Source organism: Myxocyprinus asiaticus, chromosome 48 (genome assembly GCF_019703515.2).
Source record: "Myxocyprinus asiaticus isolate MX2 ecotype Aquarium Trade chromosome 48, UBuf_Myxa_2, whole genome shotgun sequence".
NCBI classification, from domain to species: Eukaryota; Metazoa; Chordata; class Actinopteri; order Cypriniformes; family Catostomidae; genus Myxocyprinus; species Myxocyprinus asiaticus.
In genome coordinates this window covers 16299108-16587465 of record NC_059391.1, presented here as the reverse complement: position 1 = coordinate 16587465, position 288358 = coordinate 16299108, and the positions used below count along the sequence as shown (strand labels likewise).

General features: G+C 37.9%; 18 protein-coding genes across 35 annotated transcripts in view; 10 read left to right on the top strand and 8 right to left on the bottom strand.

Annotated features, from left to right (window-relative positions):
- The window catches only part of met (MET proto-oncogene, receptor tyrosine kinase), a 90936-nt gene extending 38761 nt beyond the window's left edge, over positions 1 to 52175 (top strand). Inside the window, exons 6-21 of one of the 2 annotated variants that reach the window (XM_051692491.1) lie at positions 2000 to 2160; positions 2997 to 3099; positions 3725 to 3861; positions 4022 to 4186; positions 5409 to 5508; positions 18837 to 19055; positions 27660 to 27809; positions 31710 to 31866; positions 32389 to 32529; positions 33357 to 33593; positions 36346 to 36426; positions 40410 to 40591; positions 42248 to 42357; positions 42489 to 42654; positions 46559 to 46695; positions 49886 to 52175. In XM_051692491.1, the coding sequence (XP_051548451.1) occupies positions 2000 to 2160; positions 2997 to 3099; positions 3725 to 3861; positions 4022 to 4186; positions 5409 to 5508; positions 18837 to 19055; positions 27660 to 27809; positions 31710 to 31866; positions 32389 to 32529; positions 33357 to 33593; positions 36346 to 36426; positions 40410 to 40591; positions 42248 to 42357; positions 42489 to 42654; positions 46559 to 46695; positions 49886 to 50096 (2457 nt within the window). In that variant the 3' untranslated portion in view covers positions 50097 to 52175. The remainder of the gene's footprint in view (positions 1 to 1999; positions 2161 to 2996; positions 3100 to 3724; positions 3862 to 4021; positions 4187 to 5408; positions 5509 to 18836; positions 19056 to 27659; positions 27810 to 31709; positions 31867 to 32388; positions 32530 to 33356; positions 33594 to 36345; positions 36427 to 40409; positions 40592 to 42247; positions 42358 to 42488; positions 42655 to 46558; positions 46696 to 49885) is intronic. The other variant, XM_051692492.1, reaches the window with a different exon arrangement.
- Positions 52176 to 55220: 3045 nt separating this feature from the next.
- Positions 55221 to 58958, top strand: fam185a (family with sequence similarity 185 member A). Its single transcript, XM_051692544.1, has 8 exons — positions 55221 to 55754; positions 55916 to 56025; positions 56408 to 56500; positions 56591 to 56729; positions 56877 to 56918; positions 57797 to 57892; positions 58013 to 58147; positions 58356 to 58958. Exons 1-8 carry the CDS (start codon positions 55337 to 55339, stop codon positions 58472 to 58474), a joined length of 1152 nt encoding a protein of 383 aa, XP_051548504.1. The 5' UTR covers positions 55221 to 55336; the 3' UTR covers positions 58475 to 58958.
- Positions 58959 to 59095: 137 nt separating this feature from the next.
- fbxl13 (F-box and leucine-rich repeat protein 13) lies at positions 59096 to 72365 on the bottom strand. Its single transcript, XM_051692543.1, is given in 21 exon segments — positions 59096 to 59290; positions 59486 to 59649; positions 60879 to 61013; positions 61122 to 61205; positions 61299 to 61425; positions 61857 to 61976; positions 62254 to 62416; positions 62501 to 62621; positions 62748 to 62846; positions 63022 to 63151; positions 63266 to 63366; positions 63439 to 63500; positions 66267 to 66474; positions 66568 to 66663; positions 66828 to 66926; positions 67056 to 67165; positions 67796 to 67950; positions 68079 to 68146; positions 68224 to 68311; positions 71937 to 72040; positions 72291 to 72365. Coding segments are annotated over 21 exon segments (2376 nt in total). The 3' UTR covers positions 59096 to 59223.
- A 383-nt stretch (positions 72366 to 72748) lies between these two features.
- On the top strand, positions 72749 to 80398 carry armc10 (armadillo repeat containing 10). Its single transcript, XM_051692546.1, has 6 exons — positions 72749 to 73121; positions 73434 to 73579; positions 73699 to 73833; positions 73965 to 74141; positions 76442 to 76513; positions 76940 to 80398. The coding sequence occupies exons 1-6, from the start codon at positions 72881 to 72883 to the stop codon at positions 77189 to 77191; spliced, it is 1023 nt and encodes a 340-aa protein (XP_051548506.1). The 5' UTR covers positions 72749 to 72880; the 3' UTR covers positions 77192 to 80398.
- Positions 80399 to 81116: 718 nt separating this feature from the next.
- On the top strand, positions 81117 to 90396 carry cax2 (cation/H+ exchanger protein 2). Its single transcript, XM_051692177.1, is given in 11 exon segments — positions 81117 to 81177; positions 85448 to 85679; positions 87585 to 87667; positions 88243 to 88372; positions 88460 to 88643; positions 88731 to 88852; positions 89270 to 89370; positions 89373 to 89406; positions 89625 to 89703; positions 89943 to 90051; positions 90316 to 90396. Coding segments are annotated over 11 exon segments (1209 nt in total). The 3' UTR covers positions 90390 to 90396.
- A 1110-nt stretch (positions 90397 to 91506) lies between these two features.
- On the bottom strand, positions 91507 to 97815 carry parietopsin. The gene is made up of 5 exons (XM_051692542.1): positions 97496 to 97815; positions 96791 to 97119; positions 95881 to 96126; positions 95589 to 95711; positions 91507 to 92982 (listed from the first exon to the last, which is right to left on the bottom strand). Exons 1-4 carry the CDS (start codon positions 97812 to 97814, stop codon positions 95595 to 95597), a joined length of 1011 nt encoding a protein of 336 aa, XP_051548502.1. The 5' UTR covers position 97815; the 3' UTR covers positions 91507 to 92982; positions 95589 to 95594.
- LOC127437548 (uncharacterized) lies at positions 92991 to 95581 on the bottom strand. The gene has a single exon (XM_051692541.1). It carries the CDS (start codon positions 94672 to 94674, stop codon positions 93058 to 93060), a length of 1617 nt encoding a protein of 538 aa, XP_051548501.1. The 5' UTR covers positions 94675 to 95581; the 3' UTR covers positions 92991 to 93057.
- A 2571-nt stretch (positions 97816 to 100386) lies between the features above and the next one.
- nt5dc3 (5'-nucleotidase domain containing 3) lies at positions 100387 to 114366 on the bottom strand. 2 transcript variants are annotated; one of them, XM_051692539.1, is made up of 14 exons: positions 113986 to 114366; positions 109300 to 109484; positions 108801 to 108875; positions 108648 to 108703; positions 106557 to 106647; positions 105250 to 105387; positions 104059 to 104119; positions 103788 to 103890; positions 103493 to 103594; positions 102169 to 102250; positions 101990 to 102076; positions 101514 to 101654; positions 101100 to 101164; positions 100387 to 100654 (listed from the first exon to the last, which is right to left on the bottom strand). In XM_051692539.1, the coding sequence occupies exons 1-14, from the start codon at positions 114266 to 114268 to the stop codon at positions 100387 to 100389; spliced, it is 1737 nt and encodes a 578-aa protein (XP_051548499.1). In that variant the 5' UTR covers positions 114269 to 114366. The 2 variants fall into 2 exon arrangements, with proteins under 2 accessions (XP_051548499.1, XP_051548500.1); XM_051692540.1 differs by lacking the exon at positions 101990 to 102076.
- Positions 114367 to 114992: 626 nt separating this feature from the next.
- On the bottom strand, positions 114993 to 116292 carry LOC127437523 (protein brawnin). Of its 3 annotated transcripts, XM_051692508.1 has the most exons (4): positions 115974 to 116289; positions 115703 to 115735; positions 115463 to 115624; positions 114995 to 115301 (listed from the first exon to the last, which is right to left on the bottom strand). In XM_051692508.1, the coding sequence occupies exons 3-4, from the start codon at positions 115568 to 115570 to the stop codon at positions 115212 to 115214; spliced, it is 198 nt and encodes a 65-aa protein (XP_051548468.1). In that variant the 5' UTR covers positions 115571 to 115624; positions 115703 to 115735; positions 115974 to 116289; the 3' UTR covers positions 114995 to 115211. The 3 variants fall into 3 exon arrangements, with proteins under 3 accessions (XP_051548470.1, XP_051548468.1, XP_051548469.1); XM_051692510.1 differs by lacking the exon at positions 115703 to 115735 and having other exon boundaries at positions 114993 to 115301; positions 115974 to 116292; XM_051692509.1 differs by having other exon boundaries at positions 114996 to 115301; positions 115463 to 115735; positions 115974 to 116288.
- Positions 116293 to 116584: 292 nt separating this feature from the next.
- LOC127437706 (G/T mismatch-specific thymine DNA glycosylase-like) lies at positions 116585 to 125717 on the top strand. 5 transcript variants are annotated; one of them, XM_051692796.1, is made up of 11 exons: positions 116585 to 116715; positions 117047 to 117119; positions 117443 to 117639; positions 117728 to 117921; positions 118017 to 118086; positions 118185 to 118320; positions 118488 to 118570; positions 120495 to 120589; positions 120682 to 120853; positions 124137 to 124294; positions 124680 to 125717. In XM_051692796.1, the coding sequence occupies exons 2-10, from the start codon at positions 117064 to 117066 to the stop codon at positions 124283 to 124285; spliced, it is 1152 nt and encodes a 383-aa protein (XP_051548756.1). In that variant the 5' UTR covers positions 116585 to 116715; positions 117047 to 117063; the 3' UTR covers positions 124286 to 124294; positions 124680 to 125717. The 5 variants fall into 5 exon arrangements, with proteins under 5 accessions (XP_051548756.1, XP_051548755.1, XP_051548753.1 ...); XM_051692795.1 differs by having other exon boundaries at positions 124675 to 125716; XM_051692793.1 differs by having other exon boundaries at positions 124137 to 124259; positions 124680 to 125713.
- Positions 125718 to 126150: 433 nt separating this feature from the next.
- tdg.1 (thymine DNA glycosylase, tandem duplicate 1) lies at positions 126151 to 136683 on the top strand. 3 transcript variants are annotated; one of them, XM_051692790.1, is made up of 11 exons: positions 126151 to 126276; positions 126902 to 126960; positions 127739 to 127908; positions 127998 to 128242; positions 128361 to 128430; positions 132748 to 132883; positions 132970 to 133052; positions 133423 to 133517; positions 133623 to 133794; positions 133935 to 134075; positions 135449 to 136683. In XM_051692790.1, exons 2-11 carry the CDS (start codon positions 126902 to 126904, stop codon positions 135583 to 135585), a joined length of 1308 nt encoding a protein of 435 aa, XP_051548750.1. In that variant the 5' UTR covers positions 126151 to 126276; the 3' UTR covers positions 135586 to 136683. The 3 variants fall into 3 exon arrangements, with proteins under 3 accessions (XP_051548750.1, XP_051548752.1, XP_051548751.1); XM_051692791.1 differs by having other exon boundaries at positions 126213 to 126276; positions 126902 to 126964; XM_051692792.1 differs by lacking the exon at positions 126902 to 126960.
- A 5053-nt stretch (positions 136684 to 141736) lies between these two features.
- On the bottom strand, positions 141737 to 157722 carry efcab6 (EF-hand calcium binding domain 6). Of its 7 annotated transcripts, none has more exons than XM_051692772.1 (30): positions 156803 to 157716; positions 156380 to 156554; positions 156072 to 156292; positions 155868 to 155947; positions 155680 to 155749; positions 155440 to 155576; positions 155092 to 155210; positions 154224 to 154345; positions 153977 to 154125; positions 153640 to 153723; positions 152739 to 152859; positions 152475 to 152648; positions 151824 to 151984; positions 151624 to 151746; positions 151319 to 151493; positions 151111 to 151225; positions 150072 to 150196; positions 149667 to 149896; positions 149482 to 149557; positions 149277 to 149395; positions 148669 to 148833; positions 148372 to 148527; positions 148060 to 148267; positions 146613 to 146810; positions 146235 to 146462; positions 145918 to 146118; positions 145635 to 145821; positions 145299 to 145483; positions 142038 to 142187; positions 141737 to 141953 (listed from the first exon to the last, which is right to left on the bottom strand). In XM_051692772.1, the coding sequence occupies exons 2-30, from the start codon at positions 156525 to 156527 to the stop codon at positions 141831 to 141833; spliced, it is 4350 nt and encodes a 1449-aa protein (XP_051548732.1). In that variant the 5' UTR covers positions 156528 to 156554; positions 156803 to 157716; the 3' UTR covers positions 141737 to 141830. The 7 variants fall into 7 exon arrangements, 6 of the variants coding, with proteins under 6 accessions (XP_051548732.1, XP_051548731.1, XP_051548735.1 ...); XM_051692771.1 differs by having other exon boundaries at positions 156380 to 156542; XM_051692775.1 differs by lacking the exon at positions 146613 to 146810 and having other exon boundaries at positions 156380 to 156542; positions 156803 to 157717.
- A 151-nt stretch (positions 157723 to 157873) lies between these two features.
- On the top strand, positions 157874 to 166860 carry samm50 (SAMM50 sorting and assembly machinery component). Its single transcript, XM_051692618.1, has 15 exons — positions 157874 to 158030; positions 158967 to 159077; positions 159176 to 159277; positions 159732 to 159819; positions 159914 to 160020; positions 160126 to 160256; positions 160515 to 160602; positions 160744 to 160872; positions 162826 to 162897; positions 162987 to 163073; positions 163261 to 163331; positions 163723 to 163790; positions 165922 to 166068; positions 166233 to 166374; positions 166492 to 166860. The coding sequence occupies exons 1-15, from the start codon at positions 158010 to 158012 to the stop codon at positions 166535 to 166537; spliced, it is 1410 nt and encodes a 469-aa protein (XP_051548578.1). The 5' UTR covers positions 157874 to 158009; the 3' UTR covers positions 166538 to 166860.
- A 2420-nt stretch (positions 166861 to 169280) lies between these two features.
- Positions 169281 to 218204, bottom strand: LOC127437594 (voltage-dependent calcium channel subunit alpha-2/delta-4-like). Of its 2 annotated transcripts, XM_051692616.1 has the most exons (37): positions 217539 to 218204; positions 214877 to 214958; positions 213508 to 213624; positions 213280 to 213339; positions 212753 to 212915; positions 212494 to 212625; positions 212312 to 212372; positions 208219 to 208369; positions 208026 to 208100; positions 205279 to 205368; positions 205049 to 205162; positions 198013 to 198091; positions 197716 to 197849; positions 197316 to 197333; positions 196709 to 196867; positions 195902 to 195976; positions 195673 to 195759; positions 195447 to 195518; positions 194342 to 194403; positions 194091 to 194158; positions 193841 to 193886; positions 193588 to 193685; positions 193396 to 193489; positions 193136 to 193228; positions 189575 to 189705; positions 189290 to 189358; positions 181500 to 181561; positions 180535 to 180549; positions 180290 to 180334; positions 179446 to 179508; positions 172518 to 172588; positions 171506 to 171581; positions 171327 to 171379; positions 171185 to 171240; positions 170962 to 170982; positions 169510 to 169627; positions 169281 to 169417 (listed from the first exon to the last, which is right to left on the bottom strand). In XM_051692616.1, the coding sequence occupies exons 1-37, from the start codon at positions 217667 to 217669 to the stop codon at positions 169288 to 169290; spliced, it is 3171 nt and encodes a 1056-aa protein (XP_051548576.1). In that variant the 5' UTR covers positions 217670 to 218204; the 3' UTR covers positions 169281 to 169287. The 2 variants fall into 2 exon arrangements, with proteins under 2 accessions (XP_051548576.1, XP_051548577.1); XM_051692617.1 differs by lacking the exons at positions 170962 to 170982; positions 197316 to 197333.
- Positions 218205 to 220556: 2352 nt separating this feature from the next.
- Positions 220557 to 229957, top strand: isg20 (interferon stimulated exonuclease gene). The gene is made up of 4 exons (XM_051692826.1): positions 220557 to 221087; positions 221590 to 222252; positions 222464 to 222664; positions 229149 to 229957. Exons 2-4 carry the CDS (start codon positions 221608 to 221610, stop codon positions 229344 to 229346), a joined length of 1044 nt encoding a protein of 347 aa, XP_051548786.1. The 5' UTR covers positions 220557 to 221087; positions 221590 to 221607; the 3' UTR covers positions 229347 to 229957.
- A 4774-nt stretch (positions 229958 to 234731) lies between these two features.
- On the top strand, positions 234732 to 240543 carry LOC127437811 (retinaldehyde-binding protein 1-like). The gene is made up of 8 exons (XM_051693000.1): positions 234732 to 234818; positions 235788 to 235824; positions 236310 to 236438; positions 237482 to 237686; positions 237926 to 238104; positions 238311 to 238469; positions 238613 to 238723; positions 239585 to 240543. Exons 2-8 carry the CDS (start codon positions 235813 to 235815, stop codon positions 239711 to 239713), a joined length of 924 nt encoding a protein of 307 aa, XP_051548960.1. The 5' UTR covers positions 234732 to 234818; positions 235788 to 235812; the 3' UTR covers positions 239714 to 240543.
- Positions 240544 to 240743: 200 nt separating this feature from the next.
- Positions 240744 to 249059, bottom strand: abhd2b (abhydrolase domain containing 2, acylglycerol lipase b). The gene is made up of 11 exons (XM_051692998.1): positions 248949 to 249059; positions 248471 to 248541; positions 247646 to 247871; positions 246977 to 247152; positions 245793 to 245960; positions 244862 to 245045; positions 244665 to 244757; positions 244024 to 244125; positions 243776 to 243845; positions 243591 to 243675; positions 240744 to 241412 (listed from the first exon to the last, which is right to left on the bottom strand). Exons 3-11 carry the CDS (start codon positions 247855 to 247857, stop codon positions 241237 to 241239), a joined length of 1266 nt encoding a protein of 421 aa, XP_051548958.1. The 5' UTR covers positions 247858 to 247871; positions 248471 to 248541; positions 248949 to 249059; the 3' UTR covers positions 240744 to 241236.
- A 3060-nt stretch (positions 249060 to 252119) lies between these two features.
- On the top strand, positions 252120 to 287569 carry mfge8b (milk fat globule EGF and factor V/VIII domain containing b). The gene is made up of 10 exons (XM_051692233.1): positions 252120 to 252307; positions 267875 to 268000; positions 268132 to 268263; positions 276556 to 276669; positions 277099 to 277280; positions 277914 to 278069; positions 278212 to 278356; positions 280044 to 280228; positions 281062 to 281217; positions 285797 to 287569. The coding sequence occupies exons 1-10, from the start codon at positions 252226 to 252228 to the stop codon at positions 285938 to 285940; spliced, it is 1422 nt and encodes a 473-aa protein (XP_051548193.1). The 5' UTR covers positions 252120 to 252225; the 3' UTR covers positions 285941 to 287569.
- Positions 287570 to 288358: the final 789 nt, after the last annotated feature.

Here is a 288358-nt window from a genome sequence, read left to right as displayed (position 1 = left end):
CGATTGACTATTGTCAATGCTTGATTATTCGCACACTATAAATCTAACACACCCATTATCAATTTTATTAGTTGTAGCTGTGTTGCTAACATCATACCAGTGTCTGCCTGGCATGTTTTTACCCTTCTACGGTTTTTAATTGTAACAGTAGCAAACCCACAAGAGTGGTCAGGTGTTAATTTGCACTTTAATATTCAAAGTCTTACAGTACTAAGTGGCATACTTAATGTGGTGTACTGAAAAGTAGCAAAATAAACCAGCAGACAATGCATTTACTGTAAACAAGTTAACCACTTTAATTGCTTTTGGTTAAAAAAAATTAGCAATGTGCTCCTAGGGAAGTTTCATAAGAGTACATAGTTGATGGAACAGAAAGATTTTTTAACAGCATAAATTATTATACACAGCAGCAAGCCATCTGTACACCTAAAACAACAACTCTTAATCTATAACTAGCTAATTGAGGCATAATGATATTGGAATATAATAGCAAAGACCCCAAAATGGTAGGCTAATTTAAATAATGTAAAGCTGTTATCATTACCAAGTTTATGGAACAGAAGCTTATTTTTATTACAAAAATATATACACAGGAACAAGTTATTTTTACACAGAAGACAAAAACTTTAATCTAAAACTAGCTAAGTAATATGTTGTATTATAATATATTAAGATGTCAAGGCTGCTTACGGATGTTTAATCAAATGTGAACTTTCCTAAAACAAAAAGATATGCCACCTAGGCTATATTAACTAACTAGCTAGCTAATGTTAGCTTGCAACATAGCCTAGCTACTTAATATACCTTTATGTTGCTGTTTTTTCTCTTCCTTGGTTTTCTTCTTTTTCCTTTTCTCTGCACCAGAGGGATATGTCCTTTATTGTGACTGCCGTTTTGCTGCAATGCTGCTGCCTCTTCAGTCAACTAACTGTCCGACTGTGCTTGCATCCTGCAGCCCGTTAACATAATATTGCGTTTAATATTGCGTTTTTGTATAATTACCATTGTCCATTCACATAATATATCACAAAAAATAAAATAAAATAGTTTGCTTTTGCCTTGGGCCGGCTCTGAACACATGCATTACTGCAGAGTGGCCTGAACTATAATGGGATTTGTTTAAGAGCTCTTTACTTTTTGTAAGTGCTGCTCTAAGAACTTAATACTTAACTCTGAGTCAATGTGTACAAAACGACACCATCTGCTTATCAGCAGAGAACTGAGATCTCAGATCCCATATAGAAAACATAAAAAATTCAAAACCTAACTGATGCAGCATAATGAATGCTTGAAACTTAAAATTAAATGATTATTAACCAAAAATTGGCAGCTCGTTCTCTGAGTGAAGCGGTTATGGTTTAGCCCACAGGAGACAGTGAAAGGAGAGGAACTTACAAAAAGTGATGATTCTCCCAAAGAAGATCATGAAATCTTGTGTAGCTTATCAGATCCTTTTTGTTTGACACAACTGTTGAACTTGCTGCCTAGTCAGTCAGTGACTAAACAGGCAGTGTTTTGGAATTATATTACCTTTTGAGGAAACAGGCTTCAAAGGCACCATAACATCATGCCTAATGATCTAGAGCCAAATTAAAGTGAGCTTTAGGCTAAATCAAGCAAGTATTTAATGAATACAGTGGAATCGTAAGTTTAAAAATGAAAGGATGGACTTGAATTGATTGGTTGTATCTATGTGCCTTCCTAATAAGTTAAGGTTCTCAACCTCAGCTGGTGGCCTAATTTAAAGGGCACTTTTAACCCAAGAGACTAAAACACAGAGGGGGACAGGAAAGTTGTTTTGTTCTTGTTTTTGTCTCCATTACTTTTTACTGGAAGACCCCCTACCTTCAGAGTGTCCATACAACCAAAACAAATTATTGTCAATGGTAACCAACCTCATGAATGGAGAGAAATGCTTGGCATACTGAAACACAGTAGGAGGTAAACTTTGAAAGAAAAATACTGTCACAATTTGACCTCACAACATTTTTCCCCCTAGATTTCTCCTTCCTTTGCTCCGCTTGGTGGCCACACCAATATGACAATCTGTGGCAAAAACTTTGGTTTTAATAAGAAAGACCGCTTTGATACCAAGCTGATCGAGGTGACAGTTGCTGGAATAAAGTGTAAATTGGAAAGGAAAGACAGTAGCAATAATCGGTAAGTTTATAATTAATTTAGTTCTGAGGATTATTTCAGATTCTCTTGGTATTAATGATGTGCATTTTCTTTCATATTGTAAGTTAGTTGTAAATTGATATTTGTCATTTAATTCACTAAACAATTTTAATTCTGTCATCATTTACTCACCTTCATTTCTTTCCAAGCCCGTATGACTTGTATTTCCCCCTTTTCACCCAATTTGGAATGCCCAATTCCCAATGCGCTTTTAATTCCTCGTGGTCGCGTAGTGATTCTCCTCAATCCGGGTGGCGGAGGACGAATCCGCGTCTGAGACTGCCAACCCGTGTATCTTATTACATGGCTTGTTGAGCGCGTTGCCACGGAGACATAAGGCTTCACGCCATCCACCGCGGCATCCATGCTCAACTCACTACACGTTCATTATCTTGCATTCTCATGTGGTTTAATAAGTGAATATAAGAAAATCCTCTTGCATACTCTGTGAATACAACTTCAGAGAGATGCTAGATCACATTTTCAAAATAGCGCTAATGTTGCAACTCTGCAGAACATTAAATTGGTCTGCAAAAGTGCTCTATTGTGCATCTTGGTCTTCCATGTCAAACTGTCAATGGTGAACACTCAAAACTCATGAGCATTTGTGCCCCGGACATACCAGTCTACAGCCCTCCTATTGTGAGAGGAGAGGAGAAATTCCCTTAGAGAATAGTTCCTGTGTAGTTTCTGCCGGGTAGTACGGTTATCATTAAATTTGCATGGACTAATAGCTTGCTTACTCCACTAGTTTACAACCACATCTTGTTTGCTGTTTTTGTGGCGGGAGATGTTTATGTCTTTGTGTTGTATGTCAGGTTGGTCTGCGGACTCGATCAGGTGAACGCATCCAACGTTGACTCTGCGGTCAGGGTGCGCAGTGGCAAGGAACAAGCCAAGAAAGATGGTTTCTCATTTGTGGTAAGAGATAAATCACAGTATTTCAACACACATTTGAGTAATTTATGTTTTACACTGTTCCAGTACTGCGGTTTTCAAAATGCACAAGGACACTGAAAAAACAATTGATGTAATTATGTTCTTTTTTTCACACTTATTTGGAGTTGGGTTAGGGTGACACCTTGTCCTAACCAGTTTCCAGCATCAAGTAAATATTCTATCCTTACTGAAAGCAAACACAACAGGAGCCAGTGGGCCTTACTCATGCAAAGAATTCAATGGGACAGTTAACATAAGAATGATTTTTACTAACAATTTTCACACTGATTTGTTCTGGTCGTGTTTTATGAATAAGGCACAATAAGAGTATATTTGATGTTTAATATACAGCTATATGATGCATGACTTTGGACCAATGAGATTTCACTGTGGGTGGGGCTACCCAGTGGCATGCGTTGAAAATAGAAACAAAGTGAACGACAAAATTTATTGTCACGGTCAGAACAGGTGAGGACAAAACTCGTCCCACCTGGTCTGGATATGATGTAAATAATATGGATGTGAAGACACCCAATGTGTGGTCCAGTTTTACTTTCCTGACACAGTGACTTGTTAAATGGAACCTTCCTTTGTTTTATCTGTCTAGAACCCAATTATCACAGAGATCTTCCCGGAGTTTGGACCCAAGTCTGGAGGAACGATGCTTACTATAAGGGGTTCATACTTGGACAGTGGAAATTTGCAACTGGTTACCATGGGAAATGCTACCTGTGTGCTACAGAGGTGGGTGTAGACATCTCTTAACTTCTCTGTGTATTAAAGGAATATTCCGGGTTCAATACAAGTTAAGCTCAATCGACAGCATTTGTGGCATTGAACCCAGAATACTCCTTTAAGCAAAATAAGTCTTCTTCTTCCAATCTTCTTGCTGTGTGTTTCGCAGTGTATCAGCCACAATGTTGACATGTCGGACTCCACCTCAGCCACCACTGTCTAAACACAAGGTACTGCTGCACATCGATGGAGTGATTCGTGAAGCTCCCATCAGCTACACCTATAATGAGAACCCACACATCTCCAGTGTCCAGCCTAAACACTCCTTTATTAGGTAAGCACTGCAGCCACACACCCCTACACTCAGAAAACTCTAAAAGAGACACCACTGACAGGAGACTGAACAGAGGACACTCTGGGGTGAATTTACTAAACAGTTGCACCACTTTTGCATGCTGTATTTCAGTCTTAATCACTAATTAATGACAGTTCAATTTAACCATGTCCTAATGTAAACAATCGCTGTAATAGAGCTGGGCTGTAAATATTTTAAAGAAAGAGTTTACCCAAAAATTAAAAACCTTAAAAAAGCACCCAAAAGGATCATATTAGTCCATGCAACTTGTGCATCATATTCCAAGCTCACAAGCTTCTCTCATAACACTTACAGACACACAATGAGTCACATGGACTACTTTTATGATACTTTTGGGTCCTTTTTTAAGCTTTAAAATAAGTCACCAGGGGTTTGGAACAACATGAGAGTGAATAATCATTTTAAATTTTTGGTGAACTATTCCTTGGAATATCTTTTTTTTTTCAACGCTAAAACACTCTGTATGTACAGTAAATAAGGTTCATATAATAATAAATAAATACTTGAAAAAAAAGTTACTTTTTTTTTTGTTGATCATGGCATTCATCAAATGATGTAGAAGAACGTTATATCCAGGCATCCAGTATACTGTATTCAGACTAGTGGAGCCCTCTTTTGGAATTTTAAAGAGCCGATTTAGGTGTCTAGATTTCAGTGGTGGAGCGATGCTGTACTTAGCACTCAGAACTCTGACCGCACAGTGGAAATTGCGTTCACCTCTAATATCGTGGGTGCAATTGCGCCATTACCTTTGCATAATTCTTTTAGTGAATTAGACAGTTAAACACAAACAGCGTGAGTAAATAATGATATCGGTAGGGCGCATTTTATTCTTAGTGATTTCCCTCCTAAGAGTTCACAAGCAAAAAAAGGACTTAATTTAGGGTGAAAAATGCAGACAAGGTAAAGAGAATGAGGTTTGACTTTACAGAGAATTAACAGAAGGAAAGACGTAGGTAGATTCATGGTATAAAAGTGTGATTTGTGATTTGTTTGATATGGCTAAGAAATCTTAGGATAGATTGAGGAACAATCTATGCTAACAAGAAGGGATTGATTTAGCCATTGGGATGCATTAGGCATCTGGTGGAGGTGGAGTTAAACTGGAAGGTAACATGACAGAAAAGTAAGAATTTGCATTTAACAGCAAGTTTATCTTATTTTGCACACATGGCTCCAGTGGAGGAAGCACAGTGACAGTGAATGGTATGTACCTCCAATCAGCCCTTCAACCTCAGATGGTTCTCACCGCCGCCACAGAGGGCAAAGTCTTCCAAGTGGTGAGTCCGCACAGCCCACACAGTATGCCGACACATCAAATTCCTCCCCTACCATGTCACAGGCATGTTATTATCATTAACATAGTTGAACAGAAAAGCAGGCCTAAGACATAAAGGAAACAAAGTTTCAGAAATGCACTTGTGAAGATGAAATAGAAAATACACATTTGACTGTCAATTCTAGCTTCCAAAGCAACCGCTAAAATGTTTATAATAAAGCAGATAGTTCCGACTGTAAATTCTGATTGGATGAGCCACGTTCAAAGCCATTGTGAAGTGACAACAAATGCACACCTCTGACCGTGCATTAGGTAAACTCTACGTATATTAATGTGGCAAGTTGCCATGTTGCTTGGAAACTGTAAACAGACTACATTTAGGCTAACTATATTACTTGGCTTATTACTTAGAAAAATAGCTTATTCTAATTTCTATTTATAAGAAATGTAACTGTTTATTGAACATTGGTGTTTTATATCACATTGTTTTTTTTTTTGCTGTTTCACACTGTGCCTAAGAAAATCTTTTAACCATGGTGAAACTGCTTTGTCGCATGGCTCCTCTCAGCGTATTGCTTTAATAACTGTTGTTTCAATAGGTCTCAATGCTTCACCAAAGAACTCAATTACCAACTTCTCCCTTAACTTGGTTGATGCCATTTTTAACAATTGGTTGATTTGAAAAATAGTCTTGTATTTTTATTTAATGTATTTCATTTTTCTTCATCCATTTGAAAATGCTTCCACATCTCATCTCTTGAGGGCTGTGGTTGACCTAAACTGCTCCCCTCTCAATGGGCCCAGACAAATACTCATTTACACACATTTTCCACTTATCTGATATCTGTGGAGGCGGAGTGGGGTTTTGCAGTGCTACATGCAAACAAAGCTATCTAATCTTAAGCATACAAATCCTGTCATAACCCAGGACAAGGACTTGTACTCAACACACATCTTCATTGTGAATGTCTCTTTATTTCCATTCATTCTGCCCTTTTCAAAATTGTAACAAGACACTTAATTATCTCATTTGTCTCAAATCTGTGTTTTAAATCAAAGATACTGAAAAAGCAGAGCAGCGATGCTTACAGAAACTAATGCTGCTAAAAAGATCAGCTTAGATATCCATACTGGTTCAGGCTGGTTTAGTGCTGTTTTGGTGCTGGTCTAGCTGGTAGCTACTTAAAAGAGGACTTCCAGCGAGTGCCAATTTGCAAGTGCATTTGCTCTTAATAAGGCATCAAGCACACAAAATGAGCAGAGATTGCATGAAAAACAGGCTTAAAAATGATTAAGGATGCTCTGCAGCTGTTGGACTGTAAATTCTTCTCAATAAACAGTGGGGGTTGGGACCATATTACTGTCCTGAATTGTAAAGCACAAGAGGTGCATTGTTTTTTCCCCCTCAGATTTATTGGGGAGCAGTGTGGTTGAAAACTTCCTGTGTTCTGTCAGCCTTTTTCTCAATCATACCGACTACGGCTGTGTAACCTGAGTTGAGCTGTCATCTATTGCACTGAGCTTCGATCAACGATGGGGGAAACAGAAATGCGGTCAGTAGCTCGGGTTTCTTGTGGGCTGCAGTCACCGTCTAGCTGCTGACAGGCCTGAAACGAAAGAAAAGCAGACACTGATTGCTTTTATATTCCTCGAGAAGAAAGATGCAGTGAATCCTCATTAACCATTGTATGCTTTTTGTTATCATTCATGGAAAAGCTCTTCAGCCATAATGAAGGAGTGTTAAGAATCAAGGCAGATTTTGGGGCTGAGAAAAATGGAAGAAATCTCAAGAGCTTTCTTGAATATCTACTTCTGAGATCTCTGCTAAATCCAGGGATCAGCCAATCTCGCCTTTCCCACCAGCATGAAAAGCATTTTTCACAGGCTGCAGCTTGCCACTGAACATTGGCACTGTCCACAATCAGAAGAGAACCTAAGAACCTAAGTTTTTTTGTTTGATTATTTAGGGACATGGCATCTTCCTGTCCAAGATTTCTGGAAGGTGCTATGTTCCAAACCCAGGGTCATGTTCAAGTTTTGCTTGGTCTTGTACTTGCCTGTTTGAGGTGAGTGGTGATAACAACACTCGTAACATGCTCCAGACACCACAGTGGGGTTTCTAGCAAGAAGAACACCTGTTTTGGGAATTCAAAGGGGGTCATTTCCATGTCAGATCCCTCTTTATCATACAAACCAAACCTGGCTTTCTCATCTCCCTACTTTAAAACGTCATGGTTACTTGTGTAACCTCCATTCCCTGATGGAGGGAACGAGACGTTGTGTCGATGTAGTGACACTAGGGGTCACTCTTGGGAGCCCGAGACACCTCTGGTCTTTGATAAAAGGCCAATGAAAATTGGCAAGTGGTTTTTGCATGCCACTCCCCCGGACATACGGGTATAAAAGGAGCTGGTATGCAACCACTCATTCAGGTTTTATGCTGAGGAGCCGATATAAGGTCCGGCCATTTCAGCGGGTAGTTCAGCATTGTGGCAGGAGGGACACGACTTCTCATTCCCTCCATCAGGGAACGGAGGTTACACAAGTAACCATGATGTTCCCTATCTGTCACTCACTCGATGTTGTGTCGATGTAGTGACATTAGGGGTCCCTATACGAAATGCCACAACTGGCTGAACTGTGTTATGTGAACTGGCGGTGTGTGGTGGGCAGACTACTGTGTGTCTCATAGCCAGCACACCAGGTCAACACGTAACCTCCCCCAACATGGTTATGAGTGTCGAACGGCCCTTTGGGGACAAGTCGACTACCTAAAAGATAATGACAGGCTAACCCAGTCATGGCCTCTTTTCCCCTTTATTTTTTCCACTCCCTAAAAAAGAAGAAGGATTATCCGACTGGGCCGCCAGGTCTAGTCGGGGGTGTCCCTCCCAAGGGGAAGACACCGCGGAGACCACACCTTGCCCAAAGAGAGGGGGGGATATTTAAGTGGAAAAATACGTCACATGGTCTTTCCAACCATGTGGAGAGTCTTCAAGGTAGATCCTACCCAAGGGGGGGAGGAGTTACTACAAACATGGAGACTGGGGCAGAGGGGCTCTGCCCAAGGAAGATGAAGTTTGCCAACAGGGAAACGAATTAGCGGAAGATATATATCGCATGGGGTTAGCCTTACAGGGAACCGCCACATGCGGAGCACCTACCCCAGAACAGGACTCTAAGTTAGCACGTGTACTGGGCTGGCAGCGAGTCTCTCTGAAAACTCGACTGCCACAGGGCTCGGAGGAGGTCAACCAGGGAACAAAGTTTGTGAACACTACTGGGAATTAATGGTGAACGTCTTCAGCTCAAAAGGAAGTGGAAGGCGCTATGTGCAAGCGATACACTCGGCTGGCTATCCCGGGCTTATCCGCTTGTATTGCGTGCCACTACCTGGGACAAAACCGGTTCCACCCGGAGGTTGTAGAACCTTGCATAGGTGTAGGGTGTTGCCCAGCCTGCTGCTCTGCAAATGTCTGTTAGAGAGGCACCCCTGGCCAGGGCCCAGGAGGCCGCTACACCCCTGGTAGAATGGGCTTGTAGCCCTACAAGGGGCAGCATGTCCTGGACATGATATGCCATAGTTATGGCGTCAATGAGCCAGTGGGCGATCCTCTGCTTGGAGACAGCGCTTCCTTTCTGCTCTGCACCAAAGCAGACAAAGAGCTGCTCAGAGATCCTAAAGCTCTGCGCGCGATCCAAATAGATGCATAAAGTGCGCACCGGACACAGCAACGACAGGGCTGGGTCTGCCTCCTCCTGGGGCAGCGCTTGCAGGTTCACCACCTGGTCCCTAAAAGGGGTCGTGGGAACCTTGGGCACATAGCCCGGTCGGGGTCTCAGGATCACATGAGAGTAGCCCGGACTGAACTCCAGGCACGTTTCGCTGACAGAACGCTTGCAGGTCTCCTACCTTCTTGATGGAAGTGAGCACAGTCAGGAGGGCAGTCTTCAAGGAGAGTGCCTTAAGCTCGGCTGACTGCAAAGGCTCAAAGGGGGCTCTCTGTAGACCCTGAAGAACTACAGAGAGGTCCGATGAGGGAACGAGGCGCGGTCTGGGGGATTCAGCCTCCTGGTGCCTCTTAGGAACCTGATGATCAGGTCGTGCTTCCCTAAGGACTTACTGTCGACTGCGTCGTGGTGTGCTGCTATGGCGGCAACGTACACCTTCAAGGTGGAAGGGGACAGCCTCCCTTCCAACCTCTCCTGCAGGAAGGAAAGCACTGATCCGACTGCGCATCTCTGGGGTCTTCCCGTCGGGAAGAACGCCACTTAGTGAACAGACGCCACTTAAAGGCATACAGGCGCCTCGTAGAGGGGGCCCTAGCCTGAGTGATCATGTCTACCACCTGCTCCTCATCCTCCCTGACCTTGCACAAGGGCTGTGCAAGTAGGCTCACTGGGGGAAACGCATATTTGCACATGCCAGGGGGCCAGCTGTGTGTCAGCGCGGGGGCCACGGTCAGGGCGTACCAGAGCGGGCAGTGGGGAGGATTCTTGGGAGGCGAACAGGTGCACCTGTGCCTGTCCGAATCAACTCCAAATCAGCTGGACCACCTGAGGATGGAGTCTCCACTCTCCCCTGAGGGTAACCTGTCATGACAGCACGTCCACTGTAGTGTTGAGGTTGCCCGGAATGTGAGTGGCTTGCAGCGACTTGAAGTGCTGCTGACTCCAGAGGAGGAGATGGCGGGCGAGTTGTGACATACAACGAGAGTGCAGACCGCTTTGGCGGTTGATATATGCTACCGTTGCCGTGTTGTCTGTCTGAACTAACACGTGCTTGCCCTGGATCAACGGCAGAAACCTCTGCAGGGCGAGCAGAATTGCCAACAACTCGAGGCAGTTGATATGCCAATGCAGTCGCGGGCCCGTCCAAAAGCTGGCAGCTGCGTGCCCGTTGCAAACAGCGCCCCTGCCCGTTTTGGAGGCGTCTGTCATGACCACGACGCACCTGGAGACCAGTTCTAGGGGAACACCTGCCCGTAGAAACAAGAGGTCGGTCCAAGGGCTGAAAAGACGGTAACAGACCGGCGTGATGACCACGTGATGTGTGCCGCAGTGCCATGCCCATCTCGGGACTCGAGTCTGAAGCCAGTGCTGAAGTGGTCTCATATGCATCAACCCGAGCGAGGTGGCCACAGCTGAGGATGCCATATGCCCCAGGAGCCTCTGAAAAAGTTTCAGTGGAACCACTGTTTTCTGTTTGAACGCCTTCAAACAGGCCAACACCAACTGGGCGTGCTCGTTCGTGAGGCGCGCTGTCAAAGAGGCTGAGTCCAACTCCAAACCGAGAAAAGAGATGCTCTGAACCGGGAGGAGCTTGCTCTTTTCCCAGTTGACCCGAAGCCCTAGTCGGCTGAGGTGTGAGAGCACCAAGTCCCTGTGTGCACACAACATGTCCCGAGAGTGAGCTAAGATTAGCCAGTCATAGAGATAGTTGAGAATGCGAATGCCCACCTCCCTTAGCGGGGCAAGGGCTGCCTCTGCGACCTTTGTGAAGATGCGAGGAGACAGGGACAGGCTGAAAGGGAGGACCTTGTACTGATATGCCTGACCCTCGAATGCAAACCGTAGGAAGGGTCTGTGTCAAGGAAGGATCGAGACGTGGAAGTACGTGTCCTTCAGGTCTACCGCCGTGAACCAATCATGATGCCGGACGCTAGCCATAATGCGTTTTTGCGTCCGCATCTTTAACAGGAGTCTGTGTAAAGCCCGGTTCAGTACTCGCAGGTCCAAGATTGGCCGCAACCCACCGCCTTTTTTTGGTACGATGAAGTAGGGGCTGTAAAACCCCTTCTTCATCTCGGCCGGAGGGACAGGTTCTATCGCACCCTTCCGTAGGAGGGTAGCCATCTCCGCGCGCAAGGTAGCAGCATTTTCGTCCTTCACCAAGGTGAAGTGGACACCGCTGAACCTGGGCGGACGACTGGCGAACTGAATCGCGTAGCCGAGTCAGACGGTCCGGACCAGCCATCACGACGGATTGGAAAGCGCAAGCCACGCGTCCAAGTTCCGCGCAAGGGGGACCAAAGGGACAACGTCGTCGGATGTACCGGCAGGTGGGGCCTCGCGGTGGGGCGGAGCTCGAGGTGCCACACCATGTGGTGACCGTGCTGAGTCTAGGGACATCCAAGCACTTACCTGGCTCCTTGTGACCACCCCCGGAACAGCCTGGGACGGGGGAGGAAGAGGCCTGTCCTCATGACCAGTGGAGACTGTCACATCAGGGTGGATTTGTGCCACAGCTGGGCGCTCAGGGGCGGGAAACCGCCGCTGGAACGCCAAACCTGCCAAATAGAGTGGTAGACGGTGGTCATGATGACGGCCATGCACACCAGATACGTGACCCAGGGAACAAGGAAACTGCTCTTGCTGAACTCTTGAGTACTGCAGTCACTTGGGCATGCAGCGCAATTAAATACAAAGGTAACAAAAAGATGGAGAGGTCTGCTTACCAGCTTCAGAGCAGTGGGTTTCGTCGTCCCTGGGTCGCCCGTCTCAAGGGCGCTTTGAAGCCTTTCACGGGTTCTGGGCGGCCGCGAGGCGGAGCCGGTGCAGTCACCGCAGGGGGACGACCTTGGCGACGAGCAGACGGGGTGCGGGATCTTGAGCCGAGCCGGGACAGGATATGCCGGATAGCCTCCGTCTACTGCTCCACCGTCGAGAACTGCTGGGCAAAGTCCTTGACAGTGTCGCCGAATAGGCCAGCCTGGGAGATGGGGCAGCAAGGGACCATGTCCTATTGGCCTCACCCATCTCGACCAGGTTGAGCCAAAGGTGGTGCTCCTGGACCACTAATGTGGACATCGTCTGCCCGAGAGCCCGGGCCGTGACCTCCGTCGCTCAGAGAGTGAGGTTGGTTGCCGAGCACAGTTCCTGCATCTATCCTGGGGCAGAACTACCCTCGTCCAGGTGGCGGCGCTCTGCGGGCATAGGTGCACCGCGAGCGCCTTTATCCACCGGAGGATTGCCGAATATCCCTTGGCCGCCCCACCATTGAGGGTAGTGAGGGTGGGGAAGCTGAAAAGATCAGGACCGGGCAGTAAAAAAGTCCCTCCCACGACCTTGTCAGCTCTTCATGCACTTCCGGGAAGAAAGGAACGGGGGCAGGGCGTGGCTTTGAGCAGCGCCGCGAGCCCAGGAACCAATCATCGAGCCGCGAGCGTGTGAGACGAGCCGGCGGACTCATCCGGAAGCCCGATTGGGGCAGACGAGCATGCTGGGGAATGGGAGGTCTGCAGGGGCATACCCGGCGGAGGCGATCCCAATGGGGTCCCCAAATCGCCCCCAGTGCTAGCCGCGCTGGCCTCATACCCGTGGGTAAAAGGACTGAGTCGGGGAGCCTCTGGGGTGGCTTGCTTTCTTACAAAGGCGAGCCGCGACTGCATCGTTGCCATGGACATGTCCTCGCAATGAGTACATGACCATCCACGAATGCTGTCTCCGCGTGAGTAGTGCCCAGACATGAAAGACAGTGATCGTGACCGTCAGAAGACGAGAGATAACGAGCACAACCAGGAATAACACACAATCGGAAAGGCATCTTTAAAAAGACGTGTGTGCCGCTCTTTTAGAGAAATATACTCTTTTAGAGACATATACTCTTATTTCTGCCGACGCGCCCAGGGGCATTCTCTGCAGTGCACCAGTGCAGAGGAGGGAGAAGCTGCTGAAATGCGCCATCAGATCCAGCAGAGGTGAATGAACAGTCGTGGGAATTCAGCTCAGTGAGCATGACCGTTCAGCTCCGAAGAGAAAATCTGAATGAGTGGTTGCATACCAGCTCCTTTTATACCCATATGTCCAGGGGAGTGGCATGCAAATACCACTCGCCAATTTTCATTGGCCTTTTATAAAAGACCAGAGGTGTCTCGGGCTCCCAAGAGTGACCCCTAGTGTCACTACATCGACACAACGTCGAGTGAGTGACAGATAGGGAACAGTATGTTTTTGCACAAGGTTCTTCCAAACAACACCAGCCACTGGTTGAGATACCCTGATGAAGATCTTCAAACCTTAAAGAGATAGTTCACCCAAAATTAAAATTCTGTCATCATTTATTCACCCTCATGTTGTTTCAAACCCATATGATTTTCTTTCTTCCGTGGAACACAAAAGGAGATGTTAGGCAGAATGTTATACTCAGTCACCATTCACTTCTATTGAATCTTTTTCCATGAAATTGAATGGTGGCTGAGGCTGTTAGTCTCTAACATTCTGCTTAGCATCTTCTTTTTGTGTTCCACAGAATAGAAAGTTATACAGGTTTTGAAAGACATGAGGGTGAATAAATTACAGAATTTCATTTTTGGGTAAACGAACACCTTTAAGCTATAGATACTGTATGTTTACTATTCTTGCTCTGGACAAATAGTGTGAAGACCAATTTAACTCCGGCATGAACATCCATTTAGCACTATAGAACACCTTCAAGAAAATTTCCCATCAGAATTCTGTAATAAAATTCCCTCTGAGAGTATCCATTCCCCAAGCACCAATTTGAAATGTTTTTAGTGTCTCCCCTCATCTTGCTTTCTTTAGCAGCTGTTATCCATCCCCCCAAGCCCTTTGAGATACTTGATCCATTGTAAACAATTAAACGTTGTGTTTTTCAAGCAGCACACCAAGCCAAACTGCTTTACAAGTATTTGACTAGCCTCAGCTCTCTAAATATGCAAAAGAGTTAGTTCTTCGCTATTCAAATACACAAGATCTGCGTTAATTTGCATGGACTTTCTATAGTTCAATCCCATAAATTGTAAAGGTTAGGACAGGAGGCTGTGTATTTCCATGTGATTGAAAGTGTGGAGCAGTGTATTTGCTTTTCATTTAGGATATTGCTCAACAGAGAGCATGGACAAAGGCCGTTCGTCACTTGCTGCAAAAGTATCCTTGCTCATATACTCTAAAAATGTGCTGTAGTCGGAGAGCACACACATCAAGATCAAGTAAAACCAAATGTGCCATTCTCAAAACTATTTGAAACACCATAACCTTGTGCAACCCCTTGTCCTTCTGCGTGGACATTGTGTTTTGTCTTCGCTATATGCTATGCATAATCTAATTTAAACCGACTGATCTAAGTCCAGGACACTATGGACTGTCAGTAAAGGGTTAAACTTTTGAGTCATGTGACAAAACACCATGGCGCCGATCACAGCGGATTTTGTCTTTGGGAGAAATGGCAACAAAACTACATTTGGTAAGAAACCTGTTTGAGTCAAAAGATTAGACTTTCTAGTTTCATCCGATATGCCATTTTAATAATTTGAGCGATTTATCATTCACTATCAGTCATTATCAGTTATTCACTAAATAGGGAGCAAGTGAGCATCCTATAGCATTCCTATGTAGCAAAGTGCATTGACTCCTGACATCTGACTAAAAGTTCAGATTCAGGCTGCATATGATGTTTGGACCACTCAACATGTTTGGTGGACATGAGACAATGGTAATCAGTACATAGATTCAGAATTTATAATGCTAAATTTTATTTTAACATGTTTGGCTGAGATTGGACAGTGCTGGCCATTACTTTGAATCAGAATTAGGTATGCTAATTTCAGATTGGTAAAGTGCTGGTTATCACTTGTTTGTTTGATTGTGCATAGAGAGAACATTGAGATTTTGTTGCCGAAATAGAAAAAAAAAACATTGTTACATAAAAGTAAAATCAATTCACATTTTTTATTTGTGCTTTTCCCAGTACACATTGTTCCAAAGCAGCTTTACAGAAAATCAGCTGTAATGACTGTAACGTCTCAAAAACATGAATAACCAACAATCCTGGAAACATAATAAACAATTTGATTAAAAAACTGACTTTCTATAACTTGGTATTATTTAAAATTTCACAGCTTTGTCCTGCTGTCCCCATATGAGGACATCAGTTTTTAGGAAAACTTTTTGCTCTTCATGTTTATTAGGTGCTACTAATTAAAAATCAAAAAGGCAAATGGAAATTTCACACAGCAGTCACGCTTGGGTCTCAGGAGAATAAACTAATTAATGTAGGCCTTGACTACACTTGTTCGGCTGTATTTTTGTGCAGAATCTATCCCAGATCAAGCTATAATAATGCACATAAATTACTCTAAAATAATTAAGACTTATTCTAGGGTCACTTAGTTAATCAAATTCTACACACACACACACACACACACACACGTCACATACATATATATTTTAACACATTCCACGTTTGTAGGGCCCAAAGAGTCTGTGTATGTGTGTTCATCCTAAATTAAGAATAAAGTGGAATACATGAGTTTGTTGATCAATCATTATTTCTGTGTGAAAACTTTCACATATACTGTACAATAGGTTTTTATGTATAAATTCATGCAAATGCACGTTAGTGAATGAGTCCCATTGCCACTATTTTCAAAATATTATAGATTAGTGAATAGTGAGTATTAGACATTGAGGCCAGTGTTATTTATTTTTCATCATCCATTCTTCCTAAACTTTCTCTTAGAGTCTGGTCTTTATGTGAGCTCCAAGCTAAAGAACATGATTGTATTTCTTATGAGATTCAACCTTAATTGTGACCTAAAAAGTAGTGGCATTTCTCTCTGGTACTACATTTATGTGAAGTCTAAATTATTTGCAAATGTTGATTCAGGCACTCACAGCATTGTTAACTTGCCAAGTGTGCAGAGGGAGACCCAGGTTTACTGGCTTGAAAATTCTGGAGCACAGAGGACTGACATGCCTTATGTTCACAAATAATGGGGTCAAACACTTTGGATGTGCCCTGCAGTTATGTCTTAAAGGGATAGTTTACCAAAATTTTTTAATTGTCAACATTTACTCACCCGCATTACTTTTCCATGGAGATGTTAAACAGAATGTTAACGTGGATGGTGACTGAGGCAGATATTCTGCCAAACAAATCCTTTGTTTCACAGAAGAAAGTCAAATGGGTTTGGAACAACATGAAAGTGAATAAATGATTTTCATTTGAGTGAACTATTTCTTGAAACACACTTAGCAAGTGTAACCTTCACCTGAGCATATTAAATAGAAGTGACAAGCAAATAAAAGGCATGCAGCTAAAACAGCCATTTATGATCCCTTGGTGTTATGTTAAATGAAAATAGTGTGTGGATAGATCTGAGAGGGCTGCCAAAAGATGGAGTCACAGTTGGCATGTGAACCCTTTGAGTTATAACTCATGCATAATCACATTGAGTCACATCTTCACTCTCACAAAGACTCCTTGTCCATTGCTTTTAAAGATTGCGACAGAGTTCAAATAAATACTTGAAAGTATTCAAATGCACTCTTTTTTTTAATTTTGTTTTTATAAAGCTATTATGAAAATATATTGAAATGTCAGAATTATTTGAAACACAATTTTGTACTCTGGTATGGATCCATTCACTGTGAGTTTTAATTAAAGCACAGAATCTTCAACATGTCCTTTAGAAAAATAAGTAAATACACTTTTAACTTTATTAGTTGCACTTGCTAAGGCAAGCATCACTATTACTTTTTTCATGTAGTACATGTTGAACTTTAATGCATAACTCGTCCCACACCATTTGTGCTACGGACATGAATGATACTGTCCCTCAAATTGTGTGGCTTTTTGAAGAGAAATTTGCCATTGAGTTATTGGACTTACTGGCAGACAATAAATTGGGCAAAAAGTTCCTTTAGACTTACTTTAGAATAGGGACCCAAGCTATATCTAGGGACCCGTGTATCATATGGGGCTTTTCCACTGCACGGTACAGCTCAACTCGACTCGACTCGACTCTGCTCGCTTTTGGGGGGTTTTCCACAGTGGATAGTACCTGGTACCTGATACTTTTTTTAGTACTACCTCAGTCAAGGTTCCAAGTGAGCCGAGCAGATACTAAATGTGACATCAAAACCCTGCAGATCACTGATTGGTCAGAGAGAATCGTCAGTACCAGCGTCACTGGATTTGGAACACAGTACATCAGCCCGATAGATTTAAAGTTAGCAACAGCGATAGCATTATCATTTGTTCATGCGACTTTCGAATTGTAAAAAGAAATGGCTGTGCGCAAAACCACGCCGTGGTCAATAAACGAGGTGCAGACATTCCTCTCGTTAGCAACGAACGAAACGACGCGAAATGAAATAGTCTTTCAGGAACTGTCTCATCTGTTGGCCGCACACGGCTACCACCGGACCTATCAACCATGTAGGGAAAAGTTAAAAAAAAATTAAAAGTGACTACAGAACCATCAAGGACCACAACAGCCGGAGTGGTTCAAACAGAAGAAAGTGGAAGAGGTTCGACCAAATGGACGCTATCTATGGCAATAGACCGGCGAGCAATGGGAGGGAGGGTGCCCTGGACTTGCCGTTGTTGGAGTCCACGATGGAGGATGGTACGTTTTGTTACATTAACTCTATATTCTGCTTGAAAGCTTCACTTTATTTAGTTGACCAGCTACTGGAAAGCTTGCTGTAAAACAACCAGGCTAATTTAACTGTTACACTTGTGTAAAATCACCATGCAACAACTGCTTTATGCAGCACAATGAGCTAGTAGCTAACAGTTAGCGGTCGTGTTATTTTTTATGGTCAGTAATGTTTGTGTCGTGTTTAAGATGATGTCATGGCAGTAGAGGCAGCGCAACTATGACAGTCAGCCTATAATCCCACCCACGTTGAGGCAGCACTAAACTGCAGTGGAAAAGCAAGCTCAGAAAAGTAAAGCGAGCAGAGTCGAGTCGAACCGTAACGTGCAGTGGAAAAGTGCCAATCATAGAGACTTTGGGGTGGCCCCTTTTGACTTGGGCCAGTAAGCAACCACCCTTCAATGACTCAGAACACCCAAGTAATCACCTAGCAATGCACTAAATGCCACTCAGAACATCTTAGCAACTGCATAGCAATGCCCTGGCATACATTTCAATTAAGACAAGCAACCATACTGGACTGATATTTCATTGCTTCTGCAAAAAAAGGTGTTTAATGCTTGCTGTCTGGAAATGTTTTCTAAAGTCTCTGAAATCTGAATTTCTGAAATCATCTTGTTAATTAAATTAGATCTGGTGAATATCAGTCCAATATTCATCACTGACCTTTTGTCCTATTAAGAAAATAGAACAAAACTTGAACTGAATCAATGAACTTGAATGACTGAATTGATTAAAAGGATTAAAATACTAGAGCCTTCTGGAAGTCATAGATATGAAGTTGCCGTGCTCCTAAACAAAAAAGATTAATTAAATTGGCCACTCAGAAGAAGTACTGCAATGTAACATGCCTCAGCAATGACTTGGCACAGAGCTTAAATGGAAGAGATGGCTAATGCTTGTGTTTGTAATTTTCTGTGCCTAGACCTGCAGTCATGATGAGGACAAGCAAAATATCCTGTGTATCACTCCTTCCCTGAAGGGCCTCAATGTTCAGCCTCCTGTTGCCACAAAAATGACCTTTGTGTTAGATGGTTTCTCCACCGATCAATATGAACTACTGTATGTAGAAGACCCCAAGTTTGAGGAGTTTCAGAAGCCCACCGTTACACCAAGAGGCAACAAGAGCATTCTGGAGATTAAGGTAAGTGGGGCCGGTGGTGGTCTGCAGGAAGACCTACGGTACGTGTCCACTTGCACAAAAGAAATTTGCTCAATACTGCTCAAAACGCCCAGAGCTCTGCTGCTTTAGTGGTCTTCAGTATGGTCTATGATTGCTTTCACTACACAGTAACGATTACGGTTGTAGAAAAATCCAAACTTTATTTCTGAATGCCCAACTTATATATATGGTCTCAATTTAAGACACTTTTAAACTTTTTAAAGCCAGTTACAGCCTACAGCTACACTTAAAGTGTTCACCCAGTAATGAAAATCCTGTCATAATTTACTCAACCTCATGCTGTTCCAAAGCCTTATGACTTATATGGAACAAAAAAGGAGATTGGTATATTCAGTAGATTGTCTTTTTAAATCAACTGCAGCTGATAGCGACTCACTTTCAAGCTTGAAAGAGAACCCAAAAGTATCATAAAAGTAGTCTGTGATTCACACATCATATTTCAAGCCTTCTGAAGGCATACAATAGGTTTTTATGAGAAACAACCTGAAATTTAAGTCATTTTTAAGTGAAAAGCTTGACGTCTGTAGCGTGTTCATGAGCGCCATAAGACAAGCTTGCAACCAAACAACTTTGCGTTGTATAATAGGTTTGGAACAACATGCGGGTGAGTAAATTATGACAGAATTGTCATTTATGGGGGAACTATCCCTTCAAGATTTTTAAACGTTTATTAAAGACGTCATAAAGATTTCTTAGCTTTTTGATGCACGAGCCTGCCGTTCAGCTCCCATAATGAATTGAAAATGCCTACTCAACTCAACGCCAATGGACACATACTGTTAAACTTGATCTCAGACTAAAAACACACAGTGATTCACACTGCTCATTGAGTTTTGAAGGAAACATTACTGAAACAAAACAGGAAGTTAAGTGTGTTTCCCACTACGCACCTCCTGGCCCTTCCCCTCCTCTGTCCCTCCATCTTCCACATTGTTCTCAGCCCCTGAAGATTATAGCCTCTGACACATTGATGGTAAGATCCTTTACATTGGCTAGGGTTGGCTGGTGAAAACCCCGGCATTTTTAACAATGAAATATAATAGTAGAGTTATTCTTTCTTGGTTTTTCTTTTTTCTAAACTGCCACTCAATAGTCAAGCGCAGCTGTTGTGAAGAGGGGGGGCAACAGGGTCGCGTGAGATTCTACTTTTTCTTCCCATGCGAGACCTCGGTTTCAAATCCTTCCATGCCCCCTTGGGACCCTGTATGCACAGATACACACACTAGGCATTCTGTACTTATCAGGCCCATTTAAAGGCACTATATATTCAATAATGGGTACAACTGTAGGCTCTGTTTAGCTTAATTGTCATTAAACTGCCTTATCGCTCCGATCATGCACTCTCATTCCCATGCAGTTTGTTTGTTTAGATTTTGCAGCTTGATTCTTAAGGCCTTCTTTAGGGAAATAAAATTTCACTTGGCAGCACTGCTAACGCTCAAGGGGTTTATCAAAATGTCAGAGATTGTGAGTGTTACAAGTGCCCTTCAAAATAGGGGTTTTTGGAGAGTTTGGCTCAGTTGCACTGAAGTTTGCTTATTTGCGTGTGTAACAGGTAAAGGATGGGCAAAGAGGAGGCGGGAACCGGCTGAACAGTCAACATAAAGTTTAATGAGAAACTCAGCATAAATAAAACAAACATAAATAAAACAAATAAACACACGCACATGTAGCGCGGCCACATGCGTCTCTCTCTCTCGAACTGGCGTCTCCCCCACCCCTTATCTCGCTCTCCCGCTAATCATCTGATTCAGCGCCGGCCACCCTCATAGCCCGGCCATGCCCTCCTCCTCGTCACAGCGTGATTCCTGTTTGACATTAAAAGCCATTGCACACACTATTTCTGCATCTTTCCTGTAGATTATTATCATTTTGCAAAGATCCGTGCCTTAATGTTTCGCTCCCACTTTTTAAATTACAATCTAATGCTTAAATATACCTCCAGTTATTCATTTTATAAAACTATTTTTAGGGATAGTTAACCTACATTTCACCTGTCATCGTTTACTCACTCACATGTTGTTCCAAACCAGTATGTTTATTTTCGTCTATGTAACACAAAAGGAGATGTCTGGCAGAATGACAACCTCAGTCACCATTCACTTTAATTGCATCTTGTTTCCATACAATGAAATTGAATGGTGAGTGAGGGTGTCATTCTTTTCAACATCTTTTCTCATTTTCTGAAGTAAGAAAGTCACATGTTTGGGACAACATAAGGGTGAGTAAATAATGCCAGAATTGTCATTTTTAGATTAACTATCCCTTTAAGTGATGCTATGATCATTTGCGTTTTGTGAATGGCTGTAAACTCCTCCAAAAAATTGTGTGTGTGTGTGTATTTGTGCGTCTGTTCACAATGGATCTCAGGCTGGCCTGTACTGTATGGTAACAGGTGCAAGAGTGGAGTGTGTCCAATATGCAAAGCCCAGGCTGTCATGTGAGGAATGTGATCGCTCTCTTTATTGCCTTCTGCTCTGCTCCGTACACCAGAACTGACTTGATTTTAAAGTGCACAGAGGGATAGATGCTGCGCAGTCTAAACGCCCCATATACACCTCTCAGTCATGGGGCAATTTAGAGAAAGGCGCAGACTGAAAGGCATCTTATGGAGGCTTTTCTATTCTGAAAAGGTGTTAATGAGTGTAAATGTTTATATCTCGTGTTGAGTGTGTATGTTTCCATTGCTCTGTTCCAAAATCTAATGAGCTGCCTGTGTAGGGCATGCTCCTGACACAAAGTCTGTTCCAAAAGGAAGGCAATTTAAATATGCTCCCTCCTAAGATACTCCAGTTTGGCCAAATTCTAACACAGCATGTATCCTTAGTGGAAAGACAACACTGTAAAAAAAATTCCTGTAGAAATTAGTAATTTACTGGCAGCAGTTCGCCAGTAATTTACCGTAATTGGATTACAGTAATTTTACTGTAAATACATTTACAGTACCATCCATCTTACCGTAAATTAAGTTACAGCAATATACTGTTACAGAGTAAAATTTACAGTATTTAACTGTTTTCTTGCACCAGTATTGTACTGTAATACAATGAATAGATACTGTTACACTGTAAAATTTACAGTAATTGGTTGATCACTTTCTCCAGTTTATTTACTGGAATACAATATATACACATTATAGAACTGCAGTACTTTAACAATGCCAGTGAACAAATAAAAATGACAACAAATTGTGACTTCAATAACTTTTATTGTGCAATGGATCTTCAAAATGAAGTAAAATCATTTATTTCATTGTATCATAATTAACTACATTCCCACTCCTTTCAGTTTCAAGTAGAGCTTTAATTTACTGTAACACTTCTGCATGTTTATACTAATAATGAACCTCATTCACAGGTATGCAAGCATTTTCATTCTTGCAATAACATTTCAACTTTGTGCAAAATTGTTTCATTTTTAACACACCTGAATAAATGCAGTCATTCACTTAAAATACTTTCTTACATAAACTCTCCTGAGCACAACATACTTTCTTGTGGTAGATTAATCATTTTGCAAACTCAAATTAGCAAACTCCCTGATGGTTGGAGGAAGCAACACGAGAATTCAGGCTAGAGTTTCTTTGTTTGCAACGTCTTGCCACTTCTGGAGCACCTGGAGTCGGAATTGATCCTCACAATGAACCTTAGAAATAAATTATAAATAAATATTCTGTGATACATGACCATTTGTTTTTCAACATTTCTCCTTAATGTCACTTCAAACTAATAAACTAATATACATTTATATTATTTTACTCTGTTAATCACACAAAGTGAACATATCACTTCAGACCTGGAATATGACGCTCAAGCTGCATGAAGGCACTGTTCACTGCCATTGTATTGATAAGACGGCTATAGATATTTATTAAGATATCTCCTTTTGTCTTCAGCATAAGAAATTCATATGGGGTTTGAACGACGTAAGGACGAGTAAATTATGACAGCGTTTGTATATCACCTCTACCAATATAAAAAGCTTTCTAACAGAATCAGATATTATGACATATCACAAGATGTGCTCACCTTTGACTTTGCTTTCAATAGACAGCATTCATTTATTTACTGGGCAGAATTGAATCCCCTGAAAAATAAAAAATATATAGTTTTAATCTTGCTAAAGCATTCAAAAGTGTTGTCCTTTGTTACAGTGGTGCTTGAAAGTTTGTGAACCCTTTAGAATGTTCTATATTTCTGTATAAATATGACCTAAAACATCATCAGATTTTCACACAAGTCCTAAAAGTAGATAAAGAGAACCCAATTAAACAAATGAGACAAAAATATTATACTTGGTCATTTATATATTGAGGAAAATGATCCAATATTACATACAGTATCTGTGAGTGGCAAGCATATGTGAACCTTTGGTTTCAGTATCTGGTGTGACCCCCTTGTGCAGCAATAACTGCAACTAAATGATTCCGGTAACTGTTGATCAGTCCTGGACATCGGCTTGGAGGAATTTTAGCCCATTCCTCCATACAGAACAGCTTCAACTCTGGTATGTTGGTGGGTTTCCTCACATGAACTATTCACTTCAGATCCTTCCACAACATTTCTATTGGATTAAGGACAGGACTTTGACTTGGCCATTCCAAAACATTAACTTTATTCTTCTTTAACCATTCTTTGGTAGAACGATTTGTAGGTTTAGGGTCGTTGTCTTGCTGCATGACCCACTTTCTCTTGAGATTCAGTTCACAGACAGATGTCCTGACATTTTCCTTTATAAATTGCTGGAATAATTCAGAATTCATTGTTCCATCAATGATGGCAAGCCTTCCTGGCCCAGATGCAGCAAAACAGGCCCAAACTATGATACTACCACCACCAGATGGGATGGGATATGGTTCTTATGCTGGAATGCAGTGTTTTCCTTTCTCCAAACATAACACTTCTCATTTAAACCAAAAAGTTCTATTTTGGTCTCATCTGTCCACAAAACATTTTTCCAATAGCCTTCTGGCTTGTCCACATGATCTTTAGCAAACTGCAGACAGGTAGCAATGTTCTTTTTGGAGAGCATTGGCTTTCTCCTTGCAACCTTGCAACCTTGCCATGCAAACCATTGTTGTTCAGTGTTGTCCTGATGGTGGACTCATGAACATTAACATTAGCCAATATGAGAGAGGCCTTTAGTTGCTAAGAAGTTACCCTGGGTTCCTTTGTGACTTCACAGACTATTACACGCCTTGCTCTTGGAGTGATCTTTGTTGGTCGACCACTCCTGGGGAGGGTAACAATGGTCTTGAATTTCCTCCATTTGTACACAATCTGTCTGACTGTGGATTGTTGCATGGAGTCCAAACTCTTTAGAAATGGTTTTGTAAACTTTTCCAGCCTGATGTGCATCAACAACTCTTTTTCTGAGGCCCTCAGAAATCTCCTTTGTTCGTGCCATGATACATTTCCACAAACATGTGTTATAAAGATCAGACTTTGATAGATCCTTCTTCTTTAAATTAAAAAGGGTGCCCACTCACACATGATTGTCATCCCATTGTTTGAAAACACCTGACTCTAATTTCACATTCAAATTAACTGCTAATCCTAGAGGTTCACATACTTTTGCCACTCACAGATATGTAATATTGGATCATTTTCCATAATAAATAAATGACCAAGTATAATATTTTTGTCTCATTTGTTTAACTGGGTTCTCTTTATCTACTTAGGATTTGTGTGAATATCTGATGATGTTTTAGGTCATATTTATGCAGAAATATAGAAAATTCTAAAGGGTTCACAAACTTTCAAGCACCAGTGTATGTGTAAATGTAGGAGATTTTCTCATAATGGTTAGTTCACCCAAAAATAAAAATTCTGCCATCATTTACTCAACTAACATTAATCCATCACCATTGCCAACCCCTTTCTCTCTTTTCCATACAGTGCACGCACAGTGAGCAGGATCAGTGAAGTTCAGGAAAGGACTGTTAAATTAGTCTAAATGAATTAAACACTATAGATTACAAGTGTTCTGAATCCATATGATCAATATGATGTTATTTTTAGTGAAAAAATTCAGATAGTGCACCAAGGAAGTACAGATCACGTTAGTCGTTAGTACCACTAATTAATGTTTTAAAGGATCTTATCTAGTGTTATCAGCTTTGAAGTACTTGGGAGTGCAAATCTCTGCATCTGCTGTGTTGATGTGACCTAAAACACACACACACACACACATATGTTGGTGCAGCTATCATTATGAGGACTCTCCATATACATAATGATTTTTATACTGTACAAACTATGGATTCTATTCCCTAACCCTACCCCTAAACCTATCCCTCACAAAAAACTTTGAAAGCGATTTGAATTATGGGGACACTAGAAATGTCTTCATAAACCACTTTTATAGCATAATATCCTTGTAATTACCAGTTTGTAACCTAAAAAAAAGTCCTGGTAAACCATTTAAACCTGCCCACACACACACACACACACACACAGTTAGTTAGTTTGTAGTAGCCAGATTTTCTAACTGTTATATCAACTGTAAGTTATATCATGGATTATGTCACTTTTTTAAATGAAAAGTACTTGCATCTGCGAAAAGGAACAGTGAATCACCCTTTTCTTTAAAGCAAGTCATCAAATGGTATCTGGAAAAACAGTGAAAAGCTCAGGCCTCTGCACAGATAGATTTCTAGGAGAACATTTATGATTTCTTCTGTGATGAGAGGGATGACCTCAATTAAAAATGTTCAAAAGTTCATATTCATGTTCTTCAGACACCATTTGCAAACAGTGTTTCTCTCTCTCTCTCTGGAGAGCATATATGATTTTAATAGGATGCAAACTTCAGGTTTTTGTGTACTGTCTGAATGCTGGTGCATATTCAGATATTAATTATGTCACATATGTACCAAAACACAGAAAGACCATAAAATTATACCACGTCCACAATAATACATTTGCAATTTGAAAACGATTTCCATTACCACATACTTTGGAAAAACGATAATGGCTGCATTCTAAATTTTGGGCAGCTGACTCCCTGCCTAATCAGTTAATGGCTTAAGCTACAGCATGTTTTAAATAAAGGGGACTCTCAAGGAAAATGGTCTCAGAACAGTTTGAAAAGTACCTTATTTTCATCCTACCTTCACATACAACATCAGAAGACAGCATTTTGAGAAATTTTTGATGCAGCCGTTGTGAACGTACAGGGACATAATAAATGAAAACCTTAAGTTTGCCAAGTTGTGTCCCTTTGCAAACCTATTAAAAGCATATATGGTCTCCAGAAAGAGACAACATTGCTCGCAGATGTGCATTTTGAATAATTTTGTTAGCGTTAAGCCCAGCAAACACATAGTACACGCAGGCTATCAAATATTAAGATTACGTGGTGATTCAAAATCAAATCTCCACTAGCTAACAATCTAGTAACTAATCTTACAGCGAAGTTTACATGTGGGGAAAAACACGTAAAACTACAGACCCATTAAAAAAAAAAAAAATAGGCCTCAACTACACTCAACTTTTCGAGCCATTCAAAAAGTGGTTCACAACTTCACATGAACCAGCATGGAGTCCTTGCAGTTAATTTCACACAAATACTGGTTGACAAAAATGTTCAATTTCCGAATGTTGAAGTTTAGAGAGATGAAGTTTACGTCGAAAAATCTATATGCTCTCTGGTGGCCACACAGTGAAGTCTGATGCAAATGGGAAGCCTAATGCATTGTGAGAATTCCTTAAACATTAAATAATCAATTACTTAAAGATTTTTTAAAGAATTGGTAAAAATTTAAAGGTGAGGGGAAAATATTATAAAAGAGAATTAAATATCATAAATATATCAGCAAACTCCCATAATGTTTCTTTTTTCTCTCTCTTTCTCTCTGCCTTTTCAGCACAAAAAATAGTCACCTATCATTGGTCAGTTTTCTTTCGAGCTCAATTTTACTGTATTTGGATTTACAGTAAATTAAAAATGCTGTATTTTAATACCACTCAGAGTATATTTACCCATAATGCAACTGTGAAATCCAGTAGCATACTGTGTAATCACTCCACAGTAATAAACTGTTCATAATACAGTAAAATACTGCCTGATTTACAGAAATTGCTAACAGTGAATCTCATATTACATTGACAAGCTCAGAAAATCATAAATCCTAGATGGTGGACAAGGCCAGAGAAGTATCAATTTTAAAGTTTCTATGAAAATAGTATAGCATAATTAAAAATGGATTATTCTACCCAACATTTGCATTTGCCATGTATTTTTATGCTTATTAGAAGCTATTCAGACCAAACGCGTTCTTGCGTTAAAAAAACGTGCATCTTAAAAATGTGCCACTCGTGCACAAGATAACAGCAACAGCAAGGTGCAACACAATGGTCAAAAATGTGTCTAGTGCATGTTTACATAGAAAAGCTATTTTAAAATAGAGCAGACGGATACCAAAGCACAGTCCCTTAAGAGTACCACGTCGTTCAAAAATTGTGAATCAATTGCAAGTTGAGTCTCCAATGCTAAGCACTATTTGTGTACCACAACAGAGCTCAAGTCTCATCTTTCTGTTTCTTTCTCTTATTTCCACCACAGGTCCCTCCTGTGAATCAAGAGGCAGTGAAAAACGGAGAGGTGCTGAGAGTTTCGAACCGGACCTGTGAGAGCGTTACTCTGGTGGGCAACACACTTGAATGCACTGTGCCCATGGAGCTCCAGACAGCCACTAAAGAGCTGGAGGTGGAGGTACACAACTTCATCTCTCTCCCTTTCTCTCTCCTTATCTCTTCCACTTCAGACCACTCCAATCCAGACTGCTCCCATAAGAGCCACTTGTGAGCCAACTCTGCCCATTACGCTCTTGTTCCAGCAGCCTTTCACTGCCTTGGTCTCTCTGTCTCTCAAAGTACCTAGCATAAATAGTTCTGATCTTCCCCGAGAAAGGCATCTGATAGTCTCTCCCATAGCCAGACTTTGGAAAGTCTGGTCCACATTACAGCTTTTTCTGCTTATTTTTGCCCACCTAGACAGGAAGAGAAAACTTTGGCAAACCCAGTGTTTAGTTTTTCCTCAAAAGCAATAATTTTCTTTTTTGATTTTTCACCCAATTTGGAATGCCCAATTCCCAGTGCGCTTTTTAAGTCCTTGTGGTCGCGTAGTGATTCACCTCAATCCGGGTGGCGGAGGATGAATCCCAGTTGCCTCCGTGTCTGAGACCATCAACCCGCACATCTTATCACTTGGCTTGTTGAGCACGTTCCCACGGAGACATAGCCCGTGTGGAGGCTTCACGCCATCCACCGCTCAACTCACCACGCGCCCCACCGAGAACGAACCACATTATAGCGACCACGAGGAGGTTACTACATGTGACTCTACCCTCCCTAGCATCCGGGCCAATTTGGTTGCTTAGGAGACCTGGCTGGAGTCACTCAGCACGCCCTGGGATTCGAACTAGCGAACTCCAGGGGTGGTAGCCAGCGTCTTTTACCAGTGAGCTACTCAGGCCCCCAAAAGCATTCATTGCTACAACCGAAAAAGTTGGGACAGTATGAAAAATGCTAATAAAAACAAAAAGGAGTAATTTGTAAATTATATTCACTCTTTGCTATATTAAAAGCACTACAACTAAACATTATATGATGTTTCACCTTGTGAATTTCATTTTTTGTAAAATAAAAATTATGTTCAATAATTTAAAATCAGATGATTGCAACATTTTTAAAAAATTTGAGACAGGGTCAATTTAAGACTAATAACAATTTGACGAGTTAAAATAACAAGGCAATGTGAAACAGGAGATGTTAAACAGGTGAGGCAATCGTGTCATAGTATATAAGGAGCCTCCAAAAACAGCCTAGTCCTTCAAGAGCAAGGATCGTTCGAAACTTGTCAATTTGCCAACAGATGCTTCAGCAAATAATCCAGCACTTTGAGAACAATGTTTCACAAAGACAAATTGGAAGGATTTTGGCCATTTACATCCTCTTTTGTCTTAAAAAGCGTCATTCATCTGTAATAGATATCATGAACATGGGCTTGGGATTACTTTAGTAACCTTTGTTAGTCAACACCATTCGCCGCTGCATCCACAGATGCAAGTTAAGACTTTACTATGCAAAGCAAAAGCCATACATCAACACCGTCCAGAAGTGCTGCCGACTTCTCTGGGCTCTGTCTCATCTTAGATAGAAAGTAAAACAGTGGAACCGTGTTTTTTGGTCCAATGAGTCAACATTTCAAATAGTTTTTGAAAAACACAGTCGTCGTGCTCTCCGGGCCAAAGAGGAAAAGGACCATCCAATCTGTTATCAGCGTCAGGCCCAAAAACCAGTGTCTGTATGAGCCAGGGGTGTGTCAGTGCCCACGGCATGGGTAACTCGCACATCTGTGAGAACACCATTAATGCAGACAGATATGTACAAATTTTGGACAGTATAGCACTGTCTTTTCCAAGGATATCTCGGAATTTTCAGCAGGACAACTTAAAACCACATACTGGCCAAATAAGCAGAGAGTGTAGGTGCTAGATTGGCCTGCCTGCAGTCCTGACAATCTCCAATTGAGAATGTGTAGTGCAGTATGAAGAGCACAATACGGCAACGAAGACCCCGTACAATTGTGCAGCTGAAGACCTGCATAATGGATGAATGGGGGAAAATTCCACTTTTTAAACTTAACAAACTTGTGTCTTCAGTGCCTAAATGCTTAATACTGTAAGTTTTATTAGAAGAAATGGTGATGTTTCACAGTGGTAAACACTCGACTGTCCCAACTTTTTGGGAGTGTGCTGCAATAATCTGATATGAAAAAACAATGAAATTCACAAGGTAAAACATCATATAATGTTTAGTTGTAGTGCTTTCAATATAGCAAAGGGTGAATATAATTTACAAATCACTCCTTGTTTTTATTAGCATTTTTTATTTCACTTGGGGTTGTAGGTGGACTGCTTAAAAAAACCTGTTTGCTCTTACCCCCAAAGGTTGCGTAAAGCTAATTAATCAGATTGGAACCGCCAATTTCTGCCTGTTCCTTCCATTTTTGTGTGCAATATGCATCAGTCAGTTGGTGAACTGTCTGTGGGACTGACATGTACACAGGCCTTTGTTCACAGAGTTTTGGGTTGCCAGATCCCAATGGTTGCCAAATTGTTTCCATAACACATATTTTCTCAACATATTCCCTCCTAATAGACCCTGGATACAAGCAACAGTTTCAGTAATTAATTTCCTCAAAGGTGTTCATATTGTCATTTTTATATACCAACCCCCACCTGATAAGATTTTCCTTTCTTACATTTCCTTTCTGATCACCATTAGCTCAACAAGAACATAAAAAAAAAAAAGTTTTAGGCCCTGACGCCAGCCCCAGACAGACAGTCTGATATGAACGGTACAAAGATCAAGGAAATGTTGGTCTCAGCGTAAAGTGCTTATCTGTCAGAGGGAGACGGACAGTGTGCGTGTGACACGATGCTCTAATCTGACCCCATCACAATACCACGCAGTGAATCTAATCTCGGCCCAAACTCAATAACACTCAGCCACATAAGAGAAGCTCAATCTCTGATCCAATTTCCCCTCCTGCCTGCAGTGGATGTGTGCATTTAATTTAGCCATGCTGCTTCATGACCAATGAAGCAGTGGTGTAGTCCTGCCAAAAAAAGTGGTTTACTATTGCCCAGTCCCTGTTCGTTTGACCGGTTGGGGGGAGATGTGGGTTTGGGCTGTTGTCTGTTACTATAGACTGTACTTTACTGTTACTGTAGACTGCGTAATCTGCATATAGATAGCTGCGGAACTGCAACTCTGTACATGTTGTAAATGGGTCATTCCTATAATTTGGTAACATTCCGGAAAATAAAACACACTTTTAAGAGTTTCTTCATATTTCATCATTACAGGGACATATTAAAGATTGTATTAGTCATACTGATCAAACTAAATTACTAAAAAATACAGTATGTCCATCCAGTTAAATGGGCAGCATCAGTGTGGACATTCAGTGGATAAATGAGCCACTACATGGCCTGTGATTGATATTTAGGAAACATATTTGTAAACTAATATTTATGATTTTCTTTCTGTTAACATAAATACTGTATATTGACATTTTTTAATTATATTAATTTCCCATATATCTTCCCATAATAGGGTGGATATGTAATGCTTGACCACATATGACTAACACCACAAAATAAAGGAAGTCAGTGAGTTGGCATTATGTGACTACCTAGCATGTTGGAATTCTCGGAGTTGATATCATTGAACAATTTTATAAAAAAAAAAAAAAAAAAAAACAGTATTATAAAACGAATACTACAACATAAAACATATATATGTATGTATACTGTATGTATATCTATATCTATATCTATATCTATCTATACATACATACATATATATATATATATAATTATATATAATTTTATATTTTATAATTTTTTTGTTTGTTTGTTTTTTTACTGTGATATCTTCTTCCAATACTGGGTTGATACTAATAATTAATGTTGGTATGTTGGTAAAATGTTACTAAAATTTGCCAACATTGTAATGGTAACTGACATATTCCTTAGAAAGCATCCCTAGAAAATGTACATTACCATAGTGCAAAAGTCTAATGTAAAATATGTGTGCATTGCAGTGGAAGCAGGCCACATCCTCTGTAATCCTGGGTCATGTAGTGTTGGCTCAAGACCAGGACTATAGGATACTGATCACAGGTGGCATCTGTGTGTTCATCTTACTGCTGCTCCTGATCGGAATCTTTGTTTGGATCAAAAGGAAGAAGCATATTGATGGTATGCGGCTGTGCGTTTTTGTATTGGTGTGCAAGTGTGTGTGTTTGATAAGGTATACAGTATAAGGTTTTTGATGCCTCCTGTTGAAATGTTCCATATAATTTGTATAGTTATAGATCAATTATATCTATTAGAAATAATGTAAATATTACAGCCTGGAACACTTTACCATTTAAAACAGATATTCTGTTGAACATAAGCCTGTGAGCTATTACATGCATTTTGAAGCAAAGCTTGCCTTACATAATTACTTAAGCTTAACTGCAACCTCTGATTCCAGCTGCTTCATAGCCAGAGGAGTTGCACTTCCTTGCTGAGTCTATTTTTTATTTTAAATTAACTTAATGAGAATAGAATGAAAGCATAAGATAAAGAGAGATATAGGAGTTTCTGTGGGGGTTGACGCTGCTGAAATCCATGGTGGAGCGATCTGTCCCTTTTTTTCTCACCTCTCGGTATTCTCTCCCTCGGTCTCTCTCTCTCTCTCTCTCTCTCTCTCTCACCCTCTATCTCTGGTTGTAGATTTAGCTAAGGCTATGGTTTGGTATGACGGCCGGGCTCACATTCCGCACTTGGACATGTTGGCAAACGCGAGGAGTGTCAGTCCAACTAATGAAATGGTCTCTCACGAGTCGGTGGACTATAGAACCACTTTGCTTGAGGGTATGTTCTCACGCTTCGCTGCCTCTCGCTCAAAACACACTGCTGGTGGAGGGTTGCCATCTCTGCTGATCTCAGACCTGCCAAAGTCCCTTTAAAACAACTCAGGTCACTCGGGAGCCAAATTTGTAATGCCTCTGGGTAGCTATTTTCCAGTCATGCAATATAACTAATATCTACATGAATGGGAAAGACAAAATATCCAAAACGACTGGTCAAGATTTCATTCAAATTACATATTTCAAATCAGCAATAAAATCTGACAACAATGGTATCATAAATATGCAAATTCAAATCACTATTTTTCAGGCTGGTCCAGCTAATGTGCATTCTTGAGTAAACAGATAGGTAATTTCTCTATCAAAACAAATTATTGGCTCTTTGAACTGTAAGGTGGGTCCTCTATTCCTACAGATGCCATATTTCGCGTTACGATTTTTCCCATTCATATGTATAAAAATGACCCTTCTCATCCTCATAATGGACCAGATTTGTTGTTACAGGTTAGGATCTGGATAGGGACGGCTGGTCTTAGATCACCACTGAAAGGCAACTTTTATCCAGTTCTCCAAACACATAAACTTTCTGAACTTACTCCCCACTGTCTTTGAAGAGACTGCATGCTCCCTTGCTTTGCCTCTTTTCTTCTCTAAAAAGACAAGAAAAAATCTCTGCCTTTCACCCTCTCATCTGTAAAGGCGGGTGTAGAATTTCCTCCTCTCTTTGTAGTTCATGTAATGACCGTGCCTCCCAGACTTTCTCCGCTTTGTTCAAGTGACCCCAGGCCTCTGCGAGCAAGTCATTGACCTTTTGACCCCCTTGCTTTGCAGACCAAAACTTGCCTCTGTCGCAGACAGAGTCTTGCCGGCCTCATCTCTACACCCATGCCCATGTGGATCTGTCCCCCATGCTCGGGGCAATGGAAGGGGACATGGCATCTCCATTGTTGCCTTCTAACGCACCCATAGATTTGGGCAGCCTCCACCCTGAGTTGCTGAAAGAGGTGCAGTATGTGGTTATTGCCCGGGAAGATCTGCTTTTACACGTGAATGAGATCATCGGGCGAGGTGAGGGAACAAACATATATACAGCGTCTATTTAACAGTGTTAAAATGATTATCTTGATTGCTTGATGACATACGCTATACACATTGTAGCTGCAAGGCAATTGCTCCCATGCATTTAGTAATGTGCCGAATTTCACTCACAAACCTTTAATGTTACTTAGGGCTGTCACAATTATGATTATTGGCTGAAGATTAATTGTCATACTGCTTGTGATGAATGTGTATTAAGCTTAGACTGAAAGTGAAATTAACAAAACAAACAATATAATAATTTAAAAATAATTCAAATTTAAATGTAAATGTTTTCTTCGGTTTTCTTGTCGCTTAGAATAAGCTTAACACACACACATACCTTAAGAAGTCATATATTTATATTTAACTTGGAATCATATAATAATATAGGGAGATGTGATTTCTTTTAAATCCTAGACAATTTAGAAAATATTGCACAGGTTTAGAATGACATGAAAAATAATATTTTAAATATTATTTTTATTATATTTTATATTTTAATTATGTATAATTTTGGACAACTTAAATCTAACATTCACACTGTTGTTTTTGGAACTCAGAACTGTAATATAATATAGCATTACATTATATTATATTACATTACATTATATTATATTATATTATATTATATTATATTATTCACTTTCACATGTTATTAAACCATGAGTCTTGATTTCAGATAAAGGCTGCTTTGAGTTTAGTGCGGGTCTGTGAGACAGTCTGAGTTCATTTGGAGTGCTCACATTATATGCATATGTTCTACTATTTGCACTAGATAGCCAGAAAATGACATATAAAAATGCAGCATTCATGGTATTTCAATATTCGCCTAAAATTCCCTTATTTGGATTGTAAAATGTGATTGGATTTTAAAGTACACAATAATCACAGTTATCTCAAATAAAATCAATAATATCGATCAGGCGATTATTTAATCATCGCGACAGGCCTGCTGTTACTGTTATAGTATTTGTTATTTGTCTTAGTGTTAGGCAAGCATCACTATTACTACAACTACACTTTAGCAACTGTATTGCAACTCTCTAGCAACCACGCACATCACCAACATAGAGTTGAAAAATCTGGTTTCCTTTTATTGTTACTGTAAATGCAACCTGCAAACACATCTGGTGGTGTAGGCAAGTTGAAAAATGGTGTGCTACATGAAATCCAATAGCTCAAATTAGTGATTTAGAAAGAGGAATCCATTTCAGACGTGGTTAAACTCAGAAAAGTTAAAAGGTTGAAAAGTGGCAATAAGCCCGGCAGGTGACATTTGAACGTTAAATTGCCCATATTCTCATTGTACTACAGAAGTGGGGGTGTGAACATATATCAGATTTACGTTGGGGCTCAGGTGAAAACCACTCTCTAGTCCTCCCCTACACCCCTACACAATAAGCCTTATAAACCCACCAACCCTGTGGGAAAAACAATCCCAACGTGTGTTTGTGTATGTGACACAAAGCGATTTATAGAGCGGGAGGAAGAGGTGCGAGTATGTTGGGGTGCTCCGGGTGGCACTGGCATTTGTGGTGATTTGTTCTTGTGTTAAATTCCAGGCTCATTATTGGGCCATCTCAGGGCTCTGTGCCAGTAATCTGACTCGGCTGCCATCTGGTAAGATGTGATAGCAGCAGCGGAGAGAGATTACAGCACTCCACGCTCCATTATTTCAGCACAACACCCCAACTCTCTCTCACCCTCTATTCAGACAGGGATCTCTGTGCCCTCATTAGAGAAAACACCCAGCTGAAACACTCGTAATTGGTTAATCTATCAGTGAAACACCACACTGTACTCCAGACTTTCTATAAGATTTAGCTGCACATTTCACTGTATTTTTCAATTACTTTCTATGATAGTCCTTTCCAGCATATTACTTTCCTTTACTTTGATGTTGTTTCAAACTAGTATGACTTTTTCTCTTCTGTATAACTCAAAAAGAGATTTAAGACAGAATGAAAGTGAATGGTGACTGAGGCTGTCATTCTGTCTAACATCTTTTGTGTTCCACAGAAGAAAGTCATACAGGTTTGGAACGACATGAGGGTACTTGGGTGTTCTAAGTGGTTGCTACCTGTAGGTGAACACTCACTGGTCCAAGTCAAAACAGCCCATCCCGAGTCTCGATGATATTCTGGTTCCTTGAAATGGCATGGGTCCCCTCGTTCAATGTAAAACTATACGTTTTTTCCTCATTTTATGTCCCCCAGATGCATAAATCAAAATAGATCACCCCTACTCAACAAACCACAGGATTTGTGGTATCATTCATGTCCATAGCATAAATGGTACAGGACAAGTTTTTCATTTTTTATACTTAAAATTAATACTTCGGGAAGTTTGTTTAAATCCCAAAAGTAATGCTCAGAACTAAACTGTATTGAATCCAACTAAAATGAACTGCATTTATAGGTTGCATTCATGTTAGGAGATGACATATATGGTGCCTTTACTGCTGATATCATTTCCTAAGAGAGTACAGATATCCATATTGGTGCCTGTGTATATGCAACATACTGTAGTTGTTTAACACTCCATCATCATAATGCTTGAGACAGAGCAAGTGCACTACTAACACAGTATATTCACACTGATGCATTTGTTGCAGCTTTCATTGTTCTTGGCCATACATGATACACACCTGCTATGCCAACACTGTTCAGACAGAAAAACCTCTGATAGATTGATGTACTAATCATCGCTCTGCATCTTTTCCTGTCTTTGTGCGCACCAGGGCACTTTGGCTGTGTGTTCCACGGGACCCTGCTAGAACCAGATGGCCAGAAGCAGCACTGTGCAATCAAGTCCTTAAACCGTGAGTTTGACAACACAAGTGTGATTTAAAGTGGTAAAGTGAATTGTTGTATTTTAGTTTTGGAAGTTTTTAACACATTCAAATCACTCTTATAAAATGGATACAGTCCCAGCTCTAAAAACTTATTGGATGAGCCACATTCAAAGCAATTGTAAAATAGAAAGTGGCAATCCGATAAAGCTGATGTGTGCCATTTTTTGGGATGTTAAAATACTTTCTCCTATCCCAGCTTTATAAGAAGTGACAACTACAAGTACAACCATGTGGAGGCTGACGATCCCGAAAAGTGTATCTCTATGGTGCTATCAAAACATTGCTCTGTTTGTTTGAGCATACCGACACAGAACCATAGACTTAACCAATGCCATGAGTTTGGGGCGGGATTATCTGTTTGGTGACCAATGGAGAAGGGACAATGTTCGAGAAACCTGTTTGAAAGCAATCAAAATTTTTGCAGTTCCGTTTGGTGAAACTAGTGGCGCAGAAATTACAGAATTTAAAGGAATAGTTCACCCAAAATTAAAATTCTCTCATCATTTACTCACCCTCATGCCCTCCCAGATGTATATGACTTTCTTCAGCAGAACACAAATGAAGATTTTTAGAAGAATATTTCAGCTCTGTAGGTCCTCACAATGCAAGTGAATGGTGATCAGACCATTGCAGTACAGAGCTGAGATATTCTTCTAAAAATCTTTGTTTGTGTTCTGCTGAAGAAAGAAAGTCATACACATCTGGGATGGCATGAGGGTGAGTAAATGATGAGAGAATTTCCATTTTTAGGTGAACTATCCCTTTAAGGTGTTTTAGGTACTACGCTTTGCATTTACTATTGTAAAATCACTGTAACACATGGCCTTGTGTGGTTTATTGTTTTAATGAACTCTTAAAAACAACCCAAAAATCCTTTAAATTATTAAATAAAAAAAAACATTCCCCAAATGTGATGCATAAAATATCCTACAGAAAAAAATATATATATGTACAGTATATATTACAAAACTGTTGAGTAGTTATGCTGCCTATTCATTTTATGTAGGCTGTATTTCTGGTTTTCACTTTACTGAAATGAAACATGAGGCTGTTTTTGTTTTTTCCTTTTTTTTTTTTCAATTTGGAATGCCCAATTCCCACTACTTAGTAGGTCCTCGTGGTGGCGTGGTTACTCACCTCAATCCGGGTGGCGGAGGACAAGTCTCAGTTGCCTCCGCTTCTGAGACAGTCAATCCACGCATCTTATCACGTGGCTCGCTGTGCGTGACACCACGGAGACTCTGCATGTGGAGGCTCATGCTACTCTCCGCAATCCACGCACAATTTACCACACACAATGAGAGTGAGAACCCCTAATCGTGACCACGAGGAGGTTACCCCATGTGACTCTACCCTCCCTAGCAACCGGGCCAATTTGGTTGCTTAGGAGACCTGGCTGGAGTCACTCAGCACGCCCTGGATTCGAACTCGTGACTCCAAGGGTGGTAGTCAGCATCAATACTCGCTGAGCTACCCATGCCCCAACATGAGGCTGTTTTAATATGACTGTGTGATGAAGATGATGATGATAAATGCACAGCAGAGCCGCCATATAACATTAGAGATGCCTCTAATCACGTAATATGTCAAGGAGAGCTCTTAGATTTATGACCTGAGCTTTGTTATCTTTCTCTGTTTGCTTGCAGAATTAAGGCTTGTTTCAAAACTGTTGCCCAACTATAAATGTAGTCCTTTTTTGACTTTTTAACATTGAACAACATTTTGACAAGCTTTTTTTTTTTTTTTTTGCTTTTAAGACAAGGAGTCAGAAAATACACATTGAATAAATAATGAAAGGAATTGATCAAATAAATGCTTTGGAGCCGTTCCCAGATCAGTTTTAATTTTTTGAGGATACCAGCAGTGATCAGCTGTTTACTGTTAATGAATTACTGTTAGTAATAACTTGTAAACCAGATATAGAACTCGTTTACATATTTGAGTTCATTAAAGCTTCACATTATGGATCATGGGATATTTTAGATCTTTGGGTATATTTTTTTATTTGAAATTACAATACATGCTGCGTAAACACAGTAGCCTACATAACATACTGTGTGTGATGATGAGATGTCAGCTGAATCTGCTTTCCTGGCAATCACTGACGTAACTGTTTGTTAAGATGAAACAAGGAGACCAGCAGCTAAACTGTGCTTGTTTTCATGTGTACTTTAACACATTATCACAGTGTATACAGAAAAAAAATTATGTTAATTTATAGAGAAACGCTCCACTGCTAATTACATTGAGCCCGCTTCATTTTCATTTAAGCCGCTCTTTTTCTTTGACGCAGAAAAGATATGACATGCAGCGCGCAAGCGCTCTCTAGCGGCGGGTGACTATATAGACAGCCTTATCAAAGTCTGCTGGCATGGTTACTGAACGCATTTGTCCTGAAATTAATTAATCGTTGATCTATACATTTTATCGATCACATTATTAATGACGATTAATCGATTATCGATTAATCATTAACATCCCTACTAAACAAGACTTATATCTCTGCTCTGCAGAACAAAAATGGGCTTTTCCCAATCAGTGGGCATTTTCAAACCATTGAGATTCCCTACTTTCATTGGTTAGTTCAGAAATGCCCATCCCGGTTTGAAAATGCCCACAGATTTGAAAACACCCATTGCTGTTCTGCAGAGACCTATACTTCTACTAAAAACATATACACAGGCCTTTTCTATTGCTGTGTTATTTTACGATAAGCTTTCTCCATCTTAGTGAAAGGGTAAACATCTGTTTAATCTTCACAAACTGTGAAAGCGCCTCCAACAAGATTAAAGAAAGGCATAAAGCTAAAATGGCAGGACCAGTGGAGACTGAGAGCTCAACTAGTAATGGCACAGTCATGTCACAGTGGAAAAGGTCGCTGCTCTGAAACTGAGCAGTCCTCCCGGATGAAATATCAGGCTTTGTGTGATAAAACACTTGATAGAGTTGGGGATAATTTATATGTCATGGTGAATGGTTCACTGAAAATTCGGCAGGTTTATTGCTAACTTAGAAAACGTATAGCTAGATTTGAAATGTTCAAGAGTCTTTTGGGACGGCCGTGTAAATCCAGGTTGGGGTAACATAACGGATAAAGATTTGGGCTGATATCAATGCAAGTTTGAGCCATTCGGGCGACCTATGAACTGCTTTGCCGTATCAGTATTGTGCCTTTAAAATGAAAATTCTGTCATCATTTACTCTCCCTCATGTTGTTCCAAACTCACATGGTGTTCTTTCTTCTGTGGAACACTAAAGGAAAAGTGTAGCAGAATATATTGCTATATTCCATACACTGAAAGCATACAGTGACCACAGGCTGTCAATATCCTAAAACAAATCTATTGCGTGGCTTCAGAAAACTTGGAATATCGCATGTGAGTCTTATGGAAATGTTAGGGGCCGCTCAGATCAAACGTGTTCTTCTGCTATTAGTTGAGCTAGAAGCAGTGAAACAAATGGAACAGAATGCAGGCTAGGGAGGGTAGAGTCACATGGGGTAACCTCCTCATGGTCGCTATAATGTGTTCGCTCTCAGTAGGGCGCATTGTGAGTTGTGCGTGGATGCCGCAGTGGATGGTGTGAAGCCTCCACACGCGCTGTGTCTCCGCGGTAACGTGCTCAACAAGCCACATGATAAGATGCGTGGGTTGACAGTCTCAGACGCGGAGGCAACTGAGATTCGTCCTCCGCCACCCAGATTGAGGCGAGTCACTACGCCACCACGAGGACTTAGAGTGCATTGGGAACTGAGCATTCCAAATTGGGGAGTAAAATGGGAGAAAATCAAAATCAAAAATAAAAACATTATATGGAAAAGAGCAATGTGAACATTCTCATTTCGTGTTCCAAGGAAGAAAGAAGTCATACAGGTTTTTAACAACATGATAGTGAGTAAATAAATACTCAAACCTGTGAAACTCAACTTGTGAAATTTATGTTGCTTGCAGGAATCACTGATATTGAGGAAGTATCTCAATTCCTGAAGGAGGGCATCATCATGAAAGATTTCAGCCATCCCAATGTGCTCTCTCTGCTGGGTATCTGCCTGCCCAGCGAGGGCTCACCTCTTGTCGTGTTGCCGTACATGAAACACGGTGATCTGCGCAACTTTATCAGAGATGAGACTCACGTATGTGGTGCTAACCTCGCAAACATTTATCAAAAACTGTCTTTCAGCGCAACTTCTGGGTCAGACTGTTGTTGTAGATGTATAAAATACACTACAGTGGACAGTTCTTACCATTCATGATGAACTTGAAAACGATGGGAATGTGCCTTGTTATTAGGGGTTCAAGCCCGAAGGGCTAGAAACCCTATTGTTTTTGTCAGGATTTGTATCATTATTATTCTGCCCTAAAACTGATCGTGCAGACCGTAAGGCCTAGAGACTTGAAATTTTCAGGGATCGTAGTACTCCGGCTGGCTAGCCATACGCCTGGAATCGGACCGATCAGCCCATAGGTGGTGCTATAGTGAAAAAAAAATTAAAAACACATTTTGGGTCATAACTCTTGAACCCTAAGGGCTAGAAACAAAATTATTTTTCCAGTGATGCCTTGCGTAATGGCGAATATTTTAAGCTCCAGCCAATTCAAAACGAACTTGTCCTAGGCCGTTCACCTGATCGGAAACCAAACCAATGTAGAAAGATTCAGCAGAGTCCCAACATGAAAAGTTATCAAAGGAATTTTGAACTTTTGATTTAGCGTCAAACAGTACCCCAAAACGTACATAGTGGCCGTGGCCACTTTTACTAAAATGGTTATAACTTTTGAACGGATTGAGATATTATCACCAAATTTGGTACATTTATGTATGAGGTCATTCTGAGGACACACAAAATTGCATGCCTCTGCCTCTTGGTGGTGCTATAATAATTAAAAAACTAAAATTGGCTCTAACTATGAAACCGTTGGTTTGATCGACTTGAAATTTTGCATGCCCTGTCTTTGTCCAAGGTGCCATCAAGGTCTATGAGGACAGTCACATATCTTGAAAACCATGGCCGCCATTGATCAATCTGCTTTTAGCAGCTATTTGACATGCCCTTATCAAAATGAAACGTCGTAGGCCTATTTGTGTCTTGTCCCGAGAGGTCTGTGCAAAATCGGAAAAAAATTGGCTACCAGGAGGCACTATCATGTTTAAATGTGTGTAAATCGATGTATATACAGCTGTCTTTCACAAAGAAACACGTTATTCATTTCATATGATAGACCTCCTCTTTCTAACAACTTTGCCTCAAGAAACATTGGTGTGAATCAAATTGTTCGTTATATAAATGAGATTATTTAACAAAACTATTTTTTCAAACTAGTCCTAGGCCGTTCGCCCATTCAGAACCAAACCAGTGCAGAAAGATTGGAGTCCCATTATTAATAATTATCAAAAAAAGTTTGAACTTTCGATTCATCATCGCAAAGGTATGCCAAAACGTACGAAGGGGGCGTGGCCACTTTTACTAAAACGGTTATAACTCTGGAAATGAATTAGATTTTATCACCAAATTTGGTACACATATGTATGGGCTCAATCTCTTGGTGGTGCTATAACAGTCAGAAATGTAAAAAAAATACTATATCTCTGTGCTACCTAACCTCATGTTTCTGAAATTAAGGCACTTTATCATTGTTTTAGTTGCAAACAGGTTTAATTAATACTTAATATCTGTTACATTTGTACTGAAACGATCTTAAGCCTTGAACCCCATTAATAGCTGCTTGCAGCTATATTCATATGATGTGTGTTTTGTTTTATAAAAATTTATATTTTTGTTCCCACACAGAACCCCACTGTGAAGGATCTGATGGGTTTCGGGCTGCAGGTGGCTAAAGGAATGGAATATCTCGCTAGCAAGAAGTTTGTACACAGAGACCTTGCGGCCAGAAACTGCATGTGAGTTTTCCAGTGTATCTCTCTGTTCCAAGCTACGTAACAGTGTTTCTGAAGCCCCAGATGTGCCTGCTATATGTATAGTGAGTGTTGTTTTTTTGTCTCACATAACATGTTTGTTACATCTTTCTCAGGCTGGATGAGAGCTACACAGTAAAGGTGGCTGATTTTGGTCTGGCCAGAGATGTGTATGATAAAGAGTACTACAGTGTGCACAACAAACACGGGGTGAAGCTGCCCGTCAAATGGATGGCATTAGAAAGTCTGCAAACCCACAAGTTCACCCCCAAATCAGATGTAGTGAGTATCTTTCTCACATTAAACAAAAAAAATATTTTAATAGTATTAAATAATAATATATATATAATAATTATATAATATATGGTAATTATTATTATATATACTGTATATATGTTATATATATATATACACTACCGGTCAAAAGTTTTGAAACACTTACTCATTCTTTATTATAATTTTTTTTTTTTTTTCACATTTTAAAATAATAGTAAAGTCATCAAAACTACGGAATAACATAAATGGAACTATGGGAATTATGTTGTGACTAAACAAAATCCAAAATAAATCAAAACTGTGTTATATTTTAGCATCTTCAAAGCATTCACCCTTTACCTAGAATTTTCAGACATGTACTCTTGACATTTTCTCAACCAACTTCTTGAGGTATCACCCTGGGATGCTTTTTAAACAGTATTGAAGGATTCAATATTGACTGAAATGTTTCTCATGATCTTAAAAATCTTTTGATCTGAAAGCGTATGCTTAAATGTTTGAAATTAGTTTTGTAGACAAAAATATAATTGTGCCACCATATTAATTTTATTTCATTATAAAACTAAAATTTAATAAAAAAAAAAAAAAAAAAAAAAACAAGTTTTTGAAATTGATGACTTGGACCAAATAATAAAGAAAAGCAGCCAATAAGTGCCCAACATAGATGGGATCTACTTCAATACTGTTTAAAAAGCATCCCAGGGTGATACCTCAAGAAGTTGGTTGAGAAATTGAGTCACAACATAATTCCCATAGTTCCATTTATGTTATTCCATAGTTTTGATGACTTTACTATTATTCTAAATGTGAAAAAAAAAAAAATTATAATAAAGAATATGTGTTTCAAAACTTTTGACCGGTAGTGTAAAGTATTCAGATTTTGTTATGTTGCAGCCATATGCTAAAATGCTTTAAATAATTTTTACACTCCATACCCCATAATAACAAAGCAAAAAAAAAAAAAGAGAAAAAAAGATTTTTGAGAACTTTGCAAATTTATTACAAAGAAAAAACTGAAATATCACATTGACATAAGTATTTAGACCCTTTGCTATGAACTTGAGATTTAGCTCAGGTGCATCCCATTTCTCTGGGTCATCTTTGAGATGTTTCTACACTTTTGATTGGAGTCCACCTGTGGCAAATTCAATTGATTGGACATGATTTGGAAAGGCTGAAAATGCATATCAGAGCAAAAACCAAGCCATGAGGTCAAAGGAACTGCTTGCAGAGCTCAGAGACAGGATTGTATCGAGGCACAGATCTGGGGAAGGCTACAAAACAATTTCGGCTGCATTGAAGGTTCCCAAGAGCACATTGGCCTCCATAATTCTTAAATGGAAGAAGTTTGGAACAACCAGGACTCTTTTTAGAGCTGGCCGCCTGGCCAAACTGAGCAAACAGGGGAGAAGGGCCTTGGTAAGAGAGGTGACCAAGAACCTAACGGTCACTCTGGTTGAGCTCCAGAGATCATGTGTGAGATGGGAGAAACTTGCAGAAGGACAAACATCACTGCCATACTCCACCGATCTGGGCATTATTGCAGACTGGCTAGATGGAAGCTCTCCTCAATGCAAGATACAAAAAAGCACCTAAAGGACTCTCAGACTGTGAAAAACAAGATTCTCTGGTCTGATGAAACAAAGATTGAACTGTTTGCACTTAATTCCAAGCGTCATGTCTGGAGGAAATCAGGCACCACTCATCACCTGCGCAATACCATCCCAACGGTGAAGCATGGTGGTGGTAGCAACATGCTGTAGGGGTGTTTTTCAGTAGCAGGGACTGGGGGACTGGTCAGGGAGGTTTAAAGAAAGCTGAACACAGCAAAATACAGAGATATCCTTAATGAAAACCTGGTCCAGAGTGCTATGGACCTCAGACTGGGCCGAAGGTTCACCTTCCAACAGGACAATGACCCTAAACACACAGCCAAGGCAACGCAAGAGTGGCTTAGGAACAACTCTATGAATGTCCTTGAGTGGCCCAGCCAGAGCCCAGACTTGAACCCAATTGAACATCTCTGGAGAGACCTGAAAATGGCTGTCCACCAACGGTCCCCATCCAACCTGACAGAGCTTGAGAGGATCTGCAGAGAAGAATGGCAGAAAATCCCCAAATCCAGGTGTGCAAAGCTTGTTGCATCATACCCAAAAAGACTTGAGGTTGTAATCGCTGCCAAAGGTGCTTCAACTAAGTACTGAGTTAAGGCTCTGAATACTTATGAAAAATGTGATATTTCAGTTTTTTCTTTTTAATAAATTTGCAAAGTTATCAAAAATCTGGTTTTTGCTTTGTAATTATGGGGTATGGTGTGTAGATTGATGTGGGATATTTTTTTTTTTTAAAGCATTTTAGCAAAAGGCTGCCACATAACAAAATTTGCAAAAAAAAACTTGAAGTGGTTTGAATAATTTCTGAATGCACTGTATATTTTATATATATATATATATATATATATATATATATATATCAATTAAAATAAATAGTTGTTTTATTTATGATGTTTCTGAGCAAAACTGGATCTGTTCTTCATCAAGTCAAGTCATTTTTATTTGTATAGCACTTTTCACAACACACAATTTCAAAGCAGTTTTACAGAAAATCATGTATATTTTTTTTTCCCCATTTCTCCCCAATTTGGAATGGCCAATTCCCAATGCGCTCCAAGTCCTCGTGGTGGCGTAGTGACTCGCCTCAATCCGGGTGGCGGAGGATGAATCTCAGTTGCCTCTGCATCTGAGACCGTCAATCCACGCATCTTATCACGTGGCTTGTTGAGCGCATTACCACGGAGATGTAGCGTGCGTGGAGGCTTCACGCTATTCTTCGCAGCATCCACGCACAACAATCCATGTATCTAATTTATAGATACTGTAATATCTATACATTTTTTTTCATCTGTTCAAATGTCAAGCATTTCTTCTTGGTATACTCTATTGGTAATGCAGTGCTTTTGACCTAAGATCCATTCTCAAGGCCTTAAAATTTCTGGAAAAGAATCTTGCCCATCATATGTTTTCACAGGTTGTTTCAAAAGTGAGCTATCTACCTAGACTGCATTTTCTAAGCATCATAGGTACATTCAAACATTAGAATGAAGCATTTCTGGGCAACAAAGATATGTTTAAATTGAGCATTTTTATAGGCATCAAATCAAATGTTTGGAGTGTGCCTATGGTGCCCAAAAATGATGTCTAGATAGGCACCTCACTTGGATTTGAAACACAGCTATACTGTCTAATTTTCAGATTTTAGTCAGTTCTAATTGTATTTTGACCTTATTCCATTGACAGATTTTAACTTTCAGATTTTAAGATTTCCCACCTTTTCACTTGATAAAAAGTGACAAAAAATCTGCTAATGGAACAAAATGCAATATATAATGCAATTTTGCTTTTTTTAGTAAATTTGGCATGTTTTAAGGATATTTACATATTTTGTACATACAAGGACAGGATTAGTCTTTTGCAGCAAATTATCCTGGCCTAAGAACCACTGTTTGTCTCAGGGTCATTTTGTCTGAATTAGTAAGTTTCAGTTCATTAGGTAGCAGTATCTTTCTCATCACACTGACTTATGCATGTCCACACATGTCAGGTTCAAGGTGTGTCTTGAGTCATGTCCTGTTTTCTAACCTGCCTACGTTTAAAAAAAAAAAAATAGATGACTACTCTCTGCCATTTGTGGGTAAATTAATTTCCCAACATTTCTGTAAATACGGACTTGACTCTTACCTTAAATGGATTTATGTGTACAGCATTCCCTCTCTTTGGCACACTGTACACCTTTTTGTTGGCCTCCAACAATTGATGGCATGCAGGAGTCACCCAAAGTTCACGCAGATGACAGCTGTTTGGATAGGCTGCTTTCCTCATAACTCATTGTTTTTTATTTGATCTTCACACAGTGGTCGTTTGGCGTGTTGCTATGGGAACTCATGACCCGGGGTGCCCCACCTTACTCTGATGTGAACTCCTTCGACATCACAGTCTTCCTCCTACAAGGCCGAAGACTGCTACAGCCAGAGTTCTGCCCGGATCCACTGTAAGCACACACAAGACACTTAGCCTAACAACTACATAGGGAGCTACCTTCTAAGGTAGCATCTTAACTATCATGGAACCTTAAAAAAATAATAGATTTGGAACGCTCTACAAAGGCAGCAGCACTTAGTGCTCTGCATGAAAGACTCAACATGACAATTGATTTCAATATAGTGTGACGTTAGCATGTTGCTAAGCTAAAGACACAACACTTTAATAGGCATAAAGATACACAGCACACACAAATATTGAGTAAAATATATTTTTTTTAAATTTCACTGCAATTATAAAGCTATTTTTTATCAATGCCTTTTATATGATGCCTTAAAATGCTGCCTCCGTAGACAGCTCAGCTTTAATGTATCAGGTTTTGGAACACTGGATCACTTTCCGTCAAAATACACCTACCAACATGACACACTTCATTGTGTCCTTCTTTATGACCAACGTACGGCACCCCAAAGGGGGAGTACAGCCATGGTGTAACAACATAAGAGTGTAAAACAGAACTATTGTTAACCAACCGCAGATTCAGTCAAGCAGTTGTAGTTCATCAGAACTATTGGCCAGCTCAGCTCTGCATGACTACCTGAGCTAGGCATACATTGACTCCCAGTCCTGCTTCTATGATATGAGTCAACTGCCAAACATTCTTCACACACTGCTGTCTAATAACCAGCTGTGGCACTCTGAATAGAGATATGTGGGTCATTACTCCCTGCCCTCATGGGCTGCACAATGAGCTGTCAGGCATTCATTCCTCCCAGGTCTTCATGGCTCTGTTCTGCTCAGCAGACTATTGCAGGAAAAACAATGGAAAGTCGGGCTGAAATGTGATGAAGGTTTTCACCAGAGGTGATACATTTCAAGGCACCGGTGTCTCACACTGCCAAAGCAAACAGCTGAGGAGAATGGAAAAATGATCTAACTTAAACTCCACATGATTCTTTGCTCAAAGTGAACACAAATTAGTTTCCAACAACAACATCAAAGTGTTTGAGTTTTGAATATTGAAGTCTGTGCCACAAACAGTTGACAAACATTGGTCCTGCAAAACATGAGCCCTGTCTGTAATAGAAGGTTCTCTGAAATAGGATTATGCACCATCAGCCTGTCAGATTCAAATAGGTACATTAATATATTAAACTGTATGTCCCATAGTATAGTAGTTATTAGAAGGCACCATTCATATTTAGTAATTTGCCACTTGAAAGGCAACAGCATAACCCTCTGTAATTGGGGTATACTGTACAAGACATTTCTGAGTGAAAATATGCTGGAAATATTGTATAGTGGGACTTGATTTAATGTATAAATTGATTGGATCATGCATTGGATCATTCCATTTTAATGAAAGATTATGAAGACAAATTGTTTTATTTTATTTGGAATAACATGCAGAGATGAAGCATTCAGCTTTATTATTATTCTTTCCTGCATGCATAGTCTTGAGTTTTAGAGGCAGAAAAAGCTTTCACATTCACATTTTGATGAAAAATGAAATATTATGAAATGTTTTATCTATTAGGAATAATATGTCCCCAGACCGTAATAAAAAATTTTCCTACCATCTGAGCAATTGCAGCTTGAAGTACCACCTGTTTTCAGCAGGGAGCAGTAAGCGAAACTCCTGCTGTATACACAACACACAGCTGTACACAGAACAAACCACACTCAGGCTTGCCTGACACTAGTGACAGTATTAACACGTTCTAGCGTTCAAACACAGCTGGACGGAGCTCAAGTCAGAATGCAGGGATCTCCAGATGTGTTTTTCTAAGTTTCAAACTATGTTTAACTTGACACAGTGACTTGCCTTTCCAAATCAGTGTGTGCCTTTCCAAATCAAATCCAAACGCTGTTTATGACACGACTCAAACAAAGTGAAATGCTCCAAAAGCATCGGTCTGACATGTGTACATTGATGCGACCTTAGACAAGCCCTTATAATAAATCTATATTGGGCAGATTGATGACTTCTATTGCAAAATTGAATGCCGAGGACTGTAGGCTAATGATAGGCTTGTTTTAAATAATATGGAAATAATATATTGCCTTCTAAAGCCATTTTTGTCTGTATTGCCTTATCAATGCTTAACTCATCTGACACAATAATGTAATGCATTTTAATTATCTGAAATATTATATTTATAATATACAGTATATTATAGTTATAATTATTTAAATATAACCTTATTATTATTTAATCATATAAAACATTTTTTTATGAGGGCCTTTCACAGAAAATATTCATATATGCATTTAATTGTGATTAATTCAATTAATTAATTGGCATATCATGTAAATATTTCAATAAAAATTTTAAACAATTCTTCTTCTTTCGGCTGCTCCCATTAGGGGTTGCCACAGCGGACCATCCATGATCCGCTTATTTGACTTGGCACAGGTTTTACGTCAGATGGCCTTCCTGACGCAACCCCCAGTGGCTGAGGGACTCTCACTCACAACTATGGGGCAATTTAGAGTCTCCAATTCACTTGTATGTTTTGGGACTTGTGGGCGAAAACAGTGCACCTGGAGGAAACCCACGCAAACATGAAAACTCCACACAGAAAGGCCCAGTTGAGCCAGGACTCGAACCCGGGACCTTCTTGCTGTGTGGCGACAGTGCTAACCACTGAATTTTATATTGATTTTTATTCCAAAAATTGAAAAATTAAAAAAGTGATACTGCTTTGCAGGAGCACTGTTGAAAGAATAGCTCTCCCAAAAATGAAAAATTCTGTCATCATTACATTGCGCTGTATTTCAAGTCTTAAGCCATACAGAACAGACTGAAATTTAAGTCTTAATTCACTGAAAATCTTCCCCTTCACCTATTCAAATCTGGCACGCACACAAGAACATCTTTGTTTACATAAGTGCAGCGCAGTGAGCGCACCTGACACCCTACTGTATATAAAGAGAAGGCGGTGGAGAAGAAACAGTGCTTCAGTTGTTCTTGTGTTTTTGTCACAGCAGCAATTTTTAATAAAAAAAAAAAAGTGAATGATATTTGAGAAGTAGAGCAGTCTTCCTAGTCCACACTTTGAGAACCACCGCACTAGTGAATTGTGCACAATAACTCCAGGGAAATAAAAATAATAATAATAATTATAATTACATGAAGTCAGTTTTTATTTCATGTTGTCTTTAAATCTAATTAATACGTTTTTCTCTTTTCACTGTAGATACAATGTAATGATCGAGTGCTGGCACCCTAAACCAGAGCGCCGCCCCACCTTCTCAGAGCTAGAGTCCCGCATCGCTGCTATCTTTTCCAGCTTCAGTGGCGAGCACTACATCCTCCTCAACACCACATACGTCAACATCGATAAGATGACACCCTACCCCTCTCTCATCTCTTCTCAAAGTAACCTCGACCGTGACTGCTGCACCTGAAAAAAAAAGACCAGACAGAGGGAGGGTCAGAAAGAGGGCGAGGAAAAGAACTTAAGACACTGGACTCACTGCCAGGGATAGTTTTCATTAAACACTCCCTTAATCACTGTAAATAGATTATGATGAGCCGTGACCTGTGGAGTTGAGGATCTCCACTCAAGCACGAGATGGTCGCGCTCCCCTGGGACAGAGGCCGAATTCCACCTGAAGCAAGTTAAGGTGCAAATTGACAGCCTAAAGCAGTTGCTGTACTAAAAACCCTTTTTTCAATGGGGGCGTGTCTATATAAGGGTTTGTTTTTGGAAAGACATTAAAGCTGTCATTCCATTAATGCTTCATCTGTTCATTGTATGGCTGTATTCAGATGCTTCCTGCAGTCTGTGCCCATCTGATTCATTTATACTCCTGACAGACGCTGTACTACCACACGACTACAAGACCATTTTTGATTGGTCAATCAGATGGTTTTAAAAACAGAAACGCTTCAGTGGCATTGCATTCTCTGGGGTAACCGAGTGTATGTTGATCATTTTATTTTCTGTGAAAAATGTAATATAACGTTGTGCATGCATTCGTACTATGAACTGAACGCAGCATAATGAAGTTATCATTGGAACACTGGACAGATTACATGTGAAATTTGCCTACAAATCTGTCAATGTTCTTTTGTGGCTTTGTACTTCAGGAAAAGGACATTTAGTTTCATAATTAGACAAATTCCTTTTACAGTATGAATCATCCGTTGCAGTTTTTTTTTTTCTTTCTTTTTTTTTTTTTTTTTTGTACAACTTGGCCATTTTAATCTTTGCAACAAGACTTCTATACTTCTATAGAATCTGTTTAAACTTAGTGTCAAACTAGCATATTACTAAGACTACATGTAATCAACTCACCTTTTTCACATTTTCTGCACTGACTGGGCGGGAAAGTACGAAATATATTTAAAGTCAACATGAAACAGCATTTGCAACCAATTTATGCGTTATGTGCCATGTTTCAGAGTGAATCTTGATATTCAATTAGAAAAATTGGATATAAAATTGGTTATAAACTTTACCTGTCAAAGGCGGAGCAAGAATTACATTTTGATGAAAGATTGCAGAAGAATATTTTCTTTGGAATTTCTTTAGACCGAATAATTATGCTCAAAAAGACCAGGAACATGTATTAAGATTGATTTCATGTTGACTTTAAATATGATTCAGTGTGTTAAATGGAGCTCGGACTTAGTACTTTTTAGTATAAAATTTTCCAAAATATTAATAAACAATAGCAAGGGCATAGCCAGGAAATTACTTTTGGGTGGGCCTCCATAAAAATTGAGTGGCCAAGTTTTCGCCCAATTATTATTTTATTTTTTTAACCAAATGTTCCTCAACAACAGAGAAGCGGCGCATTCAAACATTCTTTCACAATTTCAGAAATCAGAATTTATGCATTTTTAAAACTGTTTTATAAATATATATTTGAAGTCAAAGAATAATCTTTAATATTCCCATTCTGTGGTCCTAGGTGTAATTTGGCTGGGCCTAGACCCACCCCGGCCCAACCTTGGCTACGCCACTGGGTGTGGCATCTATAGATCTTTGTGAATGACAGCAGCAGATTACATGCAGGCCTGCATATTGCTATGTAGTGAAGATGACAATGTGTGAATGTGAATGTGTGTTGCCATATCAGACTACTGGTTGATGTAAATAATTTGTCTCTCTACCCTTCTTGTCTGACTTGCTGTGTGATACATGTATATATAGCCTATGAACACAGCATACAATTTAGACAGATTGGTACCAATCAAATAAGCCATTAGTTCAATCAACATTTTCATTTTTATCTCTATGCGAGTTAAAATTCTAGTGTACTTTATACAACTGACCAATAAACAGGTTAAATCTTAAATCATGTAGTATAACATTTTATGTTTTGCCATTTACAGTATCTGTCTGTTTTTATTTGAGACTGTAACTGCGACACTGTCTCCTTGTGATGTCTCTACAAGCAGAGAGAAATGACTAAGAGATAGTACATTACAATATTTCTGCTGTTCCAGTTACAATAATAAAGTTTTTCCACAAATAATGTGTACATGTGTTTGTGTGTGCTGCATAAATATAACTATGAATACTTATTTATGCTATCCGTTATGAATTCTTTGAGTCTCACTCCATTTCATCGGCTCTCTGTGTGAACTTTAAACATGACCTTGTGATTGCTCTCAGTGCTCTTGATTCGACCTTCAAGTCACTGTTGTCTAGACAGGCTTTTTAATTTCCTCCTTTATGGCCTGTTCTTGGAAATAAGGGTAATACTACCTGTCTGAAAAGAGAACCCCAGCTAAATGGATGAAATATTATGATTTGCAGGTACCACATGCAATACTCTTAAGATATTTTTTTCAGCTTAACCATGATTTGTAGTCTTTAAAGACCATTGAAGAGTATTGCAGATTGATTTCTCGCTTAATAAAAACTATTTAGGTAATATGTATTCAAAGTATTCAAAGTACAGGTCTGCAAATGCATAATGCGAAGTAATGTCTAACTTGAATAAAGTGAATATCAGTGTGTAAGTTTTATATTGTAGCTTTAACCTGCTTATACATCTCACTGTAGCTGACTGTCCTAACTTAGAGGACAAATCCATCTTCCTTCTCATAACTCAACACTAATTCATAAGCTAACGTGGAGGAGGACACGAGCCACTATTTTCTGTTTTCAAAAGAAAAGAGCCCTTTTGTAAACCTGTGACTTCACTTCATTTGAAATGACTACACTGCCACCCACTGGACGATTTAAACATGTACAACAGTAATAATATTTATGGATTGGTTTTTCTTTCTTTGATCGTTTTCTGATTATTTCTAATGATTTTCACCAGTGTTGCCTTTTTATTTGAGCATCCTAAATTACTTTCAGGACAAATTTCTTCACCTTAGGGCTTCATTGAAAGAATTACGACAAGCTGCACAAGCAGTGAGGTAGTGTCATGAATAACATGGCTCCCAGCTATTTGAAAACCAGACGGAAAATCTGCCCTAAAAATGACGTTCTGTCTGCTCAACTCAAAAACTGACCTTCACTGGGAGTTTACAAATCACCATGATATGACAGTTATGAGCTACTTACAACACAGTAGCGCATTCCTTCTGTAATATTCCATGAATATTATACTGGCTTGGAAAAATTACTACCTTTCCGTACAGGTGTGCCTCAATGATTTATGTGTGGCTGTGAGTGTGACGCATTTGTGTGACACGAGAGGCCGCGTGCATGATTTTACCAAACTGTTTCAGAACAAAAATACGTTAAAGTCTGCATGAAACAAAAGTTGTGACCGACTTCCGTATTGTGACGTATTTCCGAGTGAAACAGCTTATCGAACAAGAAGAAAATGTAGAGTGGGGATTTGAGTTTATCCATTGGTTGTTGGTTGGATTGTGAAAATATGGACATTGCATAGCGGAACGGAGGCAGATCTGAATGCGAGTCTGCAGTGGACACACACACCCCTACCACCATGCTGCTCGATTCAGAGCCGGTTATCAGTAAAATTGAGCAGTGATCTCAACACATCAAACTGACATCATAAACACACAAGCACATCGCCGTCTTTGCTTACGAAGAGCCTGTAGCCATTGAAAAACCATATTTTAACGTTTTGAATCACAATACACTAAATATAAGGGGAAAAAACACGTATTTGTGCTGTGCATCCCAAGATAACAGCATTCAAAAATATAAATTAACTCCAGAGGCATTCGAAGCATTGTATTCATTAGTGATCACCCCAGCAATTCAGGCGTGAAACGTCTCGAACACAACCGCAAATTCGCCGTTATTCCTCCTCATTCGAAATGTAAATTCAAGCCAGCTGACCCGTAACCAAGGAAGTTTGGGTTAAGGAACGAAAGCAGATGAAAATACACCTCGCCATCTTCACCAACATGCGACTGACGCTTCGTTCGACTCTATGCAAGGTTTAGGTTTTTATAAGAAAGGGGCAGGGTTTAAGCGGACTAAAGGATTGGAGAAGTTCTGCATATGTCACCAGAGAGAAGTCTGTCGTTTCACCGGAAGTCCGAATTTTTTATTTTTTATTTTATTTTCCTCCCCTTTTCTCCCCAGTGTTGTAATGCCCAATTCCCACTACTTACTAGGTCCTCGTGGTGGCATGGTTACTCACCTCAATCCGGGTGCATGGCGGAGGACAAGTCTCAGTTGCCTCCGGTTCTGAGACAGTCAATCCGCGCATCTTATCACGTGGCTCGATGTGCATGACACCGCGGAGACTCACAGCATGTGGAGGCTCATGCTACTCTCCGCGATCCACGCACAACTTACCACACGCCCCATTGAGAGCGAGAACCACTAAATCGTGACCACGAGGAGGTTACCCCATGTGATTCTACCCTCCCTAGCAACTGGGCCAATTTGGTTGCTTAGGAGACCTGGCTGGAGTCACTCAGCACATCCTGGATTGGTAGTCAGCATCAATACTCGCTGAGCTACCCAGGCCCCCCCAAAAGTCCAAGTTTTGACATTTTGATTAAATACAACGTGGTCAAAAAAATTTATGCATGGATGAATCGGTCACAATAAGATCAATAACATGCATTTAGAAAATAGATATGGTGAATTTTCATTTCATGCCGACTTTAAATGTTAAGTGCATAACTAAATGTATAATTAATTAAACAGTAAACAGTTCAGCCGCCAAGTAATAGTTTAGTAGGGTACATAGGGGCTAAAGGACCCCGGTGTAAAAGGCTCCTTTGATGAATTTATTATATCATATTTATACTTTTTTTTTTTTTTTTTTTTTTGGAATGTCTCATTATACATTATTATTTTAATGTAAAGCCTAATTTTTTAGTTTTATGCAACTTTCTTTATTTCAGTATAGGCTTTAAGTATTTATATTCGTTCACAAATGCGCACAATTGTTGAATGATTTTGTTGAAAGTTTTGCATAATTTTATTTCACCACACTCTTCTTGGACGAACAGATGTGACGTGCAGCCACTGACAATCTAGTTGACTTCAACTACACTGACAGTCTCTCGATGGACCTCATTTCCCATAATTCCACGATTCGTTTTGCTGTCATTTCTGTGCGCGCCACAGTTGTGACCTCGTGATATAAACATTTGCGCACACAGCACATCGCGGTTGTATTTAGCGTTGTTTACTAATGCGTATTGATTTATTCTAGCCTTTGCGCACAAGGGTTTAGCTTAAGTAATGTTTACTTGTGCATTAACACACCGGTTATGTCACGGTGTTTGGATGGGGTCACTTCAAAGATATTCCAGACACCTCACCAGGGCTTCGATCTGTCAGGCTTTCCGAGCATTTTCAGATGCTCCTCCTGCTACGATGGACTTAAATAAGCCTACAAAGCAATGGGATTTATTAGTTAGTCCTTTCACCAAGGTCAGATGTCATTTAGGCTGTAATATATCTATAGAATCACTGGATCCGCATGCCTTCCCTGAAGCGGATCGGGCATTTATTACTTTACAAACGACAGATACGAATCAAGCTCTTAATCTGGACAGATTTCATGTTCACTATGATGACCAAAGCAATGAACTGAAGATTTTGGCCGATGATATTGATAGCGATGTATCTGTTGAGCTGACAGCACCTATTAAATGTGGTAAGGAAGGATCAAGACTTTCATTCATGCCTGTAAAGTGAACAATTCATGAGAAAAGACTTTACCAGATGAAGGTGCTAGATTTTTTTTGACTGGATTTATTTTTAAATACAGTTATGTGCATAAATGTGCATCCTTTCAGTCCCTGTCCATCCCTCCAGATCTCCACATCAAGACTACAGACAAAGGCAGTGTGAAGATCCAGAACTTGGAGAGTGACCTCTGCCACGTGCACACAGAGAAAGGACACTGTGTTCTGAAGTCTGTGAAGGTACTAATACATGTACACTACCTGATGAGAGAGATAGGCCAAATGCATATTTCTATTATCACCTGTGGTCCATATTTCATATATGCCTAAACATAGCTTTGGGCGTTTACTAAACGGCAGTTTTGAGCCCTTGAAGGGCACTGCGGGAAGGGAAATTCGTTCCAAAAAGAAGTACGGTTTTTTCATGAAGAGCTCTTTTACAAGACTTAGTTAAGGGTACATTCATATGGTAATTTAATGCTCCCTTTAGTGTGCCCACATCAAGAGATCTGTCCTTCAAAGGGAGTAGGCCATAGGAATGCTCACTTTCAATTGGAATTCGCCTTTTATGAGTTTTAAGGATCTGATTGATATCATGTTTATTTCTTGTGATTTTGTATAGTGTCATGAGGTTCAGGTTCATTCCACTGGCGGAAATGTTACAGGACTTCGGACTATACATGGGAATGTAGATATCAGCACATCTGCGGACAGTGTAAAGAGTTTATTATCTATGTAATTTACAAAACATTGTGATATTGTGATGATCGTATGATTTAAAACATTTTTTTCTTTTGTTCTCCAGAATGTCGACATTAAGAAAATTCAGGGAACCACCATGAATCTGTCCACAGAATATGGGCATCTGAAAGTAAAGGCCATTTATGCTGAATCCACCACTGTGTCCACTTCCTCTGGGAACATCCAGATTGGCCATGTACATGGTGAGAGAAAGGGACAATAATGGCTCATCTTAAATATTTTAGAAAGTTACCACATAAAAGTAGTCTGCTGCAAAAGACGTATGTAAAACCAGCTTATGTTGACACTTTACATGCAGTTTCTGTTGTTTTGTCCCTTCTGTTTTACAGGGGAAGCCTTTGTACGGAGTGAAACAGGAAACATTATTATTGGTAAATGACCAGTTGGACTTCAGGGCATACTCACATTAGGCCCGGTTGCCTTGTACCGTGCCCAAGCACAATTGTCCCCACTCCCCCGCTGGCCTGCACTCACATTGCACTTAATGTTCCAGGCCTGAGCACGCTTATGTCATTACGATGCAACTTTTTGTTTTGAAGAAAACAGGAAGAAAAGCGCTCTCACAGAGCACAGTGGAGTCCATCATTCTAACATTACTTACTTTGTGGCTTATTTGGAGTCGTTTGGGGCATGGTGACACACGGCCCTCTCACATGCCTAATTGTCGACAGCATCATACCGCTGAAATTTATCCTTTCTGACAGATGAGCAGCCAGATTTACCTTTAGATACAGAACCCGCAGTTTTTCCAGCTTGTCACGACATTGCTCAATGGTTCTTTGGTATCCACGAGCACGAAGATAGTCGCAAATTTTACCAAATATCTCGGAGTTCTTGTGTGTTGTATCCAGTTTTTCCTGTATACTCTTGTCAGCCCAAATTTCCAGAAAACACTTCACCTCTGCTGTAGACCAAAATGATCCTTTTGCCAGCATGTTTGTTAAATGGAACAGTCGCATCATTGACGTCATGTTTCCAGTTTCGTGCTTGGCCACAGTTAGCGATCACACAAGATGCGTACCGTGCCTGAGCCAACTGAACTGTGCCCGTGCCCACCTCTTCAAGCGGGCCAAGGCACGGTTCAGCGTACTGTGCCCAGGCACGGTACGGTGCGATCACACTAGTCAAACGAACTGGACTTTGGGGGTCAAACGTGCTCGGGCACAGTACAGATCGCCTAGTGTGAGTACACCCAAGTTTTTAAATAAAAGTAGGATTAGGAATTGTGTAAAATACCTCTGTTTCATAGACAGCTCAAGTGGAGCCCTGAAAGTTTTTACTGAAGCTGGAAATATTGATGCCTATGTAGGTCAAGATGGGACAGCAGAACTTCATACTCGACAAGGTTCTGTTTATCATCTATCTACAGTATCTATCACAAAGAACAATTGTGATGCTGCATTTAGAACATTTGGATTACACTAATGTTGAACTCCAAATCTCTTCATTTGTGGTCATTGTGTAGGAACTGTAAATGTGCGTGTGCCTTCCACTATGAAAACGGCGGTGCAGTTGTGTGGATCCTCTGTGAACATTAGCTCAGAGATTGCATGTCAAGAGAAAGAACGTACTTCATCTGACGGGAAGACAACAGTCACTGGTGAGTAAAACGCATTTAACTGGTTACTGTCTGCACTTGACTACTTGCCCAATGAAGGAATTTGGTCAAATTAAGGGTCTAGTTTTTACCCTGGAACATGAAATTTGAAGATGAAAATTGTATCTATGACTGTTCTTTAAACCACATTAAGATACTAATCTGACACGCACTATTTTAAGTGTATTGATTGATTGTTTTGAACATGCAGCTCATTTGAATGGTTGCACATATGAAGAACGGTGGATCAAAGCCACTGCTGAAAATGGTACGGTCAGTCTGAGAGCCCAGAGCTGGTTTGAGACCCTAAGACTTGGAGCAGAGAGCTAATTCCAGCTAGAGAACTGATAGCTCCTCACTGCCAACTATTGCCCTCTAGTGGAGATTCACTATCATACTGGAGAAGGATATAACTGAAGGTCGAGCTCCAAAAAAAGGGCTGGAGCTCCAAACTGCCAACAAAGATATACAGAGCCCAACCTAACCCTAACCATGTGTGGAAGTGTCACCCCCTTCTGGAGTTACCCTGCCCTCTTTTGGAGATTCTGCCCCTATTTGGAGATCTCCGGCCTACTTGGGAGAATTACATGACACTTCACACTTTACAAAATTAAAGTTGGTGAATGCATCTTGTATAAAATCAGTTGGTTTATCTGTGGTGGAAACAAAGAATAAAACTTGAAAATGACTTGGCAAAACAAGGGAGTTGAATGGTTTAATACACACCAGTTATGTATACCCAAGTAATAACCACATAATAAATACTATTAAAGTTTCAGGCAATGAGGCATAATAAAATGTATTTAAAAAGACATTCTTGTAGTCTGACTGTTAATTTTCAATATTTTGTTACCTAAAGATGTGCGATAATGCAACATGCCTTTGAGAAAAGGTTTCTCATCAAAATTAATAAATTATAATATCTAAAAGATTTTCAGTATCACATTTTAGAGCTTTCGACAGTGCAGTAAGTCTTGATTAATCTTGTTGGTGGCGTCTTCATCCTCTCCGTCGTTCTCCTGTTGGCCCCAAGGAGCTTTAAAATATGGTTGGCCCAGAATCCCGTTGAGTCGTAGTAATTAATCCAGATTGTCGTTACTGTGTCTCCAGTGTTGGACGCGGCACTGCAACTTCAGAGCGGCCTGTCTGATATGAGAAAGAGGAACAAATGATCTTCAATAATAAACCTCTTGATTAACTAGAAGATGCACAGAGAAACTAAGTCCATCTGTGCAGCAATATGCACTATATATATTTTTTTGTTTGTACTACTTTCATGCTAAATCAGGAATTAGCAGTAAGTAGAATGGAAAGGATGGCAGAAACTCCAAGAAGCTTTACTTGGAGATGTTCTTGCAGTAGAGCATGCGGATGGAACGCAGCTGTGGACAGCTGCACAGTAGAAATGAAGGGGTGCAGTCAGTCAAGAGAAAACAGCCACTCACGTCCAGCTCTTTCAGGAAGTGGCCAACCCTTGTTAGATACTTCACCGATGTATCTGTCATCTGGTGTAGCATAGGATAGTGAGTAACGGATGTACAGTTAGACAGTGATTATTTACAAATAAACCTTAAGGGTGATCAGAACCCTGACACAAAGCAGAGAAGTCTTGTATCACCCTGAAAGGTTTATGTTGCTATAATGACTGACTGACTGTCCATTATGATGCTTATTACACAGCTACTTAAAGAAATAAATGGACATAAAATAATTTCAACACAAATTGATACATAAGAAAAAAGTGACTGTATATTTTATTATATGAGAAGGAATTAGACCACAGAGTAATATGAGAGATATGACACTACCACAGCAATGTAGGAAGTTGGTTGCCTGGGACAACAATCAATTATACCGCAGAATTCTGTATTTGACCAATCAGAATCAAGTATACCAGACAGCTGTACAACAGTAAATGATATTTATTATAACATTTGTTTTAGTAGGGCTGTTGATTTGACATGTTAATTTAGAATGATTAATTATATTAAAAATAACGTAAAAAAATGAAAATGATGCAATTAATTATGTCCTTGAACTGTAATATGAAATATTCCTACCATCGGAGCAACTCAAGTTTAAAGTGCAACCTGTTTTCAGAAGGGGGCAGTAAGCGAAACTCCAGCTGTATTCACAACGCGCATGTTTACAGAGTACAGACAACAAACCACACTCAGGCTTGCTTGACACTAGCAACAGCACAGCATGAGGACGCGTTGTTGCGTTCAAACTTAGCTGGACAGAGCGCAGCTCAGAATGCAGAAATCTCGAGACGTGTTTTTTATAAGTTTCAAACTACGTTTAACTTGACACAGCGACCTACAAACAGTGTTTATGATGAGACACTCCAAAAGCATCCACCTGACACGTGTACACTGACGCGTCCTTAGACAAGCCCTTATAATAAATCTACCTCAAACAGATTGATGAATTCATTTGCAATATGCATTGCTGTGGACTGTAGGCCAATGATAGGCTTATGTTAAATAATATGGAAATAAACAATATATTGCCTTTTGAAGCCACTTTTTGTATTTTAATGCATTTTATAATTGCATTTTAAATTTTTTAATTATATTTATAATATTTTTATAATTATTGAAATATAATTATTTAATCATTATTGAACATCAATCATTATCTTTATTGTTTTTGGGGTGGTTCAAAAGAAAAGTCAAAAAACCAAAAAAAAGCACAAGTAAATAAAAATGTCAAAAATGAGTGTTAGACTTGCTTTAGGGCATCCAGCTATTCTGACTGTGGCAATGGTTCTGCAGAAGAAGGAAAGGACTTTGATTGCCCGATCAGACAGACACACACAGTGACACACATCCAAAAGCTCCAAATGATGAGATTGTCTGCAGAACATCTGCACAGAGACCAAAATGTCACACGAACATTTCCAAAACCAAAGATCTCAGACATCATGCCATATACGTTTTTATTGAAATGAGAACGGTGAAAAAGCACATCAAACCTTTATTCCATGATCTGTTATGGAAACACATTCAGATGCAGTCAGTCTTCTAAGATTCTGGTTGGCACCCAGGGCTGCTAGTCCCTGAGAAAGAGACTTTTTTTTTAATGCGATAAAATATCAACTAAAGCTGTTAAAGAAACAGAATTAAATATAGGGCATTAGCGAGGTATGTACCTGGTCCTGGATTTTGCATCCAGTGATGTCCAGAGAGACGAGAGAAGCACAGGTGCCCAGACTCTCAAACCCGTTATCAGAGAGATTCTCACAGAAACACACTCTCAAGTGGGTCAGACTGGTACATCTGGAAATGAATTTAACATTTCAATAAATAATAATAATAATAATAGTCTGAACAACATATAGTCTGAAACCAGTAGTGAAAATACCTCTATCTTGCATTTCTCTAATTTTATTTTAATTACAAATTATGTAATATCAGCATAAAAAATTTGAGTGAAAAGTTACATTAAAAATTCAGATTGATCGATGTAATGAGCTCCCCTGATCTAGATGACCTAGCAGTAGCCCTAGAACATGGGCTAAATGTGGAAAATAAATATCGAGATCGTTTTATCGCCCAGTATTTGGTAAGTCACCTTTTGCTTTAATGAGAGCATGCACTCAAGTTGGCATTGAGTCTACATGTTTGTGCACAACCTGATGATCCATACTACGTCACAACCTTTCTTGGTTTTTCAAAAGTGTAAGTAAAAGGAAATAAAGGATTATTACTTAAGAGCTATTCTCTTGAGGGACAGGTCAGTCACTCTGGGGCAATATGAAAGATCAAGCTCTCGTAGTTCAATGGCACTTGATCCATCTGTAATGTAGCGGATTCCTATATCAGACACCCTAGATCAGGCACAAAAGCACCATACATAAATGCAACGCAAACATTTCAGATAGCTTCAAGTTAAACATCAGGTTTATTTGATATGCATGTTAAGGATGTAACTAAATAGACATCCTTTTATTTTAAACTTTCTTAAAACTCTAAGACATTGATAAACCCCTTGATCAGCCAATAATCCTTATAATCTTATAGTGGTTCTGGCCCTGCGTTCGTACATTTTTCTATAACTTCTCATTGGAATAAAATTCAAAAAGAACTTGCAATGACTTCTCTTACTTTATACAGCCTGATATGTCTAGGTTGCACAGCTTTGACAGACTTCCTAAAGACTTCATGCTGACGTCAGTCATGCAAGAGCAGTCAGACGCGCGAACTTCATTGAGTTTCAGAGAGCTTCGGCACAAGGCCGCCCAGCTGCTGTCTGTCATTCGGTTATTACCTGAAACCATAAAGCACTCACTCAATGCATAACACAATTTTTCATATTTAGGGTAAAGCTTACTGTATGTTACTGAATGCAAACCTTGTACTTGGAACTTGGTGAGGGTGGTCACCTCTGCAATAGCTTTGAAAGCCACATCAGATATATATGGCGAGTCCAATAGGGAAATCACAGTCAGCATATGACATTTAGGTGCTAATGCCTTGCAAAAAAAAAAAAACATTAATCTGTAGTTAACAATGAAAATCAGTTATGTTGACAGTGTGCCAACCAAACTTCTGATAGATGTAATGTTGCAATATTTAGTGCACATACTGTACCATAGTACCTGCACACAGGCATCAGTTAGGGTGGGCAGGTCATCTAACACAATCTGTTGAAGTGAACTGCAAGCCTCAGCAACATATGCAAATCCTTGCACAGATATCTATAGTATAGAAATAGAAAATGATATACTCATATTTAAAACATTTACACTTCGCTTAATCAGTTCTTCGAGATATATTTAATTGAGTTCCATGGTACTACCGTGTTTTTTTGGACATGGTACAATGGAAATACCCTGGTTGTTTGGACCCTGTGCATGCCAGCATTTAACTAACCTGAGAACAGCCCGAGAGGTCTAAATGACAAATTCTGTGGCAGCCCTTTCCTGTGGTCAGATACTGCAGACCTTTATCAGAGAAGTCCATGCAGTATGCAATACTCAGAAACCGCAGTGTCAGGCAGCACCTTCATGTTCAGACAAAATGGGTGTACAGTATGAAGTATATTTTTGTAAGAAACACATAAGAATCAGTGAAAGTTTATTTAAAAATGAAAAGAATACAAATGCTGGCTTTGTACCTTGAAAGGACTCTCATGGTGTCATTGGTAATATGGGTGTAGGCCAAATTAAGATGAATGATAGAGTGGCAGAACTCTAAAATCCCCCTCATAATTTCATCCTGAGTGTTTTCAAACAAAGCATCATTAAAATGATCATTACAGGTAGCAGAACTTATTTGTACTCCACTTACATTCACATTTGGACATTCACTGAGATTGAGTTCTTGTAGATTTTTGCATTGACCTTTGAAAAAACATATGCAAGATGAGTGTCAGTCACGTCCTTCTTACAATCTATCAATCAATCATCAATTAATCAATCAAAATTAAATTGCAAATGTATGCCATTTGAACTCAGATTAACCCTTTCATGCATACCTCGGGTCTTTAATGACCCGAGACCTCATTCCACCCACTGTACCTCATCCATTTTTTTGGAGATATACTAAAGATACACCTCTGTAGTATTCCTCAACCTTTCTCTTCTGAATAGTTTAACAAAAAAAAAAACAAAAAAAAAACGCTAAATATCAAAATTCGTATTTTTTTTTTTTTTTTGTGTGTGTAACTGCTTAATTACCAAAAGTGTATAGGGTCATTAAAGACCTGAGATATGTAATAGTGTCAGTTTATCTTTAAATTCATAAATCATATTTGTATTATTATTTCACATCTATATAATTTTGCTATCACAGTATATACATTTCTTTGTTTATTACAAGAAAAATTTGTACTATATACTGTACATACAAATTACTACTATATCATGATGATTTTCTGTGCAACAATGGTAAATTGTTAGTATCTCATATGCATGTACACATATATGTGCTAACAGGGTTGGGAGGGTTACTTTTGAAATGTGTTCCACTACAGATTACAGAATACATGCTGTAAAATGTAATTTGTAACGTATTCCGTTAGATTACTCAAGGTCAGTAACGTATTCTAAATACTTTGGATTACTTCTTCAGCACTGGTAGATTTTTTCACTTGTTTTGACTATAAAAACTCTGCCAGTACAGTAAGACAAAATACACATGTTAAAAATACATTCTCTGAAAAATATCCTATGCAGTGTTGTTTCTAAAACAAGATCAATCTAATTGATCAGATTTTTACATATTTTTACAGGAAAACAATACAAAAATTATTATCAAGAATATGATTTTTGCCCTAATATCAAAGGTCTTACTAGAAAAATAGAAATTATGATCCAATGTGAATTTTCTTGATAAAAAAATATGATCGTGCCCGGTAACGTGCATGTAAAATGGCTAGAAATAGCATTTTAGCTTAGCGTAAAGCTGACAATTTACACAAGGTTTATTTCTATTTCTTCTGCTCCAAACTTACTTTAAACTTACTTCTCTGTCTACTCGTATGAATGTAACACATCATAAGAAAGTGTTTCACCGCTGTTCAAATGCACTTTGGATCGCATCATTTATATGTATAAATGTTTTCCATTTGAAACGACTAAATATTAAATGAAACAAATGACAATAAAATGCAAAGTAATCTCTTCAGTAATCAAAATAATGTTTGAATGTAACTGTATTCTAAATACCAATGATTTAAACTGTAACTGTAGTGGAATACAGTTACTTGTATTTTAAATACGTAATCCCGTTATATGTATTCCGTTACTCCCCAACCCTGCATGCTAACTGTTACTCAAGGTGGTGCTGTTGTTCTATTTGATGAAGAAGCAACATTAAAGTAAACTATAGCAAGTGTAACACATGAACAGTATGATATGACTACTGTCATCTCTGTGTACTACTGAAATTACTGTATGTAAGTTGTGTATCTATTTAGACTCAAAAAGTGTCTGACAAAATGAATACTGTATATGTAGCTTATGTGTTATGTGTAGCTCATTATGTGTTTGACAGCCAGCTGCGTCCCATGAAATTTCAGTTTGGAAGTAATGAATCCTGTTCTAGATTTGTTGTATCATCTCTTTGATATAGGAAAAATAAAACATCAAAATATATCACAATATATTCGATTCTATTATTTTCTATTTGCCTTGAAAATGTTTTGAAAATTTTACACCATCTGGGCATTTTGTAGATCCATTTGTGATAGATATACTGTATGTGCGAAGTCGCTAAAGACCCGAGGTATTTAATAATGTTTGGCGATACATCTAAGCAACCAAATTGGCCCGGTTGCTAGGCAGGGTAGAGTCACACGGAGTAACCTCCTCGTGATCGCTATAATGTGGTTCACTCTCGGTGGGGCCTGTGGTGAGTTGTGCGTGGATGCCGCGGTGGATGGCGTGAAGCCTCCACACGTGCTATATCTCCGTGGTAACGCGCTCAACAAGCCACGTGATAAGATGTGTTGGGTTGATGGGTTGATGGTCTCAGACGCGGAGGCTGCTGGGATTTGTCCTCCGCCACCCGGATTGAGGCGAGTCACTACGCCACCACGAGGACTTAGAGCACATTGGAAATTGGGCATTCCAAATTGGGAGAAAAAGGGGGGAAAATCCCCCCCCAAAAAATAATAATAATGTTTGGCGAAACACCCATGCATTTAATTGTTAAATGCATCTTTTTTTTGGGGGGGGGGGGGGGGGGTTTCTCCCCTTTTCTCCCCAATTTTGCACGCCCAATTCCCAATGTGCGCTAAGTCCTCGTGGTGGTGTAGTGACTCGCCTCAATCCGGGTGGCGGAGGATGAATCTCAGTTGCCTCCATGTCTGAGACTGTCAATACATGCATCTTATCACGTGGTTTGTTGAGCGTGTTACCACGGAGACCTAGCGCATGTGTAGGCTCTCGCTATTCTCCGCGGCATCAACGCACAACTCACCACGTGCCCCACCGAGAGCGAGAACCACATTATAGCGACCACGAGGAGGTTAACCCAATGTGACTCTACCCACCCTAGCAACCGGGCCAATTGGTTGATTAGGAAGCCTGACTGGAGTCACTCGGCACGCCCTGGATTCAAATTTGCGACTCCAGGTGTGGTAGTCAGTGTCTTTATTTGCTGAGGCCCCCTGTTAAATGCATCTTAAACTTTTTTGATTACATGGTAAATGTATGCAATATGAAGTCTGATCAGAGAAAATTTACTTATGCATCTCAAACTTGACCCTTCCACCATGGTGCAAGTGCACAAGTTAATCGATGTCACAAAGACACGATGTGCCTGTAGTATTCTTCCCACAGTCTTATCTGTGATCCAGCTGCTCTCAGGGGAGAGATTGATCTGTGATAGGAAACACAGCATCTTAAATGTTATACTGGCTTATCAGCAGCATCAAAGCTAAATTCTAAGAGTGTTTAAGAGAGCTGCATTGACCTTTGTCCAGAGTGAGCTGATCTGAGTGATTGCTTTCCACGAACGACACACCTGAGCACATTTCAGGAGGTCACCCACACCTAAACTTTGGAAGATCTGTGCCAAACAACTGTTTATTATAATCACAGCCCTCAGAAATGCTGCTGTTATCAATATTTGCACTATTTGCTTTTTAATTTAAAAGAAAATGACTTAGCAAGCACCACTAATTACATTGTTGACAATGATTGAATGGTAACATCCAAGGAGTTAAGCGATACCTTAAGAGATAGCTTGCTAGGCAGCAGTGATAGTCTGTCCTGTCCATGGCCCTGTGGTATGTCTGAGTTCTGATTTTCTTGCATATGTCTATCTAGCTTCTATATAGGCAAACATACACACAAACATAACCTTAATGCTTAAAAAAAACAAAAAAAACAAAAGCCTTATAAATATCATATATCTGTACTGTGATTGACTGATTTTAACACATTTTATTTGAAAAATACCCTAAAGTACGCCCTTGTTCGTTTAGTGTCCCGCACAATGTGACGCCAAGCTGTGATGGTGTTTCTGCACTGGACAGAATCCTGAACTCTCTGCAGTTTCCTCACAGCATCTGGTCAAAATAGATTATGCTTTAATGTGTTACAAATTTAACAGACAGCAAGTTCAGTAAAGCCTCTAAATATTCCTACTTTGAATTAAATGCAACCCCATATATATGGGGACCTACACAATATTAGGCAGGTGGTTTTAATGTTGTGGCTGATCGGTGTGTATACAAAACAGCGGCAAATATATATATATATATATATACACACACGCCAATCAGCCACAACATTAAAACCACCTGCCTAATATTGTGTAAGTCCCTGATGCCCAGCTGCCCAGATGTGCTAGTTTGAGGATTTCTGTAACTGCTGATATCCTGGAATTTTCACACACAACAGTCTCTGGAATTTACTTTGGTGCCAAAAACATCCAGTGAGCGGCAGTTCTGCAGATGGAAATGCCTTGTTGATGAAAGAGGTCAACAGAGAATGGCCAGACTGGTTCGAACTGACAAAGTCTATGGTAACTCAGATAACCACTCTGTACAACTGTGGTGAGAAGAATAGCATCTCAGAATGCTATTCTGGGATGTGGGTTGGCGCTGTTTTGTCGGCACGAGGGGGACCTACACAATATTAGGCAGGTGGTTTTAATGTTGTGGCTGATCGGTGTATATATATACAGTTTTGAGTACCATTCTGCCCCTGCTTGCGAATCCGAACCCACACAGTCCACTTGATGAAAGCCAATCTCATCCCTCTCTGTGTGTGATACAGCTCAGCCTCTTCCATTCTCTCTAAGAGCCTGGCAGTCCTCGTTTTCTTCTTCAAAATATAACTCTTCCAATCCCTTTAACAGGAGTACAGTCAGACATTAATGTAGCTGACATTCAGGCCCAGAGTTTCAGGATCCAAAGCTACAGACTTAATTTTTGTGACTTTTTTGAAGATATAGCATCCAATTATTTTGACACTCACATGAAATACTTTTTGGTCAGGTTTTTTCGATAACAGGAGTATGCTTTCTCCAACATATGTGAGAGACACTGTGAGAGAGGGAAAACACATAAATGAGAAATTAATGGATTCACTCAGAATAAAGAATATAAACAGAATGGTTTACCAGGCAATCTTCTAGATGTCCAAAAATATCACACACAAGACCTCCTGCCAATGATGAGACTTGTTTGTCTTTGTCAATGAATGTGTGCCTGTAAAAATCAGAATCAATTTACATTTTATAGCAGAGATATTTTGTTTTATGTTATTGTTTAATGTTACTGATCAGGTCAGTATATTATGTATATTGAAACGCATTCTGCAACTGCCACTCCAGAACTGCTAAAATACTTTCATAATGTGCATTATGTGTATTATTTGGATTTTATGCGAATAGTATCCTGTGCATAGTAAGTACAGCTGAAGTCAGAACTTTACATACACCTTAGCCAAATACATTTAAACTCAGTTTTTCACTATTCCTGACATTTAATTGTAGAAAACATTCTCTGTCTTAGGTCAGTTAGGATCACTACTTTATTTTAAGAATGTGAAACGTCAGAATAATAGTAGAGAGATTGATTTATTCCAGCTTTTATATACAGTATTTCATCACATTCCCAGTGGGTCAGAAGTTTACAAATACTTTGTTAGTATTTGGTAGGACTGCCTTCAAATTGTTTAACTTGGGTCAAACCTTTTGGGTAGCCTTCCACAAGCTTCTCACAATAAGTTGCTGGAATTTTGGCCCATTCCTCCAGACAGAACTAGTGTAACTGAGTCAGGTTTGTAGGCCTCCTTGCTTGCACACGCTTTTTCAGTTCTGCCCACAAATTTTCTATTGGACTGAGGTCAGTGCTTTGTGATGGCCACTCCAATACCTTGACTTTGTTATCCTTAAGCCATTTTGCCACAACTTTGGAGGTATGCTTGGGGTCATTGTCCATTTGGAAGACCCATTTGTGACCGAGCTTTAACTTCCTGGCTGATGTCTTGAGATGTTGCTTCAATATATCCACATAATTTTCCTTCCTCATGATGCCATCTATTTTGCAAAGTGCACCAGTCCCTCCTGCAGCAAAGCACCCCCACAACAATGATGCTGCCACTCCCATGCTTGCAAGCCTCCCCTTTTTTGTCTCCAAACATAACAATGGTCATTATGGCAAAACAGTTCAATTTTTGTTTCATCAGACCAGAGGACATTTCTCCAAAATGTCAGATCTTTGTCCCCAAGTGCACTTGCAAACTGTAGTCTGGCTTTCTTATGGCGGTTTTGGAGCAGTGGTTTCTTCCTTTCTGAGCAGCCTTTCAGCTTATGTCAATATAGGACTCATTTTACTGTGGATATAGATATGTGTCTACCTGTTTCCTCCAGCATCTTCACAAGGTCCTTTGCTGTTGTTCTGGGACTGAGTTGCACTTTTCGCACCAAACTACGTTCATCTCTAGAAGACAGAATGTGTCTCCTTCCTGATGGCTGTATGATCCCATGTTGTTTATACTTGCGTACTATTGTTTGTACAGATGAACGTGGTACCTTCAGGCATTTGGAAATTGCTCCCAAGGATGAACCCCACTTGTGGAGGTCCACCATTTTTATTTATTTTTTGTATTTTTTTTCTGAGGTCTTGGCTGATTTCTTTTGATTTTCCCATGATGTCAAGCAAAGAGGCACTGAGTTTGAAGGTAGGCCTTAAAATACATCCACAGGTACACCTCCAATTCAGTACACCTCCTATCAGAAGCTAATTGTCTAATAGTCTCAAGGTGTCATCATTTTCTGCAAATGTCCAAGCTGCTTAAAGGCACAGTTAACTTGGTGTATGTAAACTTCTGACCCACTGGAATTGTGATATAGTCAATTAAAAGTGAAACAATCTGTCTGTAAACAATTGTTGGAAAAATTACTCGTGTCATGCACAAAGTTGATGTTGCCAAAACTATATTTTGCTAATTTGAAATCTGTGGAGTGTTTAAAAAATGAGTTTTAATGGCTTCAACCTAAGTGTATGTAAACTGTATATTGTGTTATGACTGCAATGTTGGTGGACTGGTCAGTTCTTGTCCTTCGATGGATATGTGTAATGTAAGTTTTCAGTTCTAGATTTTTGCCTCACAGTGCAGTATTATAATATTATAATATAAAAACAGTGCTGGGCAGATTACTTGTAAATTGTAATCAGGTACTGATGACAAATTACATGACAAAAAATGCAATCAGTAATGTAATCTCATAGATTATATTTTGGGGTAATCTAATCCAATTACTTTTGGATAACCTTTAACTTAATTCTATTTTATTTTATGTCACATGCATTTGAGTAGGATAATCATTTTAACAGAAAGGCACAAAGAGAAAGAAAACATATTCCATTCATTACTACAAACAAAAAGAGCTCCTTAAGACATTTTTGAAAAGTGCATTAAACATTAAATCTAACAGCAATGACAGTGCATGACCAATTCAAAACAATGAGACATGAAGTTCATTTTAAGTGCATAAAACACTAGGGACATTACAAACAAAATCAACATAAAACAATCATAAAATAAACAAAAAAAGAGAATGATTAGGATGATCACTACATTTTTAACAATTTACTGCCATTGCCTTGGTAATTGCCTTGTAAATATGTAAACATGTAATCTACAAAAAAGTAACTGTAGTCCGATTACAAGTATTTTAAATTTTAATTTAATCCAATTAAAAGTACTTGATTTTTGTAATCTGGTTACATAATCCAGATTACATGTAATCCATTACTACCAAGCATTGTATACAATTATGATATAAGTATTATATTAATATATAAGTATTATATACTTGTAGTATTTTATAGATTCAAGCATTGCAAATGAATTGCAAAATTAGCTGCAAAAATAAAGAGCATCTTGTGGAACACATGCATCTGTTTCACACATGACTATAAAAGACTTTAATCAATTACAATAATGACAACTGTGCATGTACACAATTTTATTTTTCACTCCGTGCTAGTGCATTGTGGGATTTAAATTTATCCAAGTGGCTCAAGTTTTTGGACTATGTTCACCAAAATTCGTTCAGATCCATTTAATGATTTGTTCAGGGACCATTTCTGGTGATGCCAGAAGGTGGTGACAAATGAGTGTCTTGTGTGAAATGAGTTAGTCACTGAATCAACGATCAAAAGAAAATTTTAATCCTTCAGTGCAGCCGATAATTAACTTTCATTTGTGTGTTCCTCATCTCTAGATTATTAATTTAAATCAACATCAGTGCTGATAAAAAAAAAACATGGATGAATGAGCATTGTTGAAAGCAACTTTGTAGAAATGAACGGAGCCGCGTTGATTAGACTCTCTGACTGACAGCATATTACGTAAGGGTTGTTTCAGCTCATGAAACTCACCTGTGATTGGCTGGATGGTTGCTCAGTCAACCCAAAGTAATAAAACACAAAGAATACTATATACAAATCCAGCATTTGGACTCGGTATGGGTTTAGCTTGAAAAAGTGCGGAGGACCGAATCACCTTTTTAAAGAGTACCTTTTAACTACGCCCTTGGAGTATTTTAACATTTAAGGATTGGCCCAATTTTCTTACATTGTAAGTACCTCAATGTTACCCAGATTTTTTTTTCTTTTCTTTTCTTTAAAGAAAAGGAGAGACGAATTGAAATACATTTTTGTGGTAATCAACATTTTAACACAAATGATGTTGATTGATCTTAACTTGTATTGAACCCGGAATATTCCATTAAAATGTCTGTAAAGTCCTATAAAAATGGGTTTACATTAGAGAGAAACCATTTATATATGTTAAAAAATATATATACAAAGACTTAAATACCAGTAAATCTCAAAATCTTGATCCTCCAGAATTGCTCGAATCTTCTCCTCTATAAAGTGCAGAGGATCTTCAGGGCAAGAGATACATAACCCAGCAAGTAAAGCCTGTTTGAAAACCAAATAAATAAATAAGCAGAAAAATATATCTTCGTAGAAATCACCCTAAATTAATCTGATCTTTTTATTATAAGCACCTTTAATTAATTTCTGAAATGTCAGTTTGTTAACATAAACCTGAAAACATCACAGTTTTGTAACGTCATTACCAGATGATAAATAACTCATTTGTGTTCAGTTTCACGGCTGCCCAGTGTTGTCAAAAGACTTGACTAATTGATACTTTATATGCAATCACCTTGTAAATCTGAGGAAGTGAATGTTTAATCATGTAGTCTCTTAAGATTGGATCTGCATCTTGTAAAGAAGTCATCATAGCCGCGATGGGTTAATGATTTAAAGCCCTGCAGTCAGTCAATACAAAATCAATCTCTGACACGCTTGTAGTTTCTGTCAATAGTTACATTCATGTTGCTTGGTAACCTATATGGTTGGTCAGCAGAAATAATCCCAGGGATGCTAGATTGTTTAGTTTCATTTATATTGTAATTCCTTACTTTCAAATTCGAATTACAATTATGTATCCTGTATTCTGTATTAATTAAATTCAAATTAAATTTCTAATTCAAAATTCAGGAACTTTAAAACGCTTTCTAAAACTCAGTTCGCTCAACCCTGTATAACGTATAAGCTCTAGTGATTGGCAACCAGCTTCAACTCCGTGAAAGCTTTCGGTCGGCCACTGATGCAATCGACAGCGTCCGGTGGCATCGTGCTAGTAAAACAGTCAGTGACGAGGATGTTCAGAGTCAGAAAGCGTCGTTATTTATCCTGTTGGAGAAGTACTATGTTTTAACATTCATATATGAAATCTGCGCATATCGCAGAATGGGAGATGACAATGTCATAGCCCGGCTCGGCAGCATGAAGGCTCTGTTGGGGATTGTAGCAGGCGCTGGGGCTTCATATGGCATTTATAAACTAGTGTTTGGTCGTGTTGCAGATGGAGGAAACAGACGAAAGTCTAAAAGTGTGACTGTACAGCCTGGGAGTTTGATGGCCAAAGTGTCTGGATTTAAAGTGGTAGGCAAAACTGATCATCTGGATGCATCTGTGAATACTGAATCGAGTAAGTGACAGCCAAATGGAGAAGAATTTACTTAATGGCTTACCAAAGTAAATAATGGGGAAGTATAGGATGTTTGGAATCTGGACTGCCAACTCTGTACTTATCTTTGTAACATTTGTTATGTCATAATAAACGTAGGTAATATATAGTTAATTTAGCCTATATTTAATAATATATAGTATATATTGCATTGATTAAAAATTTAAGTCACCTTTATTTTGGTGTCCCAGGATTCTTATCAACCCAGAAGATAAATAGAGCTAGATGCCTCCTTTATACAAAACTTACTATGTTGTGTTGTCTTCTCATTAGGTGGCATTCATTCACAATCTGCTGCCAGCTTGGAGCCTCGACATCTCAGTATACTTCTCTCCCTGCTGCAGAGCAGCCCTGACCCTGAGGAGAGGAGGAAAGTTCTTGTAACGTTAGGAAATGCTGCTGCCTTCACAGTAAACCAGGTCATCTAATAATTGTTTGTATCATAAAGACAATCATTTAAATCAGTCATGGTGTTGAAGTGTCAAATGCTGTCAATTCACTATATGAACAATAATGTTACTCCTTTCCTCCTCATTAGGATCTTCTGCGAGAATTTGGAGGTCTTCACATTATAGCCAGCTTCCTTTCAGATCCTTCACCTGAGGTTAGGGTGCAGACTCTAAATGCACTGAACAATTTAAGCATGAACATCTGTAATCAAGAGCAGCTGAAGGTATTGCTTCATTCATGTGACCTTTTTTGCTTGTTCTCCCTTGTGCATGGGCATAGGCACAATATGAAAAGTGGATATGGCCCATTTTTGTTTGGTGCCCTATTGTTACAAGTATCTCTGTTGTTGTTTAGGTATATGTCCCTTCAGTGATGCAGTTGATTGAGATGTCGCCGGTGAACTCTGACCTTCAGCTGGCAGCACTGAGATTGCTTACTAACCTGTCAGTCACTGATAATCATCAGCATCTGATGAAGAGCTCCATCACCCTCCTCCTGTCGCTGCTCGTAGTGAGCAATGAAATCCTACAGGTAATTTTGAAGTCATATTTTGGATTATGTTTGTTAAAGGAATAGTTTGCCAAAAAATGAAAACTCGCATCATTTACTCACACTCATGCTATCCCAAATGTTTTTTCTTCTGCAGAATTCAAATGAAGATTTTTAGAAGAATATCTCCTTTCTGTAAGTCCATAAAGTGCAAGTGAATGGTGACCAGAACTTTGAAGCTCCAAAAAGCACAAAGGCAGAATAAAAGTAATCAATAATAAGCCAGTGGTTAAATACATGTTTTCAGTAGTGATATGATAGGTGTGGGTGAGAAACAGATCAATATTTAAGTACTTTTTTACTATAAATCTTCACTTTCACTTTCAAATTTTTGTTTTGTTTTTGGCAATATGCACAAAAGTAAAGATTTATAGTAAAAAAATAAAATAAAAAAAAAGACTTAAAAGGGATAGTTGACCCAAAAATGAAAATTCTCTCATCATTTACTCACCCTCATGCCATTCCAGATGTGTATGACTTTCTTTCTTCTGCAGAACACAAATTATGATTTTTGGAAGAATATCTCAGCTCTGTAGGTCCATACAATGCAAGTGAATGGTTGCCAAAATATTGATGCTCTGAAAAGCACATAATGGCATCATAAAAGTAATCCATATGACTCCAGTGGTTTGATCCATATCTTCAAAAGTGAAGATAGGTGTGGGTGAGAAACAGATAAATATTTAAGTATTAAATATTGATCTGCTTCTCACACACACACCTATCATATCATTTCTGAAGACATGTATTTAAACACTCATATGACATATGGATTGCTTTAATGCTGACTCGTGTGATTATTGGAGCTTAAAAAAAATTTACTTGCATTGTATGGACCAAAAGAGCTGAGATATTCTTCTAAAAATCTTTGTTTGTGTTCAACAGAAGAAAGAAAGTCATACACATCTGGGATGGCATGAGGGTGAGATACTGATGAGAGAATTTTCATTTTTGGGTGAACTATCCCTTTAAATATTGATCTATTTGTCACCCACACCAATAATATCCCTTCAGAAGACATGGATTGAACCACTGGACTCTTATGGATTATTTTATGCTGCCTTTATGTGCTTTTTGGAGCTTCAAATTTCAGGCCACCATTCACTTGCAGTGTGAGGACCTATAGAGCTGAGGTATTCTTTTAAAAAATCTTCATTTGTGTTCTGCAGAAGAAGGAATGTCCTATACATCTGGGATGGCATGAGAGTGAGTAAATTATGAGAAAAGTTTCATCTTTGGGTGAACTATCCCTTTAAACCGGTCTGTCTGAATCAAGAACCCAGTCATGAAAATGTCCTGTTCTCCAAAATCAAATGAAACAATTAAAAAGTTATCTTTTGCATATAGAAATATAATGCATATAGTTATTTTTTTGTTTTGTTTTTTTTTTTGAGCTTGTGACATTTTCATGACAGTCTTTACCCTCCAGTTCTCATTACAGCAGTGCAAAAAAAAGATGGTCAGTTTGATATTCTCATTACTGCAAAGTTATATATTATTTAAATTGTAAAGTGTTTATACATCATAGCAGTACTCCCTTGGTACTGCCTTTCATTCTTACAGATTTTTGTTTTTGTTTTTTTGGGGGGGGATTTTTCCCCCAATTTGGAATGCCCAATTCCCAGTGCGCTTTTAAGTCCTCGTGGTCGCGTAGTGATTCGCCTCAATCCGGGTGGCGGAGGATGAATCCCAGTTTCCTCCACGTCTGAGACCATCAACCCGCACATCTTATCACGTGGCTTGTTGAGCGCGTTGCCACGGAGACATAGCACGTGTGGAGGCTTCACGCCATCCACCGCGGCATCCGCGCTCAACTCACCACACACCCCACCGAGAACGAACCACATTATAGCGACCACGAGGAGGTTACCCCATGTGACTCTACCCACCCTAGCAACCGGGCCAATTTGGTTGCTCAGGAGACCTAGCTGGAGTCATTCAGCACGCCCTGGGATTCAAACTAGCGAACTCCAGGGGTGATAGCCAGCGTCTTTTACCACTGAGCTACCCAGGCCCCCCATTCTTACAGATTTTTTATAATAAATAAAAATCCTGTAAACAAAACAACTGTGTTACAGTAATAAGAATAATTATTGAAAACTCTGGGAATAGTAAAAATTAAATGTCCAGACATGTGACCGTAATGAAAATTGGGGGTAAAATGTGCTCAAGTGTCCTGAAATGTTAATTTGCATTGATTTGGAGTTAAATATGACCATGACATTTTCATACAAATCGCCCAGATGTTTTAGAATGCTTGCACTGTTCATCTTTTTTTGCAGATCCAGGTCTTAAAGGTACTAGTAAATCTTTCCTCTAATCCAGATTTGATGGATGATATTGTACAAACCCAGGTGAGTAAACTTGTCTCTTTCAGAATTGGTATTTTCTTCTGTTTTTCTTTGATTTGTGTATGTAAGATCCATTGCATCTGGTTTCAGGAACTATTCTCTCTTAGTCATCATATCATTGTAATATGAGTATAAATAGATACAGTTTACTATAAATAATTGCCTTGGTTGCTAGGTGTCCTAGTTTGTGTCATTGCCTGCTGTTGATTCCATACATCTGTTTTTAAGATCACTTTTCATTATGATGACGACAAAGGTTTTACTACTTTTCCTTATAGTTTCAGTCATGTATGTGTAAAAAAACGATGTTTGAAGAGTCTTTAAAAAAATAAACATTCTATTGAAACCGTAATAGCAAGGGCTTGGGATGACATGAGGGTGAGTTTTTTTATTGTTGATTGTACTTTTCCTTTAAATTTGTGTTCACAGGCTCCAGCCTCTTTGATTTTGTTGTTTGATGGCTGCACAAGTACCGCCGTTCTTATACGCCTGTTATATTTTGTGGGCAACCTGCGGGCATGGAGGCCCTCTGCACAGGTAGCGGAAGCTCTGAGGAGGAAACAGGACTCTCTATACTGTGTTCTACTGGACAGCTCCTCTCAGCTTCACCGCAGGCTGCCCCTGTTGCTCTCCCACACAGATGAGGAGGTGAAGACGCAAGTGGCCAGGCTCCTTGCATAACCTCCAGGCTTCCCTTTGCCTTCACCTGCCAGGCACTGGATGTACCTTATAGATTTTTCACCCTCTATACTGGTTCTTCTGTGTATAGAAGGTGACACAAGCTTGTTTTCCTATCAAAATCCTAGCTTAATTTCCTTAGAGGAGGAGGGTGCTGCCTTCAGTTTGCATCTGTTATGGTCACCAGTACCCTCTAAAAATTGTTTTAAAAAAATAGACAGGAAATGTAAGTTGTAGTCTGTATTACAACTTACTCCCTCAGGCATTTTGAGCAATGTTTGTTGACATTTGTGAACCCCATAGATTCTCCCTCTCGGAAACCCTTTAAAACATCTCCACTGCCAAATGTTTACTTGCCAAGTGAATGAATATTACAAGCTTGCAGGTATTTTCTCTTGCCACACTAAGTGCTTTGGATATCCAAACTATTAGTGGAAAGGACTTGCATGTATTCGGAATAGTTTTGAATATGCCTTTTAAAACAAGTATTTCTTCAGTGCTGCACAATATAAGAGAAGTTTACCACTGAATGAGGAAATTCGTTCAGTTGACACTGATATTAAAGGAATAGTTCACCTAAAAATACATTCTCTTATCATTTATCCACCCTTATGCCATCCCAGATGTGTACGACTTTCTTATGCAGAACACAAAGATTTTTAGAAGAATATCGCAGCTCTGTTGGTCCATTTAATGCAAGTGAATGATGGCCAGAACTTTGAAGCTCCAAAAAGCTCATAGATGCAGCATAAAAGTAATCTGTAAGACTCCAGTGGTTTAATCTATGTCTTCTGAAATGATCCAGTCAGTTTTGGATGAGAACAGACAAAAATATATCTCCTTTATCACTATAACTCTTGACATCAGCAGTCTCCTTGGGAATCATGGTTTCAAGCTCGATTACAATTCCTAGCACTAACTAGCGCTCTGCACATGCATCAGATGCTAGAAAGTGTAATCAAGTTTGAAATCATGATCATGCCTAGAGACTGCAATGGCAAAATAATAGTTATAAGTAGTTATATTTTGGTCTGTTCTAATCCAAAATCCATTTGGTCGCTTCTGAAGACATGGATTAAACCACTGGAGTCAAATGGATTACTTTTATGATGCCTTTGTGTTATTCGGAGCTTCCAAGATTTGGTCAACAATTCACTTGCATTGTGTGGACATACAGAGCTGAAATATTCTTTTAAAATCTTCATTTGTGTTCTGCAGAAGAAAAAGTCACACACATCTGGGATGGCATGAGGGTGAGTAAATGATGAGAGAATTTTCATTTTTGGGTGAACTGTTTCTTTAATGGCCCAGGTAGCCTATTTTGATATAATCTATGCATGTTAATGAAATTGGTTCAGTGACTTTGTTTTCTGATTGATGTTGATGATTTGACATGTTTCATTTACATTGATTTTTTTAATACATATTGTTTCACATTGTAAGCAAGTACAAAGACAGTTGTTTCTTCACAGTGGAATCATTGCAGTTATACCATGGAAGTTTACAGCTCAGAACTGGCTGGGTGAAATGAGTGGCTCGATCTTTGAATTTCTAACTTATTTTGAAATGCTTTCTGTCCCCTAATTCAGATTTGTGAAAATTAAAATGTTAAAATAAATATCTAAGTTTTAAAAGTCTTGAGCGTAGACCTTTTTGTAAGTGTACCTCGTTTTCATTCCCGCCAAAAATTAATATGGTGCTACTCTGAATTTTTTTATTTATTTACAAATTAAACAATTTATAATATCAATATAGAAAGTATAAAGAAAAAAACAAAAAGACAATACAAATAGTTAGGGGTTTCAATACAAACAGCACTATGTTTAGGGTGACCATATTCTGGTTTTCCAAAAAGAGGACACCTTTTTTTGGGGTAGGGTGGAATAATAGGGTTCAAAACTTTTACTATAATACAATGAAAAAGACACTCTATTAGCATAACATAAATATATATAAATAAATAAAAATTTCCAACATTCTTTTGAATGTCCATGTACTAAAATAAAATATTTGATGCCATGAGTGTATCCTCATTTAGTATTACTATTCTTTTGAACGTGCCTTAGGCATGCTGCATGGAGGCATGAGGACTGCAGATGTGGCCAGGGCAATAAATTGCAATGTCCGTACGGTGAGATGCCTAAGACAGCGCTACAGCGAGACAGGAAGGACAGCTGATCGTCCACGCAGTGGCAGACCACGTGTAACAACACCTGCACAGGATCGGTACATCTGAATATCACACTTGCGGGACAGGTACAGGATGGCATCAACAACTGCTCGAGTTACACCAGGAACGCACAATCCCTTCATCAGCACTCAGACTGTCTGCAATAGGCTGAGAGAGGCTGGACTGAGGGCTTGTAGGCCTGTTGTAAGGCAGGTCCTTACCAGACATCACCGGCAACAACGTCGCCTATGGGCACAAACCCACCTTCGCTTGACCAGACAGAACTGGCAAAAAGTGCTCTTCACTGACTAGTCGTGGTTTTGTTTCACCAGGGGTGATGGTCGGACTCGCGTTTATTGTCGAAGGAATGAGCGTTACACCGAGGCCTGTACTCTGGAGCGGGATTGATTTGGAGGTGGAGGGTCCGTCATGGTCTGGGGCGGTGTGTCACAGCATCATCGGACTGAGCTTGTTGTCATTGCAGGCAATCTCAATGCTGTGAGTTACAGGGAAGACATCCTCCTCCCTCATGTGGTACCCTTCCTGCAGGCTCATCCTGATATGATCCTCCAGCATGACAATGCCACCAGCCATACTGCTCATTCTGTGCGTGATTTCCTGCCAGACAGGAATGTCAGTGTTCTGCCATGGCCAGCAAAGAGCCCGGATCTCAATCCCATTGAACATGTCTGGGACCTGTTGGATCGGAGGGTGAGGGTTAGGGCCATTCCCCCAGAAATGTCCGGGAACTTGCAAGTGCCTTGGTGGAAGAGTGGGGTAACATCTCACAGCAAGAACTGGAAAATCTGGTGCAGTCCATGAGGAGGAGATGCACTGCAGTACTTAATGCAGCTGGTGGCCACACCAGATACTGACTGTTACTTTTGCTGAGTTTAGTTCTGAAACCTCCTGAGACCTCATCAGTCCACACTTCCCCAATTACTGTTCACTATTTCCTGTCGGTGGTTTCATGTCTTTGGCTATATCTGAATTAATGTGAAAACACCTGTTGATGACACTGAAATTAATGTATAAAAAAATAAAAAATTATTTTATTTTAAATGGCTTAATTACAGCCGAGTGGTATCTCTCTGGCAGAGTTTTTGCAAGAATTTTCCTAATGGGATATCTTTGTTGTCTACATCATGAAATTAGGTGTTGAAAAATGACTATAAAACAGATAGTGCCGAAACTGAATCCTGATTAGCATAGCAGAGTTTGTATTAAAGGTGCACTCAGTAATTTTTTCCTCAATAAAACTTTCTACCCCTAAAGAAATTAATTGCAATTTTGAAGCATATGTATTTAATCATGACTACTCACATGAGATGAAGTCACCAGTCATATTAGTAACCTTATAAAAGTGGGTTAAATCTACATTGAAAGGGTCCCCTCATGGGGGCTACCATGTAAGGATCACATGACCAGCCAAATACTGTACTACTCGCTTAATCTCAGTAACTATCCTGTTACTGAACACTTTCATGGATTAAATTAATCATGACTGTCTGTGAATAGTACATTTCTAAAATGGCATCGGTAACTAAAAACTATTGCATTTGAACGAGGCGGACCGCTTTGCCTTTGAGTATACTCTCCTGACCACGAGTGAATGCAAACGCGTTCGTCACATGCCCAATACTGCTGCTTTGTGATACTCTTTTAGTACAGTCAATGGCCGCCGCATGCACCAACGATGCGCACAGATAAGGACCGCGTCTGCAGGTCGTGAAAATCTAGGCCGCACAGACCGTGCTGATGATGAAATTTGCATCACACTATACTGTGCGCGGAGCGATCAGCAACGCGGACAACCAAGGTATACTCAGGCCTTTAGTCCATCATGACATGAAAAAAACACAAGGACCAGGTAAACTTAGTTTTTGTGCATTCCGGATCGGCTCGTGCCTGGTAGACCGCGCTGCCTTTGCTTCTATAATCTTCTGACCACGGGCGAATACGAACATGTTTGACGCATGCCCACTACAACGTCTTTGTGATACTCTTAGTACAGTCAATTTCAGGCACATGCATAAGCGATGGACAGCCGAGGTCCGCGTGCTCAGGTCAAGAAAATCTAGGTGGCCCATGGTCAAGCCACGCGGCTGTGCTGTTGACGCAATTTGCGTCACATATACTATGCGCGGAGCGATCCGCAACGCAGACACCCGAAGTATACTTTAGCCTTTAATGTGCCTAGCAATCACAAACGGTCTACGGTTAGGAAAATCAAATATATTACTTGACGGACAAATTGTGTATTTTTCTTCTTATTAATAATACATGAACTGCTTATTAAAATTGGTGTCTTTCATCATATAGCTGTTGCCACCATTTTACAAAAGCAATAAGCCACTCGAGTCTGTGCGTTAGGCCCAGGTACTTTGTGCATTCCATTCTGTCTCACGCACAGTTGTGTGCACAGCTTTGAAAGTATACCTCACGCTGATGAGCGCGAATGGACGTGTTCGACACGTGCAGTACAAGACGTCAGAGGGCAGCACCGAGTTGTGTCATTTACAGGACAGCCGCTCTGAAGGATAAATAAGAAGAAAAATTGGGGGCCTGGGTAGCTCAGCGAGTAAAGACGCTGACTACCACCCTTGGAGTTCGTAAGTTCGAATCCCAGGGCGTGCTGAGTGACTCCAGCCAGGTCTCCTAAGCAACCAAACTGGCCCGGTTGTTAGGGAGGGTAGAGTCACATGGGGTAACCTCCTCGTGGTCACTATAATGTGGTTCTCGCTCTCGGTGGCAGTGAGTTGTGCCTGGATGCCATGGAGAATGCCGTGAAGCCTCCACACACGTTATGTCTCCGAGGTAACGCGCTCAACAAGCCACATGATAAAATGCACAGATTGACGGTCTCAGACACATAGGCAGCCAGTCCTCCGCCACCCAGATTGAGGCGAGTCACTACGCCACCACGAGGACTTAGAGTGCATTGGGAACTGGGCATTCCAAACTGGGGAGAAAAAGAAGAAAACCTGAGGATCCGTCATTAGAGGAAGCAAGAACAACAACAAATCGATGAAGAAGGGGGGACTGAACTTTCTTGATTTTATAACACTTTTAAAATAATTTGAATTAGACAGTTTATGTGTAATCCAAATTCAATTTGGAATTTTATCCCTAATTACTACTACTCCAAGTTAGGTGGTCTGCCCTTCTTATTGACCTGTAACTATAATATTGCTAAAATCCCTTACAATTTATCTAAGTTCCATAAACAAATGTTACTTGCATGGTCATTAATTTTCAAACACAACTTCTCCCCTCACTGGTGAGACATTTTATATAAAAACAAGTCTTTATTTTTCAAGAAATGGTTCAAGAATTCTCCCAACTACTTTATTCAGAAGGTCTTATTTTAAACTATACAGAGTTTTTAAATTAGTTTTATTTCCCAGTTACTCCTAAAGAATTCTCCATTGTTATGATTCAATTCCTAAAGGAGCTCTTATGCTTCTACGGGAGACTGTTAAATCGCCAATTTTTTTACCTATCTCTTTAGATCCACTCCAAACCCCAGTTGGGAAACTGTGCTTTTTATCACATCCTTCTTCATGTAACTTTAGAGTTAGGTCTCTTTTCCAAAAGGAGCTTGTAACAATTCCATATGTGGTGTCATACTGGGAAAACTTTGTAAACAATGTTGATTGGAAAAAAGTATGGACATTGCCTCTTAAATATATAACTAACAAAGTAAGGGAAGTATCGTTTAGATTATTACATAGATTTTACCCAGACAAAGTATATTTAAGATATTTAAATTAGACATAGATACAAATTGCCCTTTTTGTGGTGCCCCTAATGAAACTGCTCTACATATCTTTTGGGACTGTCCTTATACTCAGTTATTTTGGATAGATTTTTGTAAGTTTATTAACCAGAACTTACTCTTGGGTTTCTCAATGTTGTTTAAGGATTTGTTGTTTGGTTTCTATAGCATCAACAAAGCAAAAAAGAATGAGTATTATCTTATTCATTTATTATTACTACAAGCCAAATTTCACGTTCATCGTTGTAAATTCAGTCATCAAAAACCCTTATTTTAAAAAAGAAATCGAGCAATACATCCAAACTATTCCACCTTCAAAGAACTCCAAAGCCCTTAAGATAATAAACCTGTGCTACCTCTCTAAATTATTTTGTTAAACTTTGGTATGTAATACATTATATCTGTATATTTGGTGCGTCTTGCTTATATTTGTATGTACTACTTTTATTAAGTTTGTACATCTGTATTTGTTATTTATGTTTTTCCTGGGCAATAAAAAAAAAAAAAAATGATGGAGAAGGATATGTTCTTCGACTACTGCTTGACAGGACAGCCCAACTGTGTGTATTGCCACCTAGTGGACTCTTCAATCTCAACAGTCAACCTTGCGCATGTGCGTTTGTCCGTGCACAGTCCGTGCGAACACTCCTGATGACGAAAATGATGTCACGCTGACCGTCGCGGAACGCGGACAGGCGAAGTATACTGTGGGCTTACCAGTGGGAAGCATGGTGGCTCAGAACGCCCCTTACCCATGATTAAATCACTCTAACGCACAGTATCTCATGGCTTATTTATTTATTTTTTTTTTTAATAAAGAAAAAGTCTATTCAACATGTAATAAGCTGTACGTAAGCATCAATTTAAGATCAAGTTTGCATGAAGATGTCTATAAGCCAGAGATACTTTTATACTGAGATATGTTTAATACTGTAGTTGGATAACTGTTCAAAATCATGTAACCTCCAGTTATTGCAATCCCCTATGGTATGCATTTGTCCAAGTAACATTAGTGTAACATTTTATGCCATATTTTGAAGAATCACAGAGGCGCCATATTCTTGTTTCAGGGAAACTGCTGGCATTTGTCTCTTTGACTTGGCTTTCATTCCTCTGTTTATAACACTTTGTGCTCTGCCACCATGAAAATATGGCAAATACTACTTTCATCACAAGACCGGTGATGGATGCTTTCTGATTTGGCTTTAGAAGTTTAAGAAATATATTGTACAGGGGGCCTGGGTAGTTCAGTGAGTAAAGACGCTGACTACCACACCTGGAGTCGCAAGTTCGAATCCAGGGCATGCTGAGTGACTCCAGACAGGTCTCCTAAGCAACCAAATTTCTTACTGCCCACACATTTGGAGGAGACAATAGAAGAGTCTACAGAAAGTCCACAGTATGACCGCTACTGGGTGAGATGGACAGTACATGGCTCAATGACGTGATGCTAATTTTTTAGTCCGGATCTACTAAGTTATTTAAAAGTACATTCAAAATGCAATTCACACAAGACAATTACTTGAATACATGGCTGCTATGATGAAAAAGTGTAGGGCTTCTACAGTGGTGTAACCCCTTTGGAAAAAAATAAAAGTCTCATTAAAAGTGGAAATTCTTAAAAAAGAAATGGTAGATTCGCATGGGTAGTTTGGAATAAACTTTTATTATTATTCCTTAAATGAAAATAAATCTATTTTAATAAGATTTGAAAAACCTTTGTCCACCAAATTAAAGTCAGGTGGTGTAACCAATATGCAGGTAGGACCCTTTTAGCCTTGTGCGATCCCGTGTCCACATGTGTGGATGTTGTGTTTTAGCTTTGCTAAATGTAATGCAAAATTTAAGGGTTAAACTTCTGGCGCACCGAGTCACATGACACAACAGCATGGCGTTGATTTCCGTGAAGCGCTTCTACGGGCCTCTGGTGAGAAACTTCTTTCCGTTTTTTGATTGAAACCTGTTTGGATGTAAAGAGTAGCATCTGTACTATCGTATGATATGCTGCTTAAAATAATCCAATCATTTTTCTCGCGTCAGCTCGCTGATAAACAAGATGTCCACCTATGTGGAAAACGGGACCTAATTCCCTCAAAAGTTGAAAAAATGTGTTAGTTATTTTAAATAATTTTCAACATTAAAAAATCTGTGGGTCATTTCACTTCATTTTAATATAAACTTTGTTAATTTTTTTTGTTATCACTATACAATACAGGTCTATTCATTAATATTAGTAAATGCATTCCTCTATTTACTGTGCATTGATACTTAATTTGAATATATCCTCTGTGTGGATCTCATTTGATTTCAGTGTTGTGTAAGCACATACAGAATGTTTGGCTGCTGGTGGGTTACCCTCTCCTGGCCCTCATACGCTATCTAGGGTGTCTGCTCTCCTGGCTGCTGGTTTTCACCATCCGCATGGCCAAGATGAGCAGCAAGACCTTACACAGCATCCTGCTCATGTCCTCTGAACACATACAGATCAGCCCAGCCTCAGAGGTGAATCATAAGATATTCATGTCTTACAGTGCATCCGGAAAGTATTCACAGCGCTTCACTTTTTCCACATTTTGTTATGTTACAGCATTATTCCAAAATGGATTAAATTCATTATTTTCCTCAAAATTCTACAAACAATACCCCATAATGACAATGTGAAAGAAGTTTGTTTGAAATCTTTGCAAATGTATTAAAAAGAAAAAAGAAAAGAAAAAAAAATCACATGTACATAGGTATTCACAGCCTTTGCTCAATACTTTGTTGAAGCACTTTTGGCACCAATTACAACCTCAAGTCTTTTTGTGTATGATGCTACAAGCTTGGCACACCTATCTTTGGGCAGTTTCTCCCATTCTTCTTTGCAGGACCTCTCAAGCTCCATCAGGTTGGATGGGGAGCGTCGGTGCACAGCCATTTTCAGATCTCTCCAGAGATGTTCAATCGGGTTCAAGTCTGGGCTCTGGCTGGGCCACTCAAGGACATTCACAGAGTTGTCCCGGAGCCACTCCTTTGTTATCTTGGCTGTGTGCTTAGGGTCGTTGTCCTGTTGGAAGATTAACCCTCGCCCCAGTCTGAGGTCCAGAGCGCTCTGGAGCAGGTTTTCATCAAGGATGTCTCTGTACATTGCTGCATTCATCTTTCCCACGATCTTGACTAGTCTCCCAGTTCCTGCCACTGAAAAACATCCCCACAGCATGATGCTGCCACCACCATGCTTCACTGTAGGGATGGTATTGGCCAGGTGATGAGCGGTGCCTGGTTTCCTCCAGACATGACGGTTGCCATTCAGGCCAAAGAGTTCAATTTTTGTTTCTCATGGTCAGAGAGTCCTTCAGGTGCCTTTTGGCAAACTGTCATGTGCCTTTTACTGAGGAGTGGCTTCCGTCTGGCCACTCTACCATACAGGCCTGATTGGTGGAGTGCTGCAGAGATGGTTGGTCTTCTGGAAGGTTCTCCTCTCTCCACAGAGAAATGCTGGAGCTCTGTCAGAGTGACCATCGGGTTCTTGGTCACCTCCCTGACTAAGACCCTACTCCCCCGATCGCTCAGTTTGGCCATGCGGCCAGCTCTAGGAAGAGTCCTGGTGGTTCCAAACTTCTTCCATTTACGGATGATGGAGGCCACTGTGCTCACTGGGACCTTCAATGCTGCAGAAATTTTTCTGTACCCTTCCCCAGATCTGTTCCTCGATACAGTCCTGTCTCGGAGGTCTACAGACAATTCCTTGGACTTCATGGCTTGGTTTGTGCTCTGACATGCATTGTTAACTGTGGGACCTTATATAGACAGGTGTGTGCCTTTCCAAATCATGTCCAATCAACTGAATTTACCACAGGTTGACTCCAATCAAGTTGTAGAAACATCTCAAGGATGATCAGTGGAAACAGGATGCAGCTGAGCTCAATTTTGAGTGTCATGGCAAAGGCTGTGAATACTTATGTACATGTGATTTTTTTTGTTTTTTATTTTTAATAAATGTGTAAAGATTTCAAACAAACTTCTTTCACGTTGTCATTATGGGGTATTGTTTGTAGAATTTTGAGGAAAATAATGAATTTAATCCATTTTGGAATAAGGCTGTAACATAACAAAATGTGGAAAAAGTGAAGCGCTGTGAATACTTTCCAGATGCACTGTATATTTGCAAATTCAAATCCACTTGAAAGGAATTATAAGAATTTGTTTTTAATTTTTAGGCTCAGGAGCAGGAATGCCAGTGTGACAAGGAAGAGGGTGGGGCCGGGCCGTGAGGACACACAACACCGACCCTGAATCAGACTAATCAGCTGGGAGGATAAAGATGAGCCGGAGGTGCAAGTTCGAGAGAGAGAGAGACACACACGGCCGCGCTGCATGTGTGTCTGTGTCCTTATGTTTTATGTTGTTTTAAGTTAATTTATATCATTAAAGTTTATGTTGACTTGCCCATCCTTGAACGGTTACAGCCAGGTTATTCTTTACTGCTACCATGCAGTAAACCTCTACTACTATAAATACACGGTGGACGGGATCAATGTTTTTGCTGTCAGTATCCTCAACATCAAACCTACAAACACACAGAAGATCATAGCCAGTTTAATGTCTCAATTTAGGCTCATCACATGAACGAAAGATTGTGAATTTTTTTACTTTGTTGTCTTATAGAGTAAAAAAAATGCTCTTTTTTTAGTATACTCCTTTGCATGAAAATATTCATAATGTCTAATGCATGCTATTGTCATTATGATAAAAGGAATAGTTCACCCAAAAATGAACATTTTGTCATCATTTACTCACCCTCATGTTGTTCCAAACACATTCCCAGACTTTCTTTTTTCTGTGGAACACAAAAGGAGATTTTAGGCAGTATGACAGCTTCAGTCACCATTCACTTTCATTGCAGGTGGAAAAAATTGCAATGAAAGTGAATGGTGACTAAAACGAACATTCTGCCTAACATCTCCTTTTGTGTTCCACTTCAGAAAGAAATTCATATGGGTTTAGAACAGCAAAAGGGTGTTTAAATGATGACAGAATTTACCTTTTTTTGTGTGTGTATTATCCCTTTAAAGCTTTGTGAGGCAAGCCATCTTTCATGAATTTCCTTAAATAGAATTCCTGTAGATCTCTTACCATTAGCTGGTGATTGTTATGTGGACAAAACAAACCAGTTTGCCAACTCTGAAGTCAAGTTTGCCACAGCAGTCAGCTCCATCATTCCACTGTCATATTACATTGGCATGGGCATTGCAAGGTGAGTGATCATGCCAGCACTGCACCAAAAGGTTATGGATATCACTGAAATGGACATACTGTAAATGCAGTACTGTACTGTTCTCAGTATTTCCACTCAGAGTAACTTTGCAGTTGGGGCAGTGGTGAACGCAATGTTCGGCTCCATTACGGAGTTGAGCTTTTACATCACAGCCTTGCTCCGAGGTCATCACCAGGGAAATAAGTGTCTGCATGAGATAGTGAATGCGGCTCTTACTGGAACACTGCTGGGCTGCATCATCTTTATACCAGTAGGTGATCTGTTACCCATAAGCCATTTAATAGATGACATTTCATAGTGAACCGTACACAACCATTATATTTTTTCCCTTTCTCAGGGGATCTGTATGATAATTAGAGGGCTCAGGTACAGAGAGCAGAGGTTTAACAGCCACTCAACAGGGGTCAGCTCCTCTTTGCTCTTCATATCAATAGGGGGTAAGATGTTATTAACTGTGAGGTGGCACACCCTGCTTGTTAATTTGCCTCTGTCACTCATCATTGTTTTCTCTCTTATTCTGTATTAAAGAGATAGTTGAGCCAAAAATGAAAATTCTCTCATCATTTACTCACCCTCATGCCATTCCAGATGTGTATGACTTTCTTTCTTCTGCAGAACACAAAGATTTTTAGAAGAATATTTCAGCTCTGTAGGTCCATACAATGCAAGTAAATGGGTGCCAAAAATGTTATGCTCCAAAATCCACATTAAGGCAGCATAAAATAATCCATATAATTCCAGTGGTTAAATCCATGTTTTCAGACACAAAATGATAGGTGTGGGTGAGAAACAGATCAATATTCAAGTCATTTTTTGGTAATAAATTCTCCCTGCCCAGTAGGGGGCGGTATGAACAAAGAATGTGAATCATCTTAGAAGGAATAAAATTTTTTTTATTGTGATCTGTTTTGAACCTTTTTTATGTCAGTATTTCATAGGTGTGACCCTTTTAGCCATGGTCCCAGAAATACCAAAAATTGTCAGTTTGCTCTGCAGAACAAAATCAGTTTGAGGTCAGTTGTTCTTCAAATCCATAATTAACAAATTACAGAATAAAACTTAAGAGTTGGATCTAATTAGTAGTGTTTTTGTTCCTCTTTTAACTTGATGCACTTGGTCCTTGTTCCTCTTTGCTAAGTCTGTGTGTAATGTCTCATTCAAGTCTACACTAAAGCCACTGTGGCTATCTAGCCAGAAACACAGATGCCTACATTTTGACATTTTCTCACAGTTTGGAGGTTGGATGCTGCATTGCCGTGCAGGTGTGCATGATTCAGATCCCCATCCTGATTTTATTCAACGTCTTTTATGTGAGTCATCTTAATTCATCATCTTTTTCTTGCATGCATACTACAAATACTGTCATTAACTATTGGTTCAGAATCATCAACAACTGTATAGTCCTAATTCTGGGTGTTTTGTTTTACACATTTGAAACATCTATATATCTTATTTAGCTTAAACTGAATATATTTCACTTGTGGTATATTGCTGGGTGATGTGTAAATGAGGATCATTATTGTGCTTAATTCTAATCTTTCTGTAACAGGAAGTTAGGTTTGTTCTCATCTTCAGTGACCTGCACCTGTGGGCCAGCATCTTTAGCGTCATCCTCGTTAATTACATTTTAATGGATGGAAAGTAGGATTACTTTCAAGGTAAGAGCTGTATAATAACCCTGTGTGATTTTGTATAAACTTGATTTCTATGTTTATTTTGTCCAGACTCTTACAGAAATAAAACTGTTGTTGGGTTAAAATCAAGATTACAAATGCCCTTTGTTATTGTATACCCATAATTTTGCTTAAACAGTGTTTTTCACTACCACAGTCATTCTCTACTTCCTTTTTTAGAACCTTGTTGTTTCCATTGAAGCTTGCAAAGTGGTAAAATCCCCTTCCCTTGTTTGTACGTATTCATAGGTATTGCTCTGATGGTGGTGTATCTCATTTTACTTGCACTGTATTTTTTCGCCCCATCTCCCGCTGGCTGCTGAGTGGAAAATACACTGCAGCTCACTGCATTCAGTGTATGATTTTACCATATGAAGCATTATAAAACATTTCAGATTATTGTCCGTATGTTTTAGGCTATTCTATTAATATTTTATTCTTTGTATCATCTTTAACTTTCTTTTTCTGTTCTGTTACACAAGGAGTGAACCTGACTGAACACTTTACTGTCTATTTGTAGTTACAAAAGACTGGTTGTGACAATGGACGAAATTATGAATTTATGCTTTTGTTGAAAATGAGGAGCACAAATGAAATTGTATTTTTGACTGTACAGAAATAATAGTTAAAACTGTATTTTATTATGGTTTAAAAAAATAAGAAATATTTAATTGTCCTGTTATGTACTTTGCAAAAGAATGTGCTGAGATACAGTGTTCTCAATTCATACTTGGGAATTAGTATGTTGGTTCAGTCCCTAACTCATGCTACTTGTACTGTATTTTTAATCATTCAAACTGTAGGAAGGTACCATAAAGATGTCATTATCTGAAGGCATTTTCACAGGGAATAATTTGCGATTACAAGTACTTGTATCTGTTACATTGACCTGTTGTACACAACTATTTTAACAAGACATTGTAATTTATGCAAAAAAAAAAAAAAAAGATAAAGTGGGGAACCATTTATTTTGTAATGTTATCGGTATTATAGTTGATGGCAACCATCCAACATCTTTCCTACTGTTATGAAACTGCTCAGAACAATATGACTGTCTTTTGTCTATATCTAACGTTAAGGCAAAACATAAATTAATTCTTGTGTTTAGATTTTTTTTTCTGGGGGGTGGTGGATAGAGTTTAACAATAAAGCCTACTTTCAGTTTTCATATAAGATATAGAAATGTAAAGTAAATTTAGGTTATATGTCCTAAAAGAGACACTTCATCTTCAACCTCTCATTTTCTGTCTCTCTATCTCTTTATCATATGTGAGAGGAAGAGAATAACATGAGGTTAATAGTAAAACCTACAGCAGTGACCCTTCTATCACATCATTACAAATCCTTTGTTTCATATTAGATTTATTAGTTGGAAGATTTTAATCATATATGTTTTGTTGAATAATCTGAAAATGAAAAAAAAAAAAATCCATATGCACAACTTTTACCTTTTATTATTTCTTCCAAAGGTTAAAGCTGATCATTGTTTATAAAATGTTTTACAGGTTAGTTGTAATGTTTATGGTATCATTAGATTTGTCCAACTACCTCTGAAAGGTAGCAAAGTTACCTTTATAACTCACTGTGTAGAATATATCGGATTTCCAGGGTGCCAAAATATGCACTGTCACTATTTCATTCTATAAATAGTGTTATAGAATAGTGCTTTTAAGACAGCATCATCCAATTCAGGCAATAGCATAAGACAACACAAATGAACAATCCGACAACATCGAATACAAATAGTGTTTGGCATAGTGGGACTAAAGCTCTGACAATTCCACAAGTTTATCCTACACTTTCAAAAAAAGAGGTACAGTTTAAGGTACAAAGCCATCACTAGGGTGGTACCATTGTTTTGGGTATATATTTGAATCCTTAAGGGATAGTTCACCCAAAAAAATCATTTACTCACCCTCATGCCATCCCTGATTTGCATCACTTTCTTTCTTCTGCAGAACACAAACAAAGATATTAGAAAAATATCTCAGCTCTGTAGGTCCATACAATGCAAGTGAATGTTGGACAGAACTTTGAAGCTCCAAAAAGCATATAAAGGCAGCATAAAATCAGTTATATAAAGGCAGTCATAATCCATACGACTCCAGTAGTTAAATATACTGTATATCTTCAGAAGCAATATGACAGGTCTGGATAAGAAAGTACTTTTTCTTTTTTTACTATAAATTCTCCACCCTGACCAGTAGGTAGCGATATGCATGAAGAATGCAATTTGCCAAAAACAAAAGAAGAATGTGAAAGTGGAGCTTGATAGTAAAAAAGGACTTAAATATTGATCTGTTTCTCACCCACACCTATAATATTGCTTCTGAAGACATGGATTTAAGGGGCCTTTATATGCTTTTTGGAGCTTCAAAATTCTGCCCACCACTCACTTGCATTTTATGGACCTACAGAGCTGAAATATTCTTCTAAAAATGTTTGTTTGTGTTCTGCAGAAGAAAGAATGTCACACACATCTGGGATGCATGAGAGTGAGTAAATGATGAGAGAATTTTCATTTTTGGGTGAACTTTTTCTTTAAGGAGACAAAAAGGTATGTTTATTTTGTTTTTCCCAGAGGAACTAAACACATAAATGTACCTTGGAAGGTACACAATAGGTCCTTAAGCTACAATTGTGTGCCCAAATCAACAACATTTTAATTACAGGTCCAAAAAAGATCTTCTTGAGTGTACCACCATAGTGACCTTTTTTACTGAAAGCATACAAGAAAATGTCAGAACCACTGTAGCAAGTCTATGAACCTATAAAAAACGCTTTCCATTTAGTCTTCAGATTGTGAAATTCTGTGCGAAACTGAGGGTTGACTGCTGCGTAGATGATCGGGTTAGTGAGAGATGTCATGCAGACCAAAGACACAGTTAACATTTCCACCTCTTGAAAAACCTCCACCTGAAACATTAAAAACATAGGTGCCACGAAATTAGTAGCTATAGGTCTTATACAAGACATAGTATTGTAGTATTGTCAGTGAATAGTGATGTAGCCTAAAGCTGGGCTTGTAACCAAAAAGTTTATTTGTAAAGTAAAAGAAAATGTAAATTTAAAGACATTTTTTTTTTTTTTTTTTTTTGTCAATGATACCCTAAAACTCACTGTTAAAGTGCTGTTGTGGTAAAATAAGTGATTCAAGACCACCGTCAAAATCAGTGGGATCCAAAATACAAGGAAGGTTAAAATGATGTATCCAGAGCGCTTGGCCAGTTTACTCTCCTTCTTTGCATTCCCTCTTTCCCTTTGAGCAAGGGACGGCATTATACAGACGGCACCCACCACTTCCTCCTGTGGAGCTGTAGCGGTCTTAGCTTCTTCATTTGATGCTGGAGACGTTTCTGCAGTATCCTTAGTGGTATTTGACTCTACCACACCACCGTCTCCATTAGTTGATGTAGGAGAAGTTTCAGCAGCACTGTCTTGGTGGCTGTTTGGCTCCGAACCATCTTCTCCATTTGTTGATGTTGGCGAAGTTTCTACAGCACTTTCTTGGTGGTCATTTGGCTTTGAACCACCTTCTCCATTTGTTGAGGATGGGGAAGTTTCTGGAGCAGTACCTTGGAAAGCACTTGCCTCCACTGCACCACCTTCTCCATTGGTTGGTAATAAGGTTTCTGGAGAAGTATCTTGGTGGGTGTTTGGCTCCGCAGCACCTTCTAGATCTATAACTTGAGATGCTTCATTGATAAATTCATTTTTAAAAGTTACTTTAGTTTCTTTGGATATTTCAGACACAATGCCTGGTATATTAACATGTAAGGAATTGGTGTTGGTTTTTCTGACATGCTCATTCATTTCGTTTGGCTTTGAATAGTCATCTGTATCTACTATCTGTGCCTTTTCTGGATCGCTTGACTTTGTTTCCTCTTTGTGCGTACTTGTATCTTCTTTCTTCTTGTCAGGTGGTGGAAAAGACCCCTTGTCAAATATTTTCCTGCTGTGCGCTCTCACTAGAAGGAATATCCGCGCGTAAAATCCAATTATGACCACCAAACACACGCACCAGACGGGAGTCAAAATATAAAATCCAAACGTGTCGTACGAGTCTAAAGTGTCCATGCGTAGACCTCTGCATCTGATGTACACCGGCGAGTCTTTCGCGAAAATCACGCACAGTACGGATATGGAGATCGGAACCACCCAGGTCAAGGGAATCCACATCGTGATCCGTTTTCGTCGCTCGGCTGTTTTAAACGGATGCGCGATGGCTTGGTACCTCTCCGCGCTGATGCACGCCAACGTGAGTAACTGTACGCAACAGATGAGAGAAAAGGACGCAATCTGTGCGCTACAGAACAGAAGCCCGAGGTCTCGTGAGTCTCGTGCGCTCAAAACGATGCTGAGGAGAAACGGGCAATCAATAGCGCATCTCAGGATGTCAATAATAGCCAGATTCACCAGGAGCGCGTTGTTGGATGTCTGGAGCGACTTCTGATGGTGCACAGCCCATGTCACGAACAAATTAGCGAGAATTCCTATGTGCAAAGTTACAAGCAAAACTAGACAATTGGCAGCCAAGAATGCAACTTCTATAGTGTTATGCCATGTGTCGTTGACTTGTCCTCGAACATTGGTGAAATTACTTTTCATCTCCAATCAAGTATGGGTGAAATAGGTTAATTCCATGACTTTTTAAATTCCATTTCGATCTGAAAAATATTTAAAAGTTCCTATTTTCATTTCACACTGTTGCTTGTATCTTGCTTTTTGAGAGTCGATTGTAATAAAGCCTTAATATTAACCCTAACAGAAATCACCATGGCTGTCAGGTTGTTTGCTTTTTTCAATTAACACCATGCAGGGCATTTGGTCACATGGGATTTTTTTGTTTTAACAGGCAATTTGCTGGTTTCTAGATGTTATATCTAGGCAGAGCGATGCCAATTACAGCACAATCCAAGGGGGTGATTGAATTATTTTCCCTTCTAGTATTTCTGCTATTGAGGTTTTAACTTGTATTTATTGTAAAATTGATATGATGTACTGTATTTATACCCATCAGTTTAACTATGGATTAACCCTTCTCTGTTTAGTCTAAGAGGTTCACACATTTGAATGTTTGAGTTTCAAGCAACATTAGGCTATATGCAAAAGTGAGCATTGTTTTGTTTTTTGTTTTTTAATAGAATATACATAATTGGCAAACTTCTTTAATGAAGGCTGTATTTTATGCATAAGACTGTTAATCTTATGTAGAGGAGATTAATTTAGGAAAGGTTTTACTGTCATTATGCAAGACATCTTTTGTAATTCTAAATCTGGGATTAAGATGCTCACTTCTAATCTTGTGACCTTTTTAGTAATTACTTAAAATAAGTCCTATAAATTCCTTATCATGCAGTGTCTTCATTTACATATATATAAAAAAAGTGTAAACATCTACAAAAACATGGAGTTCAGCTTCATTCATAGTTCAGCTTCACAGACGTTAAATCGGAGAACCATAACAGTGCAGTGCAGTGCTGTACATACAATAGTAATAAAATACATGAAAATCCACAGACCTCAGATCAGACTGGAATGACCCTGCTGCTCTTCTGGGATGAGCACATCTTTAGACTGCCTGTGTCATTGTCTCGGGGGATGTATCGACCACAAGACAGGATTTCCAGAGAGGCTTCTCGGAACTGGACAACAATAAACATATTTAAGAGCATAACTGGTAGTAGTAAGTATTTCAATCTTTAGTAGGACTAATGTACTAGTCTATTCTGTAATTTACTGTAACAAACTATAAATACTGTATATTGTGCAACATAGTCTCATGGAGAAACAGGCCAAATAAACAGTACACACCCGTTTGTTAGTCAGGAAGTAGATGATAGGATTGTAGATGGGGCTGGTCTTGGCAAAGTACATAGGCATGGTGGCCACCAGAGGTGGGATGTAAATCTCTGGAGCCACAACTACCACAACTGAGATGGCCGTGTAAGGCAGCCAACAGATAAAGAAGGCTATTATCATGGCCAAGACCATCTGGGCCGCATGATCATTTTCCTCCAGGCTGTTTTTACCTCCCTGAAGCTCAATGCTTTTGTTGATCTGAGAGAGGGAAATGAATGAAAGTTCATGAGTGAAACCTCTTGAATTCACAACATCCCTTTAAATGAATTATGGGGAATCATCTGCATTGAAGTTTAAGAGTTGTCTACAAAGAAGAAAGTAAAGAAGAAAGTAGAGAAGGATGGATGGAAGGAAGGAAGATATCAATAAATCAAGGGAGGGAAGGAAGGAAGATATCAAAGAAGAAAGATAAAAAGGAAGGAAGAAAGGAAGGATGGAAGAAAGGATGGAAGATATCAATAAATCAAAGGAAGGAAGATGTCAAGGAAAAAAGATAAAAAGGAAGGTAGGCATCAAGAAGGGAAGGAAGCAAGGAGAGAAAGGATAAAAGAGAAGGAAGAAAGAAAGATATCAAGAAGGGAAGGAAGGGAAGTAGGAAGGAATGGAACAGACAAAAATAAATTAAGGAAGGAAGGAAATTAAGGGAACAATATAGGATATGAAGAAGGAAAGGAAAGGAAGGAGGATTTCAAGATTCAAGGGAAGGAAGGAGGGAAGGAAGGAATTAGTTATATGAATAGATGCACATATAGTCTTGGTACAGGAGCTAAAACCCCACTAATAAGGTCATTTCTTTATGGCATCAGCATGAACAAATTACTTATGCTGTAATTTGCTCCGCACTAAGAAAAGTGCAGCCTACCTTCTTCATGGAGATAAGGACATTATTGTAACAGAATACAGTGATAGCAGTGGGTAGGATGAAGCAGGAAATGGTGTAGAAGATGAGGTAACTGTAGTTGCTCCAGGACCTCTCCTCCCAGCCTAGAGAGCAGGACGTCTGGACACCCTCTGGCCCATACGAGCTCCAGCCCAGCAGAGGTGGGACGGCCCAGAAGAGGCAATAGAGCCAGACGGATACCAGACCCAAGCAGCTTCTGCGAATGTTCAGCTTGTAGCCTGCCATGGGTTTGCAGACAACATTGTATCGCTCATATGCCAATAGTGTAAGAGTCCACAGAGAAACCAGACCTAGGGAGAAGACATTAATGGTTGTCTAAAAGATGTAAAAAGATGAAGATTTCACATCACCAACATTACAGTAGTTTATAAATAAGTCAATGACTTAATGCACTCTGTTGTCTACAATTTTATTATTTCCATCAATCCATCCATTTTCTAAAGCCAATTATCCTATGTAGGGTCATGGGTAGTGCTGGAGCCTATCAAAGCTGTCCCAGGCCAAAGGTGGGGAAACACCCTGGACAGATAGCCAGTCCATCACAGGGCTATTTTGTTATGTAATTCATGAAACTGTTGATACTAATTAGATAAAAATCCATAGACCCCTGATTAAAAACCCTAACCTTAGAACATAAAACAAATGAAAAGTTAAATAATTACTCACCAAAGTAGTTCACTGCGAAACCCTGAAAAACACAGAATGCATGCCCTAAAAAGAAAGATCCTTCATAATTTGTGATGGTGACAATCGCAGAACCGCATGTGGCAATCATTAGATCTGACACAGCAAGGCTGAGAATGATGATGTTCATTGCATTGAGAAAATGCTTATTTTTAAGCATTACGGCGATCACCAACAAGTTATTAAACACAGAAAGTAATGTGTTTATAAACATGAGGTAAGAAAGTATGCTGTAGCCCACACGTGGAAAAATCGTAGGCTGTATTGTCATGGCCGTATCTGTTGGATTGATGCTCTCCATGGTTGAGTTTGATGTCTGGCAACCCTGAAGTCAGATGGCAGTGTTTTGTTCAGAGTTGGTCAGGCCATCATATTATTTGATTTGAATAATGGGATCAGGAATTGGCTACACCTAATACCTAATATCTTTCTTTATATCAGTAAAACGCTTTGATGTAATTTGAAGCATCTGGTCACCCTTATCCCCTTGATCTCAGTAACAAGCCATTTGTCAAATTACCTTGTGTTGCCTAATGAATCATCTTATTAATAGAATTGAACTCGGAAAAAGGCAATTGGACATACCAGCTAGGATTGGGTGTTATATTTCAGCTCTCACTATCAATAGCACATAACAAACCATTACAAAACAATAACGCAGAGACAAATCATTATTCTGATAGAATTTGAAATAAATTTCACAATTACACTTCAAAAAAGGATTAACACAAAATAAAAATACATGACAAGAATTATTAAAGGCGTATGTATAAAAAAGAAAAAATCCAGCGAAGTCAAATTCGCACATTCTATTCACCATAAGTAGACAGAAATCTATTGTGCGTTCTCAAATTTCATTAAAGCATGATACAGCCAATAATAGTATCTTTACAGCATGATAAAATTGTTCATTTAAATACAGTGTTCACTGTAGTGAAATGAAAATGATAAAAGTCAAAAAATATGTATTATTTACCATGCAGGAAGTAGTGCCTTTAAGGGATGGTTCACCCAAAAAGGAAAACTCTCTCATCATTTACTCACCCTCATGCCATCCCAGAGGTGTATGACTTTTTTTCTTCTGCTGAACACAAATCTTTAGAAGAATATTTCAGCTATGTAGGTCCATACTGCATTGTAGTTAAATCTATGTCTTCAGAAGTGACGCTATGTGGGTGAAAAACAGATTAATATTTAAGTCCTTTTCACTATAAATTCTTCTCCCTGCCCAGTATGTGGTGATATCTGAAGCTTCTGAAGACATGGATTTAACCACTGGAGTTGTATGGATTACTTTCATGCTGCCTTTATGTGCTTTGTGGAGCTGCAAAGGTGTGGTCACCATTCACTTGCATTTTATGAACCAACAGAGCTGAAATATTCTTCTAAATATCTTTGTGTTCAGCAGAAGACAGAAGTCATACACATCTGGGATGCATGAGGGTGAATAAATGATAAGAGAATTTTCAGTTTTGGATGAACTATCCCTTTAAAGGCCATTATGTAAAATAAGAAAGTAGCACAATATGCTCCTTCACTTTAACAGTTACATGACCTGTACATGACTGTACAGCAACTACATTCTGCTATACCACACAATGTCTACCTTTGATAAAAACATACATTATTGTCATATATTGTAAAAAACAGTAAGGCTTTTAAAACATTGAACACTGAAATTGTTGAAATCCTTTCAAGATATATATATTTAGTACCTGCCAGTCTTCCTGAGTTTCCCCTTTGGTTCTAATAGATGTTTCTCTTCAGTATCAAACTAAAATCTGATCCAGTTGTCCCAGAAATCAGAAACCTGTGCTTCTATTTCTGGAAAGGTCAAATGTCAGCTCAAAGGTGACTTCATTTTTTTGCTCTTCAACAGGTAAAGTACTCAAGAAAAGCAGTCTGGCATGTGTGACTTCAAGTGTTCACTCCCTTCTTCTTTCAATAAAGATAATAGAGGTGGATGTATGAAGGCCAATGATGACAATAAAACTACAGTACTTCAACTTAAAAAATAAAGACTATAAATAATCTCACCTAAACTATATGAGGCACATTATCTTAAAACAGCAAAAAAAAATAAAAAAAATAATTAAATACTCTCATGTCCATGTATAGTCAGTTAATCCCCAACTGTTTAACATGGTATCAAGAGAACTTCAAATATAAAAATAAAACATTGACCGTTTAATACCATACCTGTGCATTCCAGCCGAGTTGAATCTAATCCTTCAAATGCAAGTTCACAAAGAAATGGCAATTCTATCATCCTTAACTCACCCTTAAATGTGAAGTGTGTAATTCTTTTCGCCTATCCCATCCCGACCAGCCCAACATAGCAACATTGGCTCAACGAATTCTGGGATTTTCTGTTTTTAGTGACATGAGATGACAGATTGTCCATTTTTGGCTGAACGGTCCTTTTGATTTGACAAATTTGTGCAACCGTTTGAGTAATATACAATATGAAGCAAATCTGGACTTACCCATTTACACATTTTTGAGCAACGTAGTCGCGCCTAACCCAAAATACCACTACCAGATGTAGCATGCGACTCCAGAACATTGATAATATACTTTACGTTTGATGTCTGATGCCTGATCTATTAAAATACATGTAGTAGTTGTTCTGTGGTACAAACAAAATAAAGCATCTGTCAATTAAAGGGATGGTTCAGCAAAAATGAAAAATTCTGTAATCATTTACTCACCCCTAAAATGTTCCAAACTCATTCGATGTTAATCAGATTTTTTTCCATACAATGAAAGGGGACAATGACTGAGACAGAAAGTCATAAGGGTTTGGAATGACAAGAGGTGAATAAATGATGACAGAATTTTTATTTTTGGGTGAACTCTCTCTCTAAGTCTCTCTATTCTGATCCAGTCTTTGTCCTGTGGCTCTGGAAGGGGATGTTCATGGCTCCGGTGCTGGTTTGCTCAGGCCAGATAGGCGACTCGTGTTGCAGGGGGGTGCGTCTGGGGTAGAAGGTGTGCTGGAGGTCATAGTTCAGCAGACAGCTGAGGGAAGCCATGTAGATGTCGGCGAACCGTGAGAGGCGGCGCGAGAAGTAGGTTGGATTGTGGTACGCACGAAAAAGACTCCCGAACTGGGCGTTAAAGATGTCTTTGGTCAGTAACCTGCCAAAACAAGTAGCTTTGAGGGATCCACTAAGGACTATTTATCAAAACTACCTCATAGTTTACATGTGGGCTAAAGCAAGGACATTTAGTGTACAACCATTGAAAGTAGTAAATGCAATTTATAAAACAGTTCAGATAGAAACTTATGTAATCATTTAGCCACCCATTACCCTTTTTTTTTCCATGGACACAAGAGGAGGAAAAGAGCGGCCTGAACATTCTGCTTAACATCTCGTTTTGTGTTCCATGGAAGAAAGTAAGCCAAACAGGTTTGCAACAACATAAAGCAAAGTACATGATGACAGAATTCTAATTTTGGGGTGAACTATCCCTTTAAAATTTAGTATATTTACTGTATGTCATCTATACATTGGAAAGAGGAAGAAAAATTACTGAATGATTTTAAATGTCATGTTCCTCTATAATAAAAAAGATTAGTTACCTCATATCCTCCCTTTCATTGATCCATTGCTGAATCACTGTTTGTGATACAGGATCTCTGTGCACCTGCCAGATAAAGACAGATACACAACCTCTTTAAAACTAGGGCAGATCGGGCAGACACTGTCACACTGATGCTTTAAGTTCCTGCTTTGTATTAAAGCGAGTGGACAAATGCTTTGACCACAAGAAAACTAAAGACAAACACACTCAAATGAAAAATCGTATCAATTTTAAGAGGTTTATCGGGTATTTGCAGAGGATCGAACTGGGAGATATCATTAATGTCAACATGAAATCAAAACTGACGAAATTTACTTTCTTAAACCCATTAGATTATGCTAGTAAATGGATTCTGGATGCGAATGGCATTGCATGTTGCCTTAAATGCCACCCCCCCCCATGGTGGTCTGACCTGCATTTGTTCCAACAGCCCAGTCAGGGCCTGCAGCCAGGTCATAGTGTGGACGTATTCCTCAGTGTTCATGATTTTTATCTCCTTTCGTAGTTCAGGAATGATGGCACCTGTTCTCCAACCATGTTTCAAGGTTAGGTCCTATGTGTAGAGACATCATTTATAACATCATTTTCATAAAATAATTGTTTGTAATAATCATACACCCAAAACAAATCTTTCAAAAGATGTAATGTGTATAGGGCCTGTTGAGACATGTTTGCTTTTGGACTTGTAAATTGCATTTTGTTAATAAGCCAAAACTACCACTCCTTTGCTACACAAACATACACATAAATAGCACATCACTACAGATCAAATCAAACAACAAAGCACCAAGGCACAAAAAGAGCCTCATTTCTCATCACTGATTCAGCTAACAGCCTCGAAAGCAAGAAATAGTTTGTGTTCATACAGAAGACAAAAAATATCCTTACTGCAAGGTCACTATAAATGTGATCTCCAAAGTACAAGACCTTTGAGCCCCTCCAGCCTGTAAGCCGCAAAAACTCATACAGATTTCCCTGATCACAGATTAAGGGAACAGATCACATTCATTGATTTTTAGTATTAAATATAAAAAGCTTGGAGAAAGCACTTTGGCATAAAAGCTTACCTGTTTATAGATATGCTCTTTCTCAAGGTGGTGAATCCTGTCCCATAACAACACACCTCTATCAGTAACCCGTCTGAATGGTCTTTAGAAACCAGAAAAATACACAAAACATCAAAGAAAAGCTGGCATGGTTAAAGTCAAAATGAAACGGCATTTGCAGTGCACTTTTTCTTCTGTAATTTAACACAAAATACTCAACCGGGAAAACAAAACAATAAAGAATAACAAAAAAACAAAAAACAAAAAAAAAAACAGAAAAGAACTAAACAAAACACAAACAAAACTGAAAAGCCCTAAACAAAACAGAAAAGAACCAAGCAAAAAACAAATAAAAGAAAAAAGAAACTAAACAAAACAAAAAACAAAACAGAAAAGAACTAAACAAAAAACAAATAAAAGAAGAACTAAACAAAACAAAAAACAAAACAGAAAAGAACTAAACAAAACAAACAAAACTGAAAAGCCCTAAACAAAACAGAAAAGAACCAAACAAAAAACAAATAAAAGAAAAAAGAAGCTAAACAAAACAAAAAACAAAACAGAAAAGAACTAAACAAAAAACAAAAAAGAAGAACTAAACAAAACAAAAAACAAAACAGAAAAGAACTAAACAAAACAGAAAAAAGAACTAAACAAAACACAAACAAAACAGAAAAGCCCTAAACAAAACAGAAAAGAACCAAACAAAAAAGAAAAGAAAAAAGAAAAGAACTAAACAAAACACAAACAAAACAGAAAAACCCTTAACAAAACAGAAAAGCCCTAAACAAAACAGAAAAGAACTAAACAAAACACAAACAAAACAGAAAAGCCCTAAACAAAACAGAAAAGAACCAAACAAAAAAGAAAAGAAAAAAGAAAAGAACTAAACAAAACACAAACAAAACAGAAAAAGAAAAGAACTAAAAACACAAACAAAACAGAAAAGCCCTTAACAAAACAGAAAAGAACCAAACAAAAACAAACAAAAGAAAAAATATTGGTCTATTGGTTAACATTATTTCCCTGCCTACTCAGCCTAGGTGATTTCATCACAAAAGAAAGATGTTTCAGAAGCGGAGCAAGTCGCATGCACTGATGAATTATGCATTATAAAACCTTGAACATACAATAAGTAAATAAGGTCAATTTTGACTACATGTTGACTTTTAATATCTTCATGAAGGTAATTTGTTATTATTTAAAGAAATCTGCTTGGAAGGCCGTAATTATGTTTTGTAAATGGGCTGTAAACATTTATCGACATTTGTAAGAGCAATTCAAAATCAGTAGCTGGTGAAATGACTTGGACGGGGCATTTCCATGGTTTTTGGGACTTACTTACTTCCTCCTGTCGTTGAAAAAGCCCGGCTTGTCAGCCTGTACTATGACAACATCAAACAGGTCCCGCCAGTCTTTTCCAACTATGTAGTTCATGCCTCGATCTCTACAATACGGAAATCAAAAGACATTCTAAACACAGTAACCGTGTCAAGCATTACACGAAAAGGAGTTAGTCACAATGGCTTTGTTTTAAGTGCATAGTGGGAAGGACTTTCTCAAGTGATTTCAGTCTATAATTGAGAAGTACAAATGTGATTATTTTGGTTTTAAAAATACTAAGTCTCGGCTGCACCCACACAAAATCAAATGGGCTGTTGGTGATCAAAAACATCTTCTTTCCATTCTTAGACAGCTTCTGTAAAACAGCATGTGTCTGTTCAGCGTAACAGACATACTTCTCTGCAGAAAAAAGAAAACAAAGTGTGACAAGAACATCTCCACTGTGTCTTTTTCAGTGATAGTGACAAAATAATTTATTTTTTTTAAATAAAACACATAGTTCTGGTCCTGTATGCTGATTAACACATGCTGGTACAGGTACAAGAACTAGGCAAATTAAAAAATTACCAATTTCAGCCTCTACCGCTCGATACAAGATCCCTTTGACGTGGACGTCTCCTATGGCCTCCTGAGAGCAGATAAACAAACCAGATGCAGAATATCAAAGCACAGACTGCACGTCAATGTTCTGCATTGAAATAACACACAAAGGCCTGACGCACTGCCAGTCACCTCCTGTGAAAGCTCTCATTAATTTAATCTGGGGACAGTGATGTTTCTAGGGAAAGTGCATGGAGTTCTCCTTTGGGACTTGTTATTTCCTAATGAACTATTTCCAAATGGACTGAATGCAAAAGCAAGACAAGTGTGTGTCTCTTTCACAGATACGTAGTACCGGTACAAGATATCACTCCATCTGTAACTGTGCTTCTCTCCAGGCATGTGAGACAGATGGCGCTTCCAAACATTTCCTCTAAAATTAGACTGGCTTTACATGCTCCTTCTGCCAAACTTAAATAGCAACTTCAAGAGCCATATATATCCAAACCTCAGAATATGTGCTCAGGAAGGGGATTTAGTAGGTTCTGACATGAGCGGTACTCTAAAATGACAGCACTTCATCTCCTCGAAAACTGATATTTAGAGGGAAATTTTGATATTTTTGCACCTGTTTTGCATCAATCACTAGCTGAATCATAGAATCATAGCAATAAGGGTCTATATGTCAACACTGGTTAATGCTTCAGGTATTATGAAGTGACAATTAGTAATAATATTTTACATAATTTATTAATCATGGTTGTTAATTTCTAAAAATTTTATTGCTTATTGTTAGTTCATGTTTGCTCATAATACATTTCCTAATGTTAACATAAATGGCTTATGTTAAATATGTATTAATATGTGGAAATTACAATAAACAAGAATAATGTTGTAAAGGTATTGTTCTTTGTTAGTTCATGTTAACTATTGCATTATTGCATTCTTTTATTAAAAATGTATTGTAATATATATATATATTTTTTAACACTTAATACTTACAATATTAATTTTATTTTAGTGCAGTCACTTCCTTTGACTTTCAATTTCTGATTTGTAAAGCACTTTGAGCTACACTTGACGTCTGAAAGGTGCTATACAATTAAAATGCATTATTATTAACTATTGTCAATGTATATAATCTTATTGTAAAAAGGCGATTCCTAGTCTGATGCATGATAAGTTCAGCTGAATTACACCTTTGTCTTAAAACTATACCTTGACGTCTTTATAAAGATGAACAGGTTCGTAGTCGATATTGTGCTTCATGAAGTAGTCATTAACGCAGCAGAGTAGTGTCATTTCAGGCAGGGAGAAGATATCCATGAACTGCTTCATGGTTTGACCGTGAGAACTCTGTATGCAAGAGAGAGGAAAAGACAAACAAACCCATGTCTCCCAAAAAGCTTAACTCTTTCTGAATGAGGTTTCAAAGTCTGAGTCCACATTAAATTCAAATGTTTGGGATTCAAAATCTAATTTAAACCTGGAAATAAACTGAAAGTTTGAGGATTTAAGAAATGTAAAACAAAGTAATGTTATGACATAAAATAAATAAGAAATGTTTAAGATTCTGCACTATTTTTGCGTCAATAAACTGAAATGACCATGTTAGCTTTCTTCGTTTTCCATTTCGTTAAATTTTGTTAAAATTAAGGACAAAAGATGCTCAAATCATGCTGTAAAACATGATCATTAGGTTTTGCAGAAACCTGCACAAACAGCTTGAGTGTGTAGTGTAGTGTAATAGTCATTAAAGCAAAAAATGTCCATACCATTTACAAAGAAATTCTGGAATTCATGTCACATTTCCAATGCAACTTTTCACTCATATTGTTATGCTAATAATAGCCTACAATTTGTAATAAAACAAGTATTCACAAGTGGTCTCAGATTTTGAAATAGAGGTAGACCGATATATTGCTTTTTAAAACTATCGGTTATCGGCAAAAATCTATGCCGATAGTTGCCGATGGTTTATTTTATTTCTTCTTGGCTGATGCTGGAAGATTGTACATTTAGAACAACTCAGTTCTACAGTACAACAGCGGTCTCTAGAGGTGAAATAAAATCATTCACTGACTGTATATTTTTTCCTCACTTCAATGCAAATTTGGTAATTTTGATGAGATAAATCAAGTGTTCTAAATTGAAGCAAGGGCATAAAAAATGAAATGCAACAACATGGAAATGTGTATAAATATAAAATCCTTAAACTGGTGAATTTATAGGCTATAAAAAAGCTTAATTTAGTATATACTTAAATATAGAACTTTGTAACAAAGCCAAGTTTAATGCACAATAAACTGCATCTGGGATTTTTTCATTTTGGACTTCTGTAGCCTCTATGTCTAAGCCTGTCACAGTAAGGAAAGGCTAAGGGAGTGTTTTAACACTCTATAAATTGATTTTAAAAACTATCGGCCGATAAATCCACTATCGATCAACCTCTATTTTGCACTACACTGTAGTTCTCTTTTCAAAGATCTGTTCAAAAAATTTTGATGATACACCAGACTACAGACCTTGCCATAGAAGTCACTCATGATCTCAAGAGGTACATGGGAGCCCTCATACATAGCGATGACTTCCTTATCCGGCACAGGATTAAGACCCCTATGGAAACATTCACTTGACAGTGAGCAATGGAAATCTGACACTATTCCTTAACAAGACTCTTTAGACATAGGTGGAGCATCTGTAAGGCTGGGCAAGGCTTAGCATGATGTTGAGCATGATGTTCGTATTAATGATTATTAGGTATTGATTGGAAATTATTGTTGCCGCTCCTGGATAACACAGCTCGTAGCTGCACCAGTAAACTGTCTATGATCAGTTTCCCCACCTCATATACAAACTTCAATTACCAGTGTAAAGGGAAAGCTGACTCTAGATCAGTGGCCGTGGCCAAATTCATCTTAAAATGTTAATCTCTTGAGTCACTGCGTGCATGGAGAATGTCTTCATTTCTGAAATAATTTTACATTTTAAAACAAATATAAAATAACATTATTTTTTTCTTTGATTTTCTCCCCTTTTCTCCCCAATTTGAAATGCCCAATTCCCAATGCGCTCTAGGTCCTTGTGGTGGCGTAGTGACTTGCCTCAATCCGGGTGGCGGAGGATGAATCTCAGTTGCCTCCGCGTCTGAGATCGTCAATCCGCGCATCTTATCACGTGGCTTGTTGAGCGTTACCGCGGAGACCTAACACGTTTGGAGGCTTCACGCTATTCTCCGCGGCATCCACGCACAACTGACCACGTGCCCCACTGAGAGTGAGAACCACATTATAGCGACCACGAGGAGGTTAACCCAACGTGACTCTACCCACCCTAGCAACCGGGCCAATTGGTTGCTTAGGAAGCCTGACTGGAGTCACTCAGCACGCCCTGGATTCGAACTTGTGACTCCAGGTGTCGTAGTCAACGTCTTTACATGCTGAGCTACCCAGGCCCCCACATAGTGCAATTCTTACATTAATACATATTTATTAGATTATGGTAGCATTGAAACAAGTGTATCCGCATTTGTATCATTCTTTTTTAATTGCATCCATTCACGTTTAAATCAATAAGCATCCGATCGTACTCTAAATGATCCAGCATGGAGATGACTGAAAATAAATTCATCATCATTCCTTGAGCTTGTGAAGACTCTCTCTACTGGATTTTATCTTACCTTCCAAAACCTTAATTCAACTGCATGACACAGGTGCGGGACCACTTTTAACGGCGTATGCAGGTCCAAACAGTTCCGTTTTTTTATTTTCATTTTGCTGCGTTAGCAAAGAGTGCTTCCAACCTATATGTGCTTGCTGTAGCCTTATACTGAGTCGCTAAAATAATTATTAATATGAATAGCCTACTGGCATCTGTGTAAATAACAATAATTAACCATTTATTCATATGGAAGGTTTTGTATGGAGTGTGAACATTAACAGTTGGTAGTAGATAATTGCAATTTAATAAAATATTTGTTTTGAATGCAGGGGTTAAATTGAGATTTCGGAGGTGGAAAACCTTAATCGTGTGATTGCTGTTATAACATACATTCAATTAAAAATATGGGTGTCTAAATATGTATATATTTATAGGCCTGTATGGTATTTCATAGAATTTTTTTTTTTTCTCTCAGATGAATCTCTTTGACTGGGACTCTGTTATATAATTTGTCTATCATTTTTTTAACTTAATTGTGAAAATAGTTATATGATTTAGTACATTAAATGACAAAAATAAATGTTTAATAATGATATCAGATGTATTTTATGCATTTTATAATAATCAGATGACAGCTGGGACAAGTTTATCTTCTTGCCCGAGGTAAGGCATCATTTTGCCATTGAACATGTTAAACCATCCAATTATTTTACTATTTAAAAGTAAATGAACATTCTTAAGGGGTATACAGCTTTGAAATAAACTAAGCAAAATTGCTAATGCATATTGATCTCAGAAGTGGGTGAGCAATTGATTCCATAGTACAGTATTTCGTGATTTCTATGAATTGGAATGGTAGCCTTACCCTGCAGTTCGTTCACCGCCCGCCTATGTCTTTAGAGCAAAATGTGTGACCTAGGGTATATTAAAGACTTTATAGTAAATATGCACACTACCTGTACACTGTACCCAGCTGGATATAATGAAAGGCATCAATCTTCATCAGTAAGGCCTGGTTCCAGAAGAGATTAGCAAAGTTTGTAAAGATTAGTCAAACCTCTGATAAAACTGGCATGACCAATGCATTTGAACCAGAAATGGACAAATACCTTTTGAACGTCATAGTGCAGACCACGAATCACAAAATTAGGGATGTACCCATACTCCCTCAATCCCTCTGGATACTGATATGGGGACAGAAAACAAAGAAGATATTGCTGTGAGTATTAACTCATTGAGGTATATAGACTGTATTTTTCTTGTTTTCAAATTGACAACAGCCTTTGTTGCATATGCGCTTAATATCTGTGTAATGACTATGTTAGTACATTAGTAAACAAATACATGTACACATGCATTAGCAAAGTAATTGAACAAGTTATTTGTGCAAGAGCAATGGAACAATGTGACTATCTCAGATTTGTTCAGTTGCTTTTAATGCGGTTTATACACATGCATTTCTTGCTAAATGTAATGTAATTACACCATCATAGATATTTTCACACAACTGACCTTAATAATATGCACAATATTTATTTACATTTGATAATATTAGCCATAATTTGTATGCAAAGTATGAAACTAACAATAAATCTCCAGTTCTCTTACCCTGTGTTCCTGGATGAGGATGTCCCGGGCGATGCTGAAAATCAGGGTGTGTAGGTGACTGGAGTAAAAAGCCAATGTGTAGTCATAGTCAAAACCATAGATCTCGATGTCCTGCAGACTCATCTCATTATTAGCAAAGATGGTGTCGGGGTTCACAAAATTGTTTGATATGACAGGGATTAAATCTGTGGGAGAACAAACTTGGATGTAAATAAATGATTGACCATTTGCGTCCACATTTTGTTTGCAGAAAATAACTAAAACACTAAAAACGAAACTAAAATGAATATATAAGTATTAACCTTTAATGGCATATTCATTATAAAAATAGCTTATCCGTATGCTTGGATTTCTTTGCAAGTAAATAACTGTATTATAATCATATAACAACATGATATCCAATCATGACCCTTTAAAAAGTATACCTTGGGGGAAAAAAAACTGTTTGGATGGATAATTCACCAAAAAATTAAAATTCTCTCATCATTTACTCACCCTCATGCCATCCCAGATGTGTGACTTTCTTTCTTCTGCTGAACACAAACAAAGATTTTTAGAAGAATATCTCAAAACTTTGAAGCTCCAAAAAGCACATAAATGCTACCTAAAAGTAATCCATAAGACTCTAGTGGTTTAATCCATGTCTACTGAAGCAATATACTAGTTAAATGTGAGAAAGAAAAAAAAAATATTTAAGTCCTTTTTTTACAATCTGTTTCTCACCCACACCTATCATATCACTTCTGAAGACATGAATTTAACCACTGGAGTCTTATGGATTACTTTTATGCTACCTTTAGGTGCTTTATGGAGCTTCAAAGATCTAGCCACCATTCTCTTGCATTGTGAGGACCTACAGAGCTGAAATATTCCTTTAAAATTCTTAATTTGTGTTCAGCAGAAGAAAGAAAGTCATACACATCTGGAATGCAGGGATGTGCATTCAGAATTGAATGAAGAATGCCAATTCAATTCCAATTTGATTCCTGAATTTGGATTGAGTTTTGAATTGAGGTAGAAAAAAGGATGTAGAATTGTAATTTGAATTTAAGGAAGTAGAATTCAAATGGAATTAAATTAAAATAATGTTTTTAAGTTTCTTTCTTAATAATAAATTAGACTTTTCAGTATAACATGAAACATGTTATCATATTGTCATATGCATGACCAATGGGATACTTCTAGAAACATTATACTGTACAATTATTATTAGATCAAGTAAACAATGCTGGAAAACACTGAAAGATTTACTTGATTGTTGTATTTTTTGGGCTTACCAACATTAAGGAACACAATAATGCACCTCAGTGCTGCTTTTCTATTACAACAACTGTTCATGTGATGAGTACAAATGTGATATTATTAGTTTAAGACAGCAATCACCCTGCTATCCATGAAATATATTTATAGACAGTACATGAGATGCTCAGAATATTGAACAGTTTAAAATCATGTAAATTAAAGGAAGCTATTGTCAGGACTAAGTTGACAGAGATTAAGAAATTGAAATAGGCAATTACTAAATGTGTAAAATGAATATGCTAATATGTAAAAGTCATGACAGGTTGACATTTTAGGTTCAGTTAATTTACTTGAAGTGGATTAATTCTGCTTCAAAACAGCAATGCAAACTTAATTTCTTTAACTTTTACAAACACATCACTTTTTACAGTATTGATAATCAATAATAAATTTAATAAAATGTAACAATGTTTAAAGAGCCACCTATAGAAATGTGTTTAATTTATTTGACTATATTTAATACATTTTCATTTTATAGACCATGGTGGAGGAACTCAAAATTTCCAAGTATGCTCTAATTTGCTCAATATATTATACAATCAATAGATTCCAATTTTTAATATAATTGTATTAAGTTATATGAAAACAATGTGGTGGACCATTTCTGGTGCTTTACAGTAAAACTTTTATCTTTTGATGCTTACGTTAATTTTATTTATTTTTCATTTATTTATATTTTTTAGAAAGAGATATTTCTTTGAATTGCAATTCAGTAAATTCAACTTCCTGTGGGGCATGGACAATTCCAACTTATGAACTGAAAGGGAGTTAATTCTGAATTTTGCACAGCCCTGCTGGCAGTCCCGGTTCTACGGGGGTGCTTGAGGGTGCTAAGCACCCTCAAACGAAACTTAGAGCACCCTCAATTGCAGACCAGGGCAAACTACTGCCCGCAGGATGATTTATCATGAACGTTTTTTATCATGAACATTTATCTGGCTTTTGGACCTATTGCGCATAATATGCTCAGGGTTGCCAGATAATATATGCAACACCTCGGTCAGAGATTTACACTTGCACAAATTGGAAATATTTCGCCTTATGTCATACTTAATTTATGCAATCTAGCAACCATACATGCGAGTGCATGTACTTTCTCTCCACAAAAAACAAACAAACAACAATTTAGCGCTCAATAGTGCACGGAGGGGACACGTGAGTAAAACCAAGTGAGAGAGGAATATATTTATTCTTTGTGTTATTTGTAAAATGCTGAAGTCCCCCACACCTGTATGTGTATGTTACTCTGGCAGTAATCATTTATCAGTGTCATGCAGCCTGTTTTATTCAGTGGTGTGCTGAATGGGGTGCCAAACATTGACAAGACCCACATCATGACCCATGAGCATGTAAAAAGGTTGATAATGTTCTGAGAATAAAAGTGAAAGTAAATGGGTCCACTTTGCGGCAAACATTAAAATAAGCTTTTAGAATCTCTTTCCCAAATATTTTATTTTACTTTTAAACCAGACTCCTGATATAGAGTGTTAAATTGAATACTAAATTACCATTGCATTGAAGTTTGGTAAAATAATCAATTAATAATTGTATTCAGCCTTTATTCAGTTTTACTAACACATGATAGAAATGTAGCAGCAAAACTTCATCACAGAATGGTCCCATCAGTCTGTATTCACTTCATAAAATTGTGCATCATTCATTGAGTGCATATCTGGGCTTAAAAGATACAACTATGCAGAATTTTTATCTTCTCTGCTCCATGTTCTACTTAACAGCTGATGTGGCCCCAGTACCAAATTAATTGCACACCCCGGCTCAATTGAATATGTAAGACTAATACTGTAAATTGGCAAGCAGATTTTCTTGAATACCAGCAAACACACAAAAATCCTTGCATTTTGTGAATGCACAAAATGCTGCATCAAAACATATAAACGTGTATGATTTTGCAAATCAGTATGTGCTAATCTGCAGGCGCAGAATTTTGCTGTCATTTTCAGCGACAGATCATGGGGAAAAAAAACCCTGAAGCAATAAATGTTTTGTACATTAAAAAAACAAACTTTTCTTTACGTTAAGTAGCATTTAAACATGATTTAATCTATTAAAAAATGTGTAATTATGATACATCTCCACTTTATACAGAGCACCCCCACTATTTTCAGAAGCACCCTCTGTGATTTTGATCTGGAAATGGGCCTGCCTGCTGGGAAGGCATGAGTAAATAAATAATGAGAGAATATTCATTTTTGGGTGAACTACTTTATTCCTTTAACCCTTGTGCGACATTTGGGACATTTTTGTCTTTTTCATTTTAGTTTTTTCGAACATTTTGTTTATGCCAATGGCATAAATTTTGCCAAAGGTGTGTATTTTTTGGGGTAATTTTGCTATTTTCAACCAAAAATCTAAGTCAGTGAAAGTGGAAAATAATATTAATATATAATATTTTTATGGGAGTTTTTTGAAGAAGGCATTTTTGTCCTCTAAGTTACTGAATGTGGTTTGTATTTTTTTTCATTTTTTGCACAAAAAATAATAATGCATCAAAATCAATGTTGTTGCTAATCATTGACATATCCCAGACTGTGATAATCAAAAACAAAAAAAAAAACAAAAAAAAACAAACAAAAAAAATCCCCTTAGCATTTAGTATATGGAAAATAATTCATTTCTGGTGGTTTTTTTTTGTTTGTTTTTTTTTTTGTTGTTGTTTATATATATATATATATATATATATATATATATATATATATATATATATATATATATAGAAAACAACAGTGGCATTATATAAATAAACTGGCATTTAAAGGGTTAAAATCCTGAAAATAAATGAATATTTTGTAGTTATGATCAGGACTGATGTTGGTTAAAAAAATTAACTCATTGAAAGTGGATAATATTAATTTAATAATGTTTAATATTAATATTAATATATAATATTATTATGCCAGTTTTTTTATGCAGACATTTTTGTCCTCTAAGGCCCTCTGAGGAACTTTTTTAAAATTGACGCACAAGGGTTAAATCAGCTTAATACTGTTTGCTGCTCTTGGCTGGTTTAAACCGATCTATTGGTCTAGGTGGTCTACCAGCCAAACCAGGTGAAAAGCTGCCTAAGACCCCTATAAAACCAGCAAACCATGCCAGACTGGAGCAAACAAGTTTTAAGCTGGTTTAAGCGGGTTTTTTTCTTCTTCTTCTTCTTTTTTTTTTCACGTTTTCAGCAGGGATCTCAGTTCAATGACTAAAACCACTAAAATACTCTATAATACAAGCCAAATCTCCATTGCGTATGTATTGCGTATGCATCTCATCTCTGTATTGCCATTTACAGTATCCAAAAGGTTTCCTCTAGGTCACCTATAATAGATGACCAGGGTTTCAGGAGGAAACAGGAACACAAATAATATAACTAACCTTGTGTTTGCTTTTTGGTTTCATTGTAAACAGACCAGAGCCAGCTGGTCTTATCGTCGTCACTACAGGAGCCGGTGCACATGTTCGCTGCTGTCAGTTGCCCCGCAGGGACCTGCCACCGGGACATGGGACCACATTTCTGTCCCCTGGAGCGAATTGTCCAAGGCGTGCTGCTGTTTACCAACCATGTCCTGCTTCTAGTGTGCAGATACTTAAAGTGTGTGATCAGTCTCCTACAACTCTCCTTATTTCGGACAAGGTTTAAAAGGTGCAAGGACGGCATATTTCTGAACCGTACCAGACCTGCCTTCAGAATGACAGGCAAGTGCGTTTAGAGGTGCATGGTCTACGTTCAAAACAGCGTTCCAAATATGTACATATAGGTTTCCGTTTTCATATTGAATTGGTAATTTTCATAATAAAGGTCCCATCTTAATATATGGGTAATTAAAAATTAAAATCTTCAAATCTAGTTTAAACACATACAGTATATAAGGTTTTTCTTTATGCTCACATCGGCCATATACGTTATTTAAAAATAAACTTTATACAATTTTTAACAAAAAATATTAAATGATTTTAAAATTCCCATGTGCTGTAACCATCACGTACTTTCCTTGCACTATGAATATACGTGAATGAACACAAGTTATTAATGTTTTAATTAATTTCAAAAAAGTTTACAAACATTTTTCAAGGTTATTATTATTTATCATTAACTTGAAGTTTCCTTGGGGTTAACCATTTACTGGAACATAATGTGCCTTTGAATTCAAATGTAAAAATAGCTGATATTTCTCTCTCTCTCTCTCTCTCTCTCTCTCTCTCACACACACACACACACACACGAGGGTCTACTCTGTTTTTCAAAACTGTATATTTAAAAACAAAATTGTTTTAATGCTTATTTTAAGAAATAATAATAAAAGATTATTCCAAACTATTTATGACAATTAAATGTATGACATAATTAGGCTATAATAACATTATAAAACATAACAGTGATTTTCAACAGAAAGATCTGCATTTATTTTTCTATTTCAGATTAACTCAAATTGTCTAATTGTCTAACAGTCTCAAACTATGACGTGTTTTATTTGACAAAGAAGACATAGTACAAGTACAAATAACTTTATTCATAGAATAAAATAAGATTTTTTGTGGTTGGGTGGGGGGGCATCAAACATTATGTGTATTTATACAGTAACCAAAACTGGGCTATTGGGTCATTGTTTCTCTGAGTCTGTCTGTCTTGTTTTCAAACCAAGAAGTTCTGTTTGCAGTTCTCCAGGCTTTGGAGGGACAGCTGGAATTGTCTAAAATGCAAGAGAAATAACAATAATAATAATAATAATAATAATAATAATAATAAAAGACAATGTTTATGGTGTACACATTAATAATTAATGTTGTGGATTTGAAAAATAAACATCTATGGGTGGATTGGAAATGCGCAATACTTGATCTGGACACTTACCAAATCTGGACGATAATACTGATGAACAACCTGTGCTCCAGCAAACATTGACAACACACTAGCAGCAAACATTCTTAAGTATCTTGGCCAAGATACACCTGCTGGCATCTCTGAAACTCGGCTGGCAGACAGATGTTCTGCCACTTACAATATTATATTTATCTATGGAAAGGAAGCACTCATAATTGCCCTGCTAACTATGTTGATACTTTTACATAAACAATTAAAATGTTAACTCACCACTGCTAGTCTGCACGTGGGTAAATACAGTGGCTACATGAAAAAGCAAATAATATACATGAAAGACAACCACTGCTTATAAAGAATTAAATAATGAGCGTTTCATTTTAGTTTCATGCGCCACTGCCAAAGAGACTCATTTGACATGTCAGATGTTTTTGCTAGAATGCCATTTAATCACTACTATATAGCGACAAGTGTTGCATATGTGCTATTTAATATAAATGTTATTACAATTTACGCATTTAATCGAAGGGGAACGCATACTAACCTGTGTGATGTTTAGCCGATATAAGATTATGACATTTACGATTATGTTCCAGCAACAGCAAAGGTTGCACAAGGGCAATTTTCACGACAGCTGTGGTGTCGCGCATGTCCACAGTATTTGGAAAATTGTAAATCGGTAATCACTACAGGGAGGCATGTAATTTATTGTTTACCAAAGTAAAACTAAATAATTGATGAAAGACTGAAATCTTAATTACTACAAATATCTAAAACTGTTTAAATACTTCAGACAATTTCACGCACGGCACAAAAACCGTTTTAGACAGAAAAGATGTAAGAGAAAAAAATGACCTCCCCTCCAAAAAAAGTCGAGGCTGATTGGCCAAAAATGAAGCCAGACATTATAAACGTAATGCCTCATAGTATAAAAGCATGGACTTTATTGGAACAAGAATAGCACTCCGCATTATGTTTTTCTTATATTATGTTATTATAACATAACAGCATACCAGTCGATCTTTGTATACAATAAATACATATATAATGTGAGGCTTTGCATTACAGAAAAACGCGTTAATGTGTAGCTAAACGTTTTGTAAAAAAAAATTAAATAAAACAGATGCGTTAAAATGGGGACTTTTATTTTGAATTTTGCCTTTAGCTTTGTTGACATTTATACGTTCACTGGCTTCATGCATCATATGTAGCATCAATCTAGACCATATATTTCTGCTCTTAATACTGTTATGTACCAGAAAAGGTCTGAAGAATATATGTGGCAGGTAAGAAGTTTAATTGTATTGCACATAAATGTCAATGTAGGTAACGAAGTGAGTGATTTTATGTTTGTATAAGGTCAATGGTTCACATAGCTCTTAGCTTATTGAGTGCAACGACCTACTAATTAGCTGACAATAGTGTTAAATAGGTGCAAGAGATTAAATGGCCGTATGTTTCTAGTTAAAATGCATTGAAAATATAATTTTTTGCCGATTAATTTAAAAAGCTCTGAATGAAAATGAGGCAGATGTACCAGAACCAATTAAACAAAGGGAGGTGTGGTTTACCAGCTGGCATGTGAGTAACATAAACATGAATATTAATCTATTAAAGTAAGACCACCAATTAAGATGGAAGAAAGGCAGTATTCATCTCTGACGGCTCCTATGGATTATCTTCAGTATTGGTGAGTATGCATAGCCCCAAAAGAACCCAATAGAGTTTCAGCTCATTAAGTTTAATAAACTACTTTCTTTTTATTGCTTTCTCTAATACGGTTTTGTATGCTGCCAATTCAAAAAATGTGCTCATCTGGAAACCTTTATGGGTATATGTCTATTAAATTCAGTGAGAGAAAAATGTGTAAAACACTGGTGAGGAAAATACCATTTTTTACTTTTAGTCTCAATCTTCCAAGTTTTTCTTTTCTTCTTTTTTTTTTTTTTTTTTTTGCTCTTAACTTATTCTTATGCCATCAATGTCTTTTTCAATGCAAATTTGTTTTTTCAGGTACCAAACCAATCAGGAGTTTCAGCCACAGCAAGTGCCGCAGTACCACCAGGTGGTTAACAATGCCCAGTACACTGAAAGACCCATGGAGGACAAAGTCATGACTGATTTAGCAGTACATCAAGATCCCTATCCAGATCAAACTCAACAGCCCAATCAACTCTTTGTCCAGCCACCAGATATGGCCTTGCCACCAGGTATGACCCTCCATCCTCCCAGCAAATGTAAATAAAACTGTTATTTCCACAGCCCAGAAATTTGACTCATGAAATATCTATTTTGTAGCACCTCCGACAATACCATCAAAAGGAAAGAAAAGAGGGCGGCCTCCAAAAGGTGAAGGAAAGGAGCAAGCGCAGGCTGAAGACTCTCCAAAGAAAGCGAAGAGAACACTAGATAGATTCAATGGAATGTCTGTAGAAGAAGTCATGGCTAGAAAGCTGCCAGACGTTATCACCCATAATCTTGACATTCTGATTGTGAGTTTCCATTATAACCACAAAATTGACATTGTCGGTGACTTTTACCTATATTTATTCTGCAATATTTGGCACTCCATACCGATTTTTTATAGATTGGAATCAATCCTGGACTGTTGTCAGCCTACAAGGGAAGGCACTACCCAAATCCTGGGAACCATTTTTGTATGTTCAGTTGAGCTGATCTTATTCTTTGTAAAGGATGTTTATGCATTTATGCATGCTTTTCAAATCTACTGAATGTATATTTGATTGTTTCATAGGGAAGTGCTTGTTTCTCTCTGGGTTGACTGACGAACAGCTCAATCACATGCACGATCAGACTTTGCCTGATAGGTACAGCATTGGTTTCACCAATATGGTGGAGCGGACTACACCAGGAAGTAAAGACCTAACAAAGTAAGAATTGAACATCCTCACATTGCTATATGTAAAGAAAATAGCATGTTTGATAATATCATCTTTCCAAAGACATAGTAAAATCAACAGTGGATGAAGAAGGTGGTTTATTTGAATAGATCAGCAAATATTCCAGCAAAATACTCAAAATGGTTATTTCTTTGCAGCAAAGAGATCCGTGAAGGTGGACACCAACTTTTGGAAAAGCTTCAGAAGTACAGACCGTTAATTGCTGCCTTCAATGGCAAAGGTGAGGCTTTGATTACAAAGTTTTAATATTTCAAAGTTTATACCCCTTTTTACAATGGCATTTTAGTGCCACATCAAAATAAAAATCTGCGATTTTGAGATTAAAGTCATAGCATTACAAGAATAAAGTTGAGATGTTTCGAGAATTTATTCTTGTCAAAATTACGAGAATAAATTTGTATCATTATGAGATTGAAGTCATAATATTTTGAGTACAAGTCGTGAGGAAAGTTACATCAAAGTGATGTGGTGGACATTAGCAAAGTGGAGTGTCTGGGTCTTTGAACACCACTAACGGGAGAAAACATTGGCTCTGTAACTTTGTTGTCATATTAGCCGAGCTGAATTATTGGGACGTTTTTGCAAGCTCTCTGTTCATGAATCAGCTGTGTGTTAGTACAGGAGCTTTCAACCTGTGGGCGCCTGTCAAGGGAGGCGTGGTATGCTTACGCAAGTGAAGCGAAAATTAACTGGAACTGCTGTGAATTATAAAGGCCAATTTCAAGACATTATATGTTGTTACGTCCTCTCAGTTATACTATTGTTTTGAGAGCAAACCCCCCCCCCCCCCCCCCAAAAAAAAAAAAGCAGACTACATTACCCACACCGAGCGGGACTGCACAAATATCTGTCTGGTTCTTTCTCCGGAATAAATTTAGTTTCCTACATAACTGCTGCAGTATCCGGACTCCAGATACTAATAAGTCTGTGCTGATGCGCCAAAAGACCGAGGATTTCTTTATTGCTAAATCCTATCCTAAAGTATGATTTAACTAAATCCTCCACATCGATTTCTTGCATTAATGAAGCTGCTGGCTCGGCATCTGTTCTATCAACGTGATAATGACTTGCTGTTTGTTTTGTTTTTTCTCTCAAAATATTTCTACTTTATTCACACAATATACCAATGTATTCTCATAATGCCATTACTTTATTCTCATAATATTCTCAAAATATTACAACTTTAATCTCATAATGCTATGACTTTATTCTTGAATCTTTATGACTTTATTCTTGTAAAAGGCATGTTATGAGATTATTCTCAAAACATTTTGACTTTATTCTCGTAATACTATGCCTTTATTTTCGACATTCTCTTTTTTTAAATTTTTTTTTTTATTAACGCAGCACTAAAATGCCATCATACCTTGTATCCATGAAATAACTTAAAAGGATAGTTCACCCAAAAATGAAAATTCTAATGTCATTCACTCACCCTCATGCAATCTCAGATGTGGATGGCTTTCTTTCTTTCTTCTGCTGAACTCAAACGAAGATTTTTAGAAAAATATTTCAGCTCTGTTGGTGCAAGTGAATGCTGACCAGAACTTTGAAGCTCCAAAAGTAAGACAAAGGCAGCATAAAAGTAATCCATCCGACTCCAGTGATTTAATCCATGTCTTCAGAAGCAATATTATAATTGTGCATGAGAAACAATCCTTTTTATGTCCTTTTTTTACTTGAATTTCTCCTCCCCGCCCAGTAGGATGCGATATGCACGAAAAATGCGAATCGCTAAAAACAAAAGAAGAATGTGAAAGTGAAAGTGGAGATTTATAGTAAAAAAGGACTTAAATATTCATCTGTTTCCACCCACACCTATCATGTCGCTTCTGAAGACATTTAATTAATGGAGTCATATGGATTACTTTTATGCTGACTTTATGTCCTTTGGTCAACATTTTGGTCAACATTCAATTGCATTATATGAACTAACAGAGCTGAAATATTCTTCTAAAAATCTCTGCTTGTGTTCAGCAGAAGAAAGTAAGTCATACACATCTGGGAAGGCATGAGGGTGAGTAAATGAAGAGAGAATTTCCATTTTTGGGTCAACTATTCCTTTAATCTTGTGTTTTTTTTTTTTTTTTTTTTTTTTTTTTTTATCAGTTGCATGAACATAAATAATCTTTTTGATATTTCAGGCATTTATGAAATATTTTGCAAGGAGATTTTTGGAGTGAAGGCCAAGAACTTAGAATTCGGTTTGCAGCCTTACAAAGTGCCAGACACAGAGACGGTACGAGTTTCTTACTTCATGGTACATGGATCAGAGTCCTGCATGAATACCACTTCCTATGAATTTATTTTATATGGCATTCTTTTGTCCAGGTTTGCTACCTGATGCCATCATCAAGCCCACGTTGTGCCCAGTTCCCTCGTGCTCAGGACAAAGTGCACTTCTACATTAAGCTAAAAGAAGTCAGGGATCAGATGAAGGGAATGGTCAAGACTCAGGAAGTCCAAGAGACAAACTACTCTTTTGATCTGGCTCTGGCCAAAGGTAAAGAGATCATAAAGAGTTTTGGATTGCCTTGATGCGTTTAGAATTTCAAATTCCCATTTTTAGATTGATCTAATATCTCTGATTTATATATATATATATATATATATATATATATATATATATATATATATATATGTATCTGGTCCTTCTCGACCTGCTTCGAGTGGGATTCGAACCGGTTTCTCCGGCATGGGAGGCAGGCGCGCTAACGAGGAGTCTAAAGGCTACAGCCTCTAGCATCAGTCGCTAGTGCGCCTCTTTATGCCAGGGGAGTGAGGTTTACACACTGCACAGCTACCTACCAGCTGGCTACCGTACCACTCACCCCCTAAACCTCACTCCCATCTGGGTCACAGCACCACTGTCCTGCTCGACCTGCTCTGAGTGGGATTCGAATCGACGTCTCCGGCATAGGAGGCAGGCATGCTAACGAGGAGGCTAAAGGCTACAGCTTCTAGCATTAGTCGCTAGTGCACCTCTTGATGTCAGGGGAGTGAGATTTACACACTGCACAGCTACCTACCAGCTGGCTACCATTTCATACAGTTGAAGTCATTAAAACTCATTTTTTAATCACTCCACAGATTTAACATTAGCAAACTATAGTTTTGGTAAATCATTTAGGATATCTACTTTGTGCATGACATGAGTAGTTTTACCAACAATTGTTTGCAGACAGATTGTTTCACTTTTAATTGACTATATCACAATTCCAGTGGGTCAGAAGTTTGTATACACTAAGTTAACTGTGCCTTTAAGCAGCTTGGAAAATTCCAGAAAAACTTTGACAAGCCTTTAGGCAATTAGCCAATTAGCTTCTGATTGGCTAATTGGAGTCAATTGGAAGCGTACCTGTGGATGTATTTTAAGGCCTACCTTCAAACTCAGTGCCTCTTTACTTGACATCATGGGAAAATCAAAAGAAATCAGCCAAGACCTCAGGAAAAAAAAAAAAGCTGTGGAGCTTTACAAGTCTGGTTCATCCTTGGGAGCAATTTCCAAATGCCTGAAAAAGAGGAGATCTACACCAGGCGGTGTGTGAGAAAAGCTCGGAGAATCATCAGAGACTCCAGCCACCCGATCCATGGGCTGCTCTCACTGCTAAAATCAGGCAGGCGTTATCGCAGCACCAGCCAACTTTATGACAGCTTCTTCCCCCAAGCAATCAGACTTTTGAACTCCTTTTTTTTTTATTGTATTTTTTTTTATATGGAATGCCCAATTCCCAATGCACTCTAAGTCCTTGTGGTGGCGTAGTGACTCGCCTCAATCCGGGTGGCGGAGGACGAATCTCAGTTGCCTTGCATCTGAGACTGTCAATCCGCACATCTTATCATGTGGCTTGTTGAGCGTGTTACCGCGGAGACATCACGGCATCCACCGTGGCATCCATGCACAACTCACCACACACCCCACCGAGAGCGAACCACATTATAGCGACCACGAGGAGGTTACCCCATGTGACTCTACCCTCCCTAGCAACCGGGCCAATTTGGTTCACTCAGCACGCCCTGGGATTCATACTCGCGAACTCCAGGGGTGGTAGTCAGCGTCTTTACTCACTGAGATACCCAGGCCCCAGACTTTTGAACTCCTTGATCGCTCACGATACATATATCAGCACTGCACTTTATTAGCCTCAGACTGGACTCACATTTGATACTTCTCTTAATAACACACTGGCAACTGACTATCAACCGACAGCTGAAGGTCAGCACAACACTTCATATTTATTTCCACTGATTACGGGGGGGGGTACAGTGTATTTTTATTGTATACAGTCTTATTGTGTGTACTGTATATTGTATATTGTGTTGTGTAACAAGATGTGTAATTTGTGTTATGTGTAAATTAGATGTTTATTGTAATTGTCATACGGCTATGTTGCGTGGAACTGCACCCAAGACTTTCACCCACTGTTGCACTTGTGTATATGGTTGAGTGACAATAAAGGGATTTGATTTGATTTGAAGGTACCATGTTCGTCTGCACAAAAAATATTACGCAAGTATAAACACCATGGGACCATGCAGCCATCATTCCGCTCAGGAAGGAGATGCATTTGGTCTCCTAGAGATGAACGTAGTTTGGTGCGAAAAGTGCAAATCAATCCAAGAACAACAGCCCTTGTGAGGATGCTGGAGGAAACAGGTAGACAAGTATCTATATCCACATTAAAATAAGTCCTATATCGACATAACCTGAAAGACTGCTCAGCAAGGAAGCTGCCACCGCTCCAAAACGTCCATATAAAAGCCAGACTACAGTTTGCAAGTGCACATGGGGACAAAGATCTTACTATTTGGAGAAGTGTCCTCTGGGCTGATGAAACAAAAATTTAGCTGTTTGGCCATAATGACCATCATTATGCTTGGAGGAAAAAGGGTGAGGCTTGCAAGCCGAAGAACACCATCGTAACCGTGAAGCATGGGGGTGGCAGCATCATGTTATGGGGGTGTTTTGCTGCAGGAGGGACTGCTGCACTTCACAAAAGAGATGGCATCATGAGGAAGGAAAATCATGTGGATATATTGAAGCAACATCTCAAGACATCAGCCAGGAAGTTAAAGCTCGGTCAAAGATGGGTCTTCCAAATGGACAACGACCCCAAGCATACCTCCAAAGTTGTGGCAAAATGGCTTAAGGACAACAAAGTCAAGGTATTGGAGTGGCCATCACAAAGCCCTGACCTCAGTCTGGTAGAAAATTTGTGGGCAGAACTGAAAAGGTGTGTGCAAGCAAGAAGGCCTACAAACCTGACTCAGTTACACCAGTTCTGTCTGGAGGAATGGGCCAAAATTCCAGCAATTTATGGTGAGAAGCTTGTGGAAGGCTACCCAAAACTTTGACCCAAGTTAAACAATTTAAAGGCAGTCCTACCAAATACTAACAAAGTGTATGTAAACTTCTGACTCACTGGGGATGTGATGAAATAAATAAAAGCTGAAATAAATCATTCTCTCTACTATTATTCTGACATTTCACATTCTTAAAATAAAGTAGTGATCCTAACTGACCTAAGACAGGGAATGTTTTCTACGATTAAATGTCAGGACTTGTGAAAAACTGAGTTTAAATGTATTTGGCTAAGGTGTATGTAAACTTCTGACTTCAACTGTGTGTGTGTGTGTGTGTATATATATCCTATTATCAGGGATAATTAAATCCTAATCCAGATGCTAGATATGTCTATTCCAAATATTTTGTGCTTATTTTTTCTTTATTTGAGATTGCTTAATCGGATGAAAGCACAAGTCTTTGTTGTCATTGTTTTTTCTAGAGGATGCCAAAAGATTTGCAATCAAAGAGGAACAGCATGACCCTGGGTACGAGGAGACTTGTGGCCATAGATCATGGGGGGAACCACAGCAAGTGTTTGGTGTTCATTCTTCTAACAGGACAGGTACACACTCCCATGTTCATGGTTAACCTGGAAATGTAAGTGAAATTTAAAATGGTGAAATCTGGGTCTGGAAAAGTCATTGAAATAATAGTTAAGAAAAAAAAACAAATGTCATCGAAACTTCTATAGTTATTAAACTTTTTATTTTTTTATTTTTTTTTTATATATGTTATGCTCCCCTCTAGAATATTCTCAAACAACTAGAAAGGTCATAAAGTCATAGAAATTCCCTGGTTAAAAACTGGGAACCCTGTTCTTAGATTCAGAATGAACATAAATTAATAAATTACTAGTTTCATATCACAGTTTTCCTGTGCTGTTTGCGTCATAAATAGTTTTGACTCCTCGTTAGAAAGAATATGAAAATTTGGATTTCAGGTGTCAAGTGCTAGTAATAATGTACAGGTATCTGTAGAGCAGGTAACGGACAACCGATGGACAATGCAGCCATTTGCGGACTAAATTCCAGACATCAGATGTAGCAGCAACAATGGAACAACCTGAGAAAAGAGGTTATTGGAGAAAGACTTATGTTATGTGCTTGTCTACACCGCATGTACAGAGGAGGACCAACAAGAACTTTTTTTTTTTATCATTGATATTTTATGTTTATGTTTGTTTATGTGTGCTTTCAAATTTGTGTTTGGAGGAACAATGCTGGGAACTTGAAAGCTGGACTGAACATGAATTGTCTGATTGAGACATTTGTTCATTTTGTGCCTCTCTATCCTTTTACTTCAAACATTACAAGTTAAATTACCCTGTTTAATTTGACACAGTTTCACATTTACTAAATGTATACATTGTCTATGGTACTGAAATTATTATCTTGGATGGAAAGGATCTCCTAAAATGTGCACAGAGACTGTCAGTGCAACAAATCCCTAATGCAATCCACTGTTGGACTCTTGAAGTAGTAGTCTTCTAGAGGTGCATCACTGTGCATGACCTCCATGCATGGTTTAGATGTAATATTGCAGATGGCATGCTCAGACATTATGGTGCTTATTTAACACTTAATCACTCAATTTACCTCAATTTGAATGGTATTTTAAGGCTTTTTAGAATTGTGTTTTATTGTAATGGACGTAACCAGTGTGCATATCTGTTTGTGTAATAATTGTGTTTTGTACCATTTGTACATGTGTCGTTATCTCATAATAACAATCTGGCATTGTTGCTGTGAGAATGAATTGTGTATCATGTATGTCATTTTGCAAGTTGTGTATATATATATATTTTTTTTTTCTTTTCTTTTTTTTTATACGTTGGTATTAGCCTACTGATGGATTGTTTTGGAAAATAAAAGCAATTGGTAAAAGCAAAAATGATGGAAATTTGCTATTTCTTTTCTCACTGGTATATTTGTACATTGTACATTTATTGTGCAGCAATTAAAAGCAAAACACAAACGTAACGTTCCACCAAAGTAGGCCCCACTTTAGTTATTAGAGTTAGTATTACTATGATAAAGCCATGTTTATTTTTGTATGATAACAATAAATACTATAACGAGTACTCTATGGCATTTTATTTATTTAGAACGGTCATGTCTGTTTCGGATCAATCTAAAATGACGAGATGATTTTAAGCTTTATTTTGACATTTGCTGAACGGGAAACAGGCGTCTCTTATTGATCTAAGCGTAGCCAATGGTAGGCTTGCTTTGCAGCGTTTAAATGTCACAGGAGAGGGCGTTTATACTAAAGCTTTAGGGGGGTTCGATTCTCTACTGTTATAAAGAAATTAGCACAAATGTTAAATGTGATACTCGTTGAATTTTAAATGTAAAAGTATATAAAATAAAAAGAGGTTCTTAATTATCTTGCCTATTTTCTTACATATAACCGAAAAATTAGTGCCCACTGTGCTCAGAACATCCCCTGTATTCATACTTTGGTACGCTCCACTGTCAAATTGATTTCTCGCTCTTGGTCTTTGTTGCTTTCACCGGTTTTGTTCATAAAACGCGAAAATCAACATTTCACTGGATTATCGTTCTAATCAAATCGCAACGGTATGTATTAATTTGACTAAAGATAGCTTTATTTGAATAATAACACTATGGAAAGGAATGTTTATGTCGATAGAAAGCGTTTTGCGCAATTAGCTACCGACCGTCATTCATTGTACTCAGTGAACTGGCACACTAGGACAGTGTTAGCCGAGCATGCTAAGAAGTGTAACATACACTGCTTTTGTTCACGAAAAAAGGATTATTTTGTTGTTTACCTGTAGTCTTAATGCTGGATTGAAGTGTAACTGCTTAATGTAGTTTTATATCGCCATAAATTAGCAGTTGGTGGTAAAATAGCCAAGCAGTGTCAGAGATGTGTGATGTCCAGGATGACTAAGTGGTGCCCAACACAACAAACTTGTGTTTTAGTAACTGGCTTATTGGGCACCTGGGGCTGGGAATTGTATTATTTATTAATTTATTTGAGATTATGAATGCTATATATAGTGATAGAAATACTTAATATATGTAACTGTTTTAACTGCTGAAAGTTAACCTAATATGGGGTCATAAAAGTGCCACTTATATATAAAGGCTGGTTAGAAATGAGAATTCCCCTGTGAGAATACCACTGAAATTGCTCTTGAAATCAACACGAATATTGATTTATTTAAATCCCGTTAAGATGGATGAAAGGCTCTATGGATCTTTGCCCAATGCCCCCTCGGAATACCTCCAACAATGGTGAGTGAGTATCCCCCATTTGTCATCAATTGGCGCCAAGATTAATTACGATCCCTTTAGTTTTATTATGCTATACACTATGTTATAAAAGAGTGATTTTCACGAAACTTGTCAAGGAAGTGTCCTGGTAATAGTTAATCCCAAACAACTGCAAAAAAAAAAAAAAGTAAAATAAATATATAAAATAATACAACTTTAAAGTACTAATAAGAACACCTGCATTGTGACATTATTTTCCTGACACTTAAGCACATTTTTTACCCCAAGTTGTAATTAATTTAATTAGACCAAGCATTGTAGTTTTTTTTTTTACTTTGCAGTTTGGAGTGAAATAGGACCAGGACATTTACTTGTCAATTTTTATGAATCGCCCAATAACATTCAGCATTTCCGTCTGATTTTGAAGGCTACTAACCAGTCTGTGTCGCATTCATGACACTTGCCCTGCTATTACCTGTTCACATAAGGAAACTGACTTTTGTTGCCAGTTGTTTTTGTGTTTTGAAAATGCTGGTTGCACCATTACTGATGTGCTGTGGTCCTGCCTAAACATAAAACGCTTATTAACATGAATTCATTTTGCAGCAAAAATAGCCCAGGTTCCACTTAATGATTTGCATTCCTTAAAGTATCAAGTATCCCCCTGTTTATATCAGTTACATACTGTATATATAGGCAATAATCTATGTCATAAATATGCTTGTAATGTTTTACTGGATGTTTTATGCAACTTTAATTTGGACTGATTACTTTAGGGCCTGTGCTACTTTTGAAATAGGGTTCAGTCAGCTCAGCAGCATCTGCAAGCCCTTCAGGCTCAGTATCCCCACATGGCTAATGGCAATGCTGCCTTTATGATGGAAGGACCCAGAGAAGAGGGGGGCATGCAGCAGATGCCCGTACACCCAGAAGATGCTGTCCAACAGGAGCCTTGTACTCCACAGCAAGGTAGTTTAACCAGTTTTGCATATGTCAATTCAGTACAATTTAGTTACATTTGGCATACCAATATGTGATGGCATGTTGTCCCCCTTCAGCACCTGCTAAAGGTAAGAGAGGAAGGCCAGTGAGCAAAGAACCTAAAGTTAAAGCTAAACCTGGACCCAAACCCAAAAAAGCCAAGGAGGATAAGGAGGCCCCACCTGCTGAGGGACAGGAGAAGATAGATGAGACTTTCAAGAAAGTGAGGAGGAAAGTTGATCGCTTTAAGGGCATGTCAGAAGAGGAAGTCTTGAAGAAGACACTGCCTGACATCCTTACCTACAACCTTGACTATGTAATTGTAAGTTTACGTGTTTCTTTGTGTGGAATAGCTTTTTGAATCACGTCAAATATTTACTAAACTGAAATTGTGCCGAAAGAGACTTTAATGACACACTGCATATTTTTTAATGATACAGATTGGAATTAATCCAGGGTTGATGGCAGCCTACATCGGAAGATGGTTTCCTGGACCAGGAAACCATTTTTGTAAGTTGGCTAGTATTTTACTCCCCGTTGGACTTAAATAATGCTGCAATTAATCTAACTAACAACTAATCATTAAAATCTATAATAACGGATAGTGAAAATAATTGAGAACGAACTTCATTATCGATTAGTGGATATGTCTTCAAGCCTTTTACCTCTCGGAGGTTTCTCCACCGCTGAAAAACCTCGCCAATGTTGATGCAGCTCCTAGCCCTCGGCTTATCATAATCCCTCTTTTTTAGTTTATATTTGTCTGACCTTTTTCTCTTGGTCTGTTTCTCAGCCACTTGTCCTCCTTGGAGTTTAGAAAGTTCGCATCAGCCAGATTTGCCGTCGCTCTTCTAATGAATTTCCCTCTCGCTCTGCCCCCACCCCCCATCCTGTGTAGGCGCAAGAACCACCCCCTGTTGCTGATTGGCTGGAATAGTGTTGTGTGGATCGGTCCGATCCACTTTGTTTTTGTCCCATTTTCAGAGCCAGGGCTGTGCACAAATACTAGATTTTTTTTCAGCCCACCCACTGAACGGACAGCTAGCAGACTGTAGGACATATTTGCAGAATTTGACAAAAACTGTATTGGATTAGAATTTCTGAGTGCACCTTTAAACTCTTTTTATTGTTGTTTAAAAAAAAAAAAAAAAAAAAAAACAGTGACAAAAGCATGTACATGACATTTACATGTATACAATAAATGCAACGAAAATGACAATAATCAAAATAAATAAATAAATACAAATTAATTAAAAAAACACACAGAAACAGTATCTATTCAAAGATACCATCTCAACAGACAATAATAGTGAAAAACAAAACAAAAATGCAGTTTCTCTTGGGCTCACCATTAATCACTAAACCAGGGGTGAGGGAAAGGGGCACCAAGGTTCATGTGATTAAGGAGGGATGGTTAAATAATATGTGGATATTCAATTTAGATTTTCCTTAAAGTATGATAAAAATGGTTGCTAAACGCCAAAAAAAAAAAAAATGTCATTGTTGTCAAGCATAGTGAATCTATTTTTTTCAGTTTGGATGAACTGCATCAAGTCATGCACTCAGTGAGAGTAATGGGGTGGGGAAGGCTTTTTACAGTTCAGCAGGATAAGCATTTTAGCAATTATTAGCAGAGGGCCATAGTGTTTGATTGCAGCAAAGACAAAGGTATATTTTTGGGAGAAAGGACAAATGATGCCAGTAAAGGACAAGGTTCAATAATTAAATTAAATATATCAGAAAAAGACTTGAAAATAGCATCCCAAAAAGAGTTCAGTGCTGTGCAATGCCAAAAACTATGAATTAAAGTGGTTGGAGCTCGATGACATCTGTCACATATAGGATCCAGATCAGGGTTTAATTGATCAGTATTGTCTATTTGACCAATAGATTCAGTGTAATAACTTAAACTGTATTAATGAATGACGGGCACAAATAGGAGGAATGTATAGGACAGAGAGCCTTTGACCATTCCTCATCTGAAAAAATATAATTAAGATCCGTCTCCCAATTCTTCTTTATTTTAGAAAGAGGTGCAGATGCTGACAATGCTATGATTGAAGAAATTATGTTGTAAATATGGGAGATAAACACTTTGATGGACACTTTAAATTCCAATCAATTTCTTGCTTAAGTGGCGCATGAGGGAAATGAGGAAATATAGTTTTTACAAATTCCCGAGCCTGAAGATATCGAAAGAAGTGAGTTTTAGGAAGGTTGTTGTGACACAATGTCAGGGTTTGGATGTGGAAATGAGGAGACTGGGAGCAGTGACATGCTTCAGGTCAGGCTTTTTTTTGTGTACAGCGTAAGTATTTTTTCAATGCTTTCATTCAGTTCAATAATTCACTCTCAAAATAAACAAACTTCTTCACAATACTCAATAGATCAAACACACAATATAAACAAACACCAACGCTGCACACTCGTTCTCTCTCTCTTTTCTCTGGCGTGCTCAGCTGTTTTTAAGAGCTCTCTCCGCTATCACTGTAATGAGAAACAGCTGTTAGAAATCATGTCAACCAGCTAGACGAGCCACACCACTCCTTCTCTCCCACAAATATACACACGAACATGCCCCCATCACCACAGTTGTATTTTTCCGAAAAATATGAAAAATTAGCAAATGTATTGTCATGGTAGAGATCATTAATATTTCTAATGCCATTTCTGAACCACCGGGCAAATGCTCCATCCGTCATAGAGGGTAAAATGGAAGGATTTTTATAAACAGGAGACATGCCTGATGTCGCCTGAAAGCCAAAATGCTTTCTAAATTGTGAACAAATTTTCAAAGAATGTAATACCAAAGGGTTAGAAGAATGGTGAGAAAATTTAAGTGGTAGAGGAGAACATACCAATGTATGCAGGGAGACATACCTACAAGAGTCACATGCCATGTCAACCCATGCAGGAACCCATTGAGTTCATAATGTGACTGGCTCCAATCTAAAATACCATGAATATTGGCCACCCAGTAGTTGACCAAAAAATTTGGAAGTGCAAAACCGCCTAATCTCAGGTTGCTGAAGAATTATTTTCCGAATTCTAACAGGGCCCTTGTTCCAAATGAAATCAGATACCAACTGATCTAAAATCGCAAAGAATGTTTTAGGTATAAATCAAATCAAATCAAATCACATTTATTAATAAAATAAATACTGGAATACTTCAAAATAAAAATAGAAATTTGGGAAGGACATTCATTTTTATGGCATTAATTCTGCCGGGTCCACCTGGTAAGGTCTTGCTTAGTTTTATTTAACAGAGGAATAAAATTATGCTTGAAGAGATCAACATGTCACAATAACTCCAAGATATCAAAACCTGCTTGAGGCTAGTTTACATGGGAAAATTGTTGCCGGAAGAGATCTAGCGGTGGAATTAATTGGAAAAAACTCACTCTTGTGCAAATTTAATTTGTAACCTGAAAAAAATGCTGAATTAGTCTAAAATATTTAAAACCTAGGGAAGACGGGCTACCGGATCCATGTTGAATTACACAATATCATCAGCATTAAGAGATATTTTCTGTTCCCTTCTCTAAAAATACCTATGATCAGTACAAAAATAAATTGCAAGAGGCTCAATGGCTATGGCAATCAAAATGGGGGATAAGGGACATCCCTGCCTGGTGCCACGATAAAGAGGGAAATAACCAGAGCATATGCTGTTTGTTTTAACAGACGCCAAGGGAGAAGAATATACAATTTTGATCCAAGACACACATTTTTCACCGAACCCAATTTTTTTAACATTATAAAATAAATAGATCCACTCAATGCAGTCGAAAGCCTTTTCCGCATCAAGTGAGACCAGGACTTCTAGAGTATTTAAATGAGATGATGTGTAAATGATGTTCATCAGCCTCCTGAGGTTAAAAAAAAACCCATTCTATTTTTTACAAAGCCTGTTTGGTCTGATGAATTATGTCTTGTATAACAGTTTCTAACCTTAAAGAAAGGACTTTAGCCAGAATCTTCACATCTACATTGAGGAGGGAAATTGGACGATAGAACCCACAGTCTGAAGGATCTTTATCACTTTTTAAAAGAAGAGACATCGAGGCCTGACGCAGTGTAGGTGGAAGAGTACCATTATTCAGTGTTTCTTCAAAAAACAAGCAGTGGGGAGACCCAAGAAGAAAACTTATTTAAGAACACTACAGGAAATCCATGGGACCTGGGATTTTCCACTCTGCATCTGGGATATAGCTTGCGTAATTTCTGTTAAACAAAAGGGTTCATCCAGTTTGGCTTTTGATTCGTTATTGATTTGAGGGATGTCTACATTTTAAAAAAAAAACTATTGATAAAATCAGGATCTTTGAGGGAGTCTGACTGATACAAAGAAGAATAAAAAAGTTTAAATTGTTAAATGCCTGAGGGTCTGATGTAATTAATCCTGCTGAGGTTTTGACTTGAGTGATAATAATTTTTGCAGTTCTGAGTTGCAGAGCAAGTGCTTTACCTGGCTTGTCCCCGAACTCATAAAAATGGTGTCTTGATTTAAGCAAGAGCTGCTCTGCATGGTTGGTGGAGAGAAGATTATATTCTGCCTGCAAGAAAACTCTTTCATTGTATAATGATGTATTTGAATAGTTCTGGTCCAGTTTACCAATCTGCTCAGAGAGTTTACAGAGCTTTTCATTACGTAACTTAGTAATATAAGATGAACGAGAATGGCTTCGCCATCAATTCAACCGATTAATCGAAGAAATAATGGAAGATTAATCGATTATCAACATGACCGTTAGTTACAGCCCTAGACTTAAACATCCATTAGGTTATTAACATCATTCAAAGTCTGTAATTTTGTGTCTTTTAGGGAAGTGTCTTTTCCTGTCAGGATTCACAGAGAAGCTGCTAAATCACATGGATGATGAGAGTTTGCCTGAGAAATATGGCATTGGCTTCACAAATATGGTGGCAAGAGCGACGCCAGGAAGCAAAGATCTCTCAAGGTGTGGTACATATTTAGGAAACATGTGCTGCTTTTACTCATGACCTGGTAAAAATGGTGATATTCCTCTAACCTGTTTTTCTGCAGTAAGGAGCTTCGAGAAGGAGGAAAAATCCTAGTGGAAAAAATAAAGAAATTCAAGCCACTCATAGCAGTTTTTAATGGGAAATGTAAGTACATGACCAGAGATAGTGGTCGATATGGCCTTTTAAATGGTCAATGCTGATATAATACATTAATTACAATTTAATGTTAGCAAGTGAGACATACACAAAATGTATGAAATTTAACCATTATAACTCAAAATTCACAAAAACAAATGTTAAAAGCGAAAATGCATGCACTATCCAAAAGGCTGCTGTTAGATTTTGGAACTGACACTACACAAAATGAGCACTTCTGTCAGTCAGCAGATAGTGATAATACTAATATGCCCAAATATTGTCAGATTAATCTGTCTGTCATTAACCACAGATACAGATTGTGTAGTATAAATGTAAAGTGAAAAAAAATATCATTCACTGGTTACTTTTGTTTCAGGTATTTATGAAATGTTCTGCAGAGAGCTGTTTGGGAAAAAGCCCAAAACGCTTGAATTTGGCCTACAGCCTCACAAGATTCCAGATTCTGAGACAGTAAGAAACCATTTTCTTTGGTTCATTACATGAAAAATTTGCAATGGCGCAAAACTCACTTCTGTAAAGGAGGATATCACGGTCCAATCTTCTGCTTTTCTGTAGGCGTTGTACCTGATGCCTTCTTCCAGTGCCCGCTGTGCTCAGTTCCCACGTGCTCAGGACAAAGTGCATTTTTACATCAAGTTGCGAGAGCTCCGGGATCAGCTGAAGGGTGTGATCAGGAGCAAGGAGATTGAGGAAGTGAACTATAGCTTTGATCTCGGCATGGCCAAAGGTATAAGCATCACTCTTTAGTTAGTTTTTTTTTTTTATATATGATTGCCGTAATTTTCTTAATCATAAAGTGAGAATTATGAGTCATATACACACAATTATGGATTGTATTTGACCACTTTGTCTAACTCCCTCTTACAGAGGATGCTAAGAGGATTGCCGTCAAGGAGGAGCAGTATGATCCTGGTTATGAGGCAGCTTTTGGGGGAACTTATGGTGAACCCCCACCTGATATGGGCCAAAGCAATGGATATTGCAACTTCTCTACATCCGAGGAGACAGGTTGGTAGCCTCGTACGATTCATGATTTTATATTTGTGATTTTATATTTGTGAGTACTTCATTAACTTACACCAGTCAAAAGGCTGGACACAGCTACTCATTCTTCGTTATTTCTATTTTCCACATTTCAGAATAATATTAAACTCGCCACACGTTTTTAACGTGTTATTAAAAGTTGAAGTTGTTTTTAAAATGACACTGCATTTATAAAAATGTTGTGCAGCTGTGCAAGATGCTAAAAAAACTGTAAGACGTGGCGTCTAGTGCATGTTTACATAGAAAACAATTGTAAAACATTGCAGATGGAATAAAGTCCCTTTCAGGGCAAGTCAGTACACTTTGCGGCCATCTTTGGAACACTCCCAGGCAGCTATTTTCTGTGGATACAAGCAACATAAAAGTACAGCTCCTATAGACCTTATTCACAGTAGCGCCATCTTTGATTTTTAATGGGAATGACAATAAGGCTGTGAGGGATAGACTTACTGTCTCTTTAATGGCACGAATGGTAAAAAGTTGTATAAAGCTCCTAGGTCCCATCGGAGTTTTTTGTCAACCGAGTGTTCTTGAAAATATTTTTTTTTAATGTTTTGTCCACGGAACGATCCAAAAACACTTTAAACTGCAGTACAGCCCATTGTATGTCTATCCCTCACAGCCTCATTGTCATTTGTCAAAAATCAAAGATGGTGCTGCTGTGAAAAAGGTCTATCTACTTGAATCGGGAAAGACCGAAATCTCCAAAACTATTGATCAAGATTACGATCAAACAATAGAATCATAAATTGTTTCTTTACCTCAGATCACACCAAAAAATCTTTTCCCTGCTGAACTAGCTAATGCGCAGGTGCGTTCTCGAGTTGATTGACAGGTGATGTCTGTATCTAAAAAGTGATTGGCTCTTTTACCTGTAAGGCAGGACTACCATTTCTACATCTGCCATATTGGGTGTTCCAATTTCTCCATTCATTTTAATATAAGTACTCTGTACAATGGCCCCTTATATTTTAGCTTGTTTAAAGTGCCTAGTTTGCACACTGTTACATTCTAACAACCAGTTTTTCCACCTGGGATGCTTTTTAAACAGCATTGAAGGGATTCCCATCTATGCTGTGCACTTCTTGGCTGCTTTTTCTTCACTATCCAGCCCAACTCATCCATTAATAGTTATTAAAATATTAGTTTTGTAAAGAAATTGATACTTGGGCGGAATTTATTTTTGTATACAAAGTTATACAAGTTCAAGAGAAACAAATTCAGTCAACTTTAGACTAATTGTGTATTTTGAGTCTTTATCTGTTCTAAAACATTTATATCTGTAACAGAGCCATTGTGGCAAAGTTTAATGTCTGTTCATGTCTTTTAACCATCAGCACAAGCAGCTGAGAAGCCACCTACTAATCCAAACGCAGTCAGCCAAGTTCAGGATGGTCAGTGGATGATGCAGTCTTTTGCTGATCAGATTCCAGACATCGGCAGCTCCTCTCAAGCCCAAACCTGGGGTGTATGAGGACAGGCCAAGGCGTGGGACGTCATATGAAGCCTGTTTGGGGGAGTTCATGTGCTCTTCTGGGGATCCCATGCCTCTTATCAGCTCTTCTCAGAACTTAATTCAGGACTCTTAAAGCACTGGTTTCTTTCCCATGCTATAATGTGACAGCCTGTTATATTTTATTTACGCAGTCTGTGATCTGTGTGGTATGCCACATTGAATAGATGGATGGGACTTCAGGAATCATTTGAACAATCGCAGTGAATCAACTTGCACAAGGAGAATCCAATGGCTGCTACGCTCAGACTTTACCTCAGAACTTCAATTGGAGGCCCTTAAGATCTTTGATATCTCTTTATCAAAGAAGAGAGTCTTTTAAGAACTGTTTTTGCAATGAATTTCAATTAGAACTTTTAGGTAGTAGCATTTCTATGGAATTGGAATATATACTCATCTTTAACATTAATTGTTTAGAGTAAACTTTTGGTAGTTTAGTGTACAAAGTTCTGAGCACTGGTTTATTACATTACTTGTGAAATCAGGGACTGATGCTTGATTTGTTAATACAGAGAGTATTTCATTTGATATTTTTAAATGGGACGCACCATGCTGTATCCTTGTGTAGTAATATTTCAGATATCTCTACACAATCCTTTTAAGGCCTCGGTTTTAAAGACCGTTTATTTCACAATGTAAAATCCAGCTAATCCAGCTAATCAATGTTTTGTTTCTATTTAAAGTGTCATCATGTGTCAAATGAGGTGTTTTTACATGTTGGAAGATGCCGCCTTGATGGTTTTAGATGGAAACTTTTGAAATGCCTCTGTAAGACACTGAGTTACAGTTAAGTATGATTGTTCATTTGGATGAACTTTGAACCATGTTACATGTAAGGAAGCATGTTATCAAAGTTTATAAACTGTTCACAACCACCTCTCCATCTTCTACAGTACTGTAAATCACAATAGAGTGTGACAGATTATACAAGTGAAGATGGCTGAACTAATTTTGAATATGCCATAAATTGAGTTCTCCAAATGCTTTTACTTGGTGCTCTTTTTTGAAACTCGCTGTAAACATGATCTTTTTTGGTTAATTAAAATACAATTGTCGTTATTTCTGCTTGTGCACATTTATTTCTCTAAGATAATTCAGAATTAGACCCTTTATTTGTGACCAGTGATTTTCTCAGTTCTTACAAATAACTAGCTTTATATTACATATTTGTAGTAAATCATGAATTGCTATTGACAACTCAAGAAGTTCTTTCTGGCATCAATATTTTAAATAATTTTAGATGTAATCTTTGATTTAGAGGTGTCTGAGCCAAATGCATTGATAATTGGTTTGGAAGTGAAACATTGTGGTTGATCATATTAAAGTCAAGATTCGAAGAGAAATAGAATTAGTTTATATAAAAAAAAAATGTTAATGCAGCACATCTGGAGGAGGACTAGTCCAGTGGTGTAGGTTCTGGTCAGTCAGTTGGATAAGAAGATGGAGCATTATGATGAAGAGAAGGAAACTTGTGTGCATGTAAATGATTGAGGGTGGAGAACATATATTTATTACACTGAGAAACATTTGAGACTCCTTTGTATTTGGAAAGATTGAGAGACAGGAAAATATGGTTTGGAACCTTCTTGAGAAAGCTTTTTCCCCACACCCGTCCAATAACTTCACTTGTCATCTGGCAGATTCACCTCAGACCACATCTCTGGAGACCAGTCAGCAAGCCGGAACAGTCAAAAATGTCTGAAAATCAAATGGAATACTTAATTTTTTTTTCATAGTTTTGAATTTTCTATTTGCTTATAAACCGATTTACCTCAGCAGCATAAGGTAAGCCATCTCCACAGGCAGAATGCACCATATTACAAAGGAGACCAGCTTCCCTGAGAGAGCGCATCATATTTCATCATTTTTCCTCATGCTAGTCTTACAAAACACTAGATGTGGTGAAATCACATATTTTTTTTTTCAGTTTTCAGCATAGATGTGGCAATTGTTGGATGTCTTACCTTTTTTAATGGACTCTGGATGTTATTAGAATGTTCAGTCACTTTTGACCAACTAGTGATGTCATGTTCTTCGTCTTTTGTCGGCTTGTTTTCTCTAATATTTCTCCCAGATGATAGAAAATGACCCCATTCATTAGTCAAGGTCAACTCAGATAGCGGTGACTGGACCTCCTAAAGTTCTGGTAAGCAAACGTATATTAGATATTAACAAAGCATCCACAAAATGACCCTCAAAATCATTTCTGCATTAGGAGAAATTTAGGGTTACTCACCATTTTCTTTTCAAAATAGGAAAGCATCCTTATAGCCATTTTGACACATCTCAGCCAAAACCTTACAAAATGGCACAACAAAATTAGATAAGACTAATATGTTTTTTTTTTATTTTATTTTTTTTGGACATTTAAAACTTAAATACTGTATACTGTTTATGAATGTCATTGCATAAAATAAAATATCAAACCAAACCTTTTTTCTCAAAACTATCACTTCAGCAATTGTTTTTAACCAGCTGCTCTAAAGGTCATTTTAGTAGATGTATGACGTCCGTTACCCTCAAGTTTACACAGTCCTAGCAGAGTAACCACATTCAAGGTGCACACAGTAATGTTTTCCTCATTAAAAAAAAGTTTTACTCCTAAAGAAATGAATAATCATTTTGAAAAAATATGTAAAATCATAAGCACTGATATGAAGACTCCAGTCATATCAGTAACCTAATAAAAGCTGTTTTATTCTACATCAAGAGGGTCCCCTCATGGGGGCTGCCATGTTAGAATCACATGACCAGCCAAATATTACTCACTTTATCACTGTAACCACCCTGTTATTTGACACATTCACTCATGCATTAAATTAATCATGGCTGTCTGTGTAGTTAATTTCAACAATGGCATCAGTAATTGATCGGTAAAAAACTATTGAGCTTGAATGATGCTACATTCAGGTGTCAGTGTAAGTCCAAGATGACATCTTCAAAAAACTGCTGAGTGCACCTTTAACTATGGACATGTCAAATAATGTCTGAAAACCAGAAAGTGTTCAAATACCTGGTCTTAATTTTGAACAATATAAACAAGTGTGCTTGTGCTATCTAAAATAAACACCACCAGGTTTATATTTTTCATAGAGTTTTAAGAGTGGCTTAAGTGTCCCTTTTTGGGGTCACTGTACATCCAAAAAACGTACCTCTGGTTCTGGCGGGAAGAATGCAGTGACCACTCTGTGTGCGTTAATGAAGTTGATGTGAATGCTGACGTTATTGTAATGTATTTCATGGAAGTAAAAGGGGTTGCCGTAAGGACAGATGTCACTCTCACTCTCTGGAGACAGTGATGGTGTTCCTCAGACTAGAATAAGGCATGTTATCATTTAATGCTCCATCTGCATACTTCTGAGAGCAGAACATGGAATTTTAATAAAATGAGAAAATTACATTGAAATATTACATTACATTTTTACACAAAAACACACTAAAATGTACCAAGTTACCAGATATAACATTAATCACCCTAATAGTGACTTCACATAAATCACAACTATCAACTAGCGACAACGAAACAACAATAGTCATAAGAATTAAAACTATATTAATTTTTAATAACAAATATTACATTTCTATATAAGTTCCCTTGTCTTGACCAAACATACATAACTAATTCAAGTGCAAGGACTTATGGGTATTCCACACAGTCGCAATTTCAAGTTAGTAGTTTTCAAAGCCAAAGTTTAAAGAATGTACACTGAGTTATGATTTCAAAATGTGACAATTCAAGTACTGTTTAATTAGGGCCACTAAATTGTTTTAATGTCAAGTGTAGACAAGTTTAGTTTAGTGAGTAAGGGTAACATAATTAAAACTAGTAAGAATAGTAAAAAAAAAAAAAAAAAAAGAAATCAAGCAAGTAATCCATAAGACTCCAGTGCTTTAATCCATATTTTCAGAAGTGATATGATAGGTGTGGGTGAGAAACAGATCAATATTTATGTAATTTTTTGTCATAAATTCTCTTCCCTGCCCAGTAGGGGGCGTATGCATGAAGAATTTGATGTCACTGTACTCCCGTGTGATGCCATGCATTTTGGATTCCATCAGATCCAAAAACAAAAAATGACTTTGGGCTCATGAGACAAGCTTATAGATTCTCATAGATCTGCACCTTTATCAATATGGGCCTTGGCAAAACTAAACAAGCTTTTTAAGCTTTGGCTTCAGTAGTGCCTTCCTGCGTGGATGACAACCATGCAGTCCACTTCTTTGCAGAGTGTGTCTTACTGTGTGAGAACACACTGTAAACAGTCACTCCAGTTTGGCTTCCCACAGCTTTTGCCAGCTCTGAGGCACGTGCTTGGCAATTCTTAGCAAACATCGCTCATCATGAGGTGAAGACTTACAGCGACGGTCTGAACATTTCAGCAATCTTGTCACAAGTCCACTCTTTTTGAATTTCCAGTAACAGTGACTTGCTAATACTCTTGTACCATTGTTCCCTTTTGTGCAATTAAATCATTTTCTTTTTTCATTTACTTGACGATTCTCTCCCATGTGGTCCATTTGTTGTCAGCATTGAGTCTGAGAGCGATTCAATGAGATAAGTAAAACTTTTACACTTTAACTAACTATGTCTATTTGAGTCTGATAGTTCAATAGAATAATCTGCTGATCAATGTCCCTCATCTAGCACCAGAAAATATTTTATTATGTTTTATATTATAACTTTCAGGAAGGTGGACTCATTTGGCCTTTTATCATTTTGATAAGAAAGTAATTTTTTCTTGTTTAGTATTGACATGTTTCATTAGTATCTGATAAATCAGAGTTGCTTAAACATTACATTATAAATGAGCACCAGATATGTCTTATCTGTAAAAAGAAAGAGCAGAATTTGTTAGGTTTCAGAGGGGGTGTACTCATTTATGCTGTGTACTGTATATATATATATATATATACACACCGATCAGGCACAACATTAAAACCACCTGCCTAATATTGTGTAGGTCCCCCTCGTGCCGCCAAAACAGCACTAACCCGCATCTCAGTATAGCATTCTGAGATGCTATTCTTCTCACAACAATTGTACAGAGTGGTTATCTGAGTTATCGTAGACTTTGTCAGTTTGAACCAGTCTGGCCATTCTCTGTTGACCTCTCTCATCAACAAGGCATTTCCATCCACAGAACTGATGCTCACTGGATGTTTTTTGTTTTTGACACCATTCGGAGTAAATTCAAGAGACTGTTGTGTGTGAAAATCCCAGGAGATCAGCAGTTACAGAAATACTCAAACCAGCCAGACAGGAAATGCCTTGTTGATGTGGGTTGGAGAAGACTCAGGGGTGCAGGCTTTTGAAACAGAAAAACAAAATGAAAAGGTTAGAGTGGGCAAAGAAACACAGACATTGGACAACAGATAATTGGAAAAGAGTGTTATGGATCTTAACCCCATTGAGCATTTGTGTGATCAGCTGGACTGTAAGGTGTGTGAGAAGTGCCCGTCAAGACAGCCACATCTATGGCAACTGCTACAGGAAGCGTGGGGTGAAATGTCACCTGAGTATCTGGACAAACTGACAGCTAGAATGCCAAGGATCTACAAAACTGTCATTACTGCACTTGGAGGATTTTTTGATGAGAACTCTTTTAGTTTAAGAAGTTCTGAACATTGTTTTCAAATTGTAATAGTAATTTTTAATGTTATTAATGTCCTGACTATACATTGTGATCAGTTGAATGCCACTTTGGTGAATAAAAGTACCAATTTCTTTCCATAAGAGCAAAATCTGTACATTATTCCAAACTTTTGGCCACCAGTGTTAATATATATCACTGTGGGATAAACTTAAGAGTATGATAAAAAACTGCTATTTTTAGTCAAACGTTTTCACGTTTACATTTCTTGAAAAATGGTTGCTATATTCTTCTGTTACTCACTACATACAAATAACAAAAATTTTCTTTTATACTTTCTGCAGAAAGCGGTGCACAAAAAAGTGTTACACAGTAAAGTTTAATACTCTAAAATTGTTTAAAACATTATGAGCACTATTGATAGTGATAAGCACCACCAATTACTTGCTAACACAAATGATTTAAAAACAAACTTTGTTTTTCATTTATGAATAAAAACAAAAGAAGCCAACAATCTAGAATAATCAGAATTTATTTTGATACAAAAATATGTGATCAGTGTATCTCAATCAGAGCAATATCACACCCAAAAGTAAGAAACAAATGAGTTGGCACTCATTTTAGGAACATACGTAGAAAATCATTGTATGAAATCTTTCCTGAGATGTTCTTGTCAAAAAAAGATGTGAAATGAAAGAATTCTTCTTCTGACAGATTCACACTGTATTGCCTCAGAACCTGGCGAACCAACACAGTTGCAAGATCAAAGATAGGACATGAACTGAAAGTGTGATATAAATTAAATAGAATTGTACCATGTACCTTTCTGAAGTCCTGAAGAGAGATCTTTCCAGTGCGCTCTTTGTCAAAGGAGACAAATCTTTGCCTCATTTGTCTCCAGAAGAGCTGGACGGGCCTGGAAATTCTCAGCATGGCTTCAACACACTGGCCACTCAGTGGTCCAGCACTCATCTAAAGGAAAAAGCAGAGAATGAGAAAGATGTACCAGTTGTGTTGAAGAGTGAAAATATGCACAATTAAAAGGAGTGTCCCGGGTTAAAACAAGTTAAGATTTTGTGACATAATGGCCACATACACACTGCAAATAAATTTGGTTGTCAGTTCACCTTTGAGTGCTTAATCCTGTTCTGTACACACATAGTTCAGTAAGATATGTGAGTGAAAACTGCATTCTACAACCAAATAAACTGAAAAATTCAGGTAGTGACAACCGCATTTTAAAAAATTCCACCAAGTGTATACGGAACCAAACTGAACAACTAATTGTTAATGATGTGATTAATGGCATGTGCAAGATGTGTCCGTCTTCTCCTTAGTTCACCTAAAAATGGAAAATGTACTTTTACTCACTCATTTACTCCCCCTTATGTTGTTCAAAACCAATCTGCTGGGTTTTCGAACATAAAAATAGATATTTTAAGCAGCTCTGTTCCATAGAATAACAGTTTATAGTTAGCAGGAGCTGTCAAGCTTCAAAAAGGACAAATAGTATAAAGCACTACTAAAGGTTCAGTATAAAGACATCATAACAGTAGTCCATTTGACAAGTGCACAATATTCCAAGCTTTCTGGGGCCATACAGCAGCTATGTGTTATATGGACTACTTTTATGGTATTTTTATAAATATTATATTTTTCTCTTTGGACCTTGACAGCAGTGGTCAATATGAACTGTTTTTGTATGGAAAAGAGCAGCGTTAGGATTCTTGAAGAAAATATTGTGTTAAGGTTCTACTGAGAGGAAAAAAAAATGAGGGTCAATTTGAGGACAGTAAATAATTTTGTGTATTTTCTGTTTGCTAGCCAGCTGACACAGTCATGTCATTTTACAGATACATCAATGATGAAAAGAAACTCAAATTATATTCATCTTTTCTTTGAGGCAGCAAAAAAAAGAAAGAAAGGATGACTGAAACAGGCAAACTGTTAGCAATGCAGACACAGTTTTTGTCTTGTACTGTGTGAACTTAAAAAATACATGTATCTTTTAAAACAAAACAATTATACAGTTTTGGGCCTTTATCGCATTTCAAGCCTTTATTCAGAAAACTATTGCATTCAGCACCTTAACTATATTTTTTTTTGGGGGGGGGGATTTTTCCCCTTTTTCTCCCAATTTGGAATGCCCAATTCCCAATGCGCTCTAAGTCCTCGTGGTTGCATAGTGATTCGCCTCAGTCCAGGTGGCGGAGGACGAATCCCAGTTGCCTCCGCGTCTGAGACAGTCAACCCGCGCATCTTATCACGTGGCTTGTTGAGCGCGTTGCCACGGAGACATAGCGCGTGTGGAGGCTTCACGCCATCCACCGCGGCATCCGCACTCAAGTCACCACACCGAGAACAAACCACATTATAGCGACCACGAGGAGGTTACCCCATGTGACTCTACCCTCCCTAGCAACCGGGCCAATTTGGTTGCTTAGGAGACCTGGCTGGAGTCACTCAGCACACCCTGGGATTCTAACTAACGAACTAGCGAACTCCAGGGGTGGTAGCCAGCGTATTTTACCACTGAGCTACCCAGGCCCAGCACCTTAACTATATTAAAGGACCAAAGAGGACCATTATATTTGTGACCTCAACACCAGTGACCCCCCACCCCCAAAATGGTTTGGTCCCCTCCAACGTTCAAGACATGGTTACAGGCTTGACCTCTATTGAACCCGGAACATCCTTTAATCTTTATAATGGCCAATCCACCTTTTTCCTATGTCCCGTGATGCTTAGCGAGAAAAATGGGCATTACTTCCATTGTCAAGTAAACACAGCTGCTGTTGTAGCGTACGTCTGTCCATTCATTCTTTTGTTGCGGTGTTGGGATTTTGAGAAGAGCATGTATGATTGCGTATGGACATACAGTACTGTGCAAAAGTTTTAGGCACTTGTGAAAAATGTTGCATAGTGAGGATGTCTTCAAAAATAATAACATAAATTGTTTTCATTTATCACTTAATGTCATACAAAGTCCAGTAAACTTAAAAAATCTAAATCAATATTCGGTGTGACCACCTTTGCCTTTAAAACAGCCCCAATTCTCCTAGGTACACCTGGACACAGTTTTTCTTGGTTGTTGGCAGATAGGATGTTCCAAGCTTCTTGAAGAATTCACCACAGTTCTTCAATCTATTTCGGCTGTCTCAATTGCTTCTGTCTCTTCATGTAATCTCAGACCGACAAGATGTTCAGTGGAGGGGCTTTGTGGGGGCCATGACATATGTTGCAGGGCTCCCTGTTCTTCTATCCTAATCTTTTCTATTTGCAAAAGTAATGTTTGGGAGTCTAACATTTATATTTCCTATTGACACACTAAAGCTGAAGATATAAATAACTATCTTGAGACAAATGCTTTTGTGAAACATCCTATGTGCCTAAGACTTTTGCACAGTACTGTACATCAATCACTATATCAATGTGTTACTGAATGTTAATAAACTGCAAAAAAGTCATAAAGACAAAAAGCGCAAACAAAACGGGTGCGCTGATTCTCCCAGATGCAGTTGAGAAAACGCTACATTTTGAGTAAATTATTGGTTGTTTTAGTTGAGTACCTGTGTTAGTTCAGCTTCAGATGTGTGTGCTTGTCATATTGTCACCCTGCATGTTCAAATCAAACAGACACACTGAGGAAGAGCTGTGAAGTTCTCATACTTGGGTATGTAATCGCTTTTTCAAGTTTTCCAATCGGACGGCTATTTCCTTTTAAATCCGCACGTAAGTTTAAACATTTGTTCGGCAGTTGATTGACTGGTGAGAGGTGGTGCTTTGCTGCTGTCCAGGATGCTGTTTTAAACCTCAAATGTGATGTGGATTTTGACTACCTCTGTATGTGTTTTTTGTGATCCAATCACAAAACATTTTGCACCCCGTTTACAACTATATTTACCTTTTATATTACCAGCTGTAAATAGGGTCTTAAAATGACTGCAGCCAAAGCTAGGGAATGCTGTAGAACAACTTCCAGCAGAAGTCCTACCCACATTAATTTCCCCAGTATGACCCCCAGGAAAAGTTCAAGATTACAGCAGCCTGTAGGAAAAGGAAGAGTAATTCCAGTGAACTCACTGGTGTCCTGGGTGGATGCAGTTTGAGTCTGTAGGTTGAGGTGTTGACCTGAGGACTGAACATCAGCACAAAGTGCCTCAGGAAGTCCAGGTAGGAGAGACGGCCACTGTTTTTGATGTCATATTTAATAGCCAGTTGCTCAAACTCAGATGGACTTAGCTCAATATGGAGATCCTGGAGTATCTCTGAACAATTCAAATTGCAGCAAAAGAAACAATGTAACAATCATGACTAATAAGCTATGAGAAATGTTTTGAAATGTTTTTGCTTGAAAGGTGTTTTTGCTATGTTTCTTTAAGATAAATGTATCTGGCCTATTTGGCCTCAAAAATGTACCTAAAAAGGTATCCACATCAATCTCCCCAGTCCTCTCAATGTCTGCCTCCCTGCACCTCCTATGAATGTGCCTCCAACTGTTCTGGATCTTGTGGCGCACCTTCATCTCCACATCCTCACAGTTCAGCAGTGGTGTTTGCACCCTGCTTGACGTGGAAGGCCTCTTGAGCTTCTCTGAGCCTAATGGCTGGGTAAAGAACATTGGTGTGATACAAATGACATTGCACTAGCTGTGTAAAGGGAGGAAATAACCAATACCAGCCAATTAAGCAATACACTGTACCGAAGAGCGTCCAAATGTGCAGGGTGCTGTTTTGGGCCGTTGGAGGGATGTTGGCCTATATGATGTGGGTCTTGCAGAACCTGGTAAAGATCTACCAACTTTTTCCAAGCTTCTTTGTTCCCCACTGAACTTCTTCAGGAATTCTCGATACTCCAGATTTCCAAAGGTGTTAACTGGTAGCATCTTCCACAGATTCTGAAACTGGAAGAGATTATCATGTTTCAAATGATAAAACATTGAAGGAACTAGTAAGGACATGTAGTTTGAAACTTGCTGGTGATAAATTGAGTTTACAGCATAAGTAGTCTTAGAATTACCTGATTGTACGTAAGTCTCATGAAGTGACGATCACAAATGGACTTAAAGTCCTCCTTGGAGATTGTATTTATGTTGGCATAGTCGAGGTCCACCATCTCCTTTGTGATGGTGTGAAGATGGGCCATCACTACTTCCTGTATCCGCCTCAGGATGTCGTTGATCAATAAGGGGCGAGTCTGATTGGGAAAGCGCATCTTATGGACTTTCTCCAGCCATTCTTCTGCTGTCTGTTAGAGTTATGGAAAATAATCTCAACATACATTTAATGAATACACATAGCACATCAACATACTTTGCATACAGGTAAGATCATGGGGTCTATAATATAACAGAGGTTGAAAATTATTTATAAAACTATAACCAGCAATATTTTTGACCTCCTGTTTGTGAAGGTTGAAGACTTGCAGGAATTCCTTCCAGTCAACCATAATGTCCTCCCCTTCACTCAGACTCAATTTGGACAGCAGCTTCTTGAACTGCACATCTGAGAGACGGACGCAGAAATGGTCCAGCACTTGACGAAACTCTACTTTTTGTATCATACCATCTCCAGTATTATCAAAAGCAGAGAAAGCCTAGAAAAGCAAAAGCTAAAACTATTTTTCTCATTTAAAAAAAGTTACATGTATCTTTCATTCTACAGTATTAATTAATGTTTTTCTCATGCAATGCATCTTTATGAGGAACAGCTTTGATGCTGCTTTGCATAGTGCTAAATGCATTGTCCTAAAGTCAAGTTGAAAGCCTACTGGTGAACAAAGCACTTAATATACATTTACATTTTAGGGTGTTTCTCATTTGACTTCCTAGCTCCCTATAAAGTGAATTAGTGTGTCATGAACACAAATACACGCATTAGCATGGGCCTTGATCCACTAAAGTGTGGAACACGCATGACTCAATTACCTAAATTTTTAAATGGCCAATTTTCTAAAAAAAAAAAAAAAAAGAAAAAAAAGATTTTCAGAAATCTCTGTAACTGCAGCATATTGTACTTAAAACACCAATGTACTAATGCTACTTAATTTTAATAAACGGAGTGACTATTTGCACTAGGTGTAAAAAGCAATTGCCATGCAGCATGGCTGTTTGCACTATAATAGTCTGGTGGAAACAGAAATTGAAGACAAACTGCACCCTTTGTTTCACTGCAGTGGCTTGGGGTGTATCAATTGTGATGATGTGCTCTTTTCGTGCGGATGACCCGGGTTCTAATCCACCTTTTGTCCCACTTTTTCCCCGTACCCTGTTTTCACTCTTAATATTTACTTTAGTACTACTTCATAAAAAAATGTATATAAAGGTTGATTTTCTCACAATGACTTGGTCACAGTGAAGGTCAGTGAGTTGAGAGAAAGGTTTGATCTGGGTAAGATTAACCATCATTTTACTAGATAGTAATATTGTAGTAACCATGTTTTTTGGCCAAAGCCATAGTTTTAATGCAATTAACTACGGTGTTACTACAGTTATATAGTGTTAATGTAGTAGCCATGCTTAATTTTGTGGTTACTATGATTTTACTACAAAATACCATTGTAATACTATGGTTACTGTAGTAAAACCATGGTAAATTTTTGTAAGGGAAGGTTAGGGTTAGGTTTAGTGGTAGGGGTTGGTGTAGGGTGTCTTTGTGACACAATAAACATGCTGCTGTGATGCCTCTATATTATATGTTAGCTTTTTAATTAGCGATGCAAGTAGCATCTAACGCTATTTGCAGAGAAGATTCTTGTTGTTGCTATTTACACTTAGTGTAAATGGCATCTATAGCAATTTGCACTTAGTGCAAAACAGCCTCTGCCTTTTATAAATGGTCTGTACCTTGTAGAGAGTATCTGAGGAAGCAGTCACCAGCTCCCTGATCTTCTGTATGGCTCTTTCTGGACTTAGCTCCTCAACACTCTCCACTAGTTCTGGAGAACCCTCAGATGGGCATTCAACTGCAGAACCACTGGAGACTGGAGGTCCAGCAAGCTGCTTCAGAAAATCAAGATATGGCAGCTTCTTATGACAGGCGTCAATTCCAAGGCTGAAAAAATAAAGAGAAAGGCGCAGAAATATGGTTGCTACAGTATGGTTATTTAATGTTTAAAACATTTGATTTAATGAATGTGTCTCATGATTGAAGGTTACAGGTTGAGTAGACGTGTGAGCTGTGTTTCCGTTAACTGAAAGCCATGTCTGTGCAGAAGAGACTGCAGGTCCATCATGGTCACATGACCATCTCTGTTTGTATCCAGAACCACAAGGCTTCCACTCATTTTCTCAAAATCTCTCCTGATCCACATCCTATAATCAGGCATAATTATATAACATTACGTGTTTGACGATGATGGCCCAATTAATGATCCTTGAATCAATGTGAAGGTATGTGTGACTGGCCTATTCATTCCAATCATCTCTCACAATAAACATCAAGTCAGTTCTCACCTGAGTTTCTGTAGTGTAGCCTGAATGTCAGGTGTTGTTGTGGAAACTGCCTTATCTGTGGACTGTTCTTGTAAAGTGTCTGACTGACTGTCTTCATCTGGTGTGATTTTAAGCTTTCTTAGAAACTCTGTCTGTGTGAGGAAGCCCTTCCCCTCCTCATCATATCTGTATAATAACATTTTGGTTTCTAGTGTTATTCACTACATAGATCAGACATAGGGAATCTTTGAACACTTGCCAGAAATTAATACAGTAGTAGTTAACTAGACTGCAAGTCAAAAGTTTGGAAACATGTGACTGAATGAACATTTCTCATGATCTTAAAACCTTTCGAACTTCAGGCTTATGCTTAAATGCTTGAAATTAGTTTTGTAGACAAACATAAATATTGTATGTAAATTACATTTTTAATCACTTTGTTAAATGGATGAGTTTCAAATATTTGGTCATAATTCCTAATTCCTATACTTCCATTGGATTTGTTTTATCATTTTGATGACTTGCGTAAAATAGTAATAATAATACAGAATATTATAGATGTATATTGGACAAGTAGATGTGTCCAAACTTTTGACAGGTAGTGTGTATAAGAATATTTAGTTCCTTACCTGCCCCAGAGTTTTTCAAACTCATTTGGTGTGATGGGCAAGTAGTATTTAAATAGAAGCTGCCTTAGATCATTCTTAGTCATGATGCTTTTACAATCATCACCCAACTGACAAAAGGCCTGTCAATACAAGTGAAAATATTTTGTAATTTAATTTTGAAAATTAATTTATTTTCTTCCAAAGAGCAAGAATGGATCAAGATTACCTTGTAGAACTCTGAGGATCCTTTGTGTGTGATGGCTGTTAGGTGATCATGAATCTGGAGAAGCCATCCGTCACCTCTGTGCAACAAAAATCCATGCATCATCAAAATGCTGAGCTGAGGTCTTCACACAAAGAGCTAAGATCAGAATGCGAACTAATTCCAAAGACTAAGTAAACAATCCTTACAAGACATTTTCAAATGTATGTGGTCTCGTCTTGCCACTAGATTGGACCTTGTTGTAGAAGTCCACATAGTTAAGTGTGGCGCCAGGTGTCAGGCCCACCAGGTCCAGCAATCTCTGAAACTCTCTCTCTTTGGTCACAAACATCAGGCTGTCAAACAGAGCCCTAAAGTCATTCCGATTCACTATGCCATCTCGGTTCTTGTCCATGAGGCGAAAAGCAGTCAGAACATCCTGCAATCAAGAGGAAATGATACTTCAAAAAGTCGTAAAGTGTTTACTTTGAATTAATAGGTGCAGTTCAGCAATATTTGTGCAACCAGAATTTATCTGCAGGACTAAATATTAGTATGCTGTACAATTACTTAACTTGTAAATGCAAGAAAAAAATTATTAGTTGCATTGATACCCCATGATATTCCTGGATCCTCTTTTTAAGTTGACTCAAGCAGTCCTCTGCAGACAAAAGGGTTTTATCTTGGACATTTCTGGTCCTTCTGTCTGGCTCTTCATTCTTTTCCTTTGCTGTGGCTTCTGTGTTGAAGTGTGCACAAATGAATTTAGGTTTCCTGCTTGTGACAATTGTTTTTTAAAGGGGTTATATCATATACTTTTTTACTATTTATTTTTTTAAATGAAGTCCACTTATGTTAGAAAAAGTTTTTTGTGACAAAACATTAGTAATTTATTTTTTATGACCATTTTGCATGCATACACTGTAAAAAAAAAATTGTGGGGTAACCTAAAAAAATGCATTTCATATGGTAACATCTAAATTAACTGGTTTTATTCAATTCAAACATGTCATTTAATCTGCCTAAATTTACCTGAAAAATTAGGTTACACTAACGAAAGCTATTTTTTCAAGTTAGATCAAGCAGAAGCAGATCCTTGAAGAAACAATTGCTGCTGTGCCTTTAGGAAATGCCCCCTTCACATACTCTTTGAAATGAAAAACAGTTACAAGACACAGGTTGTTGGTTTGTTGTTGGGGCCAGTTTTGTATCTGCCCTATCCTTCAATAACTACCTCTTTGCAAAGCCAGAAAGCTGCAAAAGTTCAGAACGAACGTTTCAATAAATGACGTTCCAAACTTAAGTTCGGGAGGAGCTTGTGCATCTACGTCTGCCAATCATATCCCAAGGATATACAAGCGGCAACTTCCTTTGCACCGGTGACAATACTTCCGGCATCCCTCCACCTCCACCCAGTCTTGTGCTCGAGGCCCTCCATTTTGGATAGCATGCCAGATTTGTTTACCATAATGAACTCCAGGACTATATGAAACATAAAACTCATGAAATGCTCTTTTCAGACTGGGGAGGTAGTTTCGAGTTTTAAAATGTTACATAGTACACTGAAAACTTTTATGTGAAATGATCAAGGACAGTTTGATTCCACAAAATATGACACCTTTATCACAACAGATTGTATGTTCTGTATCTGACCTTCATATTTAGCCACCAAGTCAGTAAGAGGAATCTGTCCACAGCAAAAACCAAGGGACTCGATGAGCATCTGAAACTGGGATCCTTCCAAGAAAATACCACAGTAGTCCAGAACCTAAAAAAGCATGTAAAAAATTACCCCAAAATATTTAAATGCAAAGATATTTTAGACAAATAGAGCTTTTCACAATCCGGTCTCAGGCCCTACCTTACAGAAATCTCTGAGTGTAAGCACTGCTTTTGAAGCTTTCCTGGTGGACATCAGACAGTCGTGAAGGGTCATCCCTCGCCTCTGAAGCCTGTCCCTGAGCTTCCTCAGAACAACGTCTTCTACTGCTTGTGCTTTTATGTTCAACATGCGAGCCTCTTGTGGCTTCTCCTCTCTGTACATAGCATACCAGAATCATTTATCACATAATTCATCAATGGGACATTTATCTTGAAAGCTAAATAAGTGGTCCTTAACTGGTATTGGGTATTGTAAGTTCACGAATATCAACTAACTAAACAGACCTCTCGATGATACAGAGGTCCTTGTTGATGCACTCTGTACCATCAGTCTTTTCTGGGACACCCAAGCTCTTTAAAAGCATCTTGTAATTCACACCTCCTTCCTCCAAAAATGGTTCACAGATCCTTTGAGAGCGAACAGAGAGAAATTAGCCAGTATGAGTATCCTGAGGATGGACTGAAAGCAGAGAAGTGAGACTCACTTGCTGAAGTGGTGTTCAGTCAGTGTTAGTCCATATTGTTGGATCAGTCTCCTCAGGTCTTCTAGAGGGATGGTGTCATGCTGATTTTGGGTTGTGTTGGTGATAGATTCTATCAGCATGTCATAGTTCTCAGTGAGCTTCTCCTTCAGAATCCTTTCCACCTATAGAGAGACAAAATCATGTACGTAATATAGAACTAAGAATGATTAAAGATATATCAAGGGTGAATTAGTAACTTAAGAACTGTAATACATATTTATGGATTAATGTTCATCACATACAGTAAATTATTTTAAAAAAATGGATGCAGAAACAATAAAGTCCTGTATGAGTAACATAAGTACAATTATACTTGAGTTACAACACAAACAAGCAGAGAAAATTGGTGACACCTTATAGTGATTACAATGCAGGACACTGTTGCTGTGGAAGGCAACTTTTCATTAAGCTTTGGTGTCTGTTGGATTTCATGCATAGTCTTCACTCATATTGCAAGTATAAATACTAGTAAATTAATTTCATACAAAACTGTGCACTCCAATAAGGTGGCCCAACCCTGTAGTTATGCACCTGTGTAGGTGATGTTCAAAATCTGTTAATAGTGGTATTACAGTAAAGTACTGTTGCAATGCAATGCTACAAATTTTATACCACGATCGGTCTTTGTTGATGGAGGAGGTCGAGAAACTGTTGGTAACTGATGGCATCCTCATGCTCTGCATCCAGAAGATCAGCAAGAACCCCGAACTGCTCATCTGAGAGACAGAAGCTGACATTTTCCAAAGCCCTACGCAGTTCATCTCTACTGATGAAACCTGTTCTGTTCTGCAGGAATAAAACAAACAAAAGCTGAATAGTTATGATATGAACAGCTGTGATTTAAAGTTTTAATTATTTGTATTCCAAGGTAATTACTTTGTCAAATTCCAGAAAACCTTCCATCAGAAGAGACTGATTATTAAGTACTTGTTGACGCAGTCTTGGTAGAATTGCTTCAATACTGTTCATGTCTGGAGTTGCTGGTGCAGAATCTCTCCTGATTGAGACAGTAAGTCAATTTGTCTCACCATAATCAAAGCAAAAAAATAACAAGTAATTTAACATGACAAAATACAATAGTCCTTGTTTATTGTGTTTATTTAGAGACTCACAGACAACCTACACCAACCACTATACCTAACCCTAACCTTCCCTACAAAAATTAACCATTCCTTTAGCATGAAGGAAAAGGGGTCATGACATGAGAAATAAAATTTTCCTTGATCTTTTGATATATATGAGGTCATTCTTTAAAAACATACAGTAAGTTTCAGAACTCAAAACTTCCTTCTCACTGTGAAGAGAATTTGCTGAATCCAAGCTGCCCAAATGACTCGTTCTCTACTTCCTCCATTGTGATGACACACTGTGGTATATATTTGCATCTGACTGTCTCCTCAACACATCAACACCTACTTTACCTTATCACCTCCGTAGCCCCGCCCAGTAGTGGTGAACAGTGAGATGACAAGGAGAGAGCAGGTTAGTCAAGAGCAGAGAGCCAATCATAACAGTGGGCATTTACTGTCAAGTCTTAAAGGTGAAGCAACACCAGAATTGACCATTTGTGACAGAGGGTCAGAATAAGGGTGAAAAATTATCATGTTTTACAAATATATGACTGTTTTTTGTGCAAAAACATGTTCTAATATTATAAGTGAACCTTAAGGAACATATTGAAATAATAAAAAAGGCATGTTATGACCCCTTTAAAGTATTGTGTTAAAAAGTAATGGTGATTCATTGGACCCAAACAAACAATTTATGGCCGACTTACTGTATTTCTATAGTTTGCTTTTCATCTTTAAACAATCCGAGAAACATTCTCCATTTCACAGGCTCTGTGGTGCTCACTCCAAATCTGAGAAAATGAATTAACACTAGATGAATTTCAAAACTGCATTCATGTACACTGAAAAAAAAAATGCTACCAAAAAAATCTGCTGCATGTGGTAATGTCTAAATTAAGTGGTTTTATCCCTGAATCAGCCTGAATACATTAGGTTACACTAACATAAGTAACTTTATAAGGCTACATCAGGTCGAAACAGTTCCTTTAAGAGTCAACACTTTTTACAGTGTAGGTTCTTAAAAGTATGTTAAGATCGCAGTACCTGTTTAATAAGCCTCTGAACATGCTGTCATCCATGGGGAAGAGGAAATTACTGAGGACAGATCTGAGATCCTCTTCCGTGACATACCCACTCTCTGTGATGTCAAATGCTTGCAGAGCTTTTTCAACAAGGTTATGATTTTTCTTCATCTGAAAATTTGCCAATCAAGCCAGAAAAATTATTTTAAAAACAAACGACCTGACTTTAAAGAGATGCACATACATGAGATTAGAGAAAAGTTACTCACTTTGCTCAAAAATTTCGACTGAACTTCATCCAAGGTGTCCCTGGACTTGCCTGAAAATGCCCTTACACTTGTTTTACTTTTAGGTCTTGTTGTAGCTCGCCTGACAGCATCCCAGTCCAGTGCTGAAAACATGGGGATCAGACATATCAGACAAAATACATACACCATTATGATGGCACAATAAGCCAAAATTAAAGGAATATTCAAGGTTCAAAACAAGCTAAGCTTAATCAACAGCATTTGTGGCGTAATGTTGATTACCACAAAAATGTATTTTGACTCGTCCCTCCTTTTCTAAAAAAAAAAATCAAACATCGAGTTACATCGAGTTACAGTGAGGCACTTATAATGAAAGTGAATGTGGCCAATTTCTGGAGGATTTAAAGGCAGACATGTGAAGCTTATAATTTTATAAAAGCACTTACATTAATTCTTCTGTTAAAACTCATGTATTATTTGAGCTGTAAACTTGTTTAAATTGTCGTTTTTACGGTCATTTTAGGGTTTGTTGACATCGTCATGGCAACAAAGATGTAAAATTGGCTATAACTTTACACAGAAAATGTTAGTGATTTTATCACACTAAAATCATGTTTACATGCATATTGTTTATGTTTTGTGGCTATACTTTTAAAGTATTTTAAAGTTCAAAAATTGGCCCCCATTGACTTCCATTGTAAGTCCCTCGCTGTAATCCAGATTTTTCCTTTTTTTCTTAATTTTTGTGATAGTTAAGATTATGCCACAAATGCTGTCCATTGAGCTTAACTTGTATTGAACCCGGAATATTCCTTTAAAGTGATGCAAATATTAATTATTATCTTATTATAAAGTGTCATGTCACACAATCCATTTAGCATAACCTTACCCAGTTTTACAGAATCTGGTTCAATCTTCCTATAATTTTCACAATCAACGCCAAGTTTCTCAAGAAAATCCTTGTAAGATATTGTGTCAGCATTATTCGGGCTGTAGTGTGACCACAGTCTACAAAATAAAAATGAAAAAACAAAACTCTTTCTATAGGCATAAATACATCTAAAAGCCATAATATGTCAGGAGTGTTCTGATCAAAGGATAAAATAAAGGAATATAGCTTCAATTCAGTTCAATGAAACATTTAAATGATAAAATAGTTTCATAAGCATTGAGAATGAAAGTATTTGATCAGTTAGAATCAGAACACAGCCTTTTTGATAAATGGAAAAACTGGAACCTGTGGAATTCCTGCTGGCTCATGGGAAAGCAGTAGCCCTCTAGCACTTTACGTAGCTCATGTTGCTGTATTTGCCCATCGCTGTTGTAGTCAAAGAGCCGAAAAGCCCTGGTGATGTTTTTCAAATTGCCTCCGATCTGATGAGCACAAGCATTTCAAAGTCACCATATGCATCTGCGAGTAAACTGAACATTAATATTTATAAAATAATTGAACTATTATTCTGAATGTGTCACACACCTTGTCTTTTAGATGACACTGTAGTTCTCCAAGGGACCAGTTTCTGTAATGTGCACTCATGTTTGCATTTCTGTTAAGAGATGTATCACCAAATTTCTTTAAACAGGTCTACCATCTTTATGCCATTTCCATTTCTTAAATATAAAGTACAGAATATTTAAGGAAACATCTACAATAGCATTACATACCTGCAAACAGCAGATGAAACCTTGCAGTATTTTCGGAGAAAATCCATATAGGGAATTGCTCCATTTTCTATTATTTTAACCTAATATAAATATTTTTATTAAGTTGAAATAATTTATAGAACAAGTGAGCATGTAAAACTTCTGCTAGTGCAACATAATACAATGAGTGCACTAGTTGCTGTGTTTGTTGTAGTCATAACACACCTTAGCCAACAGACCCTCAAACTGAGACTCTGTGAGAGGTACAAGAAAGCCCTCAATTACACGTCTGAACTCTCCTTTGGTGACAATCTTGTTGCCTTCCTGGTCAAAAGCTTCAAAAGCAGCCTTCAAGTCATCCTTCTTGTCCTCAATGCTCTCCAAGAGTAGGTTCTCGATCTCCACCAAAGAAAGATTCTCATCTGCCACTGACTGCACAGAGGAGGCTGTAAAACAAAAAGTAAAAAAAGAGTATTTCCTCCTCAACACAACACAATACTATACTATCTACTAATACATAGCATAGTCCATACCAGAGTCAGATTTGAGAGTGTTTCTTCTTGAGAAATCTCCATTGGGTGTCCAAGATGCACTCTTAGGTCTAGGTTTGATGGAAAGCCCTTGTGTTGTAGGCTTCAGATCCAAATGGCCCGAGCTTAGAGACACCTGTGCTGCTGACATCACTGACGATGGCACCTAAAGACCATTCTTTAATATGATTTTGTGTTAAATAGCTTTTTTTATTTATTTATTTATTTATTTTTTTTTTTTTTGTCATTACTTTGTTATATCAGTCTATAATGTACTATCCTTTTGGACCATTCCAAAAATTTAATTGTTAAAATTTGACAAAGGACCAGAAGTTATAAGAGAAACGATTTCTTTCTTTGGCAGTACAATTTAGGCAACTAATTTTCCACTCAAAAATTCTATTGGTAAGACGTCTGCATACTTACCCAACTCTCCACAGCTGACCGTGGACGCATTTGTTTCTTGAATTCCTGTTTCCACTTTGTGTTCTGCTTCTAACTAACTAAAGTAACCAACTAAAGGCGACAAGTTTACCATAACACTGAATACAGCCAAGCATGGACGCTCCGCTGTTTCCATGGAGATGGTCTGGGAATTGTCTGTCAATCAAGAGATGATCCCGCCTGCTGGAATGTTTACGATGCGCGCGGATGTGTAATTTGTTTGCGGTTAGCACAACAAATAAAACTCTAGTCAGGCTCCAATAGGAATTTTAAAACACAGCCTTTTACTCATTATTATTATTATTATTATTATTATTATTATTATTATTAATCGTTTTCAGGTGTCAAAACCTTTGGCCCTTAGTTAAGCCCAAATTCTGAAGCCCTCAATATAAATTACCACTAAATAGAACACATTGATGATGCGATGAGAGGTCTTTTCTTTTCTATATTATATTATATTTGAAATTGCTGGCTCTTTGCTTTATTTATGTCCCTGTACTGTTTTTAAATTCAAAATAAAGTCATAAAAACTACCAGACGTGTTTTATACTCTTTAGCTACCTCCGTGTTTTAACCACAGGAGAGATCGTAACAGTCAACAAGCGTGTTACGACAGTAAGACACAGTTTGCGGATACCATGCAAATGAATAGAGAGAGCCGTAAACTGACAACTACTTGTCGCAAAGTTGTCCGCGTCTTCTCTTACAAAACAGCTATTTTATCGTAGTAAACTCTACACATAGTTCTCTAGAAAATTATTCTAGTGTAAAACACGTTGAGCATTAGCGGACAGGTGATCAATTCATTAAGTGATGAGCTGTTTCCTCACAAAATAAATTTATTCAGCAAACTCAAACATATCCTCCATAGACATCATTTAAAAAAGAACGGCTCTGATCTCCACACCAGTGTACCTCTGCGTTATGCTTTGTTTTGCTAACCTTTTAAGCTACACAGTAGAAAGGCTCTGAAACTACTACCATAAAGGGAACGCGACGTAAAGTTGTTCTTTCGTCCTCAGCCAATCAATATGTGTGTGGGCGTGGCTAGCTAGTGTCATGGCGGCTGCCGGGAGGATGTTGTAGGGGTAGTGTGACAGAGAGAGGCCTTGGAAATTTTCTCTCGTAGATTTATTTGTATTTATTGTCATACTGGGGACATTTGAATGTAAAAAGACTTTTAAACATGGGGACCGTGCATGCTAGGGTAGGTAATTTTTTTCAGAGTTGGCGGAGAAGCCTTGACTATGACCTCTGAACAGCCCTAATAGAGTTTATGAATGACAGGCCGAGATCAAAAGACGTTTAGCTTAACACATGAATCCAGCTGTTAATAGATTTATGATAAATTGGGAAATACATCAAATTTAAATATATACATTACTGTGCAAAAGTTTTAGACACTTGAGAAAAATGTTGCATAGTGAGGATGTCTTCAAAAATAATGCCATAAATAGTTGTCATTTATCACTTGAGGTCATACAAAGTCCAGTAAACATAAAAAAGCTAAATCAATATTCGGTGTGACCACCTTTGCCTTCAAAACAGCACCAATTCTCCTCGGTACACCTGGACACATTTTTTCTTGGTTGTTGGCAGATAGGATGTTCCAAGCTTCTTGGAGAATTCACCACAGTTCTTCTATCTATTTAGATAGATCAATTGCTTCTCTCTTCTTGTAATCTCAGACTGACACAATGTTCAGTGGGGGGGCATTGTGGGGGCCATGACATCTGTTGCAGGGCTCCCTGTTCTTCTGTTCTATTATATTCTATTTGCAAAATAAATGTCTGAGAGTCTAAAATGTATATTTCCTGTTGACACACTAAAGCTGAAAATGTAAATAACCATCTTAAGACAAATGTTTTTGTGAAGCATCTTATGTGCCGAAGACTTTTGCACAGTACTGTATATATCATGTTAAAATGGGCTTGGACAGTCTTCTCTTGTTGCTACAAAATACATAAATCTTCACATTCTTTGTATATGCAGGCTATAATAGTATATCTCACAATGTGGCATTTGTCTGTTTTATCATAACGTATTTTTAGGAGAAATCAGAGTCTCTGAGCATGCTTTGTATAGTAATATAATTGTTCTAATAACACGATAGCTCACTCACTTTTACATATATGTTGACCAGAGTTTGGACCCCCTTTCTATGCAAGGACCTGAACTGGGGGTTCAAGCAGATGACATGGACCTGGGGGAACCAGGGCATGAGGAGAAACAAGAGGTTCTAGAGAATAAAGATGTAAGTTAGTTTTTTATAATTGGTATATTAATGCTTGTACATGCGTAAATGTGTTTGGAGTCGATTTTGAAGGCAGACTTGTGTTTTCAAACGTTTAGGTTGTAGTACAACATGTGCACATTGATGGTCTTGGAAGAACAAAGGAAGACATTTTAACATATGAAATTGCAGATGTTTTCCGAGCCAAAAACTTGATTGATGTGAGTATTCAAAGTTAGCATTTTCTGTGTATGCACTTTGTTATTTATTATAAACATTTAATAGTTTAAAAAGTTTTTTTATAATTTTATTTATTTATCACACATTATACATTTGCACATATACAGTGAAATTCTTTTTTTTTTCCACATATCCCAGCTAAGCTGGGGTCAGAGTGCACTTTGTTGTGCACTTTGATTTTTGAAACTTTGCAGACTTTTTTACTTTCACAAACAGCTATATAACACACTACATGAAAGGTAATATTTGAAAAACCATAATAGGTGCTCTTTAAGATACTTTCTCCTAATTGTAAGGAAGCCATTTGTAGATAGATTTTCCTGAAAAGTGCAAACATTGCTCCTTTAATTTGAGCATACCAATATAACCATTGGTGTGAGTTTAGGGCATGGCTATCTGTTTCCAGCCACGTTTATATTTACAATTATGCTGTAGGTAATGAAGAAATCCCATGAGGCCAGACAGAGACTGCTGCGTATGGGAATATTCAGAAATGTGGAAGTTGTCATTGATACAGCTGAAGGTACAGCTATTTTTAAAGCAGGACAGCTAATCCCTGACTGATAATCACAGTGAAGCATTAAAGTCTGAATTTCTCAAAATGTGCATAACATTAGGTGCTGATGCACTGCCTAATGGGCTAGATGTGACGTTTGAGGTGAAGGAGCTGAGAAGGTTGACAGGAAGTTACAACACCATGGTTGGGAACAACGAGGGAAGCATGGTGAGCTACAGATGTCTACATTGTTTCTCTTATTTTACTGCTTGGTTTTGTTAAAGGGATAGTTCACCCAAGAATGCTGTAGAACTGTATTGATTCTTTTCTCAGGTGCTGGGGCTGAAATTGCCCAATGTTTTTGGTCGTGCGGAGAAGCTGACTTTCCAGTTCTCTTACGGCACTAAGGAAACATCATATGGCCTCTCTTTCTTCAAGCCCCAGCCTGGACATTTTGAGCGGAAGTAGGTTTCTTGGCCTGGAAGCGGAAATTACTAACAATTTATAATCCACTTTCATTTCGTTCCACTTTTCATTTGTTTAAAGAGTATTTGTTAAGTAGTGAAATATTTCAAATTCACCATTAAGTTCACAAAAAATGCCACTGGTAAACATTTACTGTAAAATATATACCTGCAATTCTGGCTGTTTATACATTCCACTATCGGAATACCTACAACACAATCCTATGTTTTCTGTGACACTCACATTACTCTTTTCAGCTTCTCCATTAACTTGTATAAAGTCACGGGGCAGTTCCCATGGAGCTCACTCAGAGAGACCGACAGAGGAGTTTCAACAGAGCTCAGTGTAAGGACTTTCTACGTGATTATTTTTACAATGCTCTTATTTTCTCGACTAAACAAATTATACAATACAAAAGATGCTAAAAACATTATGTAGAGACATCTTACAGTTGTATTTGTCCATTGTTTGATCTGGGACCACTAGTTCCCCATCTGGAGGACAAACCACACTCTGAAGTGGGAGGGTGTGTGGAGAGAGTTGGGTTGTCTGGCCCGTACAGCCTCATTCGCTGTCAGGGAGGAGAGTGGTCACTCACTGAAGTCTTCACTCTCTGTATGTATCTTCATTATATTACTTTTCATCCATCTCTACACAGTTCTTACTGTCATTGAAATCCTGAAAACATCAGGGAATTTTAAAATGGTCATTATTATGCCTAGAAAGTAATGGAAATGTTGTGGAAATGTATTTAGTGAATAATATTTAAAAAAAAAATAATAATTTACTTGATTTGGTACACCTGTACACCTGCTTCTTCATGTGTTTATCTGATCAGCCAATCATGTTGCAGCAGTGTAATGTATAAAATCATGGATATGGATCAGGAGCTACAGTTAATGTTCACATCAACCATCAGAAGGGGGAAAAAATGTGATCTCAGTGATTTCGACCATAGCATGATTGTTGGTGTCAAACGGGCTGGTTTGAGTATTTCTGTAACTGCTGATCTCCTGGGATCTTGACTCGCAACAGTCTCTAGACTGTAAAGAGAATGGTGCGAAAAACAAAAAACATCCAGCAAGCGGCAGTTCTGTGGAAAAAATAACGGCTTGTTAATGACAGAGGTCAGAGAAAAAGAAGAAGAAGAAAAATATTTACTTTTTGCACATATACAGTGAAAATCTTTTTTCGCATATCCCAGCTAAGCTGGGGTCAGAGTGCAGGGTCAGCCATGATATGGCACCCCTGGAGCAGATAGGGTCAAGGGCCTTGCTCAAGGGCCCAGCAGTGGCATCTTGGTGCTGGGGCTTGAACCCCAGACCATCTGGTCAGTAACCCAGAGCCTTAACCACTGAGCCACCTCTGCCCCTTCAGTGGAGAATGGCCAGACTGGTCCAAGCTGACAGGAAGGTGACAATAACCCAAATAACCACACATTACAACAGTTCTATGCAGAAAAGATTTTCTAAATATTCAACATGTCGAATCTTGAGGCGGATGGGCTACAACAGCTGAAGACCACTTTGGGTTCCACTTCTGTCAGCCAAGAACAGAAAACTGAGGCTGCAGTGGGCACAGGCTCAACAAAACTGGACAGTAGACAGTTGGAAAAACATCACCTAGTCTGACAAATCTGGATTTCTGCTGAAGTACACAAATGGTAGGCCCATTGCAGACTCAGTTTTCTGTCCTTGGCTGACAGAAGTGGAACCCAACGTGGTCTTCTGCAGTTGTAGCCCATCCGCCTCAAGGTTCGACATGTTGTACATTCTGAGATGCTATTCTGCTCACTACAATTGTACAGAGGGGTTATCCGAGTTACCATAGCCTTTCTGTCAGCTCGAACCAGTCTGGCCATTCTCCGTTGAACTCTCTCATCAACAAGGTGTTTCCGTCCACAGAACTGCCGGTCACTGGATGTTTTTCGTTTATCGCACCATTCTCTTTACACTTTAGAGATTGTTGCGTGTGTAAATCCCAGGAGATCAGCAGTTACAGAAATACTCAAACCAGCCCGTTTGACACCAACAATCATGCCATGGTTGAAATCACTGAGATCACATTTTTTCCCCATTCTGATGGTTGATGTGAACATTAACTGAAGCTCCTGACCCATATCTGCATGATTGTATATATTACACTGCTGCTACACTATTGGCTGATAAGATAATCGCATGAATAAGAATATGTACAGGTGTACCTAATAAAGTGGCCGGTGAGTGTATGTGTAGAGTAAAACTTGCTCACAATCCTATGTAATAACATTAGTCTGTCTACTGACATGTTCTAGCTATACCAGTGAGATAAGATTCAAGCGAGAGGAAATTAGTCTGTTCACACTGAACATGAAAATGCTGCATGATGTGGCACAATCACAGCTAATCAGAACATATTTGATGTTGAACGTATGAGATCATGGAAATGTATTGGCCAAAAACTCTGGGAACCCTGTCTCAATCATTTTGATTATCTGCATATCTTATTGTTTAGTCTCGCTTTGTAATTATAGTCATTGAGAACAAATGTAGCTCATATGTGACTTTGAATACAATGTTTTTCTGGCAGCATGTAATGGTCATCGACTCACGCAATTCTACCATCCTTCCAAGGAAAGGTGCCTTACTGAAGATCAACCAGGTTTGTTTGGATCAACAAACTCGAGGGATTTTTGATGTTTGAAATCATAGTATTCCTTGTAAAAGAACTGAATTTTTATGGTCTGCCAGGAACTGGCAGGTTACACTGGAGGAGATGTCTGTTTCTTGAAGGAAGACTTTGAAATTCAGCTCAACAAGACTCTCTTCTGGGACTCGGTGAGATGCAAGTTCAGAAGAAACTTTGTAATGTTTGTCTGTTTGCTCAGTAGATTGTGCTATTACTGAAGATACTTACTTGGATATACTTAAAAGTCTTGCAAGTAGAATGAAAAAGCATAAGAATTTTATATATATATATATATTTTCTTTTTTTATTTTATTTTTTTATTTTTTTCTCTTTTAGGTGCTCTCTGCCTCTCTGTGGGGTGGTATGTTGCTGCCCATCGGAGATAAGCCCTCCTGCATTGCTGACAGGTAAGGCCCTGTTTATACCAAGTATGAAGATATGTTTAGGGTGGTCCGATCACAAGTGGACAGGCGGGACACATCGCTTTTTACACATGGTCATAAAATAATGCTGTCCATGATTCCACCACAAATGTAATGTGGTCACATGCATTTTTGACTACGTACTTTATGTGGTCTGATCAGAAATGTTTTGGACTCTGTTTACACCTGTATTTAGCAGTGTCCATTTGCGATTGGATCATCTGAAACGCATCTTAATACCAGGGTAATTTGTTAAAATGACCCACAAACACTTTTCCTCACTTTTTTTTAAAGCAACAAGACAAAGTTTACAAGAATAATTGGTTAAACTTTACCTAAAGTAATGGCGTTTTTTGTTTTTTAAATATCCATGTAGGTTCTATTTGGGTGGCCCAACCAGTGTGAGGGGCTTCAGCATGTACAGCATTGGTCCTCAAAGTGAAGGTACGGTCATTATGACTTGTTCATTAAACGGATTGTTCACCCATAAATGAAAATTCTCTCATCATTTACTCACCCTCATTCCACCCCAGATGTGTGACTTACTTTCTTCTGCAGAACACAAATTAAGATTTTTATTTGAAGATATTTGAAGAATATTTCAGCTCTGTAGGTCCGTACAATGCAAGTGAATGGCGACCAAAACTTTGAAGCTCCAAAAAGCACATAAAGGCAGCATAAAAGTAATCAGTATGACTCCAGTAGTTTAATCCATGTCTTCAAAAGCAATACAGTCGATCATGATTTCAAGATGAATAACACTTCATGGCGCGCTGCGCGGTCATGTCTAGAAGGGATCCCTCCCTTGTCAATCTCACACGAATCTTTACTGCGTAAATTTGAAGTCGCACAGCAGTGAGAAGTGCTCAATTAACATAAAGGATTATTTTAAATTGTCTGTTTTGATGAATAGTCATTCATTTTGTTTTTGATGTCCAATTCCCAATGCGCTCTAAATCCTCGTGGTGGCATAGTGACTCTCCTCAATCCGGGTGGCAGAGGACGAATCTCAGTTGCCTCTGAGACTGTCAATCCACGCATCTTATCACGTGGCTTGTTGAGCGCGTTACCACGGAGACGTAGCGCGTGTGGAGGCCCACACTATTCTCCGCGGCATCCACACACAACTCACCACGCGCCCCACCGAGAGACAGAGAACCAAACATTATAGCAACCACGAGGAGGTTACCCCATGTGACTCTACCCTCCCTAGCAACCGGGCCAATCTGGTTGCTTAGGAGACCTGGCTGGAGTCACTCAGCACGCCCTGGATTCGAACTCGTGACTCTAGGGGTGGTAGTCAGTGTCAATACTCGCTGAGCTACCCAGGGCCCTGATGAATAGTCATTCTTGATGACCAATTCAAGCTCTAAAATAAATATTTAAGAATGTTTATAACATTCAGCTATATATCTGCTACTGTCGGTCATGAGATATTGTTGGTCAGTGGAGAAGTACATCAATCAGTTTTTATGTTAAGTATTTGACTGGGTGGTCTATTGGTAACTAATTCGCCCTTTGTGCTAGAGGCTCCGGGTTCTAATCAACCCATGTGGAACTTTACGTTTTAATAAAACAAAGATTGCATCCGCACCTCTGTGGACGTATATCTTGAGTGGGGACACATTTTTCTTTGCAATTCAACTGGAAAGTTGCGCATGCTGCAGAACTCGCAGCAAAGAGGAGCGCCCATTCTCGTTTCCCCAAGTACGTCACTGCGGCACTTATGTTGCCATCATCTTATTGCTGTATAATGAACGCATATGATATTTTAAAAATTAAAAGCTGACCCTCATCGTGATCTGCGAGGAAATCAACTATAATACTGTATAATAATAAATATTAAGAATTAAGAAAAATATTAAGAGTGGAGACGGGTAACAGGATGGGGAAAACTAGGTCAAAAGGCAGATTTGAACCCAGGTCGTTCGCATGGAAAAAACATCCATACCGTTCTTTCAGACTGAGCCATTGCGGTGACTCATAGAGATGCAGTTTGACAATTTGAGCGCGAGTAGCTGCAATGTGTGGCAGGCATGTACATCTACTGTAAATAGTCACTCAATAATAATAGTAGTAAAGTTATATTATTGAAGAGGTGAGCGGAAAAAGCACCATAGCATCAAAGAATGCGCAATAGAAATCATGATTGTGCCTAGAGACTGCAATGGCTAGATGTATAGTGAAAAAGTTACATTTTGGTCTGTTCTCACCCAAAACCCAATTAGATTGCTTTAGAAGACATGGATTAAACCATTGGAGTCGTATGGATTACTTTTATGCTGCCTTTATTTGCTTCGAAAAAGCTTCAAAGTTCTGGTCACCATTCACTTGCATTGTTTGGACCTACAGAGCTGAGATATTCTTCTAAAAATCTTGAAATTGTGTTCTGCAGAAGAAAGAAAGTCATACACATCTGGGATGGCATGAGGGCGAGTAAATGATGAGAGAATTTTCATTTTTGGTTGAACTATCCCTTTAAGTGCTAGAATGTACATTAATGGAAAATATGAATGTTTAGTTGATGGGGTTAAAATCTCTGTAACTAAGGTTTGTTTTCTCATCTTGGTGACAGGTGATTACCTTGGTGGGGAAGCGTACTGGGCTGGGGGGCTTCATCTGTACACCCCTCTCCCATTCAGGCCAGGCAGAGGCGGCTTTGGAGACCTTTTCCGAACACATTTCTTCCTCAATGCCGGAAACCTGTGCAACCTCAACTATGGTGAGATCCACAGAACTACAGAGGGGATCATTTGTGCCCGTTCTTTTCATATATCAGCTTTATTTCACTTGTTATATCACATGGTTCCCATTCTCTCCTGTTTTGTTTTATGAATCATGATTTTGCTATCAACTTTTGTTGCAATACTATCCATGGTCTACTAGGTGAAGGGCCAAGAGCACACCTGAGCAAGCTGGCCGAGTGTATCCGATGGTCTTATGGAGCGGGCATTGTGTTGCGTCTGGGGAACATCGCTCGACTGGAGCTCAACTATTGCATTCCCATGGGCGTCCAGAGAGGAGACAGGTATACACTTTCTCACACATACACATTGTGACAGCTGAACTTATTTTGTAATGAACTTGCATTTCTATTTTCTTCATTTATAGTTATTGCGATGTAACGATATGTCTTGTATCTCAGGATATGTGATGGAGTGCAGTTTGGGGCTGGTATCCGGTTCCTGTAATATCCCGATTCTTGTCACATGTCGATTTTGGAACAAAGAAGGATTTCGGTCACTTTGTACTTGTAATAAAGGATACATGTAAGATCACACTTAGAGTTGCATTGGACGACACAATGAGCGTTACCTAATTATTTGATGTTAGCAAATACATTGGAGGGGAAACGGTATAAAACCAAAAGCAAAACCATTGTTGGAAAAAAGTTGCCCGTTTTAAAGTTATTGGTACTTCAGTGGGGAATCTATTGGACATCAGTGCTCTTATCACTTGTCATATTTATTTGTCTGAACTGTCAGTGGTCAATAAATAATGTCTCTGCCCTTTACTGTGGTCTTAATGTGTGTTTGTCAGCCACTTTATGTTTGAATTATTTTTATGGAACTTTATTATTTTGAAAATTATATTATACACTCTGTGGCCATTTTAGGGGCAAAACCATAATGACACTTAAAAGTCAGTGAGAGGATCTTATGGACTTTCTGGGCTGAAACCGATTACCAAGAACTGTCAGCTTGTGACCCATACCGATAGTTTTCCTTTTAACCCTTTCAATTGGAGCAGCTAGTTGATTAATAAAAACTACTCACTTGAGACAAAATATATGTTGCTTAATAGCTAAGAATTTGGGCTTAGGATCTTTTAAATGTTGCGATGCAATGTTTTTAATTGTCTTTTTATGTAAACTTGCACTAGGCGGCCATCTTTAACCGTTGAGCTGCGTTTTTTAGATGCTGTGCCAGGTTAAAAATAACATAAGCTTTTAAAAACGTGTCTCAAACCACCTGAATTGTTTGTGCTGTGTCCTCTAAATATATTTGTATACTGAATGGTGATTGGTCTTTTTTGCTTTCGTCTATTTATCCATGTAAATTGAATATTATTATCATCATCTCCTTATATTTTGCCTAAAACAATAAAAAATATATATATTTTTTTTTTTTGCTGCATTGAAAGCACTGGTATTTCCTTTAGAAAATACAAGTCTAGTTGAAACAACTGTAGCTTTCCCTGTTCTTACATTGTGGGATGAGTGATTAAGTGTAAATAAATAAATTGAGAATTGGTTTATACTTGCTCCACTTTTTAATCAAATAAACAAACTAAACCCATCATCATCCACAGTATACTGTAATCACATATATTCTTTGTTCTTTTATTGTCAATCTATGCTTAAAGGCTACAGGTCATATTTTAACATCATTCGTATTAAACTGTGTGTCCATCTTACACAATATATGAAATAAGGGTAACATTTTAAAATAAGATACCATTTGTTAACATTAGTTAACAAACTAACTATGAACAATACTTTTACAGCTTTTATTAATCTTAATGTTAATTTCAGCATGTATTAATACATTTTTTAAATCAAGTTACATTAGTTAATGCACTATGAACTAAAATGAACTAACAATGAACAATTGTATTTTTTAACTAGCATTAACAAAGATTAATAAATGCTGTAAAAAATACATTGTTAACTGTCTCTTCATGGCACCTAATGCATTAACTAACGTTAACGAATGGAATCTTATTGTAAAGTGTAACCAAAATAAGTTTTGAAAAACATTAAGCAGCTGCTCTATATTTGCTGCATCTTGGAGACTTTCATCATAATCTTGAACATACTATAAACAATTAAAAGAATAGCAGATCTGATGTATAACATCAAGTCACAAGAGAAAATCTAAGATTATATTTCTCTCTCAATTGCTCCCATTGAGAACTGACAAATATAATCACTGCAGTGCTGTGTAGTATCACACACACGGAGTCCAGTTGGAGACCGTATGAAGCAAGTTTGGCCTGGCTGTATTTGGCTACAAACACTGTTTAGTAAAAACTGTATCTTGTTTTCTTGTTTGAACTTGTCTCCGGTTTGGTTGTCCTTGGGACTACTGTAGAACAGCGGTCTTGGCAGAAGGAAGAGGTTTTCTTTTTTCTTTTTTATCAGCATAGGGCCAATGAGGTGACCAAACAGATGAAGAACAGTTTAAGAGATATGGCAATTTCACATGCTCCACCACAGTCCTTGGCATTTTCCTGTAAAAAATAAATAGAATATAATGGTTTTACCTCTGATTTGTATTTCTATATCACAAATATACTAGTAAATTTTCTGCTACATTGTACAGAACATTATTTTAAGTCATTGTTTTATCTTAAGTATAAAAAAATATGTATTCTAGGGATTCCACTTCTTTTCTTTCAGACTCGATACCAAGTACAGTGCTATTACCAGTACCTCTATTAAATGGAAAAATTTGATTTCTGAGTTTAAATGGATAATTGTAACCATCTAACAGTTTATTTTAAAGCCATAATTTTAACATTTAACATCGGCCTAAACTGCAAATACAGTATCAGTCATTTGTTTTGTTTTTCATTCTTTAATAATATCATTAATTAAACATTCTGTTTCTGTTCAAAAAAACAAAATAAAAAACAAACTCCCTACAGAGTTCTTGGTACTGTATATATTGTCATGATAAATAAATAATAAAATCCCCAATTTTGACTCATTTATGCATTCTATGGGCATGGGAGGCTCACATGAGGATGATATGCATGACAAGACTCTGGTCGTCTGCGAATCTTCTGAGATTTCATCCGATTGCACTTAACCGTGGCGTTATGTTCACAGGAGTTAAGAAGATGTCCATTCTCAGTTTAAAAGAAAATGACCAAAAGCACATTTTAAAGACAAGCAAGTCATCAGCTTTTTTTATGTATCCGTTGGCTCTTTTTCTGATCATGGAAGGATATATTTGACCTCCTTGGGCATGAGAGTGATGGGGGCGTATTGTCGAGAGCAATCACAGTCAGCCTGGACAACTAGCATGACAAGGTTACTGTTAGGAACCTGCTGTAGGACAAACATCCTGAAACGTGAAAGAGAGAAAGAGAGAGCGAAAGTGAAAAATGGCAACATTATCACCTGCCAACCTGAGGATAATTTGACCGATGGACTTACTTCTGACAACGGCCACATTTAATGATGCTGTTAGTCTCTCTGATAGAGGAGTCATATATGAAGCTGGGATACTCTGTGTTACAAGGCTGCACTAGTTCCAGCTTCTTCTGTTTGTGTGCTGGAGAGGAAAAGATGGAATGTTTCGTTAGATACATCCTTTTATCTCTGATTAATTTGTAACACTTTACAATAAGGTTGAATATGTTAACGTTCATTTATGCAATAGTTCCTTGACTAACAACGAACAGTGCTTTTACAGTATTTATTCATCTTGTTTAATGCTAATTTATACATATACTAGTACATTTTAAACATCAAAAGTTGTATACTGACAAAAGAAACACAAAATTTTTTTTATAATATACAGAAATGTTCACAGAAATTCTAATGGTTTTAATGGTTATTGTTGGAATTATATTGGTTTTAATGGAAACTATAATGGTCCCTGTGGGTCTCTACTGATAATGTGTTGACTTCTACTGATGGCATCTTATGTCTCTAGTGGATATCATTAGGGATCAATACATATCTGTAAAGGAAACCAGTACAATCCATTAAATACTAATGGAATATGGCCCAAAACACTCAAAACTTGTAATGGTATTTGTAGCGGAAACCATTACAATTTCTATTGTTTTCTATTTTGACATAATCATTATGAGCTTATACACACTAACGATGAACAATAGAATATTTTTTAATTCACATTAACCAAATTTAATGCTGTAAAAAATGTCAGTTGAAAGTTCATGATACCTAATGCATTCACTTAATGTACAGAACCTTATTGTAAAGTGTTACATAGTCATTAAATAATATGCACAATTGGTCTGTTCGAAAACCAAGTGAGCTGCCTCACTGTCTACATAGGCAACTGCCTTCTAAAGGCAGTAACCTAACAGAAATGGAACCTCATAAGTAACTGATATGAAATGCTCTAAACACTCCGTAAGAAATAATTGACTGAATTCAATAGTTGATTCCAATAGTTTGTTGTTAGCAAATTGCTAAGCTAATGATCAGTCTGCAGGGCACCTTTCAGGAATCAGCCCGAAAATACATAGCACATGGTATATAAAATATAAAATGGTCCTTATGTTAATAATAAACATTTCTCTTGCTTCGCATTGTCTCGCCTTAGTTCTTAGATTTCTCACTGAGCTTGTGATTAAAATTCTACCTCTGTAGGCAGCGCTCACTAGGTTTTGGAACAGAGCTCCTGTGCTGGATAAAACAATTTAAAGTGTTTACTTCCCCATTCTCACAACAAATCAGGATCTGCTAAACCTCATCTAGACTAAATGCATTAAAAGTTTCATTAGCAACAAATTACAATCTTGGGAATTAAGTTGGCATTCTAACCAAGACTTTTAGCGAGCCAATCCAAGCTTAAGATAGGGTAAACAACAAGGACATGCTCATGTACACACACCAGGGCTTGAGGATACTTACTTGCATGATACACAGCCTTAGCTTAGTGTCAATGAAAGACAATTACAGCACAACGGAAGTGGAGACAATGGAAGAAATGACAATGAATGAGAGAGACAGATACTACAAAGATGACACAAAAACATTATGAAGATTGAAGATGGTTTCACAGAGCGATGATGTTTACATGTTGACAGTGTAGACACAATGTTACTGTTGTATCCTTTATAATTTCTTAACCTACCATCCACTGCATGGTCACTATGCCAAAGTCCACAGATGTTGAACTCCAGTAGAAACCTGAAAATTTAGAAGTGAGAATAGTTTTTTTTTACTGGAAAATCAATTGACATTTAGAATTAAATACAATCTCAAATAACACTTACATCATGAAATTTGAGAAGAACCACTTTAGTAGTGCCACTAAACCATAAAAAGGCTGTGAAGTAAACAGATATAGATTGTCAAATGATCTGTGGTGTCACTACAGCAATGCTAAGACAAAAAAAAACATCATTATTTCTCTTTGTTGCTTCTGAAATAACAGATGTGAAGGTATACATACACTAAGCAGTGGTCGAGCTCCACTGGCGTGATGGTGAACATTTTTACACATGGCCTGGTAGTCATACAATGTCACCCTGTGCAACAAATCGCAATACAGAAGAGCATTTTCTCACTTTTTTAAAGCGTCAAAGTCCCTATAAACTATTACAGGAATATTTCACCCTAAAATGAAAATTCTATCATCAATTAGGCCCAAAACATACTCTACACAAGAATGTGAATGCAGGCGCTTCTAGCTATGGAAGCGTCTTCGTGTGTCGTTGCGTTAAGAAATGTGTCAAACCACATTTCATAACTCAATGCAAGCACACATTGCATTCTCAGCGTTCCCACAAGGGGTGCTATGATGTGAACATTGGTGTAAACTGCTCAATTCTACGGTGAGTTTTCTCTTTCAAATCAACTACTATAATGGCAGCGCAACAGTTGAATATTGAGAGAATATTGCTGAGCAAGCAAGTGAAAGTCAATATATTTATATCAAATCGCCTCCACAGAGGTTTGTTACCACCACAATAATGCAAGAATGCACGTTAGTATGCTAAACCGGGCTGTGCGTTGGCAAAGTGCACATTTCTGCATTCATATACTTGTGTAAAGTACGTTTCTGGCCTGACTCACCTTCATGTCGTTCCAAATCCGTGTGACTTTCTTTCTCATATGGAACACAGATGGTGAGTTTTTAAATAATATCCTGGCCATTGTTTTCCATGTAATGCAAGTGAATGGGGATAGTGCTTCTTTTCATTTTGGAGCTTGAAAGAACCCATCCCTAATTTACTTTCATTATATGGCAAAGAGAAAGATATAAGATCTTATATAATAAGATATTATTACAAATTTTACTTTTGTGTTCAGTGAATAAAAGAAAGTCACACGAGTTTGAAACAACATGAGGATGAGTAAATGTTGACAAAATTTTAATTTTTGGGTTAACTGTTTCTTTAACTGCACTATTGTACACAGCTAAGACACACAAACTTATCCTGTAGCTTGTGAGGTCTAGTTACCTTTTATACAGGCCTGATTTGAGTAACTGAGCCATGACCGACCCATCTACTTCCCCAAAGAATTTACCAACCTGTGTGAAAAGAGATGCAATACATATTAGTATCATACACAAGAGCAAACAGTGTACATGCTATGCTAGCACACCCACGGCTACTGTAAACAGCAATTATGTGGAATTACTCATGTTTAGATATAGTTAAATACCTGTGTCTAGAACAAACAACACAGTATGAAATTGTTTTCCAAAATCCATGACACATAAATACACACACCTACACATTCATAGACAGACTGATGTGCAGTGACCCAGATGTGCTAACAGATGCCTGAAACTCCCCTGCCTGCCCGGTCGGCTAACAGCAATCTGGGATTAGACTCCATAAGCATTAATCTCCTGGCTACTGCTCAAAGTACAGTGCACATGTTTTTATAAACTGCTGGGGTTATGGTATGAAACCAATGTCATCGCATATACACTGATCAGCCACAACACCTGCCTAATATTGTGTAGGTCCCCCTCGTGCTGGCAAAACAGCGCCAACCCGCATTTCAGAATAGCATTCTGAGATACTATTCTTCTCACCACAGTTATACAGAGCGGTTATCTGAGTTACCGGAGACTTTGTCAGTTCGAACCAGTCTGGCCATTCTCTGTTGACCTCTCTCATCAACAAAGAATTTCCGTCCACAGAACTGCCGCTCAATGGTTGTTTTTTGGACGAGTAAATTCTAGAGACTGTTGTGCGTGAAAATCCCAGGAGATCAGCATTTACAGAAATACTCAAACCAGCCAGACAGGAAACACCTTGTTGATGAGAAAGGTCAACAGAGAATAGCCAGACTGGTTCAAACTGACAAAGTCTACGGTAACTCAGATAACCGCTCTGTACAATTGTGGTGAGAAGAATATCATCTCAGAATGCTATTCTGAGATGCGGGTTGGTGCTGTTTTGGCAGCACGAGGGGGACCTACACAATATTAGGCAGGTGGTTCTAATGATGTGGCTGATCGGTGTATATTATTAGGTTGAAGTGCGTTGATGTGGTGAGCTTAGTGTATAAGATCTTTTCTCACTGAAGGTAAGGCATTTATTTGGGCTTTAATGGGGTGGTTTATAAGGGTTCCAATTTTATGTTTTTAAGTGTATTTATAATAAATTTGTAATTGCAGGTGCGGTGTGACCCTGTATGGCGCTAGCTGCTGTTTCTTCATACCTGTTTCTTTACATCTGTTCCCGCTGTTTCATCAGAGTCACTTCATTGTTTGCTTTTGCCAAACTTGTTGCACTACATTTGTCTTCTGCATTGTACAGTGCAAAACATTAAATTAAAGACAGTGGAAAAAAATACCTCATTATAAATAACATAAAAGTGTGTATTGTATATTGTTCCAGAAATGAAAACCCGACAGATACACAACAAAAACATATTACAGTTGTGCTCAAAAGTTTGCATACCCTTGGAGAACTGGTACTATGTACCATTTTTAAAGAAAACATGAGTGAGCAGGCAAAACACATTTATATTATTTCTTATGGGATTCATATTCAACTGTAGGTTATAAAAGAATGGCACAATCATAAAATAAAACATGGCAACAAAGAAAAAAATTAAATGACCCCTGTTCAAAAGTCTGTATACCCTTAGTTCTTAATACTGTGTATTGCCCCCTTTAGCATCAATGACAGCATGCAGTCTTTTGTAACAGTTGTCTATGAGGCCCCGAATTCTTGCAGGTGGTATAGCTGCCCATTCATCTTGGCAAAATGCCTACAGGTCATGCAAAGTCTTTGGTTGTCTTGCATGAACCGCACGTTTGAGATCTCCCCAGAGTGGCTCTATGATATTAAGGTCAGGAGACTGTGATGGCCACTCCAGAACCTTCACCTTTTTCTGATGTAACCACTGGAGGGTGAACTTGGCCTTGTGCTTAGGGTCATTGTCGTGCTGGAAAGTCCAAGAGCGTCCCATGCGCAGCTTTCGTGCAGAAGAATGCAAATTGTCTGCCAGTATTTTCTGATAACATTCTGCATTCATTTTGCCATCAATTTTCACAAGATTTCCCGCGCCTTTAGAGCTCACACACCCCCAAATCATCAGTGAGCCACCAACATGCTTCACAGTAGGGATGGTATTCTTTACACTACAGGCCTTGTTGACCCCTCTCCAAACATAGCGCTTATGGTTGTGACCATAAAGCTCTATTTTGGTATCGCCACTCCAAATTACAGTGTGCCAGAAGCTGTGAGGCATGTCAAGGTGTTGTCGGGCATATGGTGACTGGGCTTTTTTGGGGCATTGGCGCAGTAAAGGCTTCTTTCTGGCAACTCGACCATGCAGCTCATTTTTGTTCAAATATCGTCGTATTGTGCTCCTTGAAACAACCATACCGTCTTTTTCCAGAGCTGCCTGTATTTCTCCTGAGGTTACCTGTGGGTTTTTCTTTGTATCCCAAACAATTATTCTGGCAGTTGTGACTGTAATCTTTCTTGGTCTACCTGACCGTGGCTTGGTATCAAGAGATCCCCAAAAGTTCCACTTCTTAATAAGTGATTGAACAGTACTGACCAGCATTTTCAAGGCTTTGGATATCTTTTTATATCCTTTTCCATCTTTATAAAGTTCCATTACCTTGTTACGCAGGTCTTTAGACAGTTCTTTTCTGCTCCCCATGGCTCAGTATCTAGTCTGCTCAGTGCATCCACGTGAGAGCTAACAAACTCATTGACTATTTATACACAGGTGTGGGAAATTAACCTTTAATTGCCATTTAAACCTATGTGTGTCACCTTGTGTGTCTGTAACAAGGCCAAACATTCAAGGGTGTGTAAACTTTTGATCAGGGCCATTTGGGTGATTTCTGTTATCATTATGATTTAAAAAGAATCCAAACATCTATGTGATAATAAATGGCTTCATATGATCACTACCCTTAAATAAAAGACAGTTGTTTTGCATGATCAGTCATATTTTCAAAATCAATGCCAAATTTCACAATTTCTGCCAGGGTATGCAAACTTTTGAGCACAACCGTATATAATGAATGCTTGCCAAATAAGAGCGATCTCTAACGAGTTGGGCTCAGGTGTATTCAATAAGGCAGAAAATCAGATCCAGATCGGGTTTCGAGATAATAATCTGGGGAATTGTGCTATAAATAGGGTGGCCAGACATCCCATTCTTCCCGGGACAGTCCCGTATTTATTAAGTTATTCTGAAAAATCATGTTTTGTCCCGTATTTTCCCTCTCCTAAAATGTCTCTATCGCCTAAGCGGCTTTCTCAGTCACGTGAGTAATGTAATCAAAAGGTAGCCAAGGATACGGCTTATAAAACCAATAAAATCACACCTTAAGTACATAATTGGATTAACTATCCAGTCACAATCCCCTATCAATTGACATCCAGTTAGTGAACTGATTGAAGAGTCAGTTTGAAAGAGCACACAGATTAGTGATGGGAAGTCCAATTCTTTTCCGCGAACCAATTCTTTCGAACAGTTCGTTTCAATGAACTGGTTAAAAAAAACGATTCACCAGTTCATTTATGTCATCACGTAATGACGTCATTATATATAATGCTAATACGCCGGCGTCGTAGAATACACACACAAACACATTCAATAAAGCCATTTTGCACCTAAAGCACCCAATACTGACACTGATATACAAACGTGGATGGTCTACACATGTTTAAAGCATAAAAAGTGATTAAACTAGTCTTAATTATAATAATAATAATTATATTTATTTATCACACATTTGCACATATACAGTGAAATTCTTTTTTTCACATATCCCAGCTAAGCTGGGGTCAGAGTGCAGTGTCAGCCATGATATGGTGCCCCTGGAGCAGATAGGGTCAAGGGCCATGCTCAGGGGCCCAACAGTGGCATCTTGGTGGTGCTGGGGCTTGAACCCCTGACCTTCTGATCAGTAACACAGAGCCTTAACCGCTGAGCCACCACTGCTCATCACAACTTCAGATATAATCTTCATGCACAATGCTCAATAGTAAAATTTGTTTACATCTCTCGACTGAAAAGTTTTGCCCCCTCATTCAAGTCCTCGGTTCACGCATGCTCATCAGCTGCTCACTGATCAGCAGTTCTCAGTATTATGTCCAAAAGAGGTGATTCTCAGTTCAGTGTACTCGCAAACTGCTCGACTCAATGTTCTGCTGACTCAAGAGCTGCTGTCCTCGGATCAGTGTACTGTTGACTCAAGAGCTGCTGTCATCGGATCAGTGTATTGTTGACTCGAGAACTGCTGTGATCGATTCAATGTACTGCTGACACGAGAGCTGCTGTCCTCGGATCAGTGTACTGTTGACTCGAGAACTGCTGTCCTCGGATCAATGTACTGCTGACGCGAGAGCTGCTGTCCTCGGATCAGTGTACTGATGACACGAGAACTGCTGCGAACAACTCAATGTATGTATTGTTGACTCGAGAGCTGTAGACTGGATCATCTTCATACGTTGATAAAACGGTAATACAATCAAGTCATAAACATATTTCCAGTATGTTTTATTTATTACACTCAGCAAAATACACCTGAAACATACATTTCGCCCCTTAATCACACACATGCCCAATGTCAGCAGCTCATCAGTTCTCACTATGTCGGACACCTCCGAAAGAGGCGATTCTCAGTTCAGGGTACTGTTGACTCGAGAACTGTTACGAGCAACTCATTGTACTGTTGACTCAAGAACTGTTACGAGCTACTCATTGTACTGTTGACTCGAGAGCTGTTGCGACCCGAGCGTTCAGTCCTATTTGTGAACTAGTTGGAGCGGTTCATTGCAAAGAAGATTTGGAGATATTACTCCAAAGATATTACTCCCGGTTATCGGCTCATTTTGATTCGGAGTGTCGGGCACTTCTGAGAGACAGGTTAAGATAGAGTAACTTGTGGATCAGTGTTGACTCGAGACGCAAACTGTTTTAAATGATTCAGTCCGATTTGGTGAACTAGTTCATCTCATTCACTAAAAAGAACTGGTTCAAATGAACAATTCGTTCACGAACTGGACATCACTAACACAGATGAAATTGCAACTGGAAAAATGTCAACGAAGCGTGCATGTACATTTAATGAGGATCTTCAAAAAGAGTTTAAATGTCTAAAAAAGGAGTCGCAGACAAAACCTAGTAAAGTGAGGTGTGAAATTTGTGGAGCTCGCTTTTCCATCGCCCATGGAGGCCGCACCGACATCGCGCAGGACGCTGCTAAAAGTGTGCCACACCAAAGGTTAGCGATTTTTTTCTGAAGCAAAGTTTCGAATCTGACAAGGTGCACGCAAGATGGACTTTTTGCGTATCATTCATGGCCATAGTTTACGGTTGGCTGACTGCACTGCGAAATTGATCAAGAAATTGTATGATCCAAAATTTTCTTCTGCCTGCACCAAATCTGAAGCTGTCATATGCAAAACAGATAATAGCTGTATTTGGCTGGTCATATGATCTTAATATCTCTGCCCCATAAGGCGACCCAATCCATGTAAAATAAAATAGCTTTTATTAGGCTACTGATATAACTTGAGTTTATATCTTGTTTGAGTGTATATGTTTTGAAACAAATTTTTTAAGGACGATTAATTTCTTTATATGTAAAGCTTTTTTTATGAAATAAATAAATACTGAGGCACCTTTAGCCACATGAGTAAATACAACTTTTCCCAATCAATTAAAATTTTACACTGCAGTCACTGAGTCCATTCTCTCTCTCTCAATCACTGTCTGGTTTGGGACCCCCCAAACGTGCAGCTAGACTCATTATCACCTGACACACCCACATGTCATCATCTTCCATCTTCATGTTATGCACTCAGGGGTTGAATTCATTCATGAAAAGTAATTTTTGTTGTATGGTGGGCCTCTTTGACAATAACTGCTTTCCACTGTTTATCATGCCAATATATTTCTCATAACTTGAGAAACTGTTCTTAGTTAACCCCTCCGCTTGTTTTTTCAGGACCCAGTTTTTACAATTTTAAAATAAAGGTTCTGGAGCCAGAAATTTTACAATGATATCATTAGCACAATTAGGTAAAAGAATATATGATTATATCATACAGGCATAAAACATTGAACTCATACGGTCAACGCTTGTTGTAGCTGGAGAATTATGCTTAAAAATGCTCCGCTGGGCTTTCATTAACTGCCGTTTGTAAGGGACTGTCTGAAAATTCCACCCACAGCACTAAAACGTCGGAGGTGCCCAAGTATTCATTCATCAATTCAGTTAAATTTATGCATACAATTTACAATCTTTAGAATGTGTAAATGTTTTTTAAATTTTTTTTTTTATAAGTGTTTAAGACAGAACATGCAAGGCAGTTGCATTGAACACTTGGACACCAGTGACGTTTTAGCACAGTGTGTGGACTTTTCAGACTATCTGTTATGAGCCACAAGGGAATATTTAATAAATATTGAACTTAAATTAAACTTTATCCTGCCAGATATCATTATGCAGTCATAATATATTAATGTTTTGTTTAAATATAATTTGTTTGGTCTATTTATTATGAAATTTCAGCGGGATGGAAAATAAGAATACCATGTTTACCATTCTACCACTCTAATCTACGGGGGCCACTGGGGGAGCCAGGCCTATTGACATGGGGGCACCGGCCCCACCGGCACCCCATCATTTGTTTCAGGACCCAGTTTTTACCCATTTTAAAATAAATGTTCTTTATCAGCATATTTGGTTCTTTGAAGAACCTTTAACATCCATGTAACCTTCCCAATGCACAAAAGTTTCTTTGTAGAGTAAAAAATGGGAACATTTACCTGAAAGGTTCTTTGGGGAACAAATAATAGTTCTTCAATGGCACTGCTGTGAAACCCCTTTTGTGGAACCTTTATTTTTAAATACAGTGTCATGATAAAATTTAAGTAGTAAGATCTACTCACATCACCTCTTTCCTTTGAGATGAGTATGAAGCCATTATTGTCAACAATGTAACAGTTGACATCCTGTATAAAAAAAGTTCATGAATTAGAAAATACGATCGATCACCCTTTTTAAATTTTCACAATACTGTCATTTTTAAACGAGGAGTCATGACTATGTTGTACAATATAATTACAGTCAGTAGTGAGTAGTGTCGGTGTTAGGCCCGCAACTTACTCCACACAAGTACATGAAAGGAAATGCTTCTAGTTACCTAAGCTTGACTATGTAAGTCGTTACATTCCGAAATGTGTCAGACCCCAAATTATAATTAAATGCAAGTATGAGTTGCATTCTCAGCATTGCCACAAGGGGTGCTACATTGTGCATTACTGTCTAATTCTGCACTGAGTTCTCTCTTGCACCTCAAAAACTATCATGGAGCAATAGTTTGAAGAGGAAGTTAAAGTCGATATGCTTATTGTTAGCTCCCTATAAAATAACAGATCCGGTTTAATGGCACAGACTTTTGAACGTAACTCTATCGCCCCCTTAAAGTTTGTTCTTGCCAAAGTAATGCAAGAACGCACATTAAGTTTGACGGGACCACACACTTGCAATGTGCAAGCATTCAAATCTGTGTTTACATACAGTACTTGCGGAAAGTAGGTTTCTGGCCTTATACATAAAAAAAATAAAAAAATAAAAACATGTTTAGATCTTCAATTCTATCAATAATACAGATTAACAAGGTTTATGACATCAGCAAGAAGCATGTATTATCAGAGTTATGCAGTGTAAAATGTGCAGCCACTCCAAAGAGGATGGATGCCAAAGAGAAGTCATTTAAAGGGCTTTACTCACAATGCTCTCACAGCTGAGAGGACAAATACCATCCACATCACTGCACTGCAAAGAACACAAAAACAACCGCAAAGGCTTTAGCAAACAGACACAATTCTCAAGACTATTTTATCAGATGCATTTTACGACGCATGCACTACAACAATGAAAATGACAAAATTAGTTGTATGGACATTACATTATATACATGCAATTTGATTTCTATGTATATAGAGCTCAAGCAATGACAAAAATGTAATACTTACATCTGTGTCATTTGGCTGAAAGGAGGAAGAGAGAAAATAGGGACAGAGAAAAAGGTTAAGTGATTTGGAAAGTGCTTTTGTGTATGTTTATGTGTGTTTCACCAGCGCACAAAGCACAAGAAAATAGCCCTTGTTTGAAACGGGGGTGGTGTTTGAAAGGTCCTTGGGGCAAAAAGTCATATGGTAAGTTGCACTGGATAAAAAAAGTGTTTGCTAAGTAGCAAGCATCTAGATAAATTGCTAGGAGGCGTGTAGACGTGAGGATGTACACGTGCGCTTAGAAATCTCCAGTGGGTGACAGTCAATATCTGCTCATTTGTTAATAGGAGGCAGGCGAGAACAGATACACATCATCATACCAGATTAATTGTACTTCATTACTATACTTAAAGGGGTAGTTCACCCAAAGAATACCTTTTGGGTTCCTCGGTACCCAAACAAGTCAATGACATTATGTTATACCCAGTGTTAAAGACAAACTTGACTCGAATGTGAACACGTGTTCATTCTATAAACAAGTACAGTATATTCAAATGTTAAACAACTATAACCATCTGTGACTGAATTTAATGTTTAACCATTTAAAAGAACAGATTTCAGGACTTTGGTTTAACATCTTTTGTCCTTCAACCTCACAAGACGTTTAACAAATTGTGATTGAAAAGATAGCTCTACTTTAATGAGAAAATCTCCCCTGTCATATCATTTCATTATTCTTTTTGTAAAAAATGTTAACTTTTTACTTTTAAATACTTTAGTACAATTCATAATTTTTATTTCACTCAAGTATGTTGTTGGCAAGATATTTTGATTTGGCAAAGGAGTTTAGACACAGTACTCATACTTTCACCCAAGTACAATTTCTCAGTACTTATTACACCCCTGTGCACTATTAATCAAAGACCTTTAGCATTAGCAAGACCAAAGCATTAATATTTCATATGATGTTTATGTTCTAAACTCACTTGTTTGGCAATAGACAGAAACAGTCTCTCCAGCAGGTCCAGGGATGCTTGCATTCCAATAGCTGCACATTAAACAAACAAGGGAAATAATAAAACATTTGGAAATAGATAAAAACTGCCTAATTAACTTCACCTTCATAAACGTATAGTAAATACTACTATTTTTTCCTTGAAACACAAAAGGATAATTTCTGAAGTATCTTTAAGCCATACAGCAAGAATTCATAAACAGACTAAATTTGTCAAGCTCCCATAAGAAGTCAAATTAGTCCATATTCTGACTCTTCTAAAGCCATTTGATTTGAAAAGACAGCGATTAAGTCGTTATCCACTGAAAATCTTCCCCTTCACCATAGCTTGGCGTGCAGTGTATACTTTTATAGTGATTTCTGCCTTTTTGGAGCTTGACAGATATGGTCATTTTGAAAGTAAAAATTGTTCAGAAATTCTCCTTTTGTGTTCTATGAAATAATAACAGTTTCCATTTTAGACTGAACACTTTAAGTAAACACAAAAGTCTTACTCAAGTGAAGTCATGCTCACATTTCAGTTTCTGGGGCTAGGTATTTATACACAATGGGAACCACAAATACATTTCCATTTCCATAATGTTTTGTTTTGTTTTTCGTTATTACTGGATAAGGATGTATTTAAAAAAAAATGTAATTCAAAGAAGAATTTCTTGTTGATTAAATACTGTAGAGCTAAGAATAACTACAAAAAACAAATATACCAACTACATCCATTTCCAAGACATTTTATGATTTTATTAATTTATTACTTTTCCAGGCCTGGCAATCATAATTGTAAAATTCCCTGATATTTTCAGGTTTTTCCATGACTGTGAGAACTCTGTGTTTATGTTTTGCCACATGCAGAAGAACACTGTACTACTTTTGTTGATGTTCAACATCACAGAGCTAATCCTTAAATGTTTTAAGCTACATCAAGAGTCATGATTGGCAAATATAAAAAAATATACTGATTTATACATACAAGTTTATATTATATTATATATTAAGATGCTACAATTTTCTAAGCTGTATAAGCTGATCTTTTATCTCCCCCCCATCCATCTCGCTCTAGCCAAGTGGGCAGGCACATACTGTTGTAATGTTAGTCATACTCACTGATGTGACCCATGCTCCCATACACACACTGGACTTCTGCAAGCCATGGGGAAGAACTGCCAATTCTTTCTGTTTCTTTCCTATTCTGTATATTTGTTTATTATCTTAATGGAGTAATTACGAGGGCCCATAGATGAGGACCAAAGGAAGGTGTGTTTCACATCTGATAAGTGCACTTAATGTTTGAGTTTTTGTTCCTTGGGGTTTTATTTTTCTTCCACATGTAAAAATCCATCCAATTTTAGTTTGATCAGATATAAAAATACCTGTTTTTCAGATTTGATAAAAATTGCATGTATAACGAAAAGTGCACAATCCAGCATCTATTTGAGCCTCTTTTGGCTGTTAAAGCCGATGTTGTTCTCAGCTCTGATTTATTATCAAATGGTGTGGACAGTTTAATCCTTGATAAGAGGCATAGGAGAGAGAGGATGCCATGGTCTGTATGACATCAAAATCACTAACCTTTTTTTGTTGTTGTTGTGTTTACTTTTTGAGTATTACATTGTTTTTCAAATCTGTGCTTATAAAAGCTGATGAAAATATTTTTGTTAAAGGGATAGTTCACCCAAAAATTAAAATTCTCTCATCATTTACTCACCCTCCTGACATCCCAGATGTGTATGACTTCTCTCTTCTGCTGAACACAAATGAAGATTTTTAAATGAATATTTCAGCTCTGTTGGTCCATACAATGCAAGTGAATGGGTTCAAATTGTGAAGCTTCAAAATCCATAAAAAGGGAGCATAAAAGTAATCCATATGATTCCAGTGGTTAAATCCATAATGCAATATGATAAGTGTGGGTGAGAAACAGATCAATATTTAAGTCATTTTTTATCATAAATTCTCCTCCCTGCCCAGTAGGGGGTGATATGCATGAAGAATGTGAATCACCAAAAACAGAAGGACAAAGTGAAAGTGAAGGAAAAAGACTTACATATTTATCTCTTTCACACACACACCTATCACATTGCTTCAGAAAATATGGACTTATCCTCCAGAGTTGTCTGAAGTACTTTTATACTGCCCTTATGTGGATTTTGGAGATTCAAATTTTTAGAACCCATTGACTTGCATTGTATGGACCTACAGAGCTGAAATATTCTTCTAAAATCTTTGTTTGTGTTCTGCAGAAGAAAGTCATACACATCTGGGATGGCATGAAGGTGAGTAAATGTTGAGAGAATTTTCATTTTTGGGTAACTATCGCTTTAAGAAACCTCATAAGATCTCTAGTTAGTTCCTTGGCTTTATGTACCTATGACAAACAAAAGGCCTCTGGGCAGCTTTTATCCAAAGCACTCTCTTGCACTCTCTCTTTCTCCTTAGAAGACTGAAATCCATTTCAGCTCTGCCATGTTTTTAAAGATATGACAATGTAACATCAGTTGAGCCTCTACAAGACATTATTTTGACATTTTTATACCAAAAAGATCCAGAAGTCAACCCAAAAAACTCTTTGTCACTATCATATACAGTTATTCCATGCGATACCTCTAACCATTTTCCTAACGGATTTACCATGACAGAGAAAGAAGGCATTATTTTGACAGACCACTGGATGCCCCTATAAAGGTCTCCCCAAAAGAAGCTGATACAAAAAGGTTTGGAGGACCACAAGGATGAACATTAGAAGTAAATTTTTATATAGTGTTTTTACCCATCACAAAACATTCTGTTGATCTCTTAATTCAGACAATACTCTCTTACTTTTTGGGAAAGTTTACCCAAAAATGAACATTTTATCCTCATTACCTCACCTTTATGTTGTTCCAAACCCATATGACTTTCTTCTGTCGAACACAAAAGTTGATTTTGAATGTTCCTTTAAAGGAATAGTTCATCCAAAAATGAAAATTCTTTCATAATTTACTCACCCTCACGCCATCCCAGATGTGTATGACTTTCTATTATCTGCTGAACTCAAATGAAGATTTTTAGAAAAATATCTCAGCTCTGTTGGTCCACATAATGCAAGTGAATGTGTGCCAAAATTTTGAAGCACCAAATTCCACATAAGGGCAACATAAAAGTACAAAAGATGACTCCAATGGTTAAATCAATGTCTTCGGAAGCGATATGATAGGTATGGGTGGGAAACAGATCAATAATTCTAAGTCCTTTTTTTACTATAAATTCTCCTCCCTGCTCAATCAATCTCCACTTCAGTTTCACTTTCCCATTCTTCTTCTGTTTTTGGTGATTCACAGTCTTAATGCTTATCGCCTCCTACTGGGCAGAAAGGATCATTTATGGTCAAAATTACTTAACTAATGATCTGTATTTATTTTTATACACTACCGGTCAAAAGTTTTGAAACACCTGACTGAAATGTTTCTCATGATCTTAAAAATCTTTTGATCTGAAGGCGTATGCTTCAATGTTTGAAATTTGTTTTGTAAACAAAAATATAATTGTGCCACCATATTAATTTATTTCATTATAAAACTAAAATGTATAAAAATAAATAAATAAAAAAAATGTTTTTGAAATTGGACCAAATAATAAAGAAAAGCAGCCAATAAGTGCCCAACATAGATGGGAACTCCTTCAATACTGTTTAAAAAGCATCCCAGGGTGATACCTCAAGAAGTTGGTTGAGAAAATGTCAAGAGTACATGTCTGCAAATTCTAGGCAAAGGGTGACTACTTTGAAAATGCTAAAATATAACACAGTTTTGAATTATTTTGGAGTTTGTTTAGTCACAACATAATTCCCATAGTTCCATTTATGTTATTCCATAGTATTGATGACTTCACTATCATTCTAAAATGTGAAAAAATTATAATAAAAATTAGTTTTAAAGTGTTTAAAAACTTTTGACCAGTAGTGTATACGTATATCTGTATGTTTTTAACCACTGGAGTCATATGTATTACTTTTATGCTCCCTCTATGCAGATTTTGGAGCTTCAAAATTTTGGCACCCATTCACTTTCATTCTGAGGACCTACAGAGCTGAAATAATCTTTTAAAAATCTTAATGGCACCCATTCACTTCCATTCTGAGGACCTACAGAGCTGATATATTCTTCTAAAAATCTTAATTTGTGTTCTACAGAAGAAAGAAAGTTATACACATCTGGGATGCCAGAAGTGTGACTAAATCATGAGAGAATTTTCATTTTTGGGTGACCTATCACTTTAACACTGGAATCTTCTCAGTTCTAATGGTTTCCTAACCTCCTCCATTTTCCAGCAGTTTCCACAAGCCTAAACAGAATATCTACTAGCTGTCCATCTGTCTGTTCCTGCACTGGGAACCAAACAGACTGCAGTGACCTTAACCAACAGGCCTCCATGGACTCCACCCTGGAGAAGCTTCCCTCAACACGACCCTCCTCAACCTCTCAAAAAACAACGTCACTGTCATTGAACCTGGAAGCTTTTCCAATCTCAGCATCCTGCTTCAACTTGACCTCTCCAGAAACCTACTCTCCACCCTTCATCCTTCAAGCTTCTCCCAACTAAATAGCCTGGTTTTCCTGGATCTCTCTGAAAACCTTCTGGTGAAGCTCCCTGTTAACGTGTTCTCTGATCTCAGTAGCCTAACAGATCTTGTTCTAAAAGACAACAGACTTAAGGAACTGAACTCAGATCAGTTCAAAGGCCTGACGGAGCTTAGGCGTTTGGACCTTTCATCAAACAGTCTAAGCTCTCTGCCCATATATCTACTGGATGGGCTTCAGAACATAGTGTGGCTCTCGGTAGTGGGCAACAAGCTGAGAACTCTTCAGAGGACTTCTCTTGAGCCGGCTACTGCTCTACAGCACCTTCTGCTGGAGGGAAACCCCTGGAACTGCAGCTGCAAACTAATCCCACTTAAGCACTGGCTGGAATGGATCTTGTATAGAGGTGAGCGGGATCAGTTTCCACTGTTGGGATGTGTACTTGGATCCTTCATTATTTAGTCCAGTCGCAGTTCTTTAAAATCTGAGGTGGTGTGGTACAGTGGTTAAGGATTTGGGTTGGTAAGTAAAAAGTTGCCCTTGATTTAAGGAATAGTTCACCCAAAAATTTATCTTTTGTCATAGTTTGTTCACATCAACTTGTATGACTTTATTTTTATTTTTTTGTGGAACACAAAACAAACATTTTAAAATAGATATCCCATTCCATCTTTTCAATACAATGGCAGTTGATAGCGACTCATTTTCAATCTTAAAAAGAACCAAAAATGAACAAAGTAGCCAATGTGGCTTGTGGGTCATGTTCCAAGTCTTCTGAAGGCATATGATAGGTTTTGGTGCGGGGAAAAAAACACAGATTTTAAGTAATTATTCAGTGAAAACCTTGACGTCTGTTGTGTTTTCACAAGTGTTATTTACAGTAGTTTTAGTAATATATGCAACAAATTTTTTACATTATTTACATTTCAGGTTGCAATATTTCCGAATAAAAAAATGAAAGTCATACGGTTTGGAACAACATGAGGGTGAGAAAAAGATGACAGAATTTTTATTTTGGGTGAACTATTCTTTTAACCCCAGGTTGCTCCAGGGGTTTTGTGCCTGTAATTCATGTACAGTAAATTTACATCAAAGCATCTTCTAAATGAATACTAAAAACCAAACCTAAAGCCTCTGGATTGAAAGTTTTGTATCCTTGCCCTTTGTTATTCTCTAGGTGGCCATGTAGACTCTGTCAACTGCTCTTTCCCCACAAATTTGCATGGAAAGGATCTTCGCAATATCCCTATGGAGATGTTCGGACACTGTTACCCTCTCTATCTCGAGACCAGAAGCTCATATTTCGCTGAGGGTCACCCAGTACCGGCCGGGTCGCCTGGGGACTGCATACACCAGCGCTACCGCCCAGTTAGCGTGCGTCGAGCGGCCACCACAGTGGTGGTTGCCGGGGTGGTTTGCGGTGTGGTGTGTGTGTTGATGGTGGTAACAGCCACCTACGGCTGCATCTATGCAATGCTGGCCACTCACGAACAGCAGCAGCTGATGCTGGAAAACAGCCAGCAGCAGCAGCTGCTGATAGTGGTGAAGGAACCAGAGCAGGATGAAAAGGAGGATCTGATGGCAGCTATTGGAAAGGAAGAGGAAGCCCCGGAGTGTGCAGGGTGGATGGCATTTCCTCCAGAAGTGTGTGTTTAACATACACAAGTCAAGAACCTCTGGGCTTTTTATTGGAACATTCAGTTTATCAACGGATCAACTTCATCAGTCGTTGATGAAGTCCATTGATGTCCGTAGATTTATGGATGTTCAGATTTTGGATGAAGAGAAAAAGATTTAATGACCCAATGTAGGTCAGAAGCAATTATAATAATTATATAATACATTAAAAACAGACTGTTTTGGTGCTCAATTAGAGAGATATAAAACTACAAAACAGATCTTAAATGGTACTCACTAAAGGTACAATTTGCAAAGTAAATTTTCCAAGCAATATTGAATGATTATATGATTATATAGTATATTGAATATGACTCAATATGATACAAGTTATCTTGTATATTTTCCTGCAAATTCTCCTAACAAATCAACTGGGATATGGGATATACTGTACATATACTGTATATTAGGACTGTCTTATTTAACACATAAAAAAGATTTAAGTAATTAAGCATATCCCTGGACCATAATAATGGAATATTCTTACCATCTGAGCAATTCAAGCTTAAATTACCACCTGTTTTCAGCAGGGGGCAGTAGGCAAAACTCTAGCTGTATAGGCTAGACACAGCTATACATAGAGTAGAACAAACCACACTTATCGACAGCAGACAGCACAAGATGAGAACATGTTCTTGCATTCAAACACAGCTTGATGGAGTGCAAATCTGAATGCAGGGATCTCAAGATGTTTTTCCAAGTTTCAAACGTCGCTTAACTTGACACAGCGACCTATAAACCCTGTGTTTATGATGTGACGCAACCAAAGTGAGATGCTCCAAAAGCATCTGCCAGACGCATGTGTCCATTGACGCACCCTTAGGCAAACCCTCATCATAAATCTCGGACTGATTGACGAATTCAATTGCAAAATTGATTGCTGTGGACTATAGGCCAATGATTAGCTTATATTAAATAATATGGGAAAAAACAATATATTGGATTTTAAAGCCAATTTTCATATTGTCTAATCAATGCTTTACTTGTCTGTCACAATAATGTAATACATTTAAATGATCTAAATGATAATTTTTAATATATATATATATATATATATAATTTGTATTTGTAATTATTTAAATATAACTATTTAATTATTGTTATTTGAGGGGCTTTCTCAGCAAATATTTATATATGCATTTATTAATTAATTGGCATAATTAATTAATTGGCATACCATATAATTAATACGATTACAAATTATATATATTAGGGCTGTCAATTTATTAAAGAGTATATATTACATTTAATCAGAGAGATAAAATGTTTAAAAAATATATTATTACACATGTTAAATGTGTTTGTCTATGTTATATATGTATACAGTATTTTTAATAGGTAAGATATATATTTTATAATTTAAAATAATCTTCTTTGTAGAGTAATAATAAGTGTTGAACGATCATAACTTCACAAGTAAAATTTAAATCTTCTATTTCTAAGCCAGCCTTGTCTACTCAAAATAATATGCTGATAGTGCTGATCTAAAATCAGCATTCAGTAAACAAACAATGACAGACAGATATCTTACCTCCGGCAAGTGCTGTTCTTTTTCCCTCAGTCACTGTCACAGATGTTACCGCCACAAAAGTGTTCCTGCCTGTTGAACAGAGGTCAAAATGATGTAGGTCATAAAAAAATGTCAATTGTGACATTGTTACAAGTATATCAATTTAACAATGCAATGAGCACTAAATGAAAGGAGATGATGCCATAAATACACAATGATAAGTTGAAGCATCCAGTTAACTGCTTTATAACATCAATATGATCTATAATTACCATGGCACAAAGCTAAATTAGAGTACTTAAGTACCTTTGTTTACATCATCTTGTGGGACATAGAAAAAGAATTGTCCAGGTTTGTTCTCAGCTGCCAGACGATACCAGATGGGAAAGTGGTCGAGAGTGAACAGGTTCTCTTTGTCCACAGTGGTCAAGAACTTTCTGTGGAATCAAAGAATCAGGAGATGTATAAGGTTTGTCGAGAGTGTTATTTATATAGGTGCAGGTAGACATCATAAGGGGAGGGTAAAAAGCTACACCATTAATAATAATAATATTAAAATAACAACTACTATTAAAAATGTTGCTATTGATTACTATTAAAGTAATTTCTGAAAAACATATTATTTTTATTGCAGTTATTTATTACACTGTAAAAAAAAAAAAAAACGGCTGCTGTGGTTGCCAGAACTTTACAGTACAAAATACAGTGACAATGTATCAGGCATTAGAGGATGTCATTTTGGTGTCTGTATGTAGGCTACAGTTCATTATATATACTGTGTGTGTGTATATATATATATATATATATATATATATATATATATATATATATATATATATATATATATATATACATACATACATTTACCATAAACTGAAACAACCATTTTAGACCGTGAAGTGAATTAACATATTTAGACTGCAAAATGAAATAGGTGTTTCAACCATAAACTAAAATAACATGTTTAAATAGTCATTTCAAATATCGTGCTGACACTGTAAGTTGAAATGACATGTTTAAAATGTAATTTGAAAGAACATGTTTCAACTATAAAATGAAATTAATTGTTTTGACTGTTCATTTAGAAAAATAAACATTTGTAGACCATTAATTAAAAAACATGTTTTGACTGTAAATAGAAATAACATTGTTAGGCCATTCATTAAAAAGCAACAACAACATGTTTCCACTGTAATTACTGTGCCTCATCAACAAATTACATTTTGTTTAACCCTAAGAGTTAAAGTGTTTACTCCACTATACAGTTTGAATCTTTACATTTCAGGAGCTTTTAAGCAAAAACTCGACCCTTCACCACAATGGTAACCCCCAAAACTCCAATATTACAGAAACTCTTCTAAATCTCAACATAACAGAACATTTCAAATCTCCCCCTTTATTCATCTTGCACAAAAACACATAAAACTGCTCTTAATTTTAACATTTACTCTCCCCATTGAGTCTCATGCAAAGCATGCTGGGAAAAATCCACGGTAAAATACTGTACATTTACAGTTCACTACCATTTATATTATTAAATGTTAAAAACTTAATATACTGTATGAGCCTTCTGGAACTACAAATACCCGTTTTTCACTTGATCTGCTTTTTTTTATCTGTATTGTTAAACATTGTAACTACAAAAGGCCACATGATGACTTAAAGTTTAATTAAATTAATACACATGTATAGGCAGTGCACAGTGTTACTCACACGAACACAAATCACCATCCCGGTACCACATGTAACACTATTATAATGTAATAAACATGAACTAAACTACATAAAATATAGCATAGAACACCCCATTGTACATAACTGATATAAAAAATTATGAAGAAACATATTTCCATAAAATATAATGAAATGTGATGGCTCACGCAGGAATTTCTGGGAATGCCCAATTATTGTTTTTCACTGTGATTTTAACAATAGTTTACCGTACAAGTACATGTAATCTCTTGTTAGACATACTATACATTTTTACCATTAATTATATTGTACTTTTACATTTATTTATTTTTTTTTACAATATTTCACTGTAAAATTACATGTATTGTCATTATTGTCATATTATCATTTTTTACTGTATATGTTAAGGTAACCTGTTAACCAATTAAACATTTTATACAGTAGCATTCTTATGTTTCTGTTAATTATGGAAATGTTTTACAGTTACAGAAATCCAAACATAAATGGATTAAGTAAACTTACATTTAAAATTTCTACAGTAAGTGTTTTTCACTAAGTGAAATTTTGTTTGCATTCATTTTAATGAAGCAAACTGAATAAACAGCAAAAATAAATTTTACTTTGGAGTTGGCTAAACTCCAGATTAATTTTAACACTCAAAATTATTTGTTGAGTTTCTTCATTATTATGAGTACAGCATAATCTCAGTATTTTGTGTCGCAAATGTAGCATCAAATAAAGTTCAAAACATAACTTTATAAGTAAAAAATAAATAAATAAAATCTGAAAAAAAGCCATTTTTTTGAAAATGTACATTTGGTGTGAATAAATGTATTTTATGGGAATTTAACACTTAATAACTAATATAATATTAATGTTAAAACAAAAAATTTAACTGGAAGAAATCTTATTTTATTTTTTTACAGACATATTTTTAAAGACATCTCAGGTTAAAATGACATTTTCACATGTGAAAAAACATGAAGTTTACCTTAAATTTAAAGGAGAATGCCTGTTTTTGTCAGTAACAGATATAATCAGTTAAGTAACAGGGAAAATTTTAATATGGTGTGAATAAATGTATTTCAGTGCAACATCACATTTTTATTGAAAAATGGGGAATGAATGTTAAATTAAACCGTATTTTCTCTGTAATAATATATTTATTTTTTTACAGTGTGGGTATATATTTATATATAAAACAATGATTATTATATTATTTATGAATTAATATAAAAAAAATAAGAACAAAATTCTGCTTGGTACTTTATAATGCACTGATTACCACCATTATAACAAAGGTGGTACAATACAGAAATTATAGTAAAATTCATACTTTTTACTTAATGAAAACATAATTGTAAAAATATTTAACTATAAAGGTAAATTATATTATATTGGTTTGTTAAACATAACATTTCACTGTAAATTATGAGGTAAATGTATGCTTTTTAATTCTAAAAACACTGTTCGCAATATGTATTGTTAAATATGTTATAATTTCTCACTTTATGTGGTAATGAGCTGAGCAAAGTTCGATAAAAACACACTATTTGCCAAAAATGTGTGGACACCCCCTTAATTAACATGTCTGGCTATTGCATTATTCCCAGTGAAGACAGATTGTAATGCTTCAGCGGTATTCTAAAAAACTGTGCTTCCAACTTTTCGGTAACAGTTTGGGGAGGGCCCTTTTTTATTCCAGCAATACAATGTCCCTGTACACAAAGCAAGGTCTATAAAGAAATAATGTACAGAGTCTTGTGTGAAAGAACTTGACTGGCTTGCATCAAGCCCAAACCTGAACCCCACTAAACACCTTTTGAATGAATAGAGTCCTTCACCCATCATTAGTGAGGTCTTGTGTCTGATTGGGAGAAAATTCATGCAGCTAAATTCCAGCAAAAGAAATTAAATGTTCAACAAGCACATATGAATGTTGGTGCTTTTTGTCCACAAACGTTTGGCCATATAGTGTATTCACTTCAAAAATTCCCATGACTTTATAGGTCATATTAAGATTTTATTAATTTCCATGACTTTTTCAGGCCTAGAAATCACAGTTTTCCCTGATTTTGTCAGATTTTTAATGATCACGAGAACCCTGCGTTAAAATTACTAAAATGTTTTACAGTGAACAGATTTAAAGTGTTACATTCTCAATAGCTCACTCACTTTCCCACTCGTTTCTCGCTTCCTGCATATCTGATGACACGCATGAGCCCAGAGCGGGTTCCAAGGAAAGCCGTCTCCATGCCTTCATCTACACTACAGAGAGATAAAAGCAAACAGAGAAAGACAATAAACATACAACACTAAACCTTTGCCCAAAAAATGTTCTTCAGAAGGAGGGATTTCACAGGTCAGTATACTGTAAAAAATCTTTGTGTTGATGCTTAATGGACAACATACACAGATTAAATAAAGCCCCTTACCCGGGGCCGGTTAGTGCTAGCGTTGTCCAGTAGGCCTCCAGTGGAGCTGTAACCACTGCATCAAAAAGAACTTGCTGTAGCAGTATCTCATCACCTGTCGCAACAATATCACAATCACCTTTACACAATTCAACAACTGAATAGATAATATGATAGCATAAATAATGGAAAACACAGTTAAGGAAAACTCACATTCCAAGTCTGGCTCTTTGCCAGTCAGGTATCGGACCACGGCCTGGAGCTGAGTGAGCTTACGGTGGTGTGGGTCAATATCTGTCTCGCAATACGTCCTGAGTGAGTAAACCAAAGATCATAGATCTAACTTAGCAAGATGTATACCTTGAGGTTTTTAAGGACCTGTTGCCCTGATGGTGTTCAGAACAAAATACACAAAATGTTAGCCATTTCAGTGTTGATATTATCAGTTCAAAACAACAATACTTGCCATTCATCAGCTATCGAGAGATCAGGCTGCTGAAGGTCATGAAGACCTAAAGAAAGCATAAAATGTTTAGAAGCTACATCAACAAGTCATGTGGCAGCTTAACATCTGTTTTATAACTTAAAGAGTAGTTTTCTTTTCACTATGTGCTGTTTTGAAAATGAATTTCTTATATATCAATTATAAGAGTATATCTATCAATATATCTATATCCAATTTCTTATTTAAATCATTAATCCTACAGTGAACTCACCCTCTTCCACAGAAACATTCCCAAAGAACATGTACTGCCCGTGGCCTCTTGTAAGCACCATACCAAAACTAAAAGTAAATCAAAAAGATGCATTAAAGACATTATACAGTATTAAAGTATTGTTATTGAAAATATCTAAAGGGGGGTGAGAATCCAATAAACAAATGCCAGACAAAATGTGTTTTTCAATAAGCTTTTCTGATATGGAAGATGAAAGGTAATGTTTGAGAATGTAAGAAAGCATAACAAACCTAAACGGAGTCTCATTGATGGTTGTGTAGAAATAATCATTTTTCAGGAACAAGGGCCTTTTCTGGATGGTACAAAGAAAAATACCATCATAAAGGCTATCAGACAAATTTCATATATGGGTACTTATCCAAAAAACACAAACACCTCATGTTATGTGTGTTATTGACATGTTATTACTAATAGAGTGACTTTCGTAAAACCTGTCAAGAACATGTCCAGGTCATATTCTACCCTAAAATCAAAAGAAAAAATAAATAAATGTTTTACTATTGTAGGTTTATATTATCATTAATATAATTACTATGATTATAAATTAATTAATTGTTGGAAATAAATTATTATATAACTGATCATATATTTATATTTTTAATTTTTTTTAATGCTTTGTATAATAAAATGCAAAGCTTATTTTAGGACTATTACGTTTTTTTCTGGATTTTTATCTAATAAAAAATAAATAAATAATTTTTTTTTTTTTAAAAAGCAAATATACCCCCCAAATGTACCTTAATGCATTTTATATATATATATATATATATATATATATATATATATATATATATATATATATTTTGTTTGTTGACCTTTCTTTAATATATGCTGATTTACATTTTATATATATATTATTACTATTATTTTTATTTTGCATTAGAGTAAAGAATATATACAGTATATATATATATATATATATATATATATATATATATATTTATTGTGAAGTAACTATATTATGGAATTGTTTGTTGACCTTTCTTTAATTTATGCTGATTAAAATGTTTAAAATTATTGTATATCACGTTTTACAGTAATGCACTGTAAACCGTTACTGGAAATGAGAATCTAATAAGAATTACCTTTGACAATAACAGAAATTATATATATATATATATATATATATATATATATATATATATATATATATATATATACACAAGTCGTACAGTAATTAAAATCTGAGGGGTAGGGGAAATCTTCCTAAAATAGGCTTCATTTTCTTTATGCAAAATATTATTTCTTATTTTATTTTTATATGAATTTTGACAGGTATTTGAGATTCAACAAAAATAGTTTTTTTCATTTAAAAACTGATGTAAACACACTCACCCCTTTATCCACAGCTGCCCTTACATCTAAAGCCAAAGTACCTGTCTCTCCTTTCACCATCGCTGTTCTCAACTGTGCAGATATAATACAAATACTTAGCTGAGCTTTAAACCAGTGGAAATACTTACAGAAAGAGAGAAAGAGAGAGAGAGAGAGAGAGAGCAAGAGAGAGATAGAGAGAGTGAGTGAGTGAGTGTGTGTGTGTGTGTGTGTGTGTGTAACTCACACTGTCCTCAGTGTCCTCCCACTCGGCCTCTGACAGATCCACACTGTTGTAATTGGGCTTCGGTTTCAACTTCTTCCCATCGTTGTACTGACACACAAAAAGACAAAAAGCCGCAAGAGCGATGACAAATCAATATAACGTCACTTAATGGCATTTAGGCCAATATCTAAAGGACAGTGGAGCAGATGTTTGAGTGATTGAGACTGTAAGAGGATTCAGATGGACTCACCAGGGGTCTCAGATCAGGATGGGCCAGGATGTATCCATTGTTTGTGATGAGGAAGGCGTAGCCGTGAGTTCCAAGCTAAAAGACACACACTTCATAAGCACCACTGGTATTTACACATTTATACTGTGATGGACGTGTAACGGGAGCCAGCTGGTACGTGATAGCTGTGCAGTATGTGTAAACCTCACTCCCCTGGCCTCAAGAGGCCCACTAATGACCGACGCTAGAAGCTGTATCCTTTAACTTCATCGTAAGCGCGCATGCCTCCCATGCTGGAGATGCCGGTTCAAATCCCATTCGAAGCGGGTCGAGCTGTACCGGTTACAGACACACACCAGGCATATCATGGGGATGACATACAGTGTCCTAAATTTCTAGGCCATTGTTTTCTTTGAATGCATGCACACAGCCATTCCTGCTCATTATCCATTGATGCTGCCCAGCTACGACTTTGGGGGCTGCCCAATATTAATTTGTGCAACTCATCGCCACTCACAGAGTTTTCCATTAAATACGACCCAAATAGTTATCAAGGGACATGCATTATTGACTTTAGCCAGGGATAAATGATACATTGTGTAGGCATTTTTGTAGTTTGACAGCTCTAATAAAGCATAGGCTACATACTGAGATATCGCATAATAAACGTCGCCCTTTCTAATCTTTCACTTTGCGCAGCTGCTCCTGTTTTTTCATAGACCAACCTGCAAACTCAGGTATCCTTTTGCTTATTCTTAAAGAAGTGAAAAAACTTTTGTTTGTAACTTCTAGCTGTACAGTGGACCAACTACGGTGGTTCTCTTTTACCTTATATCTAGGGGCTAGTTTCATCACTTCCGATAGGGGGATGTCAGTTCCAACCACTCCAAGCAGGATGCCATGAGAAAGTGTCTCTTTCTTCTTACTGAACACTGGCATGGCAACTGAGGTCATGAGCAGCAGACTGTGAGCCATACTTCTGAACAGCTATGGGAAAGATTTTAGAAATGTCAAATACATATCTCACACTCAAACATTCAGACTGTTGTCCCATGTTGTTCCAAACCCATATGACTTTCTTCAGTGGATGGTGACTGAGGATAAAATTCTGCCTTACATTTTTGAAGTCAACATGAAATCAAAAAGTACCCTCTTTACATTCCAAATGCACATTCCTGGTAATATTGTGATTCACTTGTCATATCTAACAATTATTGTGATAAATGATAATAAACACAAGGGGGCGTCCTAAAACTACTTTGTAGAAGTTCAGGTTTGCTGACTAGGTTGTAGAACTATGTTATACACTGACCACAGGCTAAATATCTAAAATCTTCGACGTATAAAGGTATTCTAAAGTACAATGGCATAAAACTTCAACGCAGACCAACAGGCTATTGTAGCTACAGGTTCTTCAGTCTCTAAGAGCTGTTACCTCTTTAGTGTTAGGAAGCTGTGTAACAGATAAGATGAAGGGGATGAATGGGAGAGAATCACATTAGAACATTAGCACAGAAACAGTAATATAGGAACATAAAAATGAGTCAAAATCAGTTAGCACATTGTTAGGTCAAACAACAACAATAACAACATCACCATCACATGCTTAAAGTGTTTTTAAATGAACAATAAAAGTGTTGAAAATGAGTGGGAATTTGTGACTTGCATTGTCATCACATTTATCTGAAATGTAGATTTTAGCTAGTAGGCTTTGAGTTCACTGGTGTTTTGTAATGCGAAACTCTAATCTGATACAATATCTTTTTGATTCAGTAAATAACCAAGCCGTTAGGTTGTTCTTTTGAAAAGTAAGAGTGCTATTATCATGTACTCACCACACTGTCCATATACGCCTCAGTCCAGATTATGTCATGATCATGGTTGATGACCATTGGTCGACTAAGAACATGAAGATACTCCATAACGTTCTCTTGTACATCAGCAAGTGTCGAGACGTGAGTGTAATAACCTGCAAAAATCAAACAAAGCAAAAGATTTAAAAGGAAATAACCTAATGTAATGTTTGATCTGCCGTTGAATGTAATTTGAAATCTGCTGAATGTGCAGCATTAAAACTTAATTCTAGAGGTGCTTAATCAATAGCTGAATAAAGTTGAAAAGGAAATACATACCCTTATTGTTGCAGGCAATCCATTTGACATTTTCTGAGAAGGTCATATCTCTGCCAATAAGGTAAGTGAAAACCCGTACCTGCAAGATACCATAACCATTTAATGTTGTTATTATAATTTGAGCATTTTTCTAAAGGAAATACAGTGGGGAAATACAGTGGGGATCAAAGTTCTGAGACCATACTGAACATCTGGGATTCAAATTTGTGACATTTACCATGTTTAACCACTTTAACAAAAGTCTTAACAATGTTAACAAAAGGTCAGATTTCATTGCTTCCATTAAAGCACACTAGATGCTCTTTGGAACATTCACAAATCATGCTGGGATATCATGGATCATCAGGTTTTGCACAAACTTGTGGAGTCCATGCCAGATTGAGTGCAAACAAAAGTGGGAAATTCATGTCAATTTTTCAATTCAACTATTCACTTAAATTCTTAAGATGACAATATAATTTGTAATGAAAATAATAGTATTAAATATGAAAAAAAAAAAAATTAAATGTGAAAGAGAAGCATTATCACCAGTGGTCTCTTTTGGACCCCACTGTACAATTTAGATGCATATTTATTCCTTAAAGGAATGTTCTGGGTTCAATACAAGTTAAGCTCAAATCGACAGCATCTGTGGCATAATGTTGATTACCACATAAATTAAATTTGAATTGTCCCTCCTTTTGGAGGTTAGGTTACAGTGAGGCAATTACAATGGAAGTGAATGGGACCAATTTTTGGAGGGTTTAAAAGACAGAAAAGTGAAGCTTATAATTTTCTAAAAGCACTTACACTAATTCTTCTGTTAAAACTCATGTATTATTTGAGCTGTAAAGTTGTTTAAATCATCATTTTTATAGTCATTTTAAGGTTTCAGGGTTTGTTGACATTACATCGTCATAGCAATAAAGTTGTAAAAATAGTTATAACTTCACACAGAAAAGGATATTAATTTATTTTATTATACTAAAAACATGTTAACATGCACATTGTTTATGTTTTGTGACTAAACTAAAAATAAATAATAAAAAAGAGCATTTAAATGATCAAAAATTGGCCCCATTCACTTCCATTGTAAGTGTTTCACTGTAACCCAAATTTGTGCTTTTTTTTAAAGAAAAGCAGGGGCAAGTCAAAATAAATTTGTGTGGTAATCAATATTATGCCACAAATGCTGTCGATTGAGCTTAACTTGTACCGAACCCGGAATATTATTTAATCAAGTCTCATTGTCTAGTTGTTTATGTATTTCTTTCACAACCCAAATCACCAGTTCACTGGCAAGCAAGCAAAATGTACAATTACGTTCTTTTTCCAGTCTTCAACAGTGTTGGGGGTAATGCGTTAAAAGTAACGCGCATTACGTAATCAGATTACTTTTACGAGTAACAAGTAAAGTAACGCAATATTTTTTATTTTAGACCATAATATCGGAGTTACTTTTTAAATAAAGTGTTTTAGCGTAATATGGGGTCAACATTCGGTTGAGTGAAACGCGATTGATTCATGCACACACTGCATTAAAAAAAATCAGTAAACGTGTTTAGGCAGAGGGATTATAAGACTACTCTTCCACTGGCCACGACATGATACACAGGGTGAAATACTCACTCAATTCACTGACTTATGCAGCCGAACTGCTCTGTGTTACAGCTACCTGTATCTGGGAGAATAGGATGAGAAAAGCTGACTCTGGATCAGTGGGTCCGAGCAACGCTCTACATCGATTGTGTATGCAGAAAAAATTTCTTAGTTTCTAAAAAGATTCTACATTTTTGTTTTATAATAAACAAGTAGTTTGATTCATGAAACAAACCGTTTTTATGACATTTTGGTAGCATTAAAATGATTCCATTCAAGTTGTATCAACATGCACCTTTGAAGTTGTATGCGATCAACCAGTGGCATCTGCACACACCGTGGATCAACTCAAAACAGGCGTGCACTGAGATGACTTAAGTGAAAAATATTATTTTATTATCAGACACATTCCTTGAAGATGTTAGGCTGGTGTTGTGAATTCTTCACATTGTAGACTTATTAGCAGTTCTACATCCACAGATGTTGCACGTCAGTGAATAGCACACAGCGCGCTGCTACGTTAATGATGTATTCACATTGCGAGTTATGCAATGGAACTGCATAACAGTTAAGCAGTTAACTTTGTTCAAGCATGTTCACAGATTCACACGGTTATCTGATATAGAGATTAATCAAAGACGATGTAAGTGTCAATCATGAATTTATCACCTTTCAATAGTAAATCGATCTAATTTCTTGACACATTTAATGTGTAGATGTGTAAAAATACCATTACAGTGGGGCAATCCCCAACAAAGGATCCTTCGAGCCAGATAATTGACTACTTCAGAAAATGTCATCAGATGATAAAACAGTATCTCTCCCTCATGCTGATACCCAAGTTAGACCAAAATGGCATTGTCACACTCCCAAATGACTGGAGGATTATATCCTTGATTATAATCATGACCTGACCTGTCCTCCCATGCTTATCAGAGAGAGCCAGAGGAGCAGAAAGGAGCAGCAGCCATAGTGAACCGAAGCCAAGCAGATACAGCCTCCAATAAGGGTGTACATCCAGCCACACCCAGTCTAAGCCCAGCAGACTTATTAAGTATGAGTTCATTGAGGAAACTATGTCTGAGAGGGACAGGGAGGAAACCGCTGACATAGACTAACTGCATAGCAAATTAAATCAGTTTGAGAAACGCAAACATTGCCGCCAGGAGCTGATGGAACACATCAAATAATTCCTCAGGGAAGAAGAGGGAGAGAGGATAATGAGAGTGTACAATGTACTGCACCACCTGTAACACCACCGCACTCTGCTCATATACCTACTAGCTCTCCAAGCAGTTCTCCCCCTTTGCTACAGTCACATGACATGGAGCCACATGGTGAAAAACTGACTGCTGAATGCACATTAGTGAGACATGTGAAAAAGCCACATATAAGAGACACTCTCCATAACACAGAGGTAGATTTGTACAGCCCTGGCTTCACTCCAATCCATCCAAGCCATTCAAAGTCTACAGGCTTACTGTATTCTCCCATCTCCTCTGGCACAGCATCTCCAGTCTTACACCTGCAGCAACAAACCACTAAGCCTGTCCCCTCTCAGACTGCCAGACCACTACCTCTGTATGAACAAACAATGATCAGTGATGTTGAACGAACGTTCCAGCCTGACAACAACACTTGATTTCTCCAACACCTATCTATCAGCACTCTACCATGCCTTACTGCTATCCTGCAGCACCAAACTCCCAGCTACTGCCTGTGAATGTACCCATTCCATCCAGTTATGCACCCCCTCACCATAGATTTATGTCGTTGTCAGCATCACCACCTCAAAACATGTTCTCTGCTCTAGCCTCTTCTGTGGGCGGCCCAGCCTTCGCTGTTCCTCCACAGCTAGAATCAGCCCAGACTGCAGCTATACCAGGCTTTAATATACCACAGCGCACACTGTATGGTGCCCCCAAACTGAAAATTCCAGACTTCACTAGTGATAGTGAAAGAGAATTTGCAAATATGAAGTTGGCATTGGACAATCTGCTTGAGCCTTACCCAGAGCTAACGGAGAAATATAAATATAATGTACTGCAAGAGCATCTCAAACTGCCTGAAGCACAAATGATCGGGCAGTCATGTCACCACCACCCATACCCATATTCAGCAGCTATGCAAGCTCTTTGATCCACACCAACTGGCTCAAAGCCAGATAGCAGCAATTCTCACAGCACCAGATGTGAAGCCCAATGATGCCTGCAGCTTTCAGAGCTTTGCGTTTTGAGTCCACCTTCTAGTTAGCATGCTGCTGTCCTTAGAGGGACCTAGAGGAATGGAGCTTAACTGCTGCACACATGTTGATCGTCTAATTAGCAAGCTACCTAAGTACCTATGGGATAGCTTTATTAAGTTCCTCCAGCTACAAGGAAAACTCAACTCCACAATTCTTAACCCCTACAATTTACAGGACTTTGCAGGATGTCTCCAAGTCAAAGCACAGCAGCAGGGACTGTCAACTCGATTGGAACAGTGCAACCAGCAGGAGAAACTTCCAAGCATTGGAAAGGAGAAAGCCCTAGTTATGGCAACGGGATCAAGTCCGGCTGTATATCATGGTGTGGCCTCTGCTGAGCCTAAAGTCTCCACTAGTCCCAAAGAGCAAAGGCAAAAGAAATCCATTAAGGTGCAATGCCTGTTCTGCTACAGTAAAGAGCACTACATTACTCGCTGTGACAGCATCAAAGAACAGTTAGTTGCCGACCTGCAAAAGTGGATCTCTGAGGGAAAGCGCTGCTGGAGATGTGCGCGATTACATGCACCTGATATATGTAACCTCAAAAAGCCTTGCAGTCACTGTGGTGGTGGCAAACATCTCCAAGTTCTTCATGTCATAGCTCAAGGTCATTCAACTAACCCTATCTCAAATGCATCGGAGAGTCGTATCTACCTCACACACTACCTTGCATCAGGCAGAGTGCTCCTGAAAGTGGTACCAGTGCTGCTACATAACAAGTTCATGTCAATGGAGACTTACGCCATCTTGGATGATGGAGCGCAGCGAACCATGATCCTACCTATTGCTGTCCAACAGCTTCAATTGAAAGGCGAGCCTGAGACACATGCTTTACACACTGTAAGACCAGACATTACTACCCTTTGTGGGTCTAAAATTGACTTGGAAATCTCTCCAAAGAGCAATCCAAAGAAATACTTCCTGGTTTCTGAGGCATTCACAGCTTCATGTCTAGACCTAATGAAACAGTCATACCCAGTGCAGACACTCCAGAAACGTTAAGCGCACCTCAGAGGGGTTCCGTTACAGTCGTTCCACAAAGTGCGTCCATTGGTGCTGATAGGCTCAGACCACATCCATCTCATAACAGCCAATGAGCCGGTCTGTCAAGGAAATAAATGTGGTCCAGTTGCAATCCGCACAGCCTTGGGGTGGGCATTTCAAGGGGCTGAAATGAACATTTCAGTCCATACATCAGTGCAGCAGTGCCTTTTCCTGTCCACTGTCAGCCCTGATGACAATCTCTATCATAATGTTGAGAAGTTATGGCAACTCGACGTCCTGCCTTATCATAATGAGAAAACAGTTGTATGCTCTAGGGAGGATCAGGAAGCTATGAAGCTGCTCGAAGCCAGAACTCAGCGGATTAATGTTGAAGGAGTTCATCGTTATGCCACCCCCTCCTACATAAACCTGGTGCACCTAAACTTACAAGCTCCATTCAGTCTGTCACAGCTAACCTGAGGAGTATAGAGAAGAGACTTAAGAAAGACCCTGAGAAGGCTGCTGTATACTCAGGGGAGATTGCTAAGGTCATCAAGTCAGGTTATGTCACTAAGCTTCAGCCTGAGAAGATCACCCAGACAGAAGCATGGTACCTTGCCCACCACCTGGTGTCCCACAATAACAAGCCATGGCTGGACTTCAACCATTCATTCAGGCATCAAGGTCTGTCCCTGAATGATCAGCTTCTGCCAGGACCTGCACTTGGTTCATCCCTGATAGGTGTACTCCTGATATTCAGACAACATTACGTAGCTGTGAATGGGGATATCTGGGGGATGTTTCATCAGGTCTGCCTGCTGTCTGAGGACAGACCTCTTCTCTGCTTCATCTGGAGATATCTGCACTGTGAGGATTATCCAGATGTGTATGAATGGCAGGTTCTGCCATCTTCACTTTGCAGCAGAATGCTCGCAATCACCAAGAGACTTACCCATCTGTGGCCAAGCTAACTGTCAATCAATTGTGCAGCCTGTTAACAGATGGAGGATTCGACCTCAGACAGTAGGCTAGTAACCAGCCAACAGTGATAGCTCATCTGCTCACCGAAGCATGGTCCTCAGCTGCAGAACAGTGGATTGGACAGAATAGGACTCACTCAATGGAACCCACCTCAGGCTGTGATGACACTCTCCATCCATCAGTCAATTCTGTGGACAGACTCTACAGCTGTGCTAGAGTAGCTCCAGTCAGACTCCTGTAGATTCAAGGTGTTTGTTGGAACACCTGTTTCAGAAATACAAGAATTGACAGACCACAATGCTTGGCGGTATGTGGATACCCAACAAAACCCAGCTGATGACAAAACAAGAGGTAAACCTCTTCAAAGTCTTATTGAGGCTGGTCGATGGAATATGGAGCCATCATTCCTAAAACTGAGTCAAGAATACTGGCCTAAATGACCTGAACCTGTGATGATAGAGGGGGCATCTGAACTGAAAGGTCTCACCTTTTGCTGCTTAACTGCTCTGGAACCAGACTCTCCCCTGCCCGATGCCACCCAGTTCAGTACCTGGAAGGAACTTGTAGAAACGACTCTGCAAGCCTGTCAAGATGTGGCAGAGGATCCTTCAAACAGCTGGCATTCCCCACTAAATTTTATCCTGACTTTCGAAACACATCTTAAGTTGACTCTGACATTGTCGATGGGCACAGCAGATGATGACATATATAATTCAGTTTCAAGTGTTGGACTTTGCTGCTTTAGTAAGACAGTGGTTATCCTTCATTATTCATATTGGCTGCCATGTTGATGGAAAAACAAATCATGCATATTCATGTTATTGATTCTTTATAATAAATATGATGTGAAGACCTACTTTCTAAATATCTGTTTGTTTGCTATGTTGTTTTGACATGAGTGTTGTACAGTAGCTAGCATAACCTGTAATGTCTCTTGTATGCAATGCATGGCTTATTTGTATGGAATGCATAGCATAGCAGAAGTGAAAATGGCTGTGAAAAAAAGTAACGCAAAATACCGCAAAAGTAACGTAATGCTTTACTTTCCATAAAAATGTACTTAATTATATTAAATTAATTATGTTACTTTAAGGAGTTGCGCAATATTCCTACGTATTACTTTTAAAAGTAACGTTACCCAACACTGGTCTTCAAACATTTTAAAAGAACAGTATGCAAATATTATTGATGTAGTATGTCATATGTTACACCCTCTGTTCCCTGTAGAGTGAGAAGATTGTGTGTTACCTTCTTGTCGGGCCAGTTGAACTCTTCAAACACTGATTGGAAGTCTTCCATGGCTCCATCTGTGATCAACATTATTGCTTGGTTACACAGGCTGCCCTGACCATTTGCTCTGGCCTAGGAGACAGGAAGAGATACAAGGAGGACATGCTGAGGGTTAGTACTGTATGCAGTGGTTTGTATATGTGTGTGTTTGCATGAACGAGTGTACCCATGTTGTGAATGATACTAACGTCAGCTAGGATGCGGAAAGACTCCTTCATTGCTTTTTTAACTTTAGCCTCCCCCTTCACATGGAGTTCTTCCACAAGCAGCTTGAAATGCTGAAATGAGAGTTGGGAGGGGAAAGAGAGGATGGAGATGGAGAATTTATTGGTTCTGGCTTCCTTTATGAAAGAAAATTCACAATTAAGATCTCTTTAGAATTTTTAGAAATGTGCTCTATTTTCGTGAGTACGTAATGCGCCGCGCTATGCACAACGCTATGCGCAACGACCGTGCGCTACATCTTATCCAATTTTCGTGAGAGCACTAATTCTAAGTTAAATTTTCGTGCTAGAGCAAGGTGCAAGTGGGCGAGGGTGGGAGTGTTTGCGATAACTGTGGGTGTATGCGTATAAACTGTGGGTGTATTGGGTGTATGTAAATGAAGTGGCGCAAAGCGCAATTAGCTATTTTCTGAGAAGTAGGTCATTGCGCTAAGACATTTCAAAAGCAGGTCTGTTTTCAAGACAAAATGTGATGGGACCAACTCATCGCCATAATCATACACTAGATTTAATTCAATATAGCAGTTTAGAAATTCTGCTGCAGAGTGATGACATCTTAGATCATCACCTCATCTCTTGTATGCTGTGCTTAGCTAAGGTTACAAAATCTACACCACGTTATCAATCAGGTAGAACTATTTCGACCACTAAAGATGGCTTCACTAATAATCTTCCAGATTTGTCTAAAATACTCAGTAAGCCAAAAAGGTTCAGAAGAAAATATAGAGACAATATAGATAGATAGTGTTGCCCCCCTTCAATTAAAGAAAGTTAAAGAGAAAAGCCCCGCACCATGGTAAAATGATCACACTCATGTTCTTCATTAAACACTATCAAAGTGTGACGAGACTTGCGCTGCGCATGCAAGAGGGCACGTTTACTCACGCGATTAACCAAAAGTGAAGCGCTGCCGGCTCGTGATGCGCGAATGGCTTGCATGCGCTGTAGAGTCTGTTGGGTATACTGCAGTCTCGTCACACTTTAACTTTTTGTTTAGCCTCCTATTCAGCTCATGAAAACATGCACCTAGACTTAGCACATGCTTGCACGAAAATACCAAAACTTCATGGCCATGCCCACTGACTTTGCTTTTTTTTTTTTTTTTTTAAACAGCGGCTTCAGTATTAACTATTGAGGAAAGACTGCATACAATTTGCTTTAAAACAAAATGTGAAAGTCAAACGTGTAAGTAATTTTAAACACAGACCTTATTTTACTCATAAATCCAAAACTGCCATTCTAAAGAACCCATAGGAAATTCTCAAGGGAACCCATGTCAGGGTTTTAGGACTGCAACCTGAACAGCTCTATTACTAGATGAACAAAAATGGGACAAAACTATAGGATCCAGTTCAAATCCAAGCAGGTGGGACAGGGATCTGATCATGCTGCTGTCATTCAGAGTATTTCTTACAGGCTCAGTATCAGCACCTCGAGCAGATGCTGACTGACTTAGACCTGCAATATCATTACCAGCTCTGCTGACCCATCAACCTACATTAAGCCATGGCTGAGCAGGCCTGATCAACTGTTCTACTTGCGTTACATCTTGACATTCAGAGACATACAATTATATAGTTGCTTTACGAAACAGACAAACAATGGGAAACTTTCTTGCAGCTATCCTATTTATAGTCTATGAATCATGCTTAATGATGCAGGTGTACTAGATAAGTCAAGACCATAATTTGCATAGGGTGTAAATAGAACAGAGCAAACACAAAAATGCAATTTGGATGTTGGATTTTTATATGTAACACATATACTGCATACATACATACATACATACATACACACACACATATATATATATATATATATATATATATATATATATATATATATACTCACTAACAGACACACACTCATATGTACTGTATATTATTTTGACATAGAAGTGTGATAAATGAGTAATATATGAGTGATACGCAAGATGATGCATGCTACCTACGATGGCTTCACTACCAGATCACTCTGTAATTCCGTATCTGACCATAATTCCACAGATTAGAGTACGTCCCTACTTGCTCTCTGAAATATATCAAGCAAAGAGCAACACGTCAGATCAAATCACCCACTCACTATGCTATCACATGGCTAAAAGCAACAACAGAATGAGGATGCCACAACTATAGCATAGTGGCCCCATAAAGCGAACAATTTATCTGCACCAAAAGGTAAATAATCAAACAAATAATTAAATAAACCAAGAAATAATTTAAATCAAGTGGACTAGACATGTGAGAACACGGAAAAGAGGGGTAAAAAGAGGGGTGTTTTTTCCTCACTTTTAAAAGTTGAAAAGCTTATTAATTTTCCCATTCTAACTATGCATGGTTATATGGTTAGTTGCAATTTATTACTCGCATTTAGCATTATTTTTTCCCTGCTGTCCGTGACCCAGTCGGCACAGGCCTGAGACCCAATTTTGGGTTGTGACATACCAGTTGAAGACTACTAATTTAAGATCTATTCATTCTGAATCATGAATAAAATGACAAAATTCCTAAATGATACATTCACTGCATTTTAATTCAATGAGATACCAAAGTAAACCACACACCAAAATGACAAACAAACATGATGTATAAATTTGTGTATGAGGTGTACGTGAGTGCATATGGGGGAATGTAAGTGAACAGGTATCCTGCTTTGGCATGGAGTCATTGGCTTTGTTCCTCAGGCTCAAGTGAAGTGGTTAATCGACTTACCTCTCGGTTGTCCAAGTCTGCCTGAACCAATGTCCCTTTAAAACAGGGCTCCACGTAGCGGACATAATCAGTGTACTGAGGGAGGATGATGACAAAATCATATTTTATGATTAAAAGACTTTTCTATGTCTGCAATAGAAAAATGTGTGTCTGCAATAGAACAGTTGAAATGGAAACCAAAGGGTGTGCTTACTGCAATAACATTGACAAAGTCATTTTCCCCAAGCGTGTCCAGGATAGTGTTGATGGTGTGTTTGGCAATGGTTATTTTTAAACCTTTCATGCTGCCACTGACATCAACCAGAATGATGATGTCCTTAGGAGATGTGGCAGCCTGGATATACCTGACAGAAAGAGAGGATTTTTTTAGAAGTGTGCTCAAGAGATCTACAGTAGGTCTGTCTAGGGGGGCTATGCTCAGAACTGTCATGCCCTTTCAAAGATAAGTGGGCATGTCCCACCCATTGTTACCAATTAACTTTTTTATTAAAGGGACAGCATTTAAATTTTTGGGTGTACTGTCATTATTTACTCTCATGTTGTTACAAAACCATTTTTGGGTGTACTGTCATAATTTACTCTCATGTTGTTGTTGTTTTTTTTCATGGAACACAAAAAGATATCAGTCCCCTTTCACTTTTTGTATGGAAAAAAGATACAATGAGAGTGAATGGTGACTGAGACTAACATACTGTCTAACATCTCTGTGTGTATTCTGTGGAAGAGAAAAGTCATACAGGTTTGGAACTACAGAAGGTTGAGTATATGAATTTTTAATTTTGTGTGAACTGAACCTTTAAGGGGCGACATTTGATTTTCAGTGGCATATTTATCTTTAAGTGTTTTTTTTTTTACATGTTATTCATTCATAGCAAATACTTGGCCACTACGGCGTCTAAACGCATGATCTAGAAATTAAATAGATCAAATGTTTCATATAACAGATAAAAAGAGCAACCCCTGCGATGGCATTTTTGCCCAAATATCTGAGGCATTCTCGCCCTAAATCCTGGTTAGTTTATTGAGCCAAGTGGATTTTGAATGTATATATTATTATTTAATTTTTTTTATGAGTGTTACTATTATTTTGAGTAAAATAGTGTTTGGTTAAAATTAGGTTGCAGAAATTACTAATTCATATGTCTAAATTTGGTCAGTCCAATCAAATATCTTCTGTAGATCATTTGCTTAAAAATGAAAATTCTGTTATCCACCCACTCTCATGTCACTTGAAACTCTTGCATGACTTTCTCCCATGTAACACAAAAGGAATTATTATCAAAATGCCAAAGCTGCTCTTTTCCGTGTCCTCTTCCACACTAAACAAAACATATAGTGTACATACCAAACTCCTCCGTTTAAAAAAATAATAAAAAATTCCTTCATGTCTAATCTCACCTATAGCACCAAGTAAATCAAAACTGCCATTATATATATATATATATATATATATATATATATATATATATATATATATATATATATATATATATATATATATTACAGGTGCATCTCAATAAATTAGAATGTCGTGGAAAAGTTCATTTATTTCAGTAATTCAACTCAAATTGTGAAACTCGTGTATTAAATAAATTCAATGCACACAGACTGAAGTAGTTTAAGTCTTTGGTTCTTTTAATTGTGATGATTTTGGCTCACATTTAACAAAAACCCACCAATTCACTATCTCAAAAAATTAGAATACATCATAAGACCAATAAAAAAAACATTTTTAGTGAATTGTTGGCCTTCTGGAAAGTATGTTCATTTACTGTATATGTACTTGTAGAGCTGAGGAGGGCGGGGCCGGGTTGGAATGAGACACACCCGGTCCCCAATCAGCCTGATGGGGCGCGCGAGGGATAAAGGCGGCCGGGGACGACAGTTCGAGAGAGAGAGAATTACAGACAGCTGTGCTGTGTTTTTAGTTGTGTGTTTTTGGTTGGGTTTTTGGATAATAAATTATTATTTATGTTGTCAAGCCGGTTCTCGCCTCCTCCTTTCCTCTAAACCCCCTTACAGTACTCAATACTTGGTAGGGGCTCCTTTTGCTTTAATTACTGCCTCAATTCGGCGTGGCATGGAAGTGATCAGTTTGTGGCACTGCTGAGGTGGTATGGAAGCCCAGGTTTCTTTGACAGTGGCCTTCAGCTCATCTGCATTTTTTGGTCTCTTGTTTCTCATTTTCCTCTTGACAATACCCCATAGATTCTCTATGGGGTTCAGGTCTGGTGAGTTTGCTGGCCAGTCAAGCACACCAACACCATGGTCATTTAACCAACTTTTGGTGCTTTTGGCAGTGTGGGCAGGTGCCAAATCCTGCTGGAAAATGAAATCAGCATCTTTAAAAAGCTGGTCAGCAGAAGGAAGCATGAAGTGCTCCAAAATTTCTTGGTAAACAGGTGCAGTGACTTTGGTTTTCAAAAAACACAATGGACCAACACCAGCAGATGACATTACACACCAAATCATCACAGACTGTGGAAACTTAACACTGGACTTCAAGCAACTTGGGCTATGAGCTTCTCCACCCTTCCTCCAGACTCTAGGACCTTGGTTTCTAAATGAAATACAAAACTTGCTCTCATCTGAAAAGAGGACTTTGGAACACTGGGCAACAGTCCAGTTCTTCTTCCCCTTAGCCCAGGTAAGACGCCTCTGACGTTGTCTGTGGTTCAGGAGTGGCTTAACAAGAGGAATATGACAACTGTAGCCAAATTCCTTGACACGTCTGTGTGTGGTGGCTCTTGATGCCTTGACCCCAGCCTCAGTCCATTCCTTGTGAAGTTCACCCAAATTCTTGAATCGATTTTGCTTGACAATCCTCATAAGGCTGCGGTTCTCTCGGTTGTGCATCTTTTTCTTCCACACTTTTTCCTTCCACTCAACTTTCTGTTAACATGCTTGGATACAGCACTCTGTGAACAGCCAGCTTCTTTGGCAATGAATGTTTGTGGCTTACCCTCCTTGTGAAGGGTGTCAATGATTGTCTTCTGGACAACTGTCAGATCAGCAGTCTTCCCCATGATTGTGTAGCCTAGTGAACCAAACTGAGAGACCATTTTGAAGGCTCAGGAAACATTTGCAGGTGTTTTGAGTTGATTAGCTGATTGGCATGTCACCATATTCTAATTTTTTGAGATAGTGAATTGGTGGGTTTTTGTTAAATATGAGCCAAAATCATCACAATTAAAAGAACCAAAGACTTAAACTACTTCAGTCTGTGTGCATTGAATTTATTTAATACACGAGTTTCACAATTTGAGTTGAATTACTGAAATAAATGAACTTTTCCACGACATTCTAATTTATTGAGATGCACCTGTATATATATATATATATATATATATATATATATATTTTATTTTATTTTTTTAAATGAACAGGAATAGGCGCATGACACTCTGACTATAATAAATGCAATTAAAGTAATATTGATTGCTAGTTTAAAATAGCAACACCCAATTTACGGTAGGTATATGGGGGTGGGGGCTACCAAGAGGTTAACTCGCTCCTTAATTAAAGTTTAATAAGTATAATTATTCAAGGATGATTCAAATCCAATTCTCTAATCCTGTCTTATTCCAAAATGTTAGTATCTTTCTTTGTACTATACTGGAGTTATCAATATTCATAGTAATCATTTACTTCTGTGTAAACAATCACATATGGATCCTAAGTCAGTCCTACTAACCTGGTGGTTGAGCTGCTAACCATTTACGCATAAGATTAAAGTCTTTCAGTGGGATCAGTGCCTAACTGGCTGTGCTACCATAGCCACAAGCAGACATTTGGGTGGCATCCACACAAATAATCCTGCACTGCACACTGGGTCAAGAAAAGACCTTGCTGAAAAGACCTTGCCCAATATGCCATTATGCAAAAATGCAATGCAAAGATGCTGTAGCTAAGTGTTTATCTAAAGACAAGGTAACTTATTTCTCAGTGAAATTTGCTAAAGTAGGCAATTCATGCTATTTTAAAGGTGAAATGTGTATTTTTTTATGCACAAATACAGTACTTATCCCAGTCTCCTATCCCAGTTGAATGTGCTGAAACAACAAGCAAGCCATTCATAGGTTGAATTTCCAAAGAGTGTAAATACTTTGGCTCTGTGGTGCTATTGCAACCTTGCTCAGTTTATTTGAGTGGCCAGACATGTCAAACTCTGGCTTAACCAGTGGTTTGACTTTGGGGCTGGACTATCTGTTTGTTGAACAATTACTTGATATGCAGAACAACAAATGTTGTTTGGATTTTCAGTAAAATGCTTTACGTCATCTCACCAGTTTCTGTTTCTGCAGTCGAAAGCAACAACGCCGTTAGAATCGGGGGTCCATTTGATCCCTGAGTGTTACAAAGACAAACAAACTGGATCAGAAGATTGCACACTCCAACTGTAGTCATGAACTTCGAAGTTGCAAGATTTAACAACAGTAAACCTCATTGAATCAAAAAGTTATCATACCTGGATAGAGTCTGAAGAAGCCTGTTGAGCTGCCAAAATATTGCCATGTAAGCGTTGGGTCCTTTTGGAAGTTACTAATGAAAACATCGTTCAAGGCCTCAGACATGTACACGCCGTTAAGAATGTCTGGATCTGGATTCAGCAGAAGTGTGATAAATGACATTAGTTGTCTAGAATTCCTGGGATTTGAGTTCATGGTTGTGATCTGACCAAAGATTCAAGATAACATAAAATGGTGGTTTTATTCATGTTGTCATACCTTTGTTGTAGACGTTGGTTGGAACTTGAATGTCGCTCATTAAAGTGTTGACTGCAAGTTTGTTGAAATGCTCATTCTCCTCCAATGGAAATTCACCTCCAAGCTCGATGAAATTTCCCTCTTCATCCATAGTATTCACCAATAATGCATTGAAATAGTCGAACTGAGCAAGACAAAATGGTTTTATCATGATTAAGGGGTGTTCTTAGGGACAATACTTGCTTCTAACAATATGATAAAAACTTCAATGTTAATAAATAGGTAATTTATTAATATTAATACTCAGAATTAACAATTTTACCACCTTGTAATATACAATAGTTTATTACTCTAACTCTTTGTGGTTGCCAAGTAACACAGAAATTTTGCACATTAATACAGAAAGTATGGTCATAAGTGTGTATTTACCACCATTTTGCAATGGCTTTTAACATGGCTCATCAGAATCTAAGGTCCATTTTATGATAAATGATATTATATGGTTTTACTAACAGATTCAAATGCATGTTCAAGTCATAAACTGTTACCTGTAAAGATGCATTAAACTCATGATATAAATCAGCATCCTCAGCAGTGTCTGCCAATCTCTGAGGACAAAGAGCACATTATGTTTGATTCTATAAGTTAAAACCAATGACAGTCATCAAATTAAACAGAGAATTTACAGAAGAGTCTTAAAGTTAACAATTGCAGGGTCACTTTAAAATAATACAGACAATAATATAATAGAAAATGAGAATAAATCTAATACCGACCTTCACAGACTTCATCTTGCTTCCAAGCATTCTCTCAATTTCATCAGAAAAGTCTAGAACTAAGCGTGCTCCATCCACCTCCTCTATTCTAACGATGGGCTCAACATCTTTAAGTTTCTAGACATACCAAGAGAACTGTCTCAGAATTTTTATCTACAATAAAAATGTTTTCATCAAAAGCATTTCTCTGTTATTAAAGGAATAGTTCAGTCAAAAATGAAAATTCTGTTATAATTCACTAACCCTCATGTTGTCAGATGACTTTCATTCTTATGCAGAATACAAAAAGAATCATTTTTTTTATAAATATCTCTGTTCATCCTTTTAGATTTTCACTGAAAAATTATTTAAAGGGATAGTTCACCCAAAAATGAAATTTCTCTCATCATTTACTCACCCTCAGTCATACACATCCCAGATGTGTATGGCTTTCTTTCTTCTGCTCAACACAAATGAAGATTTTTAGAAGAATATTTCAGCTCTGTAGGTCCATACAATGCAAGCCAAACTTCTGAAGCTCAAAAAGCATATGCAAGCAGCATAAAAGTAATCCATACAACTCCAGTGGTTAAATCCACTTCAGAAGCAATAAGATAGGTGTGATTGAGAAACAGATCAATACTGTAGTCCTTTTTTAATATAAATTCTCCACTCTGAACAGTAGGTGGCGATATGTGCGAAGAATGCAAATCGGCAAAAGCAAAAGAAGAATGTGAAAGTGAAAGTGGAGATTGATAGTAAAAAAGGACTTAAATATTTATCTGTTTCTCAACCAAACTAATCTTCTTGCATCTGCAGATATGGAATTATCTACTGGAGTTGTATGGATTACTTTTATGCTGCATTTGTGATTTTGGAGCTTCAAAGATTTGGTCACCATTCACTTGCATTGTATGGACCTACAGAGTTGAAATATTCTTTTAAAAATCTTCATTGTGTTCAGCAGAAGAAAGAAAGTCATACACTTCTGGGATGGCATGAGGGTGAGTAAATGATGAGAGAATTTTCATTTTTGGGTTACCTATTCTCGTCTAAAATGCCTAAAATATTCTTTTGTGTTGCAAGGAAGGAAGAAAGAAAATAATTTGGGTTTTAAACAGCGTGCGGGTGAGTAAATGATGACAGTGTTTTAATTTTGGGGTGAACCATCCCTTAAAGCTTTACATAGTTTTATATATGACACATGCAGATTTAAACTGAAACCCCCATCTAAGTTTCTCATTTCCAGATTACAGAGCATTTTCTAAACTCTTGTGAAAACAGGGGTGTTCCATTTTGAAAGTTTTTAAACTACCCACACAGACTATGCTGATTTTCAAAATTATTAAAAGAAATGGACTGGCACATTTTTATTTTAATTGATACTGACCTTTTGTAATAGAGCAGCTCCTGAATATTTTGATGCAAAGGCATTTATTTTCTCTGAAAGGGTAATAGCCCATTTTTGAACCCTAGAAACACAAAGAAACAGCACAAACTGTGTGAAGTTTATCACTATTGAATTGAACATTTAAGCGCAAAAACAAAGGATCTAGTTGAATGTTTGAATTGTTATTCCAACTGAAATTCAAGAAAGTTGTTTCACATGATTTCGCATGTCTATAAATATACATACAGTAGTAGTGTTGGTTTTGTAGGTGGCCCATAATCACTTGATAGGATTCAAAGTAATCTACTGATCTCTAAACATTAACAGTGAATGAAAACTTCACAGTTTGAAACCCAGTCCGAACACAGACAATCCTATACATTAAAATGCTTAAATGTAAGCCTAGGACATGAGGTCACTGTAAATTATGTGAACAAAAGCACATACATTGTCTGTAGTAAAACATCCCTGACATTCTTAATGTATGATGCACAAAATGCAAATAAAATATTGTGGTTAGTCATATAAAGAAAAGCAGAAAGATCTGTCAGCACTTTGTCATATGAAAAGGTGACTTCTGGGTCATGCTGGCTTAACACTGAACTTAACAGGTCATCAGTCTTATGTGGAGGCATCTCTGTTGACCTGAAAGAGTCCGGGATCCTTAGGGTGCCTGGGGAATTGTGTTAATAGCTTGGCTATGTTGTGGATTGTGACATTATTTCCACAAGGAAAATCCATGTGGAGCCAACCACAACATATCCGGCCTGTCAGATAAAGATGCAAACACATTGCTATCCAAAAAACTTCAGAGAGACTTAAAAGGGATAGTTTCCCTAAGAATTTTAATTCTGTCATCATTTACACACATTTATGTTGTTCCAAACCCATCTGACATTCTTCCTTCCATGGAAAACACAAAAGGAACTGTTAAACTGAATGTTAGGAATTGACAGCTTCAGTCACCATTCACTTTCATTTTATGGAAAAAGAGCAGCTCCTCTAGTGTTCCACAGAATGTAAGTCATATAGGTTTGGAACAAAATGAGGGTGAGTATATGATGACAGAATTGACATTTTTAAGTGAACTATCTAGGATTTTTATCTAAATCCTAAAAATAATTAAATTACATGTAAAAATTAAAATACACCCTTGCCCTTGTGTGCTGCAAGAAAACCTACACAACTGTCATGTGATTTCCTAGAACTGAAGTTCTATAAAATCTATATACTGTATCTCAACACAAATACAGGGTACTAAGGTAAAAATACAGTTTGTTTTTATAGCAATAAATCCCTAAAAACAGATATAAAATCCCATCCCTTGACATAGGCTTTGTGTTATATACTGAACTGTATACTGTATGTATACTTAATACAAATTTAAAATTATGATGCATAAGAATAATATTGAGGGTACTCTAGGGAAGGGTCAAAGCCTCTGATATGAAATTCCTGTATGCACACGGCACACTGTGTGACCATCTGTGAGCTAGCTTGCATCTCTGGCTGTTATCCAGAAAGCATTATCAAAGGTACGAGTGTATCTGCTAAAACAGTGCCACTTCAAACCAGGACATTAACCTTCTATTTAAAAACGTAAGAACAATGATCAGAGAAGTCTCCTGAGGCAGATTTGTCACTATTTTAGGAGGTCTGTTTTTGTCAATCAAAAACCACCAACAGTAGTTACGGCTCACACCTTTCACAAAAGCATTCTATCCAAGACTAGCTTTAATAGTTTTTATTAATAAAAGAATTATGCATGTTTCTCTTCACTGTAATAAATTACTGTCTATGCAAGCTAATGAATTACAATCCCACAAAACTACTATCTTGCCTCTCCACCTTAAAATATTTGTATTGCCGCTTATGTCGAAAAGTGTCTGCCATCTGCTAATAACGACTTCCTAGTCCCATGAGGACTGAATTTTTACACCACGACAAACACTGTTGATCAGGGAATTCCTAAAAATGATCACAAGCAATTTCTCTTCCTGTCTCATTTGAAATTCTAATGTGCATGGAACTTGAGAAAGCACAGCGCAAATTATAGCCCGAAATAGTCTGTCTGGTCTTAAAGAGAAGGTATCAAACAGTTACACAATGAAAGGAGCAAAATATTAATAAGATATTTACTATAATTTTCACCCATAGCACAACAAACGAAATAAAAAATATCAGTGATTTAGTCTCAGTTTACATGGTCACTTATGTGGCACATAAAATCATAGACAAGTCAAATCAGAGATGCCTATGCAAGAAAGCAAAACTGTTTAAGTTTGTGCAAACATTCACTTTAATGTGGAGACATCATCATAAATAAATCATCATAAATAAATTCTGGAATGGAAATGGGATAAACATTCTCTTTCAGTGATATATTTGTTTATAACTAATTTGAATGGGATCTATTATTGGTATTTATAATTTTATAATGTTTTCTGCTCATGTGAAGAAAACCATGAACAAATTATGGAAATGATGGAAGAAATATGTCAAATATTTTTGTTTGTTATTTTAAATGCTATCTGTTATTAGTATTTATAAATGTATAATAGTATCCGTTTATGTGAGGAAAAAATCCTAAATACATTATGGGAAAGAAAGGGGGCAAATTCAATGCGGAAATAAAATGCGGAAATTCAAAGGTGAATCTTACGTTTCAGGTGGAATCTTCATTTGAGCATGTGTGAAGACACAAATCATGCCTGTGTAGACTATGAAGAACGTGACCCAAGAAGACCCTCTTCTGTGACACATGATGCTCACATCCATCCTTAACGGACACATCTTTACGGTGAACAGTCATGAGAAACAGGCGCCCAGAATCCTCTACTCCAGTGGTACTGAAATTGTAGCCTGACTTCCATTCACTTGTTTCCAAACAGACTTTTTCATGTTGGCCTCAATGTTATCAAGTGTGTCTCTGAGCTCCACATCAGTCATATTGTTTGCACATCCAAAAGTTCCTGGAAGGCCTTGTTTCACACCAGCAGACTCCTATTCATGCTCAGATCTTCCAGAAACTTTCCCCAAACTAACACTGAGCTTCATGGAGTAATCAACACTTATCATTTTGAGGATGATACAGATAATCCAAGTAATCCTTAAAGTAAATGCAATGTCAATGTGTTAAAATATGCTCCATTATATCCTCTGCATCACATCTGATAGATGCTTTGCAAAGTTCCATGGTTCTTCACAAGCAATAATCCCTGTGATAATACATACATCAACACTAAAACACCTTTGGAATCCACACGAATAGGAAGCGCTGAGCAGTTTAGACAGTGCTGCAGCTGAGATTCACTTCCAGAGCGTCCAATCCTCCATAACCCAATTTACAGTGTAATCCACTTGGATTACACTCTCCCCACAGTGGGTGCACAGGCATGGGGTGGGGAGATGGAGAGAGAGCAAAAGAGGGTGGGCGCACCAGAGAGAGGCAGCAGATTGGACCAGTAAAAGTTTTGTCTCTAAGAGGATTAGTGGTGATTTTGGGAGGTTGGACCATGTCCATCCAATCAGTGTAAGTGAACTGCATTGTTTTATAGAAAGACAAGGCCATCTAGTGGGGAAGTGATGACCTCATGCAGAACTGCAGCCATGTAAACTTCTCTATCAATCAGTAATGTTTGGAGACAGGTACCCTGCTTAGTGCCTGACAGGCAAACGAGACCCTAACCTAGCAATGGCGATAATAATAACCAAAATACAAGATGAGAAAAAACAGTGAGAGACTTACCTGCACCTAAGAGAGACTGTCCTCATTCACTGTATTCAAAGATGTGAGAATGGATCACCTGAACAGCCTCAGACTAGAGAAGTAGAACAAGTCCTTGGGTCCTCTAAACAGAAAGCAAAAATAACATTTTAATACATGCAAGATGCTTTGTAGAAAAATAAATACAGTGCCCTGTGTATCTATCTCACATCCTAATATCAAAGACAAAAACAAAAAACTCATCATCAGCTCCTGCCATATTGAATGTACTCATCTGGTTATTATTGGCAGCTCTTAGGAGAGCAAAAATGGGAAATAGTTTAACTGTTGTTTTTTTATCTAGAGTTTATCTACTTTACTACTGAGTTAAAACCAATCACAAGAAATCAATCCTCCAAGGTATGATGCACCCAATCCAATTTAGCCAAGAAAGCAGCAACATAAGAGGATCTTTAGCACAAATAGATTTAAAGAAAGCCAACAACCATTAAGGCCTCAGCTCAAGTGATGATAGTTGTGAATCCTCCATATTACAGGTGACAGTTCACAAACTCTTAAGCAATAAGAAATAAGAATAACAACATAAAGCAAATTGTCAGCTTGTTTGCAACATTTATTTGGGAGATTTATAATGTCAATAAAATTTCATATTATGTGTAACACTCGCAGCCATAACTTCAAAATTATCTTTAACTTAGTGTCAAAGTTTTTCACCTTCAGTCAGCTCAGACTGTTCCCTCTGATGATGAAACTGACAAAGCTGTTGACAAGCACATTTATAAAAGGCTGCAAAGAGCAAAGCAAATCCTTTTCAAAGGAAAGTTTATTGTATTTATTATCGGCATGATCACTGAATATTTTAGATATGAGTTCTTTGTGCAGACGACAAAACGTTAGTACAACCAAGAGCGTGGACGTAATAAAATACGGTAGTTTTCAATTTGTACAAACCATCACATACTTAAATATTCTAATAGATTAAAGGAATATTCCAGAGTAAGTACAAGTTCAGCTCAGTCGACAGCATTTGTGGCATATTGTTGATTACCACAAACAATAATTTTGACTTGTCCCATGTTTTCTTAAAAAAAAAAAACAAGGGACAAGTTACAGTGAGGCACTTACAATTGAACTAAATGGGGCCAATCAGTAAACGTTAAAATACTGTTTTAGAAGTATAGCAATTTGCATGTTAACGCGATTTTAGTGTGATAAAATCATTTCGTAACCTTATTTCTGTGAAGTTATATCCAATTATACAGCTTTGTTTCCATGATGATGTAACACCGTAAACCCTAAAATGACTGTAAAAATGACAATTTAAACAACTTTATAGCTCAAATAATACATGAGTTTAAACAGTAGAATTAATGTAGTGCTTTAAGAAAATTATGAGCGTCCCATTTCTGCATTTAAACCCTCAAAAAATTGGCGCCATTCACTTCCATTGTAAGATTTTTTTATTATTATTATTATTATTATTTTTAAGTTAGTCAAGTGTGGTTATCAACATTGTATCACAAATGCTGTCAATTGAGCTTAACTTGTATTGAACCAAAGTTTTTCTAGCAAGTCAGTCCACTGTCGGCCATCTTTGAAACGCCCCCGGGAGGCTATTTCCAGTCATGCCAGTGCAGCTCCTATCTACTTGAATGGGGAAAGACCGAAATCTCAAAAACGGTTGGTCAAGATTACGATCAAATCAACATTTAATAATACTGGAATCATAAACTGTGCTTCTTTACCTCGTATTACGCTACAACACAATTTTCCCGGCTTGTATTGCTAATGCGCATGCGCGTTAGCGAGTTGATTGACAGGCGACGTCTGTATCTAAAATGTGATTGGCCCTTTTACCTGTAAGGCGGGACTATCTTTCTACATCCGTTGACCGTTCTTGGTTGGGCTTTCAAATTTCATTCTCCCATTCATTTAAATAGAAGTGGCGCGTCTCTGCTAAATACTATTTGATTGAACTCAGAATATTCCTTTAAATTTATAATAAATAAAATTATATTCATTGAGACTGGTCTACGAAAGCAGAATCAGCCTAAAGTTGCGTTTTGCTCTCAAATATAAAGGTAATTTATCTCAACTATGTTAGTGAATAGTAAAGTGTTTATATCCTAAGTTGCTCCATTGCCTTTTGCAATTTCTCCAACTAGATGAGTATGGATTTAAAAAAAATATATGAATCCAGAGCTCCCTGGTGAAATTCAGCCGCTGAAATCTTTCTGTATATAAATGTAAATAAATAAATCGATACAGGGAAATCAGAACTTTTCAAACAAAAGCTAAACAAACGCTAGCCTTAGACGATAGGTGCTGCTCTGTGTCTTTAAGGACGTGTCTTGCGTTTGTTTTGACCAATCAGAATTTGATACCGCCTAAACGGGTCGACCAATCAAATTATGGGATTTGTGTCTGTCTCGGCATGTTCTTCTCACAGCCTGTGCTGCTCGCCGGGTCCACGTGTACACAGAGGTAAGTGCTATTCTGCAAAATTATGAAATTATTATGACGTTTTGACAATACATACCAGATTTTTATAATAATTTACTATGTAATTTAGGTGTTGTATACAAATTATATCTGGGAAAAACATGAAAGCTGGCGAACTAAGTGCTTGTTTCATGGCCAAATGTGACTAGCCAATGCTTAGTGACTTTGTTAAATAATCAGTCACGACTATAATGACATATAACATTGATATAAATAATTACATAATTGTCAAACCTCAAGATGCCAGTTCAGACTCGCTTTTGACGAATTCTGTGTAATCGATTATATTGTCAGTATTGCTGTGGCTTATTAGCTAATTTGCTAGCTTTGCTATCTCATTCCTTTTTAATTGATTCTGTGAATACTTGCTTTTTATATTATATATGTGACTCTTTTACAGAGGCTTATCACTTTATTTTTTTTTTTTTATTTCATTTAACCATATTTAACAATTGCTGACAAATTGTACGCTCCTAATTGACAGATGTAAAGAAAGGTGACAATGTCTACTTCAACCTGGAAACACCTCACCAGCCATAGTGTGGACCAGAATATATTTCCGGCCCCAAACAAACAAACAACAACTATTTCTCATCAAACCAATGGACGCAGAAGGAGGGAAAAGATCAAAATGAAAGATTGCACCATGGAATTCCATGAAATGTCATGTGACCAGAGAAGAGGAACGAAGAGAAAGTCAAACAAGCTTTTGGAAAACAGGACAGAATTGATTAAACCTAGTAATGATACATTGGAACAGACAAATCATGTGCAAATCAAAAGGCCCAAAGTAACCCCAGAGGCATGGACGGGTGAAGCTGAGTTGGCATTATTGGTCAGTGACAGCTGGGAGGTGGACAGTGGCTTTTCATCCGAGACCAGTCCTCCCACTAGTGGCAGGAGTTCTCCATGTGTGGGAATCAGCCACTCGAAGCTAGTAGCTCTGGACTGTGAAATGGTTGGCACTGGACCTGGCGGCCAGTATAGTGAAGTGGCACGCTGTAGCATTGTAAATTATTATGGTGGTGTTATTTATGATAAATATATCTTACCTCAGCAGCCGGTTACAGACTACCGCACAAGATGGAGTGGCATTAGGAAACATCATTTAGGACAAGCAGTGCCCTTTGAGGATGCTCAGAATGAGGTGAGGGGATACAAACTTGTTTATGTTCTGTTAACCTTAGAGAAGCAAAGACCAATCTGCCAGTCAAGTTTTCATAAGAGGTAATTTTGTCACATGGCACACTGCTGTTGCCTTAGCGACGATGTGTGCTTAGATCACCACCTAACTTTTTCACTGACTGTATTTGTAAGAATATTTCCTAAATAACACAATGTGCTTTTGTCCCCTATAGATTATCGACATACTCAAAGGGAAGGTTATTATTGGTCATGCCTTAAATAATGACTTCTTTGTTCTGGACCTCTCTGTCCCTGAACACATGGTCAGGGATACCTGCACCTGTAGCTGGCTACGAGAGTTGTACGTCGCTTCTGATCGGTGCAACATCTCTTTGAAGAAACTAGCTTGGAAACTACTCAATAGGACCATACAGGTAAGATGGTGCAACATATGAACTAATTTTTTGGTCATTTACAATGAAGGTTGTCCATGGTGATCGAAATGAGAAATCTTTTAAAGCAAAGTAATCTTTTTGTCTGTGTTGGTTTGAAAATGATTTAATGACTGTATACATGTGTACGCAACTCATTTCAAAAACATATTTCATATTAAATGTTTTTTACAAATAAAGATTTTTACTTCTCAGGGTTATATCAAATGACCTGAACAAAATGTGCCTTTTCATAAAAATGAGCACATTTACATGCACGTTTTTTCACATTATGCTTAAGCCGACAACATGTGTAGTCATGTAAACACAATAAATGGCGTTCCTTTAGTAGTGTATGGTCATAAACGGCGTAAGAATAAATTGATCGTCACGGGTAGCTTTATGCCCATTACGCCGATTTCGTGTGGCATGTAAACACCTTAACCCCTGTTCTTACCGGCTTATCCAATGTACGCACATCCCTCTTCCCAGTTTAACATCAAAAGCAGAGAATAATATTATTTTTTCAAATTACATGTAAATGCGGATTTCTTGCTTTGTCCGATTTAGTTTTTTAAATAAGTTGATTTTAGAGAGTAATTGACGTAAATTGGTGTGCATGTAAACCTGCTCAGTGTCAAAATATTGATATTTAAAATAAAAGAAAAATTTTCACACACTGTCTTGCATCTAAAGGGGTCCACTTTTTTTTCTTTTTCGTTTTATCGTTTTAAAACACTTGTTTGCATATTTTGTTTTTAGAAACAATAATAAAAGATTATTCTGTTGCTACTAAGGGCAAATGTTTTTTTGTTTTGTTTTTTTTAAGAATTTCTTTTCTTTATTCTTTTCTTTCCCCCTATGTTCCGTGTTATATAGGGCTGGGCAATAGGACTGTGTAATCGGATATTGATGATATCTTACAGATTTCCCGATGCAGATTGCGACACTCATTGACAGGCAATTATCGACGATATCGGGAAATGGCAAATCCATGGATCCATGATGTAGCCATATATATTAAACGGTAGCCCAGAGTAGGGATGCGCAGTATACTAACGAAATATCGCAATACCAAAAAAATTTAAATGGTATGATATCATCTTGTTGTTAATTTAGGTACCATATTAAAGTATGCTGCCATTAGCAAAATGTAATGTAATGAGAGAGAGTTTTGAGATGAAATCAAAGACCATTCGAAAATAATAATAAAAAAAGTCTCAATATGGCCAAGTGTGATCATCATACATCAGAAGGATATCATGTAATGAAATAATATACAGTCACATGTGTGCCACAGAATGAATGAGAGGCTCTGTCATCTTCACACATACACACACAAGCAGGTGTGCACACAAACGCAACACACACTACAAATGCTTGATTTTCATGCATTGTGTCCAATAGTATCCATCTGCAGAGCAGTGTGTTTAGTGTATAATCGGCTGTGAACTTTTAAATGACCATTTTCACCATTGCAGCTTGGAAATATCAGCTCGCGAGTAGCAGGAAGCTTGATATAAAGAACTCTTCACAAACAGGAAGAACTTCAAAGTTCCTACAAAATAAAAGTCCCGCTGAAATAAGAGCTCTATTCAACCAGATGCGTGAAATTGAAGACATTACGACAAAAATATTACTACTATATAAAAGTGCAATTTTCAAAGTAGTCGCAATAATAATCATAACAATAATATAATATTAAATGGTTATTATTATCTGCAAGCAATATCACAAAAGCAGGTGTACTAAAAATCAGCATGTTGTGATTCAGCCATGGCAGACTTTTGCCTCAGGGAATCAGATTGTTTTCATTTAATGTTGTCATTAAAACTGTAAAGCTCTGTTGTGCATCTTTTTTGTTTGTTACCAGAAATAATATATATATTATAATTGTTGAAATATTATTATTGGCACTATATTGTTGAAAATAATTATTTTCATTTGATTAAAGCTGTACAGTATGTATGTGATTAAACTCAATGTGATCATAACATTTAATTAAACTATTTAACATGGAATCTAGAAAAGGAAAAATAAATTGTATCTATAACACATTATGCAGTTCTTTTAGTTAAGTAATTTTCTGTGTGATTTCATCAGTTTTTTTTCTTTCTCTTTTTTTTAAATTTGTTGCCTTAGTATCGAGTTAGTATCGATATCGAGGTACCAGGGCTGGTATCATACCAAAGCCAGAATTTTGGTATCGGAGCAACCCTAGCCCAGGGTGTGAAACTAGCACCCACCAAATGCGACGAGGCTGAATCCGGTTCGCAAGCTCCTCATCCAAATGCAGGTGTTTCATGCCCGGGTAATTTTGCTCATCAAACCACAACAGGTGGGCGACCAGTAAGATGTTTCGGAGTGACACTTGACAAGAAATTCTGTTAGACACAAAGACGCGCTTGAAGAAATGCACTTTATTATATTTTTTAGAACAGATAAAAGAAAAGCCGTCAATACTCGTGTCTGATTCGCTGTTTGTTCAGAGGCGTGCAGCGCAAGCCTGCCTCGTGGAACACATGCAGGTAAAGAGTTATCACTCTTTTTTTTTTTTCCTCCATTTCATTTGTCTGAAAACTGTTTGCAAGAATAATGTCGTCTATGAGAATGTTTCCAAATGATCTCCGATCATCTCGAGGTGTTGTGGGTTTAGTTTGCTTTATTTCCATGGAACAGTTCACGGTTGACATGCATTGTGAACGCAACTCTGCAGGTTCAGTAATGTATATCTTTGTATTAAAGAAACAAAGATGAAAGTTATTAAATCATAACATAATACAAGACATGTTCACCTTGAACATAAAATTTAGTTCTATTTCTTTTCTTTAGGCAGAAATTGTATTACCAAAACGCAATACAAACACAAAATTCGATAAGAACACACATTTGGCAGCATTATTTTGGGAACACAATGGAATTTATTAGGCTTATTTATTACTATTATTATTATCATCTTTAAATTTATAATTGACTTCAGTTGTGGTGGTGTAGTGACTCGCCTCAATCTGGGTGGCGGAGGACGAATCTCAGTAGCCTCAGTGTCTGAGACCGTCAATCTGCGCGTCTTATCATGTGGCTTGTTGAGCGCATTACCGCGGAGCCGTAGCGCGTGTGGAGTCTTCACACTATTCTCCGCGGCATCCACGTACAACTCGCCACACACCCCACCGAGAGTGAGAACCACATTATTGCGACCACGAGGAGGTTACCCCATGTGACTCTACCCTCCCTAGCAACCGGGCCAATTTGGTTGCTTAGGAGACCTGGCTGGAGTCACTCAGCACGCCCTGGATGCGAATTCGCGACTCCAGGGTTGGTAGGACTTTAGTTCTTAATTTGTAGGCTATTAGTAATTTGTGGTGCACCGATCAGGAAATTTGAGGTCTGTAATGATTTTTTTTTATCACTAAGATCGGCCGATACCGTTTTTTTTTTTTTTTTTTTTATTCTTAAAGTGCCCTTTGCCACACTTTTGCAAGTTATATGTTGCAGTTATGTTTATTCCCCACACAGTAAAATTACGGTAACACTTTACGTTCCATTTGTTAACATTATTTAACAACATTACTGTAGTTAACAAACTAATAAACTTAATGTTAGTTACAACATACTATTACATTTTGTAAATCAAAAGTTGTATTAGTTTACATTAGTTAATGCACTATGAACTAACAAACTAACAATGAACAATTGTAATTTAATTAACTAACATTATGATTAATAAATGCTGTAAAAATATTGTTCATTGTTCATGATACCTAATGCATTAACTAATGTTAAAAAAAATTGTAACCTTTTTATTAAGTGTTACCAAAATTACGTTAAAATTACATTAATTGTGAATTGCTAACATTTATTTGTATTGAAAACCGTTATTAATATTTCTGTTGTCAATATCAAAAGGTTATTGTGACATACTAGTAAGCAGTTAAAACCATGAGAGCATCACACACAGAAGAGATACTTTCAAAAATAAGAAAAATATATCCATTACAAGCTCTAAAACTGCTCCAGTGAGAAATCATTCATATCTATAATTTGTTTACTGTCTTTGGCATCATGTAAGACAAATCGGTAATTATTAAGCAAATGCATGAAGACGCGGTGCCATTGTTGAAGGTTAAACAGTTATATCTGTTATTAGTGGTATTGTAGCCAACATTAATCTGATTTAAATTGGGAACCTCACAGAATAGTGCTTGGTTGTGTGAATGATGAGATATTGAGAGCACCCGGAGAGCACACATGTTTGACACCGTGAGTGAGCATATTGAAGGGAGTGAAGCTGAAAGTGCTCATGATCGCTCAAACAGTCTCTATCGCTCCACACAACGTCTGATTGTCACGACTCACGCTACATCATGTGTACTCAGATTTGTATTTGCATGTTTAATTGTTTAATTTGTTTTCATACCCGTCAACAGCCTCTTTATCCTTTTCCTGCTCACTGTGCAATGAGTCAGAGTAACTACCATAATGACTCTAGAAAATGGGCAACTTAATATTCATACATGTGTAATTCTTACACATTTTTAAAAACAAAAAGGCATATTCATGTGAAATGCATCATTTCTGAAAGTTTAAATTCGAGAATGCGAATTACCAACAACTCACCCTCCTTAGGCCACTCTGTCATGCTTCAAGGGCTTAGCAAGCGCTCATTCATTAAAGGAGCAGTGTATGTGTTATTCCTTGCATGCTGCAAAAAAGATAGGCCCTAAATCTAGGCGCGATCGCCGATCATGGATTTAAGAGGAATATCGGCCGATTTTGATCGGTTGCTGATCGATCGGTAGTAATTTTCCACCTGTTGTCAATGACTGATACTTCCGTGATGGCAAATGGGGCCGTTGGAGACGGTAACTGTTTGGGGAGGTGGTTATACAGTGCTGTGACAAAGTATTTGCCTGATCTCTTCTATTTTTGTGTTTTTCATACTAAATTGTTTTAGATCTTCAAACAAGATATACCATAAAACAAAGGCAACCTGAGTAAATAAAATATAGTTTTCAAATATATATATATATATATATATATATATATATATTATTGAAGGAAAAAAGGTATCCAACACCTATATCACCTATGTGAAAAACTAACTGCCCCCTTAAATTTAATAGCTGGTTGTGCCACCTTTAGCAGCAACAGCTGCAACCAAATGCTTCTGATAACTGGAGATCAGTCCTTCACAACGCTGTGGTGGAATTTTGGCCCACTCTTCTTTGCAGAACTGCTTTAGGGTTTTGGAGGGTTTTCGAGCATGAACTGCCCATTTAAGTTCTTGCCATAGCATCTCAATCGGGTTCAAGTCAGGACTTTGACTTGGACACTCCAAAACTTTAATGTAGCTTTTTTTGAGCCATTCAGAGGTAGACTTACTCCTATGCTTTTGATGACCGGACGTTCTCCTTTAGGATTTTCTGGTAGAGAGCATAATTCATGATTCCCTCAGTTATTGAATGTCGCCCTGGCCCTGAAGCAGCAAAGCACCACCACACCATCACACTAACACCACCATGCTTGACCATAGGTATGATGTTCTTTTTGTGGAATTCTGTGTTTGATTTACGCCAGATGTAACAGGACACCTGTGTTCCAAACAGTTCCACTTTCAACTCAACAGTCCACAGAACATTCTCCTAAAAGGTTTGAGGATCATCAAGGTGTGTTTTGGCAAAATTCAGATGAGCCTTAATGTTCTTCTGGGTTAGCAGTGGTTTTTGCCTCACCACTCTTCTATGGATGGCATTTCTGGCCAGTGTCTTTCTGATAGTGGAGTCATGAACAGTGACCTTTATTGATGTGAGAGAGGCCTGCAGTTCCATGGATGTTGTCCTTGGCTTTTTTGTGACTTCCTGGATGAGTTGTTGCTGTGCTCTTGGAGGAATTTTGGAAGGTCGGCCACTTCTGGGAAGGTTCACTACTGTGCCAAGTTTGGAGATAATGGCTCTCACTGTGGTTCTTTGGAGTCCTAGCCTTTGAAATAGCTTTGTAACCCTTCCCAGACAGATGTATTTCACCTTTTTCCTCATAATTTCTGGAATTTCTTTCGACCTTGGCATAGTGTGCTACTTGGTGAGACCTTTTAGCCAACTTCATGCTGCTGAAAAACAAACAGAAACAAAAGAAATCAGGATGGGGCAAATATTTTTGCACAGCACTGTATAAGATCTTTTGATCATTTCGTTATTTTAATTGCTTTTTCGTTTCATTAAAAGTGCAATTTGAATTTAGAAATTTCTTTTTCGTGTTTCAGTAAAATCATTTTATTTTTTAAAGCAAAATCAATAAAGCAAAAATATTCAGAAGGGGGGTTGACTGTAATCGGATATCATGATATTTTTAAGGTGATTATCGATAAAATATTTTTTACATATCGCCCAGCCCTAGTCTTATATGATTAAGTTAAAACATTAAGCTTAGTGTGTATTGGTAGTTTGTCTTTACTGCTGCTTAGTGTACATACTGGATATTTCTTGTTTAGGTTGGCAGGTTGGGTCACTGCTCTGTACAAGATGCTCGTGCTGCCCTGGACCTGTACAAGCTGGTAGAGGACCAGTGGGAAAAGGACTTCCTGGCCAGAGAGTCAATCACAGACCATACCTCAGACCCCAACAACTCCCTGGAGCACTACATGCAGGACCAGTATTGGCCAGAAAGTATGATGGATTGCAGCCCATAAAACCAAGAACTAGGATTATGATGCCGTCAACCTCAAGGATAGTAAATGTCTATTGTTTAGTGTTATTTAAACCTGATGTTCTGTTTAATATATTATTTAAACAGAAAACTTGACACTTAACATGTTAACATTCATTATGGCCAAATTACTTTGGTCTTTATTCTGGAATACAGGGAAAATTCTGCTCCAGTAATTTCAGTTGTAGAACTGAAATGTTGCACATGAAAGGCTTATTTGAAGTACTCTTCTGTGATTGTGGTCATTACACAAATAACTAAAAACTTAGATTTTGTACAAGTTGATAATGTTTATTAATGGATTTTAAAATTAACAGTTATAAATAATACAGCTTAAGAATTGTCTTGTTAGCTTTAAATTGAATCTACACAGTGACTGTATTTAAGGGAATAACTCCATTTGTGAGATTAATTTTTATGATCAAAGTTACCGAGGTATAATGTTAATTTCAATGACACATCTTTTTGGCAAGTTGCGGATAATGGCACCAACTACTCACATTGTTGTACTGAAAATGCTTCCATCCAAGAAATTTATGGTTTCATGTAAAGTTTGGTTACTTTGTCTAAATAAAAATTATGGAAACACAATGATTAATTAGCATATCTCATCCTTATTCATAGCACATAATAGTGCAGTAATGTATATAAATGTCATGTACATGTGTAAATTCACTCATATTTAATTCAATAACTGTACATACCCCTACCTTGTAGACTCACTGTAATGTTCTGAGTGCACTTGCTTGTTTCTCCTATCACCAAAAAACATTCCTTGTATACGTGAGCACACATCCCTGGCTTGTGATGTCAACTAAAACCTGTTAGGATTATGCATTCAGTAGTGTTTTGAGGGTATTGTTCATATTTCCTTTCAAATATTTCTCTTTGCGAGTTTATTGGTCTTTAAATTCCTGTTTGTCACTCAAACATAATATTTAGAGGATACATTACTGCCTAGTATTTTAAAGATTATACATTTTATTTACATTTAATCATTTAGCAGACTCTTTTATCTAAAGTGACTTACAGTTGTGGAACAATTTTTAATTCAAAAGTCAGCAATGTCTGCAGAATCACACTCCCAAGCAGTCATGTGTCAGTCATACTGCGCGCTGGTACCGGATAAGAGTCGGTGCTCGGTACTGCAGAAACACTGGTACCATTACATCTTTTTTATTTTAGTATCGACTTGTTACCGTAGTACCAGTACTTTTGACAACACTAACTCAAACCAGCCCGTCTGGCACCAACAATCATGCCACGGTCGAAATCGCTGAGATCAAATTTTTTCCCCATTCTGATGGTTGATGTTAACTTTAACTGAAGCTTCTGACCCGTATCTGCATGATTTTATACATTGCACTGCTCCCACATGATTGGCTGATTAGATAATCATATGAATAAGTAGGTGTACAGGTGGTCCTAATAAATTGCTTGGTGAGTGTATGTTTTCAGCTGTTTCTTGACTGTAGAGGTGGTTTCAGTCGGTCAGGTGGAGGTTGGAAGCTCATTCCATCACAGAGGAACGGAGAAAGTGAATGACTGCGAAACGTGCCCTGTGGTGGGACCACCAAGCGCTGCTCATTCATTGACCGCAGAGAGCGAGTGGGGACATAGACTTGGAGGAGTGAGTTGAAGTGAGAGGGTGCTGTTCCATTGCCTGTCCTGAAGGCCAGAGTCAAAGCCTTGAATTTGATATTGGCAGCTACAGGTAGCCAGTAGCCAGCTCTCAAATCAAGAGCAGGATGACGTGAACTTTGGTTGACTGAAGACCAGATGCACTGCTGCGTTCTGGGCCATCTGCATCGGCTTAATTGTCCTGTATCTATATTAGCTGAATCTCTGAAATGGGGCTAATGTCATTGTTTGAGCTGTCTGCAACAAGAGTCCTAACAGAAACTAGATGCTGAGTGGCTCTGGGAGCACAGAGACGGGTATTGTACTACAATCTTAGTTACTCAGACCCCTGCATAACAAGGCTAAATCCTGCTTTATGGGATTATGGCCACTCCATTGGTCATTGAGAAGAAGTGAAAACGTGGTGACATAAAAGTGTGCAGCAAAGAAGTATGATGAGCATTCTTGGCAACTGGATGCAAAGCCACTGGCTACCAGCAGCTAAAACTTGTGTTGGTTAACTTGAGGCCAGACCCATCTCTACATAATTATTTTGCCCTACAAATCAAAAACACAGTTGCTATTGCAACACTGAAACAAAAAATTGGCGTCAAAATGTTTTGATTGTCCAGACAAATGTGGATTATAAAACAGTCTCACACTGTTTTATCTGAATCTAAGCATATTTGAGCCAAACCCGTCTGTCACAGGACAGATCCCGATTTCAGTCATAACTTAATTTTGACAAAATGTGAAGTTACTGTGTGTTGTCTTTGCAGTGCAGTATTGTACATAGGCAGTTGACCAAATAGGTCTGGAAAGTTGACACACTGCAATCTGTACTCTAAAATAGCATTATGCTCATTCTTTTATAATTATTATCCATTCAGTTTTATGATTAAATTAACTGAGAGACTAGTTTGAATATTTCTACTATAATAAACTCAGCAAAAAAAGAAACGTCCCTTATTCGGACACTGTATTTTAAAGATAATCTTGTAAAAATCCAAATAACTTTACAGATCTTTATTGTAAAGGGTTTAAACAATGTTTTCCATGCTTGTTCAGTGAACCATAAACAATTAATGAACATGCACCTGTGGAACGGTCGTTAAAACACTTAACAGCTTACAAAGGGTAGGCAATTAAGGTCACAGTTATAAAAACTTAGGACACTAAAGAGACCTTTCTACTGACTCTGAAAAACACCAAAAGAAAGATGCCCAGGGTCCCTGCTCATCTACGTGAACGTGCTTTAGACATGCTGCATGGAGGTATGAAGACTGCAGATGTGGCCAGGGCAATAAATTGCAATGTCTGTACAGTGAGACGCCTATGACAGCGCTACAGGGAGACAGGAAGGACAGCTGATCGTCCTCGCAGTGGCAGACCACGTGTAACAACACCTGCACAGGATCGGTACATCCGAATATCACACCTGTGGGACAGGTACAGGATAGCAACAACAACTGCCTGAGTTACACCAGGAACGCACAATCCCTCCATCAGTGCTCGGACTGTCCGCAGTAGGCTGAGGCAGGCTGGACTTGGGGCTTGTAGGCCTGTTGTAAGGCAGGTCCTTACCAGACATCACCAGCAACAACGTCGCCTATGGGCACAAACCCACCTTCGCTGGACCAGACAGGACTGGCAAAAAGTGCTCCTCACTGATGAGTCGTGGTTTTGTCTCACCGGGGGTGATGGTCAGACTCACGTTTATCGTCAAAGGAATGAGCGTTACACCGAGGCCTGTACTCTGGAGCGGGATCGATTTGGAGGTGGAGGGTCCGTCATAGTCTGGGGCGGTGTGCCACAGCATCATCGGACTGAGCTTGTTGTTATTGCAGGCAATCTCAATGCTGTGAGTTACAGGGAAGACATCCTCCTACCTCATGTGGTACCCTTCCTGTAGGCTCATCCTGACATGACCCTCCAGCATGACAATGCTACCAGCCATACTGCTCGGTCTGTGCATGATTTCCTGCAAGACAGGAATGTCAGTGTTCTGCCATGGCCAGTGAAGAGCCCGGATCTCAATCCCATTGAGCACGTCTGGGACCTGTTGGATTGGAGGGCTAGGGCTAGGGCCATTCCCCCAAGAAATGTCTGGGAACTTGCAAGTGCCTTGGTGGAAGAATGGGGTAGCATCTCACTGCAAGATCTAGCAAATCTGGCGTAGTCCATGAGGAGGAGATGCACTGCAGTACTTAATGCAGCTGGTGGCCACACCAAATACTGACTGTTACTTTTGATTTTGACCCCCCCTTTGTTCAGGGACACATTATTCCATTTCTGTTAGTCACATGTCTGTGAAACTTGTTCAGTTTATGTCTTAGTTGTTGAATCTTTTTATGTTCATACAAACATTTACACGTTAAATTTGCTGAAAATAAAAGCAGTTGAAAGTGAGAGGACGTTTCTTTTTTTGCTGAGTTTATAACTATAAAACTATAATTCACACCACTGAAATAATTATTATATTTTTTTTTTTAAGAAAAATGTTTAGTAAAAACTGAAACTTCAGTCACAGACTCTAAAATATAAAATTTCTACTTAAAGTTCACATTTTTAATTTTGACATGCTGTCAAAAAAAACCTTATTATCTAAAAGGTTAAAGAGTTTTAAAGGAATATTCCATGTTCAATACAAGTTAAGTTCAGACAACAGCATTTGTGGCATAATATTGATTACCACAAAAAAAAATTTCCTTTTCTGTATAAAAAAAAAAAAAAAAAAAAGTAAGATTATGAGACAATAGAACTGAATGGGGCCAGTTTTTGGAGGGCTTAAATGCAGAAATGTGAAGCTTATAATTTGATAAAAGCACTTACATTAGTTGTTCTGTTAAAACTCATGTATTATTTGAGCTGTAAACTTGTTTAAATTGTAATTTTAGGGATTTAGGGTTCACAGCATTGCATTGTAATGGCAACAAAGTTGTGAAATTAGGTATAACATTACACAGAAAAGGTTAGTAAGCGTTTTTATCACACAAGAGAGCGTGTTGCTTATTTCTTGTGGCTATACTTTTAAAACCGTGAGTATTTTAACGTTAACGGATTGGCCCCATTCACTTTCATAGTAAGTGCATCACTGCAACCCATATCTTTACTTTGTTTAAAGAAAAGGAGGGACAAGTTTAAATTAATTTTTGTGGCAATCAACGTTATGCCACAAATGCTGTCGATTAAGCTTAACTTCTATTGAACCAAGAGTATTTCTTTAAATTCAGAAAATAAATTGGATTAAATTGCTATATTAAATGCCCTATACATCCATAATTAATATTTGTATCAACTTCTAGTGGAAAAGCCTACATTCATATCTTTGCATATGAGTACATGCCATTTTATTCAAGTTATGAATTTATTTCCAGACACTGTTCACATTGCCAACACATTGAGTAACAAGCTACTGGTACTGGAATCCAGTCAAATCTTATTAGTCAATGGAAAGGCATACCTTCCCCTCACATCGAACCTCACGCCTGACACACCCTTTCCAGTTCTGTCCCTTTGTAATGTGGAATGTTGTAATATGGATGTTATATTTTTACCTTTTTATTATTCAGACTTAGATTAGGGCAAGAGAATATTCCCTTGACCAGATTAAAAGGGTAACCTCTGTATGAGGGCTATTATGCTATTGGCTGCTGGCTATTGGTCAATGTTCTCTTTCCTCCTTTTCCCAGTGTTTTTCACTGATTAACATAAAATCTGCTCTGCATAATCCCATGTGACATGTTAATCCATCAGTGGTCACACTACAAATTATTAAAGCCTGCAGTCGCTCACCTCAGTTTTGGTGGCTTTCAGCAACACCACATTGTGTCAGGTAAGTGTTAAACTTATATGTAACCCTAGGATAGTGAATCATATAGGAAGGATTCGTTTGGTTATGTCATTTAGTATGTTGCTCATACTGATGTTTTGGAATGTTTTAAAATATTGATGGTGATGATGATGATGGATAATTCTCTGTTCTTCACTGAAATAACTGCTGTTGATTGTAACAAGGATGAATTAATGTTTTAACTTTTCACTTTTTCATCCTTATAACAACATCTGCATATCCATCCATTTTACTTGCCACAATCATCTAATTTCTGCTCAATTCTGTGAGTTTTCAGAGTTTCAACTAAATACACCTGTACCCTGAAGAAGGCAGAAGTGCCGATACTCATGGGTTTGCAATCCACATTTGTATCGCTGACAGTTTTTAAATAGTTTTTACAGGCCAATCCAATAAAGACGGTTTTATTTAATAACATAAGTGTGCCTTGTAACCTATTTTTCAATTCAATAAATTCATTATAAGTAATCTAATTTCAAAGTGGTCGGAAATGTGCAAAGAACTTATCACTGCAGGTTGTAACTTTTGCACAATTTTCATTTTACTTACTGTAACAATTTATATGTAAGTAATTATACTTAAGTAAAAGCAATTATACCCAAGTTTTCGAATTTAGGGTTGAATTTTATCAACACTTGAGACTTTGCAACACATGAGACTTATCACATGACATCCACAGATAACCTGCTTTAAACTTAAACAAAAGCAAGATGCAATATTTGGTTCTAAAGTTTGTTAATCAAACTAATGAGAATTTCTCTCCAATGCTCAATATAGCAGAAAATACAGTATATAATTGGTTAATAGACATTTTACACATTTCCTGGTTTGGTCAGCCTGTGGTTTCCCATGGTTTAGCAAAAATGTCATCCCTTTATATCAGACAAAGCGTTTTATTGTAGGTCTTTGAAGGATTCCACTTGTGATAAATAAATATCTTTCTATCCACAGAACGTTGTACTAAACATCCGAAGCAATGGCTGTTGTTGTAAGTGCATTTTCATGTCTTTATAAGATGCATTCAGTGTTGCATGTGCTTTTGACTGACCCATGATATTCGAGAGAAGTTTTGAAAAAGAGAGTGAAAGAGAATCGAAATTTATAACAGCAAAACATTGTATTCACCAGTATTAAGACCTTGTCATGTCACCCAACATGTGATCTCACCCGACTTGTACCCAAGTTCCTCCAAACCTTCTACTCATTTGTAGAATGAGTTTGTGAACAAATGTTTTTAGAACAAGGCAGCTTTTAGAAGAGGGATAGAGCAACTAGCATTAGCGGCTTATCTCCAATCTCAGACTGGGTTTCACCAGGCTTTACACAATTCATGTGAGGGAGCTTAGCATTGGTCCACACTAGCTTCCATTGATTAGGGCTCCTAAACCAAGTGTTGCCTCAAGTTTAAGATTAGGATGTTTTCATGTCAGTGATCCTGCATGCTGAAGAGTCTTTCTCCACAACTGTCCATAGAGTGGAACATTCCGAATGGTGTCTGAGGAGGAACAGGCCCTCAGAGCTAAACTGGAGCATCTCACAGTCAAAGATCACGGGCCTTTGTTTGGACCCTGTGCCCAGCTACCTGATCACACGGTGCAGAAGGTGTGCCAAAAACATTTTATATTTAAAAAACAGACACTGATAGTGAATACTGCATGTTTTAAAGGTGCACTCATGTTTTTTGCTCATGTCATCTTGGACTTACAGTGACACCTAGTGGTGTGGATGCAGCATCATTCAAAATCAATAGTTTTCAGTTACCGATGCCATTGTAGAAATTCACTATTCACAATCAGCCATAATTAATTTAACCCAAGAGTGAAATTGTCCAATAACAAGATGGTTGCTGAAATTAAGCAAATATTTTTTAGCTGGTCATGTGATTCTAAAATGGCAGCCCCCATGAGGGCGTACCTGCCCCAGAATAAAACAGTTTTTATAAGGTTACTCATGTGAGTGGTCATGATTTTATACACATATTTCGAAATTCCAATTCATTTCTTTAGGAGTAAAATTTTTAAAGGGGACAAAATAACTGAGTGCACATTTAACTGTCTAAATATGAAATCACTACAGCTGCTCAATAGTGGCACTTGTTAGGCAATCGTCACTACTGTTGCGCATACGTGGTCAGGGATTTGAACAAATTCCTAACCCTAAGTATTGAACTTCACGTATGATGAATGAATGATACCTCAAATCTTGCGGCTTATTAAGGAAAAGTGTGGTAAGCGGTTGGATACAGTTTTTGTCTGCTGGACGATAAGACACAGTTGGCAAAAATCGAATAGACTTACATTCATTTGGTGGTGAACGCTTGTGACTTGGCCAGAAACCAACCTCCCTGCAAGCACACAGAACCCCTAGCAACTACATAGCAACACGTTAAACACCTTAGCAACCACATAGCAATGTCCTAGGACTGGCAACCACTCATAACTAGCATCTTGGTGGCAAGTTTTGCATGAGATTTTTATATTATGTTAGTATATTAGCTATATAATAATTTTATATTATATTAAATAGAAATAAATCTCTACACTTCAAGAATGACAACAAACTCACTAACACCATTGCTTTAAGAACAAAAGTAACATTAGTACTCATTAATACTGATGTAGGATCTCATTATGATGTCACTGTAGGCTAAAGATGAGCTGAATGAGACTGATGAGAAGCGTGTGGAAGCTGTAAAGGAACTCAGGGGTATTATGAAAGAGAAGGCAGACTCTGGAGATGACGTTGCCAAAGGTGTCCAGGACACCTTTGGGGAAAAACCAGATACAGTGCTGGTGAGGTTCATTCGAGCCAGGAAATATGATGTCAACAGAGCCTATGAACTCATGAAGGGTAAGCAACTAATATGGGCCTCATAGAGCTTTGCAGAAGGGTTATCATTATTACAATATTTGCTGAGAAGCTCTGTGAATCTCCATCTCCATCAAATTCACCAATTCAGTTTCAGTTCAAATGTATTTAGAAATTCAAATTGTTCCTACAAAGATTAGTATCTTACAAACCCCTGGTAAGGAGGCCAAATTGCTGTTCACCCTAAAACAATCATTATTGTGCCTTTTGTTTTCTCTAAGGTTATGTGCGCTTCAGGCGGGACTACCCTGAGCTATTTGAAAACCTGACCCCAGAGGCAGTACGCAGCACCATTGAGGCAGGATACCCAGGAATCCTGTCGAGCAGAGACAAATATGGCCGTGTGGTGCTGCTGTTCAACATTGAGAACTGGGACTATGAGGAGATCACCTTTGATGAGGTATGTTTTTGGTAGTGCTGATGTTCCTGATTGAAGTTTCTTTTTCTCACAGTTTCTGAAAACTGGTTTGAAACACATTTTCAATGAAAAGGGGACTCTTAACTGAGATTTAGTTATGCTTGCACTAGCCACCACTTTCTCAATGCGTCTCAGCTAAAATAGCCCGAATGATATAGTGAAAGTGATCCAATCTATGTTTGCTCCAGATCCTCAGAGCTTATTGTGTGATCCTGGAGAAGCTATTGGAAAATGAGGAGACTCAGATTAACGGGTTTTGCATCATCGAGAACTTCAAGGGCTTCACCATGCAGCAGGCCTCTGGCATCAAGCCCACAGAGCTGAAGAAAATGGTGGACATGCTGCAGGTGAATATCTTACAGTAAAATAGCTCTCTTTTAACACACATTCTACACATATTCTACAAATTAGTAAACTGATCAACTTTCACATACAGTATATGTCCATCTTTCCACATGCTGAACCCTTGTTTAAATTTCTGCTTGGGCAGGACTCCTTCCCAGCACGTTTCAAAGCAGTGCACTTTATCCACCAACCCTGGTACTTCACCACCACTTACAATGTGGTCAAACCCCTGATGAAGGGCAAACTGCTGGAAAGGGTGAGTGCATAGGATTAAAAGGGACTTATCATGGAAAACAGAATTTTTCTCACCTCACCCAATATGGAAACCTCATGGTTATGACATCACAACTATTACATATACAAGTCTTAAAGGTACAGAAGGGTGGAAAATGGTCAAGTAATACTAAATCCCTACTGTTTTTGCTTCAAGAACCTAATTTATCATTTCATTATAAATGGATATTAGGGAAAGGAATATAATACTACAAAGAGTATGTCCTTTTCAACACATTAATACAGCCTTAAAGCGGTCATGTCATGAATGACATTTTCCTTGATCCTTTCAATGTAAGAGTTTGTTGTTCTATAAAAACATACTGTAAGTTTCAGAACTCAAAACTTCCTTCTCACTGCAAAAAGAGCATTTGTTGAAACCAAGCTGCCAAAATGACTCATTCATTGTGATGTTACACTGTGGTAGACATTTGCATCTGACCACCTCCACAACAACACATCAACACCTACTTTACCTTATCACTTCCGTAGCCTCGCCCAGTAGTGGTGAGATGTCAAGTAGAGAGAGCAGGTCAGTCAAGAGCAGAGAGCCAATCATAACAGTGGGATGATTAACAGTCTTACTGTCAAGACTTAAAGGAGAAGCAGCACCAAAACCGGGCGTTTCTGAGAGAGGGCCAGAATGAGGGAGGAAAATGATCATGTTTTATAAATAATTGACTGTTTTTTGTGCTAAAAACTTTACTACAATTATAGGTGAACCTCAAGGAATATATTAAAATAAAATAAGACATGTCTTGACCCCTTTAATGCTTCTGAGTAGATATCATTGTGATAAATTTTGGGTGGAATATAGGGTGATTCTGACTTTCTGTGTTTGAAGGTGTTTGTCCATGGCGATGAGCTGGAGAACTATTTCAAGGAGTTTGATATCGAAATCTTGCCATCAGAGTTTGATGGGAAGGGCTCCAAATACGACGGCAAGGCCACGGCAGCAAAACTTTTTGACTAAATATGCTGTCTGTCAACATACAAGAATGCGTCTGTGTGTATTGTAGTTATGCTGTGTGACAGAATCATTGAAAGATGTTATGTTTTTCTGAGAGTGAACCCAGCAGCATAGAGATTCATTTTTCCATGCCAAACAGCCAACCTCAATGGGAAAGACCCCAGATGTCATCAAAGAGGAATTATTAATTATGATAACTCGGATAACGGCAAATGTTCTCTGTGATGCTGAGTTCTTTAGGAGTGTTTGGTAAACCTTGATGATCTTGGGCAGGCCCCTGCTTTCAGTTTGACTCTAAAATATAGGAAAATCTGGCAGAGGCCAAATATCCATAAGTATAAGGTCAGAAACTTACATTTAATTGCCTTAGTTTGAAATAAAATCAAGGTGGTGTCATAACTTGCTGTGGTAAGTCCATTGAACCACTTTGAATTTACTTACTGATGAAGAAAATCAAGCTGAAGGAGTAGAAATTACTGTGACTATAAATGGATGAAAACAGAGTGTATTATGTTCTGAATGGAAGACTTTATTTGGAAATTTGAAGTGAGTGGAAACTGGAAATTCTAAAGTATGTGCACTCTTAAAATGATAACTTCTTTATTACATTATCATTTACTTATTTCTTTTAAATGATAATAAATAAAAAATTTGGTATGTCAAACCCTTTGCTTGTGTGCTGCATTTTCCCTTTTCCACCAGTTGGACAAAAATTATTCATTCTTACACAGTCCTATTGTACACATGTCTCATGATATCATGTTTTGTCAATTGTCATTGAATGGTACAGACTGTCAAGACATGCTGAAAAGCAAAGCCACTGTTCTAGAGTGCAATAAAAAAACAATTTAATGTCAGTAAAGTCAAGTAAAGTAAATAAATGGACATATATTTACATAGATTAAAATATAACCACATAAAACAACATTTAGCAAAGATGGAAAGAATCTGCTGGTGGTTTATAAGACATTTTATAATTATCCTGAACAAACAGACCTAACTTATCTGAAAAATTACCTAAAAGAGTAATCAAAAGAAAGTGTGGCCAATGTCCACATAATAATGTGCACACTTTCAAATGCCATTGAATTTTTCATCTTTTTACACATACCTAAATATCAACACAATTTTACAAACAGTACAGTAGATAAAATAGACGTACTGTATCTGAGCCTCTTGACCAAGTTTAGCTTTAAACTCCAGCAACTGTCAATTCATGAGGCCTCATCTTGCTTAGTGCTGTATGTTTTTAACAGAATATAGGCCTACTATGACCTACTTTAACACATATTACAAGTCTCACAGAACAGTTTTTGTCCAGCGTTGTAACAATATGCCTTTGATATACTGTACATCCCAATAAACTTTTATGTCTTTTTTTCTGTGTTTGCACTCAAATTCCTGAAGGTCAGAGCAAACACTGGTGAGTCAGACCTTTAAAAACCATCATCTCACCATTCGACCTCAATTCAGAGAAAATGAGAACACCATAAAGTGTTACGCTTTGTGTTGCACAGCGCAAAACACTATGTTTCCAAGTGGCACCGTGGCCTGTGTTTCTCCCACTGGCAGATAGCGTTGGCGTAACTGACAATGACTTTGTCCATCCAGGTAAGGGGTTGAGGAAAGATAACTGCACCTTCAAAGAAGCCAAGATGACCTCCATGCAGCGTCAGAGCAAAGATCACATTTTGCTTCTTTTCTGTCAGGGCACAGTAAATATATGTTTTAGAAACATCTCAAAAGTCTTCCAAGAAAAGGGCTGAATTCACTAAACATTTGTGGCACTTTTTCAAGATTGGGAATTGCATCGTGAAAGTTACATTCAGCACAACCTTTTTTGACCATGTTGGTGCCGTTACCTGATTAGCATCATTCCTTTAGTGAATCGAGTGCTAAAACAACAGAGTCAGCATGTACAAATAAAGGTTATTGTGGGTGCAATTCATTCTTGGTCAATTCTTCCCACAAGAGTTCTCTTATGGCATTAGTATCCCTATCATTTCAGTCTGATCTTAACAGTTTTGGTGAAAAATTATAATTAAAGTGGATCTTAGGAAAAACTAAATTATGATATGATCCCTATATGGAATTTAAATTAGATGTGCACTTAAAGGCCAAAATCCTCAGTAATTTGTGAAACTCAAAAGTCTTATGTTGTGGCTTCTTTAAAAATATATAAACTTCAATTTATAAAATTTTATTTCCTTAAATGAGGCATTTAGGCTCAGTGATAGGGACTCACTGTTAGACCTTTCTCCTGAAGCTGAAGGATGGCATCCTTCAGCTGATGGCATCTGATAAATAATCATAAAAAAAGGATCAAATTGCCTTGGAAAAACTTAAGATCGTAGACACACAACGTTTTTGAGAGTCTTTAATGCGTGCCTAAATGCACTCTTACACTGTAGGTGTTGAAGATGTGTGACCATGGTCTTTGTGATGCAGACAGCATTTCAGACACAACTATTATTGAAAGTTTAAAGGAACAGTTCACCCAAAAATGAAAATTCTCTCATCATTTACTCACCCTCATGCCATCCCAGATGTGTATGACTTTCTTTCATCTGCTTAACACAAATTGAGATTTTTAGAAGAATATTTCAGCTCTGTAAGTCCACACAATGCAAGTGAATGGTGACCAGAATTCAGATGGTCCAAAAAGGACATAAAGGCAGCATAAAAGTAATCCATATGACACCAGTGGTTAAATCCATATCTTTAGAAGCGTTATGATAGGTGTGGGTGAGAAACTGATAAATATTTAAGTCCTTTTCTACTATATACAGTATCAACACATTCACTTTCACATTCAGCCACCAACTGGTTGGGGTTGGTCAAAGGTGGAGATTTATAGTAAAAAAATAAGGACTTAAACATTGATCTGTTTCTCATCCTCACTTATCATATCAGTTCAGAAGATGTGGATTTAACCATTGGAGTCTTATGGATTACTTTTATGCTGCCTTTATGTCCTTTTTTGGACCATCTGAGTTCTGATCACCATTCAGTTGCATTATATGGACATCCAGAGCTGAGATATTCTTCTAAAAATCTTTGTTTGTATTTAGCAGAATAAAGAAAGTCATATACATCTGGGATGGCATGAGATTGAGTAAATGATTGAAATTGAGGATTCATTTTATTTTTGGGAGAACTATCCCTTTAAGTGGAAAGGGCTGTCTGAATAAACAGAAAGGGTTTGATTCGATTATCCATACAATCTGTCCTGAAGAGGATACACAAATACTTATGTCTAATAGGGTCAGAGATAGGAGGGACAAACCAATGCTACAGTCAAATAATAAAACAAGACTAATCTAAAATGCAACTACCCATATAGTCATGCATTTACAATAGAATAATAAATACGCTTATCAACTTTTAAAAGGGAAGACAAAATGCTTCCTATATCTTTTGTTGTGGATGTTAAAGTCTGCATGTAAAGGCTGTGCTTCCAATCAAACTCAACAGTATCTTGGCACAAATTCATCTGTCACTTGGTAGAAGCCAACATGGACGTAAAGCATGACCTGTCCTCTTACTTGAAAACCTTGAAAAATACGACCCAGACTACACTAAATGCATGTTTGTGTTGTGTCACCACTTGATGTCCAGTGTAAAATCTGGAATCACAAGGAAAATCACTGATACATTTGACATTTTATGCATTTGGCAGATTCTTTTATCCAAAGCAACTTACAGTGCCCTTATTACAGGGACAATCCCCCTGGAGCAACTGGAGTTAAGTGCCTTGCTCAAGGATACAGCGGTGGTGGCTGTGGGGATTGAACCAACAACCCTCTGTTTACTAGTTCAGTGCTTTAGTCCACTATGCCACCACCACTGTTAAAGTAGTAAAAATATAATGGTCAAATACCTGCAAGTGTGCGAGGTATCGTTAGCAAGGACTGATGGACTAAAGGATCATCTGAGGAGTTCACCAATAGGAGAGGAACATTGATCTGACAAAGACATAGATATAAAGATAAAAAAAAAGACCAAATATAACTCAGCATCAAATTATACTGTATGGTATCTGACCTACTAAACAATATTACTTACACTGTGAATATAATGTACACAACTTTCCTTCTCATAGTACTCTTTCAGTGTGCTGTGTCCATGAAACTTCCTAATGCATTACAGAAACAGAGGAAGAATCATTATGGGGACAAAAGTTGCAGTCTATCACAGTTTTTGCCTCTTACCCTAGATGCAACATTGACCTAATGGCATCTAAATGAACCTAAGTAATAAAGTAGTGCCTTTAATGTGAGTCCGATTTGGCTTATGAAAGCTGTGTAAAGTACCTCATAATGTTGTCATCAATCTGCATTAGTGAGGTGGCTGTATACAGACGGCTGAGGTCAGAAAACTCCATCTTGCTAGAACTCGTACCAAATAAAATTCCCCTAAAAGACAGATTTACTTCAGTTAGTTACATGTGCTCATTGAAAATATTATTTGATTTTTCTTTCCATGTCTTCATACTGCTATATATGTGTTTGTATATGAACAGTGAAAGACAAGATATTCAGGTAATTAATTAATTTAGATGGCTGCAATTTTATTAAACTTCAAGGCATTACTTTCAAATATTACTTACACTTATATGTAAAAGATAATGTACAGTCATTAAACAGACACTCATTATCTCAATTTATATTTATCCTGATAATTACATGGCTACTTACTGAATAAATAAATTAATGTACATTAAACATTGATTTCTATTGAAATAATTTAATATTTATTAAATAACAGAAATTATTAAATAATAATTTCAGAAGATAGAGACTACAACATAAAACTAGCACAACTATGTATAGGAAATCTGTTGCCTGGGAGAGACAACGGTCAATTCTACAAAAATAATTGCCCACAGAATGCTGTTGTTGACCAATCAGATTGAAGTATTTCAAAAAGAAGTGTAATAAATGAAGATATTTACCTGTGAGACAGAATTATTTTTTTCATGTTGTCTGCCATGAGGAAGTTGTACAACCTCCTGCATTGGTCCCACTTTAAAAATGTCTCCTGAGCCCTAAAGCCAAACATAAAGAATAGGAAACCTCAAAAGAACCTTTACTATGCACAATATATCTTATGAAGTATGTTATTATATAGACTTTAATTATAATTGCTGACCTGACAGCACTATATCCCTGGCACACACTAACACAGCATAGCACTCTCTCCTGATTGGCTGGATTCTCACCCAGGAACTTGCAGACGATGTTCCCACCCAGACTAAAGCCCACCACGATGAGGTGGGTTTGTGAGAATGTGCGTTTAACATAGCCCACCATTGCTGAAAACTCCCAGGTACAACCTTTAACATAAAATAAGGTTTACCAAACTAAGTTATTAGCATTCTTTTTTATTATTTTCTCCCCTTTTTCTCCCAAATTTGGAATGCCCAATTCCCAATGCGCTCTTAAGTCCTCGTGGTGGTGTAGTGACTCGCCTCAATCCAGGTGGCGGAGGATGAATCTCAGTTGCCTCTGCATCTGAAACCGTCAATCCGCGTATCTTATCATGTGGCTTGTTGAGCGCATTACCACGGAGACATAGCGCGTTTGGGGGCTTCATGCTATTCTCCGCGGCATCCACGCACAACTCACCAAACGCGAACCACATTATAGCAACCATGAGGAGGTTACCCCATGTGACTCTATCCTCCTTAGCAACCAGGACAATTTGGTTGCTTAGGAGACCTAGCTGGAGTCACTCAGCATGCCCTGGATTTGAACTTGCGACTTCAGGGGTGGTAGTCAGCGTCTTTACTCGCTGAACTACCCAGGCCCCCTAAGTTATTAGCATTCTTTGTTTTTGGCGCATGTAGCATATTATAACACCTTAATACTTCTCTCTACAAAGAAGTTTAAGCCCTAGCTAAATTTCTTGTTTATTTTTAAACAACTTGTTAATATTTTTTAGTCACTTCTTAATTGTTTTTTTTTTTTTTAAACAAATGAGACTTGTTAAATATTGTTCAATAATAAAATAATTACATTTCATCCCACTGATTGTTTTTCACAAGCATTTCATTGTTTCATACCAAACACACATGCCTTACCGTAGGTGAACATCCTCGGGGAGGTGAGCTCAATGTTTGGCAACGCTCCAAGATGGTTGAGAACGGCGCACCTGTAGCCTTGTTTCTGGGAGTAATCCACAAAGGTCCGTATATAATGTTTCTCACTGTGGTTACCGATCCCAGGGCAGATCACCATGGTGATGTCATCTGTGATGAGACACAGACAGATAAACTGTAGTAACATAAGTGATACCTCTGCTTCTCCAGAGAAATCCTCTTAATCATAAACACCCTTAATGCAACAAACAGTGTAAGTGCAAGCACAGAAAAATAATGGCAAGTAGAGACAGGTAAAAACAAATATCACCTGATTAGGATACCAGTCCAAGTAAATGCAAAATGCAATTTCAACAAATATGGTAAAATAGGGCCTGAAACTTTGAAGAAATTGTGTTGTTTTTGGTCAGTAAGAGAATGTGCTTAACAATCAGAACATTTTGATCGTCAGCTTCAGGAGGTCAAACTAAATATTATATGTTCCGTTTTATTTTCTCTTCATTTTATAAGAGGTTTGCATTTTTTGTAACCCTGTAACCAGAATTTGGGACTAAATGCAGTTTAAAACCCTGATTAATGTGATAAGTATTTTTTTGTTTTGTTGAATTTTTGTTGCAATTTTGTAATCTAACAAATAATTAATTTTTGTTTAATTTATAAAATAGTGTGTTAAAAAATACAATATATATTTCAATTTCAATATTTTTTTTTACATTTTAATTATATATATATATATATAATAAAATGTATTAAATTCAAAGTATATATAAATATTTATATATATTTCAATGTCAATATTTCTTCATTTTTAATGTTTAATTTTATATATATATATATATATATATAATAATTATTATTACATTAAGCAGTCCAGTATGGGGATGGCTCTTTGTGACTAAATTTTGGTCTATAGTTGGCTAAACTTATATACAGTATCCCATAAAATAAAGAAATGTTACAATAACTTGGATAAAAGGGTTGAATGGTTGAGCTTGATGACAAGACAAAAATAATTTAAAGGGCAGTATGTAGACATATGATGTGCTTAAAACTAGCTATTTTTCATGCTAGGTTAATTTTATGTTAAATAATTGTTTTTCTGAAATATCTAATAGATCTCACAGCAGAAAGACATTTTTGGTTGAAAGTGTGAAAGCCCAGCTCACCTCCTGTATTCTGGACTCCCTGTGGCTCAAACAGGTCAAAGGTGGCAGTAGCTCCGTCTTGCATGGGCAGGTATTTACGCAGCCCACAAGGGCTCGGGGACTTCACCCTCCCCATTTTCCCGTAAAGAGCAGTCTGGAGGTGTCCACTCTTTCCCCATAGCAGTGGGGGAATGTACCTGGACACATGGTGCACAGCATTTTTCAAAGTTATAAAGTGTGACTCTAACATAAGATTCAAGTGAAGAGAACTCAATATTTGAATGATACAGGCTTAGATGCTTAATACACTCCTGGATTCTTCTACAGTGATTCTACAGCAAAGAGAGAGATTGCATCATTTTATTGTATTTCACCATGCATCTAAAAAGGCCATCATAACTGCCGGTCCCAAAACCTTCCAAACCCAAAGACCTTTTTTCTTACATGGAACACAAAAGATGTTAGGCATTATGTTAGGGATCCCAGTCACCATTCAGATTCATTGCATGGGAAAAAGATACAATGAAAGTGATTAGTGACTGAACCATACATCTCATTTTGTGTTTCACAGAAGAAGAAGAAAATCATAGGGGTTTGGAACAACACAAGGTTGAGTAAATCTGGCAGAATTTTCATTTTTGGGTGAACGATTTCTTTAAAAACAGAAGCCCACAGAACCACAGCACTCACTCTTTGCTTAGAGTAGGGCAAGACTTCAACAGGTAGCGATTGAGAGGTGTATCTTGACAGGTGATGTCAGGGGCTGCCGTAGGACTCTTCAGGTTCAGACTTCGCACTATGACATACAGCACCGTGGCAACAGCAGCCAGCTTCATGCCATCAAGCATGGCAGGCATCTCAGGAGATACCGTGCGGAAATCTGCTTCGACTTGGGCACTCATGGTGATCTGATAAGCTGTCGGTCATATTTGAGTTAATTTGATTACCAATAGTTTATTTAATAAAAAATAAACAAAAAATTAAAAACTATTTATATAGCACATTTTAAAAAACAGACTTTACAAAGTGCATTACAGAGTGCATACTGTACATACGTATTTACAGTGGCCCTAAAAGCTATTTGAAAACTAATGAATGCTATTGCATTAGATATTAAAATATCAAACCAAGTACACTTTTCAAGCAACACATTTCTAAAATAAATAAATAAATAAATAAATAAATAAACAATAGCGGAGAAAAGTGAAGTCTAGAAATGTTTTTAAATTGCTTGAAGATGCCATGCGGTCTGATATTTGGTTATCAAATGAAATAAAATTTATATTTTACATTTTAAGTGTGGTTTCCAATACTTTTTGGGGACACTGTTAATAATGTACATATGTAATAAAATTAAAATAAAATTAAAACAGTAAAGTTGCACACACAAAAAAATAAAATAAAATAATAATAAAAAAAAAAAAAAAAATATATATATATATATTTTAAATGTAAGTATTTTTTTAAATGTAAGTATTGCAAACATATTGCACATAGAATCCAATTAATACATACCACACTTTAATATCTCCTGAAAAGTATGTCCTGGGTCAAACAGTGCAGATCCCAAATGTCACTGTTCAGTCCTACAGAAAAAAAGAAGTATTCCACTGAAATGTCATTCTGTCAAACTATCCTGCATCATGCAGGTGACAGAGGGGGGTTAGAGAGCATCTCTAATATGACAATATTATTGACAGACATCAGCGTCTTCAGATCATTAAATGTCTGGTATTGAAGTGCCCCACAATATAAAGTGTGAGTACAGACTTGGTGTCGAATTTTATATTAAAGGAGCCTACCCATAGAATCAGACGCATTTAATACAGTTTTCTTTCAGGACTGTAAACCAATCCCAGCTTGACTTATGTAATCAGTATGGTGCCCACAGAACGCAATGAGCAAATTAATCAGTCGCCTTTACGTTTCTCTATATAACCGGAATCTATTTCATCAATATAGTGTCAGCATGCACAAAGAAAACAATGCATACCATGTCAGGAGCTGAGAGACTTGTCTTCAAAGTTGTCCAATGACTCAGCTGTGTCGCTGCTGTTGACATCTGAAGACTACAAACACGCTCTCGCGCAGCGAAACATTCACTGTACACCCAGCAACTGGAGCGCGCTGAGAGCGACGCGTCTTCATTCATCGCCTCCGATTGGAGCAGCGTCAGAATGACGCCAGAGTGCCTACAGTTCCACTGATATTCATTTGGAGCAGAAGTCAGAGGTGCAGCAGTCACTACAATGTCACAGGCATTTGAATTACAATACAGTCAACTCTACTGCTGTTCACTAGGTGCTACTTTGATTATATACTGTTGTTCTCATCTGATATATTTCTACTGAAAAACACATTCACAGAATTAAATTCTAAAAGGGGTATTGAGAAATAAGGTTCTCTGAGGTGATAAAATGAGAAACGTTTTAGAAAATCTAGTTTAGAAATACATGTCAAGTTTGTAGAAATACAATATTTGTGTCCATGTTGGTTTTATAAATATTTGAAAAACTTAAACAAAAACAAAAACGATGTAATGACTTTAAAAATATATATATCAAGGTATTAAAATACTTTCCTTGCATCTTGAATACACACAAATGTACATAACTTATTCATTATTTTAAAAAGCTTTGAAACATAATTTACAAATATTTTTATTTTTATTTATTTTTATTTTTATTTTTTTTACATATACAAATTTTTTTTGAGTCAAAAACGTCAAGATATTTTCATAGGTTAATCCATTCAGTTTTATTATTTATTTATTTATTTATGCTCACATGACAACATGTTTGTTGCTCTTTTTTTTTAATTAATAACACCTGTTTTAAAACAAAATAGTTTCACTGCTTATTTAAAAAAAAAACAAAAAAAAAAAAAAAAAAAAAAACATTATTTAAACCAAAATTTTCATGAGACTTTTTTTATTATAAAAATGAGCGCCACGTCATTGACCCAAATATATGCTGATTTGCACATTACCGTAACAAATACATTTCTTATAAAGCTACCACCAGAAGTGCAATAAATGCGAAAAATTATTTTTTGAAATAATTTACTCTCCCTCACGTGTTCCAAACTCATACGACTTTCTTTCTTACATGGAACAGTCACCATTCACTTTTATTGCAAATGAAAAAAGATGCAATATATGAATGGTGAATGAGACTAACAAACCTCCTTACATCCTTTGTGTTCCACAGAAGAAAGAAAGTCATATGGGACAGGTTTTGGAACAACATGAAGGAGAGTAAATGATGACAACATTTTCATTTTTGGGTGAACTATCCATTTAAAAACTATTGAAGTCTTAAATAAATAAACAAGCTATTTCAAATGAACTAGGATTAGAATTTGGTTGATTTGATATCACTTTTGTAAGTGTGTGAGGACTGTTCATGACAGCGTTGCATGGGTTACGTGGCAGATATGTATGACGTTGATTGGTGTGCATGAATGTCTAATGTGTGTTGCTGGTGAACAGTTTGTTTTGCACTTCACCTATACTTTCCAGTAAAGGTTAAAATCATTATCATGAGACACTGGATTTTTCTAGAATAACCAAAGGGTTTATTATCATGTACAGTGTACTGGCTGATAGCTAATAACCACAAGATGGCATGATACAACTGAAAACACACACAATGACATGTCTGGGGCAAGTTGTTTACAGTCTTGATGTATTACAAGCACTTTCATCAGAGTGGTATTTTCTCACAGAAATTCAGAGAAATGGAGAGAACAGATGCAAAAGTGACAACAGCAGTGGATCAACAGTCTAAGTGCAGTCCAAGAACATCCCAATGACTAAGCCTAAATATATAACAATTACACAGCAATGGGCTCGTCGAAGTAAATGCACTCGATAATGCACACCAGATTTGATCGTGTTTGAAATGATTGTATTATTTCTCGTAAATGCCGTAAATTAATCTCAGTTAGTCACTCTAGGTGACACTAAATAAGTTGGATATTTTACAAGACCACCAAGATCTTAAATGCCTGAGGTTTAAATCCAGCTCCGTGATTTACCAGCAGCCCACATCCATTAGGCTATGTTATTAGAAATTAGTGGCTCCACTGGAGGAAAATTAACCTCACTTAATATTCAATCAAATCAAGTGGGACTGTCTAAAGTGTCTGTGGAGCAGCATTTGGACACAAGCTCTTAAGGCCCTAGCAACAGAGCCAAGAGAAACATTAATAAGCTATTTTTCATTATGCATATAATGGAATCAAGTGGTGCATGAACAATTGCTTTTTGACTTTGCAAAGCCCTTTGAAGTTTGGGGTTAACTAAAAAAATAGCATCTCTTTTTCTCTCTCTGATTTAGTTTCTTTCCTACGTATGATCTTTAAATGTACTTTGTCAGACAGCTTTGCACACCATAGTAGTACATTACAGGGACACAAAAGCACAAGATAGCAAGTTGTTTTCAGTACAGAACCCCAGTGATCACCAATTGACCAACGCCCACACTTTACATCGACTTGAATGCATAAATGCATCTTTGCCACAGCAACACTCCCACTACCTTGTCCTTGACCTTGCAAAGCCCATGATTTTGCATGAATGCAACAGTATTTATGTATTGTTTACGTGACAACAATCAAATCTTCCCTGCTGAAAAAATCAGCTTAGATCAGCCTATGGTTTGCTGGTCTACAAGCCTGGTCAGGTTGGTGCTCCAAGCTAAACCGCAGGCTGGAAGACCATCTTAATCCAGTAAACTGGTTTAAGCAGTTTTTTTTTTTTTTTTCAGCTGGGTATTTTGCTCTCCACCACAATTATGAAACACAACCTCCAATCTTCCATGGCATGATTTAACAGAATGATTGTTTATAGAAAAAATGTCCCACTCAAGTTGGAACGCGCTTAAATAAACAGTTCAAAATTCATTGAGCCAATCGCTTTAGGACCATAATATGCGTAAGATAGATAAATCAGCCAATTTTTACGCATCTCAAATGCCCGAAACCACCAAATGTAACCTAGTTCTATAAATCCGAGCAGTTTTGTTTACTGTATCAAGTCAATCTACTGTAGAAATGCACCGTTATTCGCTCCCTAATCATTCCCCGTGGGCGGGGCCGTGGGCGGGGCGATATTTTAAAAACAGGATGTAATTGGTTGAGCGCAGAGACGCAAGTGGGAGCGCGCATATTGCCCCTCTCTCGCCTGTATTCTTGCCCGAAGTCATAACGGCGAACGGATTCGCGCTGAACTTCTCGAGAGGTGACCCAAAAAACCACAATTCGCCACCATGAGAACTTTCCCAAGCTTGTTTGATAGTTTTCCACTCTTTACGGTTTCTTTTCTTGTTGTTTCAATCTCCACTGCGAGAGGTAAGTGCTTTTATTTTAGTCCGTGCGTTAGGCTGCATGGTAAACTACATATGTAAACAAAGCAAGTGATCATGGTTACTTAAAAATGAATTTACCGAGTTATTTAGGACAGACGTGTTAATTCCCAAGCCATTAAGTAGACATCTCTGAACCTATCTTCTCTTGTTATTAGTTAAAGTGCGCTTTATACTGTAGTTTTCAATGCCATAACTCATATTTTAATATTTTGAAAAGAATGAATGAGATATTTAACCTACACATAAGTGCCAATATATTGTATATACAGTATATGTGTATACTGAATATATACAATATACTGTATATATAAGTGTGTGTATACAGTGCATATATGTGAATATATTGTGTGTATTTATATATCTTTTCCATGTGTTTATCTTTTAGTAAACAACACATGGTATCATGAAAAGACTTCCCTGTGGACATAAAGTTGTCTCTCTTGGGTCACACTTAATGTTCCAATTCTATTGTGTGTGTCCATAATTGCGTTTAATGCTCCGGGCTCTTTGCTTTGTCCTGCTGTACTTATATCAGTGTATACAAAACATCATGTCCTGATTTCCATCCCATTACCAGTGACCTACAGGCTTGGGTGGACATCTTCAGTATGGCTGCATCATGGCTAGATGTGTAGGAGCATTATGACATTTGAGCACTTCTCTTCCAACCTCATTCCAACTAATTTGATCTTTTTAAAGATTTTTTGCAGGATGTCTAAATTAGTTTTCTCCACATCCCTTTCACAAAAAAGAGAACTATCCTTTTTTTTTTTTTGTACTGCAAGCTGTACGGCATTGTCCAGATTTAAAAAGATTTAGTTTTAACTAACTAATTGGTCCTATTACTCATTTTACTCCCCAGATTATTTTGTTCTCTGTTTAAGAACGCACTTCCCCATCTGCCGTTGTGCCTCAGGCCATGATCTGGCTACAGTTTGTAGGTGTGGCTCAAGTGACCAAAGCCCTGAGTCAGTTCTCATGAATGTGGCCGTTAAACATGAAGTGTAGCCTGATGAGGCCAGGGAACTTTCTGCCACTAATGACCAGTGCAGTAGGACAGGTTTATGCAAACTCTGCCCTTCATGAGCTGTACATTTAATCACCATCTTGCTTACAGTTTCATTAAAGCAGTCAGTGTCTGTGATTGGTTTGCGGTTATGTTCTGGAGAGAGTTTTCCATGTTAAAGAGCTTTGCATGGACTTTTCATTGAGTTTGGTGTACTTGTCCCCTTCTTGATCTTTTTCACACTTTGATAAAATTGCCACTCTGCTTAAAATTGCTTAACTGTTTAGAAGTTAAAAGGATAGTTAAGGCAAAAAATATAATTCTGTTATCATCATTTACTCACCCTTGTGTCATTACAAGCCTGATATTTTCAGTGGAAAACAAAATAAGTTTAGCAGCATGTTTATGCTGCTTTTTTCCGTAGAATGACAGTTAATGGTGACCAGGGGCTGTCATGCTTCAAAATGGCAAAAAGCTTCATAAAATTAGTTCATATGTCCTGCATGCACTATATTACAAGTCTCTTGAACCCTTACCATTCTTTTCTGAGGAAAATTAAAGTTGTTATTCACCGAAAATCTTCTCCTCAGCCTTAGCTTGCAAATTTCATTCATGCTCATGTAGACCGATCAACCACAACATCAAAACCACCTGCCTAATATTGTGTAGGACCCTCTCGTGCCACCAAAACAGCGCCGACCCGCATCTCAGAATAGCGTTCTGAGATGTTATTCTTCTCACCACAATTGTACAGAGCGGTTATCTGAGTTACTGTAGACTTTGTTAGTTCAAACCTGTCTGGCCATTCTCTGTTGACCTCTCTCATCAACAAGGAATTTCGGAGTAAATTCTAGAGACTGTTGTGCATGAAAATCCCAGCAGATCAGCAGTTACAGAAATACTCAAACCAGCCCGTCTGGCACCAACAATGATCCATGCGCTTATCTAATCAGCCAATCATGTGGCAGCAGTGCAGTGCATAAAATCACGCAGATACGGGTCAGGAGCTTCAGTTAATGTTCACATCAACCATCAGAATCTGTAAAAAATGTGATCTCGGAGATTTGGAGTGTGGCATGATTGTTGGTGCCAGATGGGCTGGTTTGAGAATAAGGATTTCTCTCAGTGTAAAATGGCACATAAACCCAAACTCTTAAGTCAGCTGAGAGAGCGTACACTAATTATAGTGACCATACAGGCTTTTCTCTCCCTCTCTTTCACAAGAATGTGTTTGCGAGCCGTTCAAAAGCTGTCGAGTGGCCCTTGCCATCTGGCAACTGGGTCTTTCCCTCCGGGGATGGGCTCATTTGTTCTGATGACTTCACTTCTAATACCGGCCCAATGAGAGCTGCTTGTCCTGTGATTAATTTTCAATTAACCCTAATCAATGTTTCATTCATTGCATTTCTCATATGATTTCGCTTCATCTTTGCCTCATGCTCCAGTTTCCAATCTGCTGTCTTGAATTTTTTTTTAAATCATGATTTCCCCTGTTTCAACACTTTTTAACAAACGCTTGTCACCAGCTTTTGGAAGAATATGCAGCAACGCATGCATGATTTATGTGGATCTTGTATCTCCGTGTTGAGTGTAAAATGTGTGTCAAAATATTATGTCTGTGTTTTGGCATTTCCAAATAAGATTAATATAAGCTTATTTGTGTTGCCTTAGATAATGTTTTTTTTCTCTGTACGTCACAGTATATTTGTGTACTTTGTGGTTTATTTTTAAGAACAGATGGCTGTGTTCTGGAGAAATGCTTGTGGATTACAGAAATTTCACCTGATGATGCATGCTCTCATAGCTTCCTTGTCTTCCTAAACTGTGTTTTTTAAACCAGTTTATTGGTCCATGTACCAAGTTGGATAAAGTGATGTTATGTCTTTGGAACATGTGGCTTGGAACACTGAGTACTCCAGGGCTAAAGCATGTCAGGATCTTAAGTGATGTGTGAATGACCGCAAATAGCTGAGAAAACAAACTAAACTCCAGTTTGGACAGTAACACACACACATACATATTTCAAGACATTAATAGTGAATATGTGTATGTAAACATATAAATATGAAATCCAGGACACATGTATGGCATGAAGGCAATATAAACCCTGTAAAGTAAGTTTCAAAGCTGTCTTAAAAGGTAAACGAACATTCTTGGTTTCTAAATATACAAAAAGGTTGCACCAGAAATCAGCACGTAAGCTTTTTTTAACGAAAAGGGTTCTGTTGCATTTCATGTACATTATAGCCTATGCATAATTTTTAGTGATAGTTCTTAAAGACCAAATGTCTTTAACTCATTGGTATGAAGACTTAGAAGAACTTTGAAGGGGTCATATCAATATGAAATTAATTTCCTTGATCTTTTAAAAAGAAGAGAGTTCATTGTACTTTGAAAGCATATTGTATCTTTCAGAACTCAAAACTTTCTCCCCAGAGCAAAATGACCGTTTACTGAAACTAAGCTGCAAAAATGACTTCTTAATTCCAAAGGTTGGCAAGAAAGTGGAAAAATGTCATACAAGTTTAATTATGACACAAAATATATTTTTTAGCACATTTTGGCACAAATAAACTGTACAAACATTATAAGTGGACCTCAGGGGGAAAAAGTGTAATAATATACATTACACTACTTACAGTAACACCAAATTAGCCTGTGTGAGAATGAGAGTGCAGTTAAGATAAGCAGTTCAATGCACTATAAATTCAGTACAGTTACATTTCCTGTCACCGCCATTTATTATGAATACTTTTTGTCCTAGGTTCATTCAGTGTGTAGATTTGCTGCATTTGCATGCACAAACATGCACATGTGCAGTGTTTTGGTTGTCCTGCAGTCTGTTATTTTTTGTTTTGCACCTGTTCCTAATATGAATGTCAAGTTTTCTTTGTTGGCCAAGTGTTCGTGATCTGCTCAGCAGATTTTTGCTGAATGACACCTCGTGCCGATGACTCATTTCTAAAAGCCCTTCCATACCTTTGTGTTACTAGTTATTATAAAACTGTTATACTCAAGATTGCTGTTCATGTCATCATTTAATTCATTGTAAGACGTACACAAGTGACGTCCCAGATACATGAAATGAGAGAGTGTGTGGTTTTGCTTTGTTTTGCAATTTGTTTTCATTTAAGGGAAATTTAGTTAAACCATTTTATTCTGCCTTTTAAGTTTCCTCTGACCTTTTGACAAACAATAATCGTAATAAGCACATGAAATGTTTAGACTTTTTACTTCCCAAAATTAAAAGGAATATTTCATCCAAAAATGAAAATTCTGTCATCATTTTCTCATCCTCCATGTTGTTCCAAACCCATATGACTTTCTTTCTCAAGAGAAACACAAAAGGAGAAATTTTGAAGAATGTACTGGTCACTCTTTTCCATGCAGATAAAATAAATGGTAACAGAACTTTCAAACTTCAAAAAAGACAAAAAGCACTATTACAGTATCATAAAAAGAACTGTGGCATGAACAGCTAGAAATGTAAGTTATTATTCACTAAAAATCTTGACATCCACGTTGTGTGCTGTCTTTGGCACGTTCATGGGAGAAGTACCAATGTCCAATTTGTGAACGAATCATTCTTTTGATCTTTTCAGTGAATCAGTTGATTTGGTGATCCGGTTCTTGAATTCACAATGACTTTTTAGTCTGTTTCTCACCAAAAGGTATTACAGTATGTGGCTTCAGAAGACTACAATGAATACAAGTCGCATGGGCCACTTTTATGACACTTGAGTCCTTTTTGATGCTTGAACACTCCAGGACCCATTTATTGTAATTGCATTGAAAAGAGTGACCAGTACATTCTTCAAAATTTCTATTTTTGTGTCCCACAGGAAAAAAACAGGTGAACGGATTTGGAACGACATGAGGGTGAGTAAATAATGACAGAATGTTCATTTTGGGTGAATTTTCCCTTTAAGCCTGCACATTTTCTGGGACGTCAACATCAGAGTCAAATGAATGTTAAAAAGTTTTTACCATATTGGGGATCAGCCCAATAGCATGTCAGCTATTACTCATTTTCTGAGTTTGCTCGGCGCTGCCCACTTGTTTTTTGCCCTCGTTGTCCCTGTTTGCATGCCTCATTTGTGAGAGAGCAGCGGACACTCCCACAACTGCCTGCCTACACGTTTAACTCAAAAACAGAGCATGTGATATACTATTGTGCCTAAAGCCATCTATCCAAAAACCTATGGGAATAATCCGCTCACACTCTCATTATGCAGCTTTTGCTGATCAAAAGGCCAGCTCAGCTGATGAGACACTAATCAGATGTTTCACTTTATCAAACAGCTTTGCGTTCTGTATTACATTATCAAACAGCTGAACTTTTGTATAAAACAGTTAAAATGGTCAGTGATACAAATTTGTTTATTTGGTTAGGGATTCAAAAATAGTACTTATTAATTTCATGTCATAAACGTTTCTTTGTTTCTAAATCCTGAAAGTTTCTGTTTAGTTCTGGGTTTAAATTAGATTTCGAATCCCAGATTTTCAACGTTGACTTTTGGACTCTACTGTAGATATAATCAGGTATGGTTTAGAAGAGAAATATTAGGTTGAATAGTGTTTAGTTGTATTTGGAATATTTGTGCTTCTGTCCGAAAGGGCATCTGCCCATGCCAGCACCTTGCTAAAGCCCCAAAAACATTACATGCAGATGGACAGAAGCAGTTTCTATTCACAGTTTCCATTTCAGTGGAAACTAAATCAAGCCATTTAAAGTTGTTGTGATGAGGAGGAGGGCGTGGCCGGCACTGACGCGGGAGAGAGAGAGATAAAGGGGAGCTGGAGACGCCAGTCCGAGAGAGAGAGACACACGTGGTCGCTGTGTGTGTGTTTGTTTATGTTTGTTTTATGTTGTTTTAAGTTCATTTCTGTCATTAAAGTTTACATTGACTGTTCAGCCAGTTCCTGCCTCCTCCTTGCCCACCTTAGCCCGTTACATTGGTGCCGAAACCTGAGAGGGAGGAGGGATGCGCTGTCGTGGAGTTCTCACCGCGGCCATCCGCGGGGGACAGAGTTGCTGCTGCCGGGAGTCGGAGGAACTGCTGCCATCTGCCGGGGGACGGAGGAGCGGCTGTCATTTGCCAGAGGGCGAAGGAGTAGCTGAGGACCAGGCGGCGTGACCGTGGACCGGCGAGCAAGTTATTCTCTCTCTCCTCTCTCTCTCTTTATGTGTCTCTCCCACTCGCCCTTTCCCTGTCCCCTCTCCCTCCCCTCGTCGCTCCCCAGCTTCCCAGGAGGCGGGGTGGATCATCGGCTGGCTGTACGGCCGGAAGGGTAAAGGTCTCGCCTCCAGAGATTGGGGCGGGGGGGGTGGTGGGGGGTGGTTTCCATAGAGGAACAACAAGACCAAAATCTGTCTTTCTGACAGAATTAGGAAGATTGTGCTTTTTAGCCTTTTGGAATAGTGTTCAAAGGATGATACATTCCATTCTAAAGATAAACTAGGCAAGCGTTTGGATAAGGTTTCTGTTTATGCAGGCCGAGGTGTTATTGCTGTCCCAGAGGCTCCAACCCTGAGGTTGAAGGCCGTTGCCTTTTGTCACAATTAGTGAAGACCATTCTCCAAATGTCCTGATGTGAGACACAGTTCACACTGTTGAACCCTGCAGTGAAGCCCCATGATGGTTGGGCTAATTATCATTTCGAGTGCCGTTCACCTCGACTAAACTCTGTTGAGTGTTTCTGTTATGGTATTTTGGATTGGAATCAGGGGAGGACACAACGATGCGCAGGAAGTCTCTCACTGAGGTGTCATTTACACAGAGTTGTGGGAAGCCAGCTCCAATTTTGGAAAGTTGTAACTCTGCAAATTCAGGGCCCATATCTGTGGGCCTAAAATTAACCTACAAGATGGCAATAGCTCAAAAGACAATGAGAGGATGGATTTCCTTGGTCTTCCATTCAATATGTACTGAAAAAATGCTAGAGGTGCAGTTTAGTAATCAAAGTATTTATAGTATTTAAAGGAATCTTTATAACTTGATGCCATCATCATGCTAGTGTTCTCCTAAAAGTTGACAAAATTAACTTTTAGCAACTTTAGATTTAATTTTCCTGGGAAATGGAGTAAGAATATTGATGACTCATCTTGCTCTAATTCATTTTGTCCAATCAGATGCTCTCTAAAATGAACATTTCCCTACCCATAAACCCACCTACGTCAGACTAGCATTAGCAAAAAGCAAATTACGGTTCATGGCTGTAATGTGAACTAAAGGCTATTTCAATAAGTTATTTGGCTATAGGCTAACCATTTGACTATAGACCACAGGGCTTCAGTCCTCAATAAAACATCTATGGTAGTTTGTCATAATGCTGCTGCCCTGTCAGCAGTTTGGACTGTATCCACCTCATCCAGCCCTAACAAAAACAAAACCTCACTGTGAACCCAATGTCTTGTCTGCTTCCTTTTTTGATGCAAACAAAACATTCTCAGTCTTATAATTTCATTGTGTTTGTAACCATAGAAACATCCTAACAGAAAATTCAAATAATGATGCTGAACTAAACCAAAGACATTATAAGGTGGAGGAGACAGACCACTTGTAGAAAAATTAATGGAAAAAATCAACGCTCAATATCGCGACTGTACAAACAGAAGTCTGGTCTTTCTATTAAAATAGCCAATTGCCTTTTGATACAGGTTATTTACTCGAGAACGCATTTATGCATTAACTTGACCATCCTAAAAAAGACCGTTTTTCCTAGCATGATGTGATCTAAAGGAACTGCAATTTTGAAACTGTTGATGTCAGATTTTATCGCTGAATTTAAATTTGAAACGTAATCCTTACAGTCATTTTTGGAGATTTGTCTTTCTTCATTATCTACATAGAAAATAGCTTCCCGAGGACATTACCAAGATGACTTTCACCCTGTCTACACCCAGGGTTGGGGAGTAACGGAATACAAGTAACGGGAATACGTATTTAAAATACAAAATATAAGTAACTGTATTCCACTACAGTCACAATTTAAATCATTGGTAATTAGAATACAGTTACATTCAAAAAGTATTTTGAATACTGAAGAGATTACTTTGCATTTTATTGTCATTTGTTTCATTTAATATTTAGTCCTTTCAGATGGAAAACATTTATACATATAAATGATGCGATCCAAAGTGCATTTGAACAGCGGTGAAACACTTTCTTATGATGTGTTACATTCATACGAGCAGACAGAGAAGTAAGTTTGAAGAAAGTTTGGAGCAGAAGAAACAGAAATAAACCTTTCTTAGCTTTATGCTAAGCTAAAATGCTATTTCTAGCCATTTTACATGCACATGTTACCAGGCACGATCATATTTTTTTATCAAGAAAATTCACGTTGGATCATAATTTCTTTTTTTCTAGTAAGACCTTTGATATTAGGACAAAAATCGTATTCTTGATAATAATTTTTGTATTGTTTTCCTGTAAAAATATCTAAAAATCCTTAAAACAAGATCAATTTGATTTGATCTTGTTTTAGAAACAACACTGCATAAGATATTTAGGTTTTTCAGAGAATGTATTTTTAACATGTGTATTTTGTCTTACTGTACTGGCAGAGTTTTTATTGTCAAAACAAGTGAAAAAATCTACCAGTGCTGAAGAAGTAATCCAAAGTATTTAGAATACATTACTGACCTTCAGTAATCTAACGGAATATACAAATTACATTTTACAGCATATATTCTGTAATCTGTAGTGGAATACATTTCAAAAGTAACACTGTCTACACTGGGTGTGTCCGTTGACGTGATGAGACGCGCCTTAACGGCTTGAGGCTGTCTACATTGGATGCGTTGACGTGAACGTTCTAAACCTTTTAATTTGTGTAGTACCGCCAGCGCATGCAGCGTAAAATGGAACCGGACATCCGTTTATTGTCGGCGTGTTGGATGCGCCGCATTGGATGCTTCCAGTATAGACATCATTGATTATAATGGAGTTCTATTACTTCTCTCGCAACGCGACACTCACGTCTGGTGTAGACAGGGTGTTAGACTAAACCAATTGAATTTTGTGGAATATAAAGTCAGTAATGGATATAATATTATATCCACTGTCTTTCTATCTTCTCTCAGCTGACTATTCATTGTATGCGAAAGAGCAGTTTGAACATTCTACCTAACATCTCCTTTTGTGTTTGACAGAAGAAAGAAACAGGTTTGGAATAAGATGACTGTGAATTATTTCACTTTTGGGTGAACTATCCCCTTAAAAGTTGAGCATTGTTTGTCACTCTTATCTTATAGGATTGAGAGTGTAAACAGCTTTGGAAGGAAGCCATTCTCTCAAGCTGATCTAAGCTCAGCAGTCAGCACTCATCCATCAAAATCTCACCTTCATTAGCAATATGTTAAAACCACTTGGAAATCAGCAAATAAGGATTTCTCTCAGTGTAATACAACACATAAACAACCCAAACTCTTAAGTCAGCTGAGAGAGCATACGCTAATTATAGTGACCATACAGGCTTTTCTCTCCCTCTCTTTCACAAGAATGTGTTTGCGAGCCGTTCAAAAGCTGTCGAGTGGCCCTTGCCATCTGGCAACTGGGTCTTTCCCTCCAGGGATGGGCTCATTTGTTCTGATGACTTCACTTCTAATACCGGCCCAATGAGAGCTGCTTGTCCTGTGATTAATTTTCAATTAACCCTAATCAATGTTTCATTCATTGCATTTCTCATATGATTTCGCTTCATCTTTGCCTCATGCTCCAGTTTCCAATCTGCTGTCTTGAATTTTTTAAATCATGATTTCCCCTGTTTCAACACTTTTTGACAAACACTTGTCACCAGCTTTTGGAAGAATATGCAGCAACGCATGCATGATTTATGTGGATTTTGTATCTCCGTGTTGAGTGTAAAATGTGTGTCAAAATATAATGTCTGTGTTTTGGCATTTCCAAATAAGATTAATATAAGCTTATTTGTGTTGCCTTAGATAATGGTTTTTTTCTCTGTACGTCACAGTATATTTGTGTACTTTGTGGTTTATTTTTAAGAACAGATGGCTGTGTTCTGGAGAAATGCTTGTGGATTACAGAAATTTCACCTGATGATGCATGCTCTCATAGCTTCCTTGTCTTCCTAAACTGTGTTTTTTAAACCAGTTTATTGGTCCATGTACCAAGTTGGATAAAGTGATGTTATGTCTTTGGAACATGTGGCTTGGAACACTGAGTACTCCAGGGCTAAAGCATGTCAGGATCTTAAGTGATGTGTGAATGACCGCAAATAGCTGAGAAAACAAACTAAACTCCAGTTTGGACAGTTACACACACACATACATATTTCAAGACATTAATAGTGAATATGTGTATGTAAACATATAAATATGAAATCCAGGACACATGTATGGCATGAAGGCAATATAAACCCTATAAAATAAGTTTCAAAGCTGTCTTAAAAGGTAAACGAACATTCTTGGTTCCTGTCACCGCCATTTATTATGAATACTTTTTGTCCTAGGTTCATTCAGTGTGTAGATTTGCTGCATTTGCATGCACAAACATGCACATGTGCAGTGTTTTGGTTGTCCTGCAGTCTGTTATTTTTTGTTTTGCACCTGTTCCTAATATGAATGTCAAGTTTTCTTTGTTGGCCAAATGTTCGTGATCTGCTCAGCAGATTTTTGCTGAATGACACCTCGTGCCGATGACTCATTTCTAAAAGCCCTTCCATACCTTTGTGTTACTAGTTATTATAAAACTGTTATACTCAAGATTGCTGTTCATGTCATCATTTAATTCATTGTAAGACGTGCACAAGTGGCATCCCAGATACATGAAATGAGAGAGTGTGTGGTTTTGCTTTGTTTTGTAATTTGTTTTCATTTAAGGCAAATTTAGTTAAACCATTTTATTCTGCCTTTTAAGTTTCCTCTGACCTTTTGACAAACAATAATCGTAATAAGCACATGAAATGTTTAGACTTTTTACTTTGAGTTGTTCCCAAAATTAAAAGGAATAGTTCATCCAAAAATGAAAATTCTGAAAATTCATATTGTGGCATGAACAATTAGAAATATAAGTTGTTATTCACTGAAAATCTTGACATCCACGTTGTGTGCTGTCTTTGGCATGTTTATGGGAGAAGTACCAATGTCCAATTTGTGATCAAATCATCATCCGGGTGGCGGAGGATGAATCTCAGTTGCCTCCGCGTCTGAGACCATCAATCCACGGCTTGTTGAGTGCGTTACCACGGATACCTAGCACGTGTGGAGGCTTCACACTATTCTCTGCATGGAGTCACTCAGCACGCCCTGGATTCAAACGTGCGACTCCAGATGTGGTAGTCAGCGTCTTTACTTGCTGAGCTACCCAGCCCCCCTAACAAATCATTCTTTTGATCTTTTCAGTGAATCAGTTGATTTGGTGATCCGGTTCTTGAATTCATAATGACTTTTTTGTTCTGTTTCTCAACAAAAGCTTTTGCAGTATGTGGCTTCAGAGGACTACAATGAATACAAGTCGTATGGGCCACTTTTATGACACTGTAACAGTTCAGGGTCAGGCAAGGAGGAGGCGGGAACCGGTTGAACAGTGAACATAAAGTCTTAATGTCAAACTCAACATAAAACAAACATAAACACACACGCATGCAGCATGGCCACGTACATCTCCCTCTCGAACTGGTGCCTCCAGCTCGTCTGTATCCCCCCTCTCCCGGCTGATTAGCCTGATTCAATGCTGGCCGTGTGTCCTCATGGCCCGCCCTCCTCCTCGTCACAGACACTTTTGCGTCCTTTTTGATGCTTGAACGCTCTAGGACCCATTTATTATAATTGCATTGAAAAGAGCAACCAGTATATTCTTGAACATTTTTATTTTTGTGTCTCACAGGAAAAAAAAGGTGAATGGGTTTGGAAGGTCATGAGGGTGAGTAAATAATGACAGAATGTTCATTTTGGGTGAATTTTCCCTTTAAGCCTGCACATTTTCTGGGACGTCAACATCAGAGTCAAATGAATGTTAAAAAGTTTTTGCCATATTGGGGATCAGCCCAATAGCATGTCAGCTATTACTCATTTTCTGAGCTGGCTCGGCACTGCCCACTTGTTTTTTGCCCTCTTTGTCCCTGTTTTCGTGCCTCATTTGTGAGAGAGCAGCGGACACTCCCACAACTGCCTGCCTACACGTTTAACTCAAAAACAGAGCATGTGATATACTATAGTGCCTAAAGCCATCTATCCAAAAACCTATGGGAATAATCCGCTCACACTCTCATTATGCAGCTTTTGCTGATCAAAAGGCCAGCTCAGCTGATGAGACACTAATCAGAAGTTTCACTTTATCAAACAGCTCTGCGTTCAGCTGATGCATTCGTTTCTGTCTAATGGCCTTCCAGAACATAGCCTATAGACTTTAATGTCATATTACGATCTGTTTTTAAACGAGGTTAGGTATAGCTGGTAGCTGTAGGATGATACATGGTGTGCTATTTTGATGTGTATGTACTGAATATACTGTAGATGATAGTCTATAATTTTTTTGGCTATTTATTTAGTTTTTATGCAGTACGGTCCAATTTTCTAATTAATTACAAATACATTTTCAGCGTAGCAATTTGTGAGAACTTAACTTGAACATTTTACATGAATTTCTGATTTTATTCAGTATGTCATGAATTTGCTTTAATGACAGCATGCGTTCCAGCTGGAGTAGAATACACAAGTTTGTACAAATTCAAAGCTTGATGTTCCATGTTATCTAGCATGATTTAAGAATGTTTCAAAGAGCATGTGCTTCATTGAAAGCATGAAAATCTGAACTTTTGTATAAAACTGTTAAAATGGTCAATGATACAAATTTGCTTATTTGGTTAGTGACTCAAAAATAGTACTTATTAATTTTATGTCATAAACGTTTCTTTGTTTCTAAATCCTGAAAGTTTCTGTTTAGTTCTGGGTTTAAATCAGATTTCGAATCCCAGATTTTCAACGTTGACTTTTGGACTCTACTGTAGATATAATCAGGTATGGTTTAGAAGAGAAATATTAGGTTGAATAGTGTTTAGTTGTATTTGGATTATTTGTACTTCTGTCCGAAAGGGCATCTGCCCATGCCAGCACCTTGCTAAAGCCCCAAAAACATTCCATCCAGATGGACAGAAGCAGTTTCTATTCACAGTTTCCATTTCAATGGAAACTAAATCAAGCCATTTAAAGTTGTTTTGATGAGGAGGACAGCGTGACCGGGCCGTGAGGGTGCATGGCCAGTGCTGAGTCAACTAATCAGTGGGAGAAAGAGATAAAGGGGAGCTGGAGACGCCAGTTCCAGAGAGAGAGAGACACACGCGGCCGCTGTGTTTATGTTTATGTTTGTTTTATGTTGTTTTAAGTTCATTTCTGTCATTAAAGTTTATGTTGACTGTTCAGCTGGTTCCTGCCTCCTCCTTGCCCACCTTACCCCATTACATTTGTGTTTAAAGTTATTAATCCTCTATGAATTGCTATGAATTACTTTAAATGCTCCACTTCCCCATGTCAGTCTTGTCGTAACTGTTCAATGACAACCACTTTTGTTGACTCTGAATCCTTCAAGCTATTGACAAGAACGAAACAGTTTCTGTTCCTCTGGTGTTTTCTGTGCTTATCAGAGATGGACAGGTTGGTTTGAGGTGCTAAATAATTTGTTCCTGACATATTCTGTCAAAGATGAGGTAATAAAAATGCTTTTCCAAAGGTGTCTTATTGACAGAATTAGGAGGATTGTGCTTTTAGCCTTCTGGAATAGTGTTCAAAGGAGGATACATTCCATTCTAAAGATAAACCAGGCAAGCGTTTGGATAAGGTTTCTGTTTATGCAGGCCGAGATGTTATTGCTATCTCAGAGGCTCCAACCCTGAGTGTGAAAGCCGTTGCCTTTTATCACAATTAGTGAAGACCGTTCTCCAAATGTCTTGATGTGATACACAGTTCACACTGTTGAACCCTGCAGTAAAGCCCCATGATGGTTGGGCTAATTATTATTTCAAGTGCCGTTCACCTCGACTAAACTATGTTGAGTGTTTCTGTTGTGGTATTTTGGATTGGCGCCAGAGGAGGACACACCGATAAGTGTCTCACCGAGGTGTCATTTACACAGAGTTGTGGGAAGCCAGCTCCAATTTTGGAACGTTGTAACTCTGCAAATTCAGGGCCCATATCTGTGGGCCTAAAATTAAACTTTAAGATGGCAATAGCTCGAAAGACAGTGAGAGGATGGATTTCCTTGGTCTTCCATTCAGTATGTACTTAAAAAATGCTAGAGGTGCAGTTTAGTAATCGAAGTATTTATAGTATTTAAAGGAATCTTCGTACTTTGATGCCATCATTATGCTAGTGTTTTCCTAAAAGTTGACAAAATTAACTTTTAGCAACTTTAGATTTAATTTTCCTGGGAAATGGAGTAAGAATATTGATGACTCATCTTGCTCTAATTCATTTTGTCCAATCAGATGCTCTCTAAAATGAACATTTCCCTACCCATAAACCCACCTACATCAGACTAGCATTAGCAAATAGCAAATCACGGTCCATGGCTGTAATGTGAACTAAAGGCTATTTCAATAAGTTATTTGGCTATAGGCTAACCATTTGACTATAGACCACAGGGCTTCAGTCCTCAATAAAACATCTATGGTAGTTTGTCATAATGCTACTGCCCTGTCAGCAGTTTGGACTGTATCCACCTCATCCAGCCCTAACAAAAACAAAACCACACTGTGAACCCAATGTGTGGTCTACTTGCTTGTTTGAAGCAAACAAAACATTCTCAGTCTTATAATTTCATTGTGTTTGTAACCATAGAAACATCCTATCAGAAAATTCAAATAATGATGCTGAACTAAACCAAAGACATTATAAGGTGGACGAGACAGACCACAAAAAATCATAATGCTCAATATAGCGACTGTACGAACAGAAGTCTGGTCTTTCTGTTAAAATAGCCAGTTGCCTCTTGATCCAGGTTATTTACTCGAGAACGCATTTATGCATTAACTTGACCATCCTAAAAAAGACAGTTTTTCCTAGCATGATGTGATCTAAAGAAACTACAATTTTGAAACTGTTGATGTCAGATTTTATCGCTGAATTTAAATTTGAAACCTGATCCTGACAATCATTTTTGGAGATTTGTCTTTCTTCATTATCTACATAGAAAATAGCTTCCCGGGGACATTACCAAGATGACTTTCACCCTGTCTACACCGGGTGCGTCCGTTGATGAGATGCGCCATAATGGCTCGAGGCTGTCTACATAAGATTCATTGACGTGAACGTTCTAAACCTTTTAATTTGTGTAGTACCGCCAGCGTGTGCAGCATAAAATGGAACAGGACATCCGTTTATTGTCGGCGCAATGGACGTGCAGCATTGGACGCTTCCAGTATAGACATCATTGATTATAATGGAGTTCTATTACTTTTGACGCAACACGCCGCTCACATCCGGTGTAGACAGGGTGTTAGACTAAACCAGTTGAATTTTGTGGAATATAAAGTCAATAATGGATATAATATTATATCCACTGTCTTTCTATCTTCTCTCAGCTGACAACTGTGAGGTGAATGTGTGTCTGAATGGAGGAACTTGTGTGACGGGAGATGGGAAAGATTCCTTTATTTGCATCTGCACCGACGGCTTCACTGGAAACACCTGCAACGAGACTGAGATTGGTAACTATCTTATCAATTATTTATATTTTACATTGGAAAGCATAGGTGTAAAGCCAAATGGTTACTTGTGTCTATTACAGCTGTGGCTGATGTCATACGCTGATCTTTTCTCATGTGACCTTTGTTCTCAGGGCCTTGCAACCCTAACCCCTGTAAAAATGACGGTGTCTGTGAGATCATTGCCAACTCACGAAGAGGAGATGTCTTCAGCGAATACGTGTGCAAGTGTCCAATAGGTTTTGATGGAATCCACTGCCAGAACAGTGAGTCATAATCATCCAAACTGTTATCAATTTGCCTATCAATAAGGCTCTTTTACAAAACCTTATGAGATGCCTTGCAGTCTACTGTACTGCCTACACAGGGAGCTGTATTCTAAGGCAGCATGCTAACTGAAATGGTGTTGGAGACTCAACTCGCAATTGATTTCAATAAAGTCTGACATTAGCATGTTGCTAAGCTAACACCACAACACCCTGATGTGCATAAAAATACTTAAAAGCACACAAATTTGGGGTAAAATGGTTCATTTTTATTACATTTTTACTTTTTATCATCATTTTCATTCATCTAATTTAATAAATATCATTCAGGTTTTGGGATCTTACTAGGTTTTAGAACAGAACCTAAATGTTTTTTTTTTTATTTTATTTTTTTTTGGCTAGCTTTTTTGACTTTTATTAACTTGGGCAAGTCATAGCTCTGATGCAAACACATTTTAGATACTTTATTGCAGAAGCACTTTATTAGAAGAGGTTCTTTTGCACAGTAAGGAGAACGGATCACATGCAGCTGTGCCCTTCAGAAATGTGTGACTAATTATTTCACCAAGTACCATGGTCTACGTCAATCCCAGAAGCTCTTCGGAATATAATGAGGGCAGATGGATGATAACTTTGCTATGTTAACAGATGCAACTGTTAACACAGCAGAAAGCTGCTTCAATCTTTACTGTCATCTGCTGTTGACTGAGGGGCAAACAGACCTTCAACCCGCAGCACAAAACACCACTGCAAACAAACAGCTAAGTCACAGCAACTCAGCCTCTAACACAGTCCCATCAAGAGAACTATGACAACGATACTCGCACATTCTAAACAAATGACGTTACTCTGTTATGGAAATGCACAGCTGGTGCAATGATTATTCTTTTAAAATCAACAAGAAACTGCTTTTGTAACCTATTTTGTTTTCAAATTGTGACGTATTTCCGAATGAAAATAACAGAGCTTGTTGAAGTCAGCCGTAAAGAAAAGCAGTTTCAGAGGAGGATCAAGTTTACGTCATGTTTGTGAAAAAAGAAGGTCCCGCAGCAGATAATGTGCTATTTTCTTGGGTCAGACAATACATTTTTCAAATATGCTGTATGTCTTAGGTGTGTCCCAAATTACACTATACACTTACAAAATGTACTATGCACTCAAAGTGTAGTATCGTCCCAAATGGAAGCGTTCGCCGTTTAACAGGTGACAGATGTGACATTTCAAACCCAAGCGTTTTGTTGTTGCTAGCTTTAGTGCGCTATTCACCCTCAGTTCAACACTTACTGTGTATCTCAATAAAATATACTGGCGGCCAAAAGTTTGGAATAATGTACAGATTTTGCTCTTATGGAAAAAAATTGGTACTTTATTCACCAAAGTGGCATTCAACTGATCACAATGTATAGTCAGGATATTAATAACTTGAAAAATTTCTATTACAGTTTGAAAACAATTTTCAGAACTTCTTAAACTACTTCAAAGAGTTCTCATCAAAAAATCCTCCACGTGCAGCAATGACAGCTTTGCAGATCCTTGGCATTCTAGCTGTCAGTTTGTCCAGATACTCAGGTGACATTTCACCCCACGCTTCCTGTAGCACTTGCCATAGATGTGGCTGTCTTGTCGGGCACTTCTCACACACCTTACAGTCCAGCTGATCACACAAATGCTCAATGGGGTTAAGATCCATAACACTCTTTTCCAATTATCTGTTGTCCAATGTCTGTGTTTCTTTGCCCACTCTAACCTTTTTGTTTTGTTTTTCTGTTTCAAAAGTGACTTTCTTTGCAATTCTTCCCATAAGGCCTGCACCCCTGAGTCTTCTCTTTACTGTTGTACATGAAACTGGTGTTGAGTGGGTAGAGTTCAATGAAGCTGTCAGCTGAGGACATGTGAGGCTTCTATTTCTCAGAGACTCTGATGTCCTCTTGTTTAGTTGTACATCTGGCTTTCCACATCTCTTTCTGTCCTTGTTAGAGTCAGTTGTCCTTTGTCTTTGAAGACTGTAGTGTACATCATTGTATGAAATCTTCAGTTTTTTGGCAATTTCAAGCATTGTATAGCCTTCATTCCTCAAAACAATGATTGACTGATGAGTTTCTAGAGAAAGCTGTTTCTTTTTTGCCATTTTTGACCTAATATTGACCTTAAGACATACCAGTCTATTGCATACTGTGGCAACTCAAAAACAAACACAAAGACAATATTAAGCTTCATTTAATGAACCAAATAGCTTTCAACTGTGTTTGATATAATGGCACGTGATTTTCTGGTACCAAATTAGCAATTTAGCAAGATTACTCAAGGTGTTGGAGTGATGACTGCTGGAAATGGGGCCTGTCTAGATTTGATCAAAAAATACTTTTTTCAAATAGTGATGGTGCTGTTTTTTACATCAGTAATGTCCTGACTATACTTTGTGATCAGCTGAATGCCACTTTCCTGAATTAAAGTAACAATTTCCTTCCAAAACAGCAAAATCTGTACATTATTCCAAATTTTTGGCCGCCAGTGTACATATTCAGGATCAGAATCAGAATGAGCTTACATACAAGGAATCTTTTTGGTGACAGGAGAAACAAGTGCACACAGAACATTACAGTGAGACACAGAATATAAAACAAGGTAAGAGTATAAATAGACATACAAATAATAGGACACAGAATGGCGTATGTACATATGCAAATGGTAATGTATGTGCAGGGTAGGGGTATGTACAGTTATGGAATTAAATATGTGAATTTACATATGTATATGAGATTTGTATTTTGATTATTGCACTATGGGGAGTCCTGAGGCAGTTTAATTATTCATGAGGAATATGGCCTGAGGGTAAAAACTGTTCTTGTGCCTGGCTGTCCTGGTGCTCAGTGCTCTGTAGCGTTGGCCAGAGGGCAACATTTCAAAGAGGAAGTGGGCAGGGTATGTGGGGTCCAGAGGGATTCTACCTGCACGTTTCCTCACTCTGGAGACGTACAGGTCTTGGAGGGTGGGTAGGGGGGCACCAATAATCCTCTCAGCAGTCCTGACTGTCTGTTGTAGTTTCCTTCTGTCTGATTTGGTGACTGAACCAAACCAGACTGTTATAGATGTACACAGGACAGACTCAATGACGGCTGGGTAGAACTGTGTCAGCAGCTCCTATGGCAGGTTGAACTTCCTCAGCTGGTGAAGGAAGTACAACCTTTGCTGAGCCTTCTTCACAGTGGAGTCTATGTGGGTATCCCACTTCAGGTCCTGAGAGATGGGGGGGTGGGAATTTCCCCTGAAGTCCACTATCATCTCCACTCTTTTGAGCATGTTCATCTCAAGGTTGTTGTGACCACACCAGACAGCCTGCTGATCAACCTCCCATCTGTATGCAGACTTGTCACCGTTGCGGATGAGGCAGATGACCGTGGTGTCATCTGCAAACTTCAGGAGCTTGACAGTGGGGTCTTTTGCAGTGCAGTAGTTTGTGTACAGGGGGAAGAGCAGTGGAGAGAGAATGCATCCCTGAGGAGCGAACGCATCCCTGAGGAGCACCAATGCTAATAGTGAGGGTCCCGTATATGAGTTTCCCCAGTCTCACTAGTTGCTGCCTATCTGTCAGAAAGCTGGTGATCTATCGACAGATTGGGGTGGGCACGGAGAGCTGGGTCAGTTTGGTTGAGAGAAGATCAGGCATGATGGGATTGAAGGCTGAACTGAAGTCCACAAATAGGATCCTTGCATAAGTCCCAGGTCTGTCGATGCTGTATTCACACATCATGGTATGATGGTAAAGCATTTAACTCACTTTTGTAAGGTGCTGTCTTCACAGAAGTTTCGCTAATTGTCATATTCTCCATTATTTACAATTGTTTTGCCAGATCACCATTGCTGCCTGCAACTCTGCCCCTTCCGCTAAGTACGGCAAGCTGCGTGCGCTGAGTGCACGAAGTGTCCAATATTCCACACTCCATTTTGACGGTTGAAAAAGTGCATCATCTGGGTACTCATAGTAAAATTATTTTTGTTGCATTTTCAGTGAAAACATACTACTATACTACTTACACTTCAAAGTGACCTAAAATAGTGCAGAAGTGTGCGGTTTGGGACACACCTCTTGTCTTTCTGTTTACTATCAGATACACCAGAGTCAAATCTGCTCTGATATGGTGATCACCAATGTTGGGTAATTTATTTTAAAAAAGAAATTCACTACAAATTACTAATTATTTCTCTTAAATTGTAATGGGTTACTTTACTGATTACTTCATTGAAAAGTAATCACATTATTAATTACTTTTAAGTTACTTTTTCAAAACACTTCACAGCAGTGCCGTAACATTTTTCTTCCGGGGGGGTGACCCACTGACCTGGTGACCTGTTGTTTATCTGCCCTCCCTGTAGTTACACCACTGCTTCACGGAATGTTTTTTTTTTTCACTCAATGAATTCAACATGATACCTATATTTCCTTCTCGTTTATTGTCGCACACCCTTTAGCTGTAACCTTCAGTAATACAAACAGATGTGTATATGAATGTGAATTTATTTTTTACATTTATTAGACATAAACAATATTACTTTAGAAATATGTGTAACCCAAGTAATGTACTTAATGTAATCACCTAGTTACTAAGTAATTATCAGTCAGTAACTATATTATGAGTCCAAGAATTTAAAATGTAATGTTACACTTCTTTTTGTATTTAGTAATTAGATTACATTATTACAGTATTAGATTACAGTAATTTATTACTTTGTAATCAGATTAAACTCAACACTGGAGATTATAGGTGCATGATGTAATAAAACAAAACAATATTCCCCAGCAAATAACATGCAATTTTATTTTTCAACCACAGATGCCATTAGATTGCCCAGAATTCTGGAGTGTAATTTTAAGAATGTAAATATGGTGTTTTAATTTCTTACTGACTTTAAAGACTTGCCTAATTGGTAACATACCATTTTCATTTTCCACAGTATTTTATTTATTATTTTGAAGAATGCATTTGCAAAAAAGATCCTGCCATAGTTGAATGTTGCTTTTCCGCACTATACATTTAAGACATCACAGATCATTTAGCTAACCACATAGATTCCCTCACTTTCTCACTAATTATGGTGGACCTTATGGCTTCAGTGCCAGTTTTCTCACGCTTGATGGGAGGGTTATAATGTTTTGACTGGGTTTAATTAAGCATGTGGGCATACACTCCAATGCTAAATGTGGCTGGAATGTGGCTAGATTAGAACAGTGATGCCCTGGAATTTACTGTTTAGAATCTTCTTAATTCCACAGGGAGACATCTAAATCATGCTCGGTTGATGGCAAATATTGTTGACTATGAGTGCACACACACTGCATAGTTTTAGTTTAGTGCCAAACATAGTGCCAGCACAAATTAAAATATGACTGTAGTGTAGCACACCCACGCTGTCACAGACTGGCTCTGTTGCTGGGGTAAAATGCAAGTGGAGGAGGCAAAGTAAATGTCCACACATGTTCTCGGCTCTCAGTTGGCAGAAATGTTTCACTGACAGCATGAAATTGGTCTGAAAGCTCTGCAAGAGGCTGTGAAATCTGTGTCAAAAGCTTTTACACAGTGGAGTACTGGTCACATTAACTGCACTGATTGAAATGGGCAGAAACCTGCTGTATGGTTTAACTGCAGAGTCTCTTTTTGTTAGGAGTGTGTTTGCGACAAAAGTTAAAGAGGTAGTGGAGCAGTCATGGAAAGCTTGGTTTCTGCATTTGGAGCTTGGTAGGAAAATTGGAGGTGCCCTTCTGCCACTACAGTCTAATTTACTTTTTTCCCTGCTCAATCAGAGCTGTTTTTTTCCCACCTAATTTCTCTGTCACAGTTTGCCCTCTTTCACCTCTTTTTTTTTTCTAATTGCTGGCTTTTTCTTAATTAGTGTCTTTGTTTTCTTTTTTCCTCGCTAAACTCTTTCGGCATTATGCTCATGGGATCTTGGCTGTTTAGAACAGTGGTTTTCTGGTTTTACCCAGATTTTACATTTGCACAATAAACAATTCTGGTGCTCTGCTGTGTTGATGTGCAAAGTAAAAATAAATGTCCTTAAAAATCAAGCATTGAAATGTATTACAATTACCATGATCTGCATAGGTCCTGCAATATGAAAAATTAGCAATATGACACGGATAAGTTTGTAAATGCATAAACAACAGCAGAAGTTTTATTTACCGTCCTAACACATGGAACGAACACTGGGCCAAATATTATATTAGTATTCGCCATATTACCAAGTGACAAATGAGTTTTTTCCAAAATACTGTAAAGTTTGATTGGATGCACAAACTTTGATGTCAATAACCGAAAATAAGGGAAGCGTTTTCTACTCCTTTTTAAAAACTGATAAGCCTATTAATTTTGCTACCATAACTGAGCACGATTTTACATTAAATCTGTGTGTCCCTTCCTTGTCTTGCAATTGGCAAATATAAGAGTATTCAGACAGAAGTTTTAATGGTGTCTCTGATTTAAACTTCAGTATAGTAAAAAGATTGTTAGAATTAAGTTCCATGAATTTATAGTTCAACAATTGATTTGCGTCATCATCATCAATCAAAAATGTTCATAAAAGTCTCATAAAAGCATTTCTCATATAAAGTGTTTTAGTAAAAATGTGTAGTTAAATGTTGTTTATTTACTGTGTATTGTATTGGTGCATATAATTGAAAATATTTAAATACGATCTTTGTGTTAGTGTAAAATTGTGTGGAAAATATGCATTCATGTGATCACTAGATTTTCTGAGCATGGTACGGAACGGTTACAGTAGCATTTCCACTTGGGCACGGTTCGGCACGGCACAATTATAAACCGTTCTCGGCCCGGAATTCTCGGCACAGTAACCATATTCAATTGTTCTCAAGCGTGCTGGTAGATTGGCTTTAGTACTTGCCGACTCGTTTAGTGTATCTTTATGATTTTATTATAATGGTTTAGCTAGTATTGTAGACTACATAAATATTTCTACACACATTTATCATCAGGGATGTAGATTACTAGCTAATAATAGAATACATCAATATAGTCTCATATACTATTTTCATAAAATACATATATAATTATTTGTCAATAAATATTCTTCTTAGCTAGTCTGGAAACTTTTACATTTCTGCATGTTCATGTCTGGTGGTAAATAAAAGCCCTCAGTAAATTATGGTAAACCACGTGCCTTTTTCTCTTTACTTTCCTTTTTGCGACATGGTCCGTGTCTTTGCTGTTTGTTAGCAAAGTAAAACAAGGGAAAAAAGCAGTCATCATCCTCCATGGCACGCAGCACTCGCTCCAATGTTTATCTTTCACGGCGTCGCCAAAAGACGGATCTGTTACGTACCATAGTGGAAAAAAAACGCAACCAGGCCAGCTAACTCCATATTTCACTATAAAATACTGTATATATGTGTTTACATTATTATATCATAATGTAGGTCATAAGAAATCAGTCATGCCACTCTAACACAGGCTGACTGTGACCGCTCTTAACACTCACTGACCCTCGAAACCAAATAATCTAGTTGGAATATGGCACGCGACATACAGAGTGAATACAGAGTTAATACTGTGTTGCAAATTGCAAAGCAAACTTTATGATAAAAATTAAATATTATATTTGGAAAATCAGAATTGCAAACTGTTTAAGCAATAAGAATGTGTTTATAAAAGTTAAAGTATTCTAGAATGTTAGCATGGACAACGAGATACATTTGTCAAGACAAACATTGATGTTGGCTTGACAAAGCCTTTGTCTGAAAGTTGACAGAAAGACAGACAGACAGATAGACATATAGATAGTCAAGTAGACCTTCAGATAAAACCTTCAGAAAGATGGATAGATTTTGTACTGTAACTTAAAGCCACGATATGGCAGACCTCATTTGTGTTTGTTTACGTTATAATTTTTTGAACATTATAGTTTGAATTAATGAGCATTCTGTTGGCCTGCTTGAACATTGTCAATGGAAGTCTATGGGATTTTGATAGACTGCCGTACAAAAAATGTTATTTTGATAAATTTTTTTGGGGGGGGGGGGAACCCCTAAACATAGTCTGTAGAATAACAGTATGTTGACTTTGTCAAGCCAACATAATAAAATGATTTGGTTGGAGTTAATTTGGAGGTAATATTTGTTAAAATTAACCTTTTATTTAATATGGTGTGTAAACGTGCATGTGCATGCTGCCGGTGAGTGAGAAATATTTAGCTGAATTATGCTTTTATAGGCCAGTTTTTTGCTTTTTCACACCTGTGGAAGAGCTTTACAGAAATCTTATGACCTGTGCTCTGCAGATGTGAATGACTGCGCTGGCCAACCCTGTCAGAATGGAGGCATCTGTCGAGATCTTGATGGAGATTTCACCTGTAAATGCCCCTCCCCCTATGTTGGAAAGCATTGCCAACTGCGTAAGTAGGATGCTGCCAGTACTCACAAAATTCATTTACTGTAGAATTTTCTTTTTTTTTTTTTTTTTAAATACTCCTGCCATCTACCATTGGTTGGACAAACAGATAGTCCTGCCCCAAACTAACACCATTAGTTGAGCCAATGCTTCTATGTCAGGCTGTTCGGGATAATGTAGCAATGTTTTGAAAGTTTTTCAGAGCCACAGTGTTTACAATTTTAGTGCAATAAACCTATCAATGGCTTACTAATAGTTGTCTATACATATTAGAAAACCTTTAAATTGGTCTATGTGACTTCATTCAGCACTGTCTGTGTCTCTCTCCTGTGAATGTGGTCATCACACTGTTTATCCATCTGTCTGTCGTACAGTCAGGCTGTTTGTCTCTTGAGTGGGTGAATATGTGTTAATGTCTGGCTCTGGTCCCTAGGCTGCATCTCTCTGCTGGGGATGGAAGGAGGAGGAATCGCAGAGTCTCAGATCTCTGCCTCCTCTGTGTACTATGGCATTCTGGGGCTGCAGCGCTGGGGGCCCGAGTTGGCCCGACTGAATAACAAGGGACTCGTTAATGCCTGGACGTCTGCAACACATGACAAGAATCCCTGGATCGAGGTGACAAAGATAGACCTCTTTCAAAAACGTAAAAAAATAAAGAAGCCTTTTTTGCTATAATAAATAGGACAATAAGTTGTATGGTGCGTTAAGAGTTCAAATTACTATTTAAAGATGAAGTAATTTCCACTAGCATCCCCAAATGGAATTGCAAAATAGTCATTGTTTTCAAACAGTATTCCCAAACACTCACTCTGCTATTGGTCAGAAAAACAGATAATTTTGCTCCAGACAAACAGAGCGATGCATTGAAATCACCACAAGAGTTACAGTTTTTCAATTTTTTTGAGGGAAAATCAACCTATGAATGGTTTATTTATAGTTTACTATAGCCCCTTCATATCAAACTGGGATTTTAGGACAAAGTATTTTAACGTTGAAACTCTACATGCACAGTTAACCCTAAAATGAAAATTGCCTTCATTTTATATATTCCATGGAACACAAAAGGAGATGTTAGGCAGATGACTCAGTTCACCTCACCATTCAACACATAATTTTTAAAAGCAGAAATAATTTAAGTTATACAAATTCCTCTCCCACACACACTATTTTAAAGCAATAAATATTTTCCAAAGAGCTGTTCATTTGTGTTTGTGTATGTGCTTGTTTATGTGATATTCATGTGTGTAGATCAACATGCAGAGGAAGATGCGTTTCACTGGCATCATCACCCAGGGTGCCAGTCGCATGGGCACGGCAGAGTTCATCAAAGCCTTTAAGGTGGCATCAAGCTTGGACGGGCGAACCTATACCATGTATAGACCAGAGGGTCAGAACAAAGATATGGTGAGAATTTACTGATGACGACACATTTTAATAGCAGGTTAAATCAAAGTGCCAATCAATTTCAGTTGTTTTATAATTAGTTTAATTAATCTGTAGATATGGTTTGATTAGCTTCTAAATGAAGACAAACTTTTTCCCCCAGGTCTTTGTTGGTAACATGGACAACGATGGGACAAAGACCAATTTGTTTGACCCTCCAATCATAGCTCAGTATGTTCAAATCATTCCTATTGTGTGTCGTAAAGCCTGTACGCTGAGAATGGAGCTGGTGGGCTGTGAACTCAATGGTAAAGACCCAATAAAATATTCTTCCGTCACTGTGCATGATTATATAGTCATTATTGTGTGAGAGTCAAAATTAGATTTGTGAGAGCGAGAGTACAAAAAGTACATTCATTTTGTGTAAATAGCAAGAGAAAGTCACAATTTGCTCCATTTCCTGCTCTTTTTTTTTTGTATGTGATCGAGTCAATGACCACAGCCTATTTGGCTGAGGGTACAAAGTCAAAGATGAAGGAAATCTCTCCAAGCTGGGATTCTAGCCAGCAAATGTTCTTTGAGTATAAACCTATCAGACATTTGACTTATTTAGCACACGTGACTGAATTTTAAGTTGAATATAGTCATAATGAATCACACTGGTTGATTTGTGTGGTATGTTCTTCGCTAAACTTTTAAGAACAACTAAGATGCGTATTTCTTGATGCATATATTTTAATGATAACTGGCAGAAAAGGCCAGAGTTAGAGTTCCTGTTGGGGCTCAACAATAAGGGGCAGTTCAGACCAAATGCATAGTTGCACAGAGAAAAGCTAGAACTTTAACTTATCAAGGCATCTAAAAAAAACATGCCACTCCTGTGTGAGCAGATGGACACAAAATGCGTTCGTTGTGAACGGCCGCTAAGAACAATATAGTGACTCTATATGCATTTTTGCAAAACTTGTTATATGTGTCTCCAGGTACAATTTCCTGCAGTTTCCAGGTGAAATGATCACTAGAGGCACTACAACAACTATGTGTTTTATTCACTTTCACTGAAATCATGACTTTAATGGTTTATTAATACTTATTTTTCTCTGTTACTCAGAACCTGCTATTTTATGATATCGACACACTTTTAAAAAAACGATACATTTTAATGCTTGTATTACAGACCCACCTACATACAGTATATACACTTATTCCAACACGAATAGCATGCACGGTAGCTCATCAGATTGGAGCTTTGGACTTTGAGCCGGAGGATTGTGGTTAAAATCCAGCCATGAACTCAAGCTGACACGTGACACGACAGAGTCATAGAAGTGGCACGGAGTGATGTGGTTGGTTCAGAAAATGTGCTTTATTTTGCTTCTGCATTTTCAAACACTAATGGTTAGGTTTAGGCTTTTATTTGGTAAGGATGTATTTTTTAACGTCTCATTTATATTTAAAACACTTGGTTAGGTTTAGGTTCAGGCAAAAATTTTAGGTTAGGGAGGTATGTTTTAAAAACATCCATCTAAAATTCACCTTAAAACCTTGTTTGAATACAACACCATTTTACTCGTTTTTGGCGCCCCCAGCTGGACATTTCACTGGAAAACTGCAGCCAAATGTGTTATACAGCACGTAAATTTTGAATAGCAAAAATGTTGTCATGTTCACTTAAATTTCATGAGATCATGCTGCCTAAGAATGTTTTCTAGAAAGTCTAACTTTTATATAATATTTTGAACAGTGCAGATGTCATGTCAATATTTCATTCACAGCATTACATACTTCACTCTTCCATCTGTCTATCTCAGGCTGTCTGTCACTGCAGCATGCGCTTCACACGCACCCATCACACACTGCATCTCGCTGCTCACCTGCTTGAAACTCGCTGATGTGGTTTGTGCCGCTTGTGCTGACACGCTTCCCATCCATCTCTCTGCCACTTCCTGTACCCCTTCCCGTTGTCTCACTTCACAGTGTATTTGAACACGACAGGTTGCTCTGAGCCACTGGGTATCAAGTCACGGCTGATCAATGACAGGCAGCTGACAGCTTCCAGCTCTTTCCGCACCTGGGGCATCGAGGCCTTTACCTGGCACCCGCATTATGCCCGTCTGGACAAGCAGGGCAAGACCAACGCCTGGACCGCAGCCACCAATAGTCGCTCAGAGTGGCTGCAGGTGAGATGACCAACTTGGGGGATGGGAAGAGAAGGCTGTAGAAGTGCAGTTTAAAAAAAAAAAAAGATTAGGTTTAGATTCATCTTAAATTGAACAGACCCTGTTTACTCCTGGTAATGAGGGTTACTGTAGTTCACCCAAAAATGAACATTCTGTCATCATTTACTCCCCCTCATGTTGTTCCATCTTAATACCTGGTGTAAACAGAGCCTAACTGCACCTAATTCATATACCGGTACCAAAATTAGTGGTAGGCCCAAATGCCTTTAATAAAAGTTAATTTAATTCAGTGGGGTGATAAGAACCTGGAAACTTCCAAATTCAGCTTCAGCGTCTTCCCTTTGCTTAGCTCTGACAACATTTCTGATGTTTGCATTGGAAATGAATGTATCCGTGGTCATTGCATTGGGATCTTGGCACATTTGCTCATTGGATGACCTTTTTAAAGATGAAACTCTTTAATTTTCTATCACTTTGTTCGCTCTGTCTTGAGAGGCAATCATTTACAAAAACAATCCTCTCCCACATTTACAAATAGGCCAATTAAGAATATTTCAAAGCATCCCTAAACTCAACAAATTGGGATTCAAGACTGCTGCTGTGATGTTTCAAAGCATCTCTAAACTTAACAAATTTGGATTCAAGACTGCTCACTGTGATGTTTCAAGACATGATCTATGGCAAGGGGTTCAAGTTTGAGCAAAATTTCCAGGCAATCTTCTACTGATGTAATTTAACTGCGTAACTATGACAGATTGAAATGCTGGCACACAATAATCACTTCTATCAATCTTTCTCTTAAATATCTGTTTATAATCTGTTTAATGTATCAGGTGGACTTACTCAGAACAAAGCGCATCACTGGGATCATAACGCAAGGAGCCAAAGACTTTGGTAATGTGCAGTTTGTGTCAGCCTTTAAAGTGGCTCACAGTGACGATGGCAAGTACTGGACCATACTTAAAGATGACAAGACAAAAACAGATAAGGTTTGTTACTAAAAAGTTTTTCCCCTATTAAAGTCAACATAAAAAATCAAAATGGACCGTATTTACTGTCTTAAAGGGTTAGTTCACCCAAAAACTTGGTTTACTTACCATCCCATGCCATCCCAGATGTGCATGACTTTCTTTCATCTGCTTAACACAAAACAAAGATTTTCAGAAGAATATTTCAGCTCTGTAGGTCCATAAAAGGTAAGTGAATGGGTGACAAAATTTTGAAGCTCCAAAATCCACATAAAGGCAGCATAAAAGACTCCAGTTTTTAAATCAGTATCTTCAGAACCGATATGTTAGGTGTGGGTGAGAAACATATCAATATTTAAGTCTTTTTTACTATAAATTCTCCTCCCTACTCAGTCAATCTCCACTTTACTTTCACTTTCCCATTCTTCTTTTGTTTCTGGTGATTCACACTGTTCATGCATATCGCCCCCTACTGGGCAGGGAGGAGAATTTATGATTAAAAAAAAAAATACTTCTCAAAACTGAAAGATCAGTTTTTATTTCTTACCCACACCTATTATATCACTTCTGAAGATATTGATTTAACAACTGGAGTCTTTTACTTTTATGCTGTCTTTATGTGGATTTTGGAGCTTTAAAATTTTGGCACCCACTCACTTGCATTGTATGAACCTACAGAGCTGAAATATTTTTCTAAAAATCTTAATTTCTGTTCTGCTGAAGAAAGAAACTCATACACAGCTGGGATGGCATGAGAGTGAATAAATGATGAGATAATGTTCCATGTTCCATGGAAACCTCATCCTGGTCTTATTATAAATGCTTCACTGGTACAATAAATTAATTTTAAGTCAAGTACTTTTTATTTGTATTGTGCTTTTTAACAATACACATCCTTTCAAAGCAGCAACATTTGAAGTTAGAAGTTTACATACACTTAGATTGAAGTCATTAAAAAAAAAATTTTTTTACCACTCCACAGATTTAATATTAGCAAACTATAGTTTTGGCAAGTCGTTTAGGACATCTACTTTGTGCATGACACGAGTAATTTTTCCAACAATTGTTTACAGACAGATTGTGTCACTTTTAATTGACAATATCACAATTCCAGTGGGTCAGATGTTTGCATACACTAAGTTAACTGTGCCTTTAAGCAGCTTGGAAAATTCCAGAAAATGATGTCAAGTCTTTAGACAATTAGCCAATTAGCTACTGATAGGAGGTGTACTGAATTGTAGGTGTACCTGTGGATGTATTTTAAGGCATACCTTTAAACTCAGTGCCTCTTTACTTGACATCATGGGAAAATCAAAAGAAATCAGCCAAGACCTCAGAAAAATAATTGTGGACCTCCACAAGTCTGGTTCATCCTTGGGAGAAATTTCCAAATGCCTGAAGGTACCACGTTCATCTGTACAAACACTAGTACACCATGGGACCACACAGCCATCATACCGCTCAGGAAGGAGACGCATTCTGTCTCCTAGAGATGAATGTAGTTTAATGCGAAAAGTGCAAATCAATCCCAGAACAACAACAAAGGAACTTGTGAAGATGCTGGAGGAAACAGGTAGACAAGTATTTATATCCACAGTAAAATAAGTCCTATATCGACATAACCTGAAAGACTGCTCAGCAAGGAAGAAGCCACTGCTCCAAAACCGCCATAAAAAGCCAGACTACAGTTTGCAAGTGCACATGTGGACAAAGATCTTACTTTTTGGAGAAATGTCCTCTGGTCTGATGAAACAAAAATTGAACTTTTTGGCCATAATGACCATTGTTATGTTTGGAGGAAAAAGGGTGAGGCTTGCAAGCTGAAGAACACCATCCCAACTGTGAAGCATGGGGGTGGCAGCATCATGTTGTGGGGTTGCTTTGCTGCAGGAGGGACTGGTGCACTTCACAAAATAGATGGCATCATGAGGAAGGAAAATTAAGTGGATATATTGAAGCAACATCTCAAGACATCAGCCAGGAAGTTGAAGCTCGGTCGCAAATGGGTCTTCCATATGGACAATGACCCCAAGCAAACCTCCAAAGTTGTGGCAAAATGGCTTAAGGACAACAAAGTCATGGTATTGGAGTGGCCATCACAAAGCCTTGACCAATCTGATAGAACATTTGTGGGCAGAACTGAAAAAGCATGTGCAAGCAAGGAGGCCTACAAACCTGGCTCAGTTACACCAGTTCTGTCTGGAGGAATGGGCCTAATTCCAGCAACTTATTGTGAGAAGCTTGTAGAAAACATTTGACCCAAGTTAAACAATTTGAAGGCAATGCTACCAAATACTAACAAAGTGTATGTAAACTTCTTACCCACTGGGGATGTGATGAAATAAATAAAAGCTGAAATTAATTATTCTCTCTACTATTATTCTGACATTTCACATTCTTAAAATAAAGTAGTGATCCTAACTGACCTAAGACAGGGAATGTTTTCTACCATTAAATGTCAGGACTTGTGAAAAAAGTTTAAATGTATTTGGCAAAGGTGTATGGAGACTTCAACTGTATGTAGAAAAAATATTCCAAAGATTTAAAAGATTCGAAAAATGTTTCGTAATCTTTAATCAAAATGTAATGGCTTCCTCTACCTCTGAAACAACTTTTCTTTCTGGCTGACATCACCAAGCCCTCTTATTTTCAACCACCTGTCATAAAAGTCGCTTTCACACATACAGCCTTTTCCAGAAAATGACCTGCAATTTTCAGATTAGAGGAAATGTGTGAACACGTCCTGTTAGAAAATTCCAGTATATTTGGAACTGGCTATTTCCCTGAATGAGAGGTTGTAACATTACCTGAAAAGTTGAGTTTTGATGCTATGTATGAACAAGAGTCGTAAGATAAATGGTTTGAGCACGTACGAGGTCAGACATGCTGATGTAAGACGGAGATGATTCAGTTACTCTGGAGTCAAAAAAATGTAATCAAATTGGAGGGATAGTAAAAATGTTATTCTATTTAGCTGGAGGATATAATTTTTTAATATATTTTAGAGCCAACTATAGAGGAAATCTAGTAGTGTATGATGCTCCACGACTCAAATCTGAAGTCATATGGTGAGCAGCCAATGAAAATCGGCCATGCACAGCTACGACACTGGACCATGAGGAAATCGAGATTCTGCTCGAAGTGGAGAAAACATTTAACGGCACTCACCTCAAACTCATGTCACAGTCTCCATCTTTCCCCCCAAGACTGCACCCAAATGCGCTCGGCCCTTTCCATCCATGTTTGTTTACATCTGTCATGTATCTCCTAAAATGGGGCCGTGTGTTCTCACGTGAGTTTGTGATCGGATCAAATTGACAGCCGGAGTGATCCTCAGTCGTTTAGTGTGTGATACCTAGTATTTTTATATTCTGTTCAGATTTTAGAAGTGGTGTAGTGTAATCCTGCCTAAAAGCGCAAAGAAGTTTGTTGACTGATAAAATAACTGACTATATCTCAGAGTTTAACAGCGTTTTGCTGCTGATGTGTGAATGGTCGCAAAACGGAAGAAAGATGGAAACCGTTGCATGTGTGAAAAGCAGATGTGGTACATTTACCAGTAAATGTAATACAGCAATGTTACTGCAATTTACCAGGTTGCATGTGTGAAAGGGGCTGAAGAGAGCTTTTCACAATTCAGTCAATTTCTGATGAATAAACTCAAGTCCTACCCTACTTTTTTCTTCAAGATATGACACATTTTGTGGGCCTGGGTAGCTCAGCGAGTAAAGATGCTGACTACCACACCTGGAGTCGCAAGTTCATATCCAGGGCATGCTGAGTGACTCCAGCCAGGTCCCCTAAGCAACCAAATTGGCCCGGTTGCTAGGGAGGGTAGAGTCACATGGGGTAACCTCCTCGTGGTCGCTATAATGTGGTTCGCACTCGATGGGGCGTGATGAGATGTGCGTGGATGCCGCGGAGAATAGCGTGAAGCCTCCACACGCGCTATGTCTCCGTGGTAATGCGCTCAACAAGCCACGTGATAAGATGTGTGGATTGACAGTCTCAGACGCGAAAGCAACTGAGATTCGTCCTCCGCCACCCGGATTGAGGCGAGTCACTACACCACCACGAGGACCTAGAGCGCATTGAGAATTTGGCATTCCAAATTGGAGAGAAAAGGGGAGAAAAAAAAAAGATATGACACATTTTGGAAGTAAAATGTGCTGCAAATGCTGCGTTGTGTTGACTTAAGTTTCTTTTATTTTGTTGTTGTTGTTTTCATGTGTTAGTGGTTGTAATGTTTATGTGCCAAAAATTGGTCTACTTTTAGGATCTGCAGAGTTTTAAAACACAGATCATCATGCTGGACACATTTTCATTAAACTTTCATTACAAACAGAATGAAAAACAGTGGCACGTTTTAAAATGGCATCCAGTTTGGAACCATTTTTCAGAAAAGCCAAGAGTAATTTTTGATGGGAAAAGAGAACTGGAGAAGTTTCCACATCACTAACAAACCACATGCTTGAAAGATTTTGACACTAGCCCCATATCTCTTTAACTGGCCATGGTGTCCGTATACATTTAGCTTTTTTCCAGCCATCTGTCATGTCCTTGTCTCACCCCATCTTTATGTCTTCCACTTCACCTGAAGATTCTCCCTGGCAACAGTGACAACAACGTGCACAAAAAGAACGTGTTCGAGCCCCCCTTCTACGCACGATTCGTCCGCATCTTGCCGTGGGCGTGGCATGAACGCATTACCCTGCGAATGGAGCTTCTGGGCTGTGATGAGTAAAACTCCTCCCACCTCTTTCTCTCTCTCTTCCCTTTTATTTTTCCCTACATTCCTTCTCCTGTGAACCACACCTGCACTGCCTCACTCTTAGCAACAGAGGGCACCAACACCACAGGACCCTGCACAGCTGGGGGACTGACTGATCTTTCTCGCGGCCGGCGAGAAACGAATCCCAAACCCACAGTCTGAATTGTTTAGCATTATACATACTTTGTACTGTACTGCAGCAGTGCCATATGATGATTAATTAAATGCTAAAATCTACATTGATGTTTATTTACCTTAGATATGCCCATATAAGGCAACAGCTTAATTTTACAGAAGTGAAGAATTACATTAAAGAAAATAAAAAAATACTATCGTTTTGGAAAAATTTAAACTGTACATACCAAGTATGTCAATGTATTTATTTTCAAAGTAGTTGTCATTAGTCGATTGGGTGTAAATGCTGTCAAATTGTTTTATAGATTAGCTGATAAAGTGGTTTAAATGAGCAAATTACCAAATCAGGACTCTTAAAAATATTGTTGTTTTTGTTGTGCTCTAGTATACTAATTTGTACATTATGAAAATACTAAAACTAAATTGTTTTTTGAAACAGTATTTGCTGTAAGTCACTTAGGTTTTGACATGTCTTAAAACTAGACTTATGCATTTAACGTGACTAGTTTTTACCAACCTTATCAAGTCTAAACATGAAACGTGACAGTCAATAATTTATTATCATTTGATTAGTATTGTTTAAATTCGATGCCTTGGCCAGAGCTGCCATGGATCTCAGGTGCAGTTGAATCGGTGTGCTACTGAATTTTATTATTTTTATTTTATTTTTGCAGCAAAATTATGAAATAAACCAAAAGTTTTGATACAAACAACATTGTACTCTCAAAAGCCAAAGTGGTCTCATCTTTCTTGATATGATGTCCTAGCAAATGTGTAATTTCCCTTCTATTTAAAGTGGGGCCACACTTCAAGCAGTATATACTTAGATATACCCTATCACTGAACACACGTGCAGCATTAAAGCTCTTGCATTATAAGATGCGAGGAGGGGGGTGGGTGCAAATCTAATTTTTGAATAATTTATTCGGTGGCACTGAATATCTGATATGACCGTCCAATCTACATAATGCTTTCAAAATGATGCATTGTGACCCCCAACCCATCCACTCTAATAAATATAAAGTTTTGGGCTTGTGCAATATGATATAAGTATTAATATGAATTAATATTAATGGAGCTTAAGGGGAAAATATATGGGCAGGATTCCCCGAGATGTTATCTAAAATGAATTTAAGAGGGTTATTCAAGGTAACAAACACTGAAGAATAATAGCATAATCCAGCATGGTTCTGTATTTTGGCTGCATGCATTTCTTTTTTCTTATGTACTCAGTACCAATTTGTACCAATGTTGCATTTGATTTTCACACAGCATCTTTGTTATTTCTATTAAGTGTGTTCTTTCAATGATTTAAAAAAAATATATATATATATATTTTTAATGCCTCATACTGTAACGTTCTTCTTGTGTTCACATTGTTTAAACTAGTTGCATTTCCATAGTATCTCTTGAAATATTTTCCTCATGTTCTTAACTGTAGGAATAAATAAAGAATACAAGTAGATACTTGTTGGCCTAGTAGGCCTTTGAAGCATGGTGTTTCTTGATATGAATCCTCTTTAGGAAGTTAGAATTGGAAACAAGATAAAATCTGAACTTTTGGATATTTACTCTATGAATCCAATGGGAAAAGTCAACACTTGGATTTTTCAGTATCCACACTTGGATAAATATATATATACAGTGGACCCAAAGTCACACTTAATGTATTTATTTAATTGCATTAGATACAAAATATTAAACTTAGTGGCATCTGCAAACAAATGATGCTACCTTTTCTCAGAACTAACCTGACCTTTTTCCCACCATTTTTGCAATAACTTTTAACTAGTCTCAAGGTCATTTTTAGTGAATGCATGAAGTCAGTTCCTCTCAAGTTCACACGTGCCCTAGCAGGTGTAGTTCATCACATTAACTGTGGACATGTTCCACAAAGTTTGACAACCAGAAAGTCCAAATACTTTTTGTCTCAATTTTGAATTTCTATCTATTGCTCTGTCATTTGAAACTTAACAAACGTCTTTTTGTGAAATGTTTTGCATGAAAAGTGTATTAGTGCTATATTTATTTAAAATAAATGCCATTAATGCAAAGAAATTTTTTTAGTGTGGTTTCAGTGTCCAAATACTTTTTTTAGCCATTGTATGAGCAGATAAATAAATATGTACATCACCAAATAGGCCCTTATTATTACACATTATCTCTTCTGTGTTGATTGACTGGCTACAGACTAATAGACAGGCTGCACAGAGGCACAAAGCAGGAAGGCAGAAGAGAATCAAGTGGTAATCAAAA

What these genes read in the sequence shown, in the direction of transcription:
- fam185a (XM_051692544.1), top strand. Translation starts at nt 55,337, where the DNA reads ATGTTTACTTGTGCATTAACACACCGGTTATGTCACGGTGTTTGGATG. An exon ending in CCAGATTGGCCATGTACATG is followed by an intron (nt 56,730 to 56,876) that starts GTGAGAGAAAGG and finishes TCTGTTTTACAG; the next exon opens with GGGAAGCCTTTGTACGGAGT. An exon ending in CGGGAAGACAACAGTCACTG is followed by an intron (nt 58,148 to 58,355) that starts GTGAGTAAAACG and finishes TTGAACATGCAG; the next exon opens with CTCATTTGAATGGTTGCACA.
- armc10 (XM_051692546.1), top strand. Translation starts at nt 72,881, where the DNA reads ATGGGAGATGACAATGTCATAGCCCGGCTCGGCAGCATGAAGGCTCTG. An exon ending in CTGCCTTCACAGTAAACCAG is followed by an intron (nt 73,580 to 73,698) that starts GTCATCTAATAA and finishes CCTCCTCATTAG; the next exon opens with GATCTTCTGCGAGAATTTGG. An exon ending in ATGATATTGTACAAACCCAG is followed by an intron (nt 76,514 to 76,939) that starts GTGAGTAAACTT and finishes TTGTGTTCACAG; the next exon opens with GCTCCAGCCTCTTTGATTTT.
- LOC127437548 (XM_051692541.1), bottom strand. Translation starts at nt 94,674, where the DNA reads ATGAAAAGTAATTTCACCAATGTTCGAGGACAAGTCAACGACACATGG.
- parietopsin (XM_051692542.1), bottom strand. Translation starts at nt 97,814, where the DNA reads ATGGAGAGCATCAATCCAACAGATACGGCCATGACAATACAGCCTACG. An exon ending in TCCTTATCTCCATGAAGAAG is followed by an intron (nt 96,127 to 96,790) that starts GTAGGCTGCACT and finishes TCCCTCTCTCAG; the next exon opens with ATCAACAAAAGCATTGAGCT. An exon ending in ACTTCCTGACTAACAAACGG is followed by an intron (nt 95,712 to 95,880) that starts GTGTGTACTGTT and finishes ATTGTTGTCCAG; the next exon opens with TTCCGAGAAGCCTCTCTGGA.
- nt5dc3 (XM_051692539.1), bottom strand. Translation starts at nt 114,268, where the DNA reads ATGCCGTCCTTGCACCTTTTAAACCTTGTCCGAAATAAGGAGAGTTGT. An exon ending in TGAGTGACTTCTATGGCAAG is followed by an intron (nt 105,388 to 106,556) that starts GTCTGTAGTCTG and finishes TCTTGCATACAG; the next exon opens with AGTTCTCACGGTCAAACCAT. An exon ending in TTTTTCAACGACAGGAGGAA is followed by an intron (nt 102,251 to 103,492) that starts GTAAGTAAGTCC and finishes TGGTTTCTAAAG; the next exon opens with ACCATTCAGACGGGTTACTG.
- LOC127437523 (XM_051692510.1), bottom strand. Translation starts at nt 115,570, where the DNA reads ATGCCAGCAGGTGTATCTTGGCCAAGATACTTAAGAATGTTTGCTGCT. An exon ending in AGTATTATCGTCCAGATTTG is followed by an intron (nt 115,302 to 115,462) that starts GTAAGTGTCCAG and finishes CTTGCATTTTAG; the next exon opens with ACAATTCCAGCTGTCCCTCC.
- LOC127437706 (XM_051692793.1), top strand. Translation starts at nt 117,064, where the DNA reads ATGGAAGAAAGGCAGTATTCATCTCTGACGGCTCCTATGGATTATCTT. An exon ending in ATGGATTATCTTCAGTATTG is followed by an intron (nt 117,120 to 117,442) that starts GTGAGTATGCAT and finishes TTGTTTTTTCAG; the next exon opens with GTACCAAACCAATCAGGAGT. An exon ending in AGATATGGCCTTGCCACCAG is followed by an intron (nt 117,640 to 117,727) that starts GTATGACCCTCC and finishes TCTATTTTGTAG; the next exon opens with CACCTCCGACAATACCATCA.
- tdg.1 (XM_051692790.1), top strand. Translation starts at nt 126,902, where the DNA reads ATGGATGAAAGGCTCTATGGATCTTTGCCCAATGCCCCCTCGGAATAC. An exon ending in TGGACCAGGAAACCATTTTT is followed by an intron (nt 128,431 to 132,747) that starts GTAAGTTGGCTA and finishes TGTGTCTTTTAG; the next exon opens with GGAAGTGTCTTTTCCTGTCA. An exon ending in AGATTCCAGATTCTGAGACA is followed by an intron (nt 133,518 to 133,622) that starts GTAAGAAACCAT and finishes GCTTTTCTGTAG; the next exon opens with GCGTTGTACCTGATGCCTTC.
- efcab6 (XM_051692771.1), bottom strand. Translation starts at nt 156,832, where the DNA reads ATGCGTCCACGGTCAGCTGTGGAGAGTTGG. An exon ending in AGTCGAAATTTTTGAGCAAA is followed by an intron (nt 154,126 to 154,223) that starts GTGAGTAACTTT and finishes GCAAATTTTCAG; the next exon opens with ATGAAGAAAAATCATAACCT. An exon ending in CATACATTTGAAAATGTCTT is followed by an intron (nt 149,558 to 149,666) that starts GTAAGGATTGTT and finishes TTTGTTGCACAG; the next exon opens with AGGTGACGGATGGCTTCTCC.
- samm50 (XM_051692618.1), top strand. Translation starts at nt 158,010, where the DNA reads ATGGGGACCGTGCATGCTAGG. An exon ending in TGTCATTGATACAGCTGAAG is followed by an intron (nt 159,820 to 159,913) that starts GTACAGCTATTT and finishes GCATAACATTAG; the next exon opens with GTGCTGATGCACTGCCTAAT. An exon ending in GAGTTTCAACAGAGCTCAGT is followed by an intron (nt 160,603 to 160,743) that starts GTAAGGACTTTC and finishes TGGGACCACTAG; the next exon opens with TTCCCCATCTGGAGGACAAA.
- LOC127437594 (XM_051692616.1), bottom strand. Translation starts at nt 217,669, where the DNA reads ATGTGTCCGTTAAGGATGGATGTGAGCATCATGTGTCACAGAAGAGGG. An exon ending in CTTCTTCAGACTCTATCCAG is followed by an intron (nt 212,373 to 212,493) that starts GTATGATAACTT and finishes TGTAACACTCAG; the next exon opens with GGATCAAATGGACCCCCGAT. An exon ending in TTCTTCTCAAATTTCATGAT is followed by an intron (nt 171,241 to 171,326) that starts GTAAGTGTTATT and finishes CTAAATTTTCAG; the next exon opens with GTTTCTACTGGAGTTCAACA.
- isg20 (XM_051692826.1), top strand. Translation starts at nt 221,608, where the DNA reads ATGTCTACTTCAACCTGGAAACACCTCACCAGCCATAGTGTGGACCAG. An exon ending in TTGAGGATGCTCAGAATGAG is followed by an intron (nt 222,253 to 222,463) that starts GTGAGGGGATAC and finishes TGTCCCCTATAG; the next exon opens with ATTATCGACATACTCAAAGG. An exon ending in TACTCAATAGGACCATACAG is followed by an intron (nt 222,665 to 229,148) that starts GTAAGATGGTGC and finishes TTTCTTGTTTAG; the next exon opens with GTTGGCAGGTTGGGTCACTG.
- LOC127437811 (XM_051693000.1), top strand. An exon ending in CTGATCACACGGTGCAGAAG is followed by an intron (nt 236,439 to 237,481) that starts GTGTGCCAAAAA and finishes ATGTCACTGTAG; the next exon opens with GCTAAAGATGAGCTGAATGA. An exon ending in AGGAGATCACCTTTGATGAG is followed by an intron (nt 238,105 to 238,310) that starts GTATGTTTTTGG and finishes TGTTTGCTCCAG; the next exon opens with ATCCTCAGAGCTTATTGTGT.
- abhd2b (XM_051692998.1), bottom strand. Translation starts at nt 247,857, where the DNA reads ATGAGTGCCCAAGTCGAAGCAGATTTCCGCACGGTATCTCCTGAGATG. An exon ending in GTGTACATTATATTCACAGT is followed by an intron (nt 243,676 to 243,775) that starts GTAAGTAATATT and finishes TGTCTTTGTCAG; the next exon opens with ATCAATGTTCCTCTCCTATT. An exon ending in GATACCTCGCACACTTGCAG is followed by an intron (nt 241,413 to 243,590) that starts GTATTTGACCAT and finishes GTGCCCTGACAG; the next exon opens with AAAAGAAGCAAAATGTGATC.
- mfge8b (XM_051692233.1), top strand. Translation starts at nt 252,226, where the DNA reads ATGAGAACTTTCCCAAGCTTGTTTGATAGTTTTCCACTCTTTACGGTT. An exon ending in AGGGTCAGAACAAAGATATG is followed by an intron (nt 278,070 to 278,211) that starts GTGAGAATTTAC and finishes TTTTTCCCCCAG; the next exon opens with GTCTTTGTTGGTAACATGGA. An exon ending in GTCGCTCAGAGTGGCTGCAG is followed by an intron (nt 280,229 to 281,061) that starts GTGAGATGACCA and finishes TTAATGTATCAG; the next exon opens with GTGGACTTACTCAGAACAAA.